The following is a 288358-nucleotide window of genomic DNA, read 5'->3' as shown; positions in this document are numbered from 1 at the left end:
TGAACTGACTCTTTAAATGTTACAGCCTGTCCTAACAGCACGCGGTGCGAGCGAACGTCATCAACAAAATCAGCGTAATCCTATTGTTTCCTATTAGAGTGTCCTAACTGCCCGCGAGCGACACCATGCGGGCAGCGTGCCGTTTTTACCCTGATGACCCATTTCTAATTATTTTCTAAGACTCAAACATGACACGCTTTGGGAAAGGGTCAGGTCTTTTTTTGCTAAATTGATCCATCAACAGAGGGCCAGTGGAGCGTTTAAAGCCAACCAGTCCTCCCACTCAAGTTTCCAATTTTCTCCCGCTGCCTCTGTGGTCAGGTCTTAGTCTTAGTAGCATTTCTGGGATCAGGATTAAAGCCTTGTTTCAGTCCATCCTCCAAGGCTGCAGTGTTCTCTGATAATGGACCGGCACTAGAAGAAGAATGGAGCTCTCCAGTGTGTGGTCTCTGTTGCTAATCCTCATGACAGTTTATTGACCATTGTAGCCCGAGGCCGGGAAGGCTTCCAGCAAGCAGCTAATACAGCCGGAGCCCGCTCCGCTGAGGCCCCCATTGTGTGTTGACAAAGAAAGGCTGCATCTTTAACCCCCTCACCTCTAGAAAACCTCCGCAACCTCTGGCATAATCAGCTCCCAATCAAAATAACACACGGCCTCTTGTCCCCTCTGACTCCCTCCTCCCCCTCCTCCTCCTCCTCCTCCTCCGCACACAGACACACTATGCATGCTCAATGTGTTATTTACCACAAGTGGCTCAGTACTGTATCAGGTAACAAAGCTGCAGCTCTTATCGGACGATTGAATGAAAGGTGAAGGTGGATGTAGGAAAACGTTTCTTTATTTCACGTGGTGATTTGTACACTGAATGCAGCATGCTCCAAGCAGCTCATGATTTTCTCCTCCATGACTCTGGTTCATTTAAAAAGACACTCACTGGGTGTCGAGCCGAGCAGAAATCCCTCCTCCTCAACGGATATATACCTGGAAAGACGACTTCATCCGATGCAGATGTTTTTCATTTTAGGTGTTCCTGTTATTCTGTTCAGCACCTCATCACACTCCTTCAGTTTATCAGCCTGCTGCATGAGCCTCATGCTCAACCTGTCAAATGCACGTTTGAGTGCCAGCTGATGGTTTTACATTTAAATACTTTAATCTTATTTTTTTCTTTCTTTCTTCTACTGGTTCAAGGTAACAAATATGTTTGTTTTGATCTTTGTGGATATTTCAAGTCCTAGAAAACAAGCGGAGCACCAACAAGTAAGCCAGCAGCAGCATGGCTCAAAGCACCCACTGATAACTGATAGCACCCCACACTGAGCTTAAGAAGACAATCCAGACACCATCATTTGTATCACCACACAGCAGAATTTACATTCCTAAGTCCTTAGAAAGTGCCATATGGTTGGACTTGTTGGTGCACACAAAGCCAAAACCCTCTGAAATCCTGATCCTGAAGCCACAGCTCTTGCCCAGGAATCCCACTTTATCATCCATCGAGCCCCCTATCTCAGTCCATCACTGTCCCTGCTCCTCTGTCCCAGATGGCCAGGGTTCCGCATGGCCAGCGGAGGGCAACGCCAGCTTGTCATCCGAGTAGGTTGGCCTCTACCTGCCAGCCAGCCCGGCCGGCCCTGGGCCAGCCCCTGCTCTTATCTGAGAGCTATAGAGACCACACAGTGCCCGTCTCTCACGTGTCACTTTGACGCAGCACAGGATGGAAAGTGGAAACAGTGACAGAGACACAGAGAGGGAAATCAGTGAGTCTGTTTAGACGCAGAGTTCAGATGCCAGGGTCACCTGGATAATGTTCATGTGACAACTGAAGTCTGAATCAGGTCGAGCTAGTTCATTCAATCTCTCTTGTTTGCATAAACAACCTTCGCCTAGCTTTAACAACCACAGAAGTGAAATGAGAAGACGCTGGCCTAACAGTTACAGAGCTGAAACTTTGCTATAGAACTGCTGATTTACTGAACTTATATTGGAAAATGACAAATATCGATGAAAAACAGAGAACATCTTAACAAGAGGATAAATGCAGTCTGAATATCTAAATATATCAATTATTTAAAAGTGCATATTATCAATAACTCTGAGTTTTGTTCTTTTATAAAAAGAAACTCACTCCTAATCCCAAAAGAACGGGGGGGGGGGCTTCAGACTGTTGCAATGTATTTATTGCTTAAGCTTGTTTTGCCATAACCACGCTCATAACCAACTCAAAAATATATCCACTGTGATTTGTTAAAAATTTAGTCAAATACTTTGCCAAAATGATTTCCGTTAAATGCCAATACATAATGATAACTGTGATATAAATATATACAAGTTTTAATTTGTTTTTTATATTATTTATGTTGTTATGTTTCTGTTTAAATTATTTTACTATTTGTTGTTGTGGAGTCTTAATTGTATTTCTATTTATTTTTTCCTTGTAGTTCTTAAATGTATCAGTTAATGTTGAAATATATACATTTTTGTTATATATTTATTAACATTTTAGCCTGAGTTTCCGCTGATTTATTTCTCAAATGTCTTTTCTATGCCTGTTATTAACTCCTATTTAAATGTATTTGACGGCTTTAAACCACCAGATTAAGTCTTCACACATTTCTTTCTCTATTATTCATAGTTAAAGTAAGACATGTTCACAATCATTAAAGCAGCAACACATTATCTAAAGGAAGGGACTGAACCTTAAGATAGACCCTGAGAACCTGTTGTCTGAAAGTTAAATTATCTGAGGTCAAAAATGAAATTTGTTTTATTTTTTGTTCATCCTGGAGAGTGACAGTCAATGTTAGTGAGCACCTAAAGAGCTCTGCATCCTGAAGCTCGTTACAAATAACCAACAAATGAAGACAAAGGTTGAAGACGTCTCCAACTTCTTTTAGTGTTCTTTAAACCGCTCTCTGTATTTAGAGATGGGCTGCTCCAGTGAGAACAGAACAGATGGGTAATGTTTTATAGGGTTACACTTGAACAATACAGTTGTTGGTTGTGTGATGTCAGCTCTTCACTCTCTCACTCACTCAATCAATCAATCAATCAATCAATCAATCCCCCCCCCACTGTAAGATGGATGAGAGGAAGCAGCAGCCACAGATACATCATTGTTTCCTCTCTGCAGCAGGACAGAATGAATCCTGTGCTGGCCGAGAGGTCAGAGCAACAGAGAGGGCCGCTTTCCCCCCCGTGGGCACCACCCGATCCGACGGCCCCTCCAGCACAGACACCAGAGCATGACCGCAAGGAGTCTCGGTTTGCCTCAGACAGCCTTGGAGGAGCAGATGGGACTAGAACTAGAGTCATGAAACCACCTGGCTTTGGAGGGCGTAGACAACTCTATGGAGCCGGCTGCATTCAAACATAAGAGTCAGGGCTGCTTCACGTGGCTGTGAGTTCACACCTGTCACTTTTTAAAAGTCACAGTGAGGAGCTCAAACACTGTTCATATGTCGTACTGCTCTGCTCCAAGTTTTCAAATAGAGTTAAAGTAGGAGGTCTGATGGATTGTTCTCATTTCACAGCTTCAGGACTGATCAACTCAAAAAGGCTTATCACTGCTTATTTGAACGAAGCCAGGAGGCAACTAAAGTGTGCTAACATTAGCCTGCTAACCCAACAAGGCAGGCCACAGGTGACTGCAGCTCGTGCCAAGGACAATTTTTTCCAGCCACTTGCGCTAAACTCCTTCGTGCAAATGCGACTGGAGGCAGGTTGGAGGTGTGTCTCTGGAGGAGAGCGGAGGATTCAGAAGAGTGGAGGTGTGGCCAAACAGCAGTTTGTTTTGGTTTCATGCTGGCACACAAGGGCAACATCTACTGGATCAAAAAGTCTCACATTCTTCTAATAGAAACTATCGAAAAGGGCTGAAATCAATTTAAAAAAATAACATCTATTTCAATATTTTAAACCTTGCCAATGTAGACAGTGTGCAGGAGATAGCCTGTAATTTTTGTTAATTAAAAACAAGAAATGACCCACTACTGTGTGCCTAGGACTTTTTTTTTTTTTATTATTGTTGCCGTGGTAAAAAGACAAGTAACTCAATTGTTTGATTTGAATGTTTAATATTCTGGTATGGTGATAACCCTATAGAGTCTTTAATGCTCAGATCAGTCCAGGGAATCCCTTCAACATGTCATACAGCCCCGGTCCTGATGAGCAGTCTGCGGCTCAGCGAGCGCTCCGTCATAGATATATGACAGACTGTGAAGGAACTCAAAGTGCCGGCTTCACGGGCGACTCTGTGGTCATCCCTTTGACCTCTACACCTGACCTCTGACCACTGTGTGTAATGCAGCGCAGCACAATGTCTGCTCTGTCCTCCCCGCTGCTTTGGGCTGACAAAGCGCACGGCCCCCGCGGTGACGCCTCGCAGCGCCCCTCAAGTTCACAGAGCACGATCAGAGCTCAGCGCGAGCAGGGAGCGACGGAGGGAACTGACTTTAGAAGGGTTTTATTTATTCATGATTTTGAGACGACAAAATACTAAAACAGCTAAAACACACACGTCTCTCAATCTTACATCCACATCAAACAACTCGTTGTATTCTCTGCCCGATGCGTTACCACAAAGCATCCTCAGATCCTTTTAAGATGCAAGAAAAAGAAGAGGACCTGATCTATGATACTTGACCTTTGAACCTTTGAAATACTAGTAGAATGTTTTTAAACTTGAAAGCCGGTTTTTACCTTCATAGACCTTTTTAATCTAGAAACATTGTTTTTTATATCTATTAATATACCATTCATTTCTATTTCAACTACACTGCTAAGGGAAAAACTTCATTGTTTATTTTTCTTGCACAATAAAATTAAAGACATAAATCTGAATCTAAAAAACTGAATTCTTTTTTTTTTCACATGCAGCAGAAATTTAAAATTTTGACCTTTAAACCAGGTCAAATGAAATGAGAAACATAAAGCTGCTACAGATTTATACATGCTGAGCAGACGTTCCAAGATAAATATTGAACTTCACTTTTCAGCTGTTTGGGAAGAGATAAAAATATTTTTTGCAATAATTCTTCACATAACACACCATCATCATCTAAGCTCTTGAGACAAGATTACAAATATGTTCACCTTATAAAGAAAAGGTGTAAAAGTTAGGAAGCGGTCATTAATATGAGGAGTATTGTCCTTCTCTTGTAGCTATAGTTACTCCTGCCCTTTGTTCTGTTTACTTATTTTAACATTTTATTTTACCTTGTCTTTTTTTAATTACGTGCCTTTTGTTAAAAAATGATTTATGTAAAAATCAAGATTCTTATCTTCCGAGATTTTAAATAGATTCATAACTTCCAAAAATACTTCTTTTTTTTTTGGGCTAATCAGTCACTCCATGCTTATGATAGCTCTTTAACTCAGTAGAAAGCCAAATGGAGCAGCAAGAAATTCAGCCAGTCTCACAGATGACTGGAGTAGATCCTGAAGTATGTACTAATTCAAAAACAGACTTTGAATCATGAATCCAAAATCGTTTTGAATCAAAATCGAAACGTGAGACACCCATGGATTCCCAGCCCTGCTATATACATATCTGTTTTGCACTTGAATCACTTTTGAAAGCATGCATCTCATTCTGTATTAATGTGATGAATGGGTATTTGTATTTAATTGATAATAAACTTCAGGTTAACCCTTCTTCTTCTTGGACGTCACAGCGTTTGGCCACACTCCAGCCTTTCATATCAAACAATGAGGTGAAGGCCACTTTTTACAGCCTCTGACTCTTCTCCATAGAGCGGCCATCAGAGTATGTTATATGTTAAACTAATGAATGTATGTCTTTATCTGTACTAATCCCGGCGGGTAGGCCCGGCCGAGGGTCACACTGTGGTCAGGGGGGGGGGGGGGGCTCCGTCACCGCTGCTTGACACACTCAAAGGAGCAACTTCCCTTTCATCATACCAGGGGTCAGAGTTTTACTGCCTCACAGAGCCGAGCGGCGCACTGCACTGTGCAAACTCAGGCCTGCAGCGGCCATCTGATAATAATCATCTTACAACACAAGCAGCCGAGCCTGAAGCCACAGGGATGTGACTGTGGAGGCACCACGTTACAAACATTACATGAGAGGTCTGACACAGGACGCTCAGAGTGCAACACTGCTGCTTCTGAACACACCGATCTCAGATTTGTAAAAAATAAATAATAATAATAATAATTAAAACTGCTATGTCAGGTAGCGGCTCTTTCAATCTCTTGAACTTCACTGAAGCTTCGTACAGTATGCAAAGTAACTGCAGTCAGGCAATGAGACTGACTTCAGTTGGGAACTCCTTAGGGAGGTTTCTTACCGTCATTGCAAAATGTGCACATTTTCGGCCACTGCTCTGGGGCCCTCTAATGGTCTGGGGGGGGCCCCAAGACCGATGCACGTACATGTACAGTTACTTTCCAGTTGAGTGACCATCCTGTCTTCGTAATATATATTTTCCATAAGTGTTTGATAAGTGCATTTGAGGGATCAACACAATAAATGACTAAATCTATCTATCTCTACAGATCGGAGATAGATCTAAGAAAGATAACAGCCGATGTATCGTTATTGGATCCCACCCCCCCCCCCCCAAAATTGATTTTGCTATCAGCCCCAAAAATCCCACATCAGTCGGGCCCTAGTGTAAACTCATACTCAACATTGGAGTGTACATGTGTCTCTGCTGCAATGGATCAATCACATCCAATTTATCTAGTGTAAGAAAAATCATCATTAAAATAAGCGAACACAGTAATGTTCAGGCCCTCAGTGAGGATCTGTTCCTTTGATTTGCTACTTTACTGTTTTTCTTTTGACATTTTACAATTGAACAGATAGATAGATAGATAGATAGATAGATAGATAGATAGATACTTTATTGATCCCGAGGGAAATTCAAACAAATAACCAACAAATGATCCAAATCGGAGAAAATGATCAGATACAGCCGCCTCCACGCTGCAGATCGTTACCACTGAACAGCCCAGCAGTTAAAATATTGAGCAGGCAATCAGGGAATGTTTGTCCTCAACTGTGTGTGTGTGTGTGTGTGTGTGTGTGTGTGTGTGTGTGTGTGTGTGTGTGTGTGTGTATTTAGGTAATGAGAACAGTAACTGTTTAGCAGATTCCTGTCGATGTGCACAGCTCTGTGTGTCTTTTCTGTTGACTGTTAAATGACTCTGGCGCCTAGTGAGGATCAACAGGCGGTCGTATTAACAGATTCTCTGAATTAAAAACTGTATTTAGCGGTAGTTGGTCCAGCAGAGGGCGCTCTGACTCCATAGTTTACAGTAGTCTGCAGGATATGTCGCCAAGCAACACAGATAAGCAGACAGCTGTTGGCACTACAATGTGTTGACTATAATGTCAGAAAGTCTTTTAAGACAGCGGTCTTCAGCATAGTCATATTGATATGAAGTCGGTGAAAAATCCTCATGCAGCCCTTCTAGCTAAAGAAAAAAAGTGTAAAAAGTCGCGAGCAGGGGATTTTTCTGCTTCTCAAATGTTTAAAATCAGTCGGGCTCCACTTGCATTGAAACAGCTGCTTAAGGGTTGCTCTCCTCTTATTCTAATGTCTCAATAAGTGTCACCTACATGTAATGACTGCTGACAGGAGCCCCTGATTTTCCCTCTGAAATGGAAATAGTGTTTTCAAAACTGAAACTCCTCAGCTGCTCTTTTACAGCCCCCCGACAACTGCGTCCTCCGGCTCTGCAGTTTTCACAGGAAAGCCTTCCCTACCCTACATACCAAGTTCAGTGTTTTACAGCTGCCTGTAAACTCATTCTCCGCCCAAATTCAAACTCAAATTGAAGACGTTTACGGCCTCTGGCTATGCTATGTGTTGAATATCACAGAGCCTTGACAAAAGCTGAGCTCACAGATCATCGGTGCACCAACTGTCCCCTGTGCTGATAAACGCATCCTTTAAAAAATACAGTGTATAGCAGCTTCCTCCACCACACTCCCCTGCAGCTCATTAGCAGCTGTTAAGAGCCTCAGGTTGTGCCGGGATTCAGCAAGCCAACGCCTCAGGACTCACTGCCAGCCTCGGCCTGTAGCTCATGGATCAAGTGGAGGTTGTAAATACTTTCCCGGGTTACGTGGAGGTCAGCGGCGGAGCGGGCCATTAATGCTTCAAGAGCAACATCCCACTGACCCTGGTCACCGTTCCCATAGCGCTCACCGCCTCCTCCCCCCACGTGTCCTTCAGTCCACACACAACAACAAAATCACAAGCACAGCCTCGGGGGAAGAGCTCCGAGATCAACGTGAGCTGGAAGGTGTTTGTCGGCTGAAATGAAACGTTTAGGAGGAAGAAGAGATTTGATCAAAGTGATGGTTAGAGTCTAAATTCTTCCTTGAAACTCAGAGGAAGGATCAAAAGTCATAAATAGAGAATCGTCGTCGCATTTATTAACTGCATTGTTAGAGTAGGAGTGTGATACTTTCAAACCTGCACACACGTATACATACTAAGCTGCCTAAATGACTTAAAGGAACAAACTGTTTCTACACTTCTCCAGTTTACTGCCTCTGATGGGCAGTTACACCCACAAAACAAAATCTTTAAAGAGGACATATCATCCCCCTCCTCCACCTTTTCAAACAGTCCCCTGTGGTCTAAATGAAACATCAGTGCTGTGCTTTGGTCAAAATATAACATGAATCAAGCACCAGAGGAGGTTTGTGACCCTGTATAAACCAGCTCTCTCAGAACGTTCCGTTTTGGTGTGTGTGTCTCTTTAAATGCAATGAGCCCCCCCCCCCCCCGCCTGAGTTTTCCTGGTAGACATCACTCCTCGGTAGTGAGAATAAAAATGGCGGACCTGCACAAATGTTTTGTTCTAGGCTGGGGGTGGAGTTTATGGGTGGAGATATCAGGGGAGGGAAGGGGATTTTTATTTATTTACTAGGAGTAACTCTTTGTACTAGCTTTGTGAAAACGGCCCCAGGAGTGCATGAGACTGCTTTTTTTTAACCAACACTGACGGTGCGTTCCATTTACCTCAGCCCTCGGAGGTAGGAATGACGTTACACCCAAGTAAAAGGCATTGAGGACGCCTCCAGGAGTATCTTAGTTTTGTTAGTTAATACCAGGCGATAACAACTCACCAAGGCCCCATGTCCACCTACAGTTTTTACCAACATCTTTTTACAATTTTTTTAAAATGAGGAGAGCGTTTGCAGCAGGAGGCAGCCCCCCGGATAAAAAAAGCACAGTGTCCAGCGTCCTGTATCCGTTGACATGCTCCTCGACATATTCCCTGAAAGTTAATAACATCCTCTGTGCTCCGTGTCGGCTGGAGTAAAAATGATCTCAAATTTAAAAACATGCAGTAAAAAGTATCGGAGCAGTGGCTGTTGTCAACAGACTGTTGTCATAGAGACAAAACGGATATGCAGCACACTTCTTCTCAGCGCACAAACGTAGCTCCCAAGCGCACAGCCAGCGCTTTTCTGCCTGGAAAAGATGCCATGTGGACACGGGGCCTTACTATGACCACTGTTTTAATATGTTGTCTAACTTAAATCATGGCCTGATGTTCCTCTAGATTTTTCTTTTGATGATGCTTACCAAAAAGGAAGCCATGAAATGATCATTTTTAAGATTTCCAACTTTAACACCTTGTAAGCTAGAACCCGCCGTTATCACATCATCCAGTTAATATGTGTGTTTGAGCTTTCCCCCCTCCTCCACCAGAAGAAGATGGCCGCTGTGTTTTCCTGCAGAATGGTCACAGATTGATCTGAAGTGGTTGTGTTTATGAAGTGTTGCTGAGATGTGTGTTGTTGCTGTGGCATCACCCTCTGAACCTCTCCATCCTGATCGCACGCGTTGCCTGGAAACAGCAGCGTCAGGATGAAGGACGTTCAGCCGCTCAGGAGGACAGAGGACCCTCCTCGACATAACTGGCCTCATCCCTCACTGTTCACTGACCCCGTTATTTACACGTTATATTCATGTCCCTGGATCCTGTGTTCCCTCTTAAACCAGCAGCAGTCAATAAGAGAAAGTAGATCGTTCTGCATTTTTATTTTCTCATACGGCTAAATCCAAACACACATTGTTTCAACTCAAAGTGACGACAACTACAACCAACGATGAAACCGCATGTTGGACCAGCCAGACTAAAATTAAGAATTCTTCATATGAAAATAATAAGGAAAAAGAAAATTGGAAAAGAGGAAGAGATTTAAAAATGTGACTTTTTATCATGATGAAGGTACATGTGGCTTTAGATGTATTTTCATGTCTTGTCTTTTGGCTCTGCAGGAGAGTCGGCTCTTATTCCTTTGATCCCTTCTCATTTGTACAAACACATACATGTTTTTTATTGTGTTTTTATTGTGTTTTGATTTTACAACACTTCAGTCAACTTTGTTTTTAAATCTACTTTAGGAATACATTTGGATTGGATTTATGCTGATAGGTCCATTTTCTGTCATTCTCTGAGAATCATTTACTAAAACGTCTTTGAAAAAGAAATCAAAACTCTATATTAGTGTAGTTATATCACTTATATCTTTTAAAACTCGTACACTGCCAACAGAAGGCTGATGCTTTTTATCTTTAAATAAATTAAAAAAATAAAAAGCCCCACAATGAATGTTTAAAAAACTGGATCAGGGACAATTTAAATTGATGAGTAAATCATACATTTCTTTATTTTTCAAAAGCAGAATGTAGCCTCTGCACGTTTAAAAAAAAAAAGAAGAGTATCCCATTGTCTTCTTTTGTGTCGTCGATTCAAATCATCCCGAGTTATCATCCATTTATGATCGTATCCCTCTGTATCAATTTATCCCTAATAAAAAAAAAACAAGCACTGAAAACTGAAATGTTCCTAAATGCTTAGACGTTCACAGAATACAAAAAGAAAATCAAACAGGCTTTGATTTGTTTAAAGATAAAACACATCAGCCTTCTGAAGATAGTGCTAGATAGAGTTGTTTTTTTATAGATTTATTTTGGGGCTTTTTGTTCCTTTATTCAGAGAGAGAGAGGGGGGGGGGGATTGACAGGAAAGGAGCCACAGGTCGGATTTGAACCCAATCTGCCCACTTGGAGGACTAAAGCCTCTGTGCACTGATCACTAACCACTAAGCTAACGGCGCCCCTTAAATTGGAATTCTATAGAAAAATGAGAATGTAAAAAAAACTGTGATACAATCTGAAACACAGATCACTACACTGGGTTCAACATATTCTTTATGTTGAACCCAGTGTAGTGATCTGTGTCATATCATGAGAATCAGTCTCTCATCACTATGTTTTTATCGTAGTTTAAAAAGTGAAACCAACTCAAAGAAATCCGTCCAATCCTCGGGTTAGGTACGAATAAAGATTTGCTGAATTAACAATATAATTGCTTTAATTTAGATTGAAAAAAGAAGTCCACATTTAAAATGGTAAGTTGTTGTTCTTGTTGATTTTGAACCTCTTCGCTGCTCCGTTACTCCTTACAGCACATACAGGAGCCGGCTGTGATAGCACACTTTAAGATCCCTCCATTCATCAAAACGTAGTCTTTAAATGGTTAACCATCTGCTGCGGAGCGTGCTGGGAGATAAATCACTTTGTTTGAAATGCTAATCAGCCTGGCGCAAGAATTTTCTCCAGTCTGCTGAAATTATCTAGTGAAGGGTGGAGTCCTCACGTTGGACTTCTTTGTTTCACTGTATGTGAAATCATCTAAAAGAACCTTTTCAGAACATTTCTCTTTTTCTTTGTTTCATGGCAACAGGGTTTCAAAACACCGTGTGAGGCCTGTTTCCAGATAACGAACCTGAGTGGTGTGAAGTAGAAAATAGAAACTGTAAAAGAGACAGTATTTACTGCTGGTTGTAGAGATGTAACGATGATTCAATTTAAATAAAAGTACGAGATTACTTCAGCTTTGTGCAGCCTTATAATACCAACAACAGCAATAACATGATTAGTTATGATGTTAAACATTTAAATCTTTTACACTAAAGGTGAAACGCTCAAAGCAAACCAGAACAGTACACACTTTTAAATTGGATCTGAAATCTGTCATTTTAACTGTTTCTTTAGGACTCTGTATTGTTCTAAATGTATTTTAATGTATACTAATATAGTGTACTTTGGTTTTATGTGATTGAATGTTGTACATTTTTACTCTGTGTGTTTACCTGAAGGCCTTCGCAGTATCTATAACATCTGTGTGTGTGCAGCACATCAGTTTCATGCTGTGTTGAAAATTATTTAAATTGCATTGTCCCTATTTTTTAAATAAATAAAAATTCAAAATAATGGGGCCCCGGCTGCCTAGTGGTTAGTGTGTGGGCCCCATGTACGGAGGCTATAGTCCTCAAAGCGGGCGGCCCGGGTTTGAATCCGACCTGTGAATTATTTCCCGCATGTCAAACCTCTCTCTCTCTCTTATTTCAGACTCCACTTTCCTGTCTCTATAGCCTCCCAAAAATAAATAAAAATAAATAAATAAAAAATGATATTTTGGCCACAAGAGAACATTACCACTACCTGAAAACACAGCTGGTTTGTTTTGATGTATTTTTTATTATTATTATTTATATTTTAATGATCTATTTTCATTTTTCAGAGAGTTCAGAGTATTAAAGTTATGACTGCATGTGGTGCAGATGTTGTAAAATCATTGAGTAATTGTGTTTAATAATCTTGATCTTAACATCTATTGAAATAATCCTGATTCTCATTTCCACCCTAATCAAGCAGCTGTACGTCTAAGTGTGAGCGTAATGTGTGTGTGTGTGTGTGTGTGTGTGTGTGTGTGTGTGTGTGTGGCTCTTGTCACCTTGCTGCTGTTGACATAGATCCACTGATAGCTGACGGAGTCAAGTTAAGAGGAAGAAGACATGATGGATCACATCTGCCCCCCCCTCCCTGCCTCCACCTTCCCCCAGCAGCCGCCCCTCCTCCTCCTCTACTGTACTCCTCCTGGCTCATCATTCAAGAATCACAGCAGGAGGGAGGGGGGATTGTATCCTGTCCCTGCCCCACCCACTGCCAGCCGTCCCCTTCACCCCGAGGGACAGAAGTAACCCCTGCAGCACCAACCAGTGCTGGGGCTGACAAAGCACTTTCTTTCAGCTTAGCGGCCTTGCAGTGCCAGCCTGCAAACCCCCGAGGCCCAAACACAGATCTACACAAACACTACCCCCAGCATGTCTTCAATCTGCTTTCTGCTCCTTCCTCTTCTGCCGACTTCAATTAGGTTAAAACAAGCACCAAGCACAGTATAGGGGGTGGGGGGGGGGGGGAGACAAGCCAAATTCCTGGTCAATTCAAAGATCAATGGAAATTGAGTTTGTTCTTCAAATGTGGTTATGTGGAGGAGCCGGGGCTGAAGGAGGGTCAGGCTGCTTTGTCTTCTAAACAACAATGTGAGGTGATAGAGAGGCTGTTACAGCAACACTTCTCACTGCTCAGCGACGGCGTAACCAGCTGGACTTTAACATCTGTAACATCTGTCCGTCTTAACACAGAGTAACAGGCTTAAAATATTTTTACTGATTAATTAGGGCCTGGTATTTCACTAAAAACACCTGCCCTCAACCCCCCTTCAGGTTCCTGCTTAGCCGGGATTCTGTTTAAAAAATTAAACAGACAAATAGAGAAAAGTGTTTGTCACAGATTCACAGAGAACATGTTGACGTCATTACGTTTCTGTCAACTTTTTCAACAAAATGGGGAAAAAAGAAAGAAAGAAAGTGTTGCGGTTTAAAGCGTTTGAAGTGAACAAAATGAATGAAAATGATCACAAATAAAAAGCTTGAACTCGAGGGAGTTTGGACTTTTCGAATTTAGGAATGACAAATGATTCATGGATATAAACCGTAGGTTGACAAATCATTTCAGCGCTATAAGACGTACTGTACATTTCTCCATAGATAACAATGGATGGTGAGCCATTTTCTCTTTATTGAATTACACTTTTTAAATGAAAGGCTGAATTAAAACATCTCATTTCAGACTGGCTCACCTTAAAAGATGGATTTTTATTTTATTATTATTCATTACTTATTTAAAGAAATACAACATGCACTTTGTTATTCCAAGTCAGTGCTTAAAACCAAATCAGTATTTTTCTTTTCTTGAGAGAGATACAACTATTCTTGTAAAAACTGTAAAGATTGTATATTTCTAAAAATACATTTAAAAAAAAAACTATTTTTTATTTCAGTCCTTTGTAAATGGTGAAAGAAAAACGAAAATGCACATTTATTTAGGTTGACTAATGATACAAATGTAATTCTTATTAAGGGCTGTTATAATACTTTTTAAACGGATTGAGCCTTCTTTGGTTCATTTATTTAGCTTCCTTTACTTATTTGGCCTGAAGGTTTGAAGGCTGTCGCTCCATGACTGACTTTAAATGACACTTCTGTTTAATGCATCAGCTTTATTTACAGCAACTCAACAAGCTCTCTGTCTAATGTCAGAATGAACAGTTTATATTAATTGATGTTTATTTTTTATTTGAATTCTATTTGAAAAGTCTTCAGACCCAATCTGAGATGTATTTGGACACACTGCATGTAACTGACTCTCTGCAGGCCTTGATGCTTAATAATTATTCTCCTTGATGAGCCCACTGTTGTTCTGTAATCCACACACACACACACACACACACACACACACACACACACACACACACACACACACACACACACACACACACACACACACACACACACACACACACACACACACACACACACACACACACACACACACACACACACACACACACACACACACACACACACACACACACACAGGAGAACCTACAGTCCGTGTACATCACGTTCACGTAGGTCACGCTGAGTGTGCTCGGAGAAGGCAGAGTTAGAGGAATTTTAATCTTGGAAATGTCAATAAATCTTCAGTCACCCGCATGGGGGGCACGATATGAGACGATATGGCGCCTATAGGACAGACGCTGCTGCAAGGCATTGTGGGCCTTATTTTGGGCCTGGAACAGGTCGATATTAAACTTGTAAGAAAAATTTAAAAAAAAAATCGTACGCAAACTGGATGTTAAGAGAGCTTTCTTCACAGATGTCATATCTTTATTTTACTTCATAACAAGGTCGGTGCCATCGATGATATACAACGAGAATAAACTCGTTGTGAAATTCTAATTAAGCAATCTTTTCTCAATCATCTGTGCATCTCTCCACGCCTTCCTTCATGTGCATCTTTTTGTTTCCCCGTCCTGTGCAGCGCAGTAGCAGCTCCGGATTTTGGGGACTAGAAAGAGCTAAATGGCTCCAGGGCGTTCTCCAAGTTCAAAAGTTCACCTTTTACGATCTCCCCGAGCCTGACTGACCACCTCCAAATAAAAACATTCCGACCTCTGTTCCCAGCGAACCCAACTCCTGCTGCACAGAGGAGAGCGCACGCCAACAAACAGAAATAATAAAAGCCAATTCATCCATTTCCACTCAAGAAAAAACACACTAAACAACCAAACCAAACTCATTTCCAGGACAAATTAGGCGCTTTATCATCCGAAACGGAGCATTTCACCTTGTGAAAATGAATTTTAAAGTTTCATTTCAGCTGATAAAAATGATTAATGGTGTTTTCTCCTCTCGTCATGTATTGTGTAGGCTGTGTAGTTAAGAAGGTGGCAGTGTCTGTCAAGTGATCAGGCAGCAGGGTGCTCAGATAAGACTAATTAAACAAATAGGGCAGCCACGCTGTCACGTCTGCAGGTAAGGAAAGGTGGGTTATACCTTGCACGTGCGTGCATGTGTGTGCGTGTGTGTGTGTGACAGAAGGAGAGAACATGCAGACGCACGCTCCGGGTCCGGTTTGCCTACCGTTGACGGACTTGGCGTTGTTTGTCTCCGGGTAGTCGAACCCATTTGTCCTCTTCTCTATCTCCATCCTCCTGCATGGGCTGATCCCGAGTCAGCCCCACGAAGCCCCCTCACCGACACGGAACCCCCGGCACGCTGCTGCTGATGGTGGGATGACAGTGCTGCTGCTGCGGGTCGTGGTCGTGGTCGTGGTCGTGGTTCAGGTGCAGTCTGAGGTGAATCACCGCTTTGTCCCTTCCCCTCAATCCGGCTCAGCTCACTGCTCGGACCGCCGTCCCATGATTTAGCCTCACACTCACTGCTCTCAGTCAGCAGGGAATAACTGGGTCCACACCCCCAGGGATGGTGCGTTCACGGACTACAAAGGAGGCTGGAGGATAGCGGCGTCTTCTGTCCAAATAGATATCAGTGCAACAAGAAGCCTGAGCATTATAAATGTTAAAGACCAAGACCATGGGACATGTGAAGTAGGAAACACAATAACCTTCATTTCATTAGGATATTTAAAGGTTTATTTCCTAAGTGACGAGTTAACAACGAAGTAGTTGAATAATCATACAACCTACTTTACAGTTATTCACATAAAAAAGTGCCAAAGCCAAATATAACAAAAAACTAAGCCAGAGAAACTTATTCTAAAGCATTTTATTTTCTATATTCGACTAAATTCTCTGTAAGATGTTATTGTTTTATTTGAGCTCACAGGACAGTTTGCTGTATAACTAGCCTAATTCCGTGCGTCAGACAACACGCGTGAACTCACACTTTTTTATACATATTGAATTTAAAAGTTTTAAAGTTAAGAATCTATTAGAAGAAGAAATCAGATTATTTCCCCGCACCGTGATTTAATATCATCTGGTCCGGTCAATCCCACATGACCTGAAGGCAACACAAACCAACATACAGATTACGCAACAGATGGACTTCAGCGTGACGCGGATGCATTTTGGGATATGGAGTCACTTTCTGCATTTGAATTTGAGCGTTCTTTTATTGAATAGACACTAAAAATGAAAGTGTTTTTTTTCTCTTCCTGCTCGTTTGCTAGAACTTGAAATACGGAGCACACATTCAGCATGAGCAACAAGTTTCATATTGACTACAGAGAATCATTCTCACTGGCCTAGTTGAAGGTGTTTGTAGCGCCGACTGGTGGAGAAACAAATAGTCCAGTTTGATAGTCTGAAGCAGGGAGGATTTAGCCAGCCAACGACGCTCCTGTAAGAATAATAAATAGTTACAACAACCAGTAGTGTAGTGGGTAGACTCTTACATTTTATAAGTGTCCCGTCCAGCAGAGGATAAACAGCCTCTGTCATTAACAGTGACATTCAAGGCTATACTCTTGCATAAGTAGTTAGTGTGTATTAGCCAATCAGAGACAGAGAAGGGAGGGTCATCCCTTCACCACACAGAAAGAAAAATGCAGCATACTGAATATTGTCAATCAATCAATGGTGTGAATCAGAGGAGTTTTAGAAGTGGGTATTTACTTATCATACTTCTGAAACATACTTACCCACACAGGAAAACAAAGAACACTTACTGTGGCATATATTTACTAAATGTTGAACATGTTTCAAGATGGAGCTTTATATTACATATCAAAAAGTCAGCACACTAAATGTCCTTTAAGTGGCGCTGATGAAGGCCTAGTGCTGAAACGCGTCCGTTGTTGTTTTGCTGCTCTTACCCAGATAAAGGAGACTTAAAGGACATTTAGTGTGCTGGCTTTCTTTCTGTCTCTTTTTTAGTCTTGTTGCAGTCGTGCACCTGAACCTGTGTTTACTGTCGAGTGTGCTCCTTTTTTTTTCGCTGTTTTTGATATCAGATATTGCCGTTTTATCAGAGCAGACTGACTGTCCCAACACCGTCTCTGACTGTAAGTGTAACAGTGAAGGTCAATCAAACACGATGCATATAATATATAGTGAAGCATATTGATCTTATAGGTCTACTGTCCAGGTAGGAATACTTTACAACGACCTGTCTGAAGAAACGAGGAGAGAGCAGATTCAGGGACTGATTTCACCTTCTTTAAATGCCTTTATTCATCTATCCCTTCCTTTATTAAATGTATTCTTCTTAATCTGTTTTTAATCCATTTTAATCCTTATTTTGATGTTTTAGTCTTCTGTCCTCAGATTATTTATTAACCTGCTGTCTTTTATTCTTCCATTTTTATCTTCAGTTTGTTTTCATTACCTGTGATGTGATGTCATCTCCCTCTCATCGCCCTTTATTTAATGTTCTTTAATTGTAATGCTTTAAAGCTTTAACTGCCTTTTGAGTTATTCCTGTTGTTTGCATTTGTATTTTTTTAGACCTCTCTCTGTTTGTTAAACTGTTGATGTTTGTTGTGTTGTTGATCTGACTTCCTTACTTTGCTTTTTCTGTCAAACTGTTAAAACACCAACATGTGTAATAGTTTGAAGTCAGAGACAGCGCTGATTGTGGGCTGACACCATGAAGCTACTCCAAAGAATATAAACCTTCTAATGGGTGATTTCTTTATGAACACAGCCACAGGTTGTAGAAATACTGTTGTGTGGGAAACATTTATAACTGACAGTCAGAGGTGGAAAGAGAACAAGTAAAAGTAAAAAGAAGCTTCTTTAAATTTTTACTTTAAGTAAATGTTATTTAGTTACTTTTAAAAAAAAAGGGATCTCTCCTGTGTAGAGCAAAAAGGTGGAGAGGATTGAAATCTAACATTTTTTTATTTAATATTTTTTTTTAAATTAAAGGCAAATCTTTACAAATGAAAGTGCAATAACTTAATAAAACAAGTCGACACATGCAGGACATTTAAAACCTTTAGGGAGGTATAGTGTGTCATTTTAGTCGAGACCATCCCATAAAACATTTTCAAACAATACAACCATTAAAGGAGGCATAAATTGTGGATTCTGTAGACCGTCCTTCTTTTCTTCACCAACAAACACCAACAACAGTCATACTCCAAATATATCAATGCAAACAGGTCAAGGTCATACGTGTTGTGACTTTCCCTAAATGACCCAAAGAAGACTCAAATCTGAGTATCAGGGACATTCAAAATGTTTTAAGACAAGACTGCATGCACTGCAGTTGTTGATATTCTTCTTCTGTGGTGTTTTTAGGCGGTTGACACTGAGCACATGTTACCAGAGAATCACCATGTACAGTGATGTGTGTTAGCTTGTGTGTGCTCGTGTTATTGGAAAAAAAATGTTTCACCACTAAAGCACAACACCAAATGACAATCACTTGGCTTTACCCGACCTGAAGACTTTTAAAGTGTCCAAATCTAAATGTAAGAACTTATCTGATAGACCGGGGTGCCAACAGGCCCCAGATGTTTCCCTTTAGTTTTTATCTCACGGGAACTGTATCCACTCAGTTCAACATTTCTCTGTTCTGCCAATCAGCTTGAATCCTATGACTAAATCTTTCTCATTCTGTATCAATTAGTTCATTTCAAACTTGTTGGGATTATTGGGATTTCTACACATAATACAAATCATGCAATTGTCTTTTCTTAAATAATATAATATGTGTAGTTGTTTCTCCTCTAGATGCCACCCTGGGGTGCTGAAGGGGCGAGAAAAGTAAGGAAGATTTTTTCTTTTTAAACAAGAAAAGACAAGGTAATTTTTTCCCCCATAATAAATTATTAACCTTTTTGCCAAAAGTGAAGTTTTTTTATTACACTGCACTGATGGTGAATACAGAGTACCAGAGCACGCCTGACCCCCGAGAAGCAAAATCTGAAAAAAAAAGAAAAGAGAGAAAGGTGAAAAAAGGGAAATCAATCAACATCATAGGAAACAATCTCATATGACATTTTTATTTCTATTTTTTTTACAAATAATCATGTGAAAATCTGCTTCATGCTTAAAAACGGCCCTTACGCCTGAAAGGTTCTCATGTTACTGAGTGTAATTCCTCGTCGAGAGTGATTCAGAGACAGCAGAGTATGAAATGCTCTGTGAACATGAGTTATAGTTGTCTTCTCATAATGGACATGTGGTTATAGCGATTGTGCTGAGTTGATTTTGGAAGTGTTGGGTCCATTGTGATCATTTTTCCCACAAGTCCTGGCGCCGCCGCTGATGCCTCCAATGGCATGATGTTTTTAAAAAGAACGCTACAGTGGTTGCTTGGGTTGTAAACAGTAGTTTATTCTTGGTGTACTCAGTGACGCTGGTGGGAACCTCTTAAAAATGTTGGCAGGATGGTGTTGATCAAAAAATTCACCCCTTCTGCATTTTCTAAAACCCAAATGATGGAAACACTAACCACAGAAATGAAGAATAGAAAAACAACAACCAACAGGTATGTAGGTCAGGTCAGGTCTCACCATGATGTGCCACATTTTGAATAGTGATTTGTTTGGCACCCAGTTTCCATTAGTAAGTCTGTTGAGTTTCTTCAGGTGGACGTCTCTCCTCCTTCACAACCTGTGGAATAGGTTGGCATTGTTAACCTCGTCCAGCAGATGGCGCTAAAAGCTCATTGAATTGTGTCTACGCTGTGTCCTCCAGCAGACTCTCCTCTCGTTACCACTATGAAACGTGCTATTAGGTTCACTTATCAATGATGTTTAATGTAGGATATGTGTGCACTGAAATCTCTTTTTTAGTTAACTATAAAAAGATCAACAAAGAATATAGTAGTAAAAAAATCCCAATCTACTTTTTACACTTCCTAAAAGCCTGCAGACAAGAAATAGACCATGTCTCTTTTAGAGACGCGAAGTAACAGCACTCAAGTAATTCACAGATTTTGGATATTAATCTCTCATGTAACCGAGAGGCTGGAGACAGTTTGAAAAAAGCTATGTTGTAAAATCAAGAACGACATCTTGTTGAAAGGAAAGATGGGTTCTAATTTTATCTTCAGGGTTAAATTATATCAATGAAAGTGAGTTTGCAAATGGCATGAAAGTAATCACTGATCTGTTTCTTAAACATGTAATGTTTATGATGACGTGTGCTGCTCACCGGGATAATTGCAGGTTAAATACCTGAATTGTTTATGCATATTCTGTTCTGTGAAGGGTACAAACAGTGAGGATGTTGAAAAGTAGAAGTATAGTCTATGTATTATTAACGCAATAAAGTAGCCCAAAAGGGGAATTGGAAAATAATGTCTAATCTAAAGACGCTGTGTAAATTATTATTATTATTTGTATTGTTATTATTATGTGTAAATATAAATATACACACAGAGACAGACTCCTCCCATCAGCGGAGGACAGCGGATGACAGATGATGCGCGCTGTGCGCCTGGCTGAAGACGGAGCGCACACTTCCATCCATACACACAGAAAGAGAGAGAGAGAGAGTCAGACTGACGCATATTGGATAATCCCCCCTGTGTGTGAAGAGAATGGAGCTTAAATAGTTGGACTAATTTTTTACCTTATGGACTGAATCCAGTGATTGCCTTTTTGGATTTCTTTGAACTTCACGCGCAGACACTCAAGAGAGAAAATGTGGAGATACACGAACTTGTTCGCGTGTGTGCTGGTTTTGTGTCAGGATGTGTCTTCACAGAGCAAGGTACGTACATGCAAATAAGTCCTATTCACTGTATTTCGCCGTGCATTCATTCATTGTGCTGCACTGAAACAAGGGTTAGCCACTCATTCATGATGAATGTACATCCCAGCCTGTTAACCTCCACTCTTGTCCTGCTCCACCTCACTCCAGTATTTACCTGCTAAACGACCTGCGTTATGGTGCCTGTGCCTCAGACAAATTGCTGACCTGACCAGCACCCAACATTTTCCCCCTGCCAGACCTGGACATTTTCTGTCTAATGTCTGCAGATGGTTCAGGGTTAGGTGTCATTTTTTATGCTTTAAGGGTAATCTTCCCAATGAGGGCTTTTGTGTGACAGGACGAGTAACAATAGGTTCATGTAATGATAGCTCCAGGGTGAGCAGGCCTGATGCCAGCCGAGTGTGGGAGAGATGGCACTCAGTAATATCTGGCTGCTCTTGTTTGTACAGCTGCTGGACTGCAGTAACCCCTCACTCTCCCTCAGCCTAATCCTGCTCTACAATCACACACACAAAGGCACACACACACACCAGAAGACAAAACACATGTACAGTATGCATTATGTATGAAGACCAGATGCACTGTCAAACATGTATGGCCAAGTATGGTGTGTGACTGCTGAACATGTGCTGATACAATCAGAGGTGAAATGAGGAGCAATGCAAAGAGTAGACGCCTCATACAGTAGTGGACCTAGCAGTGATAATAAGTAGTGTTCACAGAAGTGGTTTTAGTATAGCAGTTATGGAATCAGCACATCGTTGTTTTGGTTGCAAAAAAAATATTGTGGAATAATATGTGGTCACAAATGGGAGGGCACTGCCTGGTTGGTGCAATGAAGGGACATCTTAATGTTTCAACTTGTAAAGACATGTTTGACAAAAGTAGTACCAGGCGAACTCTTGTGTTGTTGTTTTGTTGAGCGTGCTCCAGTGCACAAAGCACACTACAAAAATAAATGTTTTATTGTTTGTTTATTAGAACCTGACTGGCACGACCTCATTCAAAACCTTTGGGATCGAGTGCAAACCGGACCAAATCACAAACATCAGTGTTTGACCTCATTAATGCTCTACAGTGTCTGAATGGGAGAAACTCCCTACAGACGGGTTCCAACATCTGCTGGGGGAGCCTGAAACAAGTGGAGGCTGATTTAGTTGGGAATCTCGAGATGTTAAAACAAATCGTTTTATTCCCAATTTTAAATAAATATGTATATTTATGACCTTATTTGATTATGCTTCACATTTGAATATAAAAACCAGAAGGATATTTTATAATTTAACTTATCTATATGTTAAAAAATTGGGGCACTTGGTATCTCATCTGGTACATTTTGTGCCCCATGTAGTTGACGATGTGTCCTTATTGCAGCGGCCCTGTTTTGAGTCCAACTCATAGACTGTATAGAAATATGGATGTCATCTCTGGGACATTGGTTGCTAGAGCGCAACTTTGAAGCCCAGTGAAGGCAGTCACCATGTTGAAAATACTGTCTCAAAGTAACTTGTGATCAATCTAGAGACAGTGAATGTGGTGCAGCTGAGGTAGGCCTTTAGCCTCCTGGCTAACAGCTGTAATTCAGATCAGACACACTGATCTGCCACGCCCCACAGCCATGCCCCTAATCATATTTTTTATGTATTTTTCCTTTCTATGGCGACTGTGGCTCAGTGGTGGAGTATGTCTTTTCTCAACTAGAAGGTCAGGGGCTCTATCCTCTGCACCATCATCCTCATGTCACATGTGTCCTTGGGTAAGACACTAAAGTTGCTCCTGTTGCTTCGCTGGCGGCATGTGAATGTGTTTGAATGGATTAGTTAATATTGATGGACACTTGACATAGCAGCCTCTGCCATCAGGGTGTGAATGTGCAGGTGTGATCTGCGGTGTAAAAGCTCTTTGAATAGTCAAAAGACTAGAAAAGCTTAAGTCCATTTCATTTAAACCAGGTTTTAAACATCTTTTTATTTCTCTTTTTTTTTAATGGGTGTGTATGTGACTTCTAGGGTTTTGCAACCAGCCTCAAGTGGACACTTGAGGGACTGCAGCTTTTGCACTTTTGCTTTCAACTACAGAGGTTGCCTATGATCTTAAACATGTTTAGCTTAACTTTTCTTCTGCTCCATATTAATCTCTATTGTTGTTCAAAATAAACACAAATATGTTCAATAAAACACCCAATAAAGCAGCACTCTGTCTAAAATCTGTGGCTTCTACACTCTTTAGGGGCTGCGGGACATCAGGGGGGCTGCAGGCTGAGCTGTTTACAGGGATAATTGTTCACAAAGTTTCTCCTGGAATACAATTATATTATAAACCTTTTGATTGGAAACCAGTAAAGTATCTAATATTTTTAGGTGGGATTGTGAGCCGAGCTGCTTCTTACGTTAGTTCAGCTGGTTTCTCTGTTAACTTTCAGATGTCTGAAATGTAGATGTAGAGTTAAAAATGACCAGAAAATATTAAATAATGTTGACATGACTTGAGCAGTAAAAAGTAGCCATATGGAAACATTTTAATGTTCGTCTTGTGAGTTAAGACCTGCAGACAAGAAGTTATTTTCCCTTTTACTTTACCAGTATAATAGGCTGTTGCCAACATAACCAATATCAAATGTACAGAGATACCGTTCAGATTATATGAGGGATATATTGATGCATATTTTCACAGACTGGAATTTTTCCCAGTAGTAGTGATATGGGGCATGTCCATAGACTGTTTGGACTGTTTCATCATGTTTTCTGTTCACCAGTACACTATGTTAATCTCTGCTCGGTTGTTGATTTTGCGAATGTGTTTCACTTCAGTAAGCATTGATAAAAAGGCACAAATTGTCATTATAGCCTTGGACTCTGTTGCATCATCGGCCATTTCCGCCTTGTTCATTTACATCATGTCTTGCCTCCTGAGGTACGCTCACTTCCTGGTACACTTCAACAGCCCTTATCTTGATTCTCATGTTCTTAAATTGTTCATTCGGCCTTTATTTGCAGCATTAACACGCCTCTTCTCACAACACCATTACACATCCTGCAGGAACCCACACCCAGCCTCATGGCCACTGGAGACACCCAGTCATAGTCTCTGTAGCCAGGCTGGTTGCACTGGCATTGATGGGAGACAAAGCAGCCTCGGAAAGAGGGCATGAAGGGCACCAGAGGGTGGCGTGGGAACCAGCGTGTGCACCTGCTTCTTGTTTTGGTTGTAAACAAACCAGAGGACAATCAGTCCAAGGTCATATGGGGGCTAGAGAGACGCAGACTGCAGACTGGGATGCTCAGGAAATCAGCCAACAGTCGAGGGAAGGGGCTCCATGATAAATAGTCACTTACAGGCTCTTTACTGTGCTTTGTATGCATGGATGAATGGCACAATGACCATGAAATAACATTTCTCTATGCTGTGTTATGCCAACATGACTTCATTTAATTAGGGAGGCTTGATGAGTGTGTAAACAGTATGAGAGTGCAGACAGTCAGATCTCCCTGTTTGTGGTTAAAACAAAGCTGCCTGCTGTTGGAAATGAGAGTGACTAACACCTCATTTAGCTGAAATACTAATGGCCTTGAAAAAAAAAAAGATTTTGAAAGGGGATGGTTTAATGCTTGCCATCTGACCTAGATGCACAGACATGCACATGGCCAAGGTTTTACACAGTCTGACATCTCTTGGCTTTGATTCAAAAATATCAATATGGATATTATGTTTAAAGGCGTTCTTCTTCACATGAGGAGGACTTCTCACTCCCTCATTCATGAGTTTAACTGTTTTCTTGATCTTTGAACAATTGCAAAGGACACGAGTCTGCACCTGTTAGCTTTACAAAATAGAAGAAAGAAAGAGGTTGTAAAAGTACACAGAATCGAAGCTGGATCCAAAAGGTAACTGGACTTAGTTGAAGGTCTTAAATAAGTAAGAACTGCCCATCTGCACAGCTCATCATGGAGAGGGTGAGAGGAGTTGTCCAGGATGGCTGGTTCCAGACCAACAGCAGAGCGTGCCTTCCTCGCCCGCTTGTTGAGCCTGCTGACGCATGGGATGCAATACACATAATTAATGCATGTGCACTGAAGTGTCATGTGTATGTTATTTCTGATTTGTATGAACATAAATATTTTGATCAAATATTTTATTAATTATGAAACAAAATATTGTAATGCAAATCCTATAATAATATACATCTGTAGATGTAAATGAAATGCAATAACTCAAATGTGCATACGAGCGCTCTTGACTTTTTGTAACTTCTGTTCTTACCTAACAACAAATCCCATTGGGGGATCCCAGAATCTTCTTAAAAAGTTTGTAAGTAGGATTAAAGAACATTAAGAATGATTGGTGAATGAGGCCCAATGTACTGAAAGTAGTGAATATTCACCTTTACCAGATGACTTATTGACCTTTGACCTTGTGTTGGTCACAGATGTTTTATTCATCAGACACCTGTTCACCTCAGGAAAAAGTTTCCGTCTTTTGTTTAATCTTAAAATGTGTTTTCAGGCATGTTCGTGATGTTTCATCTTACAAACCTGATATTTGAAGGCTGGATCAGACGATTTATTTCTGATAGGTTCAGGTTGGAATTGTTCTGAAAATGCATTTGAATTAAAGTATAGATAACGTTTTAAAATGATACATAATAGAGAGACATGTTTGTTAACATGTAGGGGCTGAAAAAAAAGTTAAAGTGAAAAGTTGTCAGAAACTTAAATACTCTCATAAACTTGAAAAATCTATGTTAAGTACATAAATGAAACATTTGTACTTTTGTTGCTTCCATTCTCTCTAGTTTGACATTTGTGAAAATCTGAATACTCACTCAGCTGCTGTGAGTGAACTGAGAAGATGAATAGCACTCTCGTGTTTATACAGTTAATAAGAACCTTCTGCCAGTAGATCCGAATCAACAGGGAAAACAAGAGAAACAGCTACAACAACAAAAACACAAAGTGTACAAACAGAAGTCTGTGGTTTGACGGGGGGGGGGGGGGGTCTTGTTTTGTCTGAGAAAAGACACTTTGTGGAGTCTCTTACTTGTAAACCTCTCAGTGACAACAATTCAGGAGGTCACAGCAACCTGTTGCAAAAACAGAGAAGAACATGCTGGTGAACAGAAAACATAATGTGGCTGTTTCATTACACACATGGAGATTGTACTGGTTGTTCACTACACACTGTCATTGAGAGACATGCTACTCACACATAGGCCCGAAATACATTCATGTACAAGCAGGACCTGTGGACATGCATTAGTGGAGAGATGCAGCTTCACAGGGCTATACTCTTATGGGGTTGCCTTGCTCAAGGGCACCTCAGCAATACTCAGGAAGTTGGCTTGGCACCTCTCCAGCAACCAGAACAACTTCCACACATTGGTCCATACCAGGACCCGCAAACCATCTGGTTCCCAACCCAAGTCCCTACAGACTGAGCTACTGAAGAAGGAGCCACAGGCCAGGCTTTTGCACGGATACCTCCTACATAACGTTGTAATACAACACATGAATGGCTTTATGTAATTATGAAGCCTGCTCAGTTATAAGACAGGCAGACTCCAATGAAATAAAAAAAAAAAGGACTAGCTGTTGGATCAACGTCCGCACATCAGAGAACATGACAGCTACTTTACTGACTTAGTGGCCTATTCTGAGTCATTTTAGTCAGATATAGACAGAACACTCTGGTAATATTAGGCAGCATTTTTGACAAGGCCACACATCTCGACAAAACACCTGTCACAGGATAGAAAGGTCATCAACTCCTCCTACCGTGTTCTCACATCAGTTCACCTCAACTTCACGCAGAAAATATACCAAGGAGCTGGCAGGAAACACTCCAGGTAAAATCGCAGTAAAAAATGACAGCTGTTTGTGTTCATACAAAAACATCAAACTGCATGCCCATCCGAATCATTGAGTGCTGGATGCTAGACAAAGTATAACCAAAGAGAGAAGGAAGACTAAGTCCACACACCAGAAGCTGCTCCACTTTATATGGAATTGAATCATCAGCTTCTGGTGTGCGGACTGAACCGTTTGTGTTCACACATGCTGCTTACCTCAAGTTTTGTGCAGGTATGAAGGCACCATGATTCATGCCCTCTGCAGATATCGTTTTGCAAATAAAGTACCTGCCACCTATGATTAGCATTTGTACTAATATCATTATCAAGTGTAATTTCTGTTGAAGTCTGGTTGCACAACTAATGGACCTTTTTCTGAAAGTTTCAATATTCAAATAATGTCTTCTTAATGAAAGGAGGTCAGAGTCTCTCACTGAGCAGTGCGAGCATTAATAACCTCTGCAGAGAGTAATCGTCTGGAGGAAAGGCATTGGCAACAGCCGCCATTCCACTCGTAGTTGAGGTCGCCATGAAGACACACACTTATAATTGTGATTAATTAGAAGGTGCATCATTGTGCAGACGAATGGATTAGAATAGGAACTGGGTTTGATTATGGAAACAATAATGTGTTATTGTTTTCCGAGGAGTTTCACCCTCATAACAGATTTATTTCATTAAATGAGAAAACATTAAAGGAGTTTTCAGTTCATTGATTGATGACATTTTTTGAATTTCTTAAGACATAGTCCCTATTTTTCACATATTATAGGGTTTATGTAATAAAAAAAAGGTTTGGAATCATGCATGTAAATGACACACACATCGCTCAGCTGAGCTGAGCATTGAGCTTGAACTTTGATGTAAAATAAATGAACATTAGAGTTTGTTTTATTATGCAGTTCATGTAATATTAGATTACACTGACATCTGAAACTGACACAGGTGGATTTGAATAAAAAAAACCACTTTCCACTGTAGATCTCCGGCTGAAGCAGTCTACTGCAGTCATTCTAAAACTTTTTTTATTCCAACCACCTGTGCAGACCCTTGGATATGTGGAGTGCTGATAGCCCAGGTTTAAAAATACAGTAATTCCCTTGACTTTTTTTAAATGGTTCAAGAGGATAAGGGGGTGTTAGTCCTATGAGTGATTCTGCACTGACATGACTGAAAGCAGAGTATCAGGACACATAAACAGACCCAGCAGGAATGTAGATGTGTACCCCCAAAAGCAGCGAGTGCTTGATACACTTTGTGTTGAGCTAATTAACATCCCGGTGCTAATGCCGGTGTTTTTGTTTATAGTCTGAGCCCCCGACCTCCCGTTTCATCTCCAGTCAGACCGAAGGCTTTGATAGAATTTCTCTCTTTGTACCAAGTTAATCTTTACAGTGGCCAAGTAAGACTGTTTATCATAAGCACCGCTAATTAGATTTAAAAAAATCAGGCGGACTCTTTGGACTGGAATGTGGACCGTGCTTTTGGTCTTGAGTGCCCTTGACAGGAGATGATGTGGCTTTTAAAGGGATAGTCGATCCTCAGAGCCACAAGCCTGATGGGCTTAAGACTGATTAGAGCTGGGTTTTTTTGAGTGTTAGATGTGGGAAAATGGTTGAAAAAGCAAAGAGTGGAGGGTTGGATTAGCTGCAGGACATAACAGGAATCACAGCACTAATGTTTGTGTTTGAAGGCTGGAACAGGCAGTGAAATGTTTGAGCTTTGCCACAGGATACCTGCACTGTCTGCCCTTTTCACCACACAGCTGTCGCCGCGATGGCCAGCTGGCAAGAGTACTAAAAAGCAGAGGATATCCTTGTTTATATTGAACTGGGGCTGCAGATATAACAGGCTGGTGCTACTGAAAAAACTGACTTGAACTCTGAGGCTAATGAACGCAGCGGCCATTGTGTAACACGTCTTGTGTTTTTAGCAATCTGGAGCACAACTGGGGTTTCACTTCATCACTGTCAGGGTGTGTTAGCTGTTAAAGGCTGCAGCGGTTGATCTAATAGAGCTCTCTGCGGCGCGCAAGCTCTTTTCCTCCCTTTGTGCAGACATGGGTTCATGCTTGAGCCGTGTTCTTTTTGACCCCGAAACTTGACTGCACTTGAGAGGTCAGCGGCAAAGACTCGGAGCTCAAAGCATGCGTTAAACAGTCCGAACTCTTAATTATTAGCACTCTTAATTGTGTTGCCTGTTCTCACGCTGGTAGGTCAGCTTGGCATGAGACGCTGGACGGTCAGTTGGACATACCAGCACATTCGATTTGACAGGAGGAGGAAGAAGCTGCTTGGAAACGTGGAGTGATTCAGATTTCCTTGATAAGCTGAAGCCAAATCTTTCTCCTGCAGAAAAAGCCTGCTACGATTCAGACCTTTCTTGGCCAGACAACAACCTGAAGCACCAAGAGTAAATCTTGATGGAATTTGTGACTTCTCCAACTCAAAAGCAACTTAAGCTGATGTTGCTATGCAGCAGCCGGAGTTTGACTGGGGTCGAACAATGCAGCTCAGCATGGCCGTAGGCATAGTCTCTAGCTAAAGAAGCTTAATCTGCTAATCCACTCTGTTTTCATGTGGCTGTAGGATTTGTCAACCTGCTGCCTTTTCGCTTGACATGGGTCAGGATTGGCCCGGCTGTGCACACAGGAGTCCTGCCCCGTATCAGACCCCCTCCCAGTGTGTCTGCAGTAATGGAAGGGGAAGCACAAACCCCTTTCACATCTTCCCCCATCAGTCAGCCTGCATTCTTTCACTAATGAGCCCCCCCCCCATCCATCCACCCCACACAACATCTCCACCTCCACTTCCGCCTCCCCATTACCTTCCTCCTGCTGCTGCCCTGCTGAAAGATTTCTTGCATTGTTAAGATTTAAGTAATGTATCACCAACATGACCAAATCACCCCACCACACTCCCACACAATGTGACCACAGGTTGTACTTTTAATGACTTGGATGACTCATAAGTATGTAACTAGTTTACATTGGTTATTTACAGAAGGGCTGCACAACATATAACAATTACATAAAGTTGTATTTTTGCAATATGAGCAATCAGAAACAAACATGTTGAAAAAGTCTGAATTGATCGCCATTAATCAGATCCATTATTTTATGTAAACAGCAAGTGCTTAAAGGCACAGCATATAGATTCGGCCACCAGGGGGCTCTCAATCAACACAATAACAAAAGATGACGTAGAGGCTTGCGAGGAATCATGGGAGTGATTCTCTCTGCTTCTACCGCCCCCACACACATGAAAACGAACTCTGGGTAGACCGCTGTCTAGATGAACGGGCGAAACAGAGAATATGTTTACTGACGAGCTAACGTTTCCAAGCATAATTTACATGACGTTTTTTATCACAGCAGCACATACAGCAACAGTACGGCAGCTTTCAGAAGCAGCTCCCGCCCAAAAAATATATAACATATGTTTCATCCATTCTAAATTATTTTAAATATTTGAATGTAAACATTCTAATTAAATTCTACATTGTACATTTAATCACTCAGCATGTATTTCACCTTTTGAACAGAGACAGAACAGTCTTTCTTTCTCACCCTTTTGATGCAGATCAATGAAGCTAAACTAGCTTTTAGCTTCCCTCTGTTTACATTGGTATTATATTATTGAACAATGTTATCGCACATCCTATCTTTTTCTAATATTGTGCAGGCCCTTTGTACCTATTCATTTATGAAGGTTACATAACTTATATAGCGAAAGGGAAAAAGATAATGACTTTTGGTTTCACTCAGAAATCAAACTCTAGTCTTCTGGATTAGAGTCTCATTTTATTGAAAATACCTTTATTCAGATAAATCAGCTGTTAGCTTTGACAGGCTGTTTGGACACAGTCATTTCAAACCATTTTAAAATGATTTTAAGTCTCTTGATCTAATTAATCTAATTAACACCTCGCTGCCGTCTCACCATCCATACACAAACATGTCATAAAGTCTTGGAAGGTAAATTCTTGTGTTAGAGCCATCTCTTCTGCCAGTTTACACACATCTCTCATAGGAAGAGAGGGGAGTGTGAGCTCGGGCTGCCATGCATCGCTTCCTGTTTATTAAGTAAGCCATGACCGTGGCCCTGCCAAAGCTCTGTCATCATACATGGCAGCCAAAGGCCAGCTGGAGGTGTAGAAGTCTTTGTGAGTTATGTTTGTCTCTGAGGCTTTCCTCTGAGTCACACCGGCTAACATTCAAAAGAGGGGAAGCATGTGGTTATTCTTTGGGATCACTTTCCTTCCCTTTGCTTTGGTTTCCTACAATAAAAAGATTTATTATTCATGGAAGAGGTGAGACAAATGGAAACGATGACTGAAAGAGGTCGGCATTGTGAAAGGAGAAACAGCACACCTCAGCATGTACGGATAAAAACTTCAAAAACAATCTCTTGGGTTTGGATAATTATACGGTGAGATCCAGAACATGCAGGTGTTCTGATCCTGCTCAGCCCTGAAACGTATTGTTCACATTGTAGAGACAAGAAACATTTCCCTCTTATTCAGTTAAAATAAATAAAAAAGGGATTATAATGACGAGACTAAAAGGACTGAAAATACCTTTGAAAACTGAAAGATTCCCATCCTGTCTTTCAGATCTTTGGGGAGACAGAGCCTGTCCGGATGACCTCAGAGGGCTCGGACTGCCGCTGTAAGTGCATCATGCGTCCTCTAAGTAAGGACGCCTGCCTGCGGCTGCGGAGCGGCAGTGTACGTGTGGAGGATTTCTACACGGTGGAGACGGTCAGTTCTGGATCTGACTGTAAGTGCTCCTGCACGGCCCCGCCCTCCTCTCTCAACCCCTGTGAGAACGAGTGGAAGATGGAGAAGCTGAAAAAACAGGCCCCTGAGCTACTGAAGGTGAGCAAAAAGGGACTTAAAGCCAACGTAGAAAACGTATATAATCATAGCATCTTTCAAATTTTATTATAATTAGATGCATGTTCGCAGAGTCCATCTGCAGAGCTGGGCTCACGATCATTCATCAGTTAAATGTTAATTATTGGCTGAATTCACTTCAGCAAACCCGGGTCAGCTGACCTCATTTGCTCCTGACTCTCCAAGGAGATGAGACCTTTGACCCTGTTCTCCATTTTTTCAACTGACACATTTGTATCATGTGTAATGCAGCCACGGAGGAGAGAGAGAAAGTCCCGTTTCTACTCGGGCTCTCATTGGCTATAGTAGCCTAGAACAGTGAAGGTCCTGATTGGTCAAATGAGGTGTCAATCGAAAGGTCAGAGTGCATAAAGACTACAGTTGAACAGTGGCAGACATTTTGAAGCAATCTATGGATTTTTTGTGGATCAGTTAAATATTAACAGAATTAGCTGAATCCCCATGCTTGGGGTACCCCCCTGTGTGCAGCCCCCATGCCCTGACGTTTCTCAATTAGTGCATGTGCAGGTTCTGTAAAACCCCGATTTCCAGCTCAAGATTAATAAAGTATATGAAACGCCTACATATAAGAACTTAAGTGCCAATCATCATGGCTTTCAAAAAGTTTTTCAGGGCTACAACACTTTAAATCCAACAGAATATAATAGCATAGGCGATTATAGAGTCTGTTGGTGCCCTAGGCAAAGATTAATTGGGGGCCCCTCCAACCACCATTATGTTGCCAGCTGTGTCCTGACGCTCTTCCTCTTTCTTTTTTCACTCCCTGACAGATCATTCCTCTTCATTTTCCTTTAGTGACTTTCATTGACGAACTTTGTTTTTCACAGGAATAATGCATGAGATGCTAAGCAGGGCAATAATAGTGAGAGCTGTCAGATGGGGGCCCCCTTAGGGAGGTTTCCTACTGTCATTGCAAAATTTGCACATTTTGCGCTACTGCTGCGGTTTCAAGTTTGTCAGCTCTCAGGGGCCCCCCTACTGGTCTGGTGCCCCAAGCAGGTGCCTGACTTGCCTGTTGACAAGCAGCGCCGCTGTATATTAGCATGGTCAAGTTTTTCGCCTTAAGCTTAATCTGCAGACATACCGATGAAAAATACTTGATCATATTAAAGAAAAACATCATTAAAATACCGCAGCTGTGCATTAGTGTACATTATGTTCTTGCACTAAGTCATGCATGAGATACTGTCATTTCTTTTTGCATTCCTGATTGTTATCCATTGATAAGCAATGAATTCAGATTTTTTTTTTTCATGTAAAAAGTCTTGATGAGTTTGAGTTCTTGATAATTCATGCATCTTGGGGCATCAGTAGCCTAGTGGTTAGTGTGTGTTCCCCCATGTACTGTGGCTCCAACCAGAGGCTTCTTTGCCTCATGTCGTATCATCCCTCTTGCTCTCCCTGACTTCCAACTATATCCACTATCTCCAGAATAAAGGCAGAAAAAAGCCAGAAAAAAGATAAATCAGTCATCCTTGGGCACTAGTAGCCTAGCGAGAAGTGTGAGCGCCCCATGTACGGAGGCTATGGTCCTCCAAGCGGGCAGCCCGGGTTCAAATCCAACCCATGTCCCCTTTGCCCCGTATCACCCCCCTCTCTCTCTCTCTCTGTCTCTCTCCCTGATTTCCAACTATATCCACTTTCCTATCTCCAAAATAAAAGCATATAAAAAGCCAAAAAAGATCATTCATGCATCCTTTCGATAACATGTTATCAAACCACACAAAAACAACTATTAATGAGAAAATCTGAAAGATCCTGGGGAATTGAAAAACCTTTATATCAGTGCTGCAGTAAAATAAGCTAAATTTAATCATCTATAATTCATATATATGAATAAGTTTAAAAACTGGAAATGCATTACAAGTTTTGTACTGTAAAGATATAGAATATGAAAAGAATAAAAGACAGAAGGATACCTGATAATGCAATAATGCTGAAACATTAAAAACACAACAGAACATGAGAGTGTTGGAAAAGGCGATCGGTTTAACAAAGAGTCCCGGCAGTTTTAACAGCATTAACAGATTGTTCTTCAACTCTCTGTGACCTTTAGTTTCATGTCATCTGACGTCTAATGCTGACACGTTAGAACGTCTTTGCACAGACCTAAAGCACACTTTTATTTCTTACAGACATGCGAAGCACGCTATGCACCATGTGAAACAAAAGGCAGATGTTTGATCTGACTCCACTTAAAAAATATGGATTAACCCAAGAAATCTCTGAGGGACACAATTTTATTCAAGAGGGAAGGCATAAATGAGTTAAGAGCGAGAGCAAGAGCACTCGCTGATAGAGTACGGACGTCAATATTGGAAATCACAGCACATTTTTCAAAGGGCACTTAAGCGTATTACTGCAGCTGAACAGAGGCTCATAAAACTGACAGGTTTGTATTCAGTGGAAAGTGAATAACAAGTTCTTCTCCTTTTATGGCTTTAATGATCAGCTGCAATCTATGGTGGACCTCCTCGAGGGAACCCTTTACAGCATGGATCTAATGAAAGTCCACTCCTACATCAACAAGGTGGTGTCTCAGATGAACACACTAGAAGAGGTACTCAATCAACCACGACTACAATGCATGTACTTCCACATATCATTGTTGTTAAAGGATTGCCTTTTGGTCATACGATGGATAGTGTTAACTGCTTTAAAAAATGATGTTATCTTGCAGACAATCAAGACAAACCTCACACGAGATAATGAGTTTGTTCGGGACAGTATGACGAGCCTCACCAACCAGTTCAAAAGATACGAGAACTACTCCAACGTCATGATGAGCATCAAGAAGGAGATCTCCAGCCTCAGCCTGCAGCTGCTCCAGAAAGACTCAGCCGAGAGCAAAGCTCAGGTTAGAAGAAACACGGTCTGTGGTTTTGTACACATGTGAAAGAACAATCTGATTGAAATACAGAAAATGCATCTTTTCTTTATTATTTTCATGTATTGTATTAATGCATTATTAAGATAATGTTTTTTTACCACTAAATATTCTAAGAATTGTTATAATGATGAACTGTATGGACACACTCACACAGGAATAATTACAAGATAAGGTTCAAATCTGGCAACAACTGAAAGTCTTTTTGAGGTACCACAGGGTTAAAAATACAGGAAAAAAAGATTGAAAAGTAAGGCGGGTGATCTGACTCCAGATTGAAAAGTAAATGAATATAGCTAAAGGGAATGGTAATAAGATGAAATGTTTTATGTCACATGGTGCATATTACCTTTGACTCATCGTTTGAGGTGTCTAAGTGAAATGAGCCATTCAAAGGTGCCTGTTGTTATTTTCCATCACTGCTGCTGCAGGCAGACACTGTGGAGGCTTTACTACAGTGCAACAAAAGGGACAAAATAGAGTGTGATTAATGGGATTGATCTCATCAGGATAAACACATTGACGCTGACAGCCCTACTGATAATATTAGTTATGCTAATATTTGTTCATATAGAACATAGGGAATCATTATCAACAGGGATGGTATACAACCTATAAAAATCTAAAATGTAAAAAACTATCTTTGTTGGCAGGACACTAATGACGAGAAAACCAAGGAGGCTGTAAAAACACCCAACAAAAAGAGCCCCGGAGCCAAACCCCAATCCAAGCCGCCCAAAGAAAAGGTCATAAAGCCCAAGAAAGAGGTCGTTAAACCTGGGAAACCGGTTAAGCCTGACCCGACGGCCAAAGCCAAGGTGGTTGGCCACCAGCCTGGCGTGGTGCGGGGCATCACATACTACAAGGCAACAAAGCCCGATGAAGATGAGCACAGAGGAGGTGAGTGATTGCAGCTTGGCCAGGGAAATCTCCCGGCAGCCCACAGTGCTCATAGGAAGCCACCCGGTTTGGGCTTAAAAAAACATTGTGCTTGCACTTTAGCTGAAGATGCACTCCCATCTGTGTGCGATCATGTGTTCCTGATCCACTGTTGAGGTTGAAAATGATTCAAATTAGTTCCTCAGCAATCTGATCAGGATCAGCCAGCTGTTAGAGTCATTCAGCCAAAGTTAAGATCCCTATTATCTGGGTTTAGTTTCCCTATGGGGGCTTATGGGACAATGTTGTTTCACACAAGTGTGAGATAAGGCAGTGATTGTGTTGCAGACTTAACACTGGAGCGCAAAGCAATAGAAAGGGAATCAATCACCGTGGGGCACACAAGATCCCCTCAATACAAGATTTATTCCAGTGTTGTTTTAAACACAGCTGGTCTAGTCAGCGCCGGATTGGATAGCTGGTGCTCATTTAGCAAGCAGGAAATCCAAGTCTTTTATGACAAAATACATGGAGCTGATGGAATGCTGTCTCAATGGAGCGCTGCCATGTCCATGACATGCCTCAGCTTCACTCTTCACAACAATGTGTGGGGACCCTCACCAATGCAGAGAAAACATTTCCTGACTCCTTCCAATCCTCTTTAAGTCTAGTTGAGTGAATAGGTATGCTGTGTTTGCCCAGGGCACACGCACAATGCTGTCAGACCGTGTGTTCTGCCATGTACGTGACCTTCAGCGAGCCCAGCCGCCCTTGTCAAATCACTGTAACCATTCAGCTGCATTTCCATAATCTCTGGCAAAGAGGAGGATGCTGAAACCTTTATTCATCCAGTGAACGATGATACGACTCCTGACATGCCTTTCTTCAAATTTAGTTCCAGTGACACACTTTTCACTGGGACCTGCCCAGCGTAACCACGGTTCAAGCCCTCTAAGAAGCTTTTCTATTGGAGAAAACTTGATACAGTGCCCTTGAGGGAAGTCTTCCATAAGAGGTTACATGGTGAAGTGCCTTCTGAGGCCCCGTGTCCATCTAGTGTTTTATTTGAGTGCCTTTTTCAAAGAGGAGAGAGCGTTCGCAGCAGAAAGAGGCCATCTGGAGAAAAGCTCAGCGCCCTGTATCTTTTTTCCCAACACTCCACCTTTTTTGTGCAGTCGCTCAGAGTGCTCAAGTTGAAAATCTTTCAACTTTTCAAAAAAGGGGCTGTTGATGTCACCGGCGCTCTTTTCTAAATGTATGATATTCTCCAAAGTTTAGCTGCCTACGGATCGTGTCTTGTACCCACATCCCTTTAGCTCTGTATCTGAACGGGAACTAAATCTAAATTTACAGTAAAAAGTACAAGAGCTGTGTCGGTCATACAGCGCCATTGTCAGCAGACGGTTGTCATAGAGACAGCGCACAAACGCTTCATGCAAGTAATACTGAGCGTACAGCCAGCGCGTTTCTGCCCGGAAAAAACACAGGGCCTAAGGCAGTGTTTCTCAACCTCATTTTTTTTTATCTCTGAAAAGCTGAGCCCCCCTCGGACCCACTCAAAACAATGGTACATTGCTGTCAAAAATTAACATACATTTTAATTTGTTTCAATGACAAATGTCTCTTCTTTTGGTTTAAACAACATTTATTCTCTCAACATCCCAACAGAAAAGGCCTACATAAAGTTGTTCTTTTCAAAAGACATTTGTATATTCATACTGTAATTGTGTTATCATGATCCTAGTTACGAGTGCAAATCTAATTTTGACAACCTCAGAGCAGACAAAGCCTCGCACCCCACTCTGAGATCTTTGGCACCAACTCTAGGGGGGCTCAGATCCCTGGTTGCGAACTAATGTCCTGAGGTACCCTCCCACTGGAGAAGATGTTGTAAAGTGCCCTCCAGTGTGACCTTTCAGTGATGGAAATGTAAGAAAGTGCCCGTCATGTGCACTTCTATTGGAGAAGAACGTAGTCAGGTGCTTTTTTAAATCACCCTGTGTGGTGCCTGTCAAGTGGAGTAAAATGTGATGATGAACACTTACATGGTGACATTCCAGTAGAGATGATATGATATGCAGGATGCAGGGTGCAGAGTGCCTTTAAAATCAGGCTATCCTATGCAAGAAAAGCATCTGTCCACTGGTGACACATTATTTGTCTTGCTCGTGCCCTTCACACATCCAGTGTCCATCATTGAGCCTTGACATGACTTAATCATTCAAAAAGCTGATATTTTCCACTTAAATATTTATTTAATTATCATCATGATTTAAAGGGGACTTTGATCTGTATAGTAGTGACGCAACAAAATTGGTACAATTTGATGTCCATCTGCTTTTCCAAACAACAGTGTCATTTAAAATTTACGAGTGCTTAATCTGTATTATAATAGAAACAAACAAAGAAACAAAATCAGTACAATATGCATTACATCTGCTTTTCAAAACAAAGATGTCTTTTAACGATTAGCTGATGGCCTCTTTAATGTTCTCAGCACATAGAGCCAATAGTACACCAAATCAGAAATATAATGTTTTTTACTGATTTAAAATGTATCATACATTTTAATCTAGTTACAATTTAAAGCTTCTCAATCCCTTCTAAACATAACTTTAGAGCTTTCTTATATCTCCATGCTGTTAAAAAGCACCATTATTCTTTGGTTTGTCCGGCCCTCATCGGGCCCATATGTTCAGAGTATGTGTGTCAGGAAGATGCAGTGCTTTGAACCACTGATGTAATATCCCCACATCTGTCTGGCAGCACAGGACGTCGGAGTATGAGGACCAGAAGGGGAGAAGACTCTTTCTCCTCTTAAGTTGTATTTGAGTGAGCCTGCCGTCTGTTTTTACAACAACCACAAGAGACTTTTGAAGTGTGAAACCAGAGCGCACAAGACGCAAGCATCTGACTAATTCAGGCTGTAAATTAAAAAGGAATTTTCATATGAAGTTTTTAACTGACTGAGTGCTTAAGGCTTTGATCATGATTCAAACTAATTTGTGAATAAAGTTAGCTGTCTATCAGTCTGAAGGCAGAACCACTTGTGTTTTTTATCTGAGGTTATTGGAAACATGAAAGAAGACTTGATGGTGCTACACTTCTAAATAATACACAGAAGAAAGTGAAGTACTAGCATTCATGGACTGTCAATGAAATTACAGAAAAACCAGATGGCCTTGTAGCTACTTGGCCTGCACTGACACCAATTACATACAGTGACAGAGAAAACTGTCTTTTTGGGTTGTTGCCCAATTGTTGTTGGAACATTTGTCTGATAAGGGGTTGCACCTCTTCAGAACGCATTTGTCTGATGATGTAGCCTGGATGTAGCCTTTTGGGAGCAACAGCAAATTTTAGTGGGCTTCTGGTGCAGAGGTTATTCTGGCTTAAATGCCATTTTCCATGTGGGGTTCATTGTTAAGAGCACAACTCGAAAACGTGGATGCAGATGTCAGTTTAAGAGAAATTACTATAAAGCTAACGTCTCATGATAATCAATTGGTTCTGGGATTGCATGACAGCTTTGCTTTTGAATTGTCCCTTCACACAGCTGGATCATACCACCAAAATGTAACCATCACTTACAAGAACAAAATACAGCTTTACATCAACTGCTTCCCTCTACTACCACTCATCCCAAACATTGCCTAGCCAATCTCTACCATCGGCTGTGTTTTGAATGTAAACTAGCTTTGTAGAATTTTGTATCTGTTCTGCATCTCTTACTCTGTTTCCTCCACTCCACTCCGCTCCCTCCCAGACCAGCCTGCAAAAACATACACAGTCCATCACATTGCAGACAACCAGGCAGAGGATGGAGGAGCTGAAATGGTCCTCGAGGCCATGGATGCCACTGCAGCTGAACCCGTTGCCACCGAAGTCCCCACCACAACCACTACCACCACCACCACCACAAGGAGCACCACAACTGCCACCACGACAACTGCACCGACAACTATCACCACACAAGGCGCATCAGCACCCGAAAGACCAGCTCCAACTATTTTGCTAATGCTTGACAACTCCAACAACAACAGTCGTCCCACACTGCACCGAGCAGGTACGTGATAAATACCCCTCTGTGGATAAGCTCAGTATTTGGTTCCATGTCTGCCATCGCAGAGGCACATTTCGCAGCAGAACAACGTGTAGAGCCTGCCAAGAAGTGTTGGAGTGTGAAATCGATTTAAGCTGATGTGAATGCGAGTCTTTCTAGCCAAGGCATTTTTGGCAAGTTTTTTGTTTGTTTGTTTGTTTCTTCCAGGAAAGATCCTTAACTGTGAAGGGACCCTGGCATCCATCGAGCAGCCAGAGAAGCAGCACAGTTATGGACGCAATGAGGGAGCCTGGATGAAGGACCCCCTGGCTAAAGACTCCAAGATCTACGTCACTAACTACTACTACGGCAACAACTTGGTGGAATTCCGCAACCTGGACAACTTCAAGCAAGGTGGGCCTTACCTTGGTCTTTTGACATTGCCTTAGTCATCGACTTTATCCAGACCAATTTAAGTGTGAAGGAGGAGGTTATAAGGAGTCCCATCACAGATAAACTCCTCAAAAAAAGTTTGGAAACGTTATTTCGGTCACTTATTTCGCCTCTTTAATAATACTAATTGGTGTTGTATTTTATATCGTTGGAAAGCCTGATTAGTCACCTTTACAATGAGGTATAACTTGTAAGGATCGTGCATTCGTGGAATGTGTAACACAGCTAAACGTGTGGGTAGAGCCCTAAAAAAATGTGCCAAAATCCCCTGCAATGGGGCGCTGATGGTGCAGTGGTTAGTGCGCGCGCCCCATGTATGGAGGCTGTGGTCCTTAAAGCGTGCGGCCCAGGTTCAAATCCAGCCTGTGGCTCCTTTCCCGCATGTCATTCCCCACTCTCTCTCTCCCTGATTTCCATCTCTATCCACTGTCCTATCTCTCCATTAAAGGCACAAAAAGCCCAAAAATAAATCTTTAAAATTTAAAAAAAAAAAAAAAAACCTGCAATGTTCATCTGTTGGTATTCACTCCTGTTGCCAGGAGTGAATACCAATTGCTGCCAGGTGTGTGCCAGTTACGGGTGTATGGCTGACACTTAATTGACAGCACTTGTGGGATCATCTTGGGCATGCTGTTCATGCCAGAGTGACCAACACAACCACGCTGGTTGACCTTCAACAACTCCTGGTTGAGGGATGGGATGCCATCCCACAGCAAAATGTGACCAGGCTGGTGACCAGCATGAGGAGGAGGGGCCAAGATGTTGTGGCCTCGTATGGATCATCCACACGCTACTGAGGTCCCTGACAGTGTAAAATGTATAATGTGTAAAAAACTTGTTACTGTGGGAGAGTGCAATCATCAATTCCCCCAAGCAACTCAAAACAGGAGTGAACACCAACAGAAGAACATTGCAGGGGATTTTGGCACATTTTTTTAGGGCGCTACCCACACGTTTAGCTGTTTTGCTCAATTCACGAATGCACGATCCTTACAAGTTATACCTCGTTGTAAAGGTGACTAATCAGGCTTTCCAATGATATAAAATACAACACCAATTAGTATTATTAAAGTGGCAAAATAATTGACCAAAATAATGTTTCCAAACTTTTTTTGAGGAGTTTACTTATGGCAGTTACAAAATTATTAGTTCAACAAGTAAACAAATAAAGGCTGCAAATTAATCCAGTTCCAGCATTTCCCCTTGAACAAATGTGTTTTTTTATGGCTTGAAGTTACCAAGGCTCGGCCTCCAGCCCCGCCACAGAGCATCCAGGAGATACATTTTATCATCTATCTTTCTAAGATTCCTCTAATCTGTGTTTTTGTATTTTCTCGTGTTCTCTTTGCCGTTCTTTTTCATGTGTAACATTGGCACCAGAAATAAAATAAAGAAATTTCTTTGTGTGGGCCATGTGGTACTGTAGGTAGTACCAGCATTGTGACTACCCGGTTAGCTAGCATAAACAGAGTATGGATCTGTTGTTTTGGTTGCGATGGCAACTAAGTGCCATGTAGTAGGTTCTGTAATTCATCAGTTGGGCATAGGGGCATAACTGGGATGGGGGGTGTCTTCACTGAGACCTTGTCCTTTTTTAGGGCGCAAGTATCTTCTGTTTATTTCAAATGTGAAACTGCATTATTCAACGTTTTCAATCATGCCAAGGGGATGAAGTGGCCTTTCTGATCCAGAGTTTAAATGTCTTTTATATAGCATGAAGACACATTAAACACAGCTTCAAAGGAGGTTTCATTTCAGTGTCAACACATTAATATATACCCTTACTTTCACCTGATATCTTTCAACTTAGTACTCTACAATCTTTCAAACATATTTCTCTAACTTCATCACCTTGATCCAGTGATGGAGCTGTGTGTTTTCTCTCATAACATCATTGACATTGATTCATGTTGATTATCCTATGAGCTCTGTGAGACTGATGAGATCTGAGGAATGTAGGTTTGGGTTGTTTCACGGCTCCATTGGGTGGGAAAATCAACTCCTTCCTCATCCAAATCAACTGAGGAATTGGATTACACTCTCTAAGAGAGTTAAGATGATCTCCCCTCACAGGACTCGGCTTGTTGATCTAGATGTGTTTGGACAATGGGCTTTCTAAATGCACTTACATGTGAGGCATCCTGCAGTGTGGTGAGCTCACAGCTGTGTGCGGATGACTAGGTATTTGGAGTTGCAGTGATGCCCGCTGCGCCCTGACATGTGCTCTGGTCTTTCCTTTGAACTGGGCACAGCAGAGAGGGATTAGGAGTGTGGGCTGGACTTTGGGGATGTGGATGGAGAGGGGGTGCTCTACAGCCCGTTGTTTTTGTCCTTCACTGGGCTTTCCATTTATTATCATTATCTAAATCGCACTTCCTGAGGTTGGAGGTTAGGACAGCAGATAGGATGTGATTAGAAAGTGACACCTACAGTACACAACGTGTTTGCTCAGGAATGAACTGCTAAAAAAAACTGTGTCATTCTCACATGAAGGCAGTGTGTTCACAGTCTGGCTTTGTAAAAACATTGACATTGGCTCTTTGAAGGGCATAATATCAGCAAAGCACCCACACTGTTGGATGTATCCCACTCATCATAACTAAAAGATACTATATAGATAAGCACAACATCACAGTAGATGGATCTTGAGCATTAAAGGGGTTTCCTTTATGCTGCTATAATAACCAGCTAGCTACATGAATCAATCAATTAAATCAATCTATAACAAATGTTATCACAGGACACTTTACAAAAGGAGCAGGTCTAGACCGTAGTCTTTGTTATATTATTTACAGAGACCCAACATGAATCTACCATGAGCACATCACTTGGCAGCTTTACATAAAACTGCATACCAAAAACTGTAGCACACTACATACTCAATATGACATCATACTGACTATAATTTATATGAAAGTATGTGATTTTGTACACAGCAAGTGTATCAGAACTGCATCTTTCTGGGAAGTCCAAATTAATCAAATAAATCCAAATATGTTGTTTGCCTAGCTGTTTGTACAGGAATACCTGGATTTTGTTCGATGCCCTATGCATTCTTGGCATATATTTCAGTCCTAAAATGTGTCCGTATGGGACTTTTTCCTTTAGCTGACATGGAATGACAAGACTTTTTGGATATATCTAATCACATTCTTGCCTTTGTTGGAGCTACACTGTGCTTATTAGCCAATTAGAATAGAGTATTAGCCCCTCTTTAAAACACAAACAGATATAGCTAACATATTCTTGTTTCTTGTAGGACGATGGAGCAACCTCTTCAAACTGCCCTACAACTGGATTGGCACAGGACATGTGGTTTATAACGGAGCCTTCTACTACAACAGAGCCTTCACCAAAAACATCATCAAGTATGACCTGAGGATGCGATATGTGGCTGCCTGGACTCTGCTGCATGACGTGGTTTACGAGGACACCACCCCCTGGAAATGGAGGGGCCACTCAGACATTGACTTTGCAGTGGATGAAAGCGGCCTGTGGGTTATCTACCCTTCTATGGACTACGATTACAACCAACAGGAAGTGATTGTCATCAGTAAACTGGATCCTGGAGACCTGTCATTGAAAAAGGACACAACCTGGAGGACAGGTCTCAAGCGGAACTCCTACGGGAACTGCTTCATCATCTGTGGTGTCTTGTACGCTGTTGATGTGTATAACCAAAAGGAAGGTGAGGTGAACTATGCTTATGACACCCATACCAACACTGAAGCCATCCCACGCCTGCCCTTCACCAATGACTACTCCTTCACCACCCAGATTGACTACAATCCCAAGGAGAAGGTTCTGTACGCCTGGGACAATGGCCATCAGCTCACTTATCAAGTGAACTTTCTTGAACAGTGAGGTACAGATACACTACAGATATGCTCCGAGTAGGTCTGCCGGTATGGCACCTAAAGTAAAAGAACATACTCAGACTTGACAGCCTAGAAGCAGCCATATTGGACTCAACAGGACAAAGGATGAACCTACACCAGCCTTCCACAACCAATGCGTGCTATTTAAACAACTGACCTCACCGAGTACTGCTCATACATACATTTAAATGTGTTATGGGATGTGACTGTACAATTTGTCTAGAAAGGACAGCAGACGGTAAAAACAATCTCACAGGTTGAGTCAAACTTCATGAAAGAAGAAGCAGAACTTAGGGATGCAGAGAGATTTCTTTGTTCATTAATATTGTTGGCCAACTAGCCAACATATTGATAGCTATTAAAAGTTAGTGTCAAATGGAAAAGATATATTTAACATCCGTTGTTGATTTCTGTCAGGGCACTCTGAAGCTTGCGTTTTGGATTTTTCTCTTAATATCATATTAGTAGTTTTTTAAACCAGAAAGATCATCGAGTCAAAAAAACAACTAACCCCCAATCCAGAAAAGGGTGTTAGACATCAAAACACTAATAAAAGTGAGTGAATGCAAAGTACAACTTCAGTGCTATACTGGAATCTGTGCTCTATTTTAAGTTCTATTGCTCTATTTGGTTTGTACTCTTAAGTCCTAAGTAACGATGACCTCACTAGCTAGACTTCTGGTTAATGTAGCACAGCTAGCATTTGCGAGAATCATTAGGTTTTCACATTTTGGATTCCCTCCTTTTTAATCTTTTGCCTTTTAAATCGACACAGCTTGTAATATTTGGCTCCGCTCCCAACATTTAACTCAGCCAATAAAGCCCTGTTTCCACCAAGTGGTCAGGTTTGGTTCAGTACGGTTTGGTACCGTAAACCCCAATCTTGTTTGCGTTTCAACAGCCAACCGGATCCTTACACATCACTAAATCACAGCGGCGCAACATAGTGTAAACTAAATTCGGCAAAGAAGAAGAATGTGACACAGTAAATAATTGATCAATGATTCCTAGGAAAGTCTGCATATCCGAGGTCGTCCATGGGGCGGTGCTATGCACCGACAGTGGAAACGCCAATAAATGTGTACCAAACTGAACTAGACTACTTGGTGGAAACGGGGTTTAAGATTATTTCTGCTTGCAGAGTAATTCTCTTTTTGAGAAATATTTGTAAACTCAAGTATCCGCTTTTGTTTCACTTGCTCATCTATACTCCATCCTATCACCAAGCACTTTGATCATGAATCTGCATTCATTATTATTCCGGCCTCATGATGCTTGCCTGTTTCTGTACCACTGATAAACTCGGAGGGATTTGTAGAGGGATGTAAAATAAACTCCAAAAAACAATAGTACACACCTTTCTATGCTCAATATTTTATATTTACCTGAATTCATTGACCATACCATATACCCTTTTTCCTCATTTTCATGCTTCTTGTAAAGTTTCTTTGTTGTTGTATAAAGTATTCAGCTTTTGTTTTGTTAATAGCATTTGCATAACCACTAAATGTGTTGTAATTCTTGAGTATTTGAACACTTTAACCTTTGGAAATAGAAATGAAAAACGGGATAAGTCATGCTAATACAAAAAACTACCCTGTATCATTAGCCATGCTTTTTTCAGTAAGGAACATTATAAATCATGGATCTCATTATTTTGATAATTACTGAGAGTAATGTGTAAGACACTTTTTGGAAAGGGCTACCTTGCCCAAGACCAGGTCATGAGTAAGACCAAGACTAGTGTCAGTCCAAGAAAGTCTGTAACACCAACAGTAAAATAGAAAACATGAGTATGATTATTCTTAAAGATCCAGAATCCCATTAATACATTTAGCTTAGTAGCATTAGCTGCTTTAGCTTCCTCCACCTTCACCTCTTTTACTGCCGTATATAGTTGTCTTTACAGTATGTTTGTGTACATTAGTTTACCTTGACAAATTTCTTGGTGTTGGGATTTTCCTTTGTTCTCTATGAGCAAACAAATTAAAACAAAGTCTAGCTGATACCAGCTTCACTGTCTTTAATTGGCTAAATGTACATTAGCTACATAGCTTTTTGTCCTATCTCATTATTGTTTAACAAAAGTTACTGGTTCCACTTAAAGTGGAACAGATGCATCAATTCACAGAAATAATTTTATAAATCAGACATATTGGTCATGCGATTTAGTGATGTTTAACATTTGTGATCCTGACATAGCAGCAAGAGTTCTGTTTGTCTGTGATCAAGACAAGACCAAGTAAAAATGGAATCGACTCAAAGACGTAAGCTTTAAGACACATGAGGTAACTCTTAGAGCAATTTATACGATGTTTTGGTCTTGCACACCATTCAGGATTTACAGTTATATTATTAAGCTTGTTCACAAATAATCAGGAGTGTTTTGTTTATTCATAACTGTTTTCTGATTTCAATAAAAGTTATTTGTGAAGTTCAAATAAAACTCATGAAATGTAACAACACTTGAAAGCAGCTGTGTCCGTGTTATGAAATAAAATTTCCAGTGTAAAAGTGTGTTGTGAGTTTTATAACTCAGCCCCCTATGTCCCAATAGATGCCAGGGGATAGCCGTACTCGCCTTGCACTTCTCATGTTGACGGGATAATGAACAGAAACAACTTCTGATTTCTGGATAACAAAGCTCTCATGAGCTGTGTTTAGTTCTGGTGCAAAGGTCACCATGCTCTGCTTAATTTCAATCTCAAAGTACACAAAAAGGAGCAGCCGGGGTCATGGTAACAAGGGCATGGCTGCCTGATTTCTTGGCTGTGGATTTGAAAATCTTGGACTTCAGATCCAAGTCGTGCAATTCTGGAGGGAGACATTGAAAGAGCAGAATGGTGGGTGTGGTAGGTCCTCGAATGTGGTCCTCATTTAGGGGAAGTAACTCCCCACTTCTATTTAAAGAAGCACTGTGTTCACTTCGTTCCATTTGACACCCAGATAATGATGTTCATTAATGAGTGCAAGGCAAGGCCGTAAGTCTTACGAGGGCCACACTAATGGTGTGTTCAATCATGAACTCTGTCACGAAATGTTGACATGTTGTTGTAATGGAACAATGATGTCCACGCTAGCTGTGGTGATGAACACTGACAATTCACATGACCTATGCTGCTTCAGTCTCAGGGCCTCATGGTGAACACAAAGGCTGTCCTGTTGCTAAATCAGCGCTCAACTTGATCCTGTTCACATCAGCAGGGCCTCTTCTTTATCACCAGCATCATGTACCATCATGTCCTCATGGGGCCTGGATGTAAAGCCTTTGTCCCTACATTATATGCCACTGTGAAGCCAGGAACTGCACTGTTGAGCCATATCATTAATGTTCAAGAGGTCATTGGTTTAACATAGGAAAAGGCTCATGTCCAGACAACCAAAGCAGCAAGGATACATTGGATTAGTCTGTACGTCCGTCTACATGCACCGTTAAGTCGAGCTACGGTTGTAGCTCTGATTAGGACATTGAAATGGAATACTGTCTTTCTCCTGGTATACAAGCACCGAGGGAGAATCGTTTAATGGGCAAACAAATGTCTGACTTTTAACTAGTTACTTCTGACCTTCTTGTGGTTGACCTTGCTAACAAGGTAGCAAACCGCAAAGTGGTGATTGTATGTTGAATGATAAAAAAACATGGTTCAAATGCAATGCATGCCATCCCTCTAGCTTTTGGCGGTATCTGAAAGCAGACAAAAATGTGACTTCTGCTGTGTCACGTTATTATGCTGTTTGACTTTGACCGGGTCAACGCTCGGTGAGGGAACTGTGGCGCATGCTCAGAATGTCTAGTCCAGTTTGGGTGTATAATTGCAAGAGTTAATCAATCTCCAACCGTATTCTCCAGATGTGTTATTTAAACTTTGAGAAACTCGAAGTACTATTTTAGACCGGCTATCATGTTAACATGCATTTTAAATGTACAGTTTTTAGTCGGACTATCACAAGCAGGGGGTGCCTAAACATGCTTCACCCCTACTAGTTTAGTAACACGTCCTTGGCCCTGGCATGCTTGGAAGGGGTGTGCTTAGGCACAGTACAGTTCATGCACAAGCACAAACGTCACCTTTATTTTTTATTATAATGTTTTTAGTTTTCTTATCTTGTAAACTAAGCACGCTTCATAATTACCTAAAGCCATGCATGTGTTGTATTATGGCATTATGTACAAAAGGTAACCATGCTCAGGCCCTGTTTATCCTGGAGCAGTGTGAATGCAGGCCAGCGGGGGAATGGGGAGGGGGGACATTCATGCTTAAGCACGGTACAGGACAGCTTTGCCTAGCGCCCTAAATCGACTTTTCTGACTTCATAAAAACTTACTGATTGACATCCCTTGCCTTGTCTTAATTAATTGAACTAGAAATGATTCTTCTGTTGATGAAGATCCTTGGATTGGCTGAAAAACTCTGAAGCTCTGAAGTTTGACCAAAACATATCATGTCCACTTCAAGTCTTTTGAGCTGCAGGAGGGTAAGTTGTCATCGGTGTCTTTGCAAAAAGAAAGTCAAACTTTTGGATTATCTTTTAACCTTTTTATAGTTAAATTCATTAGTTTGTAAATGTACCATTACACACCTATACACTGAATAATTAGACACCATTCTTTGATGTAGACAAACTCGTCAATATCACAAATAATACAGGTAGTCAAAAAATGAAATGTTGATTCATTTCTGTAATGTTTATATTTCTCACTATATTCAGTCAATTTAAAATGGCATCATATTTGGTAGGGAGGCATACAGACTTGTTTGGGACTCCAAATTACAAGTTTAGGACTCGATTCAGCTCCTCTTGGTCCTGATTCTGGGACTTGACAGCCCAGACATACCTGTGGTTCCAAGATACTGACTCTGAACCTCGTCTGCCAGAATTGTTCTGAAAGTTTGAACACATGACAAGAAATTAAAAAAAATTATTGATGCTGCATCTGATTTCCTGCGACTCTGTATTAACAAAGATTTTAAAAATGTAACAGCTTTCAGAAAACCAGTCATTAGCATTCTGCCGAGTGACACATTCCTCATGTGGATCTTGTAAAGATAAGCAGGATGTGCTGAGGGATTTACATTTTGAACTCCTCCATGACATATTGCAAACACATTAGTGCTCACAATGAAGTGTGTGTTAAAGGAAATGGGACAAGTGACAACTCAAGTTTTGTTCTGAACATAATGTAGAAAACTTCAGCGTGACTTTAATTAAGACCCATTGGGCTATTTCCTGAAACAGTCAGTAAGGACAGAGAGTTGGCTGAACAGGATGTAAGAGCAGAGCAGACACTGCACATGCATCACAATCCTTTTCAAAGCTGCATGGAAACTTCTGCTTGGTCAACCTTCTGTCAATCTCCTGAGCTTTATGAAAGCTCATGTGCAAAATACAGCCTGAGGGTCTGATAGTCAGTAACAATCCCATTATGAAGTGCTTTATTCCTAGCTTTGTCTATGGGAGCTGGCACACGCTCAATAATGTCTCATGGTCTTTGCAGAGGGGGCTTTCCTGAGGTTGAGGCGAGTGACCGAGGAGCACACCAAAGAAGGCCTTTGTATCAGAGACAATGGATGCCTTTGGAAATGATGGAGGAGGAGTGGTTGTGTCAGGACCTCACATCAACATTTTGTTGCAAAGGCGCAGACAAAGACGTCCAAAAACACCCACAGATTTTTGACTGCAGGGCATAAACAAATCTAAACAAGGATCAGTCACAATAAGGTGGAATATTCTTGCACATACATCCATTAATCATCCTGATGAAGTGTTGAACTCTCTGCCATCTGCTTCATGTCGATCAAAATATAAGATAGTTCAGATGAGATGAAGAGATATAGAGTCTTAAGTAATATCACAAATGGAATTTGATAGATCTTTCCAAAATAGATAAAAGATAAGCCTTAACGTCTTGGCAAGCGCCTGAGCCCCATCTGTTCACTATGGTGACAGGGAAATAAATCAGTCAACAAACAGGAACAATAGAGCCGCTGCATCTGGATGATAGACTGTGCTGCTGCGTCGCATACAGATACAATGGAGCGATACCAAAATAGATCGAGGCTATGGCTCGCTGTATACTCAGTGCCATTCAATTGTTGTTATACACAGTCAGTGTGCTGCCAGAGCGAGGTTAAGCTGCTGCTGATAGGAGGTGAGGTGAGGGCGTCTGTCCACCAGACTTTCCCTAGCAGACGTTAAGTGAAAAATTCATCATCTAGGCATCCAGAGAAGTGAAATGTGTCAGGGTGGGATACCTTGAAGGTGGGTGTTAATGATGGTGCAGCAGTTTCCTGGGCTTCCTTTATGCCAACAACAACGTACCACAGGGTTCATACTGTAGACACACCACCCACCAGAGGGTCTAGTGTAATCCACACAGCCACACAGTCCATCCCAGCAGCTGCCCTCAGCCGGCAGCAGAGCGTTTTTAAGCTTCTATTAGAGACACGCCTCCTAATTCAAACGTAATGATAATACTTTGGCCTCTGGTCTGTATCAGCACCACAGACTGTACTTAAGAGGTGTTTATAACGTTCAGGATATACCCATTGGAATGTGGTCCACCACTTTGGCCATCGCCTTATTATCTTCCTTTTTCTGGACACGTCGTTTTGATGAGAGGGTGGCGATAGAAGGCGCTAACGTACCGAAAAGTTAGAGAGGTGCGTCAGTAATTAACAGAAACTATCTCGAAAGTTGTTTTACCATGCAAGGTACAAACATCAACTGTCAGTTCCTCAGAGGTTTTTCACCTCGATAATACCCTGAATAAGGCTCTTTTTGGGTCGCCATGGTAATGATTTGTCAGTTACAGGTAGTCATTCCCTTAATCATATCATGCTTTATCTATTCCACTCAAAATGTGGGACCATGATTTTTTTTTAAAAAGATCATAAGGTAAGGTAACTTTATTGGTGATTTAGCCCATGCTGAGTTGAAAAAGGCCTGAAAAGCAATGGAGACATAAACACGGTTAACCTGTTAGAATAAGACGTACATATTTTGTATAGACTTTTAAACAATCACATTTGACAGAAGACACACTTAAAGAGCACCAGAGGGACGAATTATTTTCAACAGTTTAAAAAAAAAAGAAGAAAGTTCAACACCCGCTCTATGCATCTGCTTTTTGACTGACAATCAAATTTTTATTTGTAACAAGTGGAGGCACATCCTGCAGGCTAATAGAAGGAATGCAGGTATAAGTTACTTCAACATGGGCAACATTACTGCTAATCTTATACAATCTTTGGTCTGCACTAAAGGCAAAGGTTAATTTCACAAAGAGCAATCTTACCCATGCAAGAGATTAATGAGGTCAGTATGAGGCCTGTGGCAGCTTTAAAGAACGAGACAGCAGTAGCTCAGTCCGTAGGGACTTGGATTGGGAAATGGAGGGTCACAGGTTCAAGGCCTGATGCGGACCATAACATGGAAGTTGTTCTGGTAGCTGGAGAGGTGCCAGGCCACTTCCCAAGTTCTGCCGAGGTACTCTTGAGCAAGGCACTGAACCCCTGTGTAGCAGTGTGTAGCAGCCCCACGCTGACATCTCTCCACTAATGCATGTCCACCGGTCCTGTTTGTACATGTGTGTGTGATTCTGGCCTACAGTATGTTAGTCTCTCAATAACAGAGTCTAAAGCCAGAATGTCCCTCAGGGATGAATGATGTATATACAATTCAAAAAGACAGAAATTAAATCAACAGCATATTTCCTGATTAATCTTCAATTTTGGGATTTATGAAGTCCCAATTTTAGCTTTTCTTCTTCTCTGCATATGAACTGTCCGACAGCAGAAAATAAGTGGAAAAAGAGGAAATTGGTGGGGAAAAGAAAGAGAGAACTTCAATAAAGCTTGTGGTAATGTATACTATGATATACAAAAACAATGTCAGATTAAGAGGGAATGATGATGATACTGAATATCAACACTGCTGGCCTGCATCCAGTGCTGATATTCAATCACTCCCTCTTGTGTGTTATAACTTGTATATAATTTTAGTTGTGCATTCCCTTATGTTTTTCTCAACTTCTTTTTAAGGTTACTCATGTATTTCTTTATATGTGGAACATTAAATACCCCCCTATGTGATCTGTTATTACTGTTATGTTTTTGTTCTGCCTCAGCAATAACATCCCCACAGCAAGGGTTCAGGTTTCACTCCACATTTCCCATCTATAACTCCAGGTCGCTGCAAAGCTTTAGCCATATAAAAACTGTCAGTAGGTCTATCTCAGTTACTGTGTGACACACACACACACACACACACACACACACACACACACACACACACACACACACACACACACACACACACACACACACACACACACACACACACAGTAACTCAGTGACTCAGAGTGAACAAAACGGTCTGCATGCACGTACAGTAATCACGTCATCGGACTCTTCTTTTCTCTCCAGGAGCACGGAAGAAACTGTGATGACTCTTTAACAAGCCAGGCCCATAGAAACACAAACATGGAGCGAAACCAAAGAGAAATCCCCCAGAAAAAAAAAAAGCTTCCAGATTACTTCCAGACCACGTTAGTATGGCCAACACCTTTTGTTCTTAGTTGGTAGAAACAAAACAAATAGAAAGTTGTCTTTCTAAGAAGTGAAATGTTGTCAGGGTGGGATACCTTGGAGGTGGGTGTTAATGATGGTGCAGCAGTTTCCTGGGCTTTCCTTTATGCCAGCAACAATGTACCACAGGGTTCATACTGTAGACACACCACCCACCAGAGGGTCTAGTGTAATCCACACAGTCCATCCCAACAGCTGCCCTCAGCTGGCAGCAGAGCGACTTCAGCCTCAGTAAGCCCTGCCATCCGTCTCACCCAGCTCCTCTGAGGCCAAATATCAACAGCACTCTGCAGCTGTTTGGGGGGTAAAGGAGTGCTGAGGTGTTGCCTCATTGGAAACAGGACTGGTTTGCTCTAAAAGTCAGAAAAACCTTCTCAAAAAGTACTTCTAGTGAACAGGGGGTTTCCACACACAAAACAAACAACAACAACTAAGAGATCATCAGATCAGTATCAGCTTGTTCTAAGGAGTCAAGCCTAAACAGCTTCCATCCACAATGAGTCACAGGGAGGACGTTTTCAAGACTCAGCTTTCATGATCAAAGCTACAGATCATATACAGAAAAATGAAATTACTGCAAAAAAAAAAAAAACAGCATCACAAACTAAAAATGAATCGATTAGACTGAACAACAATTTTAAATTCTTTATTTCAGGCTAAAAGCAGTGCTGTAGTACTGATTATAGCTACTATAGCACTTATTTTCAGGACTTGTGACTCGACTCATGAACCGAAGACTCAGACTTGGACTTGAGCGTTGACATCATCTGGACTTAGAAGATGGAGAGGAGGACTCTGACTTCTTTGTTTTCTAAATAAGGCCGCAACGATTTATTCAGTTTGTCGACCTGCATGAGCGTTCATGTGCCGTCTTGTTGAGTCACAGATTGCAGTCGTATCAATGTGAATTGTGCAAACAGAGACATAAAATGAAAAATTCTGATTCATAACAGGTGGGTTGCAGGTATTTTAAGTCTATTTGACACCATCAGTGATTCCACCGCGTCTCCCCAGGAGGGGCAAAGAGAACATTTATGCACGACGCACAGCATTGTACCTTCATTCATGATTTAAATCTCAAGACACACAAATGTCTGCATGAAAGAATGAAAATGCATTTTCTACACATCCAACTGGTTCAACACAGTCAGTGGAGGTTCAAACTGTGAAATAGTTTGGAGTGAAACAGCTGCTCCATAAAATCCTGAGCACTTTCAGATGTGTTCAATTTTCTTTTTAAATGACAAAAGTTTAAGAACATCAAAAAAAAACATTTAAGAAGTCAGTCACATTTAAGAAGGCTACAGTATAGTCCTCCAAGCAGGCGGGCAGCACAGGTTCAAGTCCGACCTGCAGCTCCTTTTCTCTCTCTCTCTCTCTCTTTCCTGAACTTGAATAAAACACTAGCTACATGTTCAGAAAAGTATAAGAAATGTGCGATGTCTTTGGCGCTGTGTCTCCATTGTGATGTCTTCAGTAACATAAAAAGGTGGTAAGGCCGACAGCAGGATAGGAACCCTTCTTATGGATCATTAGAGATGGGCCTGGACACTGATGAGCTGGATTGGAGGTGACTGGGGGTGGAGGAGGGTCTCAGATGCAAAAGTTTGGCAACAGCAGGACCATTGGTTGATAGAGATCATAGCTAGAGCTGGTACCTAAGTGTAAACGTCCATAATCAGCTGATCACTGGAGCAGGAAGGGACAGAGAGGGAGAAATAGTTGAATGAATGCATTTGAAACAGTCTTCCTGTTTGAACTTGTGCTGCGCTTCATATCATTCATAGGCTACCACAGCTGCTGTACTGTAAAACTTTAATTCCTGTGATGATTTAAATACATTTGAAAAGCATTTTTAAAACTGTTTGCTGCTATACAACATACATGGATTCCTTATTCCCTCATATTATCTTTTGCTCCATAATATGGTTATAATGTCTTAATATCTCACTGCTCAATGCTGTCTCATGACTCTAAAATTCCAATGACAGTTTTTTGCTTTCATTGGAAAAAGGACAGCTGAAGGGAGACTGGAAATATTAGGAGGAGAGAGCGGGGGATGACATGCATCAAAGGGCAGAGGTCAGATTTGAACCCACAGGCACTGCGACAAGGACTACAGTGTGAGTGTAATATAGTGCAATATAGACGCTTTTTTTATAAACTTTATTCTAAACCATTTTGAAGCTATTACAAATTGATTTTATATTCTTTATTTTTAATGCAAAAACAAAACATAAAGTTGTCTCTGCGTGTGTCCCATGCATGCATACAGTGAAATTTAATACTGGTTGCACAAATGTCCTGCACCAGAACTGTAGCCCTACTCCTCCTTGCAGACAGCCTACTTTAATTTGCTTGTGCCTCCACTGCATGCTTGCATTAGATATTGTAGTTGCTTGCACATATTTCCTGATAGCTCCTAGCACTCGAACACACCCTGCTTCCACTCAGATGTGCACTGCTTGTGCTCAAAAATGTAATATTGCATTCAGGTGTTATCGTTGCTTTCACAGATTGTGTTTCAGTCCTTGCACTGACAAATTGCCATGCTTTCACCTGGTTTTGCTCAGAGTCTCAAACTGGAAGCCTGCACTCAGAAATATTGGGGGCTTGCATATCTCCTGCTTCACCCCACTTCTTATCACTTGAGGATAACTTGCTTGCACTGAGATAGTTCTTTGATTGTTCTCAAACCTTATACCCCTGCACATAGAAACTTTGTTTTTGAGATTTTCTGAAGTACAGTTTCAGCCCTTCTCCTTCCACTAAGACTCCTCTTTGAGATTTTGTGCAACAACCTGGTCGAAATCCCCCCACGAATGGAAAAAATAAATTAAATCATGACTGATGAAATTATCCCTAATTGTAACAAGCACTTCACTTTGATTTAAGAGCAGTGAACAGTCTTACAAAGGCTTCAGCAGTCGTACAAAATCTCTGACAGCAGACTTTACAAGAGCCCACAGTGGCAGCCCCAATGCGTTTCAGCGCAACAGAGCATGCAGGGATTGAGTATGAAGGTAAGGCAAGGATGAGGGGGAAGCATTACACAATTTGATCATGAAATCAATAAATCATAAACTCTAAGTGGAAGACCTTGCTCTTGAATAAAATCCAAAGAAATCCCCTTAAAATTCAGAGTATTTGAAGCACCTCTTCAGTGAAAGTGTAGGTTTATTTGTTACCAGTGCTGAAAGTAGAAGTCTTTTTTTTTGTAGATTCTCTGATGAAGGCTTTTGTTGGTGGTTCCGTGCAATCGCAGACATACTTGACATTTAGTACAAAGCCAGCTTCTCCCCTGGTCTTGAGGAATGCTGGCTGGGTGACAGCAGCCTGAATCTGGGCTAATAAAGAATGTGACCATTGTGGTGACAGTCAGATCTTCTTTTTCTGTCCACTGCACTAACCACAGGCAGCTGTTGTCTGGAGGCTAAAGGCTGTGACACATATTTGTCCTGCATTCACACACTCACACACGCTTTATTCATGCACAATACTCGAGGGGGATTTCTGGAAGTGATTCGATGCCTTTCGGATCATTAATGGAGATGAAAAGAAAATCTTAGAAGATAAAAGAGAATTCTCTCAAAGTGTTAAAGGATTTAGAGGATGTTCTGTGTGCACCCGTGGCCTTACTTAAAAAAAGATATCCCACAACATGAACGCCTACATTCACACACTCATCAACCAGGTCTCCTCTCATGTGTCCTCTGATCTCTGCCTGCTGTGTTCTGGCGTTAGTCCTGGCTGGTGATCGAGTTCCTCATTTGCACATTTTGAGAGGAGAATGAAGCTATTATCATGTCTGCCATCAGAGAGGGACCAGCATGACTGGAGTCATGTGGCTGCTTCAAACCCAGCAGCAGAACAAAAACACAACTTTTTTTAAAAATAAAAACCAATAAACCATGATGCATGCAGAATGTTTCTGTGGATCTCAAATGATAATAACATTCAATTTCCGTCTTCCATTTGACAGAATGAATAGTGATCACAAACTCTTTGCCTTATTTATAAAGTCTGTGTGAAAAATGATCCAAAGTCCAGCAGATGCTCCTGCTGATGGCAGTTTCTCACAGACCTCACAGTTCCAGTCCTCATACACATGATGTCTAGAAAGAGCAGGCAGCTGATCTCAGCCCATAAAGTTCTGATTAATATACTGTTCACTGCTGTCCAACAGAGAGCACTTTAAAAACATTTTTAAGGTAAAATATCTCAACTGATGTAACGACGACAATGCTTATTTTCATTGTGTCAAGATTTTCCTCTGTTATCCAAAAGATTTATTAGTGTTATCTTAAATTAGTCACTGACTTACAATGGCAGAAACATAAATATGATGCTTCATCTTTTTATTCTCATCAAAGGCTTTTTCTTTGTAGTTGCAGGAGCCGATAATTAAGGCTCTACTTGAATTTTGTAAGTAAGTAAACACAGTGTTGGGCCTCAGCCATGTGTGCTGGACAAAGGACTCACGTCTTCAATTTATTAAATACAGTTATTAATTATCAATAATATTAGTAATTAAGTAACTAATTTGAGACTGATTTGTGATATTTTGGTAATATTTCCCTGATTTCAGGTTGGTGCCCCCGAGTTGATTAAACATAGTTAAATGATATTGTTATTTATATTAATAATACTTAAATATAATTATTAAAGAATATAACCAAATTTGACTAGGTAAAACCTCAACAACAGACAAAGATCACAAAGTGTTTTACATCAACAAAAAACGTATTATACGAACAGGAACAAATACTAATACCAGAGTACTTCATTGACCGACATTATAAAATCCTGCTATAACCAGGAACAATAATTTGCACAGTAAAACAGAGATCAGTGGGTAGACTGGGTGGACCTGATTAGCTACAGGACTGTCTAAAAATCAATGTTTGAAAGTGCTTTTAAAGAATCAACAGAGTCAAAAAGACGTAACGAGATGGGCAGGGAATTCCAGAGGATTGGTGCTATGGCCTCAAACGCACAAGAAAATGTGTCTGTGGGACAGCAGGTGTAGAGTGTTTGACCTTAGTGAACGGGAAGGTGAATGAGTTCGTCATACTTGAGTCTTACTTGGCTGTTTGGTAGTATTTTCTATTTCAGCATCACAACACCCTCCTTTATTTAGCTATATGAGTCTTGTGTTTAATGAGAGCTTTCTATAATCGTCCATCATTGGCAGGACGCTGAACATTTCAGGCTGATTTCCGTCATGGTGCATGAAGAAATGTTACCCTCTTTTTATTCACTAAATCACATTATTAGTGTGAAACTGCTCTGTTCAAAGACACTCCTGTTCATCATTGAATCTGTTTGTTATGGAGACCTATGTGGAATATTCTGCTCCCTGTGAGCTAGGGGCTTGACCGCCCCCTTGAAGTGTAATCAGCCAACCCATAATCCAAATCTATGATTGGCTTTTTGCCTAATCAGAGGCGGTACTTAAGTACAGGAAAAACGTATGCACATTGTCTATCCTCCAATGGACTTAATGGCCAATAAATGTGTTGTTGAAAGTTAGACAGAGTACAAGAGTTTGCATGCAATCTTCTTAGTACTTTAAATTGTGATTTTTTTTTTTGACTCCCTAAAGAATCAAGCTAAGAAGATTTATCATTTATGTTGCCAAATTGTGTTACTTACACATCAATAATGGGGATAGAAAAGGTTCAAACAAATTAAATTAATTTGCGTGCTTGTGCCCACAAACGTGCCCCAGGTGGACAACCCCCGTTTAAAAAAAAGTCTGGACACACCCCTGCTGTGAGCACAACCACAGATGGATGGATGGCCTTTATTGTAATTGCAGTGCACAAGTACATTACAACAAAATTTGATGGCTGTGTTTGCCAATGCATTTGTCATGAAAATACTTTTTGGATAAATAATTCTGAGACAGATGATTGTCAACTTTAAAGGGGCAGCCTCAAAGATAACACATTGTGACGACCAAACCCGATGGGCATTTTCCAGAGCTTTTGGTAAACCTAACGTTGCCTATCTTTGCACTTTGACAGGGTACTTATGGAGACTTGGGCAAAACAGGCAGAAACAGAGCGTCTTCCAGCCAAACACCATACAGTCACCATGTCCGCCTTGAAGTGGCAAGAATGACCCGCATATGAAGAGTGCCACTTCTCCGTAATGAGCACGGTCACACTCTTTGACAGCGAACTTGATGCATTAAGGCCAACTGCTGCTTAAATCAATTCCACCCTGGTGTCAGAAAGGAAAAACCCTGGTCTGAGTAATCCCCTCTGGCGGGTTCACACCGACACCCATCCAGCGGTGCAGATCAGTTTCATCGCTGGAAGTTTTTCAGATTTGGCATTCTTAATGCACTTAATGCCTGCAGAGCCATGGGGACGTGTCAAATATTCAACACCTATGCTGCCTCTCACAGATGTCAAATTACCAGCGCTTAAACGAGCGGAGCTGACAGAAGACAGCTTGGGGAAGTGACCGTGTTGTGAAACATGAGGTGAGGTGTACTTCAGCCTTACAATGACTCATGCTTTGTTTAATGAACAACGTCGGCTGATGTATCTCACATGCCTCATGTTCTACAGGGTTTTAATTTGTCTTCATCTGCGTTCAAGATGTGGTTAATGTAATTAGTCGGGAATGTTTTGTGTGACACCCTTAACTCGTATGGAGCACAAGAAAAACAAAAGGGGATCATATCTCTGCCATTTTACAGGTGGCCTTGTGCACTGACCTAAGAGAACAAGCATTTAGAACAAAAGAAAGCAGGGCAGTGATCATCATAATGTGCAGGCCTTGAAGCATACACAGCAGACATACCCGCTGTCAGCTCATACACAGAGCTCCAGTTCTTTGGATTAAAGTAAGCAGTAAATTCATCCTCTAGAGACGATGGGACGGGAACAAAGACGTCCGGCGTGGCAGTGATTTCACCCATTCGGTCGCCCGTGCCAAGCATATCAACGAAAAGGAATCCAGTTTCTGTATCCTGTCGTCCTCGGGAACGGAGATCATGTGGCGGATCCCAGCACGCTGAATGATAAAGAGTCAAATATGAAAGTGGATTTACTGCCAGATGTTGGCAGAGCGTGCTTCATTTCACTTGTAAAACAGAGAGGGAAGCAGAGTGAGCATGAAAGCATGAATAATTCCAGGGCGTACTTTCTGGGGGAAATTGTCTGAGTTGTCTGATGGAGGAAATGGCAGCAGAAGCAGACTGAGGCGTCTGCAGAGGACAGTCAACTCTACAGATATGTTCTTTGTTGCCTTTCATCATGAAAGTACTCTTAGTCGTATTGGGACAAAGTATCATCACTGCACGATATCATTGTCCTGACCCATGAGATACAATTATTGAATCGCTGGTGCAAAATATCGATATTCAAAAATTTGACTCACTGCAACATTACTTCACAACTTGAAGCGGTGGCACTTTTATTTTGAAGATTTTATGCCCTTATTTGGAGTGGATAGTGTCAGAAATATGGGAGAAAGAGAGAGTGACATGTGGGAAAGGAGCCTCAGGCCAGATTCAAGCACGGGCCACCCACTTGGAGGACTGTAGCCTCCGTTATTGGGGCACACACATTTTCCACTAGGCGACAGACACTGAGTCTTGTTCATGAGCGAGGGTATGATGGACCGTTAGATTGACAGGCAGATTGGCTCAATTTTGGGTGATTATGAGTGTAGTATTTAATCGTTGTGGTGAAGAAGGAACTATGCTTGAAGACAAACCTCTCTATTTACAGATTGATCTTCACTCCAACCCTTACCTGGTGCAGATTCCTCCCCATACTTTGGTACGGCAGAAACACCTCTAAAAACTCTTATTCATCAACCTTGACCTTTCAGACCAACCTTTCTGTTAGACCAAAACCTAACAAAGTTGCTTAACCGTCAGATTTGAGCTCCTCAGCCTATCTCTAAGGATGAGCCCAGCCATTCATACTCAAAACCTGTCGGGGTTTTGGACTAATAAACTAAGCCGTGTTTATAAGATAATAGAGCTGCACCATCCAAAGTGGGATGGATGTTGTCTCAGGTTTTTTTCCCAGAAAGCTATTCCAGCTATCTATGAAGCTCACATCCTTTGCTGGACACCACCTCAACAGCCAGTGGTTAAATTATGACATGCCGCTCTACATGTGATCATCACTGGTCTGATTGTGGAGGGGTCCAGAGATCACCACTGACTCTAACATTTTCTAAGTGTTAAATGTGTTTTTGCACATTTTTGGATGTTTGTATATGCCAGTTGTATTTATTCAGGTTCAGAAATCCAGAGAGGGTGTTGTTAAGAGTAAGAATAAGGGTAACATTTAAAATGTGACTGCTAACACAGATGTGTGTAATTTTCTGTTTCTTCATTCTTTCGGGTGAAATGAGGGAATGAACGCTTTGTTTGTTTTTTAATGTTCTGTGGAAGTTTTCTTTTCATGGTGTCAAAACATACTTGATTGCTCTATGCGTGTGTCAAGAGGCACAACACGCACGCACGCACGCACGCACGCACGCACGCACGCACACACACACACACATAGCTTTTTCCAGAGAACTTCAGATGGGATTGGTTAACAGTAATGGGATTCTAATGTCACCTGAGGACATGTTGAGAGTTTTTGGAGTGGTTTTAAAGTTATTTATCGGGAAACTCTAAATGATGTGTATATTAACCCAACACATGAGTCAACAATGAGACGGGAATGTTACAGAGTCATCTGGTCTGCATGCAAATGCCCTCGAACCAGCCACGCAAAGCTCTTTTGATGAACTGGCTCACACACTACAATCCCCCAAACTCATATTTCCTGTGTAAGTGTGAAAGACACAACACAGGTTAGACAACTTTGGCTCCACAGCCTGTGAGTTTTAACATGAAATATTAACATGTCATTCAATTCATAACAACAGGCTTGTAAACACCAGTTGTGTTTGTTTATATCCAATGGCAGCATGACACCACACTCAGATATGACCAGAAGCTACTGTGAGCCACCGTCAATAATAAGATATAACAGCACCAAAGCAACAGCTGACGTGATTAATATGCCTTGTACAGAGGTATTAATACAGGAGAAGGTCCAGAAGTCAGGAAGTGTTGAACCTTCAGTATCTACAGTGTGACTAACATTAATATCTCACAGCTAATATAAATCAGGTTTACATCCAGTCCTCCCTTTTTCTCTTTACTATGGCCTGGTCATCACCAACATACAAGAGCAACAGGATGAATAACTCAGATAAATGTTGGAGGGCCTGACTATACGGGGGCCCCTCGCTCTGACATCTCCCATATGTTGATGTACGTTAATGGAGTTAGAGAATGTGTGTATTTCTAGTTTGTGTATGTGTGTAAAAAAACAACAACTGTGAGAAAGATGAATACCTCCCTAGAGGAAGCATGTCTACTTGTCTTCTGAAATGCTTCTCTGTATTCACCAGTAGATTGTTTTCTTTGAGAGGTCTTGCGCAGTGTGTTTATTTGTCTACAGCTGCTGGAGACTATACGAATATGAGAGCTGCAAAATTAAATCAAAGCAGTGAATTTGCAGACAGTAAAGTTTAAAGTTCAAAGAAACTGAAGTGCTCCAAAGGGTCAGAGTCTGTTCCAGAGTCAGTGATAACTCTACATGTGACAAAGACTGTAGCTGGAGAAGAGGGTCAGCAAACCCGTTCATCATACCTTCATCCGTTATTTGGGGTAATGTGACGTGGATTGGGATGTGATTTTGGTTAAATAAAAGTTTGTTTTTCAGGAAAAACCTTCAGAAAAAAAGAACTGCCAACTCCTAAGATATATGATATATATCTTTTTTTTTCTTCATTTATCTGTCCACCGCTCATTCTTGTTAGTGTCAAGCTCGGGCTGTTTTCCCTACGCTACACATATTTGAGGCCATATCCAGATAAATAGCGAGTCTTTGAGTAAAGAATAAGTCTGCTAAGTGCAGCCACAGTAGGCCGCACTACCAGTCCCCAGAGCCTGATTCTCCAGAGAAGCCCAATGCTAACGCAGATATGCTATGCTGTATTAAAGTCATGATGGACGGCCTGTGGACCGAAATTATTACAAAATTTGAGTCCATGGTATCGGAGTCTGTTAAGAGAGAAATGACGACCGCCCTGAGAGAGTTGGTGGAAAATATAGCTGCACAAATCAGGACTGTCAGACCTGCAGGGTTCAGCTAACGAGCATGACACCCAGCTAACTAGCCTGCAGGCTAATGTTGCTAAGCTCTCTGCTACGGCTGCCAACTCCTCAGAGTTAGGGTTTACCTTCTTCACAAGACATTTTTCCAAGTTCCTGCATAAAAAAGTTAATCATGGCCTGTTTTTTCTATTATGTTCCAGAGAGAGACCTTATTTAAAAAGTGAACATCAAGCTGTATACCGACTAAAAACTACAGATTGTGACCAGAAACTCATTAGGAAAAGTGTTTACCGTTCTTTGTTGAGTGGGGTTTTATTTTATGTCTTGCATCACTGTTATGTGAGACTGGAAATGTGTGACTAGCTTAATCTGGTGCAACTCTCTTTTCATTTTTTTATTCTATAATCGATGTCAGTACACACTGTCCCCTGATTAATCATGTGATGTAATGGGACTTGTCTTGTCGCAGCAGCTGCCATGACAGACACAAGTTGTTTATCACTGAAGCGGGAACTGCTAAGCTGAAAGCTGCCTTACTGTCGCTGTATGGTTTGCTTTGATAAAAACATCATGTATACTTGGCTACATTACCTCCATTATCACATCAGTAAACATATTAACGTCTGTTTCGCCCGTTGTTCTTGACTACGGTTAACTTGGAGTTTGTTTCATCGGGGGCTGGAGTAGCAGAGAGAATAACTCCCATGATTCCCCGCCAGCCTCAACGTCATCATTTGTCATTTTCTTGATTAAGAGCCCCCTGGAGGTGGAATTTACATACTGTGCGTTTAAAGAATTTGTTTGTCTTTTTCATTTCATCAGACCAGGAGGCCATGTCCATTTGTTCTATGAAGTCAACTGTTCATGGCTTAAAATATATATGTAAAATATGTATAATAACTAAAGCGCTCAGAATAATGTAATAATTGAATTTCCAAGACAAATGGGCGACTCTGTATGTCAGGGGAAATGATTTCATATCATTGAATACTGTCATGTTTCTTAACCAACATGCCTCAGTATGTAAAGGAGCACATGCTGTCTTTAGTGAGGGAATCAAAAGATGAAGGGAAGATAAGAAATCAAGCTAAGAATATGCCAAAGTGTGCATGTGTGTGTGTTTTTAGACCACAGCAGTGGTTCGCTGGAATATGAGTTGTTTGTTTTGGATTCCCGCTCAGTTACAGACACAAACACACATTCCTCTACGGCTCTCTTTTGGCACATTGTCAGAAATCCCGACCCCTACTCTCCCAGCAGAACTGACCTCGCAATAAGACATAAATCAAGGATCTTGAACGAAGTCCTGCACTTTGTTAAAGGTTATTTTCTCAGAGCTGGCGCGTCATGGCCAAAAGAATGGCTTGCTCTTATAAAAGCTCTTCATGGAAACGCAGTTTTTTTTAATGTGAAATTCATCTGGGATCAGAAAACATCAGGGGGGGTTTTATAACACTCATGATGTTCTGTTCACACTGACAGAATGTGTGGAAATCCCTGCCTGCTACCCTCCTCCCAGGAGAAGAGTCTTTCTGCACTGATAAAAACTTCAATCTGTCCTCGGTGAGTGCAGGTAACACAGAGAGGCCCAAACAATCTCTCATTCCCACAGCCTCCATCAACATCCCACCTCCCGACTGCTCTGAAACACAGCCAACAATCACTCTCACTTTCATGTGAGATGTTGATTATGAAACCAAACACTCCAAAATTTACTTCATTAATGATTCCTCTGCTGCATTTCCTGCTTCATGTCCACACAATACTTACACCTTACTGAAGGTAACATACACACTGTGCTGTGAAGAGTATAGAACATGAATAAATGTAATTAAACTAGTAAATTGTTGTGTGGGGTACTTTGTTCTAGTTTGGCATTAAGTAATTTTGCAATGAAATGTCAGTGGATCCAAAAACGAAATCACTGTTGGACCGCGAGCAGCAGACATACCAGACACATTTAACATTGTGAAACCTGGTGTGCTGTTGCAGTTTCATTGTTTTTTTAGGCGCTTAAATAACTGATTAGGTAAGAAAAAAATGGTTTGGATTGAATAAGCACAGGGCGTCTGTTGCTTCAGTTTGCATGCTGAGGTGTTGGTAAAGATATTTTAAACTGCTGTTTCTGTGCTCTGAGTGAGCGTTGTTGTGTGTGTAAAAATGGGCTGAATGGTGTGACGTTGGGTGGATAGAAGACTAGAGAGGTTCAATATGACTGCAGCCCATTTACCAATTTTACAATTTACATAAATCAAATCAGTGGCTTTAAATAAGGAGTGACTGGCAGTTTGCACAGTATCCGATGTCTAGTCTTGAGACCAAGACATACTCACCAGGCGGAAAAAACCCAACTACAAATGAATTTAGTTATTTGTTTGTTTATAAAAAGCTTAAAATCACAGTAATGATGTGGAAAAGTAGCCTTTCAGATGTGGTCTTGACCGGTCACAATTTAAAATCTGGAGTTCACCCAGTCTGAGACCAAGACAAGACAGAGTAAAATTATTTCTCTGATTTCGAGTAACACTACCGCTCTGCTCTACAAATACCCGCTGAGTCTATATTTGACAAAGTCCGCTGCAAGCATGTCAAGCTGAACAGAGCAGATCGAACTGGACAGGAAGACAGACAAGGGAAGACCCTGATGTTTTTTGTGTTTCTAATACGTGGGCCAGATGTGGCCATACAACAGGCCGGGGGGATCTGGCACTGTGTAGTTCCTATCGACTAATATCAAAATAAAACACAATTCAGAGTCCCAGTCGTATACCCCATCACTTTATCAACATTACAGGTCTAAACAAGGCTCTAAATGAACAGGGATTCAACCTCAGAAAGACAAAGTAAAGCATGTTGTTCCTTTTATTTGGTGTCATCTTGAGGTTCTTCTGTGAGCTTGTGAATCTTGGAGTTCAGCTTCGTTTCAGAAACTGACCCAGTGAGGAAGGGGGCACGCCAACAGATGGAGCAAAACCAACAGATAAAGTTTCTTAATTCTATGGCTGGTAGTAGTATTTTACAGAATGAATAAATAAAACCATAGAAATTGACTGCCCAGATTATGATGTCAATAAAAAACTGAGGAAAGGAGAACAACTTCCAAAGTAAAGACCCTTTTTATTCTTGGGATTATTGACGCATGTGTTTGTTTTTGATGTTCAGAACAAATGCAGCAACCAAAATCAGCAGCAGTAACTTTTCACTTTAGAAAGAAACAGTCAAATCTGTTTGTTTTTGCACTCACTTCATATTGCATTTCTTTTCTCCCCTAGTGACAGCATGCTCTATTGTCAGCCAATCACATTGTGTTTATGAAATACTATATGGGCAACACTTGAAGAAAATCTGGTTTATAACTTATTGGCTTGGGAAGAAGGAAGTTGGTCCCTTGGCCTTTCTGACACTCTGGTAATAATACACTTAATAATGTGCAACAAAGTAAATTTTTGTGTTTTTGTGTAAAACTGTTGCCCAATTTTATGACTTTGTTGTTTGGCACACAGTTAAGAGTAACCCATGCCCACAGCAGATCATGTGTCTCTCATCACACACACACGGCTTCAGGCTAACGGTGGATTTCATGCTTCTGCTTCATTTCCCAACACCTGCAGCAGCTGAGAGGGTGTAACAAAGAAACCGTTCTCCCTGCTGAAATCACACCAGAGGTGTAATGAAACACCTCGTCAGTGCTGAGGAGATCCAAGAGGGATGGGTGGGAGTCTTGACCCAGTGAAACTTCATTAGCCCCCACCCACTGAGAACAACGTGTCCAACATGCTGAGTGTGAGGAAACCACAATGATATCATGGTTTCAGAGCAGGAAAACCCCCCAATATGATGTTGAGAGGGGAATAGCATGAAGATCATTTGGACAAGGGCATGCAGTGTGGTGAAACATTTCCACATTCACACGTCAGTTCACACTGGTTCTTTTCACTGAGGGGACCTCTCTGAACAGGGAAGACTGAGATGATGGAGGATTGTAGTGACCTAATGTGCTCCGAGTGTTTGCCGCTGGTACAGGATTATGCAACAACACAAATCAGAGGACGTGCAAGAAAAAATAACAAAACTTGTCAAGTCCAATAAAACCTGAAGAAGACAAACTAACAGAAAAAAAATTATTCCAGCATTGCAGATGACGCAGGGCATTGTGTCACAGATCTGTTTTGGGAAGAGTTTTGTTGCCAAGCATCTTTGTGTTGGAGGGGAAATGGTGACATTGTACAAAGTCTGGAAGTGCTACGAGCAGCCATTAAGGGGCTCAGGCCCTCTATGGATGACCTCAGTGCCCCCCTGCTGCTGCACTTTTTACCATCACATCCTCTTCAGTTACACTAATATACAATATGCAACAACGGATTAGTCCAACTCAGCAATGTATTAATAGTTAGATGCATTGTAATCCAAAATGTTCATATTAAAAGAAGTTTACAACTCAGTGTAATTTGTCTGACCAGTTAACCCCACCTTGCACTGATACCTCCTACTGGTCGGTCCATGCAGTATGAGGACAGCTGATGTACCTTAGGAGAGGCTGGACTAGAGGAGCAGATAAAGATCATTAAATGTCATTTAGCATTTTTGCTTCGTAACATACTGTCAAGTCAAGTTTATTAATAAAGCACATTTCAAAAATCTCACGTTGACCAAAGTGCTGTTCAATCAAGGGAGACACAATGAAAGACAGAGAGGAGCCAAAAACACAAGTAGGATGACTGTTCCAAAGCTTACATTTTCAATACACACACACACACACACACACACACACACACGTGTGTAATGTTGAGTTATGTAAGTCATTATGGCCTCTTGTAGGAGGGGGGGGGGGGGGGGGGGGGACTGCAGTGGCTCCTAGAGGTCAACCTGGATTCTTTCAAGAGCCACATTAAAAAAAATGTCAAATTCAGTCAAATTTAACATTTACAATTTTAAACAAATCAGGACGTCCCTGACTGATTGTGTTGCCTTGATGTACCTTCACTCCATGATACTCTCTCATATCGACTACTGTATAACCAGTTGGTCTCTTACTGGAGCAGCAGCTTTGAAACCTGCTGAATCTCTGTATTGAAAATTCAGTGTCCACAGCAGCAGGCCATCTGATCCAGAGGAACCTAGGAGGCAGGAAGATATACGATTAATGTAATGTTGCCATACTTCCTTTTGCCTCAGAGGTTTGTATAAGAGGAAGACGCTGCAGCAAGCAAAGTGAACTCAAGAGATCCTTCAAGCACATCATGTTTAACTTTACAATGTATTCATCCCACAGACAATGGGTGGGTCCACAATATGTGGTAAGTAGATTTAAAAGAGGGGGCTTCACCTCTCGAAGCTCCCGTACTTCTGGCTGAAAAGTATTCAACATGAAATTCAATTGCCACATTCTTTAGTCGATTCAAGTCATAAAATGACGAGAAAGACCCACCAGAGGACCTGTAGTTATGAAAGTAATACATTGTGGATATCATTTAAAGGAGGCATACGATGAAAACACTTTTGTGTTTTTGAACATATTTGGGTAACCTGAGTGTCTACTGACCCACAAAATGTGAAATAAATCCATCCAGTCCTTTGTTTGTGGTCTGCATAAGTCTTACAACACAGAGGAAAATGCTCCGTATCAAATTTGCTCTCCTTGTGATGTCACAGTGGGACTCTGGTCAAAGAAAATCCCCTCCCCTCCCCTGGTATCTCCACCCATGGACTCCACCCCCAGCCTAGAGCAAAACTTTTGCGCAGGTCTGCCATTTTTATTCTTGTTACAGAGGATTGATGTCTACCAGGAAAACTCAGGGGGGGCTCATTACATTTAAAGAGACACACACACCAAAATGGAGCATTCTGAGAGAGCTAGTTTATACAGGGTCACAAACCTCCTCTGCTGCTTGATTCATGTTATATTTTGACCAAAGCACAGCACAGATGTTTCATTAGACCACAGGGGACTGTTTGAAAAGGTGGAAAAAGGGGATAATATGTCCTCTTTAAAGGTGCACTATGGAGTTTTGGTAGAGAAATGTGAGAAGTGTACATATTCTGTTCTATGGTATATGTTAATAACTCTATACACAAATTGTCCTCAGAGGAAAATTGGGTCCTTTAACACTGTCTGAAGATAAAATGCTACTGGAGAAGTTGTGGTGGTGGGCCCTCAACAGTGAAACGTTCACTCTCTTGGTCGCCTTTTTAGCTCCAAACAGTGTTCCAGGAACCTTTTTTTTTTTCTTTGAGTAAAGTTTGTGTATTTAGTTCACAAAATATAACAGCATTTTTTCACTTCTCCAACTTTTAAATTTCACTACCAAATCTCCATAGTGCACCTTTAAGTGACACAGAGAGAGATTGTGATGAGAAGGGGCTTCCAAAGGGGTTGGGTCTGGATGTGGAAGATTTGTGTGGTTGACAGGGAAAGAAAAGAATAAGGGGAAACTTTATTTTGATACAGCTTATTACTGTAGCAACAGTCTTTTCCCACAGGGACAATTAGAGATTGCTCTTACATCACTATATGAAATTGTTGTACCAAAGATGGATGGTTTGAAAACCCTCTCATCCCTCAACCTGTTACTGACCTGCCTCACGCAGGACATTTATCTCTGCTGTTCCTCCGGTGTAGCTGCACACCATCCAACTGCCTGAACAAGTTAAGAGCAGGTAAGAAGTACTGCAGAGCTTTATTTGTGTGGCAGCAGTGGTGAAAGGTCATGTGAAACATTGTCCCCAAAGGCCCGTGGAGAGCACGCACACATGCTTTCTATTACGACCGTGTCGACAAGGCTGATTTTCTAATGTGCGAAACATAAACATCCTCATTGAATAACTTCCAAAGCCGAGTGCCCTAAAAAAAAGTTTACAAGCTGAAGACAAGCTATCACGGCCAAGAGGCTGCAGTGTTTAATAAAGACCACAAACCAGTGTGTAAATACTGATCATTTTATTGTTATAAGGGTCTTACAAGTAGTGGAGCTGTGGGAAGAAGAAATATCACCATGTAAAACTGAACTGTATAATAAATAAAGAGCCCTATTCTGACAGCGTAAAGTGGCAAGTTGGGCGTGTCTAACTATATCTCAGTATTTACATGGAGCACAATCTGGGCGCAGAGCCAGGTGCAGAGTGCAAAGGGGTTGGATTAAGTCGCTTGGTTATACATAGGTACGTTTTGGCTGATTCAAACCAATCAGAGTGTCTGCTCTCATTCCATTTTAAAAAAATGGAAAAAAAAACGAAAGCAGCTCCCGTGGTAGATGCACATGTGTCTCCTGCTCAGTCAACCGTCTGTAGTTTAACAAATGTCCAAATGTGACCTCAGCCCTGGGATGATGATGGCTTTCCTGTCAGCTCAGCTTCTGTGTTCTGCATCAGATCTCACCTGGAGACCATCAGACGGGGAGCTCTGTGCTGCTGGTCTACATGGTGGGTAAATGAAAACAGACAACAGCCCCTGAAAGCCACAAAAAAAACCTCCTCTCCTGGACTCAGTCCCAAAAGTGAAGGTGAAAGTGAAGACAGACACGCCGGAGACTGTTTGAATTCCTTCTGCACCTGTCCTCCTTTTAAGTTAAATCAGTATGACGTGGTGATAAAAGCATCGCAGAGGAGCCCCAAATCCACTGAGTAATGTTAATCTGACTCCTCATGCATGACCTTTTATTTAAGACTCTCACCTTTTGAATTATTACCCACGGCTGACAACAGCCTGGCTTCATGAGACAGCCTCTTGTCACTGTGCACAGTACAATAAAGTCCACGTGGATCAGTCAATAAACAAACTCTAAAACTGCAGCGGCTTTGCAGTTGCTTCACACATGTGATGACAACACCTGGAGCCACTGTGGAGCCTGCTGCTCCGCTGGAGATTAGGTTATCAGAAATAGAATAGTGGATTAATAATGTCAAAAATTCAGATATGAGCAGGGGTGTGTCCAGAGGGTGGCAAGGAGTGGCATGGACCTCCCTTGAAATCTACTCAGCCACCCCAAAATCTAAATATATGATTGGCTATTTGCCTAATCAGAGGTTGGACTTAAGTACAACTCAACTTTTCTGGCTCTTTTCAACAATTAATCAGTCAAATTGTATTTGTATAACACTTTTCATACGGTGAAGTATTAGACTGGATTGGATTGGAAAATCCTTATTGTACCCGAGGGGCAATTTGGTTTGCAACAGAGGTTCATACAGGCAATACACATCCTAGAAACAGCAACACAAAGGGTAACTTGACATGACCCCCACCCCAACCCCTGCCCCACAATCCATAAACAAGGAAAGAAATAACTAATTTAGATAAAAACAGGTACTGACAGACGCTACCATGAATTCTTAATGAGGAAACTGACTAGAGGCTAATGGTAGTACTTTTAGTTTTAAATAAATACTTTGCTCTTTCCATTAAAAATTCACAAGTAAAAACTTGTGCGCATTCTCTGACTTGAAATGGATTTAATTGCCAATAAATGTATCGTTGCAAGTTACACAGTGTACACATCATTTTCATGCTATCTCCTAAGTACTTAAAACTACGACTTTTTAACATAAGTTTTTGTTTATGACTCCCTAAAGTATCGAGCTTAGAATATTTATATGTTGTCAAATTATGTTACTTAAATATCATTAGTGGGATAAAATAAAATTAAATACATTTATCGTCCATGTGCCCAAAAACGTCAGGCCACCACTGCCCCAGGTGGGCCACTCGAGTTAAAAAAGTCAGGACACGCCCCTGGATATGAGTATCACTCACCACATTAACACCTCGGTTATTTTCCTTTGACATCGAGTGAAGCTCAAACGTTGTTAATAAAGATGATGTCAAAACGCCTTACTCCAGGGAGCAAATAGTACAAACCATCAGCAGCTCACTGAAGCACATTCATCTGTTCATTAATGTTCACCTGTGAGATCATACTTTGTTACACGTTTAAAAGGTTTTGTTTGCTAGTTCACTGACTGCCTTATATCATTTTCTGAACTGGATACAAAATGCTTGTATGATCCTTAGCCACCTTCATTACTGTAAAGCTAAAATGACCCGGATATTCCCTGCTCCATGGTTCAGACTTGACTGGTATCAGATGCCATCAGGGCCCTGCTACTTTAGGCCACATGTTTTGCACATGCCCAGAATTAAACACATTCTGGTCTGACATTTTCAACACACTCTCATACATGTGTGAAAGGAAAGTTGATCCAGACCCTGTCATCGCAAATTTTGGGGTTGCCCCTAGCAACACAGTGAGATATCTTAGGCATCAATCAGATTTAAGAGCATTCTCAACATTTTTAGCCCGCAGGCATATTCTACCTAACTGGAAAACACCAACGTCTCCATCTCACTCACGCTGGGTTCTCAAGTCAGTTCTCAAACTAAAACAAAGTCAGACGCAAGGTTCAGGATTCAATGAAAAGATTTCATAAAAACTTGGCACCCCTTCTTAGACTATTATGCAAACAAATGTGATGCCGACACTCTGGCTCAGTAGCCCTCCTTATCTCTCCCCTATCTTCTCTCCTGTATTCTCCATTTGCTCATCGCTCTTTCCTGCCAATCGTATTACTAAATGTGCCTCCATTTGTTCATCCTGCTGCGATTACAAATAAGAGGTATTTCATGTGCAACGGAAGACAGTACAGCACACACACAACGAAGCTCTTCTGTTACTTTGATTTGTTATCTTATTTCTTCTTTTCTGTTGATTATTTTCACTCTTAATCTTGTGATTTTCCTCGGCATTATTCTTCTGAAAGCTCGTTTTGAAGAAAACTAAAATATTGAAAAAAAATAAACAAACAAAAAAACACGTGAAATAACATCAGCCAACAACAGCACGGGGATGATCCTCGTCTAGTGGGCTGACTAATTATAAATTAGCTTATTTAGTCAAAGGTTATCATTATTATGGTTATGTCTACCTATTCATTAAATAAATTGATCCCAACTGCTGTCATGCCACATCTTCTCTGATGAAAAAAAAACATCCAGACTTTATTCCAGACACATTTCTCAAACACTGGCTTGCTTCTAATTGTCCGTCTCGTTATTAACCATGGGGTCTATAATTTGAGGATAGTTTACTGCTGTTGGTTTGGATTTCATTTTCACTCTTTAGCAACTTGTTCCACAGCTCTATTGGCAGAGCACTGACAGGCATTTTAATGTGTTTATTTACTGTGGCCTTGCTCCAACAACACAGTTCCCACTAAAAGACCCAGACAGGGCTTTCACACTTGCAGACAACTCCTGAAAAACTCCTGATATTTCCAGGAGGAGCTGTATGTGTGAACGCAAAGAGCCGAATTTTTAACTCAACTTCACCTGGAGTTTCTCCTGCCAGACCCCTAGTGTTTTTTCTGCAGCAGGTCCGAGTGAGCTGAGGTGAGAATGCAACAGGATATTACCCAGAGAATTCACCTCGAGCCAATGGGAGGGGGGAGTCAAGTTCCTTTGATTGCTGCACGGTGCATATAGTGTATTCATGCGACCGCTGCGATCTTTGTGCAGGTAATTAAACAGCAGCATTATGTTTTCTGTTCATAAGTATGTTGATTTCCTCTCTTTTGTTGATAGTGTGATTCCATCGAACTACATAAAGCATTAATATGAAGGCAACTATTCTCATTATGGCGTTGTCCGCTACTTCCGCGTCTTTTTTTACTTCACGTCTTACCTTGGGAGACCCCACCCCCCTTCCAGTCTGACCAGAATAGTCTCCCTCTGTGAGGAGCATGTGTGAACAGCCAGGTCAGGAGAACATCTGGAGCAGTCCTCCTTAAGGCCCTGACACACCAAGCAGACACCTAAGAACTAGTGGCAATGCCTCACATTGCCTCACGTCGTGCCCAAAAAGGTGCGCTAGAACAAACCGCAAAGACTACAGCCGAAGGCCAAACGCCACATATACGTTCTGCACGAGAGGAAATAAGTCTCCATGCCAGCAGGCGGCGGTAGTCTGTTGTTATGATACCAGGAGACCATCTTCACACCACTGTCAGTCACCACTCATAATATAGGTACTTCTAATCGAGAATAATGTCTGATAAAAAGTTGAAAATGGCGCTGCCGTTGTCAGCACTTGGTCAGATAAACCATTCATGCTGAGTGCAAGTCCACACAGACTCACTCTTCGAGCTGTTTTTAGCTGGAACTGTGGAGAGCAGGATACAACTCCTCAGAGACTTGTTCAAATATCAACCAAAAATGCCATTGTGTCATACAAACCAGGGCTTGTAACTATGATACCATACCCCCTCCCAACCCCCACCTCAACACCCCCTACCAACCACAAACAAACCCAGAGAGTTAGCTCACTGTTCCCAAAGCAACAGCAGAGAGGACCTGCAGTAAAATCAGTGTTTTCGGGTGTGGATCCATATTCTTAGAGGAACATTACAAAAAGGGGATTTCCTTCAACTCTGCGTGAATGACTCCTCTGGGAGTTTTGTTGAGAGATTTAAAAGTGTGAATGAGAGCAGGTAAGAGCAGAGACAGATCTTTAATCACTGTGGGAGAGTTGCTGAAAGGCTGTGTAATGAACTGTAACCCTAACCCTAACCACACACACATGTTTTCTGTTAAATTGCGGTTGATAACCTCGCTTGTCCAAGCGGCTGAAACGTAACGACCTGAATCAGTTCCAGAGCTGTGTGCCCTCAGTTTTTCTTTTAAATGTGTCAGGCTGTTAAAATGGGCTTGTAAAAAGTGATGGTTGTGAGAACTGTTGGACAGTATCGTCTCAGAAGAAGGAAACATCTGCCTTTTCTTTAGACCATTGAGTGTATAGAAAATGGACGGCATGTCTTAGTACAAAAATTAAGCTTAAAAACCCCAAACCGATAAGCACTGCGTGTTTCAATCACAGAGTTATAATCTGTTTTATAGCATCAAATAACAGATTTACACTACTCTCAAATAAATCAACAAGATAAACGTTAACTTTAATGACCGCCACCATGTTTGAGAACATTGTATTTGACGTTCTAGTTTTATATTTTCATCATATCCCATCTGACCTTTATATGACATATACAATTCAATTCACTTAGCAGACACTTTTATCCAAAGCGACATACATCAGAGATTAAGTACAACACTAATCCATTCATACTACATTGTGAGCACTACAAACTTGTGCGCTGGTGTGTCTGCATTGCTGTGCAATACTACAAACATTACTACATATACTACAATTTCTATGCTGTATTTACTGTATATTGCTAGTTTTCAGTTCTGCCAAATTCTCTGCCTGAGCGTATTTAGAGCTGATAAAGCTGATAAAATACGTACAGGGCTACACTATAGGGCGTAGATTTGACAAAGAAGTAGAAATCAGGCTTCATACTTTACACAGAGAGGTTCCCAAATGAGTCAATCGATCAAAGAAAGGATAAACAAAACTCTGTTTGTTGGGGATGTACAAAGAGGCTTCAATCTCAAGACTTTTGTCCTTTTGAGCTGAGTGCACTGATTTAAGGAAAACACACAGAGAAATACACTCTTAGAAATTCCCCCTCTTAAAAAACGGTAAACAACTGGCAGTAGGGTTGCCAGGAAGTTACTGTAAAATTAACGGTATATTGCTGTTGCTGAAATTTACAGTTTTCTACCGTTTTTGTAAATACAGCAAAAAGCTGTTATTTTAAATGTCAACAGGAAAATACTGTTGAAAGGATTAACTGTTTAATACTGTTTATTTACAATTTATTTGCAGATTTTTACTGTGAATTGTAAATACTACACCTAGCTATAGATTAATTTCCTTCTACCAAAATGGACACAATATATTTATTTTCTAAACCTAGTGATTTGATAAATGATTCCTTGCATGTCAGGTTATAAAACACCACGTTTTAAAATAATAAATAAACAGTGCCTTTAAAATTGCAACTTAAAATGTTAAGACAAATAATAAAAATTCAAAGTGTCTTATCAAACCACATCTGTCTTTATTGAAACTGTAACAAAAACAAAGAAAATACACTTTAAGAACATGAAGGTTAAATAGGCAAAAAATCTAGCACAAATATTTACATTTAGACATTTAGCAAAGACCATTTCCAATGTATAAAAAGTGCAATAAAGAGTTTTGGTAGATACATTTTAAACAGAGAAGTGAAAACATTTCTGTTATAGATTAGATCCCTAGGGAAATTGGGTCCTTGGACCTGCACCTCCCTCTTATTTCTCCTTCCAGACTGAAACTGCCACATAACAAGGATTCTGTAAAGGGGAAAAGCAACGTTAGAACAAAAGCAGCTCCAGCTGAACAGTGAACATTATCATATGGACAATCCTTTCTGAATATTCTCCATATATAAAGAAGTAAAGTAAAAGTATGAAGTAGAACTAGTATGAATAAAAGTCCTGGAATTCAGGATGTATGGCAGCAGCTTTATGTGTTAAAATAGAAACAAAAAACATGCTTCAGGTCCATTCTGACAGTCTCACTAAAGTTTCCTTTTATACATTTTCAAATACTGTATATTATACTATTTATACTATGGCCATATTTCCTAGTAGGCCCAGCTAATCATCATTTCTAATTCAATATTTAATCAATAGTCAGTGTCAGTTGAAGCTGAAACAAAGAAAAAGTGACTGTTGATGTTAGCTAACCTACCGTTCTAGTACCACCAGGCAAGATAGTCACGTTCATTATTTCCCAGCCACTTAGTTAACCACATTACAAGAAAATGCTTTGTTTTTTGTCCCATTTAGCAACTGTTAAGATCTGTATTTCAAGCTAATGTTAGCTGGCAAAGAATTCACTCACTGCGTTTGTGTCTGCCTGCATTGTTTCTGTATAATTTCCAAATCTAGCTAACATTAATCCCACAAATGACTTGAAACATAGTAAGTGATGGTTTTTGCTTATTCTAACTAGCAAAGCAGGAAGGCACTCACCTCTTAATTGTCAGGATGGAGATGGATGACAATCTGGCAAAGCCAACTCCACTGTCCTTTCAACCACATGGTCTCAACTTCTTTTTCCCAAAATGCATTGCAAAACTATGGTAAATTACCGTTTTGTTTCCTTCAAGCAATGATACAGTAAAATACTGTTATAAACCGTTATAATACAGTAATGTCCTGTATTTAAACATAACAGGATCATACTGTTGAAATTTCCTCGTAAATTTACAGCAATTTCTTAGAGTGTAGACTAAAAGACCAAAACAAATGGAGAACATCTTCATTAATTTGAAAGTAGCATTTATCAAATCTGCTCCACACAGACAACATCATTTAAAACCAGAGCTGTTGTGTGCTGCTGTTTGTGTTTGTGGCTGTGAGGTCGTATTTGGTTGTGTTCGTTTATTTGCTGCAGGTTTTTTGTTGTCAAAGTAATGAAGATGTTTTCTACATTTGTTCATGATTTGTCTGTCCACTTCTGTGTTTCAAACTGAACCCTGTTCAGCACACGGGGCCACCATGAAGGGTAAAATGTTTTTCTTTTCTTTGTTGTGCAAATGTACAGACTTTAAGACAAACGTTCATATTGAATGAATTATTACAGAATGCCTGTGAGAAACTGCGTTTGTTTAGATGTTCAAAATAACCACTTCAAACACGGATTCACAACCAAAACCAGACATGAATTTGATGTTCTTGTGGTATGCACAGAAGACAACGCATTGTCAGCTACATATTGCAAATGTCCTCCGGTCTGCACAAGCAGTCCATGTTCATAAGACCTCGTTGACTCCTGCTAAACCTGCTGCAATTAAAAAATGTTTTGCTGCCTTCAGAATGATGTGGTGTGGCAATAATTTTCTTGGACCATTTAGTCAATTTAACAGCCTTTTTTAAACAACAATCCACTATTCAGAAACTCAGATAAACAGCCACATACTGTAAACGTACCACTAAAGCGTAAACTGTACTGAGAGCTACTAGAGAGCAAAAATACCACCTGTATTGATTCAAAAATACCAAGTTGCATTGGGTAGAGATGGCAGAATTTGTCAGAGTCCTTAATGCAAAGAAGGGGAAAAGTGTTTCAAAGGGAATTATTTGGTTTGAAGAAATTTAGAGCGCCTCCTTTAATGTCCCTGCAATTAAAATTACCTGAATATAATAAACACCATGATCTTCACAGATACAAACCTGTTTCATTATTTGAGACAGAATTGTAGAGTGCTGCTTTTGACTTTGCTCTCTCTCCACCATCATCACCGCAAAAAGGATTAAAGGTCCAATATCTAAGATATCTACAGAATTAAATCATAAAGTGACCTTACTATCTGATCAGACATTAAGGAAACATGCTATGTTGAAGTGATGTCTTCTCTGACAACAATGCAGCAGCCAGTATGTCCTCCTAAATTCAGATTCTGGTCCTGAATGCTCTGGATTTGTTTGGACCAGAGAAGGGAGGCGGTTTTAAGGCACCCCCACATGGCCGTTTTAGACGCCCCTCAGTTTGTCAGGTAAACAGCAAACCAACAGGTGTTTCAGCGATGGAAGCAGCAAGAGAAGTGGTTCAGATAGAAGTGATTGTACCCGACCTAAAAAGCCTCTGCATGTTTCTAATAAGCTCCACGAGCAGAAACGTGCTCAAACTAGGATCAACTAGGATGCTTTTGAAAAATGGAGAGAGGTTAGAACACAGAAAGGTTTACAGACCCATGCAGAGCTGGATAAACACTGAAGCTTCAGTGTTCACCACATGGTGACCTGTGTGAGCATTGACTCTAGAGAGGAGTGGGGGGGGGGCGGGGGAAACAGCTCTCTACAATGTTTAGAATCTGGACTTCAGTACTCATTTTTAACACTGGGTGTCAGAGTTACATATGGCTCCTTTAATTTGTCTTTCACAGTTGCCTCTCATCCTTCTATGGAGATGTTGGTAACTAATGACAACCAGCACCAAAGCTGCTCTGAAGTATTACGGTAATATAGAAACCTTACTGATTTACCTTTCATCCTCTGTCACCCATCTCTGTTCGTAAAAGTGCTACAGATTGCAGATTTACCATGAAGGTCTTCATGCAGACTGAGGAATACTCAGGCCAGACCATGTGCCTGACACATTACAAGAACATATTGAATCCAGTGTAAACGCTGGTTTCACTTACTGGATGCAAACAATGGAGCCACATTTTATTCAAGAATGTTTCATCTCCGTGACATTAAATTCAAGGCAGATTCTGGAGAGAAACTTTGATGTGATTTTCTTTATGTAATACATTCATCCCAAACTGAAATCCTAAAACACAAGGGGGAACACCCATTTTAAAGATGTCATCATCTGAAACGTAATAATCCATGACATGGCTATAAAAGAGGTTAATTTATTGGCTCTAAACTCTCAGATACAAACAGACTCATTACACTGAATGTATGGTGAGTCATGAAGGTATAACTGGCTGAACGCTGAGTGTGTACATTGTGTCTTTGCAGAAAAACATGGTGTGTGTGTGTGATGCATGAGAGGAGAGATGCAGATGAAACCATGATGTCGGTCCACAGCGTGCCGAGGAGGAACTCTCAGTCTGAACCCTTTCGTGACAGCACAGAGTTCTCTTTGCTTCCAGCAAGACCCCGGACCTCTGGAAACATGGGGCGTTCCTCCACAGCCCCCGAGCTCCTGGGTCTGCAAGGTGACTACATGATGTCTGTTGAATGATGACACACTGTTGCAAACAATCATGATGTGCCATGATGTAAATATACATGGGCCAACAAACAGCCATGACATTATAGAATGACTGTGTCATGGAATATAAAGTCTTTATCAGACTGTTAATATGAAAGGAAGAAGTCTGAGTTTAGTGATGTCACCAATCTGTTCCTGCAGGGGGCTCTGGAGGTTCATCAGCAGCAGCCACCAAGCTGGAAATCCTGTCTCAGTCTAACTCTCAGTCAACCTAACGACAGGCTGAGAGCTGGAGCTGAGGCAGGTTTTAAGCCCCTGACAAACACCTACACCCCCGTACAGTGTGTGCCCATGATGACAATACCTAATCAGACCTATTTAGTTTTTTGAACCAGGCTTTAAACTTGTCTATTTATGCTGTAAAAACTGCTTTTATGCCTGTGGTGTGTATGTGACTTCCTGTGTTCCTGGAGCCTCAAGCTGACACTTGACGGACTGCAGGACTTTGCACTTCCGCATCGGCTTCATTTTTTAACACCGGAGGTTGTCGCTTGGCCTTTATAGAGTTTAGTTAGTAGTCCCTGTGATGTTTGGAAACCAATTATCCTGTCCTGAATCAGATCCTGATACAGAGCAATAATCTAAAACGTATACATTTTACTGAAGGCATGAGAAATGAAGGTATCTGATCCCATAAAAAAATCATCACACTGACCAGCAATAAATCAGATTTAGGCTGTAATTGGGGGAAAATGTAATTTTAAGTTGTTTTTCTTTTTCTTGTTTTATTACATTTTCATGTTTTGTTATTTTATTCAATGCTTTACTGTGTCAGGTTATTTATGATTTTTAGTTATTGGATTATAAACCATTATAGGGTCTTTCAATTTCATTTCGTTTGATGTTATTTTAACGTTCCATTTTTATTTATAACAAGTGAACTTCCTGTCCGTGTTTGGAGTGTGACACCACCTGCTCCAACAATAACCTGGTTACATTTTCTCTTCATCTCCTCCCTCAATTCTTAAACGTGTTAGAGCTCTTATTAATTTGCTCACAAGGTAGTGTTCATCTGTATGTGCACCGCAGCTGTAAGAAGCTTAGAGCAGTTATCTATTAAAATCTACTTTTTATACTTGTTGGTGTGATTTCAGCCAGCTGTGAGATTATCATGAAGGGTTTTGATGTAGTGTTGTTTGATTTGTAAAGACTGATGCAAACTGTATTTGCTACGTTCTGTAATCCCTTGTCCTTGTCTTTTTCCGGTCATATAGTGCGAGGGTTCTGCTGTCCCCTGCAGCAGAGGCCCAGCAGTGGGAGGACGACACACAGGGTGAGCCCACAGAGCAGAGGGGGAGGAGGGGGCAGCCGGACTCTGCTAAACGGTCTGAAGGGAAGGTTGGACGGCAGCGAAGAGCCAGCGTCCAGGTCCAGGAGTTGGAGCGGACCAGAGATGACCGCAGGAGGCGGAGCTCCCAGCATGTGTCATCACAGAGAACCAATCAGTGAATCAGCAGGTGAATAAATCACAATTATGTTTCTATCACTGCTTCAACTATGCTGACTGAATCAGTTTCACTAAACAGCATTTTTTGCTTTGGGCTGCACACACACTTTCCAAAAAAGATATAAAACGCTCTCTCACAAACATTTACAATCACAGAAGAGAACAACAAGCGTGTGAACTTTCTAAAACTGATAATCCAACACTGTTTGTCAAATAGTTTTGTAAAGCCTCCAACAGACTGTGGGCTTTTTGTAATCTTATAAATGTATTCCAAGCCACACTGTGGGACACTCATCTGATAATGTGGGTTACGACATGCATGTACACTATGTGATGAGGTACTTAGTGAACCGTAGACTGTGAGGTTAGTCAACACGCAGCGTCATTAGCTTAATCAGTGTGCGTCAACCTTGGTTGCCATGGCCTCTTGCCATAGTGGCGTTCATGTGCATAGAAAAAAATAAGAAAAGAAGGAATAGAAAAATGTGGACACGGTCTTGGCTAGGGAAAAGTGGATGCCAATGATGCAAGGACAGCTTGAAATTAGTCTTGTTATTGTTAGCATACGCTTTGGACAGCTCTGGCGCCTGTGTGGGTGCGCTGATTAGAGTGTCGTTTTACGTTGCATTTCAATTGGTTGGCAGAAGATCTTAGAAGCATTCACAATGTGAGATGTTCGTTCTGTCACTGTCAGATATTTGTCGCAGGCCGTCTTTTGCTCCATAGACCGGGACATCGGTCATCTTTGATCACGCAGCACCACTGTTTTGGAGCCACGACCACCGGTATGGTCAGGATTGATCCTCTTTCACCTGGGACAGCCAAAAACTGTTCAGTCTGTACCCAACTCAATACATCTAAAACAGACCATGTTTATCCTAAAACAGCTTAGACTCCACAGATTTGTCCTCGATTGTCCTTTCCTAACTCATCATTGTACAACGTACATGGTGCATTTAAATGAAAATCTCTTAGCCAAGGAAGATAAATTCAGTTGATCCAGTGTCTATTCAAATGTATGCATTTCTATTATTCTCCTTATTAACAGTATTTTGTAACATTTGCCTTAGACAACTGAGACTGTTATTTTGTTTTCGGATGTGAAATAAATCATGAAAGCATGAGTTTAAGAGACTTGAACATCTTTTTAAAGGGATGCAAACACTGATTTTCTTACCTCTGAGCTCTAACCAGGCACACGTAACCTCAACGTGATCCAACTGTAAACGCTACACTGGCCTGATGGGTTGGTCAAACGGCTGTGATTGGCTGAATCGCCATTCAATCAACAACTTGACCAATAGGTGTTATCCAAGGTCTCTGTAAAAAAGAGAGGGGCATGATATTACATTACACACCTGCTGGACTCTTGTCAGATTGATCTATTTTGTCCCTCAGGTTAATTAAACACAGGCTTTATAGGCTTGAAGCTCCTGTTGACTGGAACATTTTACATTCATGTTAGATCTGTTTCATCATTAAGTATATTTAAGAATCATCCTGCTATGCTCTCATTGTTTCCATTTACATCTGGTTGTATTTGGTGATCTGGTAACACTCTTCTCCTCCACTCTGCCCATCCTGTGGTTGTAATGTGTTTCATCTACTTGTGTTTTTTTATCTAGATGTTGTTGTTCTATGTTGTCTTTTTGTGTTCTAATAAAAATGTCCTCATGTTTTTCATTTTTATATTCAACTTTGATGCCCTGCTGTTCATGTGTTCTCTACTGTGACCCCCTTGACAGATGTTAATAATAATAATAATAATAATAATAATAATAATAATGCATTAGACTTTTATAGCGCTTTTCTGAGTGGTCAAAGATGCTTAACAAAGAACAACAAAACAAAACAGTGATGACAAATCTGATGATTTTTGGGACTGAGTTCCAGAGGGTCAGAGTGGCAATGGAGAAGGCCCTGGCCCCCCCCCAGGGTTGATCCTGCAGAGGGGGGACAGGAGGTTTGTGTCGGCAGACCTGATAGTGAGGGTGGGATTGTGCCAGTGGAGGAGGTCAGACAGGTAGAGGGGGGGAGCCAGGTTATGGAGGGCTTTATCGGGGAGGATGAGGAGTTTGAGTTAAAGTAATTAAAGAGTACTCTAGACCTGTCGTATTTCTGAGAAATAAAGGATCACTGTAAGTCTGTAATGAAGTGTTGATATTTTTGTCTCTATTTGGCCAGTATACTCTTTCAGGATTCAAAAGATCAGACAGGTGATTCTTTTTTCATCTCTTGTTAGGCCCTAAAAACACGAGACAAAACAATTAAAATGAGACTCAAAAAGAGAATTACCTGATATTTTTTTTCTTCTTGTCTGCCTCTCAGGGCTTCTATGTCAAAGTGGTAGACAAACAAGGGTGAAGACCCACTTGCATCCAAACAAAAAGTAAAGCTTCAGTTTCCAAGTCCAAACATCCACAATGTCCAAGTAAAAGGAAAGACACAAAATAAACACAAATACCCCGAGGAAAAACTGGTTACATAACAAAAATCCAAGAGTAAGACAGAGAGGTTGACATATGACAAACTGAGCAGGAAGGGGAAGCACACAGACACGAAATAGACCAGGAGTGATTGGACACAGATGAGACCAACAAGACACAGGTGAAACTAGTTAAGATAATCAGAGTGGAGGTAAACACCAGGGCAGGAAGCTAAACTCAAAATGAAACACGTCAATCTAACTTACAAGTGCTTCCATGGCCAGGCTCCTCTGGTTCTCTGTGACATGGTGAGACCCTTAAAGGCCCTTGGATTTAAAACCAGGAATACCACAGCAGGGACCATGCCGGAGTATCTGCTTTTACTATAAAGGGAGCTAACTGATGGAGTATACTTCCTGCCCAACTTTAAAAAAAAACAGAGCTGTCTAAATGTAAAAAATGAAATTGAAAGAAATCCTAAAAATTAACAAATCATGAAGTCATTGGCGGGGATTGAAAGATCTGTGTGTGTGTGTGTGTGTGTGTGTGTGTGTGTGTGTGTGTGTGTGTGTGTGTGTGTGTGTGTGTGTGTGTGTGTGTGTGTGTGTGTGTGTGTGTGTGTGTGTGTGTGTGTGTGTGTGTGTGTGTGTGTGTGTGTGTGTGTGTGTGTGTGTGTGTGTGTGTGTGTGTGTGTGTGTGTGTATAATGTGTATGCATGCATGCACAGTATGTATCAGTATGTATGGTTTGTATATGTGCATGATGACAAGCCTTTAAAGTTTATTATAACTGTCAACCAAACACAGATTATCTCTTTCTGTAAACATGCTCTATACATTTTTATCATATTTAAAAATGTATACTAATACTGAAGGCCCTTTCAGGGACAGACATTAGCATGGTAGCTATGAATGCTATGGTGCAGTGCATTGGAAAGTTGTTGTTCAGTTCTGCATTAGTGATGTGTCGGTCATGAACGATTTGTTCAAAACGAACAAATCATCTGGGTGAACGAACTGAACTGAATCACTTACTGAAAAGAGTCGTTCATTTCTCAACTTCAGTTGTTCTCTCCTCTCTCCCGTCTCATGTCTCTCTCTAGACCGTAAGAGTCGCTCAAAGCCCGTCCTCCCTCTCCTTTCATGTCAGTGATACGTACTGACTGAACCAACAGGACGGAGTCGGTCGGGAGCTCTGTGTCACTAAAGCCCGCCCCTACTTCTCCCTCTCATGTCTCCAAAATTGAGGAAGTAGCAAATATATTATTTAACATTTAGGTGTCGTGAAAATGTATGTGCTTTTTATAGCTGCTGTCAGTTTACAAACGGCTTTTATATCCAACTTAATTTCACTCAGCTGACTGTTTTAACATCCACTAACGATCGTGTTTCAGTCAGTACAGTGTGTGTGTGTGTGTGTGTGTGTGTGTGTGTGTGTGTGTGTGTGTGTGTGTGTGTGTGTCTCAGCTCATTGGTTTATTATTCACCACCGGCTGTTCTCAGTACGATCGCGAGCAGAACTAAACATTCGGCCGTGTTTCAGCTTATTAAATTCTGATTCACAGACAGAGCTGCAGAGAAGTACTGAACGATTCAGTGAATAAATCTTTTGAACGAATCACTTTACTGAAGTGATTCTACTGATTCAGTACACTGAAAAGAACTGCTTTTCACATCACTATTCTGCATGTATACTGCATCTGTCCCTGAGAAATGAACCAGAGGAAGAAAGAAAACTACAAAATAAAACAGGAAGCACTAAAGGCTAACTGAGAACTCAGGAATATATGACAGGCACAATACACACATGGAGAGAGAAACACGAGGAGAGGAAAAGACAAAATAAAACAGGAAGCAATAACAGAATCACAAACAAAAATACTAAACCAAACTAGAAACTGCATGGTTATAGACATTATAAACTGATACATGTTGAAGTTATAATCAATATACAGCCAATCTTTTTCTGATTAAAAGAAACAACAACATCTTAATTGCCTCATATCTGGTACTCACATGGGCTCCTTCCTTTCATAATAAGAACTAAAGCTGCTGTTTACGCACACTGCTCACCACTTTAAAGGCCTCTTTGAGAAACACACAAACATGACAGCTTCCATCTGCCTGCAGATCTCCATAATCACACCCAGACGACATGAATTACTCTTCTTCTTCTTCTTCTGGCTCCAGGCTGTAACAGCTGTGCTTGTTTTCTGATGACTTAGAAAAAAACAATCAAATTTTAACGCCAATTGACATGAAAGTTTCTCTGTTTTGGATTCTTTCTCAATTATTTGGATTGAGGGCGGTGAATTGTTTTGTTTTTTTGTGCAGTTTGGGGAATTGCCTTTTGGATGTCCACTCGTGAAAAGCTGACACAGTTGTTCAGATGTTGTAATGCTCAATCTTTTTTTTTTTTTTCCCCCAGTCCCAGATCATACTGGTTGGATTATTTGGCATGCTGTAAATGACTTCTGCAGCATGAATGTGTGTGAATTCAAGGCTGCATGGCTCACATTCCTCTCTCCTCTTAGAAACTCCCACAACCCCCAGCGATGAGAGGCGGGGTCTTCACGCACTGGCCGGAGCCACAAAAGTTTCAGAGCTCCATCTGTATCTGCCTTCATCGCTCTGTGATGATGAGGAGCAGGATGCAGAGACGGCAGACATGAGGTATGAGTTGTCAGAGGGGTGTGTTTGGGGCGTGGAGGCCGTAGCAAGCCAAAGGAAAGCAGCCATCTGAATAAACTGCTCCTTGGATAATCTTTTACGTCACATCAGGGGTTTTCACCCTATTTTCCAAAATCTGGACCACTGCTACAGAAACCCGCTCTCAGAGGTGATGTCAGTTTAAGGGTGGGGGGGGACAAAAAATATTTTCCCAAGCAATTAGAACAACTGCAGAGCATGAAAAGGGAATGCCCACATGGAGTAAAAGAGATCTGTTTAACCCATGGAGTCATTCAGAAACCTAAGAGGATGCGGTTACAGAAAAATCTGTGAAGAAGAGTCCTGTGAAACATCAGAGCTCGGTGGTGACACGGAGATGCTATGGAAGAGAGAACAAATAGAGTCACCACGTTGTCTAACAAAGCTGTGCTGTAGTAGATGCAGCAAAAGCGCAGCCATTTATTGCCTAGTGTCACTTTCTCATTTTTGTCATTTGAACACAATATTCACCCCTCAAGATAATTCTGAACTAAAACTCATCCAAGTCATTTCTCTGCCCTCTTGGATTTGCCTCTTTTCAGAAACAACATCTAACTTTTCCTACTTTAAACAGTCACTCAAAGCATGATTTAAAAGCACAATGGAATGGAGTCTCTCCCGTTTACTGCACTATGTGACTTTTTTGCAGCAGGTTGAGATCATCTAGTGAAAAGTGTGTACAGCTTTACGGCAATAGTTCAACCACAAGTGTTCAGTTTTAAAAAACAGCCAGTTAGCCCGTTGAAGCTGAAGCTAAGAGGAAGAGGACGATGACGGATTAAGAAGAGAAAAAGAGAGAGAGAGAGTGACCGAGCATGAAGCCGAGTGTTCATCCCTGCTGGGACGCAAGTCGGGGCTTGATGAACCCCGGCTGGGTCGCCTGGGCGAGGGTGTATGATTTTGCAAGTCCCAAAACACCCAATGAACCCAGGAAACATCGCTGATGATGCGTCCCATCTTTTATGTATCATCCCTGCAGATATTATTCATGACAGATTGAGATGTAACGTTATCTGTGTCATCGCTGTCTTATGTTTAGCAGCTTTACCGGGTGCAGAAAGTGATCCAATACAAGTTATGACTCAAGCCAGCATAGAAAAAAATAAATCCATCTTTCCCCAAGAAAGTTGTCTCTTTCCTTGTTACCGTTATCAGTTTGGAACCTTACAAACAAATCTATCTCAACTAACTAAGACCCTCTCCAATGAAACCATTCAGCCACAGGCTATACAGACATCATGGTAACAAATGAATACACATGCACATACTCCACATGCAGTTTGCAGCCAGCAGACTGAAGAGGCTTGCAGAGTCATATTTGTGCATAATCAGGTAATATTTCTTTACATCGTCGGTCGACATGGTTGTTTAGCTTCTCACAATGTCTTTGTCTTTTTGCACCATCTGCTCATAAACAAACTCTTGTTGTCTAAGAGGGGGGAACCAAAATTCCTACATATTGTTGCTTTAAGCACTGCTTGAGACTGGACCACTGCCCAGTTTGGTGACTTGTTAAGCAGGTCAGGCTGAACTCGGCTCGATGCCAAGATCCCTCTGATGTTTTTTTAACTAGTGTTGTTGTTCTGGTTCAGCTGTGCAGCGCCTGTCCATCTGTCTCTGCTAGTTTGAATGTTTCTGAGTCCCACAACAGCTGCAACCTGTTTCACTTCAGGAATATGACTCTAAAGTCAATGATTTCATAACCGTCTTATTCATGATGCTGTTGTAAAACTTGATGAGGTCTGTGAGCTTTTTCACATAAAACTTTTTAAATGCTATTCAAGTCAGCAGAATAGCAACAGTCACAAGCTTATGCAACACATTTTTAGAAGAATTTATCGATTCTTAGTCAGCAAATGTGTGTTTTAAAGTGATTCATGTTGTTAGATTCACGTGGTTTGTGGCTCCTGGTGCAGTTTTTGTGTATTTACACGTCTTTGCATTGACTTTGTTTGTACTGCATCTTGTTAAAAACTTGCTTTGTTGAATGTCTGACGCATTTTAAGGCTATTGTCACTCGCTGACAGTTTGGTCTTTTCTTTGACGACAGACCTGTAGGACACAAATAAATATCTCACGTCTTTTGTTTAGATTTGAATTTTGTAGTTTGTGCACATGCAGAGGTGGGTGGGTGGGGGATTCATGACTTCAAAATATAAAGTTTAACTTGTCACTGCAAGTGATGTTTCTGTGCTCATTGCAGGGTTACAGCAGAGGACACTCAGGGATCTGAGGTCAACATGACCCATGCTAATCCTCTGGTGTTCCTTAACTCTCCAGACGAGACCAACACACTACCTGTACTCCACAGAGCATCTTCTGAAGACATCACACAGGAGGACTCTGAGCACAGCTGAGGTGTGAAGGACGGAGGACAGCACAGCTTCCACAATGAAAACAGATCGAGCCAACTTGACCCTTAAAAACCTTCACATAGACCGGACAGAAAAGAGCGATGTGACACCTGCAGGCCTTTTTCTCAAGGGGTCTGCAGCTGTCCACAGATGGATACCCTACAAGTTCCAAAATGAGATGGTGTAGAAAATATAAACTGTACCACACTGTCGGGAAAAATAAGAGAAGAAACAGAAATGACTAAAAGGGGAACAGTGCTTCAAAAATATTCTGAAAAAAAAGAAGGAGCCGCACAGACAAAAACAAGGTTTACTTTAAATTTACTTCAAAGACCAAAACTGTTACATACAGCAACCAGAAAGAAATCCATAAAGACAGAATTATTGCTATTTGTCCAAAGAGATACATTAAAATATATATCATCCATCCATTATCTACAACACTTTTCCCTTTCGGGTCGCAAGTGGGGTGGAGCCGATCTCAGCTGTCATTGGGTGAGAGGCGGGGTTACAACCTGGACTGTTCACCAGTCAATCACAGGACTGACATATAGAGACAACCAGCCAACGGAGACAACGGATCACATTCACACCTACGGGTAATTTAGAGTCACCAATAAACCTAACCAGCATGTCTTTGGACTGTGGGAAGAAGCCGGACTACCTGGAGAGAACCCACGCATGCACAGGGAGAACATGCAAACTCCACACAGAGAGGCTGTGTCCGACGTGGGAATGTGAAACTCCTTGCTGTGAGGCAACAGCGCTAACCACTGTCACCATGCAGCCATTAAGATGTCATGTGTTTGAACATATTAAGACTGTAGATACCAAGACAATGACATCATGCCACTATAACGAGGAGGCTCTGCAGCAACATTTATTCCAAAATGTAGAGACCTCTGTTTGTCTGATTCTGTGACACTTTTGTCCATATACAACTATATTTACACTTCAGAAACAATATTTTATCTGCTATGTCATGTTTGAAAAAAAAAAAAAAAAATTAGTAGCTGGAAAATTTAAACAGGTCTGTCTAAAAGTCCTAGATAATGAATATCAGAATTCTGCAAGATGAGGTATTACAATTAAAAGGTATTTAAATTTAAGCACAATCACTGAAAAATGAATGTCGCACAAGTGTTAAGTCTACGAACTATAATAAAGCTTGCAACGTAAAACAATCGCTCCAAATACTCTCCATGTCAGGTATAAATCAGTTAAAGGTCACATATTCTCCTCCTCTTCAACCTATCTCAGAGCTCCTCAAAACATGTGTGTGAAGTTTCTTGTTCTAAATCCACTCTGATCCTGTATTTGATCATGTCTATAAACTCCTCTATTTCAGCCCTGCTCAGAACAGACTGTTTCTGTGTCTGTACCTTTAAATATGCAAATGAGCTGTGTCTGACCACACCCCCTATCTGGAAGGGCTTTCTCCCTCCATGTCCTATTGTTTACGGTGAAAAGGTAGACTCAGAGAGCAGTACAAACTCCTAGCTGTGGGAGTGTCACCCACCTGGGGGAGGGGCTACTGCCCTTTGTGATGTCATGAAGGGAAAATCTCCAGACAGCCTGTTTGATCACACATTTTCTGAAAAGTGGAGCAGGCAAAAGACGGAGAGGATGGACTTTTCTCATCATTGGGGGGTTTGTAGACAGACTGGGGACATATTTCGGGACTTAGAAAAACATAATATTGCAAAATAACCTTTAATGCATTGGAATCTTCTAATATCTGAATTACTAAAAGGCTCCTGATTGTTTTTTTACTTTTCAATGTACTCATTGCTTTGGCTTTTTTAAAATTTAATTACATGTTTTCTTTCCTTATAATTTGACATTTTATTCCGCTTGGATGGTTATGCATGTTGTTGTCTGATGTGGTGATTTTGTCTTTTTGAAGGCGATTCACATCATGCATACAAAGCCTCTTTCCCCAAACCATTATTTTTTGTATTTTACAAGTGAATGTAAGATATCAAAGAGAATTAATTTTTAAGCAATAAAAAGAAATGAAAAGACGTTTATTGTTAACTTATAATTCCTCACCATACTGAGTGAAGGTATTGAGCCTGTCACTCTGAGCTGAACTGTAAAACACTTACACCATTCTGACTGCGGGCCGTCAGCGGGACACGACACCTTCAGGTCAAAACATTTGACACACTGAGACTTCCTGTAGCGTTGCAGAGGGTTGCAGCTGCTTATCGTTCGCTGTGTGTCATGTCTGCATAGTGTCCTCTTGCTGGCCTTCTCTCAGTGCAGAGGTAGCAGATCATACACCACACACTGTGCTCGGGAGAGATCTGAACTCCACTGCTGCTCCGAAAAGGCCTCAGGGCGCAGGAGCCTGTAGACAGAACGCAGGGAAAAACAGCACTGCTTCACTTTGACTTTTGTGGCAGAGCATAAAGAACATAGGCTACACTTTATTTATTATATAATGGTTATACACAGATGCAATGTATCAGTATGTAAACTTTGAATGGATTACAGTTAAGATCATTTAACTATGCGTTAAGTTAGTCACTGTAAATTATAAGCAGGGGATGAATCCAAACTGTAATCTATAATCTAACTGAAAGCCATCAGATAGTGATGTGCACAAAACCATCATGAAGTCAATCACTGATTTCTGATTTACAGTTCTGAAGCCTCAACTTTTAACTAAAAAATTTGAGATTATACTTTGCTTTATTGTGTTTTTACTCTAAACAGGACGATAGCTTACAGGACTAAAACATCATGCTTAAAATGTTATTATTAATTTTTTGAAAGGCGGCTCAGACGGAAGCTGTGGGTTATTTTCTCATCTGCTTTCATACACTCACAAGCACTGCACTGTTCTAAAACTGCCCCCTGCAGGCCATCAGACAGAATGCAGGTGAAAGGCACTTGAATGGCTGTACTTGTAAAAGAAAGATCCAGTTCTGATACATGTTATTCTTTGACCCTCCCTTCCTCTCATCCATTCACCCTCCTTCATCATCCCTTTATTTTCAACTCAACCTATGCCTCTCCTTTGTATTTCAGAGACAGAATCCCCATCCTGAATCTCCCTCTCTGCTCGGCCTTTAGTCCATCCTCCCAACAACACCCTCTTCCTTCACCCTCATCTCAACATACATACATCTGTCTCAACATTCATGTGGTCTTTCATTCAAAATGAATACTGTTGTGGAGTGGCCCTTAATAGTGAAAAGACATTTAAATCAGCTGCGTCGTCATCAACTTGCTGTAAATAGAAACACACTATCATCTCACTCTAATCTCACTCTTAAACCTACGCTGTCGCATCAACTTCAACATTCTGCTCCTCACCTTTAAGTCCGTCCATAACCTCGCTCCTCTGTAGCTCTCTGAACCCCTACACATCAACTCACCCACCTGTACTCAACTCACTGCACCACCCGCCCACCTGTCCACCACGGGGTCCAGGGCCTTCAGCCGCTCTGCCCCCCAACCCCTCTGGAACTCCCTCCCACCACACATCCATAATATTGACTCTCTCTCCATCTTTAAATCACATCTCAAAACACATCTTTTTAAACTGGCATATTCAGTCTGATCATTCCCCTTCCGGTCTCATAAATCCTCTACACAATGATTTCTTACATCCTGTAAAATTGTCTTTTTAATGTTCATTTTATCTATGTATTGTTACTTTGTTTTGTTATTTTATCTCTGCTTGGTAAGGTGACCTTGAGTGCTTTGAAGGGCACCTTCTATAAATAACGAGGAATAAGGAATAAAATCTATTATTATTATGTTGCGTGTCTTTATCGACTTTAACAGCATCCTGAAGATTCATCTTTTCCTGACTCTGTATAGGTGATCTTTTTGTGTAGTTTGTTTCTCTTCAGAACTTAAAATATGAATATATACCGACTAACTCACTCACTGTTTAAGTCTGACATATCGACCTTCAAAATAAACCCTTCACTATACGGACCATGCAACAGTATGGGCCTGCGTAATCAAAATATGAATATGTAGATTGAAGGGATTAGGGGATGGCTTTCAGTCATGTTCTTATAATTGTTTTTTGTTTTGTAATCAACATTGGGGCTATCTCATTGAAGTAAAATAAATACCAAGGATGAAGTATGCAGCAGCACTGACGCAGAGGATGATGAGGAAGATGGTACCCACACCCAGATCTCCCATGGCGCAGGCATTCTGACATGCACAGGGGCTCTCCACCCAGATCTGCAGGGGCTCCTCTGTGCCGAGACTCAGGTCCTGGATGTAAGAAGCGGGTTCATCGGGGTTACAGTGATAATGCACCACTGTGAGCGGCTTCTGCTCATGAGCTGGGACACGAGAAGAAGAAGAAGAAGAAGAAGAAGAAGAAGAAGAAGAAGATGATGATTTAGGGACCGGGACATCATCACAAAACGAGGACAAATGAGCAGTGTCAAAAAAAAAGCAAACGTCATGTTTGTGTCGAAGCTTACAAAAGTATGAGACGGACAGCGTCTTCAGGGTGTCGTTGTAGTGGAACTCATTCCCTTCATGTCTACCGTAGCTGAAATAGCGGTTAATGAATCTGTTGATCTCGTGATACCTGTTGATAAGGAAACATACCTGCAGTTACCATTCTCAAACCTAAAGGTCACAGCCCTTAAACATTAAACAGACAGACATGTATTTAATCATGTCTGAAGGAGAAACAACATCATTCCAACACATTAAACACAAGTTCATATTTCTGTAGTACAGTTTTACTGCCTTGTATTTGATCATTTTTTGCATTCATAACTGAACTGTTTTAATTTTCTCGTCTTTTATCTTTTTCTTTATCTCTACCTGTTGTTTTTAAAAGCCTCCCGTGGACAGGTGTTTCAAATTAGCATTTTGCTATCAACACTGAGAGCAGTGCATCTTGGACTTGTGCATGGTTGAATGTTACAGCACTGAAGTTACTGTATGTCCATGTCAAATAAATAAATAAATGTCCATCCATCCATTATCTTTACTGCTTTTCTCGCTCGGGGTAACGGGGGCTGGAGCTGATCCCAGCGGTCATTGGGCGAGGGGGGGGGGGGGTTACATCCTGGACTGATCACCAGCCAATCACAGGACTGACATATAGAGACAACCAGCCACACTCACATTCACACCTACAGGCAATTAAGAGTCGAAATCATCAAATGTTTGTAACCAAAACTAAATATTCTGCCACTGGTATTTTTCTGTTTTTTTCTTGTTTTTTGGTAACAGTCTCAGGTCTAAGTCTTGAGCTTCCATTACGGCCATTTTCTGTGCTGGCGTTGCTCATTTTCTCTACGAAACCAAAACAGTTCAGCGTCCTAAGATCAAAGACACCTTGATTTTATCGCTGAGAACTCATTTGAAAATAGTTTAACTTGTTTGAACGAGTTTTTGGAGCGAAGCAGACGTGCTATGAGCTAACTTTTGTAACCTAGCAACAGTAGGCTAAGCCTGGGTGAGAAGCACGTCTGAAACTCACTGCCAGTGCAATAAGAAAAATGGACACAGGTCCTGAAATGTCCTCCTTCATTGATAACACCCCTATCAACATATTTATGTAAACAATTGAAAACAGTCAGCACATTGGGATGAACAAAAACTAACAGCACAAACACTGAATAACATTTTTGCAGACTTATCTAGCCCCTTAATAAAAGGCGTGTGGGATCCATGTTTTTAACCAGCAAGTATTGTCTGTGTATTTAAAGTCTGATGGATCATATTCCCCTGTGCCACGGAGTAAAAGTTGTCCAAAAATCCTTCATTACATCAGTGAGACATTCTGTTGACCCAGGAAACATGAACACACATAAAGTCATTTATTTTCACTACAGCCCACATATCCTGCTGCCTCAAACATTTACTTTAGTGACGAATGTGAATGAATCCACTGCTGAGGAGGAAGATATATACCTGCTCACTTTTGGTATTTGAGCAAGTGTGTGGTCATCTCTTCTTCCTCAGCCTGCCCTGCACCTACAGGATGTGTTTATAACTACCTCCTTTTTCTAAACTCATCCACTGCTAAAAGTAGTCCCTAACATGTGCACAGCTGCCTCCTGTTTACCAATGTTTGATAAATGTTTACCAGAAGCCCGTCTCTGCTCTTTGCAGAGATTTACAGCAGCAACCAATGGGATTGTGGCTGTGAGGCAGAGTATTGAGAAGTGGACTGGCACGTTTTCATGGAAGTTATATTGACATCAATAAAATGATAGTTTACCAACCACATCCCATAACTACATGCTATAGCAGTGATACGGCTGTGATGTAGTAAATGTATTCATGAGTTATTAAAGCATTTTGCAGAGAATTAAGCACGATAATAACTTTCATGATATGTTTCTATAGAGTAAATATTAAAGTCAAATGGTCAGAACCATTTCAAAAAGTCTTTAGAAGTTGGTTTGCGATCTGAGAAAAAAAAAGTGTTGAGATTAAGGTCCAAATGTCGAGACTGGAAGACCCTCAGTGTTAGAGCAAGATGAAGGTCTGCATTTTTTGTCATTCCTACTTTATTTTAATGATGTTTTTAAATCCTACACTTATTTCTTTAACAAGTGTTCCTAACACTTATGACTCACAACGTCTTGCCTTAGTGTAAAAGCTGAAAAGCAAAGCAGTGGTTTATTGTGAGTCTCAGCACTGACTCTGGTCTACCTGACGACAAGGCATGCAGCAACGTTGGTGCACTCCGTTCCTGTCGAGTCCTCTGGCTGTGAGAAGGGTTGGCAGGGGCTGAAGGACAGGAGGAGCTCCACACTGACGGGCAGGTTCTCTGCGGACACAGGCCTCAAGCGCCCCAGGAAACCGTCTGCATCTCCCATAGCTTTCAGGTTAATCACGCCGCTGCCGTCCTTCATGATGCATTTGCAGTTGTTGACTTTGAAGCAGCCTGACTTCTTCTTTGCAGATTCAGGATGAGGGGAGAGAGCCGGGGGAAACATGTAAAAACAAACTGAGAGCATGAGGAGGACGGTCTGAAGGCTCATGGTGACAGTGTGCAGCGGTGCAGAGGAAAGTGACACGTTGTGTGTTGTGAGGGAGCCACAGAGCAGCTGACAGCATGGTGATGGTGGGAAAGTAATTAGAATAAAGGTGATTGCCATTCCGGGCATTCCTGAGGCCCACCGTGCTCAGATCAACATCTTTCCAAATGCAGCAAAACATAGGCGTGCAACCTCTGCAGCCTGGTGTAGCCTACAGAGGGACTGTGGATTACCCAGACTAAAGATCTGATGCTCTTTTGTTTTATCAACATGCAGTTTCTGAAAACCAAAAAATGCATTCATTCATCTCTACTGTAGAGGAGTAGAGGTCATAGAGTTAATGAGAAGTGAAGGTCTCCTCGGATTTCAAAGGGGAAGAAGAGGTGGAAGAGTCTTGAACCTGCATTGTTTATAAAAGCCAGCAGGGGGCGACGTCAATGGTTACAAAAATAAGTCTGATAGTTTAAAGAGATGCACAGATCCTCTTTTTTTCAGTTCCGATCTGATTCCGATACATATGTACCGATACTGATTTCTATATTTTTATCATCATAACTAATGAAGTTATTGTTGTTGTTGGTATAAGCTGTAAGGCTACACAAAGCTGCAGTAAACCCGGCACTGCATTGTATTGTGCTGTCTTCACATACAAACAGGAAGCAGTGACAACTGTCAGGTTTTTCAAATTAAATCTTTTAAACTGAGGTGTAAGAATCTGCTCTTCTATCTCGTCTGACCGTCTTGATGTTGATGATTTGTGAACACTTCCTACAGTTCAGTCTGAACGTCTTCAAAGTGAGTCTGTGTGAGTTCAGAAGGTTTTAAGTGTCCAACCATCTTTCTTAATCAGTGAGGTGGATCAGCGCTGTCAGTCCGATATCCGATCCATAAATGATGTCAATATCGGACCTGATGCCGATCCTCGATTAAGGATCGGATCGGACTGATCTCTAATTGTTTATAAACCTGTGCAAAAATGATCTCACCTTTCAGTTAATTTATCAGTACAGGGATTTATAATCTTCCATCCCAGGAGCGTTTCTTTCTTTCTATTCCAAAAGTCAGAACTGAACTGTGGAACAAAGGCGTGTTAAGTTTGCTTCCTTTACTTTAAACGAATTACAAAAAGAGCTGAGACGTCTTAACGAGCTGCTCTCATTGGATGATTTGAACAGGATGTTAAAGGACTTAAGAGGCGGACACATCTGGCTGTAGATGTTCGCCCTGATGTGGTTGTGGAGGATCTTGTCAAACAGTTGCTGTTTAAATGTGTTACTTGTGTCTTTTAATGTCTAATAATGTATTTTGTGTATTTGTAATGGATCATGTGTAAACTGGTTGGAAGGGATGAAGTAGATGTATTTGTTTTGTTTGTATTGATGTATTGTGTTGTGGGGGCTGGTGTTGGTTGTATATTAAACCTTTTGGAGTGTTATTGTTTGGAAGAAGGTTCATGTCAGTGGTGCTGTTGGGATGTGGGCTGATGACATGCTTAAACATTTGATTGACTCTCAGCTATTGTGTCAGAATGATTCCATGTGGGATGGGTCATGTGAATGACCTGACATGAAAATAAATATTCATTCATTCATGTATGTATGTGTGGCTGCTCATTGTTTGTTTGAAACTCTGTAAATTGTGCTGCTGCCTGTCTCGGCCAGGACGCTCTTGAAAAAGTGATTTTTAATCTCAACGAGTTTTTTTCCTGGTTTAATAAAAATAAAATGTAAAAATGACTCAGTTAACATTTGTTCAACGAGGTCATGGTCTTAAGCTCTAGTTTGAACTTTCTCCAATACAACATGATGTTTATTTTGTTAATGATGACCCCATTCAGAGTCGATCAGACCATGAAGCAGATTATGCTAACAAAAGAAATCAGGCTTTAAATAAAAAAGTTATTACCGATATATGACTCATCAGATTGTTTTTTAGTACAGCTGAACACACAGAGAATGTCTTTTTTAGCCTGAATAATTAAATCAGATCCATGATGCAGCACACATAATGGACCAGAGGACAGAGAGCATGCTCCATAGGACATCTGCACAGTTGCATCTCTTACCCCTTTAATATCATTATGTCACAATGTTACAATACACTTAGCAGGCGCTTTTCTCTTATCTTTTGTTTTCTTCATTGCATTATATTTCTTGATTTCATTATTTTTCTTCATTGCATTATATGTCATTATGTGTGTCTACCTCTGATGGTTTGGTGTGGGTGCTGTGTATGTGGATTTGCAGGAGGGATGTGTGGGCTGACGGCCTTTATGTGTGTTGACTGTGTCTGTATCACACTGTACTGTTTTTTTTGTGTTGGACCCCCTCAAAAAACAAGAAGGTTCATCTCAAGACGGCTTTCCATCAATAAACTGAATTTTCTCGAACATCAGGTATCTTGGTTTTAAATCGGCGCCAAATTTAAAAAGATAAAAGAAAAACAGTTTAAATTGTGACTGACACTTAGTGATATTTACTGGATTGGGGCAACATATAATTAACTTATTTTGTCAAGTTTCAGATTTAAAATCCTGTTGAAAATATATCAAATCAGGTATTAAAGGTCAGAAGTGTGTGCATGAAATATGATTCTTCAGGCATTAAAGTTACATTTGTGAGATATAATTTTTTGCACTTTATGCTTAATGCATTAAATACGGCACTGTTTTCTCTTTTATATAATATTTAATGAATTAAAGACTTAAGTGGCATCATTTGATGGAGACGGGATACTTATGGTCTCTATTGTTTATATTCAATCTGTTCTAACTCAACTGTAGATGAGTTATTGAGAGTTTTTGTTGATCATTCGCTCATAATTTTCTTTCCCCAGTTAATATTACATCAAAAACTGATCAATTAAAAAATAACATAGACAATCACACTTGTGGTTTTGGTACGCTTTAAGATAGCAAACGTGTAAACCATGTAAGGTGTAAACATTACAAACAGCCAATTAAGCCATTGCTGCCCCCACCCTCTGCACCTGACCCCTACAGACCATCAGAGACCTCCCCTCAACCTTCAAAAGATCCCTAAAAACTCACCTCCTCATCATCACCAACAAGCTCTGTTGTCATCCTCCTCCTCTGCTTTGTTCCCCTTCTCTTAGAGTATTTATTCTTTTTATTCTTCTAGTTTTGTTTTTGATGTTTCAGAAAAGAGCTAGATACATCCAATGCTTTGTTATTTAAATAAAAGGAGAGTCTGAGAGGGAGGAATAAATAGTTCTCAATAGATCTTCAAGTATCTCAAGGATCTTCTAGGAATCGAACATAAAATAAAATGCACTCAATGTGTAGCCTATTTTATTTTTTTAGAAAATAGATTCAAATAATTATATTTTGAAGACAGTTATTTGATGATTTACGGAGCCCCTGAAGTCAAACAAAAAGTTTAGAAAAAAAACATTGTGTACACAATATTTGTATTTTTTTTTACTTTTTGGGACGTCATAGTTTCAGTCTAAATCATGGGGTTTATACGGTTTATATATTAATATTTACAGTCTATGGTTTACACCAGGGATGGGCAACTTTGGTCACAGCAAGAGCCACATTCATTTAATTCTCACTGCCAGGGGGCAAAATTGTAGAATACAATGATTACAGTCGATAATGTCTCAAATTTAACATATACCAGTGATCAAATATTATTATGGACATATTTCTGGTTTTCATGAGACCCTAACCCTAACCCTATGTAGAAATTGACCTGAGGGCCACGTTGGGGGTTGATGGGGGCCGCCAGTTTGACCACCCCTGGTTTACACCAATGGTTTAGACATGCTACATTAGAAAAAGTCTTGAAACTATAACGATTAAGATCAAGTGTTCATGTGTTTATATTTTATATAATTCAAGGTGTATGTCATCACAAAAAATGCAGATTTAAGGGCCATGTTGGCTTCTTTCTTCAGACTCAGAGGATACGTACCTGAATATTTACAATCTATGATACGTACACACGCTTAGCTTCACAGGATATTAATCAAAGTGTAAACCTTCTTAAAACTTGAAATGGTTTCCTCAGTGTGTGTTTTCCACATTAAAGTAGAGATCATGAGAAAAGGCTGAGAGAGTCCATTCAGACACCCCGGTTTTAAACTCAGGGAAAGGTTCAGTCAGTTTTACTTAGAGATTGAAAACATAGATTTTGGAACAATGTATAAATGTGCTGCCCTCTTCTGGAGGTTTGACTTCATTAACGACTAAAAGACTCTCAGGCTTTAAACATCTGCTGGTGGGATTAGTCCCATCACCGTAATTATCTCCTCGTATATCATTTTCTTCATATTAAAATCACTGCTTTGTGCAAGAACTGCTACCCCTGTTTAACTAACTCTGGCCTGGTCGAGACAGCCTGCAGCTGAATGTTGTAATCTTTACTCTGCTCATAGAAGACTCATTACATAGAAAGCACTATCCAAACACACACAGGTCTTTGTTACTCTGCCTCCCTGGTTTCAAGAGGAAATATCTTTCAGAACAGTTTAATGGGTGAGACACATTCTCTGATTTACAGATGTGTCTGAAGATCTTCGCAGGCTAGAAACCTCGATACAGACAATATGTGGAAAATCTCATTTAGAAGTAGCACCCAAAAAATGTTCTGTGAAGAGATTTTAAAGACAACACTAGAAGACAGCGGCTGAAGTCTCATGCATCAATTCTTAACCAACAAAAGAAAAAAATTATTGAAATATCACACAATATGTACTCCAGTTTTTACTCTCGACATGAATGTAAGATTTATCATAGGTGTTTTGAGCAGTTCTGTTGCTATTTTAACCAAGTCTACTTGCTGCCACATCAGCAGGTTTAGCAAAAAGTCTCAAAGTTTAAGGTTCAAATGAAGAACCCAACTTCTATACAACAAGCCACATTAAGAGCAGGATGATGAGGAACATGAAGGTAAGCTCAAGTCTCAGTCTTTTGGTAAGCATTGTGAAAAGCTTCAGCAAAACATCAGCTCACAAGTATCATCTTTGACGAGAGCACCTTTTAATGTAAAGGTTATATGGACTTAGGGTAGGTGTTATCTATCTCATTAATACTGGTCTTAAGATGTAACATATTGGTTAGGTGGACCAGTGAAAGTGTGAAAGAAAATGTTAAAACTGTGGACATTTTGCACCACAAGTTATTAAATGATTTTTTTTCTTTTTTTTTTAAATAATCATGTCCCACATACTACAGGGAGGATATCCATCATGAAGAATCATTGAGAACCACATTCATTTACAAATAAACACAAATATGTATCATGTTTCTTTTCTGAAGCTGCAGCTCCATGTGGGACTTTAGAGTGTTTTGTTGACGGAGGAAATTGGTAAAACTTCACAACACATTTCTGGTGTTTTACAGATTTTATTTTAACAGAAAAATCCTCTAAGCTTTGACAGCAAATTTGCGGATGGAGTAGAGGAGGTCTTTCCTCTGCTGTTTCTTGGTGCGCAGACCCTCTTCGTACTTGTTGAGCTGGCGGCGGATAGCTCTGGTCTTCTTGGGTCTCAGATCCAGGGGCTTGTACTTCTTACCCTGCAAGATACGACATCTACTTTTTAGTAAGGGAAAACTGACGACAGAAAGAAGGAAAAGGTCTGCAACTACTGCACTTCAAAATCTTACCATTAAAAAGAACAAGGAGATTTAATATTTAAGTATTTAGTTTTTCCAAAGCAGTGAGCACAGTGCAACACTTAACATTTTAACTTTATCAGGAATCTGCAGTCACTAAATGTAATGCTGGAAAAATCACTTGTTTAAGTTAGGGACCAGCTGAGGCACACATGGCATGTACTGCAAGAGAAGGAGATAATATCACAGTGCCATGTTTGTTACGTTCACACTGACTGCAGTTTACAAACAGTCTGTAAATGGTTTTGACTTTGAGCAGAGCAGGTACAGTACCGGATCAAACATGTACACATCAAGAGTGCTTCACTTTATAAAAATAAAAAAAAACCAATAAAGGACAGCAACATTACTGCTGTGACAAACGTTGCATTTTTAAAAAGGAATTATCATTGGTTGTCATTGAGACCTCCTTCTTCATAGTGGTACTAGAAATGTTACTCAAATAGTTAAATGACAAGTCCATGTGTAAAATAGTGAGTCATGATGAGGGAACATGCAGACCAGGTGAACATAGTCCGTGATAATGAGGAACATGAAGGTAAGCTCAAGTCTCAGTCTTTTGGTAAGCATTGTGAAAAGCTTCAGCAAAACATCAGCTCACAAGTATCATCTTTGACAAGAGCACCAAGTCCCAGGAAGCTGTGTGTGTGTGTGTGTGTGTGTGTGTGTGTGTGTGTGTGTGTGTGTGTGTGTGTGTGTGTGTGTGTGTGTGTGTGTGTGTGTGTGTGTCAGTACAAGCCAAAAAGGTAATCTCACCTTGTAGAACTTCCTCAGGTTCTCCTTCTGTGTCTGGTTGATTACAGTCAGGACTCTGGCGATGGATTTGCGGACAACACGGCTGAAATGACAAACGGCAGACTCAATAACTGTTTCGGTCCTTGTGTTCCAGAGTTTACTGTTCAGATTGCTTCAGGAAATATAAATGTACACGAGTTGATCAGCTCATAACTTCAGCTGTGAACTCAAAGTTTAAGGTTCAAATGACACCAAGAACCCAACTTCTATACAAAAAGCCACATTAAGAGCAGGATGATGAGGAACATGAAGGTAAGCTCAAGTCTCAGTCTTTTGGTAAGCATTGTGAAAAGCTTCAGCAAAACATCAGCTCACAAGTATCATCTTTGACGAGAGCACCTTTTAATGTAAGGGTTATGTTGTAAATTAGTTTCCTTGAGCAGTCTTGAACATATCTCGTCTTAAAATGTAACATATTGTGTAGGTGGACCAGTTTAACATCTGCATCGGCCTTGTTGAGACCCTTGATGCCAATGGGCATATTAGGTGACTTCAATCACCAATATGAAGGAAACAGTCTACTTTTTAGATGAAAAATTGGTATTGAAAGTGCATCTTACACAGCTCATTCTAGAGTAAGAGTCTGATACATGGCAGCAAAGTGTACAAATACAAAAAGTACAGTCAAGTCCTGACTTCACAAAGGATTTTAAATATATATTCACAGAGGCGCTGGTAGCCTAGTGGGTAGTGTGTACACGTCATGTAAGGAGGCTGTAATAGTTTTAAGTGGGCTGCGAGTGTTCAAATCTGTCCTGTGGCTCCTTTCCTGCCTGTCATTTCACACACTCTCTCCAATCTCAGACTTTATCCACTGTCCTATCTATGCAACAAAGGGCCCCAAAAAATAAACCACTAAAATATACAGTTGAGGTGAAAGTTGAGCTGCCACAAACAGTATGTGTGTATCCTCAGGTGACAGACTGAAGGAAGCTTTTCTTCACCTGGATATCAAACATCAAGGCTCTCTATACAATCCCTTTCTTGACAAGCACAGTCGTGGCAAACCCGAGTCAACCATAATCACTATTAGAGTAGAGAACAGGGCTGTGGATCGTGTTCAGACAGTACGTACATCTTGGAGAGCTTGGAGGCAGCTCCTCCGGTCACTTTGGCCACACGGAGTTGAGACAGCTCATTTTTCAGGTCGTCGAGCTGCTTGAGCAGCTCCTCCTTCTTCTTGCCCCGAAGATCTCGTGCCTTGATCTTAGCCTGGACCACGACAAGATAAAATAAACAATTATTCAGTGTAAATAAGACCAGGTTTATACCGATCAGCAGCGATACACACCGCCGCTTCTTCCCGACACGCGTTAACAAAGCTAGCATAGCTCTGTGAAGTTTATATAAATAATACTACCTAATTATTTATAATCCGCATGTTAAATCACAATTACAAGAGATACGAGCTGCCAGCAGTAATAACACGGACACGCTGGCTGCACGCTGTTAACATGTTAGCATTTAGAGCTAGCAGGCCACACACAGTCACACAGCATCGCGTTACGAGCCCGTACCACCGCTACAAGATATTACATTTTAATCCATTAATGTATCAGCTTACTTATCAACACATGTACGAACAACAACATAAGAACCTTATCTTAACGTAGACACCAAATTATCCGTGTTAAGATGAGTTAAACACGGATAAAAAACAGAATTAAGACAGGAGAGTGGGCTGCTCACCATGTTCCCTCTCGCTGCCCTGTTGGAAAGGCCGGACGCACCGCGTGCAGCAGAAAAGTAGCTTCCGGTGAATTTCTTCTTCTTCTGTTTTCTCTCCTTCTGGCGTATCGCAAACGACTTAAAGTTGCATACCGCCACCTACTGTACAAGAGTGTGTAACATCACGTCACTTACTTTTCATTCACAAGCAAAAGTTTTAAAGTTTAGTATTAGAGTTATTACATACTTGTACAACCATAGAGATATATATTTGTTTAATTTATGTATATACTTTTCTTGGTATATTTTGATGTTTTTATAATTATTTTACAATTTCTATTTCATTTCATCGTTCATGTATGTGACAAAATTACATTTTTATTTGTTGAACAGCTCTCACGTATTGTTGGTTGTTTGACATCATGTGTAAATTGTGCATTTTTAAATTAAGTTAATTCAAGAAAATAGATACATTACCAGGAAAAACATTAAACTTTGAATAAACGCAGTATTTTATATATATATATATATATAGATCGACATGATTTTAGGTTTATTATAAATAAATGAGGGACAAGGAGACATTTGTACTTGCAGGCGTTTTAAAATCATAAACAGCAAAAAGAATCATGTAGTAATTGTACAGGGGTCAAAAGTGCGTTCATAATTTCCTCTCGTTTCTCACAGAGACAGAATTCAACAGATTCCTGGCAACTTCACCGGCCTGCTACCGCTCATTAGTGACACACTGAACATGACGAGCTCTGTATTCAAAGACAGACTCCCATATCCTGACACACAAATCATGTATTCAGCTGATGAAACTGCACATGGCAGAAAGACAACGATCACACCCTTGATGCAGGTTTCCTTTATGTGACTGATTATGCTATGCAGACTGCATATATGCTTCACATTGTGTGCATATTTCTGGAATACATACAATTTCAGAAATTAAAACATAAAGCAACAAAAACTGACCAACTGCTTCAGAAATTCAACAATGCAGTTTGACAGCAGGCATGCAGATTCCCTGGGCTGCCCCCCCCATGTCAAAATGAACTTTATTAAATATGTTAGGACTTTCATCACACTGAGGGGGAAAAAGGACCAACTAGGGACAAGCTGAGGCGGAAACATGTAAGGGTTATGCACTATGACGATGATCATAAATACTGCAAACTGGTCACATCAAACCATTTACATCCACTGATTTATAAAGTTCTCAAAGCATACAGTATGTACATACTTCTATGTATAAATAGACATGTGGAATGTACTTTCATTTACATATAAGCAAAGGCAGGTAAAGGTACAGAGATGTCCTCCAGTCACTTACAGAGGATTCACTTCTTTCTTCACATTGTTATTGTTGTACTCCAAGTGGACAAACACAGCATGGATCATTCTCATGGGGGGTAAAGGAACCAAAACAACAGAGAAATTGAAACAGTTGTAAATTATTATTATTATTTTTTTAAACCATGAGCGGAGCCCCCCCAGAGGTAGCCCTTCCTCTGCATATATATGATAAGGTCTACTGGTCGAGTGTTTTGGGATACAGATGGTTAGAGGGGGTGAGGGCTGCTGGGAGAGGCTTGATTCATATCCATTATAACAGTCAAATGGCCAAGCAGGAAGGATTTCATTTCTTTTTTTTTTACGTGCTGTTGAACCAAAGCCAGATCAATTTTAAGAATCCAAGTTGTCATACTCTTTCTGCATTTACAACAACAGTACAGTGTCACCATTACATAAAGCATCCACCAGAGAGAGCACCAATGAGTGTTATTACATGATCTGTCCAGCAGGTGTCTTGGTCCCAGTTTCTTATTAACCACATTTGAGAGACCCTTTAGCAAAACGCTCAGTGTAAGGGTGAATTTAAAATAAAGAAAAATGAAACATATCACTGGTGTTGACCTCAAAGCTCAGAGCTCAGATCATGATATAAGGTGAGGAAACATGATGAAACTGTAACTTATCAATAGAAAAGAATGAGTCACTTGACTGGTTGATAATTATGTGTTTTTAACAGTGTTTAAGTTCACATAATCACTGTGGGATGGGGGGTTAGAGGTGAACAGAAAGGCCAACTTGGATTCCTTAAACTGTAAGAAACGCTTAATTGTTACACTGATTTCTTTACCAACAAAGTGATGTGGTCATGAATTTCTCTCTGGATTAAGGAAGTGACAGATGACACTTTTATGACAAATTCAGAAAAACAAAGGTTTTAAATCTGCAATAAATTGAGACAAATTCAGAGCCTTGGACACAAATGTGTGGTACTTATGTCTACTTAGCACACCTTCATTAAGATGCTCTCGGTGGTTTATAATTAAAGGTTACCAAAACTAACCGCTTTCAAAGCCTATGTCCCATGATGACTGTCAGACCAGGTCATAAGGAAAACAAACGTGAGTTAATTGTTGGTAGAAATGAGGCAATTCCTCAAAGGTCACATATTATTCTCCTTTACAACTAGTTTCAATACGTCTCAGAGCTCCTCAAAACATGCCTGTGAAGTCTCTTGTTCTAAATCCACTCTGATCCTGTATTTGATCATGTCTATAAACCCCTCTATTTCAGCCCTGCTCAGAACAGGCTGTTTCTGTGTCTGTACCTTTAAATATGTAAATGAGCTGTGTCTGACCACGCCCCCTCTCTGGAAGGGCTTGGGCGGCTCAGTCTCTCTTGCACCATGCCCTATTGTTTACGGTGAGAAGGCAGACTCAGAAGGCAGAACAAACACCTAGCTGTGGGAGTGTCACCCACCTGGGGGAGGGGTTACTGCCCTTTGTGATGTCATGAAGGCAAAATCTCCAAACGGCCTGTTTGAGCACACATTTTCTGAAAAGTGGAGCAGGAAGAAGATGGAGAGGATGGACTTTTCTAATCATTGGGGGGTTTGCAGACAGACCAGGGGCACATATTAGTGCTAGAGAAACATGGTGAAGTGAATTGTGCACAATATGTGACCTTTAAATTAAAAATAAAGTGACTGTTTTTTTTTTCTAAACATTTTGTTGGTTCATTACTTGAACTACAAACTATCTGAATCTGTGTCTTAGGTCTGGGAGGAAAAGTGATACTTGAGTATCGATGATGTGCGTGTCTGTTGACCTTCTTTTGTGTTTTAAAAGTCCATCTACCTTCACTATTAAAGAGAAAACATCTTCAATTTTAAAACCCACAACTGATTATGAATAGGCCTTTATGCCTACTTCCCACTGTGAGCAGTTCTTCTCTGTCCCAGGACAGCAGAAAACAACAGTCCCTCCCACACACGGAGTCCGAGTCAACAGTGGAGGCCTGTTTAAAGTTTAAAGCTAGACTCCGGCTCAGTGAAGGGATTCACAGAAGAAGGACTCCAGGACTCCTGTCTTTAGGTCCTGTCTCTCCATCACCTGAGCTCTTTGTGCTGCTCATCAGCTCCAGTGAGTGGAAGAGCCTGAGACTGAAGGCCGGATGGCACCCTTTGGAGAAGGTTTGGATCCAAACCAGGACATCTAGAGCAGTAAACATACCAGTAGTAAAGTTAGTTGACAGTAAAAACTAGCTCTAAAGGTAGCTTACTATCTGATCAGACATTAAGGAAACATGCTATGTTGAAGTGCTGGCTTCTCTGACAACAATGCAGCAGCCAGTATGTCCTCCTTCTAACTTTAGATTCTGCTCCTGAATGCTCTGGATTTGTTTGGACCAGAGAAGGTAGGCGGTTTTAAGGAACCCCCACACGGCCGTTTTGGACGGCCCTCAGTTTGCCAGATATGAGAGCAGTTATCAGGTCAAACCAACAGGTGTTGCAGTGATGGAAGCAGCAAGAGAAGTGGTTCAGATAGAAGTGATTGTACCCGACCTAAAAAGCCTCTGCATGTTTCTAATAAGCTCCACGAGCAGAAACGTGCTCAAACTAGGATCAATGTTGGAGATGCTTTTGAAAAATGGAGAGAGGTTAGAACACAGAAAGGTTTACAGACCCATGCAGAGCTGGATAAACACTGAAGCTTCAGAGTCCACCACATGGTGACCTGTGTGAGCATGGACTCTAGAGAGGAGAGGGCCAGGGGAGACAGCTCTCTACAATGTCTTGAATCTAGACTGCAGTACTCATTTTAAACACTACACTTATACAGTATATATTAACTTGGAGGTTTTACGAAAAATGTTTGAAGCTGAAGACAGAATCATCATGAGATAGACGGTGTATGCCTCTGGGAACGGATTTCAGTTCCTCCATAATTCCAGTGAGGCCAGAGGGTAGCGTTAATTGACCTCCAGGCAAGACCTTCTTTTTCATGCAGCACTCATACCCGTTCATCTGCTGAGCCTCAGTGCAACAATACACTACAAGTTACACAGCGGCTTCACTCAGCAACATCATGATGCAGATTTGTAAAAAGTAGAAGTCAAGCTTTGTCAGGTCTGTCATCAAGAGAATGAAGGTTGAATTGATACTTTCTGATGCATTTCTGATAATTGGGCAATCTAATCACTGACGCTCTTTGTGACACAGGGTCCCGCAGATTTGTGGCTCAAAGTAAAATGATTGATCTGTAATGAATTGTTAGCTGTGCTTTAATGCAGATGTCTGTTTGTAAAGATAAATAAATTACTGCAAGGATGAAGACGATGGGAGCCGGTATGTTAAAGCACAGATAATAATCTGCCTGTTTTTTGCTACCCACACACACTTTGTTTCCTGCACTCACAGAAGCCTGCTGATATGTAATCAATGAATACAGGTCAGACTCTAAATATGCTACAAAGAGAAACAAACACACTTCTTCATGTCTATGTAGAATCTGTAGAAAGAGATGAATGAAACACAAACCTTGTACTCAAGAGTTTGTTTCAGCATGTCCTCTTCCTCCCGAGTGAAGTTCAGCAGCACAGACACAGCTCGTATCAGCTGGAACGCCTGACAGTGACAGAGACACACTCACATTCAGACTGGTTTTGTGACAAAGCTAAGCTCAGTCATTTAGTGAATACATACAAGACCAAACAACGGAGCTGCACACAAAGATTATATCGACGTCTTTTAGCCCGGTGAGGAGCTGGACCGGACTTACCTCAGCCTCCCTGGATGACATAAACTTGAGGACCACGTGTTTGAGATACTCAAAGTTGATTTCCCGTGAGTCGTTGAGGTCCGATGTGTTGGTCACTGTGGTGTTGGAGGTCGGGGGGCTCGGCGACGATGCTGGCGGCGGGTCCGAAAAAACCCTCTCTTGTTTTTCCGCTCTGCTTTCTGGCAACTTCTCCTTTCCTTCAGCTTCTGGTTCAGGTTTCAGCTTCTGCGGAGCACAACGATAACGACCCCAGTTCAGCGTAGGACAATCACATTCAATATTCCTGCAGTGGTTTGTATAATTCCTCTCTTATTATTGTAATGAGAGGAGTTGATTAGGCAGTGATTGTCATACTTGCAAATCTCTTATCTTGAACATAAGGAACAGGATAGATGAGCAGCATATTTATGTTGTTTTTTAATCAAGTTTAAAAAGATGAGTGGATGCCTTTTCTGGCTTAAAAAGAAAACCCTTCATGAGAGTCACAGCGTCTCACCAGTTCCTTTTGAAGGGTCCTCTTCAGTTCTGCAAGTCTCTGTTGCAGCTGCTTGATGGTCTGCAAAACAACAGCAATGTGCATTTGTCACGCGTGATGTTTGGTGTCTCTGCATAATGTGTCTGTTTGTGTGGCTTTTAGGGAAACTTCAACATCCGCTCCAAACATCACTGACCCTGTTCTTGTCGCTCAGCTGCTGCTCCAGCTCTCTGTTGACTTTCTGAAGGTGATCCAGATCGTCCACCGTCACAGTGCCGTTCTGATCCTCCTCACACACTTCAGGAGTGTTTAGCTGCTCCGTGAGCGTTTCCACCTCCACCTCCAGGTATGAGATCTGGAGAACAAACATCCAACATCAGGCTGACTCTTGGACAAGATTTAGAGTGAAAAAGTTTCAATATTTGAGAAAATCAGAGTATGAACAATGTTTAAGAAGACCGATGATGGCACACACACAAAAACTAAAGGCATAAACAAATAACTACAACTGATTTTAAAATTCAGAAATATAAAGCATATAATGATCTTTTAAAGATACAATATGTAGATTTGGCAGACAGGGGGCTCTCAATCAATACAAAAACAATGGCGTCGAGGCTAGGCTGGGGAATCATGGGAGTTCTCTCTGCTTCTCATAACGTCTCCAATAAAGTATGAGTAAGTAAAAAGCACTGTTATTAAATTATTATTAAACTTCCGTCACCAAATAAAGAAAAACGGTCTTTCCTGGGTGACGTTCTTTATCATATTCTGTTATAAAGAAATGGACATAAGAAATGAGCGTGTCTTCAGACTGAAACTTTGAGCCAGTACAGTCGTGTGCAGTCGAGTACATTCTTTCTAATGACCAGCAGGGGGCGTCTCCACTGGTTGCAGAAACATGAATGACATGTCATCTTTTGAAGAAGATGAGGCAACTTCTCAGGTCTTTTTTTTTTTTTTTTTAATGGTCTCGACTACAGTATAATAGATAAAACAGGATATAGATTAGAGCACAGCTGCTGTATGACTGACTAGTACAACAATAAACCTGCACAAGGCCTCGTTCAGCAGTCTGTTGTATTCAAATATAGTCCTGGATCTTATGAATAAATAACAAGATGGGACAACCAAAGTGCAAAACTTGATGCTTCAAAACAGCTGTGAACTTGAGCGTCCACTTCTTATATATACAGTCTCTCAAAGTGGTTTGGTGTGTGCAGTAAACTAAAGACTCTTTTCTACGACTCCATGGTGGAGTCGGTCCTCACTTTTGGCTTCATTACCTTCATCTGGTTTGGTAATCTCTCAATGGAGACTAGAATAGGCTGCAACATATCATTTAAGTTTCAAGAAAGATCATTGGGATCAAATGACCTGATCTGTCTTTCATCTTTAGTGAAAGAGCTGCAGCTAAAGGCTCAAACATCCTTCAGGCAGGAGATAAAGATCAGAGACCAGACGGCCAATAATATTGGCCAATATTAGCATATCAAATGAAAATCGGTATTGGCTAATTCAGCTTTTCATTTGAGTTTCATTGTATTACACTAGCAGTTCTCTTTCTGGCTGTCATCAGCAGAGTGCGCTATTTGGATTACAAAGAGCATTGTCACCTGCACAGTGCCAAGCGGTGATATGTCATATCAAAATCGGTATCAGCCCCAAAAATACCATATCGGTCAGGCCCCAATACAGATCATCAAAAGCCAAGTCCAGCAGGTTAAAAAATATGCGTTTGCGTTCACACATATTTCCTCCTGGAGATATCAGGAGTTTTTCAGGAGTCTTGTGCAAGTGTAGAAAAGCTAATAGTGTGTCGGTGCTGCTGCTTACCCTCGCCTGGTAGCCATCGAGCTGCTGTGTCTGGCTGTGCAGCTCCTCCCTCAGGCCGACCAGCTGGGAGTCTTTGTCCAGCTCCATATGCTCCATCTGAGCCCGCTGCCGCTCCACCTCCTCCTGCAGCTGGACCAGAGACTCCTGCCGATGCTGCACCTCTGTGACACACATAACACAAAAACGTTAAAGATTGATTCCACCCAAAAACAGTACAGTATGAGGTAGACAAAAAAAAAAAAGGAGAATGGTCAATGTTAGGCAAATACTGACAAATTCTTTTACATTTCCTTCACGTCAATGTCTAAACGTCATTACATCATTTTGGTCTCTGCGTGAGACCAGAGAAAAGTTACAGATCTTAAAACCAAGACAAAATGATGTTTGGAGGAATCCTTTCTGTAATGTTGAGAACAGAGCGTGATTACATCGATGCCTTTACAGCTGTTTCATTTTGCTGCCAATTGAAGTTAACTCCTACACCCAAATATACAGACCCAGGTTTAAAAACACCAGAATGCTCCTTTAAACGGCATCAAATTACTTCTGACAGAAGTGAACCACACTTTATGGACTACATGTGGTTTGCAATTAAATGATTTAGTCTTGAAGCGGCACTTAAACACACGAACACTTCAGACCCCGAAAGAAACACTTTATGTACCATCCTGAAGTTTTTTGATGCTTTTCTCTCTCTCAGTGAGCTTCTCATTGACAGAGGACAGGTCCTGCTGCGACGTCTGAAGAGATGAGGTCATCTCGGCAACCTGACGACAAGCAAAGGTACAGACTTTTTAATCACACGGTTCATGCTGTGATACTCACACACTACGAGCTCTGACTTATTTGATTTATAATCTAAAAGGGATCAATGACAGGAACCTTCCTTTCCTAAGCTACTCCAGAGGAACACTTCCACATCATCTTAAATCATTGCTGGTATGATGTTCAGTACACAGACCTGTGTTTGTAGCTCCTCCTTCTGTCTTCTGGAGTCCTCTAGAGCTTTGGCTATTTCTGTGCTCACTGTCTGTCGGCTGATCAACTCCGTCTGGAGGAACACACAACAACACAGAGACAATAGAATTAGGAGAATTAGGACAAATACAGGCTACTGGCCGTCGTGGTTTGTTCTTAGTCTTAGTACTATGGCAGTCTGTAAAGCTTATAGTCATCTAGCCAGGACATACAGTACAAGTTAAAGTCTCCAAGAAACAGACCTTTAAGAGCATCTAACTGACGTGTTGTGACATCCAATACTTTGTCTTTATACTTTGTACCGTGCAGGATATACTTGTTGTTTTGTACAGTGTTAACAGCATTTATTATGTAGTTTAAGTACTTAGTGCTGTCAGGTGTGTTTCTTTACTCTCCTCTGTTACGTTTCATAGAGTGTCTTGTGTCACGTTTATTTGAGACTACAAATTATTATGTGATGCTCATTTTATGTCTTGTTCTGCTGTAAAGCACTTTGAGCTGCAATACTTGTATGAAAGGTGCTACACAAATAAAGTTTATTATTATTATATTATTACAGATGGAAATCAGCAACTCGCTAAATCTGGTGCAACCTTCTTTTCTGTTTGTCTTTATATGATCAGTGTCATTGCACACTGTCTCCTGACAGATAAAATACATGAAAAGAAAATTAAATATAACATAATAAGATTAACTTAAACTGAGATGTGAAAAAAAACAATCACAAAGCAGCCGCCTGCAGGAGGTCCCAATATATGGGATAAAAGAAAAAGAACATCAGCAGCAAGTTCTCAGTTTTAAAAGTCAATTAAATGTTAACGTGTGTAAATGTACCCTGCACTGCTCCAGCTCTTCTGACTGCGTCCTCAGATTTGAGTTTGCCTCGTCCATCTGTTTGTTCAGATCAGCCTGACACACAAGAGCAGGGAGAGCAAAGAGTTAGTGAACACAGGGCACATTGTCCTTCACCGTCCTATTACACCACATCTCTTAAGAATAACAGAAAGACTTCTGCACAGTGTTAAAGATTACTGATATAAATCACTGAAAACATCACAACATACCAGCCTGTCCTGCAGCATCTGTCTCTCTGTGTGTAGAGAGGTGATGCTTTCCTCCAGCCGGCTGCTCTTTTCCTGATTCTGCTGCTCTAACAAACACACCTGCTGATCGAGGAAGGCTTTCTCTGCAACCCACTCTCCTTCCTGATCAAATCACACACACAAACACACAAACACACAAACACACAAACACACAAACACACAAAGAAACACACACAAACACGTGGTTTAACAAAAGCAGACACACATCCATTATGTCTAGAAGCTAACTACAATCTAGGCAGTTTAACACAAACACATTTATTTTAATTGCTTGATGCAAGATAATTAGGTTTAAGACATATACAGCTTACTTTATCAAAGGAAGAACGTGTGAATATTTGATCCAAAACAAACTGCCGTTTGGAGACACCTCCTCTATTCTGAAGCCTCCGCTCTCCTCCATAGACACACCTCCAACCCCTCTCCACTCGCGTTCGCACAAAGGAGTTATCAATTAGAACGCACCATGATTACTGGTAAGCACCATTTAGGCAACCAGCAGACCTGGAGTTCTATCCAAAAGCTCGCCCAAAACAGACAGGAGTGGAGATCCTTTGTTGCTGCCCTACATGCCATTAGGCATAAAGGGCAGTAAGTACCATTTAGGCAAGCGGTGGGCACAATTGTCCTTTGCTCGAGCTGCAATTGCCTGTGGTCTGCATTGTTGTGTTAGCAGGCTAATGTTAGCACACATTAGTTAGCGAACAGCTTCATATTGCACATAAATTGACACAGAATGATCAAGATCTAAACACACTAACGTTACATCCAAATAAGCAGTGATTATGTTCTTCTTCTTTTCTCTAGTTCTTGACTAAAACAGCTTTATACACCAGGCCGTCCCGTCCATGTAAACATGATGTAAACACAGTGCTGACAACAGTACAGCTGGTGAGACTCACTCGCACTTCTCACTCATTGTAGACAATCATGACTCAGAGAGACATTTACACAGGATATACTTGAATATCTGCTGTATTTATGTGTAAGATGTTGCACATTCTTCCAAAATATGTTTACTCTAGACAGAAGTTATATTTCCGACAGAAACAGAAACTATCTTCAAAAGTGTTTGAAGATCCTTTGACCAGCTGACTTTGCTGTTAACAGGATTCAGTTGTCATTCGAGGTATTTCTGAACAGGAGGGTCAGGGAAATGAAGTCGCGCACAGAAGTCCAAAAACAAGTCTGGACATGCTCTTAGTTAATGACCTACCAGCTATAGACTATGGTTATGTAGAATAAGGTACTTATAAGCACTTAATAAATGACTAATAAGCAGCCAGTGTGTTACTTATTAGCATTCTGATTAGCAACTAGATAATGGTGAATATTGTAATGTTAATTTTAAAGTGTCACCATGAATTATTTCTGGGTTTTGATGTATGTTCACCTACACTGGACTGAATTGTACACACTGTTGTATAAATGAGACCGCTGGTACTCACAATCTTATCCACCTGCTGCTGTTTCTCTGTAATCTGCTGCTCTGCGCTCTTCAGTCTCTCTCCACACTCCGACACTTGCTGCTCCAGATCAGCTATCTGCACCAGAAAAGAATAAGATGATGGACTGTAAGTACACCTTCACTCTGTAGACATCAACATACGCAGGTCATATATTGTTAGGTTGATGATAATAGGATCTTTTACTTGATGAAAACAAAGAGTAGAGTGGGGAAGTTTACTTTGTTTATAGTAAAACATCAACTTCATTGAACATGTCAAATAAAGACATTTAGATAAAACATTTGAAAATATGAATCACATGACTTTAAAGAAAGAGGAGCAGAGACTCTATACAAGAAGTGGACGTTAAGACGATGACATCACCCAACAAACTATCACCGTTCTCTTTCAGGGAAGACTTCAAACCAGCATCTGAAGCTTCAAACTCATTAGCATAATGTATGTAAGATAAAACTGGTGGTGGTGAATCTGCTGGTAGAATGTTTTCCTGCTTACCTGAGTGTCTGTTCGCTCTCTGTAGGCTCTGGAGGAGTCGTCTTTGTGTCGGAGAAGAGTCTGCAGCTCAGTGATGCTGCAGCTCATTCTTGAAACCTAAAACAAACAAGAGGAGACAAAGCTGGAGGAGCATTCGGCAACACTCATTTTAAACATTTCTGTCCACCAGAGCATTTCTCTCTGAGGCCAGTTTAGTTTTCTTAGGGCGCTTTCCCACCTATAGTTTTTTTTGCTTTGGTCTTAATCATGGACCAATTCGGTACGCCGTTGCATAACAACATTTAGTTTGGTCTGTGTTCACACAGGGACTTTTACAAGCAAAACAAAATGTGTGATGTGCGAGGGAAATGCTCTAATTGGTCACTTTCCCGGAAATCCAGGAAGTAAACAAAGACTAGTTGACTCCTGCCTGGCTGTGGTTGCTCAAAAGACACTTTACATTTTTTTTAAAATGACTGATGTTCGCTCTACTCATCGGTTTTAATATGAAGCGCAACTGCAGCTTGAAAATAATATGTTCACGTGCTGGAGTTATTGAATGCGCTTATAATGACATTTAAAGGAGAAGGAGCACGTTAATCCTCCTGAACTATGACCTGCTCATCTAACAAAATTGTTTCTGAAGATCCGTCACATGTGCCTGTGGTCTTAAACACATGTTCAGCAATAATGAATAGAGAAGGCCCACACTACAGTAGCTGGTTCAATTTTAAAAAAGGGCAATGCTTCCTGCAGTTAGGTCGGATTGAGCTCAGTTCATGTTCTTCCTACAAACAAACCACACCAGAGTCCAAAAAACAGAGGACAGAGATCTACTTTTTCAAGCAATCTTGGTACAGTTGCTTCTGTATCAAAGCATCTCAGCTCAGAAACCGCTGCTCTAAAAAGATCCTTAAAGCGTTCTCCACTGTTTTCAGGAGAGCTCCTGATGTTTTCATCTGGAGGAAATGCTCCGATGGTCACAAAGCCTAGGAGGCTTTTGTCTTTTCCTTTTCCTAGTATGAAGGTGAGTATGAAATGAGTGGAATTAAAATGACCAATGACCCAACATGAAATGACAACAGTAATATTGAAAATAAAGGAGCTCTCTCCTCATTCTCCTAAAACTGCATCATAATCAACTATTTATTATTCGGTGACCTCAGCAAAAATAAGTGAATCATCAGCAATGATCAGTCCACTTACACTACAGAAGCGATCAAATCTATCATTAGGGGTCTGCAGATTTGGTGAAATATCACAGTAGGTAAGAGCAGGTAGTGTAGCAGAGACGATGGGTTTCAGTTTACCTGAGTCTCCAGGGAGGATACGGTATCGGCGTGATTTGTCCGGACTGCAAGCAGCTCTGCTCTGGTCTCTTCCAGGCTTTGCTCCACGCTGGACTTCTACAAAAAGGAACATTTGCACTGATTAATAAAACGTTAGACCCCTCAATAACTTTCCTGAAAATTGTCTTTAATTAATACATGTAAACAGATGTTTAACACTATTTGTTAAAGCTTCAAGGTTTTTTTTTCCAAACTAATGCTCGAAACTGATCAAAAATAAAAAGGATTGAAAGCTTTTAATGACATGATTGACAGTTTGACACCTCGAAACATGCCAATATGAATATTTTGCCTGAAGTTAGTAAACCACTTCTCCTCTTAAGAGACAACAGAAACCTCTCAGAAACCAAAACAGCTGAAGTAGGTTATCATCTTAGCCCAGACAAAGATCACTTCCCCAACGTAACCAAAACTAAAAGTCAAAGTTATTTGAAAATCTGCAGGATGTCTAGGGTATCCGGTAGGTTTTAATCTTCAGGTTAAGACAAAAAAAAGGTCAATAAAAGTCATTTTAGGTTGTGGTGTTGCTAGGTTTCGTCAAAAGTATCGAGAAAACCTCATGTGAGCAATCGAGAACACACATCAAATATTTAACGTCTTCTCACCATTACCCAAAATGAATTCAAGATCAGCTCAGGTATTGTTTTCAGTTATCATGATCCAACTCGGTGGAAGTCTTTACCACATGAACTCAGGTCGGCTACCACTGTGTCTTCTTTTTAAAGCACACTTTAAACATGTCTTTGCACACGCTTTAGCCTGAATCATAAAAGATATCATAGATAAGATATAAAAGATATGGAGTATATCTTTGCACTTTATCAGGGACATTTGATTTCTCTTTAAATATGTTCTCCTACTCTTTTTTATAGTGTTGCTGTTTCATTTTATGCATTTTTTATCATGTATTTTTATTGTTTCATGTTTTAATCCTTTATGTCCTCTTCTTTTACTTCTAAGCACATCGAGTCTATGCTGGTCATATGAAATAAACTTGACATCAGGCACAGACCAGAATGTGTTACACTGGATGTAAAGCTGCACACAACCTGAGAAAGAAACTGATTTTAAAGGCTCCAATAGACAACTGTTTGAACTTACATAACTAAAACATCTTTTAGTCTAATGCTTAAATACTTTCTGATGAAATTGAAGATATTCTGAACATTGCCCTCCTGTGACTGTTGCCCACCTCCTGCAGAAGCTCCTGTAGATGTTCATCCTGACTCAGGTTCCCCTGCAGCCGCCTCTCCAGAGACGTCACTTTCTTCTGAAGGTCCGCTAACAAGCGCTCTTTGTCCTCCTCCATGACAGCAGCCTGATGACGGCAAGAGAAGACATGACACAGCTTTACAGCAATGTTACATATATCTATCTATCCATCCATCCATCATCCATCCATCCATCCATCCATCTGTAGGGCTGCTTGTATTTTGTGACTGCTGCAGAAACATTGTAAAACTCCCAGAATTTCCCTTCTTCGAATACATTCTCATTCTTCATGATTTGATGCAAAAAGAGTTCTGACATGATGTTGATTACTTTATATATTATTTCAAATATTACCTTTTGTTGTTGTAACTTCAGGGCGTCGTGTTCAGTCTGTAAATCGTGGAGGGACCTCTCTAAAGTCGACACCATACTCTGAGACTGAAAAACAAAGGTTTTGTAAACTCCCTTAATCGCAGACCTTTAATAATGATTTTTGAAAGAATAGTGATGAAGAATAGACACACTGAGTAGTTTGTATAACTTTTGTTGAGCTCTGACCTTCTGGAAGTCTTCAGAGACCTGTTGGATTACTGACTGTAACTCCTGGCATCGTCCCTCCAGCTCACTGACCTTCTTGTCTGCCTCCTCTCGGAGCAGCAGCAGCTCCTCTCTACAAAAATCCAGTGACATACACAAACATGTTTTGACACAAAGTTTGAATCTTAATCCATTATAGGGGTTTTACACTTGCAGAAAACTACTGAAAAACTCCTGATATTTCCAAGAGGAGCTGTATGAGTGAATGCAAACAGCTGACGGTCGGCTGTTCGCGTTCACATATACAGCCCCCCCGAATAATCTCCTGAGTTTTTCAGGAGATTTCCATATGTGTAAAAAGGGTTTATGTGAACAGTCAGGTCAGGAGAATATCCAGAGCAAAGGGGCATATGTGAAAACGGCTTTAGACACTCAAAATGATTTAGTCCCACAAACCTTTGCTTTCTCTGCAGACTATTAAAAAAGAGCATGATATTAAATGTGGCCTTCTGTTGCATGACTTCTTACCGTTCTATTTCAAACTCAGAGTTCAGTCTGCTGCTCTCCTCATGCTGCTGCTCCAGAGATCTGAGTTTCCCGCGAGCCTCAGACAGCCCTCGCCTTGCTGACTGAACCTCGGCCTCCTTCTGTTGGAGCTCCTGCTCCCGCTGGCTCAGCTGCTCCTCCTTCTTTAGCAGCTGACGAACGGGAAAAGAAAATACATTAAAGTTTTAGAAAATGGTGTTCACTAAAGTGCTGCTATGGACCGAGGTGAACTAAAATCACATCTCAATAAAGCAACTGCTCTGAAAAATGATTCAGTGTTTAAAGGAGATCTATTATGCTGATCCATATTTACATACAAATAATGCTATAATGTTGGATGTCCATACTAAACCACGGCAAAGTTTTTTTAAACCCAAGATACACAGTTGTTGGTGTAATCCCCGGACGTGGTTTCCTGCTGCTCTAAACGAGACGTTACAAGAACTTAATGAGACTTAGCCAGAACCTGACATCAGGCTCTGCTGAAGGTGTAGAACATGCCCACCTCAGCAGCTCTTTCAAGGACACGCCCAACCGGACGCTCACTCAAATATCCCTTCGACTTCAAACAGAGCTGAACAATCAGAGGAAAGTGGGCACATGAGGAGGGGGGCCTTAAAGAGACAGCAGCTGAAATGAACCGTTTCAGGCTGAGGCTGAAAAGAAGGATTTTATTGAGGCCAGTATCGGATCAATGAGGAGGTTTTTGATCTCGCAACACTACTCTAAAGGTGTCCCAGACTGATGGATAATAGATCTCCTTTAAAGCAAATCTCCTATACTGCACTGAGGTTCAGTTGGAAAATGCAAAAAAGGAAGTTTGAAAACTACATTTCTGTGTGGAGTTAATGCAGTAAATCCAACATGTACGCACCATGTGTTTAACTTTAGCGAGCTCCTGCTGCTGAAAACCCTCCAGTTCATCCAAGTCATCTCTTTTCTGGAAGAGTGCTAAGCTTTGCTCCATCGTCTCTTCTAGTCGGGCTGACAGAGCAGCCTTCTCCTACACAAACACAACAGTGTCATTAAACCAGTGCACACATGCACAGGATGTGTGCACGTTTCAAGAAGCTGTATTTAAAAATGCAATCTTAAAGAGCTCTGCTTTTTCTCTTTGGTGGCACCTGAGCAAAAAGTATGTATCTTCGACTCTAACAGAGATCCAAACAGTGTCCACTCTGATAGTGTGCCATTTGAACTTGTTTTTTATTGCCTGTTGTCATCAATCTTTTTTTACACTTGTTTGGCCAAATCCTTAGTCTACTCGAAACTCAAAAAACACTCCACCATCCATCTTCTGTCTCTGTGTCACCAACTACTGCTATGTCTCAAAAAGGTTCATAATAACAAAGAATACTGCAAACGGAGGCGGTAGTACTCGGAACTAGAGGGCAGTTCAAGTCTCGTTGTGGACCATATCTGGAAATTGGTCTGGTAGCTGGAGACGTGCCAGTTCCCTTCCTGAGTACTTCCAAGGTGCCCTTGAGCAAGGCTCCGAACCCCCCCCACAAGCTCAAATCAGAAGTGCTTGTTGTGGGCCCCCTTACTCTGACATCTCTCCTTTAGTTCAGGTCCATAGGATCCCGTTTGTGCATGTGTGTGTATTTCAGCCTGTGTGTGTGTAGCATGTTCAACAACAGAGTGTAAAATTAAATTTCCCTTTGCGGGATTAATAAAGGATATCTTCTTCAAATGTAAAGGTAGGAACAATTACCATTGAGTTTACTCCATTGGTTAAAGTGAGTGACTTGGGGGGAGGTGAATTCAGTGTAGTAGGTAACAGGTGAATCTAATTTCTAGAGCTATCATCCCATAACATATCATGGAAAAGTTCTGCAATCATGTGGCACCACACAAACACAAAACTTGTAGAAATGAAATCTAAGCGTGGCTCAAAGCAGAGATTACTGCCGATTACTTTCACGCTAACATCACATGTCTACAATGAAATCATGTGGTTTCCTGACTTTTCTTATACTCCACAAACACACAGCACCAGAGCTTGATTGAAACAAGACACAGACAGATGTCAGCGGAAATCATATGTTGCTACATATCTGTCCAGATGGACTCTATTATTTCCACCTCACTATAATTTGTGAAGCTGGACTGTTAATGAAAGTGTTGGGGAAAGAAATGCAGAAATTGTTATAACTGCTTCAACAGAATTTTGCCTGGCGCTCACAGTGGTGACATTTGTTTTAAAGGCGACATATTGTGCAAAATGCACTTTACCATGTTTTTCTTACACTAATATATGTCCCTGGTCTGTCTACAAACCCCCCAATGATGAGTAAAGTCCATCCTCTCCATCTTTTACCTGCTCTACTTTTCAGAAAATGTGTGCTCAAACTGGCCGTTTGGAGATTTTCCCTTTGTGACACTATAAAGGGCAGTAGCCCCTCCCCCAGGTGGGTGACACTCCCACAGCTAGGTATTTGTTCTGCCCTCTGAGTCAGCCTTCTCACCGGAAACAATAGGACATGGAGCGAGAAAGCCCGAGCCACCCAAGCCCTTCCAGAGAGGGGGCGTGGTCAGACACAGCTCATTTACATATTCAAAGGTACAGACACAGAAACAGCCCATTCTGGGCTGTTTTGTGCTTTTATTGTAGAGATAGGACAGTGGATAGAATTGGAAATCAGAGAGAGGGAGTGGGGAATGACATGCGGGAAAGGAGCCACGGGTCAGATTTGAACCCGCGCTGCCCGCTTGAAGGGCTATAGCCTCCGTACATGGGGCGTGCGCACTAACCACTGCGCCACCAGCACCCCATCAGAGTGGATTTTTAACAAGAAACTTAACAGACATATTTTGGGGACCTCTGAGGCTTATTTAAACTGGTTGAAAATAAGAAAAAAATATGTGACCTTAAAAGAATAACAACGTTATCTTGAAGCAACTTCAAAATTGCGATTTTCTAAAAATGTTTTCTCTGACCTTTTCTGCTCCACCTTTGCTTGCCAAGCCTTGATTATTCATTCCATTTGTAATTTTATTTAACTGTACTCCTCTGTCTGTCTTTCATTTGATTATTCTCTATCTGTAATTTGATATGACATGGACTGATATAGGGTAAGTACATCTTATCTTATTTTACCACTCCAGCTGTCTACAGAATAGATGTCCTGTTGATATTAAGTGGGCGGAGTCCAGCGGGTTAACTTTTTCCCCAAGATGGTTTTATTCTAGTTGTTTAGTCCACACTCAACATCCCCAGCAGACAGAGCAAATTAAACTCAAGAGGCACACCTAACATGTGGATGGACAAGTATTCAATGTCACCAGAGACTGATATAAAGACTAACCTGTTCGACAGCAGCAACTTTTTCCATCCACTCCTGTAGATGAAGGACAGACATGAATCAGAACACAGTCTATAAAGGTGAACACATGATGTAGGATAAAAGACACAGCGTCTTTTACCTGATCCTTCTTCTCCAGTGCTACAGCCATCCCCTCTGTTAATTTGGCCCTGCTAGCTTGGTGGGACTCATTCTGGTCTTGTAGTTTCTTGATGGACACTGGGCAGTGAAAGTGAGAGGGGGAAGGAAAAAAAGGGGGAAAGATGGAAACCATACAGAGAGGTTTCAATGCATCCAATAAGAACAGAACTATTAACAAGCAGAGAGCGTTGAGCCGTTAGTAGCTGTGAAACGTTAAGAGTCTGAATTAGGAGTGTGATCATCCCAAAAGGTAGAGCGAGGCAAAGACAAGCGATGCACGGCGATTGGCAACAACTACAGGTTGTGAAAGCTCGATCATTGCTGCAGGATCATAGTGAATAAAAGAAAAAAATCCACCCTGAAGTCTTTCAACTACTTTTTTCTACCCTGTCCATAAAAGGCCGTGATTTTAAAGTGCATGACAGAATCAACAACATAGTGAGGATTTCACCTAACCCTTAAAGTCTGCTCCCAGGCGCCTTCGGGAAAGCTCATGGTGCCGATACAATCAAAAGACCTGTGCCGCAAAAAATCTGTAGATATTTGGAGAATATAGTCGTCCCCTGATTGTAGCACTAGAGACGTATTTACTGCCTCAATTCATGGAATTCCAGGATATGAGTTAACTCATAACTTCAGATGGATGTAGCTGTTCCACTCTCCTGCTGTAATATCGCTCTGTTCTTACAATGAGCACCAGCTGCATTTCAGAGGGATGAACCTTCAAGCAGTTTATCAGACTGAGAGATCTACAGCTGATGTGTTTTCATATAAATGGAATCTCACTGCTGCTTATTTGTACTACTCGTAAAATGTACCATGTATTTATTGTTCATATCAAATGCATAGAATATATGCACCTGCTATAACACTATCACTTGATGTTCAGAACCTACAAAGTACATCCATCCTTCTCTTGTCTCCTTTAAAGTGCTTTGTACATCGTTTATAACTATCAGATTCTGTTCACATTCCCACAGTGGATTTTATACTTGTTCAAATCACACACAGGGTGTAGAGACAGCCTCGTCCTAAAGACAATGGGATTCATATTGCGACATATCTTGTGCGTCACCTTAAAGATCAAGCCAAGCAAATAATATATCGATTATTGGCCTGACAAAACCATCACGAGCCAGATAAACCAGTTTCTCCCCTGTCAGCCAACAGTCCAGACTGCATCACAGCTGTAAGCCGTGCTGCTGTTCAAATAAAGGGTGTGGCACTAAACCTAGTGTGCAACGCTACAACAGCTAGTGGATTTACGACATTTCATACACAGGTATGAGTTTCAAATGCACACCCCTCTCAGCTAAAAGGTTGTTGTGCTGGGCAAATCGAGGGAGAATGAGCACACCAACAACACAACAGAAAACATAGACACAACTGTACAACAAATAAGCCGGGGGTTGAAACAAACTGAGTGAAATATCTGAGGGTGGATTTTTAGATTAAAGTAAAAAGCATAGAGCTCCCCAAAGCTAAGCTCTAAAGCCCATCATATTAGCAACTAGGGTAAGAGATTATCTCGATAGAAGGAAGCAATGGCACGCCGGATGATGCTACTAGAGCTGACAGACAGATGAGAGGAAGAAGAAGCTAATTGGGAGGAGAGTAAAGGTACGTACAATCCTGATGCTTTTCTAATGCAATTTCAAGCTTGTCCTTGGTCTTCTGCATAATTCGTAGCTGGTCAGCGTAGTCTAGTGTCGGGAAGTAGGGCGATAGGACGGGGGGTATCAACAGTACATACACACACAAAAACACACACACACACACACACACACACACACACAGAGAAAAACAAACAGGAAGGAGGGACAGACAGACAGGTGATGGTAAAGGGAGGCAGGGGAGAAAGTGAACAAAGAAGAGGGAGAAAGCAAAAGGGAAAACATGATTGAGAAATAATGGAAGGTAAAACTAGTCAATGGTTTTTCTTTGCTCAGAAAACCATACTGGTTCGAAGGCTGCAGGAAGACCAGCCACCTGAAACCTGATCAAGGGCTGCAAAGTCACGTACGCCACCTGAAGGTTTGATACTGAGTAGAGAAAAAGAGAGAAAGCTATTAATATTTTAAGAATATTAATATATATTCAGAAGTTGTCCCTCTGATTATACATCTAGACAGCATATGGCAATGTTCTCTTTTTGTATCCTGAAAAATGTATTTCTGTTTTAATCACCCTTAAAAAATAACTCTTAAAAAGGTTTACATCCTTGGTGCTGCACTTTGCAACATACACGTACATCCTCACTCCTCTTCTGCTACACCGTCTCGTCCAAGTATGGTCGAGTCTTGCTCCAACAAACATATTTAAAAGCATTGTTAAAAAGGAAGTTTACAGACTAATTGGTCATTAGGGCTGGGTATTTCCCACAACCCCACGATATCATACATATTGTGATATATACATTGACTTTGGATAATCACCATGTCCTACTCAGGATTTACTACAACAGCTGTTCTTTCTTGTTGAGGCATATTAAGGATCCTACGATTTAAAACACTTCAATCGGTCCTCAGAGATCCTAGAAATAGATTCAAATATTTGAATCCCAGAGCTTTGCAAGGAGCACATGACCATGTATTGTTTTTTTTGAGCACAGCCCTTTGGGTCATCATGGCTGCGTTCACCTTTTCTATACATTGTTTGGATCAAAGAGAAATCAAAGTTCCTGCTTTTAAAAGGAAACAGAGACTTAGTTAGAGCTTCAGATTTTAAACTTACAAGAGGGAAAAGAAAAGTAAATTAGGATGTTTGAGGAAGTGATACATTTATTTAAGAGTTAAAACATTTGATGATATTATTATATGATATTTTTAGCTCCTCACAGCAGACTTGACTTTCTCTACATCATCATCTGGATCTCTTGGCAAAACCCGGTATCATGTTTAAACTTTAAACTGAATTGGTGAGTGAGCACTTAACGCAGAAATGTAACAATGACACGGACTGATGAGATGTGAACTGCTTTACACTTCAATCGGGTTTTCACACTTTCAGGAAACTCCTGTATGAGTGAACGCAAACAGCCACATTTTTCGCTCTGACTTCACCTAGTGTTTCTCCTGCCAGACCCTGTGGATTTTTTCCACAATAAGTCCGATTGAGCTGATGTGAGGACGCTGCAGGATATTATCTGGAGAATTCACCTCGAGCCAATGGGAGGGGGGAGTGACTGCTGAATAGAGTGTATACAAGCGACCGCTACGATCTCTGTGTTGATAAATAACATTTGTGATTAAGGATTCAGTATATGATTGATGTGATTGTTTGGAGTGTATGATTGTGATGGTATCTGATAAACAAGCTGCCATGGCCCATCAGACATACACCTGTGTACACCCATAGACCTGTGTTTAAATGTCTCTGGTCGTGTGATCCTATCTCTTGGCTTCACCTTAGTCTGACATGTCATACCTGTTAGTTTGGCCTCGAGCTTCCGTATCTGATCGTTCCTCCTGATCAGCTGGGCCGGCAGGTCGTCCCTGGAGCTGCTGCCATCCGATGCCTGATGACACAAACACAGTAATAATAAACACATTCAGTATTGACACAATTCAAAGTGGAAATCTCCTCCAAATGCTGCTCTTTTGCAGTCAAAAATGGAAGTTGTTTGTTTTTTTATACTGCAGGAAACATGACTGTAGTGTCTACTTTTCTAATTTGATAAGGAGTCAAACACTTTTCATATATTCTTGAAAAGCAAGACGAAAGATAAGTACATTCCTGATGTTTTAAATCTCAGTAAGAATATCTGTAATTACACATCATAGCTGTTGTGCTATGAAAGTATATAAACTATAAAGTCAGGATGGAAAAGCGGTCTAAGATGCTGCATTCAGGTCACGGTCTCCCCTGGAGGTGTGGGTTCAAATCCCACTTCTGACTTTCGGGGATGGCAGTAGCTCAGTCTGTAGGGACCTGAGTTGGGAACCAGAGGCTTGCAAATTCAATTCCTGAATTGGGTTAGGGATTAGGGATTTGGACCAAATCTGGAAATTGGTCTAGTAGCTGGAGAGGTGCCAATTCACTAGGCACCGAACCCCCCACCAGCTCAAATCAAAAGTACTCGCTGTGGACAGCCCCCTCACTCTGTCAACTCTCCATTAATGTGTGTTCATAGGATTCTGTTTGTGCATTTGTGTGTAGCATGTCTCAACAACTGTAAAATTAAATTTCCCCTCATGTGATTAATAAAGTATATCTTCTATCTTCTTATCTAATCAGAGGCTGGAGTATTTACAAACATATAACATGGAGGCAAAAAGTACAGCTTATACCAATCTGGTGCTGGGAAAACAAAGTGCTCATGGTAGCAGAATCACAATGTTACATATCAGCTGGCAGTATTGCTGTTCAGCAACTTCACTAAATAATTTAGCCAAGTGCAACTGAGACATCAGGACAGCCTCGGGAGCTTGGCTGCCCTGTGAAGGATTCCAGGACTACCCGGCTAGCTTCACTGAACTGAGCTTTACCACAGATATTGATTTGCTTTAACAGCTAGGACAAAACATTTCTGTTGGAAACAATACGGCAAAGATCGACATAAAAATACTAAAAATATCGCTGTATGCTGTGCAGAACTCATTATAAAAATGAGCAGCAACAACCAAGGGGTGAACAGAATGACACACTAAGTTTGCAAGAGAATTAGTAGAGTGTTATGTTTCACTAGGGAATCTAAAGACTGTAACACAGTATCCTTTCTATATGCAGTCTATACAACACAGAGGCCAAACCCACCTACAGCACCATCCCCACTTTGTAGTGTACGAGCCCTGTTCGCTAAAGCTGCCTGACTGATGATTATTTCATGACCCAGCCAAAGGTTTCACTCATAGCCATCTCTATCTTAACAGCTATTTACACTGAAACAAAACAGATTGAAATGCAATCCAAGCATGCACATCATTAAATTAAAACCAGAATGACCTGTTTAGAAAATACTGATGAGTTCATGGAGAGTATTAATACAAATCCCTGACTCTCTTTATGCACCATTCATATTAAAATATAATTTGTAAACAATCTCTTAAACACTGTAATCAATTCTAAATATCATCAAGCAGCGATTTTTACTTCTGTACTCTTTCAGCGAGTGGAGACGTGTGACACTGCTGACGTCTATTCATTTGGTAGAGATGCTGCCCACTGGGATGTGCCACAGAGGGGATTACAAATGAAGCTGAGGCAAAGCCATCAGCATCAACAGGAGCTGCCAAAGAGTTTCTCCGAGTATGTGATCACCATAGTGTGGACTTACACAGCATTTACAAACATTAAGAGGTTTACTGTTAAATTAAACTGAGCACGTTCTCTCCATCCCCTCTCAGAAGAACTTCTGAGCACATTTACAAAGTTTGTATAGACGCAAACTTGAAACACATCGGCATAGAAGGGGGTTATTTTCAGTCCAGTTCATGAACTATTTTAGATTAGCCTCCCTATCTTTAATTAATGAGCATCATTAAAACTCTATTTTGGTCAGGCTGTTGTGAAACTGTTCCCCGAGTTGAGAACAAGCTTTTTTCTTTTTATATCGATTACTTATCAAAGCTGCTCTTGTGGGGTGGGGTCATGGGGGGGTGACTTTTTTTTTAAACTCCTCTGTTTTGATTTTATGAACGCCGTTATTCACAATAAGGCGGGTAGCTGACGTGATGTATGATTGATGGTGATGATATGAACACTCATTGTTGAGTAGTGTTGACTCAGAGAGATATTTACAGAAGGTATACTGGATTTCTGCTGGACTTCATTCTGTGTAAAGACTGGAGATGATTTTGAAGGAGTACTCACAAAGTCATCCCCTGAGTCTGCTCCCACTGAGGTTATGGACTCCTTGCTGATAGTGCGTGGTATACGAACACCGCTCCTGGGTGCTGTGGCCGCCTCCTCGGCGATCTTCTTCTTCAACTTGGCAAACATGTCTTTCCTTTTAGCGTCTCTTTATGAGTGCAATTTGCAGTTTCTGGAGAGAAAGTGACTTCATCCGATGCATTGAGTTTAACGCTCCATGCTTTCAGGACGTGTCAGAACAGACCCATGTCCTTATGCGGTAACCGTCAAAACACGTTTGTGCTGGTAGTTCCATCATGTGATATCTAGAAGAAAAAGAGAGTTAAAGAGTTAAATTGCAAAGCTGACACAAGCAGTCACATTTTTTTTAGAATAAGCCCAACAAAAGATAATCAATAACTGCATCTATCATTTAACACACAGGATGTTTGGACACATCAGTGGCAGATAAGTACACATTATTTATGGTGGTTTATTCTGTAGGGGCAACAATTCTACGATTCATTTGGCAGACGCTTTAAAAGAAAAGTGACGGACATCAGAGAGTAAGTACAACACAAGCAAGGATCTAGAGAGGAGGAAACAACGTCAGGAAGTGCAAACAGCTTTAACTCAGATCGGACACACAGGTGCTGACAGGCTGTGTGGAGCACTTTTTTATATTACAGTTAATATATCGTCATCAACAACAACATGGACAGCTGTTCTTGTGATTTCTAATCAGCATCGAAAACCATCCCAAACATCCTTGCTGTGTTCATCAAAATCCTCATAACCAATATCATTAAGTGCGTAGGTGTTCATAAAAGAGCTGAGTCTTTATCTTTTTCTTAAAGGTGCGGAGGGTCTAGACCCCTTCTAGCACATAACCTCACACATATTCAGGAATACCTTACTGACGGATAAAGGAAGTTGCATTGTAAAAAAGAGATGAACTGAAACATTTCAGAGGATTCAGTCTTGTGGTCATGGTTGATCAGCTCTTTCTGTTTCACTTTGTTTTATTGTATATTAGTTTGTATCCTGTACTGTTCTGTCTTCTATTGTTGTGCTTGTTCGGTTCTGTTTTGATGTTTCGATTGTTGATTTTTATGTATTTTAAAGGCTCATCTTGGGACGGGAAAACTATCTTAAAGTATAAATGCTGTAGTGCGTAGCTTCAGTTTACTTGCTCCATACTGGTCCCTATACAAATAAACTTTAAATCAATAAAACAGTCAACCTGGTAGGTAACTAAAAGACTAAATGTTTCCCAAATGACTCCAACATTTAGATGATAAACTGTGCTGCTCAAAGCTGATGAAAACTAGAGATGGGACCGATCTGATCTCATATCGGTATCAGGTCTGATATAGACGTAACTTACGGATCAGATATCAGACTGACAGCGCAGATCTACAAGAAAGATCTTCTCTCGTTGAAGACAAGTGTCCACAAATCATCAACATCAAGAAGTTCAGACGAGATGGAACAACAAATTCTTACACTTCAGTTTATAAGATTTACTTTGAAAAACCTGAGAGTTGTCGCTGCTTCCTGTTTGTATGTGAAGACAGCACAATACAACACAATACAACACAATGCAATGCAATGCAAGGTTTACTGCAGCTTTGTGAAGCCTTACAGCTTATACCAACAACAACAATAATAATAACAATAGTCGTGAAAAAAATACAAAATATCGGAAGATGTATCGGATCGGTGCATCACTAATGAAAACTTCTAAAAGCTTGTTGGACTTTAACTCATCCAGACCTCTAAATGACTGACATCCCGGTATGCTTCTCTTAGAGCTGTGTAAGTCTAAAACATAAGTAGTTTAATACACCATTCATAACATTAGATTTAAAGGCAGAGCAGCAGTGTGTCCCTCTGAAGCTAAGGAGTGAATAAGTTAGTTTACAAACTGCTACAAGGTTACAGTCTGTTGTGTCTTCAATGTTAAGAAATGTACAATCACACTGTCACATTATGTTTTGACCTCTTCTAGTCAAAACAATGAGCCGGGTGATGCTAGCTGTCGTTAGCTCCTTCACTAAAGTCGTCTGTTTCCCTTACCGTCTTAACTTCGATTAAATATCGGACGTGGCATTTTCAGGTGTTCAACATCAGGACGTTCACCTTTCCTCTGAGCACAGAGCAGCAGCTGTTGTTGTTGTTGTTGTTGTTGTTATTGTGGTAGCAGTCGATATTATTTCGCTGAGTACTGTCTTCTCGTCTGACAAGCTAGCTCCTGCTAGTTGGTGAGCTACACGTAATCACCCCAACACAGATGACTGATGACGTCACGGCAGCGTGCCTGCTCATTGGCTAGAAGAACTGAGAGGGGATGACCGGTGTGTTAGTGCGAGCCGACAACATGCGCCACCTACAGGCGAGAAGAGCAATAGCAGCAGCTGACCTGCAGACTTTTAACATCATGTATTTTTATGTATTATTCAATATGTAGATTTAACAGTCGACATATATCAAATATATGAAATCTTAAAGTACAGCATAGATGTGTTTTTTGATGTAAAAATGACTTGAGTGTCTGCAATGTTCATCTGAACTACATCAGAATCAGAACTGGTTTTTATTGCCAAGTGTATTTACACATCCAAGGAAAGTGACTTTTTGGTGCAAAAACAATTAGCAAAGGCTAAAAAAAAAATAGTAAGAAGCTATAAACAGCAGTGCTCCTGCTGACAGGGAACTTTAAAAGAATAAAATAATATAGAAAAAAGCAATAGTCTAAAATATATTTAATAGAATATAGAAATATAAAAACACAAAATAGATTTAAAACAGTTCAAATGACACCTGTACAAATTAGAGTAAACCTACAGCAGCACAGCAGCATTTATGCTGCAAGGTACATCAGTGTCTGGAAAGAAGGACTGCAGTTCTTCAATGAGTCTGTGCATATCATCTGAAAAGAGAAACATTTAAGTGTAAAACAAAAGAGCTGCGCAGCTAAAAAATGAAAACTGCTTTAGTCCTCAGAGTCACAGTGCTTTCCGCTTTCCACATGCCATAACAGTGAGGTGTTAAACAGTATGTACAAAAAGGTGCAGAGATAGAGCTTTGCAGTTGTGCAGTTACATGTCATTTAAGATCTTTTTGATGGCAGTGCAGTTCAATTAAACTTATTCAAGTGGTTACATCTCTATTTGGCTATTATTACAGGATGTGAAGTAAACTAACTAATGAAACTACAGTTGGGGGCAATAGAAGAAACTTTTTTTTTTCTGTCCATCGAGTCAGGAAACACAAATTCCAGATTTGTTAAAGACAAGAAATACAACCTCCACTGAAATGTACTTTTGACGAGTGAAGGACAGACATGTTTAGTTTTGGACAGGTTTAGACCTCTGGGGAACTCAGGAAGGGTTGAATGTCAGCTGTCCTGAGAAAATGTATAATGTTTTATGGTGTGTTTTGAAGTCTACATTTGTCAAACTTATCTTGAATAAATAAGGGGTGAATTATTCTCAGTCATTTTATCACTATTAACACATTTTTAGAGATGCTGTTTGCTATTTTAGAAGTCACCTGGTGCAATATCCAAACCTTGACTCTTTCTGGAGGGCAGATGTGACTCAGTACAAAAAAACAAATCTGATTTCTTTTGCACTTTTCTATGAAACAATGTTTTGATTACGTGTTTGGTTTATGAATGACCTGTGAACAGGGGGTCACTTTTTGTTAGCATGTGAATTTCATGCAAAATGTTTTTAATACTTACATTTTTGTTTCACATGTATAAGAAAGTACTTTTTACAAAGTAGATTAAACTGAACTCCTTCAAATTATTTATAGTAAACCAAACTAGTAATGGAGCCTAGCTATAGCTCAGTTAAAGTACACCTTCATTGTTATTTTGCACAGCTTTTCTTACAAGAGCACAACTGGTATGAACGATAATAACAAAATGAACATGTGAAATAGTAAAACTGATATGTCCCTACCCCTTTCCTCACTTTTCTTCTATTAGTTCATATATTATTACTAAGCATTATAAAGAGAAGCTCTAGATGTATGAAGTCATGAAATCACTTTAGCTTCACTTTGTCTTTGGTGTAACTCAAATTAAGATGCCTTTTGCTCCATGAATGCTCCTGAATAATTAAGATTTATGACCGTTATTATAAATGTAATAATGGCTTTATTTAGCTGTCGGTATGGACTTGGCCTACAGGTCACACCTACACATTCACTCTGATGGCAGTGGTTGCTATTCTACCCACTCTACCAACTGAGCCACAGCTGCCCCCATTTCCCCTTGTACTTGTATGCAAAGTAAGTGCGTGTATTTCTTCACTTCTGAGGCTCACATGGCCACACCTGCTGTACTTTCTCCCTGTTCTGAATGCACTGCTGTACCGTCGCTCTTCCTCAATGTTCAGACTGTTGGTTGGTGCTCAGCTGTCTTGTAGCATGTACTGTAGTAGCAGGATTTTTTTTCAACTGGTTCTTTCCGATAAGAGGGGAGAGCTCCCGGCCATAATGTGATAATGATCATGTTTTTTTTTTACTACTAAATATTCTAACTTATTTATAATAATGACGTAAGAAAACCATCCTTTCAAACAAACATTTAGACTTTTGGTATTTCTTTATTTAAAAACTGTATGGACACACACACACACACACACACACACACAGAATAATTACAAGAAAAGGTTCAAATCTGGCAACAACAGAAAGTCTTTTTTAGGTACCACAGGGTTAACAATACTGAAAAAAAGGTAAGTGTCTGTACATCAACTCTCAGGTTTTCATCATGTGGAATACCATAATAACAGTAAGTCGATTGAAGTGTGTACGAACAGGTGGGATTCTTGTTTTTGCACAGTGCTTTGTTATTATACACCTAAATGTAATACATCAATATAACAAAATAAAATGAAACATTTTATACAGCACTGCAGGTTTCATTTTTCTCTGCAGTGATTCTTAATTGTAAGGTAGAATTCTGATTCATTATAACAAACCACTTTTTAAGGGTCTGCTGACTTCAATGTCATTTCAATCCTTCCTCTCAAACATTCAGTAACAGCAACAATACTGCTGAGCAAACTTCCTGCGCTGCAAATAAATCTGTGATTGAAGCTGCAGAACTGCAGCCTTTAATACCTGCAGTGTGGGAATAACAATTGACAGTTGGCACTAATAAACACACTGTAAACAATCTAAATGTCCTATACAAAATTTATATGAGTTCACAAGTGCTAATGCTGCTGTCGCAAGCGGCGTCTGTGCAATGAACAAAAATGCTGCCTTGTTGTTTTACAGGAAATAAGGTGTCGTCGTTCGGGGTGGGATGACCCTCTCCGAGTCAGGCACTGCTCGGAACAGCTTTGGCTCTCTTGTGTTTGCATCTTTGAAGACCATGATGGAGGCGATGTTGCCGCAGCGATAGCAGTAGTTGGGAGCCGACCACACCGTGACCAGCTTCTCGTCAAACATGAACTTGTAGCCTTCGTGCACGAGTTGATGCGCTCTGCAGATCAGCTTCAGGTTGTTGATGTGAACAAACTGGAGGATGTTTTTGAAGACAGAAGTTAAGCAGAGAAAAAGAGAAAGAAGGCAAATATTTTAAGAAACGTTTGGGATGAACGCACTCAAAGAGAACACAAATTATTTTTCTGTTCTTTTGTGACCCCAAAGGGTGCATTGAACTGGTCATGTACTGTAATAGGAGGCTGCGGTCAGAAGGCTCTGTGGCTCTGCATGCAAATATCAAGATCTGTGTCAACACGCTGCCTTTGTTTTTTTAATTGCACTGGCAGCAACCACGACCTCTGTTTCAGAGCGCTTTCTCACCAGCGCTTACAGTTATTGCTACTTTCACTTCCCTCTGTAGTGAACCCAGGTCTGCTTGGAAACCTGGCATGAAGCAGCAGCTCTAGACCTGGATATAGTAACCTCAAAAAGTTGTGTCAGATTAGATTCTTCTCCACCGTATTTGATATAAGAAGTCCATCGCCCATTCTGTACTGTGACTGGTCAGTGAGGGAGAAGTGACAATGACGACGATGGCAGTGTAACAGAAGTTGAACTATTTGCAATTTAGAGCTGTGAGCGCAGCGACAAAAACAGCTGACACAGAAGGCGTTGTGCTGAAAACGATAAAATTGCACAGATTTTTGGATAGAAAATAGATGCTGCCAGTGCAAAAAAGGAAAAGCATAAGTGGACACAGGCCCAATGTAGTCTGAAGTCAAAGAACCCTGAGGACTGTGGACCAGTTTTTATAATGAAAATTAACACGGGGGCACCCGTAGTCTAGTGGTTATTTCATGCACCTCATGTACAGAGGCTGTGGCCATCCAAGTGGGCGGCCTGGGTTCAAATCCGACCTGTGGCTCTTTTCCGGTATGTCATTCCCCACTGTGTCCCTGATTTCTGACTCTGTCCACAGTCCAATCTCAAAATAAAGGCATAAAAAGCCAGATTCCGGACTATTAGAATCTGCTGAATCTGTCTGAACACGTGTTATAACGTCTATCTGGGTTTGAGTGGACAGTATCTGAGGGTGTTTATAGAGGCTTTATCAAAGAGTGCCACCTGCTGGGGTCATTCTGGAAATCCTGAAATGTAGGCATGTAGCTGTGATGTCATCAGTGAAACTGCGTATGGTAATACTGTGCTTCAGTGAATTATGTGGATTCTTATGTACGACTTTAATATAAATGTGAAATGGCATGAGCTGGACTAAATGACAGTAGTGCGCTGTACCTCATTTGTGACCTTTGCACCGAACAGCCAGCCGGCTCCTCTGGGACTGATGGCCCAGGTGTCCACATCTTCGGGGTCTGACCACACCAGATCACAAAATGCTCCTTTGTGGGGGATCTCCTGGTTCCGTTCAATGGTTCGGATTTGGTCGAGCGTCTTAATGTCTGGGGAGAGGCCTCCGTGGACACACAGGATCTGCTCATCCATCAGCTGACAGAAGATAAACAACAAGAGTTAGGAAACCACACTCGTATGACAGGTGGAACATGGTGACCATATAAACCACGTTACATAACAGCAGCAAGTGAGGACTGTGAGATACCTAATGATGAGGTCAGAGATATGCACGGATACTATATACCTCATTCATCCTTAAGATCTAATGGAAAATGTACTGAAGGAACATACTGCAACAGGAAAAACCAGTCTGAATATGTAATTACATACATGTGATGTAAGCCCTATGGCATTAGAAACTATTCGATGTTGGAGAGCAAGAAACTGTGATCACTGTTGATATATATTTCTGCTGAGTGCTCTCGTGATTTCTCATATTTCTGTGATGGCTGCACGGTGGTTACTGATTCACAGGTCATGGGGGAACTGGATCATTTTTCTCATGATGTCCTCCAGCTGCTCTGCCTGAACTCTCTGTGACTTTCAGAGTTTGTTGATGGAAGACGGAGAGGCAGGTGACGAGTGAGAGGGAGGAGGACAGACATCAGTCCGACCTCTCAAGTACTGAGGAGGGGTTGTGACCTCTTCAGCCAATGGAAGGATCCAGGAGCTCATATTTTACTGTTCATTTCATTTAAACTTACATAAGAGTGAGCTCATGCTAGAACAGCGATACTGTCTCCATGGTGATAGATTAACAACACTATTAACCACATCCTATTCTCTGTGTCAAAGGGAACGTTAAAGCTAAATCAGATAGAAACACCGGCTGGGGTTGAACTCTGAAAGGTTTGTCCTGTCCTCTTCAAGCCATGCAGGACACATTCATCTCAGGAAGCAGAGTCCAAACAAGATCTAGTCAAATTTTAACAAAAAATCAAACAGATAATGTGAGATGAAGTATAGGACTGTAGAAGCTCTAACTGTAGGGACTTGGGTCGGGCACCTCTTGGTCGTAGATTTAAATAGCTAACTGGAGAGGTGCCAGTTCATATCCTAAATACTGAGATACCCTCAAGGCATCAAACCCCCAACTGCTCGGGGTACAAATCCCTTCTGCAGCCCTCTCACTCTGACATTTGTCAATTGATGCATGTCTATAGGTGTCCTGTTTGTGTTTTGGGCCTATGAGTGTGTAGCATGTCCCACAATAACAAAGTGATAAGTTGTGATTTCCCACAGGATTAATGAAGTATATATAGAATCATTTAAAGCAGCAAGTGGATACAGTTCATATCTATCACTGCTCAGCCTGTATGTGTGTGCGCGCTCCCGCTGTGTGTCTCTCTCTCTCTCACGCGCAGGCTGGAGGGGTGCAGCATGTTAACATATTTAATAAATATCCCCGTAATATTATTTGGTCGGGAGGGGAAAATTAAAAGATGGAACCTCAGTGCATGAGCGCGTTATTAAAAAGTCTGACCTGATGTGAGAAGAATCACTTGCAGGAAATATTATAGATCAATATCAATAATTAACGGATATCAACATGATTAAGACTCTTTGCAAACGCAAATAGCGTTAACGGAGGCAGAGAAAGACAGAGGCAGACAGGTGAGAGTCTCATGTCTCATTCAGCGATAAGTAAACTCTCAGTATAAACTCTGTCATCGGTGACGCCCTTTAGTGTGGGCTAGTGCACACAACAGGTAGAGAGCGAGCAGGGAGACAGGGAGGCGTCTGATTGGTTCATCAGATTGGTACCTCGTTGCAGACATTGGTCAAAGTTTTTACATTCTTACAAACTGATACAGATGATGGCTTTTCTTTGTTCCTTTTTCAGAGCACATGAGTTATTAATTTCTGTCAGGACCTAAAGACAATTTCAACCAAAATCTTTAAAAAAAAAATGGATCTGGAGAAGATTACCAAACCTGCCTTTAGGTGTGTCAACTTTAGAAATAAGTAAACTGAATTACTGTCTTTTATCAGGTTAAATCATTGATGTTCTTGCATCTTTACAGAAAGCACATTGACTCTGCACACAATACTCACAGCTGCAACTGTTAACATGTCAAACACTTTGGTGCAATAACGCCAGGCATTTGCATTCCCATACTTGGTCTGGCACTCATCTGTAAAACAAAAAAAAAAGCACTCTTTTATTTCATACAGCAGGGTGTGATTACTGTGCAGTGTGCAGGAAGTGAGATTCGTGACAATGCAGTTTGCAGCTGCTCTAAAGCATAGTGCTTAAATCAGCTCTCACCATAAAAGCCATAGACCTGTGTGATCTGTCTGCTCTCATGGTTTCCACGAAGAAGCGTAATGCGGTCAGGCCATTTGGCTTTCAGCACCAGCAGATAGGTGAACGTCTCCAAACTGTAATATCCTCGATCAACAAAATCTCCCTACGGACGACACAGATTATTAACCAACACTGTGGAATCACATCAGTCACACAGTATGCATTAAAATCAAGTTCAAACTTAATTGGATATACAAACCATAAATATGTAATTTGTGTCGGGAACCTGGCCGCCGGTTCGGAAGAGTTCACAAAGATCGTAGAACTAAGACACAGACAGATAAAAACACGTGTTGGATGTTGGTATCATTTATTTGGGTATAACAGACCAATCTAAAATCATTCTGATAGAGATCTCTCACCATACTGCAAACCAAATGATTGTGATACAAGTGTTTTTACCTGTCCATGAATGTCGCCACATACTGTTACAGGAGTAGAAACGGGCTGCACGTTGGACTCCTCCAGCAGGAGGTCACATACGTAGTCACATAACCTCTGTTAACAGACATAAGGCACAGGGGTTCAGAGACTAAATCTAGAGCTGGTATTCAATACTCTTCAATATAACCTTAAAGGCTTTATATGCGATTCTTTTGATCCAGCAGATGTCGCCCTTGAGCACCAGCATGAACCCAAAACAACTTGCGCTGCATTGTTGTGTTAGCATGCTAATGCTAGTGATCTTTATTATGCTCGTATCTTCACACTGCATGTAAATTTACCTGAAATGAGCGTGATCTAGAAACACAGTTAAGCAGTGAGTACAGTATGTTATTCTTCTTTTCTCTAGTCCCTCAATTAAACAACTTTTATACACGAGGGGAGGAGCCAGCCGGCCGTCCTGGCGATGTAAACAAACTGTGAGGGGGCGGCCCACAGTGAGTGCTCCTGGGCTGGTGGGGGGTGGTTTGGTGGCTCAGTCTGTAAGGACTTGGATTTGGGAACCGGATGGTCGCCAGTTCAGTTGTTCAGTCTAAGTTGGTCTGGTTGCTGAAGTGGTGCCAGGTCACTTCCAGACTACTGCTGAGGGTCTCATGGGCAAGGCACCGTACCCCCCCAACAGCTCCGGTGCGCTCACTCATGTGTAGCAGCCTCACTCTGACATCTCTCCATTAAGGCATGTCCACAGATCCTGTTAGTGAATGTGAGTATTTCAGGCCTGTGTGGGTGAAGAGCATGCTGCTCAATAACAGAGTGTAAAGACAACTCTCCCCTCCAGTTAAGGAATCATTTTAATGATTTGAATAATATTCAAATTTAGTAGCAATTGGTCAAATTAACGCCATCCATACTAATTTGGAGTTGAAAACTTGAAGAGTCGACCTGGATCTACCAAAACAACCTGAATCAAGCTACTCACAGTGTGGTGAAAATATTGTTTCTGTCATATGCAACTGACAAATATCAAACTATCACAAATCTGTCCATAAGAAAACATTCACATCATGCACTGACTGTGTTTCAAACAGTAAATATGTCAAGACTTGTCCACGACCCTCTGAGCTTCTTCTGTCAATGTGCAATGTTTACATCAGGAAATAAATGTATGTGTCTTCAAATCGGTCTAATTCTCATAAATATCCTACATTTCGTGTTATAAAGTATCTCATTAGATCGTTTTCAGTCCTGATTGTTTACATAAATCAGCTGTCATCATAACAGTCTGTTATCTTGTCTCTGTGGTTTTTATACAGTCACTTTAACATCACATAACAAGGCCAGTCTCAATCCTGAGTCATTCGCATTTTATATATAAATTCTGTCTTGTTTATAGATGTTGTTGACATTTTAAGAAACGCTATGATAGGATGAGGTCAGGACAGCTAACATCACAAGCTAGCCAAGGCTATCGTTAGCTAATTACGTCGTTACAACTTAAAACAGCTAGGAGCTAGCTCTAAGGTTATCACACGCACAAATAGAAACAACACAAACACTTCTTTACAGTCACAGTTACCTTGAGGTCATTTTCTGGGAGGTATTTACACTGCTTTGCGATCTCAGCATATTTATCCAAATCAAGAGGCGCCATTATTCTCCTGTCGTCATGAGCAACTTCCTGCAACACGCTTCAGACGGTGGTGCGTTCACGTACCCTCGGACGGTCTCGTTTCAAAACTTTGGAAAAGTCATTCTCCCCCCAAACTCTGCTGCGTGTTTATCAACTTCAACTCGTAAATCGTGTAGAAAAGAAAAAATCAGAGAAAAGCTGTGCTGTGTTTTATTGCTCAGACAGTTTAAGTTACAAGAGCGAGAGTTAAAGCTGATGTCATGATTGTATATCCAATACGTTGTGTTGCTTGACAGGTGAACTCCCATCAGCTACACACACATACTGCTTAACCTGAATTGATCAATAGTTAAATAAAGGGGTGAGCAACTGGCGGCCCCTCCTCAATCAAAGCCCCCCCCCGTCAATATCATATCATATAGGCCTATCAATCAATCAATCAATCAATCAATCAATCAATCAATCAATCTCTGTATAGCGCCATTCATAACAAATGTTATATCAAGACAGAAAAATAGCAAGTAAGAGATGTTACTCTTTCTTACATTGTGTTAACAAAGAAGCAGCAAAATTGAGCAAAGTTACAGTGAAAGAATATGACAGACTCTGTTGATTTTAATATTAAACTAAAAAGACAATATGTAGGCTACAAAGATCAAATGTATAACAACATGAAAAACATAAATATTTCTGGGGTTAGGGCAAGACATTAGAAGACAAAATTGGCTGTTATTGTTTCTGTTCAACTTTATTAGGATGCATAACTAAATACATTTCAAAATAACATTAGAGATAATCGCGAAATATGCTTTAATAAAAAAAATACTCCGTCTGTATAGCCCCAAATAATAAGTTAAAATTTTAAAACAAATAGTTCTTATATTGTCATGCCCTCAATAGCTGCACATTTTGTTAATGACTGCAAAAACTAAACAGTTAGGCTACTATTAACTGGATAAGCCAAATTCACTCGGCCACCGTGTTTGCTAATGCAGGTGTATGCGTCACGGTCACCTATGAATAATTATGGGTATTGAACGTATATAGCCTAACCTATGTGTGAATAAATGTAGGTACTGTAGAATTGGTAAGTACTTTATGTGCCCAACCTCAAGGTGGCGCTGTTCTTTTTGGAACTGTTAATTGCCTGTTATTTTGTGAAACAGTGACAATACAGTTTTACAAACAGAGTCAAAAAGGTATTTTTAGTCTACAGAAATTAAACTGGTTCTTGTTGTTATATTTAAGATGATGCTAAGATTTTTTTCTTAAATTCTTATCAGTGTTTTTTAATCTAAGCTATAGTAGGTTGTTCTTTTTCAATTAAGGTGTCTATGTTGTTCTACCATGCATTTCATGTTCCTGGGATTAATAATGCACATCTTTCTATCTGCCTGCCTACCTGCCTTCCCTTCCTGCCTATCTATCTAATGTAAACATTAAGTAACTTCTCCTCCATCCTGGAAATAATGCAGATAAGACTTCATTGATGTCCCAGAATAAATGCAGAATTGAGTAGGATTAAAATCAAGAAAAATGTAAATATAAAAATAACTTTTTGTTGGATAAATAAAAAAAAAACTGTCAACGACGATAAAAAAAACAAAACATAAACTGAAGTGCAGTAGCACAATGTCATAACCTGAGGGCGGTAGAGTAATAATAAACGAAATAGATATTTATAAACACTTCCATTCTCACTCTTAAAGTCCTGTCAGAAAGATTTTACTGAGAGAAACATGAACCCTTTTATTATTACATTTACCCTGTAAGTGCAGCTGACTGCGTTTGGATTAGACATTCATGACAAGCCTCTCAAATGTCAAGGCAGACAAAAAAAGAATATTACCACTTCCTGTGAAAACTGTCAAAATAAAAGATTCTAAAAACAAGCGCAGCTCATTGGGGCAACGTGTCGTAACATGTTGTAGCTAACGGACATACATTCATAGATGATTAAAATGCTGTAAAGATTTGAGTACTGACGTAGGAGAACTGGTTTTGTGAGCATATAAATGTTCTGCTGAGTCTTGCAAAAATAAATAGCAGACATCTATTCACAGCTGAAGGTTTTATAAGGCTATTCAAACACACCTTCAATCTAGAATATTTTTAAACATGAATTATTCCAGAAATGATCACACTGATGTGAAACGATGGACAAACTCTAGCCATTCGTATTTGAAGCTTAATAAATCAAATTCCCACGACAAAGGAGCTGCGAGCCTTTCCATAATAAACCTATCAGGGACTTGGTGTACAGAAAGTCTATAACAGTAGGCTATCAAACCATGTGACCCTATTTAAAAGGTAAAATACATTTCTATTGATTTTATGAATGGAAACGGTTATGTTTTGATTATTTTCAGAGGAGTGAGGACGTTTAATAATTTACAAATACAGTGTCTCCATATGGGTGTTTCAGCGACTGTCCAATCGCTGACGGAGCGTGCGTTTTGAAGCTCCTTCTCCTATTGGCTGTTGCGCACGTCAGTCAACGAGCGGCTCATGGTAGGTTGCGGAGCAGGTGAAGTGTTGACTGTGGTTCATAGGGCAACAAACAGCAGCGTACGCCGCCGGGGGACATCAATGGTGGAGTACGCGTCTATTCAGGGAAAGGTCTGAGGAAGACCATTACTGGGGCTTACATGGAGAGCTGAAACTGAATATGAGGCTAACATCCTTAATGATGTACATATCTCCGGTTCTGCTTGTTATTTTCTATGTATATATTGGATTTTCCGAAGCTGCACCTCGCATCCGCCCCTACGATGCGTCGCCTATCACCAGGAAGCCCGGCTCAGCCTCCGACACCTGGGAGACCTTCCACACCGACATGCCTCCTCCTCTCCCCGAGAGCAGGTCATCTCCCGGGCCTTTAGCAGGACTCACACCGGCGCCTGCTATTGTTTCAGCCGGCCCGACGACCACCACTACCAGCCCTATTTCTAAAACTGCAACCACCTTCCACCCCCATACACCGGACCCGACCACCGCCAGAGCTGCTACTACTACGACCACCACCGCCCTCGATACTCGATTAATGTCGGCCACGAAAAACCAAATAACAGCGCCGATTTCCAGGTTAACAAGCAAGAGATCCACGGATGCTCAGACACCACTGTTCACCCCGGAGAAAGCGCTGCAGACCATGGTGTCCATGGTGTCCCAGCGCACAGCGAACGATGCCTGGGCTGCAGATAATATTGGCACCTCAGTAGAGAATAGTCAAGGTGAGTGCTTTTTTAAATTTAAAGAGCTGCAGGGGAATAATGTTAACAAAATGTGTTTATTTGAGAGCTGTGGTTAATGATGCTGTAAAAAAAAAATATATATATATATATATATATATCTGGTCCAATTATTAGCCCACACAGTTGGTGTTGAATTTTTGGGATTAATCATTTTTAAGCTGTTCAAAGGAAAAAAAGCATCCTTGTCTGATAGAGCCTGCTAGAAGGAGCAGGGTGGTCGCACGGTGGTTTTTGACGCAGAGAGCGACCGAATAAACCAGATTGCAACAATGGGAGGCAGACCCCTCAGTTTGCACCGTATACCCCTAGATACATCCTAAATTCACAAAACCCCCAGTCTAATATAAACAGTATTCATGCACCACATATCCGCCCTGGATTTATTTTGCTGTGTAGCCTTTATTATATTCCAGAGGCCTTTTATTATAGGATGCCACTGTTACAGTGGGGCTGGAAAAAAAAAGGGGAGGGGGGGGTGGGCTTTGAGGGGGTGTGAGGTTGATCCTCTTGTTGTTCATTCAATTTATCCAATCCATCAGTGCACACAGCGACCATACAGGCCCATGATCCCTTTTTGTTTCAAGCATGGCATGTTGGTAGTGACAGGAAATTACAAGAAGCTGCTAAAATAGCTGCTTCATCCCCTCTATTGTTGTTTGCTTGGCATGCACAGAACAAGGCCATCCAACCAAAATGGCCAGGCAGAGAGGCAGGCAGGCCAAGCAAGCCATGAATGAGCAATGACGATGGAGCCCCTCCTCTCACACACCTCACACACACACACACACACACACACACACACACACACACACACACACACACACACACACACACACACACACACACACCAGTATCCATGTGGATGTGTTGTTCTCCATGCAGCTCTACACAGCAGCACAGACTGAGGGATGCCATCTAGAGCAGGTCCTCAATGTGTTAGGGAGGTGTGCTAAAGCTTGGGGGTGAAGGTTTCTAAGCACATGAGAGGAGGTCTCCCCCCCCCCTCCCCTTATTATGGGAACATGGAGCCCATTCATTCTTGCTTTCTTTACTACGTATACTTGGAATCAAATTCTGAGAAAGAGGAATCCAGATAAAAATGGCTTCACTTGTTTTCAGAAATTGTATATTTTATCAAAATCTGGCCATTTCCCCTTCCAGAGAAGTTATTTTGTCATGCCCTCAAACCAGAAGAGAAAACTGAGACTATCATATTTAATATTCTGACGGATATTGGCTCCGCACATGTTTTTTTTCCCTTCACATTGACCCTTTGTTCCCCATGCCCCGTACTACCTTACAGTCAGGATTAGCTTCAGTGAAAGGAGGGGGATTAGAAAAGCTGATCAAACTGGCTGTTTTTTTTTTTTTGCGGTGCTCATAAACGGCTCTTTATTTAAAAAAATGATTGTTTTAGAAGAAAGAAGCAGGACCATGCAGCGCTCTGAATGTTATGATGGTAATCCATATGGTAAACTAAAGTCTAACGTGTGCATTAAGTAGTGGGATGTATTCTCTTTGGTTCTGAATACATTTTAGACTTTTCTTTTTTTTTATTATTGTTTTTATGTTCGAGTATCGGTGAACCCCCCTGTGATGAAACCTGGATGTTTCTCTGCAGATTCTCAGACTTTTTTATAAACAAACACAAAGTTAATACATGAGTACGAGTAAAAAAAAAAAACAACAACATAAATCGTCATTATTTTTATTTTCCTTAAAAAATATCAAAAATCCTTTTTTCCCCCGCTTCGCTTGCTGCTTTTCTTTGTCTCGTGTGTCAGAAAATGTCTGAGCGCATGAAGACGCTGTTACCATTTTCACCATTACAGGACAATTCAAAGACTAACGTAAAGATGGCATCAACCCTATTATCTTTTATTATGTCAGAGAGATCAATGTACCATCAATGTGATGAATGTAGACGAGTTCTGAATGTACTCAGAATTCTTACTGTACTTGCCTGAGAAAAAAAAAATCGTAATTCAGCAAAAAATGTGGACCTTATCCTCCTCATTACCGATGAATGGAGCCAAAATGGCGTCGTGTCTACTGTCACAGGCAGCGCTCTGCATTGTGAATCAGTCAGTGTTATTTATTGCTGTTTTATTTGGTCCCCCCGAGTCTAAATGAAATGTGTGTCCTTGTCTGAGGTCATACTCCAAAGCTTGAAGCATACCATGAAAGCTTATCCAGGAACATGAGCGCTCGTCATTGCTGTAGCCTAAAGGCCTCTTACATGATGGTATCAAGTCAACAACAAAGGGCGTCACCTGGGTTAACGCCTCACATCAACTCTCAGTATGCATTCTCTGACAGGGTAGGGGCCCTTCACACACACAGGAGGTGTTTTCACACACTTAGGGTTTCTATTTCTTCGATATTTTCTGAATGCTGGTAAGGTGGTTTGAGGCTTAAGCTAACATTAAAAGAGCAGTAATTGTTCCCGCACAGAGGGCAGGGGGTTTTCTCAGTGGAAGCACAGACAGGTGAATCAGGCCAGAGAGAGGAGTTGTGAGACATGACTGGTCCTGAACAGCCTGCCGCTGCACGTGTCTGAATACCAGCCATGCTGTCGTTCCACTTTTACAGATAGGAGAAGAGGTGAACTCTTTTCGCCCTTCTCTCTCCACTACGCATGGGTCCAGTCCAATCTACATCAAACCTGTTGTGTGCCTTTCAGATCCCCTCCCTCGCCCCCCCCACCCCACCCCATCCCACACACCTAGAGGATGCCTGCTTTTTAACAATGAATCTGCGGTGTGTGAGGTGAAAAGCGTTCAGTGCGTCTCACACATTCTCAGGCGTGATTGGGGTCGACGTTTCTTCTTCAGTGGCCTTTACTGTAGTAAAGGCTCTGACAGTACACTCCACAGGCTTGCATAACCACAGGCCTTTCTTTGGTTACATAAAAATCCAGAAGCAACGGTGGAAGAAGAGCATTAATCTGAGTGGGATACATTAACATTCAGCTGTCCTTTCCCTCTTTATCAAACTGCTGGCTGCTGAGGTATATTGCTCAACCTGTGTGCATTCCACCTCTGAGAAACATTTTCTGCTTTTAATCTCACATCTCTTCATGTTGTCTGTTTTCTTTGTTTGCCCACCGAGCACCAAATGGAAGACGTATAGTCAGGCGTTCAGTCGTCACATGCCACACCTAACCTGAGATCAGATGAATAATAGATTGCCACTCTGTGCTCTGCAGGGTCATCCACATGTGTGTCATTGTATCCTGTGGGTGGTTGCCCTCGTTTTGAAGGGAACTAGAGCCCTTGTTGCAGCAGGTCTCAGTTTACCAGGTTTCTCATATTGGTCGTAGACTAACATACATCCTCATGAGGTAAATTCGTCTTGTAGGAAAATTACATAAAACAGATCTGAAGTCAGTGTGATCTTTTTTTTTTTTTATAAAGGACTTAATCAGGCTAACTGGAAACGACTACTTTGACACTTCAGCTTTCAGCGTTCCATTTTTAATGGGAGCCCAACTGTAAACAACAGTGTCCTCCTTTTGGTTCAGACTGAAACGTTCATCGTTTGATTGTAAAAACCGTTTCACCTCTAAAAATCAGTTTCACTCTTCAGCACATCTCGGGCCGAGCTCCCAAAATCCTTCACCAGCTCAGTGAGTTTAGAACATGAGCGATGGATGTAAAAAAAAAAAAAAAAAAAAGTATTATCCCCTATACTGACAGCTGACTGAATTAAAAACAATAAGGTAACAAAAAGGAGACAGTTTGTATTTAATGAATAAATCAGTCAGGCACATACTCCCTAAACATCATTCAAGACGTTTAGGTAGTAGTGAGTATCTTCAGTTTCCCCGTAATATTTTTTTTTCTCCTTTTTTTTGTTGGTAAAATCCATAAGTGATGATGGTGTTGTGTTTAGTGCAGCTGATAAATATACCTGAATCTTGCAAACCTCTTGAACTGAGAAAGTGTTAATTCAGGGGGGCAGCTGACGCTCAATGCTAGAGTCGCTCCAATGTGTCCTTGGGCAAGACACTTAACCCCTAAGTTGCTCCCTTCTGCTTCGTCGGCGGTGTATGAATGTGTCTGCATGGCTAATACATAGCTAACATAGCAGCATCAGACATCAGTGTGTGAATGTGTAGGTGTGACCTGCGGTGTAAAAAGTGCTTTGAGTAGTCTGAAGACTAGAAAAGTTATATAACTTTATATATAAAGTTATATAGCTTTATATATAAAGTTATATAGCTTTATATATAAAGTTATATAAACTCAAGTCCATTTACCATTAACTTCTGTGATATATGAATGTCAGTGTAACGTCATATATGTTTTCAAACGGCTCATTATTTACAAGCAGGAATCCACACTCTACATAATTAATACACAATGAAAACAGTTCTTCACATTTGAGAAGTTAAGCTCACACATTGGACGGTTGACTCTTTAGATTATTAAGTGACTGAAACAATCAGTTATCACAATAATGGAAATTCCCTGAAGCATCATTTTAAAAAATAATTTCAGTTTCAGTTTCTGTCCTTCAACTTGTGAACTTTTTGTTCTTAGCACATCAGTACAAAACAATTCACAGCTTAGTCTTAATATCCGTATATTTCCCTGACTAATGACGTTGTTTTCTTATTTTTTTTCTCCCTCTCCATTTGGCTGTGCTTCGTCATCCGTCCACCCAGAGAGTCTTTGTAACTGCAGCAGTGGTAGTGAGGGGATTCTGGATCCGGACGAGTGTGATCAGAGCACCGGTCAGTGCTCGTGTCTGTCCGGCTACACGGGGCTTCAGTGTGACGACTGCGAGGAGGGATACTTCACAAACGGCACCAGCGGCTGCCTGCCCTGCGCCTGTGACTCCTACGGCGCGGTGAACCCCCTCTGCGACAGGTGAGGCTGCTCTCTCTCTCTCTCTCTCTCTCTCTCTCTCTCTCTCTCTCTCTCCTTCTTTTGATGGGCTTTGTAACTCGCCCTGGGGTACCTGTGATGGGAGGCCATAGCTCGTGGGGTCAACATGCTGTTACAGGAAGAAGAAAAAAAGCTCAATGTGTGTGACGTGCTCTGAGGGAAAGTGTCCGTTTAAGCACCAATAGACGAGGCTACATATGTGTTTAGATTATTTTAAAGTGTTTGCAACTCAACACAAGTTAACGGTTAAAGATGTTAAAAACCTATAGTTCAAAATTTCCACTTGGACTTGAGGAAGAACTGGTCAGGTTTTAGTGGTCAAAGGTCAAGGTCACTGTGACCTCACATCTGTCCTGTGCTCGTGAATGTGATATCTCAGCAAGGCCTGATGGGAAATGTGTCATTCTTGTGTTTCTTTGAATTCATGTGTCGAGAACAATAACATCTGAGATTCATTAGTGGACATTCTCCCCCGAGCTCTGCCCCCCCCCACCACCCCCCCCACCCAGTACCTGTCTGTTCTGCTCTCATGAGAAGGATCTTCAAACAATCCCATGCTCTGCAGAGAAACACAGAGAGAGAGAGAGAGAGAGACTCTACGATCTCATTTCTAATGCAGGCCTATCTCTACTGTCTTTTTGTTATCAGTGTAATGAATTCTTTCTGATACTTCCAGCTGATATATTACCATTGAGGGAGTCGAGTTTAAGGAGTCGTATAAAAATATGAATCCACAGAGAACCATTGTGCAGTTTTCCATCAGCCTTTGGTTGGTTGGTTTAAGAGCCTCATAAGCTTCTTATTTTTGTTTTACAGCCGACTACGTAACCGTTTGGTTCAATCTCAGCTTCATCAAACCTTTTTTTTTCCCCAAACAACTGAAATCTGTTTTTATCAACTTAAAGTCTCAAATAAACCCTTCATTAACGAGCTGCAAAGCACCAGTTGCAGCATAGCAGGCAGCACGCAAAGAGCCAGATATCTTTGTCACGAGATGGTGGAGACCAAAACAGAGCTCAAAGGAGACTTAATGTTGGACTTTTGAGTTTGACATCCTGGAAAACAAATCACAATCGGGCATCTGTTTCTCAAGAGCTTTTCAATACCAATGTAGTAACTGGCAGCAGGTTGCTATTTGATTTTTGTATATTTAGATGTTCTTTAACAAAAGGAAACCGGGGACGGGCTTCATTGGTGTGAATGATGTACATCATGGGGACCTTGACTGCGAGCAGAGCTGGGGACAAGTCTGCTTATCTCTTAATCATTCATTATCTTTGGCCTAATTTTGGAAAAAACAAAACAATTACTGAGATTTTGAACTTCTGGTTAATATGGTTTCCTTTAACGTCATTTTTGTTCCTTAAATTAACTTCCTTTTTTTGTTCCCTGAATTCACTTCCACCAAGAGCATACCTCCTTGTTTACTTCTTATTCTTAAATAACAAGCCCTCATGCCCGTCTCTGGCCTGGACACTTTATTGTGAAATGCTTTTTGACATACCTGAAGTGACTTCCAGAGTGAAGATAGTGGTTCTATTGATAATAGATGTTCAATACAGATACGTGTGTCATTTTAAATTTCCCTAAGTCATCGTGACCTTTGAAGAAGTTGAAACTATTCACATTGCTAAAATCAGATGTTTTTGTTGTTAAACAAACTGGTTAACTTTAACTTCAGTTGATTACAAACGGATGAACTGCTATCCAAGTTAACGTCTTTGTTTACAGATTAACGGTTACATTCTTGATTGACTGTCTCTACCTCTGACTGCTATATAGCATAACTTCTGGCTAGCTCATTGGTCAAGTGGGTCTTGGGGGAAGTGACTAAACATTTGAAGTTTTTTTTACAATATAAGTAGAAAGCCACCGAAGTTCAGGATGAGTGAAACAAATGTGTTTTTCAGGGAATGACAAAAACACTGGTGTGTAGGAGATGGTCTCACAAGACATCGGTGATAGGAAGAGATTTGATGTGTTTATACCTCGTTGTAGCATCGTCCCCGAGTGTTTGGTGCTCAGCTGTTAGAAACCATGAATGCAGCTGTAACAGAGTTAGGACTTTGTGTTCTTCTGGATCCATTTTTAGAAATGATAAAGCTTAATCCGGGGCCGCATGGTGTAACCTTCCACAAAATTCAAATCTAATCTCATATGGGTAAAATGACTCTCGTCCATGAGGTTAAAAGAAGTCAGATTCTTGGAAAGATTTTTGAATAGATTGAGACACTCTGCAAAGACTCTTTTTGGGATACTCAGGTGAGAGATGGCATCCTGTGTGTGGTCATTTGGGCTCCCTCCTTCCTCAGTGTTAACACTGGAAGGCCCACGACACCTCCAGAGGGTTCAGCAGCTAATCCCAGCATCCCGAGCTCACTCCCTACATGCCATCTGCTCACCTGAGGGACCAGGTGGAGTCCCTTCTCTTTTAAACAGAGCCACTGAATCCCCTTTTCGGCAGCTTTGGAGAGGTCTTTGACTGCCTGCCGATGGGCCTTCCCCTCGCACTCCCATCTCCCTCCAGGCAGTAGCCTGGATGTTGCTGTGGCTATAAAACCCTCTGCTGCTGAAAACTAGGCATTAGCTGAGAAATGTGACAACAAGCTGTTAAGCAGCCAGGCAGAGAGGAAGAGAGAAGACAGAGAAATGCGTGTCGTCATTCTGTATGTGGTGTAAGTAGTTTACTTTAATGTTTCTCAACGGCTGAGGTTGGACACGATTTGCATAAAAAAAACATGTGATTGGACTTGTTTTGCATACATGTGCCCGATTGGTCCAAACACCCGCCTGAATTGCTGTGCAAGCACACAACTGTTCAAACACTGAATGTACACCTTTCCGTGAGTAAATGTGTGACCACAGAGTGAGTACAGTTGATGACTGACAGCCCGCCACAGTGTTCTCCAGAGCGTGGGAAAAACAAGACGGCTAATTATATCACTGTGATCTAAACTCTGAAACAAGCTATCAGACTGTGAAGATTTATCCTGAGGATTGGTCTTTATTTTTAGGTGTCTTCATTCATTGTGGCCTGAGAGATTTTCAAAATAAAGGTTTTTGTGTGTGGCTTTTTATGGAGTGCCCTCTTGCAGTCGTACTACTGAACAGACTCAGTGAATTAGTGTTTGTTATCTCATAAGGACTGGGACAAGATGTTCTCTGGCTCAGACGTTCTGGATAGTGTTCATCATATCTCCATGGCCCTGCAGAATCCTCTTCTGTTCATTGAGTTGGGGGGCCACTATTCCCGCAGACCGCCCAGAAGGCAGCGTAAACGTTCAGATCCTGCTTACCCGTCAAATTCAGAGCACGAAGACAAACAGCAGACCGTGCATGCAGCTTCTCCACAAGTCACAAGAGCTTGCGACTTGGAAAGGGAGGCTGCGTGTGTGGGTTAGGAACGTGGTAAAAATAGCGGCTGTACTTTCTGCCTCTAACCATGAAAAGGAATGCTTGCCTCTTTTCAACAGTGTGTGGAGGATTTGTGTTGTCATACTCCGGGAAAAAAAAAAGAAAATACGTCACCGCACACAGGCTTACATAAGCTGAATCCTAAAAGGTGAAATCTTTCTCATGTTGTGAATCCTTAAAATTGCTGTGTTTGGAGCGGAGTGGGATGTAGGTGAAGGTGCATGCAGGAGGGTTATTTCGGGGCGTTCAGCTTTCTCACAGTAACACACCTAATACAGCCCTTCTCAGACAGTCTGAGCCAAGCCTGGTCACCGCTAGCCCTGCTAGCATCGCTCTCCCTGCACCCCACCCCCCCGCCTCAGGAGCTTATCACTGTGAGTTATACAGATTAGCAAGCTTTCCTACCCCCCGGGCTGCTGCTTTAAGTTTCTTTCCCATTAAGTAATGAGCAGTCACGCTGAGATGGAGCCAGGTGGAGCTTTAGTTGTGTCCTTTACAGTGACAGTGAAAAAGAGAACAAACAACACAATGATTTTATACATGTTTAGTATAAAAGTCTTGGAAGCTTGTGAGATGATTTCTGCCATCATCCTGCCAGAAAGATGCACGCTGACATGACAAGGTCATTTAACGTTTGTGTGGCATAAAATTCCAATCTTTGAGCCCTGTTAGCTATCATCGTCTGTAACCTTCTGATAGACGATAAATGCCTCTTAGAACGGATGTTCATCTCTCAGTAATTCCGGTAAAGCCGGCGTTAGCTTGAACAACTTCCCGGCTAGACTTCCTTTAATGTGCGGCGTTGACGTCTGCAGTGTAAACTCCATCGTTTCTTGGTCCACAACATCCTGGAGTCAGGCCCGCTCGTCTGTTTTGTGTCAGTTCAGTTCAACAGTCGATTTATATTAGTCACACAGCAGCTTCATGCTGACTCACTTCAGCGGTATGGGTCCGAAGTTCGAACCCTCTGCCTCACCTTTTTGTAAGAGGTAAAAACAAAAAACAGTGATGAAGGAGTGATGTTGTTTTACCGTTAACCTTGACTCAAGGTTCCTTGAGTCCAAACGCTGAGTCAACACCGGGGTAGACGGAGGAGCCAGCGGGCAGGCCGGAACATTTTGAGGACTTTGTAAGTGTGCGAACACATCAGCGGTAAGCGTCTACCTCGAAGAAGGAGAAGTGAGCAGCTACAGAAAATGAAAGTGTCTACAAGTCAGAGGGAAAACAAGGTGAATACCTGACCAAAAAGGGGGAGGGGTTAACTGCATTGTCACAGGGACAATAAAAAAAAAAAACCTCAGCAGGCATACAGTTCACACGTCCAGGGAGCAGATGGCGGGTGCTGTCAGGCTCAGTAAAAAAGCAAAGCCAGTATTAAGAGGAGTCTTTTTTACAGCACATAGAGACTGATGAGACACTTCAGCCTTAAACAGCCTTTAGTGTATTTTTGTTCTGGTTCCCTAAACGGTGAAGGCTATATCACGTACCCTTTAATGTACACTCAGACAATAGCTGATGTGTCCCTTGTGATTTCACTCCATCAGTCTTGTTTACAGCTGTTATGTATGATATCAGGAGCACTGATAGACACTCACCAATAGAGAAAGGTTTACTTTCAGATACCCGACTGACACACACAGCGAGCTGGAAAAGCTGGAAAGTTCTGATTTGTATCCACAAACAGTCACACACATTACTCAGTCTGCCTCACAGTTTGTCTGAGGCATCATTACATAAGAGCAGGAGGACACTATATATATATATATATAGCTAGCTAGCTTAATGGCAGATAGAGCTCTCTTCTAAAAGGCTCCCTTTCTTTTGAAGTGAAACCAGGGATCTGGATTTGTGCACAGCGTTTGATATGACGTCATGCTGCTGACTCTGCTGCGTACTCACTGTGTTAATAATCATCCCTGCACTTGATTTGTTTTTGTATGGTTGTGCATTTGTATGGATAACCGGCCAAATTTAGACGATGTGACATCACAGGGAGATATATTTTCAGCAGCTAGGATGGACTGTAATAGAATACTTATTTTCAGCTTTGTGAAACATCAATGTAAACCTCACAATCCGGCATCACTTCCTGCAAATCAAAGAGGAATTACTTTGCTTAGTCATTCAGCAGCCTCATACAGGAAGAGAAAACAAACAGAAGTGTGCTCTCTTAAAGTAAACTCACGTGACATTTTGTGATTTCTGAGCATAAATAGGGTACTTTTAAAGCTGGGCCTTATGATTAAATATCATTTGGTCTTAATGACTAACAGGTACTAAAAGTTTTGGAGCTGCCTCCAGTAGATCTTTTAATCCGTTAGCCACGGGACAGGCTGTAACGGGTGTGACGTAATCTTTTAGGGCAAATAAGCCCGGTCAAAGTGCGTCCTGTAATGTTCTTGTTTCTGCCTCTGACAGCTCCACATTGTTATTCAAACGTCTGACAACATTACAGAAAGAAATGCTACTCTATGAAGTTTTTTAATGGAAGATCTTGAATGTAAATACAGACATTTTCATTTTGTTTTTGTTTTTCAGTCCCATTAACAGTAAATGTTCCTTACAGGACACAGTAGTAGTCTCGAGCTGCCTTGATTGGTTAGTTTGTATGTGTGTTTTTGTGTTGGACCAAGGCTTACTCTTATGAACACTGCAGTAACCTAACATTAAAAAACAAGCTAATTATCCAAGCAGCAGCTCTTTATCTGTCCTTGGAGCTCAAATGGCTGTTTTCATTGTGCAGTTATTTGGTCTGATATCATATGTTAAGGGTTTTTCCGAAGACTAAAACAGGAGTACCACAGGGTTCTGTTCCTGGTCTTCTTCCTTATATGAAGATGACTTTCCATAATCATGTTTCGGAGCAGTTAAACAGCGGTTGTTAAATTTTAAAAAACCTTGTCACTATTGTCAAGCACTTTAAGTCGACTTCTTTTGATCTGGAACATAATTTGCCGTCAGGGATAACAGTGCAGTCATTGCAGCTCATTTCTTTACGCTGCCAACTGAAGTAATGTCAGTGTAATGTCATTATATTGGGGGGGTGGCCCGCCCGCACATTTTAAAGATTTATTTTTGGGCTAGAGTCGGAAATCAGGGAAAGAAGTCATTTAAGGATACCTTTCCGATAGAAAAGGACATGTCATTAAAAGTAACACATGAATACCAAGATTCCTTAAAGTGTTTGTGTCGCCGTGTCGGCATGTCGGCTTGTCCCCACCCCCCCAACGCTTTAAACCTAGAGGAAACACTGAATGTGTTGTTGCAATTCCAAATCGTTTTGTACCCGTTACTCATTTAGACCAATTTTAAAAAAAAAGCAGAGTTTTAAAATGTATGGAATTCCCCTTTAGGATTCACAAGCGTCCTTCAAGTCTCGATCAGGTGGCTAATGATACTATGCCACAGCAGTCATAATAATTCAGAATCATTTGAATAGGGGCACTGATGGACTAGCGGTTGGGTCGCTCCCCAAGGAGGTTCTACAGCTGGCGACCCGGGTTCAAGTCTGACCTGTACTGCCTTTCCCGTATGTCATTCCCCTCTCTCTCGCTGTCTTTCCCAATTTCTTACTCTATCCACAAGTGAATCCTAATATTCATTTGAATAATAAGATTAATTTCATTTGTAGTGGCAAAATGCACTGGAAGATCACTGTCTTGTATTTTACATTTGCTCCTTCTTTACCCTCAGATGTCAAAATAAGTATCAGTGTCTGAATGTGAATTTTAGGCTGCTAATAACCAGCTGTAATGTTTTACAACATAGATCCCAGTTTGTACATCAAATGAGGATACAGCCGTTGATCATAACAAGCTTCAGGCTCATTTTAGGGCTTTAGGTCGATGATTAACTCATCCTTCACAAGAACTACTGATAACGACATGACCTATGCTCGATGTCTAGATGGTTGAAGTTCACCTATAAGCTATAATAGCAGTGTTCAGTGGGTGTGTGTGTCTGTGTTTGTGTGTTTTAATTCACCTATTGTACTGCCCTACAGGGGAAGTGTACCACACATTTGGGTTGGCAAAAAATGGCTGAACGAAAAAGGACTTTGGCTACACCACCTTGTTGCTGGAACTTATATCAAAGGATTCAATCAATTTATTTTGGCATTCAGGCTGTGTGCTCTCATAGCTTAATGTGACTTTGATTAGTCTCTGAATTGTACGATATCAAACAAAGTTCGGCATGATTTTCAGTCTAATGTTCTAGAAATTATAGATTTAGTGTGGTGGATGTGGGATATAAATAATGATTAATAAGGTCCAATGCTGGTTACCTTTTCATCCACAGCTAGACAATAACTGTGTGAACTTGATGTGAATGTTGGATTCATGGGTAGTTCAGAAAGTGACAGAAATTGGTGACACAAATGCCCAATTTCCCACACGGTCAAAATGAGCGGGTGTATGGATGTTTCCCTGACAAAGCTGACATCACTTTTAATGGAGTAGATTTCACACTTGCGCAAAAAGCTCCTGAAAAATTAACATTTGCCTTCTTATTTCAGCGGAGCAGCATGCTTAGATTTACCGGTTGGCACTTAGGATGTTGCTAACCGACTTTTTTTCCTTGTTGGTTATATGGGAATTTAAATTTAGACTAACTGATTAGTTTAAAGGTAAGAAACAGCCATAAACAGTAAAAATTAGAACAATTTGTTTAAAATCGTCTGCTGGTAAACAATGTCATTTGATTTGCAGATTAAGTTAGCAGTTCTATCACTGCAGGCCTTCAGTCCTCCTTGCATGTCAACATTCACATTCCTGTTCGAAATATAGTGATGTATGATTGAAATGTTGAAATGCCAGTTTAACCTGACACAGCCTACATTATTATCTCCATTTTCTAGATCAAAATATTGCCCAGCCGTGCTGCTCCCACGAGATGCTATCTGTTCACTTTGCTTGTTTACATCCGGGTTGTAGAGCGGCAAGCGCAGGCTCTCCCTACTCTATGGCTACAGCCCTGGCTAGTGGCGAGTGGCTGCATTGCAGTTTGACGATGGCATTTGACTGGCATCCGTTGTCAACAGCATAAAATATTAATGTTTAATATATCCGACTAGTAATTGCAAGCGAGAGTGACAAAGTCTAACCCTTTAGTCGACTATGCACATCCCTTGTTGGCACCGAACCCAAATTATTGTTTTCATTTTTCAGTTATTTGTTCTTAAATAGATTTTGGAAGAAATTCACATTTGGCTCATATGTAATAGGGTTTTTCTGAAGATTAAAATGGGAGCACCACAGGGTTCTGTTCCTGGTCTGCTTCCTTGTGTAGTATATCAAAATTAGCTACCATAATAATCATGTTTCGGAGCAATTTTTCACTTGCAGATGATACAATCTTCAGGTCTAACTACTCAATACGTTTCCACATCATAGTTCTTAAATCATTGGCTCATATGCTACATACATGTCCCCATAATACAGATAAGAAACAAAACAAAAGAAATATTGGCACTACGTGGAAAGTCATAAGTTTTAACAGAGTAATCGTATTTCATTCTGAGGATACCACAAATACATAAACCATCTCATAGTTATTTAAACAACTAACTCAAACACAGAAATGTCAAATCATTGGGGCTCTAAAGGAAACGGTAGTATTTTTCTTTTAGAAATCATGTAAACATTCTGTTGTAATCCATCCTGTAATTGTTACGATATTTCAGGGTTTCAGCATTTTTATCCTTTAAAGAAATCAACGAAGGAAAATCAATCAAGTTGATCCCGTAGACTGTATTTAAAACATGGACGTCGTGTCTCTCAGTGATGTCATTCATTGCTTTTTTAAGTGCAGTACTGAAGCCCAACAATGTCGGTCAACGTATGGAAAATGCTGCCTCAAACTAACTTTTGCTCAACCTAACAACAGACAAAGAGGTGGAGCTGAGGTGGAGGCCTTTAGCCTCTTAGCAAACAACTGAAATGTGCTCGTCTGTAAACCACACCCCTAAGTATATAAACTCTTAACCTTTTATAATCAAACAAGATGAGTTCTAAAAAAAAATCCCCTCCGTACAGTGTGTACCAATACATGACCTATTCAAATTAAAACAGTTTTTTGAATCCAACTGTAAACATGTTTATGTTTCCTTTAAAAATTGACATTTTAAAATGGACGTTAATGTGATTTCCAGGGTTTTTGCATGTAGCGAGGTCACTCGAGGAACTGCAGTTTTTTGGCATTGCAGCAATAGCTTAATTTTTTTAACCCCAGATGTTGCTGCTTGTTTTATTCTATACAAGGCGGGTTTAAGAGCTGTTGAAGCATTTCTGTCTGCAAGCTGGTGTGGTGAGGTGCTTCCTGAGAATTACTATCGTTCATTAATAAAAAAAATTAAAAAAGTAACGTTTGTTAATTTGACATATTAGGAGTCTTGTACCTGAATGTCCTGCCCAACATTTGTGTGTGTAAAAATGAAATGGATTGCTATGATTGTGGCATCAAGAGGCATTTTGGTCTGTGTCTTTTAAAAACACCCCTAACAAAATGAAAATCATCAGATAGGTTTCAGATTTCTCTTATTTTGCAAATTGTTATGTGGATGCCAGCTAAACACTCGCCAGTTAATATGTCCTGGATCAAATGTTGTAATTTGAGTAATTCACTGATCAGTGGCAGTTGCACATGAGCAGATGGAGATTGCTTAACCAGTAGAAAGATTTGGAATTACTCCAAACCGGAGACCTAAAAAACAAAAACCCAACAAATGAAATTCCCCTCAGTTCTAGCAGCTCTTTGGAGCTGGGTGACATGTGTAATCTGTAACATCACTAATGAGATTTCCTCCTCTTCTCATCATAATGTGGCATTCTGCCTGCACTCTCTGTACAAATCATGTGGTGTAAGACAAACACATACTGTTACCCCATTTGTTGAGTGAGGTCATGCCAATATTTGCCAAATGCGCCGCTTTAACCTCTTGTTTCTGTCATTTGGTATCAGTACTGCATTTGGGTCAGCTCCTCTGGGCATTGTCTGTAAGGCATTTCTTTTGACAATACTGTACGAAAGAGCCTCAGCCTGTAATGAAATATTGATTGTGGGTGCAGATGTTTCCGCCTCTGCATCATGTGTCACTGTGCTGTGGATGCATCTTTTCCATCAATGTGTCTTTACTTTGCATCGACTGCATTCTGTTTGTTCACACATTGTACTGAGGGGAAAAACAGAGATGGTTGTGCTTTCACATGTCCATTAATTCAAATGATTTCAGGAAGCAATGCCCTAAGTAAAACCGTGTCTAATATCCAGATGTTATTAGAAAATGTGGATGAAAAAACTAACTCTTTAGATCCGCAGTTGGACGTTTTTTTTATTTTTTTTATCTAGTCTGTAAAAACAAACACAAACCCTAAGGCATACTAAGCAGGTCTCAGAGGCTAAAGGTCACAGTTTTAAGACAAAATCCAATGCAACAACATCTGTTTTCAGTCGAGCATTTTGACTTCCGCGTGCTGCTGCTTAGAAAATAAGGGAAGCAGTGAACTGATTCGGAGCGTCCTGCTGTCACCAGAAAGCAGCAGTGGACTGCAGGGCTGCAGGGTTGGAGCCACATGTCTGAGTCCTGACTGATGGCTGCACTCAGGAGACCTGCAGTCAGTGCGTGACTGGACTATCCCATCTGTGCCTGTGTGCTCGGTGTAGAGACTGAGACTGCCCTTTTAGATAGGTAACAGTGTGTTCCATCATGTGAAATATCAAAATAGAGGTGGAGACAATTTCTGCAATTGTATGAACGTGTGTTTTTGCAAGATTTTTAGGCTCCAGTCATCTTATCATATCAAATGACACTAATACGTGTTTCGTTACCAGTTGTTGAGTCACAAACGTTTTTACATCCAACAAGCTTAGAACATAAAAGATGGACAATTGGACAGGTTTGTTGGTGTTAAAACACTCTTGGACTAAGATAGGTGTAACGTTTTTTTACACCAGGGGGAAGTATGCACTTTACTTACATGTTATGTAAATGCAAGACTCAAAAAGCTGTTTTCACATATGCACTTCAGGTGGACTGCCCCTGAAGTCCTCCTGAGTTGGTTGTTCACACGTGCAGCTAACAGCAGGAGTCTATCCCTGGCATGACGTAAAAAGAAAGTGGCCGACAAAGCAGCAGAGTCTGCTGCACCAGTGGTGCTCTGAGAGGGGGGTCGGTCCCGAGACACTGAGAGGGGGGTCGTGAGATGCATTTGAAAAACAAATGAAAATTTTAAATGATTTAAAATTGCATATGTTACCCATTATTGTCACCACCCCCTTCCACTCGCTCCCAGTGAATTTTCCTGAATATCTCCTGCGTTGTCAGATTAGCTCGCCCTGACTCCATGCAGGAAATTTACCAGAGGGGGCTCACAAGAGAAAGTCCGGGTAAAGTCTGGAAAAAGTTGGCTGTTTGCATTCACACATGCAACGGATATTTTTAAGGAGTTTTGTGCAAGTGTGAAAGCACTTACTGTATAATCCCACATCCCTTTTGTGTGGCAAGGTTGTGTAATACTGTGTCCCTAAAGTAAAAAAATATGAAGACATATGATGAACTGAAATCTGTGACAAAGCAGAACACCTCACAAATGTTTCCAGTTTTTATCAAACGGTGTTTCATAAACTTCTAGACCTGCTAAATCCAAAAATTTAATTTCAGTCCATGTGAAATCTCAGAGAGCTCCGCCTCCTCAAATCCATTAAGTAATCATATCCAAGAGTTTAGAAAACATAACAGCATTCACCTTGACTACATGATATGAATGTTGCTACTGCTAGATGTTTTTTTTTCTTCTGAGGACTGGTTCGTTAATTCTCTGAAACATCCCGTCCTGTCCACGCTTGTTTTGAGGACTTGTAGGCTGGCAGAGTGAGGTATGATCCAGGAACAGTGGATCACAAGTCCTGCTGCTCGGCTGCTTAACACACCCTTTCAGGATTTGGCAGCACACCCAGCAATGCAACTAAACCTGCTTAGTGCAGCTCCCTTTTTTTATTCCTGCCAACCATTCACCTCCCGGTAATTAAACTGGTGCTCACCTCCCCTGCATGCTGCAGAGAGGATGTGTTTCGCGACTGTCTGCTTTTATCCGACACGAGGAACAGCCGACGGGCCAGCATCGCCGCGGCAGCAGCCTCAGAATGGGGTTAAGCTTTGTGGCGCCCATGTAATACTGACCTAGTTAACATGCAGATCTGACGCAGAGCGGCTGGGCCAGCACAGCACAGAGCAGTGAAATCACACCAAAACAATAACATCCCCCTCCTCCTGGACAAGAGGTCGCAAATTAACACCAGGATTACTGAGCACTGAGGGAGAAGGTTTTAGCATCTGACAAGCATCATTTCTGTGCATCCAAGATTATAATCTGTCCTCACCCCCCCCCCCCCCCCCCCCCCCCCCCCCACACCCCCTCTACTGGGGCAACCTGGTGGGTCTGCAGGATGCATATTAGATGACACATTTCTAAATAAATTATGATCTTAGTTTTGAGCTGCTCAGTCTCAGATTAGGGCCCCATGACATCCGTTTGAATTTATCTGAAATCTGTGTTTTTTTACCACATTTTTATCACCTGAACGGAGGCTACCCTCGTGTCCTGGCAATGCTCCTCTTTGTTTGCAATGCTACACCAGAGTGCTTCATTTTTCCAGTGGAATAACTGATTCTCACGTCTCTTGCCTCTGCCGATGTGTGTGCAACGAGGGAATGTTAGCTGAAGTGATGAGCTCTTGCTCGCACGCTGCCTCTCTCTGTTCTTGATATGAGTTTCTGATTGTAAGTGGTCATCACATGTTTTCTTGCAGGGTTTCAGTCAATCGTATTTAGCCTCTCCATGTCTGTCTGTTGTGTCGGGGAGACCAGCCTCGCCCCTAGGGGTTGAAAACAGGTCACACACAGACAGGCTGACGGGAGCTGCAGCGGCCAAAATATGGTAGAAACTCTCATCATAGTTTTTATCTTTTCATTTAGCTCAGGCGATGTGAAAAACAGTTAAATATGTAGGTAGACGTGTTGTTTGAATCTCACCCACATTTCAGCAAATTCCACGGTATCCTGTGTGTTACAGTTGATTTCATTTTCATTCTCAAACTCTGTGATTTGTCTCTTAGTGTTGGGGCCATTTCGCAGATGATATCAGGAACAGGTCATGGCAGGACGTTCAGGCCAGTTTCCTGATATTAGCTCTGCTACTGAATTTCCAAAGTGATTGTTTCCAGCCATGATCATACTTTATATCTCATGTTTAATAATCAATCAATCCATCAGTTTTATTTTTCTAGCGCCAACACATAGCAAACATTATCTGAAGACCCTGTAAAGGTCTAGACCGTACTCTTTGTCATATTTACAGTGGCCCATCATAAGTCCACCATGAGCCAAACACTTTGCAACATTTAGCAAAGGTACCACGGCAACAAAAACCTCCATGGAACAGTCAGAAACCTCGATCACCACCAGACTCAAGATGATCTGCTGCGATTGTGCTTGATTTTGAAGATAAAGGGAGATGCAGAAACAGAGATGGAAGGAGACAAACAAACAGAGCAACAAACGTAAAGTTATTGAAAACTCTAATTATTATTCTAATATTACAGTGGAGGGATTTAGTGACATTTTTCAACTCTTACAAACATTTTCCTCGAAGATATAATTGAGGGAAATCAAACTGTTCTCCCGACTGCTGCAGGGATTATTAGCTAGAGGTTGTTTTTTGTTTCTTATATATGAAAGACATGATACAAGAACACCATCTGGCCTTACAGACATGCTGGGAAAAAAACTGAGTGGGCAGCAGGTTTTTCTGTGCATAGAGTCTTTATTAGCTGATGGTGAGCAGTCATAGTAAAGGACACTTTAATGGGGGCTGAAACTAAAAAAGATGTCCATTACCTTTTAATTCTCCTAGTTATTTCCATTCATGGTTGGGGTGATTAACGTTATTGAGATATTTAAGTGTAAGTTTAAATCAGGGCTCAACCAATGTGGGGATTTGTGTCCAATATGGGTATTGGGAAGCAGGATGATACAGAGGATGTAGTTGATTTTTTTCTACTGTATTTATGTGTAAAACTTTGCACATTCTTCCATTAAAAACAAGTTATGATCTCAAACAAGTATTGTATCTCTGTGAGTTATGCTTTCTGAAACGATCATTCATGCCTGTTTCTGGACACTGACAGTGGTTGAGGTCATGCCAGGCGTGTGATCGTTCATCTATTGTCTGGCACGCGTGGTACTTTGTTTTCTCGTCTGACAAGCCGTCGATGGAGGTCAGCTTAAGCGGCGTGTGTCATTTGTATGCTGAATGTAAGCGGTGAGGAAGCCACGCCCATCTGGCGCACACCGGCCGACGGGCTGCCTGTTTGTTTTGGGAGGGAGAGCAGTACATACTAATCCTCCTGAATCCTTAATTGTTACAGAGCGGGAAGTTTGTTTCTCTTCTACATCATGAATATGATTCCATCTGTGTTTTGATCCATGACGGTCAACAGAAAGAGAAAGTGTTTTCTCTCACATGGGTTGTTCATTAGCTAAGATGCTAATGTGTTTAAAACAGATGAAGAGGTCTGGAGGTCCAAGAGCTTTGTAAAGATATTTATGTCAGTCAACCAGCAAGGACAAAAAGAGCGAGGGCCACTCCCCCAGGAAGCTCTCTTCATCACATCCCTGCTCCCTCTGTAATGAGACAGGGCTTCAAATATGGAAATGAATGTTCATCTAAAATCCCTCTCCAGTTCAGGTTTGTTCACAGCGTTAAGCTCCCAGCTCCAAATGCTCATCATGGAGTTTTCTTTTTGCTGACACATACAGGTGATCAATAAAACCAAATAAAGCATAACGGTTCTCATTACAGCGTGAAGGTAAAGACAGATTTGTCCACTTTAAGGTTATAAAAGATTCCCCAGTGTGAAGTGGTGTGCCCACAGGATTCTCTGTTCATCTCAGTGATTGTTAAACTGGGAGATGCTTACTGGTTTCCTCTTGAGTGCTTTCAGTAGACATGTGTTCATTTTCTCACGTCTGTGTTTTTCCATGAAGATGGACACGCCTCTGACGACACGCTCACCAGATCTGCACAGCCTAATGCGCCCCCTCTCTCATGCAGGCCATCACTATAAATCGAATAGTCAGTTCATAGATTGTAGAAAAAAATAATGATCAGCTTTCTTTTGATCTTTTAGAGGGCAATTTTTACCTTGACTGGAGACAGCTGAAGAGAGACAGGAAAGAGAGAGAGAGGGGATGACATGCAGCAAAGGGCAAAGGTTGGATTTTAACCCACGCTTGCTGCGGGGAGGATTTAATCCTCCGTACATGGGGCGCGCGACATAACCGCCAGGCCATTCAGAGCGCCTGCTCTCAGCTTTTTGAAAATGCTTCATTTAAATTTGAAAAGTCTGTGTTTTAGACGAAAGGTCAGACAAAAGATTCTCTGAAGACCTTTTGTGAATAAACGATCTACTTTTTAATTCAGACAACATTCAGGAGTATAAGTGATTAACAGCTTAAGATTTGTCTAAAGTTGCCTTGAAACTGAAACTTTGAAAACACAAACATGTTAGTTTTATTATTTTTATTAGGATATTTTTTCAATGCAGTTTGGGAAAATAAAATTTGACAGTCTATACAAATTCTTCAGATGTAAAACCTCTGATACCTGATATGATATTTAATTTTCTGTTTTTTTTTTCTTCATTTTTGTTGTATTGCTTTTGTTTTCTTTCTCACATTTTTCTATCTTTGTATTGAAGTTCTCTTCATATGTTATCAATGTTTTTGTTCTTCCTATCCCTATCTTTCTTTCTTCACTCGTTTTCCTTTTTGTTCTTTGCAAGTCTTAGTGATCTTTCCTTTTTTAGATTTATTTTGGGCTTCTGCCTGTATTCGATAGGACGGTGAAGTGTAGGAAACGGGAGAGAGAGAGTGGTCCGCCTGCTTGGTGGACTGTAACCTCCGTACATGGGGTGTGATCTAACCGCTAGGCCATCTGCGCCTTCCTTCTAACATTCATCATTGTTGATATATTCTAATTATTCAGTAAGAAGTAAAGATGCAGAATCTTATTTGAGACGTTGCACGTAATGACGGGCGTTTTGAGCTCCAGCACTTTCACTGAGTGCGTGGAAGTTGAGCTCACCGTCTCTGTGACAGTTGGACATTATCTGTCTGACTTCATTGCATTAAGGTCATGTGAATATTTTTGTGTTTGTTATATATCTTGTGTGTGTGTGTGTGTGTGTGTGTATTAAAGCAGAAGAATGAGGACTGTTGATCTCCCAGCCTCGTCCTCAGCCGTGCCCACGCCCCGCTGAGCATCGCCGTGGGCCTCTTCATTTGCATTAAGTGCAGTTGTTTCAACAAAGCCCTGCTTGTATGTAGACCCACGCTCACACTCAGAGCAAAGTGCTTCCAGTCACTCTTGATTTACTCCAATTGTTTTGAAGTTATTGTCCCCGGATTGTGCTTCAGAGTCCATTGTCTTGTGTCCGTGGGCCGATCGGGCTGCAGTGTCGTACGTTTCCTCTGATATTACCTCGACTTGAGTGTTGGATCTTAGAGACACAGATGATTCTGACAAACAATACAATCCCTCACTGCCTCTCCATTTTTGTGCACGAGCCTGCATCTTCTTCTATTAACTGCCAGCTGCACACGATGGTGGGAAAAACACATTAACAAATAAAAATAAGTCATGTGTTTATTATTGCCCAAGAACTCAAAGCTAATTGGATTTAACTTTGCTGGAGCATTCTTGGAAGCATTATTAACCGAGAGCAATCATCATCAGTTATATAAAACACATGAGGCCAATAAAACGCTTTTCTACCAACTGCTCTCATAGCTCGGATCTGGAGCCTCTTGTTGTACGTTGAATTCTCGACGATTTCTCAACAAAGTCAGAACCTTCAGGTCTGGATGTTTTCAGAATTGCCTTATCACACATGTACCTCACCACTGGGGGGTCGTAGTGTTGATTTTTGATGGGAGTCATGGACCAATCTGATGGGTTGGGAACCGTACGGTCGCCGGTTCAAGTCCTGATCCAAATCATAATATAATGGAAGTTGGTCTGGAGAGGTGTAAGGGTACTGCTGAAGTGCCCTTGAGCAAGGCATCGAACCCCCAACCGCTATTTGTGTGTATTATGTGCCTGTGTGAGAGAAGCATGTCTCTAAAATAAAAGTATAAAACCAGAATTTCCCTCAGGGATTAATAAAGTATGTAAAATTAAAAATCAAAGGCCTGGAGTCCTTGACAACATCACAGTCAACGTGGTTTGTAAATTAAAAATAATATAACATAACATAAATCAGTGTGCAGTTAAAGGTGGGGTGCTTATGGACTTACTTCCCCCCAACTGGGCTGGCCAATGAATGCCTTCAGTTAACAAATGACTTCATTAAATAGCATGTGCTTTAAGAATGCTTTAAATTATATACTTTTAAATTCACTTGTGCTGGTTTGTGTTAATATAATAAAACATTAAAGGGGAAAAAAAAGGGGGCGGGGGGGGGGGGGGGTGTTTCCCCTAGGTTTACAGCGTTGGGGGGGTGGGGACAAGCCGACATGCCGACACGACGACTTGAAGGAATTTTGGTGTTCATGTGTTACTTTTAATGACAGATGTCCCTTTCTATCGGAAAGGTATCCTTAAATGACTTCTTTCCCTGATTTCTGACTCTATCCACTATCCTATCTCTACAATAAAGGCACAAAAAGCCGAAAAACAATCTTTTTAAAAAAAATAAAAAATGTTACTTGACCTTCAGGAGGGACGGGCCGCCCCCCCAATATAATTGTAGGGGAAACACTGGCGCAGTAACAGATTCCCTCACTCTCTAATCCTGGAGCAGAGATGTAGGAGGCAGATGGATGAATAGGAGAACCTGCAGGAAGTCCAGAGTGGATGCTCTACGACAGTCTGGACATCAGCTGTCATGACAACAATCCAAAAAAAAAAAGCGAGCACACTGACCTCCCTCTTTACATCTCTGGCTTACTGTTGTGTTTCATCAGATTCTATTAGATTTCCATGTTTTCTAGCTTGACTGCTTGAACCTCTGAACCTCCCGGATTAGACTCATAGATGGCTTTTTCTGAATCCTACTTTGTCTCCTTTTGTGTCTCCGTCTGTAACGTTTGTGTTTTTTGCTGCTGACTGTCTCGGCCTGGTTTCTCTTAGAAAAGAGCTTCTTCTTCTCGATGGGACAAACCTGGTTAAATAAAAATCAAATGCTTCTGTTGACAAAAAAGGGGGGGTTGACTGGTTGCTCTCTGTGGACGGGAGGACACCAGGCACTCCAACCAATACAAATTCAGAATGAAGAAAGAAATACTGAAAAGGTTCATTATTATAACAGCTTAATCACTTAAAACACCAACCACAGAGGTCTTCATCCTTCATCGTGAAATGTTTCTGTGTTTTTCTGCATGTTGTACAGGTCCAGGACTGATTTTGTCCTGTGCTCTGCCTCTTTCAGCTCAGGGATTTGTGTGTGCAAGACGGGAGTGTACGGACCCAAGTGTGATGACTGCCACCCAGGTTTCTTCCACTTCAGCAGCACGGGGTGCCGGCCCTGCCAGTGCAACAACCACACCAACTACTGCCACCCCCAGTCAGGTGAGTCTGCAGAGGACACACGGAGACAGAGCATCAGAGAGACAGATACACTTACTTTTTAATTTGAGTCCCTAGCTCTGTTTGTCTATAAGAGAGTATAGGAGATCTCTGTGGATTATTCAGCTTTTGGTAATGTCTTAACATGTCCCTGCTTTGCTCTGTATGCAGTGACACGGCTTAAAAAAGTGCAGAGATTAGACTTTAAAGTCACCATGAAACAGAAGTGATGTCGCTGTCCTACTGAAGCCGAATAGAACCAATCACAAGATAGAAGGCGCGACTTAACATTGGGATAAAAATGATTGGATCGTTGAAAAAGTCGGCAAACGTGGTATAAAAATTAGACACAGCTTTTAAATTGGTGGAAAATGAGTAAACACCCGGGGTGCAGGATGAGTCATCAGACATTTGAAACATTGTACAGGTTAGTAAAGTGTAAAAATACTCAGATGATTCTTTATTGAAATATGTTAGACTGATAAATGAACGTTGAACACAGGAACGCCTGTTTAAAATCAGGATCATTTCAAGGGGACTTAAAATGCTAATCCGCTATAGGGGTGTTCTTGAGTAAAAAAATTGAGTCAGCAACTTTCAGGGATCAGCCCTATAATGAGTCTTAACTCCTGACTTTAGTGCAGTTTAATACCTCTGCACTAAATGCTGACGATAACGTGCTGTGTTTGGTGCCAGAGCCTGGGAGCACACAAAACCTCCAGCCCCTCTACAGTCAATATTTACCGATGAAACAGAGCTGAAGTGTGATGTTCAGTTGGATAGAAAGGACTGGCGCTGCATCAGAAGGAACTTTAGAACTGTAGAAAATCACAATCATCCAAATCCTCTTCTGTGTCTTTGATTTTTCATGTGAGGAGGACTTCTGCTCTCTTCTCAGCAGTCAGGCTTTTAAACCTTCAGCTAAGTGACAGGGAGGAGGAAAGGGTTTTTTTTATGGTGGGGGGTAGTTTGAGGAGCCATATGTCTTTCCATTATAATGCGGGGGGGGGGGGGGGGGGGCAGATGGAGTGCTGTAGCCTTGCCATGGGCTCGGTCTTCTCACTGCTGTGGATCTACATAGCTCAGGTTTGACAGCTCCCTTTAAAGCCTGACCCTAACCTCTCCCCGGAGGCCGCCTGCTCTTGGAACACATTGTGCAAACACAAATTATACAGTATACCAAACACTGTGGACCTCAAATAAACATGACGGGGACTCGTCACTTCCAACAGGACTGAGACAGACTGTCCGCAAACAGTTTTTCGACTGCAACTGCAATCAAATCTAAATACTGAACAAAAGAATGCAGAGAAAAAAGGGATTTCCACTTTTAACCTTTGTTTGTTTTTGAGGGGATTAAACAATCGTAATAAAACTTTTGGATTAGAATATGGTTCAAGATAACAAGATGATGCACAGCAAACAGTCAGTCAGTCAGTCAGTCTGCAATCTATTATTTTAAAATAACATCATTTTAGTAAACAATCGTCTGGTTGATATCAGAGGAACAAGCTGGACTGAGCGGTCTAACTGAAGAGCTCAGCTGAAGACTGCAGGAACAATACTGATAATCTTAAAGAGGAAACTGCTCTGGGGTGTCGGTGGCTTAGTGGTTGGTGTGCATGCTCCATGTACGCAGTCCTCTGAGCGAGTTTGAATCCGACTTGTGGCTCCTTCCCCGCATGTCGTTCCCCTCACTCTCTCTCTCTCTCTCTCTCTCTGATTTTTGACTCTATTTACCCTCCTATCTCTAAAATAAATGTATAAAGAAGCCTCAGAGTAAACCTTTAAAAAAACAAATGCTCTATTTAATGTTGAACTGGTTTGAGTCAGCAGCTGCAGTTGTTGTTGGAGAGGAGAGGAGGAGACCTTTGCCAAAAGATTCAGCTCGACAAATAGATACTTTATTTATCCAGAGGGAAATACTAAAGATACTAAAGGGATCCTAACTTAGAAACCCTTCGATCGTGTTGCTGATGGCTCGCTCTCAGCTCCTCCTGACACGGTGTCTGCATCGTGTGTGAAACATGAAACTCATTCAGTGTTTAATTATCTTTATTAAAGGAATAATGCATTCTTGATAGTTCGTAACAGACAACTGCAGTACATGTAAAACCAAAGAGTTTGATAAAGTTGAACAAGTGGTCTTGGTTTTCCTCAGGCTTTGGTCATTATCAGGAGAACAGTCGTTAACAGATTGTATGATTTAAATTAAAAATGGATGTCTCGAGAGAAAATGATATGATGATATTTTGCCATATTGCTCTGTTTTGCTTTTCTCCAGGACAACGAACATACTGTGTTTTAACAACCCTTATTTTAAAGCTGGTGTTTGTGGCGTTCATCAGGGTCATCCAGGCCACAAGCCCAAACACGTCGGTCTAATAAAGTTGTTCTTTAAAGTGTAGCTGCAGCTTTTTGACCTCTTCAAGACTGTCTCACTCTCCATGCTTCTTAGAAGTTGTTGTTTTGTCAGAAAACTCGACTCTTCTTCTAAAAGCTGATATTTCTCATCACACGGTTATGGAGGCCATGATGCATTCACATGAGGAAAAAAAAGTGAGCAAATTTTTTATTTTTTCCATAAAAATGCAGATAATAATCTCTGTAATTCAAGAAAACTAAACAGATTTTAATTTCTCATGTGAATGCATAAGCTCTTTTACCACTGTTTGTTTTAAAAAAAAAGCCCTTTCCTCCAGGTGAAAGCCCTCCTCAACCTGTCATTGGCCGTGTAATCTTCAGGTTTAGCTGATTCCACACATTAGCAACTCGTCTGTTGACACTTAGGTGATGATGCATGGTTCGAACCTCCTGTTGCACAAAGCTATAACATAGTGTGCTGCCTGCGGACAGGTTCAGTCACGTCTACATGACACGAGCATGGAGGCAAAACAACTCAACCAAAAACATGCAGTGGAGGCAACACCTTCACAAATATTTACAATTACAACAAATTATGACGTCATGCTGAGGATACAAAAGTATTTTAATGTTATGTAAGTTTGTGTGACGTTGATTACTTCATGTGTTTTTATAAAACCAGAACAAACTTCACATTAATGATCATGAAACAATAGTCTTTGACCTTTAGGTGAAACATGTAACTGATGAGATCGGGTTCAAATGATAAAAACACCTCATGAGTATGTGTTCTTCTTAAAAAATGTTTAATAATACATTTGCATAATGAAGTATGACTTCTTCTATTTTGTATCTTGAACTTAATTTTTTCTCAGAGGTTAAATTGATAAAGTACAACAAATAGACTTCAGGCAACATATTGGAGGTCATTATTGGTCTACCTGGACCCGGGGGCGTGTCCAGACTTTTTTGGACTGGAGTGACCCAACTGGGGTTGAAGCTTCAAGGTTATGTTTATTCTCCCCGTGAGAGGGATATTTGTTTAGCAGTCAGCAGTAAAATACATTCATATAATCAGCAATCAGCATAAAATCAGGAAAAATTCAAATGGACAATAAATAAATACAAATAAAACAGACGAAAGGGGGCCGGGGGGAGATGAGGCGATGGCAGCAGGGACAAAGAGGTTCCTCAGTCTCTTTGTCCTTCATGCAGCAGCTGGAACTTTTTGGACAGAGGATGATTATGATCTGCCAGGACTGACCGGGCCTTCTTCAAGGTCTAAACTCTGTATAAATAAGTAACACACACAATTTAAAACAGGAATAAAACATCTTCATAAAAGTGTTGTCGACGCTTCCAGAGAAAGTGGGCTTTTATTTTATAAACAGCATCAGTTTGAAGCTCAAAGGTCAGTTTGTCCATGATGGACACTGACTTGTGACGGGTCCTGAAGTTTGTGCACACACATGAATGAAGAGCATTTATTTACCCCTCCTGTCTGCACTTTTAAGTAACACAAGATAATGGCATGATATAAATCTTCTTTAAGCTTAACTCTTCAGGGACTCAAAACAATATGTACGTCCAAACTCACTATTTAAAGTATTGAAAACAAACATCTGCACACTGAAAACTACGAGCTGTCTGATGCAACACGGCCTGAAAAGTGGATTTCAACCTCTGACAAGGCAAATAGCCAATGATAGTCTGGGATTTTGGGGTGGTACCTGGGTCTGGACATGCCCCTGCCTGGACCCCAAGGCCTCATCCATCCAAACATACTATATTTCTCTTTGTTTGAATGTATTTATTGTTCTTCCTCATGAGGCGTCGGACTGTTAATAAGAAATTGATGAAAACAGAAGGAGCTGTCTTTTAACCTCGTGCTGGCTGTTGTTCTTCTTTTAACTTGTCTTCTTTATCTCAATAACTCGTCCTCTTAAGAGAACTGGTAACCCATACCTGGTAATGCTGAGTGTGTGTTTGAATCAGGGTGATCTGATTCATTATCAGTGGGAGAAAAAGGTGAACAGGAAGTCTAACCAGCTGATCAAAGATAGTAAAATACTGAATTTCCTAATCCTATTCATCCTGATGCAGATGAAACGTTTTGTAGTACAGAGCTTTGAGGTCGATGTGTGAATACAATTAGACAATTTCCCCGTCACAGGAAATCAATAAATTAAAAAAATTATAATAATCTTAAAAACCTTAAACAACTAAACCTTTCATTTTTATCAACAAAGGAGGCCGAGTTTTCAAACCATCGTATCTCCCATGTTGTGTGCAGTTCAAACACTCCTGTAATCACTTTGTTCTGTCCTCCAGGTGTGTGTCTGAACTGTGAGGGGAACACGCAGGGATCCAACTGTGAGGAGTGTAAGCCTGCTTTCTACCGCAGCCCTGGACCCGGAACCGCCCTGACCGAAGCCTGTGCACCCTGTCCCTGCTCCAACTCCACCTCCACCGGCACCTGTCACATCGGTCAGTCCCTGCTGCTCACACACACATTTCATATTTCACTCTTGAAGGAAAAAAAATATAACACGAGCAGAACATGATGATGTCTTCAAAAACATCCTCCACTCTCACACTGGACTGGAGCAGTGCTGTAAACACCTGTAAGTGGCAGCATGGTGTCCGTTAATCTAAAAGAAAGGTAGTCAAAGGAAGATGTGGTAACATGAGCAGAAGACGAGGTTCTATGTATCTGCTTATCTTCTTTTTTTTTATAACACAACACACTACTGTGTCAGAATCAAGGTGAGGGATGAATGTCAGCAAGCAAGAAGCTCTCTGTTCTTAAGAATCAACTAAACAGGGAAACACTCCGGTCCATTCACTTGCTATAGTTGCCTTACTTTTGTTTTGGTAACATGTTGCCATACATGCATGTTACCTTGTCCTGAAAAAAACATGTTTACTGAGGTATCCTGAGTTTGATCCGGGGTGTAAGGAGAAGGTATGAAGATCCAGATGAAGATTTCTTTGAAAGCAGGAAGGTCAACTAGAATTGACGCGGGGACTATTTCCTTTAAAGGGGACTTTAAATCGCTCGATCGGGCTCGAAATGTTGAGTTCCTTAAATGCAAATAGCAAATAAATAAGTATATATTTTGGAGCCATAGTGTTGCGAGTCTTTGTTTGCATCATGACTTTGATCTTCAGACATAACCGGGCTTGTTTAAAATTAAAACAGATGTCTGTGTGGTTTCAATCTCCTCACATAACTCCCTGCCAGAAAGCCAATTAGTGTATTTTATTGTAATAAATGTGTGTATTTACTTTATGAACTATTTAGTGTTCATTACTTTTGAATCAAAGTTGTTATTTTCCCGATGAATTGATTGAGATTATTTAGTCTATAAACTGTCAGCTCCCCAGGTGATGTCTTCAAATCAACACAATCAGATCATTTCCCTTCGAGCACGTAATAGGTTAATGAACTTATCGCCTCAGCTCTGGGTAAACTCTGATTGTTGTTCAGCTTGAATTGTTCAGCATTCAGGAGCATTAGAGATTAAATCACAGCACAAACAGTGATCACAACTGAAACCTCAAATCAGATCTGACAGTGAAGAAAACGACTTTTCTTACTTTTAAAGAACATCGACATGAACAGGTCACAGACATGAAAACCTGAAAATCAAGCCTTTGTTTGGGATCTCTCTTCATGAAGAGATTTTAAACATCTGCCTCCTGATCCACCTTGATTTGTGTGCACGTTTAAAAAAGGTGGATTTGTAAGTGGAGGTTGGCTCTGACATGCATTCATGCCCTCTTATCGTTAAGGTAAGACAAAATACTGAAGAGAAACTAAACTGAGGTGCTTTCTGGATCTCTCTGGAAATACCCGTGACCTCCCTGTATGACCCCACCTCCTCCACCTTCAGGCTGCTGCTGCCCTACTTACATGACTCACCCAGGGGTCTCTTTGAGGTTGAGATCTGGGTTGAACTACTGTCTTCTAACACATCTCAGTCCTGCCTCAAACATTATTTTAACACAGATTAACAAGCCATATAGAGGGCTGCACCTGGTGAAAAAGAAAGCTTTAAGGTACAACAGGAGTTTGATGTATGACAGATAAATGTTTCCACCATCAGAAAACGTCATGCTGAAGATTCTTATGTTCGAGTTCCTGCCTGCTCCGACATGTCACAACAGACACGAGAGTTCACCAGAGCAGGCAGGATGTTTCCCAGTAACGTCGAGATTTACGGGATGATGTTTGCTTTCAGCTGTACACACCAGTTATATTGAACTTGTTGCTAAGTTACCAAAGTCAACAACAAAAACAACACATGTAAGTTAAGAAAGCTTGTTTTCGTTCTGCTTTATTCATATTTTTGATGTGGCAGATTAAACAAAATTAAAAGAAACTATCAAGGTTCCTCTACACTGTTTCCAGAAGCCAAAGTTATGTCTTAAAAAAAAAAAAGTTTCTTGGATAAGGTGAGCTTACTATATGATCAGACATTAAGGAAACATGCTCTGTGCTGGCTTCTCTGACAACAATGCAGCAGCCAGTATGTCCTCTTTCTAACTTTAGATTCTGCTCCTGAATGCTCTGGATTTGTTTGGACCAGAGAAGGTAGGCGCTTTTAAAGTCACCCCCCACACAGCCGTTTTGGACGCCCCTCAGTTTACCAGATATGAGAGCAGTTATCAGGTCAAACCAACAGGTGTTGCAGTGATGGAAGCAGACAAGAGAAGTGGTTCAGATAGAAGTGATTGTACCCGACCTAAAAAGCCTCTGCATGTTTCTAATAAGCTCCATGAGCAGAAACGTGCTCAAACTAGGATCAATGTTGGAGATGTTTTTGAAAAATGGAGAGAGGTTAGAACACAGAAAGGTTTACAGACCCATGCAGAGCTGGATAAACACTGAAGCTACAGTGTTCACCACATGGTGACCTGTGTGAGCATCAACTCTCGAGAGGGGGGGAGTCAGTTCTCTACAATGTTTTGAATTTGGACTGCAGTACCCATTTTACACACTAGGTGTCAGAGTTACATACTGCTCCTTTAATAGTCAAACCCTTTGACTTTTATTACATTTTTCGAGCATCAGGGAAAAAAATACATGTCAGAATTTCTTTTAAACCCTAACCCAATGGCAACAAATCACACATGAAAGGACTGAAATAATCTAGCTTTGACTTTTTGCCTTTATTAATTCTAGTCATTGATGATCAGAAGTAGCTGTTGTTAATTTTCTGTGGGTGGATATATTTCTGAACAATTTTACCAGATACACCAAAGATCCAGACTCAGACTGAAGGAGTTTAGATTTTTTTACCCGATTCACTCCTCCCTGAAATCCATGGACAAATCTGATTTGGGACCTTGGTCTGAATTAATGTTAGGCCTGGATTATCTGGTAATATGAGGGATTTACAGATAGAGTCTTAACCCTCTTGAAAAACTCATCGGGACAGTACTGGTACGTCTTAAATATTCAGGATTTAAAATCTGTAGGATTAAGTCAGTACTTCTCTTTTTTTTAAGGTTTTTTTTGGGCCTTTATTTAGAGACAGGACAGTGGATAGAGTCAGAAATCACAGAGAGGGGGGAATGACATGCAGGAAAGTAGCCACAGGTCGGATTCAAACCCAGGGCGCCCAAATGTACATATGGGCCTAGCACTAACAACTAGGCAACCGGCACCCCCAAGTCAGTGCTTCTGAATGGGACAATGGCCAACAAGGAAAGGGTCTACAAGGTCTAACTTTAGATGTTATATAGTTGTTGACGTCTGATAAGACATTTAAAATCTCACATCCAGTTCATGATCAAATTCAAGATTAAAGATTCAGTTTATTTGTAAATGGTAAATGGACTAGAGCTTTTCTAGTCTTCTAACTACTCAAAGCGCTTTTAGAATCAGAATCAGAATCTGTGTTCTTTGACTAGTACTTTTACACATACAAGGAATGTGACTTGGTGTTTTAACAGCAGAGCTCCTGCTGACAGCTTGAATAGAATAAGATACAAATATACAAATAAAAAGGCTATTAGAAAAGAAAGTACCGGTAATAGAATATAAAATATAGAAACAAAATGTGCAGGTATGTTCAAGATAGAGTGCAGTGTAAACAGAAAACCACTTACACTTACTTTACACCGCACGTCACACCTACCTATTCACACACTGATGGCACATTCATACACCACTGATGAAGCAATTCAGGTTTAAGTGTCTTGCCTAAGGACACATCGGACATGTAGCTGCAGGAGCTGGGTATTGAACCCTCCACCTTCCGGTTGAGAGACGACCGACTCTACCAACTGAGCCGCCCTCAATCTGTCATTCTCATGTGTCTGGAGACATCAAAAAGACAAAATGGTGTTCCCCCAGCCCCGGGCAGTGTGACATCAATCAACCTAAACATCTACTGAGCAATAAAATCTGTTTTAAAAATACGCTACAACATGGACTAAAAAAATGACTTTGTTGAAAGTATGTCTGCGACAATTTTCTCCTCCAGACTTATTCATCCTTCTGCTTTTCTTTTTTTATTTATCACTACAAAATGTTACTAGAGCAGGAGGTTTCTTCTTATAATTGTTCATTTGTTCACATCTGCGGCCCCCGGATAACCAACACTGAAAAATCTTATGATGACATCATTAACCGTGTGATGCATCATTATTTTTTATATGCCGAGTTGTGTGCACGTTTTGAGATCAGGGACATAAAAATTGTGAGAGTTCTCATCATGTTTTTGATGCAGCCTGTTGTAAGACTCATTTAGACTCACCTGACGTCTGAGCCCAGCTGCTAACCAATATCCTGTTATCATAAGACCTTAATTACCGTGTGGTTAGGAGCCATGTTACGCCCCAGTCTGTGTGTCCTCAGCATCTAATGGTTTCAGTCCACCTGGCTCCAACATCACGGTGTGACACGGCGGCTTACATCGCAGCTTATCGTCGTCAATCGGCTCTTGAACCCTTTCTGCAAACTGCCCGCTGAGGTTTCCATTAAGCATTGCATCACTGCGTTCACTTAACATGGATATTCTTCATCACACTTTCTCTCACCTCACCCTTCCTCTGTCTGGACCAATCAAATGACGGCGTTGCCATGTCCCGACGCCCTCCTGCGCGGCGGCCTGCATGGCAACAGCCTCGTGTAGACGCACTTATGCTGTCAGGTTATGTTTGCTTGTACCAGGGGCTGCAGAGGAGGGGAGGGGAAAGGGACACAAACCAGGCTGAGCTGAGCTGGGACAGCATGAACACAGCTGGGCCATTTCAGCGCCAGTCAGGCAGCAACAGACTGGGGAGGGGGGGGGGGGGGGGGGGATGGGCCGCATCACATCCTCTGTTTAGAATGAGAAACCATAGGAAGCGAGGACATGATCATAAATATGCCCTGAATCAGGTCCACAGAGAGCTGCTCGTGTTAATCGAGTGTGTGTGTGTGTGCCTGTGCTGGATGTTTTTAAGAGCAAACCCTGGAAGTGGAAAAAGAAGCAGCCCCTCAAGTGGAGGTTGCCCTGGCAACAGTGACAGATGAGAAGATGCCACAATGCAGTATCGGAGCTCCACACCGGAGGATGGATGCTTTCTAAATGTGCTGATGAGGCCTGTTGCAGTAAATGAATACCCCCCCCCCCCTCCACTGACACACACACACACACAGAGGTGAAATGGAGTATTGCACCAGTTCAGAATGTGGGTCACACATGTTAAATCATGCTTGTATGATGGTTTCTGTACTCAGTGCTGTACCAGGGGCTCGTTCAGTTTATCCTGAGGTACATGAGATCATTTCAAAACATTTTCTGGAGTCTGTTTCACTGTTTTCTTTATGCGTGTGTGTCTGATAGTGCTCACCTGGTCAGGTGTTAAGGGGCCTTTATGTGTGTCATCAAAGTGGATGACAACAGGAAGACAAAAAGAGGTCATGTCCTCCAGGCCTTGTGCAGAGCAGCTCGTCTTTCCTCCTGGTTATATAACCCAGCAGGCCGGCTGCCTTTGAACCTCCAGCAGAGGTTAAGTCAAGCTTATCAGGAGCAGCCTGTTCAGTGCTGGAATACAAACGCAGTCATGTGACCGCCAACATCTAGGCCAATGGAAGGCAGTTATCTGTGTCTAAATCATTCAGCAATTAGGACTGTGCTGAGGAGAGTCTCCGTGCAGAGCATCACTCAGTGCACGGAGCTGCACAGGAATCATTTCCACAATCAGCTATTTGCCAAAATCCTGTTAGCAAAGGTGGACAGTAACAAAGTGAATCTACTTGAGAATTATTTTTTCGGGGGAAACTTGTGACTTTTGACTCCACTACATTTCTATGACTGTCTTGTTAGTCAGCTGATGATTTTATTTTATTTTCTAAAATTCCATAAGAAAGACTAAAGCAGTGCTTGTGTGGTTCTGCATGTGGTCTGTCTAAGTGGGGTTGCCTTACCTTTACGCGGTGCATCTCCATGGTTGAACGCAGAGTAAACGTCAAACAGAGCAGACAGTTTATTTATTGAAACAGAGAGGTTGTCTTTTTATATATTTTAGTTAATGTTGGGTGCTAACAACGCTGCAGAGAAGTGAAAAAGAGGCAAAGGGAGCTTTAGCAGCATCAGGAATAAGAATAAGCTGCACAAATCTCACAGTTCAAGAGGCCCTGCACCGACTGAAATGTCTCTTTAAAAACATTCACTGCCTGGCTCACAGTTCCCATTAGCTCATCAGGTATTTTTGGTTGTTCCTATTATTTCTCTTCTGCACTCACTCCTTAAAACTGTAAACAAAGAGATTAAAAAGACAAAGGTAGAAAAGGAAGTCTTGGCCTGGATGTCCTGCATGAGATTGTTGGGTATTGTAATCTCCTTTGAAGGCAAAATCTCTGGGACATGATCACCTTGGGTTTCCAGATTGGCCAAAAACAAACACATGGGAATTATATATTTATATATTTAAAAAAGAAGGTGAAAGATATTTATATATTTATGTGTCGACGTAAAATTGTTATGTCATAGCAGACAGTTCCTGTATAGACCAATGTTATATCCGTCATGTGGAAGATACGTCGGCTACTGTGACTTCCTGTTTAAGCTCCTGTGAGGAACTTTCATGTTGTGTCTATTTTGGCGACAAAAGCAGGATCATATTTATCCATTCCATCTCGGCCTGTGTGATAAAACAACAACGCTAATGGCGATATAACTTTTCACAGAGTTTTCCAGCACTGAGCTTATGACTGTTCAAATAGAGTTTGTCATGCTGTGACAATAAAGAATAATTAACAATTAACCATCTGGTTTCTTCAACTTTCACTCAGGAGCAAAAAAACAGACTTTTAAATTTGAAAGAAATAGTGAAGGACATTTATCTGGATAGTTATCGATATCGACTGATATGAACATTTGTATCCTGATGATATTTTAAGTCATCTAGCTTTCCTATTCGGTCTTTATCCAGACGGAAGTTTGCATGAATTTGGAGAATCTGAAAAATATTTCACACGTATTTTTATTGATCAGAAACTAGAAAGACAATAAACTCCGGCTCATACTTCAAGGTAAAATGAATATTGCATAACCCAAAATCTATGCAACAGCACGGCCAGCATGAGCATTTAAAAACCTCCTGAATAAGACGACTGTTTGTTAGCATGTCATGCTCAAACAGAAGAGACATCTATAAATGCTATTAGAAGCTATCCTTTGGGACACGGTGCTGCGGCGTAAACTATAAGATGTACTGTTGATCACATTTGCATCATGTTACCAGGAAGAAGAGGGTGCAGGAGAAAGCGGACCCTTTTTAAACGACCTGTGTACATTACTGATGAAGAACCTCGTAAGGAAGTGCGATGGATTCAAAGTCCACGACGCTCCACTTTTTAGATCTTATTCATGTGTGATCTTCTCAGAGCCGTGGAGAGGCGTCCAAAAAAATTATGCATGTGAACAGTGTGGAGATCAGTGACGAGTAAATGGAAAGCGAAGAAAGACATCAGCATTGCTTCAGTAGAATCCTCCAGGCAGCTTCAGGGTTATGATACCATTACATACACTTTATTATCCCCTTGGGGAAATGTGTCTTGGAGTCCAAGTGCTGCCAAACAATCAGCTGCTTCCACTAGAATCAATGAAAATAAACAATATAAAAAAACACATCCACTTGTAAACAGAAAGGCACAGACCAATGTAAAAACAAGATATCTGCAAAAACACAGCATGAGATATAAGATAACAAAGGTAAGAAAATATTAAAACATAGAGGAAAACCATGGAGAACCAACACAACCTCACAAACATTATTCTGAATTTTGATTGGTATGGGAACAAAATAATCTTTAAAGCAGTTCTTTAAAGATTTAAACTGAACTGAAAAGAGAGGTTACCGTACCACGCTGACATCCCGTATCTAAGGATACTCTCCTACACGGCTTGATAAGACAAAAACATGATCTTATGGTCGACACAAAACACCCAGAGTCTATGTCAGAAGTACAGTCTTTGCCGTAAACGAGAACACAAATGATCCACATGAGTTATCCAGATTCCAGGTTATCTAGGTGTAGACCTGTAGGAGGTAACCTGGTTGATTCTTCTGTCATGGATAAAAAAGAGGGTTATGATAAACACATACACATGGAAACAGAAAGGCACATACCAACAACACCATCTATATTGCACAAGATATCTGCAAAAACACAGCATGAGAGATAAGTTATCAAAGGTAAGAAAATATAAAACGTAAAGGAACGCCAGGACGCTTTTGGACAACCCACACAGCCTTAAGAAACATTATTCAGAATCAGAAGATTTTCCTTCATGTTGAGAGTTTAAATGTTTTGATCCAGACTTAAAGGATGAGCTGCATTCATCCAGAAGATGTTCCCTAATTTGGTGTTTTCATCGTGGAGACAAGTCAGTCCAAAAGATGTTTGGTAGAGATCTGCTGACGTATTCCTCTCTAACAAAGCAAGATGTGTTCATAACTATTCATGACAATAAAGCCAAAAAATGTCAAACAGTTGAGGGTGAACTTCCTAACTGTTCACTATGAGATTATTTTTTATTCTTCACAGTTTGTCTTTATACTCTGTACGGTCTAAACTTCATTGTTCTCATGTCTGAAAGCTCAAGTGTCAAGTTCAATACTGTGATGAAAAATATATTCTCATCTTTTTTTTTAAAGTAATTTTTTTGGGCCTTCTTGCATTAATTGGACAGGGCAGCTGAAGAGAGAGAGGAAAAGTTGGGAGGAGAGAGAGTGGGGGGATGATATGACAAAAGGGCCGAGGTCAGACTTTAGCCTCTGTACATGGGGCGCACAAGACATTATTATTAGGCTAGTTCCAATACAATTCTCATCATTTTGACGTCAACACATTTTCACTTTACTCACAACGTGGTGTCATAATTCTCAAACTCTGGCCTTAATTCCTAGAATGCAAAAAAACATAGAACATTTTGTTGTCAAACCAAACACACACACAAGTTAGACTTTTCTTCTTGACTTTACACTTTTTCTCATTGCTTTTGTCTTTATGTCTGTCTGAAATGGTTTGACTTTTTCAGGCTAACAGGGTAGAAAGCTGCTTTCTGTGGATAAAACACGACTCTCTATCATGATCCATATCCTGTCATCTGGAGCCCCCTTGTGGCTTATTAAAATCATGCTGTTCATTCAGAAAACCGCATGCATGTTTGGATGGGTCTCCCTACAACTCGATCTAAAAGCTTAAACTTTACATTAAAAAAATATTTTACTATATATATATATATATATATATATATATATATATATATATCATACACTGATTGATGAAAACATTTTTTGTTTTCTGTGAATAAAGCACAAAAATAAGAAGGGGTAGGACCAAGTTTTTAACTTCTTACTATCCCTTTTGAACATGAACTATATTATGAGTTATTTTTTTGTTGTTATGGATCCTGAGGATCCAGTTTGTTTGTTTTTTATTTTGTGTAATAATAATAATAAATAAATAAAATAATAATAATATGTTGTAAATAATTCCTGTGACTATACTTGTGCTCCAACCTTTTTTTAAATCAAACACCAGGAGAGCTTAAGAAGGAGTGGTATCATATCATTAGTCTAATGATGTAGCTGTGTGATTGGCTGTTGTTACGCTAAATGTGCGTCTTCTCTTGTTCCTGTGCAGATCCCAGTGGCTCCCCGGTGTGTGACCAGTGCCTTCCTCGGTACAGCGGCCCGCAGTGTGACCAGTGCAGCGCAGGTTTCTACAAATCCTCGGGGGTTTGTGTTCCATGTGACTGCAGCGGGAACGCAGACCCTCAGGGCCCCGTCCAGCTCTGTCACCCCGACACCGGCAACTGCCTTCGCTGCGTCAACAACACCACGGGGCCCCAGTGCCAGCTCTGTGCTGCGGGCTTCATAGGGGACGCCCGAGCACACAACTGCACCCGCCCAAGTAAGGATGAACAGCATCAGAATGTTTGCTTGAACAGAGGATATCATTTCATACTTAATGTGATGTACGTTTTTATTTCCTGTGCGAGGAAGTACCTGAACGGTATCATGGATATACTATAGACCAGACTGTTGTTAGAGAGGTACATGTGAAATCCTTTTTATGACTGAGGCCGAGCTCCAAGTGGACTTTTCAGTTATCCCTATAGTGAGACAGTGAGATCAAGCTGGTCAAAGTGATCAAAGACGGGGAGGAGAGAGAGAGAGAGACAGACTTCCACTTGAAACATTTTCCCATTTTGATATGATTTTTGTGTGGAATTAGTGAAATGGGTCCAAAGACATAAGTGTTTTGTTGGAGTTGTGCCTGCAGAGGGCGCTGTTGTGCAGATGAGTTTAGTGATTGGATTGAGTGCAGGTGCATGTGAAATCCTTTTTATGACTGAGGCCGAGCTCCAAGTGGACTTTTCAGTTATCCCTATAAGGTCTAAACCCTCGAGCTGTTTACTGACATTGAGGACTTTTATGTTGGCTGAACATTTCACCTTTGTTTCATCATCAGCTGGTTGGTGGATGGGATTAATAATCCAACATGCAGGAGTTTTCACACCACAGCATACTGTCTTGCGTACTGCAGAATGCGAGCAGTTGTAGGATATGTTATTTTTGGCATTTTGCTTTTTAAATATATGTATAAAGATACAATAAACCCTAAAGCTATGCAACAACACAGCTAGCTTTGTATGCCTTTATTTAAAGACAGGACTGTGGATAGAATCAGAAATGGGATAGAGAGAGAGAGAGAGAGAGAGGAGTGACATGCGTCATGCGGGAAAGGAGCCACGGGTCAGATTTGAACCTGGGCCGCCCACCTGGAGGACTTTGGCGTCTCAAATATACTTAATTTTACAGTGCACTAAGGTTACTACCTACCACAGTCACTGTTGAAATATGTGAAGTGGTACATGAGATGAATATTTTTTGTTTAATTCTGACGACTTTTTGAGGGATTCTTTTATTTTGACATGACTGAAAGGCGTAATAGGAAACCTAAAGTGTACTTTATTCAAGAATCCCTGTAGTGCTACATAAAACGTAAAAGTTGAATTACATTTTGTCCCTGAACTAAACTCAGATTTTTTCTTTCCTCAGCACCGCGGATTGTTCCCACACCAGTTGCTGCAACCACAACAACAGAGGCCCCCACGTCGAGCACACCCCACCCCTCCACGCCCACCACCAGCACCACTTTGACCTCCACGGCGAGAGGCCGCCCCGCCTCCACGTCCAGCGGCAACACGAGCAACGCGCTGAGCACCGCTGCCACCACTCAGGCCCTGCTGACTAGCCTGAGCAGCCCCACTGACAACACCACGGCCGCCCTGACCGAGGTCTCCTGGACCCAGTTCAACATCATCATCCTGGCCGTCATCATCCTGGTGGTGCTGCTGCTCCTGGGCTTTGTCGGAGGCGTGTACACCTACCGGGAGTACCAGAACCGCAAGCTTAACGCCCCCTTTTGGACCATAGAACTGAAAGAGGACAACATCAGCTTCAGCAGCTACCACGACAGCATCCCCAACGCTGACGTGTCGGGCCTGCTGGAGGACGAGGCCAACGAGGTGGCGCCCAATGGCCAGCTGGCCCTCACCACGCAGGGCAACTGCTACAAGGCTTAGCACGGCATCTATCCCAAGACTAGCACAGCCAGATGTACCGACGACACAAAGCTGCTGGAAAGTACCAAATCCAAAGCTCCACATGTTTGACTGCTTTTTTTTGCCCTGCTGGTCTGCAGCACTTCCCAACACGTTTTCCAACTGACGGTGAGATCAAGCTGGTCAAAGTGATCAAAGACGGGGAAGAGAGAGAGAGACAGACAGACTTCCACTTAAAACATTTTCCCATTTTGATATGATTTTTGTGTGGAATTAGTGAAATGGGTCCAAAGACATAAGTGTTTTGTTGGAGTTGTGCCTGCAGAGGGCGCTGTTCTGCAGATGAGTTAAGTGATTGGCTTGAGTGCAGGTGCACACATACACCTGTCTGCTGAAACACAAAGTTAAGAGGACTCGCGGGCAGCCTAGCATTTCAGATATTTTTAAAGAAAATGGACTTCAGACTGTTTAAGTTATAACCGGATCACTGGAGCAGTGGTCTTAAACCTGAGACAATGATTGTTATTTAATGAATTTTTATTCTGCTATTATTTATTGGTTGATGTTTTCATTCTCGGGAGAAATGCTGCACATGTAAGACGTGTTTATTCATGGTGTTTTATCTGATGTGCTGTCGAAATAGTCATTTGAATTGGCCAGTATGTTTTTTTATGTATAGTTTCTGTGATTTTGGAGAGAGTCGTGGGGGGGTGTAAGGCTGCTGGCACGAGCATTGTGATGACCTCCTCTTTTGTTAATAGCTTCCTGTCTTTTTTTTTTTTTTCTAAGTGTGCCAGCTCACCTTGAAGTATCTTAGAGGAGTGTTTCGTTTTTCAGGAACTACTACAAACTCGCACTGCTGCAAGGGCAGTGACTCATCCTCCTCGGCTCGCGGAACACCACCACAATCGACTCGCTTATCTAATCTGCTCTTTGCTGTCTACCTCAGCAAAAGTTGAACAAACCATTTACAAATGCTTATGTCAAGGGTTGGGTTTGTGACTCGGGTGTCCGATGGTAAGAGCGTCCCAATCTCCTACAATCAAGTTGCATCAGCTCAAAGAGGGATTTGCTGTCGGAGTGATGGACTCCAAAGCTTCCCTCCTGGTCCTGGACGCGGATCCTTGTTTTATGTGTTGTTTGGATTAGCATTGGTTGGGTGCGCTTCATTTAACCACAGTGAATGAGTAGAGCTAATTATGGAACTAACTCCTCAGGTACTGGCTCTTTCCCTAATGTGATCACTGTAAATATAATTATTGTACAGATGAATGTGAATAGTAGCACTATTATTGTACAGCTAGAATACTGTGTACACTGTCACTCGACAAGCTCCCGACCTTTCACTCTGTCCCGGCTGGGTGTGACGTCGCAGTCAGCCCACAGCTTTTTGTAATTTCTATTTGATTTCTTATTCTCAGCCGACTATGCCATGAACACAGCTGCAGGACTACAAAATGCACCACCCACGTCACAAAACCAAGAATACGATGATGTAAATAATCCCCCCAAAAGTCAAAGCTCAACTCTCCAATAAAAATGGGTTTAACTGTTGTGTTGGTTTCTCTCACTGTTTTTTTAATTTTTTTTATTTGATCACTGTCACAGATTGTTCTGGCAGGCCGTCAACCAACGATCTTGAGGAGCCTAAGAGAGCTCAAGAGCTCTCAGGAAAGTAGGTGGTTAGTGACTGAGATTTACAGATAGATAAATGCAGTAGTATGATGTACTGTATATGCACAGAGAGAGAGGAGCTCAAGGTGCCAGTTCCCCCGGTAGTCTAAGCCTATAGCAGCATAACTAAGAGCTGGTCTACACCAGCACTAACTATAAGATTTATCAAAAAGGAAAGTTTTAAGTCTATTCTTAAAAATACAGACTGTGTCTGCCTCCCGGACCCCGGCTGGAAGGCGGTTCCAGAGGAGAGGAGCCCGATAACTGAAGGCTTTACCCCCCATAGTACACTTGGAGACTGTAGATACTACCAGCAGGCCTGCACTCCAGGACCGCAACGCTCTCGAGGGACAGTACGGCACTAGTAGCTCCTTCAGCCATTTAGAGCTTTGTAGGTGAGAAGAAGGATCTTGAATTCTATTCTAGACTGTATAGGGAGCCAGTGCAGAGAAGCCAGGACAGGAGTGATGTGGTCCCATTTCCTGGTTCTGGTCAGTACACGAGCTGCAGCGTTCTGGACCAGTTGAAGAGTCTTTAGAGATTTGCCAGAGCACCCTAACAAAAGAGAGTTACAATAATCCAGTCTGGAGGTAACAAATGCATGAATTTTGCGACAGGATATTCCTAATCTTGGATATATTACGAAGGTGAAAATAGGCTGTTCTTGAAACTTGACTAATGTGAGAGCTAAAAGACACATCTTGATCAAAAAGAACTCCTAGATTCCTAACAGTGGTGCTAGATGCCAGGCTGATGTCACTAAGGACAATCAAATCACTAGAAAAAGTATCTCTGAGGTTCTTAGGGCCTAGCACAATAACTTCAGTCTTGTCTGAGTTAAGGAGCAAAACATTTCTGGTCATCCAGGTCCGAACGTCCTTAAGGCACGTTTCTAGCTGACATAACTGACTGGTGCCATCGGGCTTCATTGATACATAAAGCTGAGTATCATCTGCATAACAATGAAACTGTATGGAGTGTTTCCCCATAATATTTCCCAGAGGAAGCATATATAATGTAAAGAGAATTGGTCCAAGCACTGAACCTTGTGGGACTCCATGGCAAACTTTAGTGTGCATAGAGGACTCATCATTAACATGTACAAACTGAGATCGGTCTGATAAGTAGGATTCAAACCAACTTAAAGCAGTCCCTGTAATTCCAAGCAAATGCTCCAGTCTGTACAACAGGATCCGATGGTCAATGGTGTCAAAAGCAGCACTAAGATCTAACAAGACGAGCACAGACAGAAGTCCCCTGTCTGAGGCTAGAAGTAGATCGTTTGTAACTCTAACTAGTGCAGTCTCAGTGCTATGGTGGACTCTAAATCCTGACTGAAACTCCTCAAATAAACTGTTGTCATGGAGAAAGTCACACAGCTGTTTAGCTACCACCTTCTCCAGGATCTTCGAGAAAAAAGGAAGGTTGGATATAGGCCTGTAGTTAGCCAGAGTTCCTGAGTTCAGAGTAGGCTTTTTAAGTAGAGGTTTGATTACCGCTACTTTAAATGCCTGGGGTACATATTGCCAGTAAAGACGAATTGATCCTATCTAATATAGAGTTGCTAACTAAGAGAAAGACTTCCTTAAACAGCTTGGTTGGGATTGGGTCCAAAACACAGGTTGACGGTTTCGACGCAGAAAAAATGGAATATAGCTCTGAAAGGTCGATTGGAGAAAAACAGTCGAGACTAATATCTGGTCCTGGAACTGTCTCTGCCGTATCAGACGTATCCGCACCAGGCAAGGGCAGGAGGTTACCAATTTTGTCTCTGATGTCTAGAACTTTGTTGTTGAAAAAGCTCAGGAAGTCATTACTACTGAGGGCTAGAGGAATACAAGGCTCAATGAAGCCATGACTCTCTGTCAGCCTGGCTACAGTGCTGAAAAGGTATCTAGGATTGCCTTTGTTTTCCTCAATTAGAGAGGAGTAGTAGGCAGCTCGGGCGTGACGTAGAGCCTTCATATATCTTCTATGACTATCCTGCCAGAATAAACGAGATTCTACCGTTTTGGTCGAGCGCCATATTCTTTCAAAATTCCGCAACGATTGTTTTAGAGTACGGGTTTCTGAGTTGAACCATGGAGCCACTCTCCGCTGCTTGACAACCTTCTGTTTCAGGGAAGCAATCGAATCCAGAATAACTCTCAGCGAATACACTGCACTATCAACAAACTGATCTAGTTGAGAGGGCCTAAAGCTATCATAAGAGTTTCCAACTGGGTTGAAACACAGTACTGAATCAAAAACAGCTGAAAAAACGTCCTTAAATCTAGCAACAGCACTATCCGACAAACTTCTAGAGAGCACACCTCTTCCAGGCAGAAGTAATTCTGGTAGGACAAAATCGAATGTAATAAAAAAAAAGGTCTGATAGCAGAGGATTTTCTAGGAAAACTGTAAGGTTATGGATTTCAAAGCCATAAGCTAAAACAAGATCCAGGGTGTGGTTAAAACGATGAGTAGGTTCGTTTACCACCTGGGTGAAACCAATAGAGTCTAATAGTGACATGAAAGCTGTGCTCAGGCTATCATTATCAACATCCACATGGATAGTGAAGTCACCTATAACTATTATTCTATCACTGCTCAGGACTGAATCTGATCAAAATTCTGCAAATTCAGATAGAAACTCAGAATATGGGCCAGGAGGACGGTAAACTACAACAACTAGAACTGGCTGAAAGGTTCTTGAGACTGGATGTGAAAAACTAAGAACAAGGCTTTCAAAAGAAGAAAAATTTTAGTTTTGGTCGAGGGTTAACTAGAAGACCAGAATTAAAAATAGCTGCTACTCCACCACCTCGTCCGGTGTCTCGAGGTATACGAGTACAAAAATGACTGGGAGGAGTGGATTCATTCAAACTAACATATTCATCTTGACACAGCCAGGTTTCAGTCAAAAAAAGTAAATCAATAAGCTGATCTGATATCAGATCATTCACTAAAAGAGATTTGGATGCTAAGGACCTAATGTTCAAAAGTCCACAGTGAATATAAACTCATTTAAAAATAGATTCATTTACAAACTTACGAAAAAGGAACTAAAAAAAAAAAAAAAGAAGAACTCAAACAAGCTTCCTTTACAAAACAAACATAAAAACAACTATTACGAGCAAACTAAGGCCTCATGGATAAACCCAAAGACGGATTACTCTGAAGTTTCCCAACATCAAGTCTCTGTTACGAGCGGTTGGAAAAACAAGGGAGGGGGACCCAAATGTCGATACCAAAAACATTTAATTGAACAGAAAGGCCAAAGGCAACAAAAGTCAATTCCAAAAGTTCAACAAAATACACAGGAATCAAAAACAGGCAGCCACAGAGGCGCACGAGCAAAACTGACATTCCAACAACACACAACATACACTGAACTGACACAGAGGGGATGAAACACAGAGACTAAATAGACATAGGGGTAATCAAACACAGGTGAGACTAACAAGACACAGGTGAGGACAATCAGGGCATTCACACTGAGAAACACAGAGGCAGGAATACAAGAAACACTGAGGACAACTACAAACTAAATCATGAAACACCCAGAACTCAAGAATAATAAATCACAAAACAAAACAGAAAACACTGAAGACAAAACTAGGAAACACACAAGGGAAAAACCAGCAACACTAGGGAATATTAACACAAGGGAAACACGCAACACTGGTATAAAACAGGGAAACCCAAATACAAAACCAAATCATGACAGTCTCCTGAGCACACTTGCAGCCAAATGACTCGCTGGCAGCTATCTGCCTCCTCTCCTACACAACACTAAGGCGTAATGTCACAGCACAAACACACACTTCTTTACGTTGTTGTTGCCAACCAATTAAACGGCTAATTGTGTGCACGTTCTGTTTGTGAAACAGCATTAGACCAATGCTGGAGGCATGTCTGATTATTTTAATGGTTTTCCTGGGGTCTAACTCACATTGCCAAGGTCACATTTGAAATGAGAATGAAAACCCCTTCAAGAGCAGGATGCAGGGATGCAGACTTATTCATTTTCTAAATTTTGTACCTACCCTATTTAAGCTATGTTTGCAATCTGTTTCTTGATGACCCTGATGAAGGCCATGAGCCGAAACGCTACTAATTTGTTATAAAGTTGATGAAGGATTAGGGCCACGTTAAAATGTTTTATTCTTTTTTAATTATGAGATTAAAGTTGTAAATTTATGAGAATAAAGTCGTAAATTAACGAGTTTAAAACCAGCCTGCGCAAAAGGTTGAAAGTAGAACTCTTAAAGTCTTTTCCTCTGCAGAAAACTTCCTCCAAGTCAGTGTGGTTCTTTCTTCAGTTTCTTGCAGTATCTTTTTAGGGTGCTGATATTTTATGACAATGTGAAGATGATGATGTGCCAAAAGCATGTGTAGTTTCATATCTGCATAAGTAAAGCTCCAACACAACTATGTGTCTGTTATCAGTCTGCCTTGTTAAAGTGTCTCATATGCAGAGACAGTTTGTGTTCTGTTCATCATTTTACAGATAAACAAGTTCAGGATAAACAAGTTCTTACAAGTTGAAGTGAAAACTTCTCTTGAACTGTTTCTACCGACTACACAAGGAAGCAGTCTATTTCCATATTAGTGAAACCTTGTTCCATGTTTGTCATTTGAGAACAGAATGCTGCTGCTCTTCTGATATAAACTAAAATAACCACTTTATTCTTTTATTCTTTAAAGACTTTAAGAGTTCTACTTTCATCATGTTCGCGCAGGCTGGTCTCGAACTCGTTAATTTACGACTTTAATCTCGGTTAGTTGTAGCGGTAGTTTCATGCTGTGTTTTATCTGAGAAAGAGGAAGTTGGAGGAGTCCACAGTGAAACTCGCTTGACTCGAGACTCCCTACCTCTGCAGAAATGTTGAACGTGGGCGACACCACCCTGATAAATGGAGGCAAAGGATGGGAGAAGGCTGCTGATCCGCACTACAGTCAAACAAACCAGCGGGATGGAGGAAGACTATGTGCAGAACGCTTTGCTTCAACTTCTCCGACAGGAACAATTGAGATCTATCCGGATGTCCCGCTGTGTGGTCCTGACTCTTCTTCTGGTTTTAGCGGGTTTGGCTCTCCTGACCGCGGCTGAGCTCCGAGGACGAGGTCATCCAGCGGGCACAGAGGTAAGCCTGTAGGCTAGTTGTACTGAAGAGCTGTGGCTTTGCATGTGTCCGTGCTTTTTTAAAATCCCTGAAAGACAGTCTAGGCTAAATAATGTTTTGGTTTAAACTATTTCGCTAACGTCAGCACACTTTCTGGTCAAAGTTTGTTTCCTGTTGTGATGTTAGTAAACCCTAGTCAAGTCGTGTTAAAGCTGCCAGCTGATACTCAAAAAGTACATCGCATATTGTAAGGTGTCACATTTGATAAAGTTTGATGGGTGTAGGAGACAGGACGAAGACATCTTGTCATTTCTGTTAGTACCGTTGCTTAGTAACCAGGCGTTCTTTCTTCTTCGCCTGATAGAATTCGAGTAGGTTTGTCACGCAGCAAAGTTCAGCCACGCAGGTTCGGTTGTGGTTGTAACGAGACATTATTACTGCATGTAAATAACTTAAAATGAAACCACAGGTACATTCTGAAGAGGAAAGGCAAATACTAATAGTGATGATAATAATAGCCTACATGTTATAATCTAATAAATCTAATAATGTCTAATGTCTAATGTCTAATGTCTATCGTCATTAGGCTAAGTATTCCTATTTTACAGAGAGGTCCAGGTTTTCACAGTAACAAGACATCTTTTTTTCTCCCAATATAAACATTATTTAAATCATTCAGAAAAATTAAGTTAACATTCTTGTTCTTGGATCTAAGAAAAGTCTGAGTAGTTTGTTTCTGTGAAAAGTCAAGTATAGGCTATAACAATCACGAGCCTAGGTAGGCTATAAATAAATAAAGACTAAATAAAACAAAAAACAAAGAACGAAGGCCAAGATGTTAACAACTCATCAATACTCCAAATAAAAATCATCAGAGGCATTACAAATTCTGTGTCTTCAAATGAATCTTCACTCCACTGTCATAAGTCATTAGCAATGCAGCTGAAGTCTCAGGGCACAGCTTGTGTCGACTGGAGCAGCCTTAGCCCTGTGAGTGATAGAGATACATTCATACAGGCTGAAATTCACATCCTTGTTGCATAGCGATATTTGAACTATTGTTGGTGTCATGTGTAAAAATGAATAGGCATTTGCTGTATAATTTGCATTTGCATAAACTTGGGATAGTCTGATTCAACTGTAACGATACGCCCTTGCTTCTGATTAAAGTATCGTTTTTAGCTTGGTGATTATTGAAATGATTAATACGTCTGTGTTGGTTTCCTTCCAGGACACGATGCAGCCTTACAGCCATTCAGCAGGTAAATCTTGTCTATAATTTACAGAAAAAGGGTAGGCCTATATATATATATATATATATATATATATATATTTAGGCATGTAATAGCAATCATTCATCATTGTGTTAAACAATTTTTTTTAATTTCTTGTGCAGGCCTCATCGACTTACAAGAGCAACCGAGATCCTTCAACAGTCCAAGTGCCATGCTGACCGGTAAATCATACTGCACTTATAATTATTGATTTATTGATCAAAGTTTTTCCCAAACGTTAACATTTCCAGGCTCGACTTCTCAAAACTTGAAACACTCACTTACAAAGAGGTAACTTCTTTGTCAAAACTCCACTGATGAATTACAAAATGAAACACAGCACTCAAAACCATGAACTGATTCCTTTCACTCAAACAACACACATAGTTGTGATGTGCATCACATAAACACTGATGGTATCCATTGGAAACACCTTCATTGTACATGTTTGTGTTTGTTTTGGTCTCCTGAGGCCATGTTGTGTTTTCAAATGGAGGAAGGTGTTTGGAAATATGTTCATTGTTTTGGTGAAGTGTAGGGTGTTGCAATTTGAAGGGCCAGTTTTTCCTGGTGAACAAGGTGTGCTAAATGATGCCGTTTGTGTTCAGAGATTTGCACATCTGTGAGTGAGAATGATGTTTGAGTGAGACCAATGGGATCGGGCTTAGAGTTGAGCTGTTTGGAGTCATGTTGTTGATACACAAGCTTCAAGTCTTTCATCAGTTGTGTTCATAGATCAAACCTAATAAAACAGTGATAAGCATAAATGGGAATACATACATGGGAATAAAGATGGCTGGCACGATCACCTGAGGTCAAAAACATGCTGACTTGCTGCTTTTCCTCCAAACATGTATTCTACTAACTAATCAACACTAAATGCAAAAGGGCCTCTAATTGAGAGCTGCCTTTATGTGTCAACAAAAACATGTAGCTACACCAGGCTACTAAAAGGGACTTGGCCTTAAGTTGGGATGGGCCTTTATTTGAAGTTTTACAGTAGTTCATGTGTAAATATGAGCAAACAGAAATCAGACTTTTTCTTCAGAGGAGCATCAGTTCTGATCTGAATAGAGTCTGACTCTTCTTAAAGATATTCGCTCATTAGATGTTTTGATCATGCATTTCGAGGTTGACTCTAAAATCTCCTCTAGTCGTTGCACTTGCCATCATTGTCATGAATATATAGAATAGTAAAGCTCCAAAATCTTTAACCTCATTCTGAATGTTAGTGTTAAATGATGACATAATATATAGTCATGATTTGTTTTAATGCATACAGTCTCTAATAACTGGTCTTTTATCACCTCTGTGAGCAGATTTGTAACTTTTTAAGTTATTTGTACAAAGTTTAATTTGCTATATTTCCAAAAGAAGCCAAAAAGCAAGATTCTGTTTTGTATTTATTATGAAATGAAAGAGCTGAATCATAAAAGCAAAGAACTCATGTTTGCCCGTCTGCTCTCCTTCCCAGCTCCCAGAGGTTGCCAAAGTGATCTAGGACTTCTTGAATGGGAGAGTGAAGATGGAAATGCTTACTGTCACGGAGGATTCAGCTACTCCAGCGGGAGCCTGGTGGTGCCCATACCAGGCATCTACAGAGTCTTTCTGCAGATCACCTTTGAGAGTGGGAGAGAGGCGTGTCGGGATTGGCTGAAACTCACCAACATCGTGTTTGTGTCCCGGGACAGTTATGTTAAAAATGTGTCTCTCCTTTCATCAGTCGACACGGTGATTTGCAGCAAGGAACCGTGGTCTAAATCTCTCTATACAGCCGGCCTGTTTTCACTTGAAGCTAACAGCAGGTTAATTGTGAAATCCTCAAATCCTGGACTTATCGCCAAGAGAGAAGAACAGGTGTTCTTCGGTGCTGAATTTGTGCCTTAATAATCAGTCTGGATGACTGGAATATAATCTGCTAAATCAGATTTTCCTTTTTGGGGGTTATTTGCACTTTTAACTCATAGGAAACTTAAAGCTGCGGTTAAGTTTTACTTTTACTTTTGCTGTTCATGAAAAGGCTGAAAGCTACTAAAGAACTTGTGAGCTACAAGTATCTGCACGACTGCAGGATCCCTTTCTCTCAGTGACGTTATAAACTGCATAATTCACCCCTCCCAAAGACACCCTGCCGCCTTTACGTCGATTTAGTGTTTATTTTCCTACCAAAATGAATTTGGCTGAGGAGACTAAATCAACTGAGGTAAATTCCCTTTAGGTCGGTGTTTGATCAAAGTAGGCAACGTGAAAAGTTCCCCCCTAGGCTCTAAAAATAGTGAAAAAGGTATCCTGATAATGGCACCAGTAGCACGCTATACAGAGGCGCTGCTATAAAGCAGGCAACAGCTGGGGCCCCTGAGGGCTCACAAAGTTAAACCAAAGCAGTGGAACAAATGTGCAAATTTTGCAATGACAGTAGGAAACCTCCCTAACGGGGCCCATCAGACAGCACTCACTCTTGTTGCCCTGCTAAGTGTTGCATGAATTTTTCCAGTGAAACTAAAAGTTTGTCAGTGAAAGTCAACAAAGAAAAAGGAAGAGGAATTATCCATCGATAGGAGAGAAAAAAGAGGAGGAGGAGTAAGCGTCGGGACACTAGCAGACATGATGGTGATGAACTCTGGTTGGAGGGCCCCCCTGTCCTCATGGGCACACACTGTACTAGTACTAGTGAATGTTTTTACAAGTCATCTGTTTTTATTTCATGAACAATACGTGTTATCCACAGTAAGGCGAGATTCTGACCTGATTAACAGGTTGTGACAGGCAAAAGACATGTTGCATACAATGTGTTTTTAAGATCAACTGCCATAATTTGTTCTTGTTTAGTTTTATATTTGGTTAATTTCAGTGTTTGGAATTAATTTCCTGTTTTATTTTTTAATCGTCCCTCATGTGGCTTTGATCCCTGTGTGTGCATTTCCTCAATCTTGTCTTACTTCCTCCCTTTGCCTGGTTTCCCTCCATGTTGATCGCCCTGATTGTCTTCTCCTGTGTCAGACTACACCTGTGTGTTGTTGTCAGTTCATCATATCCTTGTATCCCTGAGTCTGCAGTGTGGATTCCTGGGAACTTCTGGGTTTTACCCAGTGTTTGGATTTTGATGGACTAACGTCTAAAAGTAGTCCTTGTTTTTGACTTTTGCCTTTTTGTTTACAATAAATCTCTATTTTGTTTTCCTCAATTGGGTCCCACTTCTTCATTTTCCACAAACGTGACATCTACACTTTCTTTATTCCTCACTGTATAAGACAAAGACATGACAAACATCAACCTTACACTTCAAATCTTTGTCAAATTCATTTTTAAACAGCCCACCTGTCATGAACAGTTGGAAAAAAAAGGAGAGGTGGATCCAAGAGCAGAATAAACTAAAAGTATTTAATTTAAAAAAAAGGCAAACAAAACTTCCTAACAAAATCCAACAGGAGAAAACAAGGAGCTGCAAGGAAGCACAAGGAGACACTAGAAAACTGACGACTGACAACTAACATCTGACATAATGACAAACGACAATGAACTGACACAGAGGACAAGAAACACAGGCTGTTTTCGAAACCGCATACTACTATCTAAATCAGTATGCAGTATATACTGTATACTGCATACTGAGTTCAACAGTAGTATGTAGTATGACTGCCAGTCGTCAGTTATTTTGCAGGTATGCTTGGCCCCGGTTAAACTGGTTTTACTCAGCTGTGAATAATTTGTAGTAATAGAGCAAGCCAAGGACCCTGTAATTGCAGCTGCTTGTCCAGCTGTGGCACACGCACTGTACAGTCTACAAAGCAGGAAAATCCGAGGTGGTAAGACTTATAAATATATGAACAAGTCATATTTGTTATTGGTTCATAATGTGGCAAGATATTCAGTCACCGCCACCGACGAGTTCAAACAGCTGCGCTCCGGCATTTTGACCTCTGACCTGGCACTTTGCATTGTGGGAAACAGTATGCGAGGTAGACTGGTCCGATGCATACTGTACAATTTTCCCGAATCAGTATGACATCCTGGTATTTTTGGCATACTGCAGATCTCGCAGTTGTTCACATACTGCATACTGCATACTGCATACTGCATACTGCATACTGCATACTGCATACTGCATACTGCATACTGCATACTGCATACTGCATTTTGGCCAAATCAGTATGTACTAGTAGTATAGTATGCGGTTTCGAAAACAGCTAGAGACTAAATAGACAAGGGGTAATCAGACACAGGTGAGACTAACGGCACAGGTGAAAACAATGAGGGCAAAATTACACAGGAAACACTGAAGACCAGGGGCGGACTGGCCATCTGTGTGTTCTGGAGAATCACAGAACGGCCGGTACTCCAGGACGGCCGGCGGCCGCCACGCAGTCATCACCAGTTTGTTTTTTGTTTTTTTCCTGCTAATCTACTGTTTCACACTCCAGTCCGGTAGGTGGCAACAATATGTCTTTAAGTTGGATGCCAGCCGGCAGCCGCCGTGCCCACCATAGACTGTAAGGTGCCCACCAGCTAATAGAAAAGAAGAAGAAGAAGAAGAAGCAGGAGAAGTAGCAGCAAAGACGATCTTTGGTAATAGTAGTGAAGCACAAAAATATGGATAGAAAACGCAAAGAAAGGGGTGGGGCTGAGAAGGCGAGGGAAAGAAAAATGCGACATTTAGAAAGTGAAGCCGCTAAATGTCACAAGCTCACTGAAATGTTCAGCAGCACAGCCGGCAGCAGCACTGAGGCACAAGTTGACGTTAGCAGCAGCATCCAAGAAGTTAGCAGCATGAGTGAAGAAGAGAGTGTTGAGGTGAGCCAGACAGTTGTGCAGCCTCAGCATGGTAGGGCCACATGTGATGATGAGGGACAGAGAGATGAGCTGGTGGAAGTCCCACAGACAGATACAGGGCAAGTAAGTATGGAACATGACATGAGAGAGGGAGAGTTACTTGCTGGCTGATGTTAGCAAATGTTATTCAGGTGTTGCTACATTTTTATCTATACCCAGTTTGTGTTGCTCAGTACAATGCAAAAAATTAAAAATGAAATAAAAGAAAGTGAAATAATGATTATAGTAGTTAAAACAGCTCCACTTTAAACATTTTAGGTGTAAAATGCCACATGCAGTAATATTAAGAAATGGGCTATATACTGTATATATAAAATGTTTTACTTTTTAAAGTTTTTTTTTTTTTTGTTAAAGCTTTGAAGACTTTGAATACAGAAGTTACATTTGTAATGGTGTATTTTCATTATTGTTTGTGCAATAAGTTAATTATTATTGAGTAATAAATTAATCATAAGATTGCATGGAATAGATGATGTTATGATCAACATCAGTGCTATTGCTGTAATTTGGATGGTATAGTGTCATGAGTCATGATTAAAGTATTGTGACACCCGTGCCAGGCGTTGATGACTTTCCGCTTACCGATTGTTGTGGGCCGGCCAAGTCAAAGTCCAGGGCCAGCAACACTAGGGAAGAACAGGAGAAATCAAAACATGGAAACCCAAACACCAAAACACAAAACCAAACAAGACCAAATCATGACACCACCTGTCTTACCTGCCTGGGTTGTTGTTGTTAGAGCTTATTGGAACCATAACAAAGTCAGTTATTAAATCAAGTTTTTTTGGCTTCAGTCCAACAGTAAGTACACACACGTTGCCTCTGACAACCCAAAATGTTGTTACACTAACACTGAGCGCTGTCAGCAACAGGTGCACATTCATAAATGTGATTCAGATACTTCAGATTTAAATTCCGTAGACAAAATCAAACATTTACCAATCACCTAATTACATAACAAAGTATATGATGGTCATTTTAGGACGGGCGTTTCAATTTAAAATCTGAACAAAGTTAGGCTCATTATTTAAAGGAGTTACCATAGAGCATCTTCATTATGCATTAAACAGATCACATTCAACAAAATATCATCCGTATTTGTATTAATATGGCAATACAATTCATGAGAATAGATACAGTATCACAAAAAATAACATGGAAACACTGCAGATCAATGTTTCCTCCTCCAAATGTCAGAAAGATGACTTCTCAGTCGGGGTAGAGGGGATGAAGGTATTTATGGATGTTCGGAACTTTGAAAGCACTTTTTTCAAAAGATATTTTGGGGCTTTTTAAGCTTTCCATCAGAGATATGACAGTGGATAAAGTCATAAATCAGAGAGAGAGTGGGGAATGACGTGGGAAAGGAGCCACAAGTCGGATTTGAACCCGGATTGTCCACCTGGTGGACTTTAAACCCTGTACATGGGGTGCGTGCACTAATCACTAGGCTTTCCTGTAGACTGTCCTGTGTGCTTCCTGTAGACCATCCTGTAGCCCCTCTATAGACTGTCCTGTAGACCTTCCTGTAAACTGTCCTGTAGACCGTCCTGTAGCCCCTCTATAGACTGTCCTGTAGACCTTCCTGTAAACTGTCCTGTAGACCGTCCTGTAGCCCCTCTATAGACTGTCCTGTAGACCTTCCTGTAAACTGTCCTGTAGACTGTCCTGTAGACCTTCCTGTAAACTGTCCTGTAGACCGTCCTGTAGCCCCTCTATAGACTGTCCTGTAAACTGTTTTGTAGACCTTCCTGTAAACTGTCCTGTAGACCGTCCTGTAGCCCCCTCTGTGTTCAGGCTTTGACCATCAGATGCTATGCCTTATGCAAAACGGGAGGGTCTGACCTCCGGAAATATAGTTCTTGACTTCTAAACTTGATTTTTATTTAATTTTTGGAATTTTCAGACCGTCCTGTAGACCGTCCTGTAGACCTTCCTGTAGACTGTCCTGTAGACCGTCCTGTAAACTGTTTTGTAGACTGTCCTGTAGACCCTCTATAGACTGTCCTGTAGACCCTCTATAGACTGTCCTGTAAACTGTCCTGTAGACCTTCCTGTAGACCCTCTATAGACTGTCCTGTAGACCTTCCTGTAGACTGTCCTGTAGACCGTCCTGTAAACTGTTTTGTAGACTGTCCTGTAGACCCTCTATAGACTGTCCTGTAGACCCTCTATAGACTGTCCTGTAAACTGTCCTGTAGACCTTCCTGTAGACCCTCTATAGACTGTCCTGTAGACCGTCCTGTAAACTGTTTTGTAGACTGTCCTGTAGACCGTCCTGTAGACTGTCCTGTAGACCCTCTATAGACTGTCCTGTAGACCCTCTATAGACTGTCCTGTAGACCGTCCTGTAGACCCTCTATAGACTGTCCTGTAAACTGTCCTGTAGACTGTCCTGTAGACTGTCCTGTAGACCGTCCTGTAAACTGTTTTGTAGACCGTCCTGTAGACCGTCCTGTAGACTGTCCTGTAGACCGTCCTGTAGACCCTCTATAGACTGTCCTGTATCCTCTCTATAGACTGTCCTGTAGACCGTCCTGTAGACCCTCTATAGACTGTCCTGTATCCTCTCTATAGACTGTCCTGTAGACCGTCCTGTAAACTGTCCTGTAGACCTTCCTGTGTGTTGTCCTATAGACCGTCCTGTAGACTGTCCTGTAGCCCCTCTATAGACTATAAACTGTCCTGTAGACCTTCCTGTAGACCCTCTATAGACTGTCCTGTAGACTGTCTTGTAGACCGTCCTGTAGACTGTCCTGTAGACCCTCTATAGACTGTCCTGTATCCTCTCTATAGACTGTCCTGTAAACTGTCCTGTAGACCTTCCTGTGTGTTGTCCTATAGACCGTCCTGTAGACTGTCCTGTAGACTGTCCTGTAGCCCCTCTGTTTATAGACTATAAACTGTCCTGTAGACCTTCCTGTAAACCCTCTATAGACTGTCCTGTAGACCTTCCTGTAAACTGTCCTGTAGACCGTCCTGTAGCCCCTCTATAGACTGTCCTGTAAACTGTTTTGTAGACCTTCCTGTAAACTGTCCTGTAGACCGTCCTGTAGCCCCCTCTGTGTTCAGGCTTTGACCATCAGATGCTATGCCTTATGCAAAACGGGAGGGTCTGACCTCCGGAAATATAGTTCTTGACTTCTAAACTTGATTTTTATTTAATTTTTGGAATTTTCAGACCGTCCTGTAGACCGTCCTGTAGACCGTCCTGTAGACCGTCCTGTAAACTGTTTTGTAGACTGTCCTGTAAACTGTTTTGTAGACTGTCCTGTAGACCGTCCTGTAGACCCTCTATAGACTGTCCTGTAAACTGTCCTGTAGACCCTCTATAGACTGTCCTGTAGACCGTCCTGTAAACTGTTTTGTAGACTGTCCTGTAGACCGTCCTGTAGACTGTCCAGTAGACCCTCTATAGACTGTCCTGTAGACCGTCCTGTAGACCCTCTATAGACTGTCCTGTATCCTCTCTATAGACTGTCCTGTAGACCGTCCTGTAGACCCTCTATAGACTGTCCTGTAGACTGTCCTGTATCCTCTCTATAGACTGTCCTGTAGACCGTCCTGTAGACCCTCTATAGACTGTCCTGTAGACCGTCCTGTACACCCTCTATAGACTGTCCTGTATCCTCTCTATAGACTGTCCTGTAGACCGTCCTGTAGACTGTCCAGTAGACCCTCTATAGACTGTCCTGTAGACCGTCCTGTAGACCCTCTATAGACTGTCCTGTATCCTCTCTATAGACTGTCCTGTAGACCGTCCTGTAGACCCTCTATAGACCGTCCTGTAGACTGTCCTGTAGACCCTCTATAGACTGTCCTGTAGACCCTCTATAGACTGTCCTGTAGACCGTCCTGTAGACCCTCTATAGACTGTCCTGTAAACTGTCCTGTAGACTGTCCTGTAGACTGTCCTGTAGACTGTCCTGTAGACCGTCCTGTAAACTGTTTTGTAGACCGTCCTGTAGACCGTCCTGTAGACTGTCCTGTAGACCGTCCTGTAGACCCTCTATAGACTGTCCTGTATCCTCTCTATAGACTGTCCTGTAGACCGTCCTGTAGACCCTCTATAGACTGTCCTGTATCCTCTCTATAGACTGTCCTGTAGACCGTCCTGTAAACTGTCCTGTAGACCTTCCTGTGTGTTGTCCTATAGACCGTCCTGTAGACTGTCCTGTAGCCCCTCTATAGACTATAAACTGTCCTGTAGACCTTCCTGTAGACCCTCTATAGACTGTCCTGTAGACTGTCTTGTAGACCGTCCTGTAGACTGTCCTGTAGACCCTCTATAGACTGTCCTGTATCCTCTCTATAGACTGTCCTGTAAACTGTCCTGTAGACCTTCCTGTGTGTTGTCCTATAGACCGTCCTGTAGACTGTCCTGTAGACTGTCCTGTAGCCCCTCTGTTTATAGACTATAAACTGTCCTGTAGACCTTCCTGTAAACCCTCTATAGACTGTCCTGTAAACTGTCCTGTAGACCGTCCTGTAGCCCCTCTATAGACTGTCCTGTAAACTGTTTTGTAGACCTTCCTGTAAACTGTCCTGTAGACCGTCCTGTAGCCCCCTCTGTGTTCAGGCTTTGACCATCAGATGCTATGCCTTATGCAAAACGGGAGGGTCTGACCTCCGGAAATATAGTTCTTGACTTCTAAACTTGATTTTTATTTAATTTTTGGAATTTTCAGACCGTCCTGTAGACCGTCCTGTAGACCGTCCTGTAGACCGTCCTGTAAACTGTTTTGTAGACTGTCCTGTAAACTGTTTTGTAGACTGTCCTGTAGACCGTCCTGTAGACCCTCTATAGACTGTCCTGTAAACTGTCCTGTAGACCCTCTATAGACTGTCCTGTAGACTGTCCTGTAGACCGTCCTGTAGACTGTCCAGTAGACCCTCTATAGACTGTCCTGTAGACCGTCCTGTAGACCCTCTATAGACTGTCCTGTATCCTCTCTATAGACTGTCCTGTAGACCGTCCTGTAGACCCTCTATAGACTGTCCTGTAGACTGTCCTGTATCCTCTCTATAGACTGTCCTGTAGACCGTCCTGTAGACCCTCTATAGACTGTCCTGTAGACCGTCCTGTACACCCTCTATAGACTGTCCTGTATCCTCTCTATAGACTGTCCTGTAGACCGTCCTGTAGACCCTCTATAGACTGTCCTGTATCCTCTCTATAGACTGTCCTGTAAACCGTCCTGTAGACCCTCTATAGACTGTCCTGTAGACTGTCCTGTATCCTCTCTATAGACTGTCCTGTAGACCGTCCTGTAGACTGTCCTGTAGCCCCTCTATAGACTATAAACTGTCCTGTAGACCTTCCTGTAGACCCTCTATAGACTGTCCTGTAGACCTTCCTGTAAACTGTCCTGTAGACGTCCTGTAGCCCCTCTATAGACTATAAACTGTCCTGTAGACCTTCCTGTAGACCCTCTATAGACTGTCCTGTAGACCTTCCTGTAAACTGTCCTGTAGACTGTCCTGTAGACTGTCCTGTAGACCCTCTATAGACCGTCCTGTAAACTGTCCTGTAGACCGTCCTGTAGACCCTCTATAGACTGTCCTGTAGGCCTTCCTGTAGACCGTCCTCTAGACTGTCCTGTGTGCTTTCCTGTAAACCATCCTGTAACGTGTCCTGTCAGAGTAAATTAGTTTCATAGTGTTTTAATGTTACTACCTATTTTGGGTTTACGGATGAAATGTAGCTTTTTTGCTAATTTACATAGATGCATATTTCTGAAATGTTGAACAATGTGCTCTGTCCTTATTCAATAAATAAATAGAAGATGTGTTTTTTTTTTCTGTTTTCAGGCTGAACGTCAGGAGTGTGTACAAGAGCATTAGCAACAGCATCACAGTCACTTAAATAAACAGTCCAAGTGTGTGTATCACTCTGTGTGGATTATACTTACTGGTGTTGCTATAGCCAGCTCAGAGTGTTTGTTAGTGACTAGTTAAGGGTGCTTTTAAAGTTCAAGATGCACTGAGTGTTCTCTGACCTTAAACAATCTCGGATTTAGAATACACTCAAGATCGACACTCTTGTTTCTCTTGGGGAAATAAGGGCAATGTTGTCACACCACTTTAACACAGTGTGTGATTTTTTTTTTTGACTGAGAATCGTCCTGTCTTTGTCGTTTTATTTGTGCTCTTTTTTGTGTCTCAATGAAAAATCAAAAAAGACACGCTCTTCCCTCAGTGGGAGCTGGATCCAAAAGGAACTAAAGGTAAGGAAAGCAAAGCAAGATCCACACACCAAGAAGCTCCTGTTTGAAGGATTTATTCTCTTCCTCAGACTTAATAAGTCCTTCAAACGGGAGCTTCTTGGTGTGCGGATCTTGTTTTGCTTTCCTTACCTTTTTTGTCCCTAGACATCATCGTAAATGAGGGAAGCCTCAAGGATTAGTGCCACTGAAAAACAATTGACTTTCAGAACCCCTCTCACACAAAAAATTAGTGGCCCTGATCCTCTTCTGTACATCTGAGCGTTCCTTTAATTCACATTTCTATTTATAAACTTCCCTTGAAATGATAAGGGAATTTCCAGGACTCTATCATACTTTCTGTAATGCCAACTTCTCAGTAAAAGTATTTAAGGTATCTCAAAAATCACATCACTTATCCTGTTCACTGGGTTTCACCTGCCACCTACCCATTTGTCTTTATTTAGTTGCGCATGTATGCATTCCTTTGTGTGTGGGCTCACAAAGACATCATGCCATTGATGATGAAATCTGATTAGTTAGAATTTTAAATGATATAACACAGGAAACACTGGCCTTCAAAATGCAACACTCCGACTACCAATTAGTCTCACTCGTGTTCCAGCTGTGCGCTGGAAGAACTCCTCAATCCTGTGTCAGACCATGAACAGAACATGGCAGGATGAGGTCCTCTGGTCCGACCCGAATCAGAGCCATGGGCATGCAGGCTGATCTGTTTTGTCAGTTCATCTGAACCTTTTGTGTTGCAGTAACAGATATATTATTATATATAATATTTCTTTTGTTACCTCTTTGCACTGATTTTTCTTCTCTTTCTTTCTACATTAAAAACATAATAAAGCACTACAGTCCACACAAACCATCACATTTAGAAGAGAGCAAAATATAGTTTCCAATACATTTAAGAATAAACATTCAACTTTGCAAGACAGGTATTTAAATAAGGTTAAAATAAATGAAAACTACCAACACATCTGTGCATATGTTACAATGCCCCGAGGTGTTTCCCATTGTACTCACATACAGAACACACTGTAGGTGAAATGACAGAGTTTTATTAAGTTACATAAAATCATTTGTGTGGTGTATACATGTGCTACTGTCAATGATATCTCAGGATGAAAAAAAACAAAACTCATCACTTCACAAAAACGATAAACAAATGTAACTTATCTCCACACACAGGTGTTCATTTGCTTAAGATGTCCCCATGAAGCCAAAACAAACATGAAGACTTGATATGATGAGTTGATCCCATCAGTGTTTATTTCATGCTCTGTGGGACAGAGGTTTAAAACATCTGTGTTGTTTAGGTGAAAGGAATCAGTTCTGAGTAAAGATCATGGCTTCGAGTGTTGTGTTTCATTTTGCAAGACATCTGAGGAGTTTTTGCAAAGTTGTTTAATCTTTTCAAGTTTGTGTTTGGACTTTTGAGAAGTTGAGCCATAGTTTCTGGAAAAGCTTTTTTTTTACACATTTGGAAAAAACTGAAAAGAAAAAATCAGGGCAAGGGCAGTTTGGTGAGTTTAACGTCGGAATTTAAAAAAAGAAGGAAAAAGTCAGATTCCTCCCCCCCGACATTTCCTGTCTCTCTTCAGAAAAAAATAGATAAAATTCAGTGGCCTTGGGGCGCTAGTAGCGTAGTGATTGGTGCGTGCCCCCCATGTGCGGAGGCTGTGGTCCTCATCGCAGCGGTTGTGGGTTTGAAACCGGCCTCGGCCCTTTGATGCTTGTGATAATACCCCCACTCTCTCGTCCCGATATGTACTGTCTCTTCAGCTGTTCTATCCAACAAAGGCCAAAAAAATGACTTGAAAAAGAATTAGACAAAATTCCAGTTGTGTAGTGGTTGGTGTGTGTCCCATGTGCAGAGGCTTAGATCTTCAGGTGGCCCAAGTTCGTTGTGGCTCCTTTCCTGCATTTCATTCCCCTCTCTCTCCCTGGTTTCTGACTAAATAAAGACATAAGCACTCCTTTCATTCACAATTTTATTCTTAAACTTACCTTGAAACAAAAAGTACTGCTAAATAAACTTCCCGGACTGTATCAGGCTTTCTGCATGGGCGGTTCTAGGCAGGGGCCAACAGGGGCCAGTGCCCCTGTAACACTGAGCTTGGTTCCCCCCTGTGGCTGTGACATGTTAAAAAGGAATGCACTTACAGTTAAAAATAAAACACAGAGTTCATGATCTGTTACAGGGTTAAATAATTGATTGTGGATAAAAACATTGCATAGTCACAAGAAGTTATATAGAGAGTGATTAAAAAGTATAAATAAGTTAAAATGCTTAAATATCAGTTTTATGTTAAAAGAAAAGGTTAAAGATGCTGAAATATTTAATAGACATGATTTAGTTCATTCTTTATTATTAAAAGTAAGATTTGTTGATGTGTATCTGTGATCTACTGACTTGTCTGAGTTAGATTATCTGGGAGCGATTGCTTTTGTCTCCGCCCACATACCAGGAGAAATCGCGGTGTTTTCCTCATTACACTAAACGCTCTTGATGAGTAAACACAACTGAATCACTCTTGTGATTATTTCTCTCCGTATTCAGGTATGTTTATGGTCATAAACACAGCTAAGATGTCCAAAATAACTTACTAACAAGTAAAGAGTTTCATGACTAAGTAATTTCGATGTTTGAGTAAGTTTAAAGTTAAGTTTCAGAAAATTAAGTTTGCTAGCATATGAGCCCGTGCTCAGAGCCACAGCACAACCCGTAGCTGCGCCGCAGCGTGTTCTGTGTGTAGTCTTCTGTTTCACAGGAGTGAGGATGTGTTTAAGTTGTTTCATTGTCTTATGTAGTTGGACTCATGCACTTTTATTAGCTCAATACGAGTTTAAGACATATATTTGATGCTTAAAAGAAATGTGTGAGGAAAAGATTTATTGCAGGAAAATACTGTTTGTTATTGTTTGTAAAAGGTAAAGGTGTATATCCTACCTCCACCTCTATTAATTCTGAAATGTGAAAGATGTTGTAAATGTGTACTTTTGTACATTGTTATATTTCTGTAAACATGTAATTCATTACACTAAACGCTCTTGATGAGGAAACACAACTGAATCACTCGTGATTATTTCTCTCCTTATTCAGGGGTGTAACATGGCCACCCCTCCAAAAGGAAGAGCCCCCCTCATAACATAATAACGTACACAGTATTTGACTCACCAACCTGACTCACAATCTAGTATTAAATATTGTAGCTGAAACAAATATAAATCATTGTATTTTATATTCTGGTGTTTAATAATGTGCGCTATTATTTGGCATAATATATATATATATATATATATATATATTTTCTTTGTCTATTTTTCACCTGGGTTCAAAACAGCTGGCCCCAGTTTGGCCCCCTCAGTGAAAGTGGTCTGGAACCGCCACTTGCTTTCTGTAATGCCACCATCTCTGTGAACATTCGAACAACAGAAGTATTTGATGAAGCATTACCGTATTTTCCGCACTATAAGGCGCACTTAAAAGCCTTTAATTTTCTCAAAAAACGACAGTGCGCCTTATAATCCGGAGCGCCTTATATATGGATCAATTGGTTAATTGGTTGATCCATACTGGTTGTACACGGCGCTCAGTGACACTGACTCGGATAATGACGAGAGGGAGCCGGGCATGTTGGATGCCGTACTCGCCCAACTGTTCAATTCGGACACTGAAGAAGAAGAATTCGAGGGATTCGTGGACGGGGAATGAACTGAAAAAGTGAGCTTTACGTGTTATACGTAACTGAACAATGTTGAGTTATGCACTAACGCAGGGGTGCCCAACCTTTTTTGAACCAAGATCTACTTTTAAAGTTACCAGTCTGCCGAGATCTAACAGTCCACATAGTGAGCCATAGCCTTTACCAACAGCCTACAAACGCATTTAATACTCACACAACAAACAGAAAATAATAAATGAGAGTTCTGTAAAAAATAATGCAGACTACAGCAGGCTGCTGTGAGATGATTTTGCTTTTGTTAAATTAGCTGCAGACACGGTGAGAGTGAATGGAGTAAAGTCCAACCGACTGTTTGACCGGGTCACGTGTGTTCCCACCTCGGTCCGTACGGATCACGGATCAACTGTGTGCTGTAGCACTAAAAGTAAAAAGTAAAAAGGTTCGTGTGGTGGCTGGCGCTCCAGTGCAAGTGTGTGTGTGCGTGTGCGTTTGCGCTGTTTGTTGGTGTGTCTCGTCCCCCGCGATGCTCACAGTCATGACAGCAGAGAGGAGCAGAGAAAAGTAGCTGCAGCTTCATCAAATGCGCTTAATACTCGTAGCATAGTTTCTATATATGACTTTTTGGTAAAACATTTACCCCCCCCGGTTTTACCTGCACGTCATTGCGCATGCCTGCACTCTCTCTTGCGCGCGCTCTCTCTCTCTCTCTCTATCTCCGCCACTCGCTCTCTCATGCACGCAGCAATTTCATGAATAAATGAAAAATTAAATACACACAGGTCGGAAGTATACTTGGGCTCCCAACACAGGTATCGTGTGTGGGAAACAGTGCAATGAGATGAAATTGAAATCACTTTTCTATTTTACAATTGTATTTTATATTGACAAAACATCTCGTGATCGACTGAGAATCAGTCAGCGATCTACCTGTCGATCGCGATCGACTGTTTGGGCACCCCTGCACTAACGTTTGAATTAGCGGTATCAGACTGTGTTTCTTTTACGTGTTTACAACTGAACAAGGCTGGGAGATATTGTGAATATGCACATTAACGTTTGAACAACGTTGAGTTATTGTGAATGCACTACGTATAAAACTACGTTTTGAGAGTTAAGAGAAACGTCAAAGAAATAATTTATTATTTGGGGAAATCGTCTTATGTACTTTTGTTTTTGTAGTTTTATACGTTACGTTTTATACGTATTTATATTTATATATTCACAATATCTCCCAGCCTTGTTCAGTTGTAAACACGTTCTATTCTATGCGCCTTATAATCCGGTGCGCCCTATATATGAAAACAGTTCTAAAATAGGCCATTCATTGAAGGTGCGCCTTATAGTGCGGAAAATACGGTATATTAAAAAATCACTCATCCAGTTTCACTTGCCACCTACACTTTTGTATTGTTGAGCTCTTATTTTTCAGATATGCATTCCTTTGTGTGTGGGCTTACAAAGGCAATAAGGCATCGTGTCACTGATGACAAATAGAAGGCAAAATCTGGACACGTGCAGTTTGGACTTTTCTGTCTAAGAAATGTCTTCCTGCAGTCATCTTTGACGGATTTACTAGTGTATATCTCCTCTGATGAATTTACTCCAGAGGCTACATGCACTTCCTGCATGGCGACAGAATGTCAGGAATGCGTTTGGCAGCTTGTTAAGTAGGGGTGTGTGAGCAGTAATTATTAATCATAAGTACCTAAACTGAATTCCTTTTTACTGTGTAAACACCCATCACCTTTTTCTCTGTTTGGTCTCACAGCAACAGTTTAGCCAATTAAATGATTACGTTTCTGTTCGGTATCAATGAAAGAAAAGAACAGGTGTATCTCTGCTCTCACTGTGAACATGAAATGTACTCAGAGAGTAGGCGGCTTACAGCCTGTGTTAAAGAGTAACATCTTACAAGCTGATGAAAAACTCTTCAAATTGTGGTAATACTTATCATTAGGATAACAACTAAGCTTTTGAAGTTAAAAATCCTTTGAGAACTTTCACATAACGAGATTCATTAGTCACACAGTTCAATATATTGATTTCAACAATTCACTTTTTCTTGGCTTGAAATGTCTCTTCAGATTCTCTGATTAGATTAGATTTGCCGGTGACGCTGTGATTAAAACACTACTTTAAGAACATAAAGTGTTTTCTTGACAATCAACCTCACCAATCTTGAACTTCCTTTTATATTCAATATGTCATGAGTTTCTGGTTTAGTTTTGTATTTTGTTTATTTCAGTGGTGGATTTCATTTCCTGTTTCATTTTGTCTCTTTCTTCCAACGTGTTGCTTGTTTCCCTTTTGTGAATTATTTATTTTAGGGCGTTATTTCCAAGTTGTTTCCTGTTTTATTTTGTATGTCTTATCCGAGGACCCTCTTAATACGGCCTCCTGAAAGGTGTAGTTGATTGCTGACTCATTTTACCACAGCACAGTCTCTTCATTATTGGGATTGTTCCTCGTCAGGGACTTGGATTGGGAAATGGATGGTCGCCAGAACCCCCGACAGCTTGTCCACAGGTCCTGTTTGTGCACGTGTGTGATTCAGGCCTATGTGTATGAGAAACATGTCTCTCGATTAACGGAGTGCAAACCAGAATTTCCCCTTGGGGATTAATAAAGTTTATAAAATCAAATGGACCTGAGCTTTTAGCTTACGGGGCTTTTCTAGTGTTCTGACTTCCCAAAGCACTTTTACACCAACACATTTACACACTGATGGCAGAGGCTGCTATGTAAAGTGACCATCAGACATCAGTATTAAGTAATCCATTCATACACATTTACACACCCCTGACGCAGCAGTGGGATCAATTTAGGGTTAATGCCACGTTCCATTTACCTCGGAAGTCGGAACTGGGAATGACGTCACACCCGAGTTAACTGCGTTCCAGTTGCAAGTCAGAAAAGTAACATGGACGCCTCCAGGGGTACCTTTTGTTTTGTTAGCTAATACCAGACGATAACAACACACTATGTGGTAGTTTCTGACCGAAAATAACATGAAAACACCTCCACAGAGAGAACTTGCAGGATACCATTGGCGTGATTGATTTAATTGGGCTACAGAAAAAGAGGACTGAGCTGCTAATAAACACAACAGTTACAGCTTAAACATCCCTGTTGATGCACGTAGCAGCCATATTGGATCTGAACTCGGGCTACTGAAGGTTCTCAGAGTTTCCAAGTTGTAATTGCGACTTCAGGGGGCGTTCCAGTTGACAGTTCCCACTGGGAACTCAGAATTTCCGACTGCCAAGATCAACTTGAGCCCAGCAATAGTGTCTTGCCAAAGGACACATCACAGTCACAGTCTGACTTGAATGAGTGTGGTGCAGTCATCTCCTATAAAGAAAAGACACATTTGAAGATGACGTGTTTAAAACAGTAGAAGTATTTCATATAATTGTCGACATAATCTTTTGACGTCGTTACTGTGATTTGACATACCCTCAGGCTACAACTTTACTCCTTCAATCAAACAGAGTGAGTCACAGTTGCATCACAACTTAGACAAAACATAGACCGCATACTATGAAAATGGGAACTGAATGTGTTGGAAAGGATGCATTACTAAGCATGTAATGGAAAAGTGGTTACTCTTTCTCAGCACCACCAGTAAGTGAGTGATACCATACTGTCTCCCAAAGGTCATGAACCCAGACGTGTGATGCAAACTTCCTCGACCGTTTGAAAGGGATCCAGGAATGTTAAGTTGTGCTGCCAGTAATTACACAGCTGCAAGACTTAACTTAGAGGAGGGTGTTATTACTTCTCTGCTAAATCATGATGGTTGTGACGATGGTTTTTGTTTGATAAAAATGACTTGTAAGATGGTTTCTATACTGATCAGAGCTCTCAAGAACTGCCGTCAATGTTGTGCTTTGCCTCTGGTCACTTCCTGTCAGCACCTGTGTGTCCAATCGGACTCAAAGCTGATCGTTTACTCTTACTGACATTGTTCCCTTTTTTTCTAGATCCTTGCTTGTGTTGTACTTACTCTCTGATGTAAGTCGCTTTGGATAAAAGCGTCTGCTAAGTGAATTGTAGAATTGTAATAAAGACTGAAGCTTGTTTATGTTATAACATAATTACACAAAGTGCTGCTATTCCGGCTTTAGTCTGCATTATTAGATCACCATAATTTTGTGTAAATTTACATGCAGTGTGAAGATACGAGCATAATAAGCATTAGCATACTAACACAACAATGCAGCTGTTGCAAGTCGTTTTGGTTTCATGCTGGTGATCAAGGGCGACATCTGCTGGATCATAAAATTACATATAAAGCCTTTAAGCACATGTCCTGTTAAGTCCAATTCAGTTTTCCAGCCTTTCAATCAGTATTCTTTAATCTGCAATGTCAAATGCAGCACTGAGATCAAATAAAACCAAAACTGATACTTCTCCTGAATCAATTCATCCTTATATCTTACTTAATACTTAATACTTAATAATACTTTTATAAGAACCATTTCAGTAGTGTGGTTTGGACTGAAGCCTGATTGAAATTGGTCAGGATGGCCTCTAGAAATCCAGAGGGTGTTAGATTGATTAAAAACCAATCTCAATAATCTTTGCAATATAAGAAAGATTAGGGGCGCACTGGTGGCGCATTGGTTAGGGCGCACGTCCCATGTGCTGAGGCTCTCATCTCGCGGTAGGCTCGGGTTCACTTCCACCCATGGCCTCCTTCCACATGTCATTCCCCGCTCTCTCTCCCTGGTTTCCGACTCTATCCACTGTCCTCTCTCTGCATTAAAGGCACATAAAGCCCCAAAAATAAATCTTTAAAAAAAAAAAAGGAAGATTAGAGACAGGTCTGTAATTGTTTAACACAGAGGCATCTAGAGTTCTCTTTTTAAGGAGTGGTTTAATGGCAGCTGTCTAAGTGCTTTTGGGAAATCACCTGATAGCAGTTAGCTATTAACTATTTGTTGTGGGTCAGTTTGCACCATATTTCATCATTTTATAGAAGTCTGACAACACGTAGTCGACTTCAGACCGTTTCTCTTTTGTCCTGTTCTTGAGTCAATGTCTCGTGGTTCAAATAAAAAGGAACTGGACCCAAGTGCAGACCTAAACGAAAATATTTATTGAACAAAAAGGCAAAAGGTAAAACTTTGGTAACTTTCTTAACCAAAAGTCCAAACTGAAAAAATCCACAATCCTCAAAAACAGGGAGTCACTGGGAAGCTGGTAAGTGGACACTGAGAAAACCTGACACCCAAGGGGGAAAATCTGAAAATGAATTGACAGAGAAGGGCAGAAACACAGAGACTAAATAGACATGGTAATCAAACACAGGTGAGACCAACAAGACACAGGTGAGGACAATCAGGGCAATCAGAACTGGAGGGAAACACACACAGGCAGGAAGAAACACTAGACAAGATTCACAGAGGGGAAAGAAACTACAAATTATAACTGGAAACATTGAAAACTAAACTCATTATTGTCAACAGATTTAAGAAACACAGCAAACATACAAGAACACAAGGATGGATGTCAAAATAAAACAGGAATTTAAATCTTAACACTGAAGTAAACAACCACACAAACCTCATGACACAATGGTAATAAAGTGTGACATAGCTATATTCTTGGTTGGTTGTGGGGACAGAGAGGTCTTATACTTTAGCTTTTCGCTGGTCCTAATGGTCAATTGAAGACTACAGATTTTTTTTCACAAAAAAGGGACCAGATTTGTTGAATTTATTAATGGAAGTGGTTCTCAAACTTTTTCTGCCATGGTCCCAATTTTGACTCAAAGGACTGAGTTTGAGTTTGTCAAAATGCCTGAGGTCCAATTTGTTCGACTAAAGTGTAAAAGAATGGGTCAGTGAAGTTACTGAAACAACATCTTATGAATGTAGCTGAACAGATTAGCTGACAGTAGGGTAAATATGTCTACCATCTAAGAGTAATTATTCTTTTAGGTCTGTGTAGATGAAACAGTATGTGCAAGACTCTCATAGCAGCAGATCTATATTTGGATAGGAACCAATTGTATGTTGAGAGCTGAAAAGGAAAATGTGATTCTCTGAGGTCGAAGGGTTACATGTCTGACATTTACAAGTCTAGGTAATGTCATCATAGCCTTTAGAGGTATATCCAAATAGAAAGGCTGTACTTTCTAACAGAATTTAAGCAATACTGTTAAGATGAAAATTTTGCCAGCGGTTTGCGTTCTGTTGCTGTTGTTTGATGTCTGACCTCGGAAATACACAGTCTGTTTCGCGATTTCATCATTGGATATTTACAGCAGAAACACCAACACTTAACATTATATTAACACCTGATGTATTTACTTTTCTACTTTTTCCTCTCTGGTTGACTGCTGTAGTTGTTTATGTTCACTGGCTCTGGGTACTGAAGTCTGCCTCCATTTGTCTAAGCCTAGGCTTACTGTATCCTTGAAACTTAAAGAGGACATATCATCCCCCTCCTCCACCTTTTCAAACAGTCCCCTGTGGTCTAAATGAAACATCTGTGCTGTGCTTTGGTCAAAATATAACATGAATCAAGCACCAGAGGAGGTTTGTGACCCTGTATTAACCAGCTCTCTCAGAGCGCTCTGTCTTGGTGTGTGTGTCTCTTTAAATGCAATGACCCCCCCCTGAGTTTTCCCGGTGGACATCACTCCTCTGTAGTGAGAATAAAAATGGCGGACCTGCACATAAGGTTTGTTCTAGGGGTGGAGTCCATGGGTGGAGATATCAGGGGAGGGGATTTTTGTTTTTTACCAGAATCCCACTGTGACATCACAAGCTGAGCAAATTTGAAACAGAGCATTTTTCTCTGTGTTCTAAGACTTATGCAGACCACAAACAAAGGACCATAAAAAAAATTCCTCTTTCCAATCTTAAGCTCGTCAATAAATGTTGAAATCATCAGGCTCCTCAGTGACCTCGTGGCTCCAATTACAGTCTCATGTTCTGTAACACGTCATGTGGAGCATCTAACGGAGACTAAAAGGTGCCCATCATTTTCCCTGCACTTTCTTTTCCTCCCCTTCATACTTGAAATGTATAAAAAAAAGATCATATTCCTTGAAATTTAACTTAACTTGGTCTTTTCCTTTCTCATGTTTCTGAATTTCCCTCCGTGTGCATTTTTCCATTGCCTAGTCTTGTTTTTAGATTATTCTTGTCTTTTGTGTCGTCTCTTGTTTAACCTGTTGCTCTGTGCTCTGGTTTTGTTTCAGAGTCTGGTCTTTTGTGTGTCCTGTTTTATTTTCTATTTCTTCCTCAGTGTTTAATTTCCTGCCTCCTGTTTGCCACAACTCTGATTGTCTTGACCTATATTAGTCACACCTGTCTTGATTCCGACCCTATACTCCTGGTTCCCTGGCGGCTGTCCGGCCAACTCCTTGTTGTCTGGTTTGAATCCTGGTTCCCTCTCTGTGGTTCTGCCGCCTCCTGGTTCCCTGTCAACTCCTCGCTTCCCCTTGTTGGTCGGGCCGACTTCTTCTCCCCAGGTCAGGCTGATCCCACATGCCCTTTGGACCTTCCCTGCCAGCCCGTCGGGCCCCCAAAGATGCTCACCTGGTCTTCCTCTAGGCCGCCCTCAGGCCAAGCTTTTCAGGTTAAGTCAGCCTCCTGGCTGCACTCCTGACCTGCTCACCACGTTTGAGTATTGCCTTGGTGTCTTTTGTTAAAATAAATAACTTTGTGTCTGCACATGGGTCGTCCACCTTTTGTTTAGTTGTAAATCTGACATGACATGAAAGGTAAACTTGTACATGATCAGTTTTACACAAAGTTTATTTGCGTTTGTCTACCCAACATATGGTGTGGGGCCTGTTTCACAGATCAGGATTAACAAACTCAGGGCCCGATTCACTGAGAATGGATTGCAGCTGCTAAAAAAAATGTGCATCATTTGCTGAATCTCAAGGTCTAATTCCCAGAGCTCACTCTCATGATTTCCATGCACAAACACTCCCATAAAGTTGTACTGCTCTGACAGTTTGCTTGTTTTACGTCTGAGTGTGGAGAGTGTCTACATAAAGATGACAAACTCTGATTTTGTTGCCAGACTTAAAACATGTGTATACATTGTTGACCTCCTGACCCCCTAACAAGATCCTTCAGTATATGTCATTATTTGGGTGTCAGCAGCTCTGTCTGTAAGGGCTGTCGTTTCAAGTCTAGAAATAGGTCTGGTATGGAGAGGTGCCAGTACGCTTCCTGAGCACTACAGAGGTGCTTTTGAGCAAAGAGGAAGACTCCCCAACTTCTCTGGCGCTTTATCATGTGCAGCCCCTCACTGTGACATCTCTACATTAGTGCATGTCCATAGGGTCTTGTATGTGGATGTGTGTGTCGCATGTAAAATTGTAATTTCCTCTTAAGGACTAAAACATGATGGTATCTTCTAACTTTTCTGTTCCGGCCCCTAAATTGTGGAATGACCTGCCGGAGGAGATCAAGGGAAGCTAACACACCGTCTACTTTTAAAAACAGACTCCTCTGTTGGTTTTATTTTTATGTTTTATAATATTTTATCACCTGTTACTTATTGGCTTTTTAATTGTATGTGAAGTGCTTCATAAGCTGTTTTTAAAAAGGGCTATATAAAGTAGGAAAACAAACCCATGACGTCCCTAAAAAAAATCACTGGCTTTTGACGCAGATGGCCTGGCCAAAAAAAATGTTATTGTGTCTTTGTGGTCACATTCTGCAGCGATTGCACCTTGAGACACTTCTGTGCTGCCTCCAGCTTTAAACCGCAGCAACACAAAGCTTCTGTCTAAAAAAAACCAAACTCAAATCAAGTAAATCAGACATCTTTTTTTTTTTTTTTATTAAATCCCAAACATTTCTCTCACTCAGCATTAAAGAGCAGGCAATACTTATTGGACAAAATAATAATACAAGATAAAGAACAAACAAAACACAACAGCATCAGTCAAAGAAAATAATGAGCTCAAGACGAGAGAGCAGGAAGCAATAAAATAAGGAGAACCCATTCTGACTTGCTCGTCATGACGACTGCAGGTAAGACAACTATTAACACAAGTCTCCTCTGTAAGCAGGCTTTTGTGTTTTCACACGTGCTCATTTCACACAAACACACAACAAAAAAAAAAAAAACAAGTTTGAAAATTGACAGAGTGCATGCATGTACACATACTGGATGTGAGACAGAGAGAGAGAGTAGTGCTCCTGACCTCTCACACAAACATACTTACAGCTACATGTATCATCGTAAACACACACACAGGTCCAGCTGGACAGGCTACACGCTGTAGCACATGCAGCACGAAGACTGAAGACACTTCAAAGAATTAGCAGACGAAACAGCAGCAGACGGGAAAAAACAGGAAAATTCAAATAACACTCCAGGGCAAACCCGCAAACCCACACACACGGGATGAGAGGAGTAATGGTGCTGCATGCTGTTTGTCGTGTGGACGTTTAGGAGTGAAGAGCACGCGCTCAGAGTGCAGCAGATCATCCCACCCATCATCTTAAGGCAGTTAGGACGAGAGCGTGTTGGTGTGTGTTTGCTGAAGTGCTTGTTGGATATGGAGTCATAATAAATATGTAGAAGAAATGAAGGTGGAAAAATGAAGAGAAGTCAGTGAAAGAGTGAAATTACAAAATGTAGAAATAAAGCATTTTAAAAAGGAAACGACATATGGTTAGATTACTGAAGCCCTACAAACACATACATGCATAGATTTGATTGAGCTCTGTTTTCCTTCAGTAGTTTTCTCCACATCATGAAACCACCATTATTATCCTGATATAACAAGAAAACATTAATTGAGATCTAAAGAAAAGAGCCAAAATGTAGTTGTTAATAAGTAAATTAAATCAAATTAAATCAAATTAAATTAAATTAAATTAAACTGTCATGGAAAAAAACAGTTTTGTTGTATTTTCTTATATTGATGCATTTTCACTCAGGGCTTCGGTATTGTACATTTTAAAGTGGTTAGAAATATATTTATATTTATCAGGGTGCACTATGTACAGAGGCTGTAGTCCTCGTCTCAGTGGCCACGGGTTCAAATCCGATCCCGGCCCTGAAATCAAAGAATAAAGAAATGTAACCGGAATAAAATCATGCCATTGAACTGCAGTACATTTATACATATGTATAAGAAGATAAATCCTTTAAACTTTAGGTCTAAACAGAAACATTTAATGATTGATAATCATAATGATTCTATGATATTAGACTATTTGTCTTTATTTTCACATTTCTTTATTCTTGTATACGTTTCTCTTCAGATTTCCACTTTCACTTCATCATTCACTTGTATGACTCCATCGCTGAAAGCTTTTTGGAGGCAAAAAAAAAAAGAAAAAACATTCAAATAAATGAATAATAAAAAAATAAAAGTCTTAATAAGAAGAGATGGATGAACATTAAATGAAGTGAAACTGTTGGTATGGATGTTCCTCCTGCTGCAGCGTCGACACACTTGAATTTACAGATTACATTCACGTCTGTTAGCAGTTAAGGCAAAGCTGCTCCCAGGCGGACAAAACATACTGTTTTACGTCTGTCCTGTTTGTCGGCTCTGAATTTCTTTGGTTGGGAATCAAAACAAAAATACCAAACACAGAAATGAAACTCTGTTCACGTCATGCCGGACGAAAAAAAGAGAAGAACAGAATTTCAGCCACGTCAGTGAGCTGGTGTTGGAGTCAAGACCACACTAACCAAGACCAGACATACCCGGGACCAGCGAGCTCCGAGACTGAGACAAGATAAAGACTAAAAATGTCTCTGAAAATTCCTCATCTTGTGTGCACTGGGCGTGTCACTCACTTTGACCATAACAACGGGAAGGTTGTGGCTGTAACTGGTTGGGAAATAATCAAACTACAAATTAATTAAAGTTACTGGTTCTTTAAGAAAGAGGCGTCTTCCTTCTAATCACAGAAATGACGGGGAAAAGTAGCCTTACAGAGGTGGCCTTGACGGGTCTGGATATAAAATACGGAGTCCATCCAGTCTGACACCGAGACAAGACCGAGTAAAAATGAATTTCGAGACCTTCAAAAAGTGGTCTTGAGACCAAGACCGATTTGGAGTTCTACAACACTACATTTCAAGCTTTTCTTTATGCATTTTAAATAAAGAGGCATGAGGGGCATGAAGGAGCCATTTGTCATGATGAGGTCACAATCATCACACGTCTTCAATCAGAGGTGTGTGTCATACAGAGATGCACGCTATTCAAATAACTACTCTGAAGGATCTCGACCCACCATCGCCCCTTTAACGGGGAGAGGAGGCGTCGAACGTTTGTTTTGAACGTACCTCTATAAAGACAAAATCATTTAACAGTTCTTCACTCAGGAAAGGATCAGTGCAACAAAGTGTTTCGTTTTTTTTGTTTTTTTTTAAATGGAGGCATGTTGGTGCCCGGCACAAGAAGACAGACAAAAACAACGAGAGGAGGAAGATGGTTTCACTCTGCTTTTCAATAATCAGGTGACAAAGACGATTAGAATAAAAGGAGAATTAAAAAAAAGACAAAAACAAGTTTTCCTCCAACACCTTCATTTACATCCTAAACGGGCTGACGGTTTAACTTTATTCTCAACATTTCAAATCCTGAAATCTCTACAATTGTTGGCAATATTTCAGCTCTGTGCTTTGATTTTGTTTTTTATTAATATATAATTATATATTAAGAGTCTCTGTTATTGTCAGATCCAAAATAAAGAAATAAAAAATGTCCTCCCCCCCTCACATTTTTCTCTCTCTCTTGCCAGGCTGCAGTTCTCTCCTGTGATTTCTGGATGTTGTATTTCTTTAAAATGTAAGAGGCCACATCATGTTCAGGGATGGAGACTTCTTTAGAAACAGAACAGGATTTGAACACTCAATATATCCGACAGTGTAAAGGTTACACCTGAACCTTTTGGATGCACAACAATAAATACCAAATAAATAGAAGGAAAAAAAAAAGTCTTCATAATAATAAATCAGAAAACGAATCTAAAAGGAATGTTAACCTTTCCCCTCTGGGATTTTCCTCTTCTCACTGTAACAATGTCTCCATTCTCCCTGCTGTCAGTGTGTGTGTGTGTGTGTGTGTGTGTGTGTGTGTGTGTGTGTGTGTGTGTGTGTGTGTGTGTGTGTGTGTGTGTGTTAAACCTAACACTGAAGGTTACAGGTTAGTGTGAGAGTGTGAAATAATTAAGGTGAATGAAAAATCTTCATGGCTTTTTGTTGTACACACTCACACACATGCACATGCACGTGTGTGTGTGTGTGTGTGTGTGTGTGTGTGTGTGTGTGTGTGTGTGTGTGTGTGTGTGTGTGTGTGTGTGTGTGTGTGTGTGTGTGTGTTAGAGTGTGTGAGCATGTGTGTGTGTTCTTTAGCTGAGCAGCTCCAGGTATGTGACAGGCACTTTTCCTTTCTGGTTCCCTCTCTCTCCAACCAGCCAGTCAGAGTCCATTCCCGGCACTGTGTAAACTGTAATGAGCTGCAACACAGAGGACACACACTTTTAGATGTCACTTTCACACATCGCACAAAACTACCTGGAAATCTTCCCTGAATAAAAGAGACTCAATTTTGACCCCAAACTCTCCCGGAATGTTTCCTGCCAGTTAATTTTCTGTGTGAAGTCGAGGTGAGCCAATCACTACAGAAAGTATTCAGATTCTTCACCCACTCACCGGTGAGTCAACTTCCAACAGGAAGGATCAGTTTACAAGTAATGAAAGTGTGTCACTGTGTTTCTGGGAGCGGTTATGTACTCCTCCACTCTTTTTTTTGTTTGCCGTGAGAAAGTCAAATTCACATGTTGCATTGATTTAATTGTCATCACAGTAAAGGACACTGTGGCTTCATCTACTGTTTCTGGTAGGAATAGTGTCTCCTGCAGTGAGTGCATGTGTACAAGTACAAGAACCTCAGGAAGATTTCAGGGTACATAAGACATTTTCAAGAGTGCAAATGTGAAAATGGCTTTACAACCAATATTCAAATAGACAGCCAGAGCGAAGGTTAACCGGGAAAACAAGGTTGTAATAAAATTAAAAACTATAATTACAAGAGTGAGGCTATTCTGAACACTTATACTCAGAGAGATTACTGGCCAGCAGCCAACAGCAGCTTGATGATGAAATCTCACCTCATCAGCTAAAAGGGAGAGCTCACTTGAGTCAGCAGCGTCATAATCATAAAGGACTTTGGCCTTGCGGGTTCCCGTAGCTGGTGCCTGAACTTCCTCAATCTTCAGAGTGTCTGTCTCCACGGGAGTGCTGTCCCCGTCTGTTGCTGAGCCAGCAGGAACCATGGAGGGAGTCGAGTTCAGTGCAAAAGCATTGGGGAGCCTGAGAGAGAGAGAGAGAGAGCAGAAAAATACTTATATCAAATAACACAAAGCAGGGACTTTTCAAAAGGACAAAAAAATAAACAAGGCATTCACAAAGAAGCACACAACCGCAGACTGCACATCGGCACTGCAACACATGACCCAGAGGAGTCAATGGAAAAAGAAACGTAAAAACCCTCTTCCTGCACGTAATACGTTTAAAGTCAACATCTTTGAAAAAGGATGAACGTATTTTATGACTCACTTTCCCTTCAGTGCTATTCTCTCACTGGGGCTGAGACAAAGTAGGCCTCAGACAAAAGACTACACGTCTGAGGAGCAGCTTTTCCCTTTTTACTCCTCAGAGCTGTAGCCTCCATCACTCTGGATGTTTAGCCATCAGTGTTTATAAGTATTTAGGACGTTTTGAAACAAAAAACAAACCGGCTATTTTGTTGACAACCACAAAAGACAGAAAGAGGAAAGAGAAAATCACATGAGCAAACAAGGTGACGAGTTGTACTCACACGTCGTCACCAGAGCTGCATGAGACAGTGAAAATGATTTGTGGTGATGGGAAGAAAAACAACAACAACAACAACAACAAAAAGCACTGACTGGCAAAAAAAAAATATTTAAAGCCTCTTGACGAACCGTTACATCGCGCCGACCTGTCAATCATGTCAGCTACACACCTAACTATGGATAACACTTTTGTTCATGAAATCAAAACGGAGCCGTTTAAAAAAGAAATTCATCCCCCGTACAGTGTGAGCCCATGATGACAATAACTACTCATACCCATTTTGTTTTTTTAACCAGGCTGTAAACATGTTTCTTTCTGCTGTAAAAACCTATTTTTTGGCTGTCACGTGTATGTGACTTCAGGTGTTCCTGGAGCCAGCCTCTAGTGGACACTCAACAAACTGCAGGATTTTGCACTTCTGCATTGGCTTCATTTTTCAACACCAGAGGTTGCTGCTTGGTCCTAAATGTTGGGTACTTTACTTCCTGCTTCTAATTTGAAAGAGAATAAGGAACTTGACATTAACTTAACCACATATTAAAATGAAGTTCTTATTTACAGAAACTAAATGAAAACAGCTAAAGAGGATGGTAAGAAAGTGAAATGTTTGATGTCATGAGGTTGATTTTATTTTTGACTCGTCAACTGAGCCGTCTGGGAGTTGTTTTTTTTTAAAGTGAAATGATTTATTCAATGTCACTGTGACTACAGGGAGACGCTGCTGTCGGGGCATTGGCTTAGCTACGGTGCACTTAAAGGGACAAAAAACATGTGATCGATGTGATTTCAGATCTTCATTCCTTCATCCATGAGAAGCACTCACACTGAGCCTGCAGTAGGGCTCTGATCAGGGTTATTTAGGGTAGATTGTTACTCCTCTATCCTGGCTCACATGTCGCAGTGTGTGAAATACTTGTAAGCTTCAGGTAGCCACGCCCTTTCTTGTCTCCATTACTCTAAATGGGACCGTAAATTTACATGAAAACATCATGATGTTTCATAGAAGACTTGGAAGGAGAGAAAAAAATCATACAATAATACATACAATAGGTCTGTTTTTTTGCAACGCGTATAGTCGCCCCCTGCTGGCCATTAGAAAAAATGAAGGTTAAGACAGCTGCATCATCTTAATAAGATACGCCCATCTCCTATGTGAGAAGTCGTTTCTACAGCAGTCTGTATGAAGAAGAAAGGCGGGCCTGTAAAGCAACGTGAAACTTTTGTGAAGCAGACAGTCCCACCTCGTTACCTCCCGTCTGATTCTCACCTTCCCAGCTCTTTCTGTAGCTCCTGCATGTGGAAATGACACTGCTTGTAGTACGCTGCTTGGGCCTCGACAAACTCATGCAGGCAGCGCAAGTGGTTGACCTACACACACACACACACACACACACACACACACACACACACACACACACACACACACACACACACACACACACACACACACACACACAATTATTATAATAAGTGGAATTTGCTTCTGTTTACATTAAAATATGTAGATTAATTAAAATTGAATCTGAAAAATATGTAAAAAACAAATAAAATAAATACACAACATGAGAAAGAAAATTAAATGTCCTTCATTCGCTCTTACATGCCCAAAAAGGAGCAGGAAGAATCTAATCCTACCCCTTTTAAATCAATTTAATAGATATTAATACTGAGGGTTCCTGAATCTGACACACACTTTGTTTGGAAAGCATACCATGGTCCATTCCCACACTCTGTGGTTCTGTTAATCACGCACTGTCATCAACCCGTGCCACTCTGCTGTTTTTTCTGTATTTCACAATTCTGAAAACACATCAGTAATTAATTAACAACTCAAATCTTCCATTGGAATGTTCATGTTTGAGTTATTTAATTTGCCCTAACCGTATTCTGACCATGTAACATCTGTTTACATAATGTGGCAGGGTTAAAAGAATGGAGGGCTGCAGAAGCATTTGGTCAGTGCTTAACAATCTTGCTTGGAGATAGAAAGCAAACAGAGAGATTCCTGAATGTATTTGTATTCGTGAGCTAACATTCAGGAATGCTCAGTCCTGGAAAAGAGGCGGTAGGCTAAAGTTCATGACTAAAACATTATTGTACTTACTTTTTCCACTTCCTCACTCCACAGCAGCACACAGATTAATTAAAATTGACTTAACCTATGTTATATATATTTTATTGTTGAGTACTTGCATTATGATTTTACATACTGTGCATCTGAAACTAAATAAACCTAAATAAAAAATTGAGATCGTTATCTTCTGAGATTTTAAGTAGATTCATAACTTCCAAAAACCTTTTGTTTTTTTCCAAACGCCTCCTGTCTCGCCTTCCACACTTCGCGGCCTCCGTAGAGCAAGCCACTGACAGTCACTCCCTGCTAAGTGCTAATGCTAGCTCTTTAACTCAGTAGAACGCCAAATGGAGCAGCAAGAAATTCAGCCAGTCTCACAGATGACTGGAGTAGATCCTGAAGTATGTACTAATTCAAAAAAAGACTTTGAATCATGAATCCAGAATCATTTTGAATCGAAAATATGTTCTGAATCCAATTGAGACCCCAAAGAATCAAAATTGGATCGAAATGTGAGACACCCAAAGCTTCCCAGCACTACTTCCAAGTCTGAGAGTGGACTAAAGTGCTGTGAAAAACTTGCCAACCAGGAGTTAAACAAGTGTGTGACTGGGTTTAAGCCCTTACTCAGCTCAGCTGTCATAACGTCGTTGTGCATTCATAATGATTCAGCGATGGTGTAGTATCAGTGTCCCAGTCTGTGAACAGGGAGTCTGAATCATGCTACTGATACATGAAGTGGAGGTTGTATGGCCGACTTACATGTGTACTGCTGATGCCCTCCAGAAGCAGCCGTGTAACCTCTGCCTGGCGGTCAAACTCTGTTTGGGCCACTCGGAGCTCATGTTCAGCCTGAAACAGCAGAAAGAACGTTAGTGACATATTACCTTTGCACACCTGACGGTCAGATTTGACTTCAAAGACATCCTTTAAGATAAGCACCGGTAATAGATACGGTTGGCTGATAATAAAGGTCATTGAAATATTATATATGGACCAAGTTTTCATGTCATAAAACCTCTGTCTTTAAAACCTCAGTGAGATTTGATTTGATTTCTTTATTTTGAACTGTAAAAAACAAAAGCAAAAACAAAGAAATGCTGAAATTAAAAATATGTGGAAAACAAATAAAATAAATACACAACATGAGAAAGAAAATTAAATGTCCTTCATTCGCTCTTACATGCACAAAAAGGAGCAGGAAGAATCTAATCCTACCCCTTTTAAATCAATTTAATAGATATTACGGTAATACTGAGGGTTCCTGAATCTGACACACACTTTGTTTGGAAAGCATACCATGGTCCATTCCCACACTCTGTGGTTCTGTTAATCACGCACTGTCATCAACCCGTGCCACTCTGCTGTTTTTTCTGTATTTCACAATTTTGAAAACACATCAGTAATTAATTAACAACTCAAATCTTCCATTGGAATGTTCATGTTTGAATTATCCTTGCACATACCTCTGGTCCCACTCCATTTCATTTAATTTGCCCTAACCGTATTCTGACCATGTAACATCTGTTTACATAATGTGGCAGGGTTAAAAGAATGGAGGGCTGCAGAAGCATTTGGTCAGTGCTTAACAATCTTGCTTGGAGATAGAAAGCAAACAGAGAGATTCCTGAATGTATTTGTATTCGTGAGCTAACATTCAGGAATGCTCAGTCCTGGAGAAGAGGCGGTAGGCTAAAGTTCATGACTAAAACATTATTGTACTTACTTTTTCCACTTCCTCACTCCACAGCTGAGAGGTGAACAGAAAAATAAGAGGAGAAAAATAAGAGTTAAAAACATTATAAAAGGGCGATAAGAAACAAACAGATTATACAAAGAGAGAGCATTATTAGGCTATATAATATGTGACTGCATGACAAAGACTGAGGGACATCATTCAAAGGTCACATGTTCTCCTCCTTTTAAACCAGTGTAAATAAGTCTCAGAGCCCCCAAAAACATGTCTGAGAAGTTTCTTGCTCTAAATCCACTCTGATCCTGTATTTGATCATGTCTATAAACCCCTCTATTTCAGCCCTGCTCAGAACAGGCTGTTTCTGTGTCTGTAGCTTTAAACATGTAAATGAGCTGTGTCTGACCACACCCCCTTTCTGGAAGGGCTTTCTCCCTCCATGTCTTATTGTTTACAGTAAGAAGGCAGACTCAGAGGGCAGAACAAACACCTAGCTGTGGGAGTGTCACTACTTGGGGGAGGGGTTACTGCCCTTTGTGATGTCATGAAGGGAAAATATTCAAATAGCCTGTTTGAGCACACATTTTCTGAAAAGTGGAGCAGGGAAAAGACGGAGAGGATGGACTTTTCTCTTACTTGGGGGGTTTGTAGACACACTAGGGACACATATTAGTGTTGGAAAAACACAGTGAAGTGTATTTTGCATATGTGACCTTTAATCTCCACGTTAGTGACAAATAAAGCGATAAATAATTAATTACATATAGACATACGTAGGGTAGTTTTTTTTTAATATTGATCACTCAAAAACTAAATTATCTTGTCTTATTGATTGTCTTATGATTAAATATCTTTTTGTTTGATAACAGCATTTGAGGGACCAAAACAATAAATATGTATATATCTATATCTCTCTACAAATAAGAGATAGAGCTAAAAAAAATATATCGGGCCCTTATATCAGGATCAGAATTTTTTTCCACACCAATAATGGTATCGCTATCAGCCCCAAAAATTCCAAAGTTTTTTCACATCTTAGCTCATTAACAATACTTCCATTTGAGATCACCTCAGGAAACTCCTCAAAGCGTGGCAAACAATTTAGCAACTTAAAGCTCAATAAATCAGGGGAGAGAGTATGAAGAGTTAATGAGCAACATCCCTCTGAGCTTGAAGGATGCTTCTTATCAATTTAATGCCAACACTTCTCATTAGTGTTACATACACTACATATTATCAGACAGGATGACACAAAGGTGTGCAATGCAACTTGCACTGCATTCCTACCAGAACGTTAAGCGTTCTGACTAAACAATAATAAAACACACACCTCTTCCTGCTGACCTTTCACTCTTTGTTTCTGATAAGACTATACAGTATGTACACAGGAGCCGGCACAGTTTACGTCAGTGTGAAAGTGCTTAAGTCAGAGATCTGTGTTCTTACCGCAGAAGCACTTGCAGAAAGCACGTAGTTACGAGGTCTAGTCTCCTGGAAGTCTGGAGCCATCTACAGTGAAAGTAAATGTAAAAATGTTAAAGGTTACTGTCAGTCAACACTTATTCTATCGCACAGTCAACATGCTTCAGTTCACTCCAGAAATTAAGATATAATGAGTGTCTCGTGGAAGATCGATACGCACTCCAGTCAGTAATCTGGTCAAGCTTGTATTTGGAGTTTAGTCAGACACAGGCCGGATTCACAGAGATTTTATTCAGATAAAAATGAGGACGATTCTTCATAATAAAGTTAAGCCGTTCTTAAGAATCTTCTTATGTCTCATTCCTGATTATTTTCTTAAGAACTGTTTAATTTCTTACTAACTTCAAGATGTTATTTCAGTATATTAAAATAAGCATGCTTGTCATTATTATTGCTGTCTGTCGGTAGTTAAAAAAAGGTTTCAACATGAGTTAGTTTCTTTGGGTAAAGGCAAATTAGATTAAAGTTAGCTGTCAAATTTGCTCATTTGAGACATGAGACTTAAAGCAAAAACAACAGTGTCAAGCTCAAATTAAAAATAAACGTTAGACACATTTAGTAAAACTGAAAATGTAAATTGATTGTCTGAAATGTGTTTACATGAATAAATTTAGAGGCGTACCTTTTCACGGTAACAATTTTAGGACAGGTGTAGTGTGATCTTAAAGTTACGAAGAACATTGCGAAGATTTGATTTCTTGTTTCTTCTTAAGTTTATTTTTTTTTGGAAGAAACATAAGAAGAACGTTAAGAAAATAAATACACACTTCATACATGAATATCAAATCTTCTTAACTTTTGTCTTAAGACTGAAGTCAAGAAGAAAGCAGCACTTAAGACCTTTTTTTGTTTTCTTAAGAAAGTTTTGTGAATCTGGGCCCTGACCTTAATTTTTGGTATTTTTTAATTCATGACACCTTGTATTTTTTACGAAAGTTGTTGTTGTAAAGGTTCAAGAAGTTCAGCTTCAGCGAACAGCCTGAAGGCGTTGTGTTGAACAGATGTTGTGTTGAACAGCAAAGAAAAACAATCAGTCGAGGCAGCCGAGTGAAGTAGCAAAACAGTGATTCTCACTTTAAAAGAAACAGTTCTACTCTTAACCAAAGAGCTGCATCTCTGTTATGTTCCCTTCAAATAACAAACCGAGCCTGAGAGGGGCAAACACTTTAAGTGGAAGAACATAAACCAGGAGAATTTGCACTGAAAGTTTAAATTAAAGTCTTTAGGGTGTTCGTAGTCATCCACTAGTTGATTTGTACCTATGAGCCATTTAGACCCTAAAATATGTTTGAAAATGTAGAGACCCTCGTTTGAAACATGATGGATTGCTAATTAGTCATTTCTTATTTCTAAGTGCAGTATTGGGTTGAAGCCAACTGCATACACGGGAGGGGTTGTTGCTAGGTAATACCTGCAGGAATACCTTCTCTTGAGGTGTGCCTGAACTGATAAAAGAAAGGTGCAGAGAGGTGATGTAATTCTACTGTTTGTAAACATTGTCTCCAGCAACACAGAAACTAGTGACTGATCTGGGTAATTTACCGAGCTGACCAATCCGTCCTACAAGCTTCAAGGCCAGTCGGGAGGAGTTTCTTTATCATGCGCATGCCAACATGCAATGATGTCACAAAAGTCTGGCTTTATCAGTCAGCAGTCATTTTAGTGCTGCACTGAAATCAAAAGTTGAGTTACAGTCAGACTTTTTAAAAACCTAACAGTGAAACAAGAAGACACTTAAAAAACACACAAGAGGGCACATTTATGCCTCGATCATATTCAAATAAGAAAGGTATGCTGTCATAGTAGCTTTTAGTTCAGGCATTTGAATTAGTTTGTACTTGTGTCGTACAAAGTCTGCAAATCAAATTGATTTTTTTTTTCAGAATTCTTAAGAAAAAAGTACAAATTGTCCGTGCCTACTGCGGTCACAGCAGCGCCATGAACTGTGTATGATTCTATTTTAAAAACGTCTAACGCCGAAGAATGAATAAAGCTGAAGCAGAATCAGGTCCAGGTTGTTTTTCAGTCCATTGCTGAGTTGGTAACTATTGGTTTCTTGCAACCAATAACTTGAAGGAAAAGATATAAAGCAAAAGAGACAGAAAAACAACCCAACATGTTGCAACATACTGAAAGAATGTCTTTAATACTCACTTCACCCTCGCACTGCAAAGGTTATGCACATACAGAGAGTTAGTCAGGGGCGGCACCAACAAAAGCTTTAATTAAAATAGTGATTAATGAGTGAGGGAGATGAGAATTGAACATGGGATTCACTAAAATGACTCACAGCAGCTTTAGCCTCGGCCTGCTTGGCCTTCTTCAGACGGGCCTTGCAGGCGTCCAGGTCCAGGCGAAGGTTCTCCAGAAGGCGGCGTTCTTTCTGAGTACACACAAAATGACATAATCAGTGGGAGCAGTGGAGCTGAGCAGTGAGCGTCCACAGCCAATGTAAGCAGTGCCAGCATGACCCAATCAAAATCAAAATGTCCTGTTGCCCTCTGGTGGCCACACTTATAAATGTAGGGGGGAAAAATATTGAAGAGAGTGAAGAGAGAAAATGTGATATATAGTCAAGTTTGTCTAGAACGTTTCTATGTAACACTCATTCTTGAGAATTTGGAGAAAAATCAATTTTGGGTGTTTTATTTAATTTGTACTCGTCAAGTGTGCGGAGAAGATTTATTTTTAAAAGATCAAAGTCTTAGCTATTAAACCTTGTAATGGGCCGAACTCCCTGTGGTTCATTCTTTTCTAAAAAAGCATTTTCTGCTGCTGAGGACATACATTTGGTCAATTCTGTCAGACATACAAAGTCCCAGTTTAATAATGTAAAACTTTAAGGACATTTTTTGTATTTGTTTTTGTTAAAAAAAAATTAATTAACTGTATAATCAAAACGTTTGGTTTCTTTTTATTCATCACATAAATACCATTATAATTTGTCTCACTTCCAATTTCTGTTGATTAAGTCATTTGTTTATGTGATAACATATGATATCAGTTTGAACACAAATAACAAACATTAAGAGTACCAAAGAAACTTTTCACTGACAAACTCATTTTATGAATTATATCATATCATCATCATTATATAATAAATTAAAAGTATGTCAGGCTATTTTAATATAGGCCTTAAACAATCGAAGAACTGGATCTGTCTTCAGGGCAGGCAGAATAATCAAGATACATTTGTTGTTATCACGATTATTTAATTCCACTAGCTGAAAACATAATTTCATCATTTTTCATTTCAATCATTTTATTGATATAAAGTTCTTGAAGGTATAAATCACTCTGACTTAGACATAGAAGACTACAGTGAACAGCCTTTCTGTTGTGTCAGTGTGAGGTCTCAGACTCACTGAAATGGTCCTCCAGTCTCCTTCCAGAAAGTTCCTGAGCGGGGTGAGAAAGCTGATTGCTGATGTCTGTAGGAACTCCCTCTCTGCTGCTCCTAATCTCCGCTCAAATTCACCCACCTCGATCAAAGTGCTACCTGGAAGAAACAAGATTTAATTCCATTACCACAGAGTTTTATAAAATGTATTTTGTAATGTATTCTTTATTTAATCAGATGTTGTTCATTTTATAGACACAGTTTTTACATTTTATTAGTGAGGTGAAGCTAGCAGATTTTGGTGTATTTTTTTGACAGGCAGCTTAAGATAGGGAGGAGTGAGGTCATCTTTCATCATGATGGATGAACAGTTTTCATAGGAATGTGGTGTCAGTGTAAATAAACCTGGCAACCCAGACCATCTTTAGATGTGTTAAGGATTATCCAATGGCGACTGCGATGGTTTCTGCAAATGTTACTTTTGAACCCTTGATTCTTGTTTTAAACTTCTTGAATACTAACCGTATGGAGTGCCAGGACCAAATTCCTTCGCTGCATCCTGCATATATTGACCCAACAGCTCTGCGTTGGTAATTCTGGATGGTGCCTTCCTGTCCAACTTTTCATAAAGAAATTCCTCAATTCTGGCACCTGCAGAGAAAGCCAGGAAAAGAGAATAAGTCGGTGGCACAAACAAAGCATCTGAAACTCTGAGTATACTGATCCCTCTCTCAGGTGTGGATTCAGGAGCAGGAGGGTATTTCCTGGTGGCCTAATGGTCTATTTGAGCAGTCAATGTGAACAGATAGAATGAGTAAATAGACCTCTCTGAATGTACACATCATCATTTGGATTGCGACTCTCGCTGTTGGTATATCGTGCTCAGCAAGTTGCCGTAGAACTGGGGACACAGTTAGCCAACCCAATAGAGACGGTGGCATGGGATGGAGTCAAAATCCTGTCCCGTTCCCACTTGAGTAGTGGGTGGTTGGAGCCAACATGGAGAGGGGTGGCTCTGAGACGCTGAAGTTTACTTTCACGCCTCCACAAGTGTCAGGGGACTGCCATAAGTCTACGCGGTTGAGTTGCTGGGCCAGAAGGGGTAGGGTGGTAGTAACGGCATTGTCACTGCCTGGCTAACTCATTGGCTGGCTAAATCCATACCTGGCTAACTCACTACATGGCTAACTCATTGGCTGGCTAAATCCATACCTGGCTAACTCACTACATGGCTAACTCATTGGCTGGCTAAATCCATACCTGGCTAACTCACTACATGGCTAACTCATTGGCTGGCTAAATCCATACCTGGCTAACTCACTACCTGGTTACCTCACAACCTAGCTAACTCACTACCCGGCTAACTCACATGTTGAAGGTGGCAACGCTGTTTTGGTTGCGCTGGCTACTAGTTTCTTTAAGGAAGGTTATGTGACTAGTCAGTGTAGGGGCATATTTGGGATGAGGAGTGTCTTCTGAGAGCTTATCCTTTCATTCACAAGTAACTTGTGTTTTATTTGAAATAGGCTTCTTTTAGATAATTGTTTTATCTTTTAACATGAAGCTTCTCCACACACTCCCATTGAGCCCTGTGGACAGTTGATATGAAACATACTGAACACATTTCGCTCAGTAAACCAGAATGACAGGGAGGCTGATGAACAAGCGAGTGTTCACCAAGTGTTGTATTGGAGTCAATGAAGACAAAAACAGAGGTTAAAGGAAAGCTAATGGTCTAGATGCAAAATGTGCCAGTGGTGTGCTTACACCTTTGCCACAGAAACCTTATGAACTGGGGATTTGTGGTGAAAGTGTAACTGTTCACTGGTTTAGTGTTTTTCAGCCAGATAGTGGACTAAGTTCTATCTCTGTATAAAAGCAGCCATATAACAATACATCACTGATATACTCCTATGATTTGACTTTGTCTTTTATATTAAAGCTTCTTTAAAAAAAATGGACACATTGATGTGAATGATGTCTCTGTGAAGTTTATTAAGCACAGCATTCTCCAACCTAATTGTTTAGTTTATCCTGAGCACTGTATGTAGATCATGTAACCGAGAATCATTGCTGAACAGACAGTGGCCCACATTACAATTGTTTAACAGAAAATTGTATAATAATGTTACATATTCTTCAATATAGTGGTGTTTAAAGAGACCATATTCTGCCCTTTTTGGGGTTCGTATATTTAATCTATGTATCTACTTATGTACGTTCACAATAGCTAAAGTTTGAAAAAAGTATCTGTTTTCATGTACTGCTCCTCCTTGCTCCCTCTACGCTCTGAGTCCGTCAGCTGCACTCTGTTGAGCCCACACTGTTAGACCCCACGTGGGCCAAGTCTGCTATGATTGGTCTGCCGATCTGCTCTGTCGTTATTGGTCAGCTTCTCGGAAATTTCAACATGAGCTGCAGGGCTTGCCACAATGAGCCAATGGACTTAGATCAGTGATCTCACACTGACAATAACGTCAGACTGACAAATTTTTATCGAGGGGGGCTAGAACCGAGCGTTACATGCAGCTAATGCTACAGCTAACAGGAGGAGGTAGGAGAAGCCTCGTTTCCGCGGACTTTGAATTTTTGCACATAGATGTGCCTAAACATGCACAGGACACTTGGAAAACACACTGAAGAGCATATAAAACCAGAAGAAGCAGAATATGGGACCTTTAAGAAAGCAGTCCCTCTGGGTGGCTTTGAAAAGTCACATTGGCCAAAAATCAGTGCAGTTCAATTTCTTTTTACATCAACCGTTATAATTGGTATCTTTGAATGTTGGTGTTGTAGCTGACACAGGTGCTGCTTCACATACTTTTGCTATACTGTTGTTAGGGAGTTTAAGGCCCTGTGTCCACATAGCGTTTTTTTCCAGGCAGAAAAGCGCTGGTCCGTGCGCTCAGGGGCGCTTGCATGAAGAGTTTGTGCGCTGAGGAGAAAAGCACTGCACGTCTGTCCTGTCTCTATGACAACAGTCTGTATGACCGACATTGTTCCGTTACTTTTTACTGTATGTTTTTTTATTTTAGATTGTTTATTTTCCAATCAGACATGAAGCGACGAAGTTGTGGGTACAAGACACGATCCATAGGCTGCAAAACTACAGGGAATATCATACATTTGGGAAAGAGCACCGGTGACGTCAACAGTGCCTTTCTAAAATATTTTGAAGATTTTCATTGGAGCGGCCGCACAAAACAGGCAGAGCGCTCTGAAAAAGGATGCTGGGCGCTGCACTTTTTCTCCAGACGACTGCTTTCTGCTGCAAACGCTCTCAACTCATTGAAAGAAAAACTAACTAACATAAGACGTTTATCTCCCGCTTCTACAAAAACAACCCCATTTTATTTAAAGTTGGGATGTTTTGTAAAATGTAAATTAAAACAGAATGCGATGATTTAAAAACACTGAAACACAATATTTAGTTGAAATTATAATTTTCCAAATAGTTTCAACATTTCACATGTTGTCTTTGTGTTATTTTCCATTCAATAAAGGGTTTTAGGGTGCCAGATAGCCTAGTGGTTAGGTCAACATGTCCTGTCTCTCTTCACCTCTCCAATCCAATGAAGGCAAAAAGGTTACAAATAATTTTCTTCACAAATAGAAGTAATACTTTTTAATTTTGACATTGTCCAGTTACTAATAAAACAATTTATATTTATTTAATATAAAACTGATGATATCTTACAAAAAGTTTCTTCGGAAACTTTGGGTAAATATTCTTTTTATCTTTTTGTTATTTATTCTCAAAGTGTGGTCCCTGGACCCCCAGGTGTCCGCAAACCATAGCTTGGGGGTCTGCTGAATATTTGTGCATTCTTTGACATAAGAATATGAGTAATGTAAATATTCTAATCAAAATCTTCTTTGATAAAGCTTAATGTGTGTTTTGAAACACTTTTAAGTAAATTCTGTGGTTTGTTCAGAGCTTCCTGCCAGTGATTTGAAATAGCAAATAATTCATCTTTAAAGTTAAATCACTCGGGACTCGTAATAGTGGTAAAAAAAATAGGGTAAAGTGTATTTTGCATAATATGTGACCTTTAAAACGGGAAAATTACAATATATCTTTTTATAAATCGATTCAAATTGTCATTCTGAGGTATCTTTACATCCCTACAAACGACCATTATTAGGATGTATCTGGCAGAGTGTTTCAAATAACACACATTTTATCACACATTTTCTATTGAAATCAGTATCTGCTGTTCTAAATTGGAACTGTGAATAGTTACTTGGGAAAACATGGGGATACAAAATAACACACACACCTTACAACAGGTGCAACAGAAGTGATGCTTGTGAGAGAAGATACTCTCACTAACAGAATTAATGGCACAACAGAGAGTGCTTCTTAATAGACAAAGAAATCAAACTGAACCAATGCTTTTGACTTTTCAACAGAGAACAGACAGAGTGTTAGGTAAGGTTTGTTATTTTGTCCATGTTTTGTAGTGAGCTGATTCAGTAAAAAGAAAACACTCCACTATGGTAACAAAGATGTAATGGAGTGGAATCAGACCTCTGACACAGCCCAACATTATGAGCTTCACAAGTGAGCAATAAGAGAGGACAGGTGCTCTTTAAATGTCCAACCCATATTTAACACGTAAGACCTACAAATGACATGATGACGAGTTGGATTAAGCCTGGGTGGTATCCTTGTTTTTATACCCAAATACATTCAAAAATAAACTTTTTTCCCATTAACACCAGATCTAATGACTGACATGAAAGGGGTCATTCAAAGTAATAGAGACCTCTGACCTATATTAGCTCATTGTTGTTAACAGACACACTCCTAAACAGACCATGACATGTAGTCCTGTTCAAGTGTTAAATGCTCTTGAAAAACAGTAATTTCACTGAACAGCAAGAAATAGTTTTTCTATATATTTGATTTTTAATCACTACAATAATACTAAGTAACAGTAACAATAACATGTTACACCACAAAGTATTTATTTAAACTATGTAACTGTGGCACCTAGTGTTTAAAATGGGTACTGCAGTCTAAATTCTAAACATTGTAGAGACCTGTCTCCCCCTCCTCCCTAGAATCGATGCTCACACAGGTCACCATGTGGTGAACACTGTAGCTTCAGTGTTTATCCAGCTCTGCATGGGTCTGTAAACCTTTCTGTGTTCTAACCTCTCTCCATTTTTCAAAAACATCTCCAATATTGATCCTAGTTTGAGCACGTTTCTGCTCATGGAGCTTATTAGAAACATGCAGAGGCTTTTTAGGTCGGGTACAATCACAATTCTATCTGAACCACTTCTCTTGTCTGCTTCCATCACTGCAACACCTGTTGGTTTGACCTGATAACTGCTCTCATATCTGGTAAACTGAGGGGCGTCCAAAACGGCTGTGTGGGGGGTGTCTAAAAACCGCCTACCTTCTCTGGTCCAAACAAATCCAGAGCATTCAGGAGCAGAATCTAAAGTTAGAAGGAGGACATACTGGCTGCTGCATTGTTGTCAGAGAAGACAGCACTTCAACATAGCATGTTTCCTTAATGATCATATAGTAAGCTCACTTATGATATAATTCAGTAGATATCAAACCTTTTTTGAACAACAAACCATCAAAGTCTAATTTTTGTCATGAGGATTGAATAATAAAATAATAATGGATGAGTTCAGTCTACAGAATGAAAAATCTGGATTTAAAGGAAACCTGTTTTCCACAAGTACACAGTGCAGAGAATAAGTAGAAGCCAGGATGTTCACGTTCCCCAGGAACAAACTGATTTAACTATCTGTAGTGTCATATCTTTCCATTATGCTCACATGACAACACAACATGTAGATGACCTACATTTGTATTTAATACTGTGCCATGCCTGCTCCCTCCATATGTACAGAATATTTATTCTATTAATTAGAAGAAACACTAAACATTCGAGGATAGCTTGATCAGGATGTCTTCAGTGTACTTAATAGTCTGTGAAAGTTGTTTCTCTGATACTTTATGAACTGTATTTGTTTTATTCTTGGGTATCATGTTTATTCTTGGCCCACATAGTTGGAACAAATCCACATTTGTCTGTACCGTCCTTTTCTTCAATAAATGACATAGTAGTGAAAAGGGTTATGAAATGGTTGTGAACAAAGTGGTGCAGGAGATTTACTTAGAATTAAGGAGAAATACATTATAGCCAGCTGACAATTGGTGCATGGTACTTGTGGAAAACTGAGTCTGCACGACAGAAATCAACTTGTGTGCATGAAAAGTTGGAAGTATCATTAAAAAAAAGTCCACAAACACAGACATCACAACACACTTCACAGGTTGCTAAGTGACCAGAGGAGGGTTATGAGCGTGTCAGATCAGCTCGTCAGGGATGATGAGATGAACTAAGACGTAAGGATAAGTGAACTATGGAAGTGGTAGAAATGAAAGAAGATACATTTCTAAAGGTAGAGAAAGCAAACACCCTGCACAATGAGCTCTAGTTCCTTAAGCTGTGTTTGATGAGTTCATGAAAGAAAGGATAACGAATATACACAGTGGTTTGTTTCTGTCCATACCTTTAGGAAACATGTTCAAAAAAATAGCAAAATGACAAATAAATCTTTGGTTCTGATTTCCTTAAAATGCGATTCTAAACTAATGAATCATGTTACTTTGAAGTTTAAATTTGATCAAAGAAAGAGAGATGATGAAGCTACTGTTAGTCGTGATATAACACAGACATACATATCATTCTTACAATATGAAGACAGAATGAAACACCACTATAAATATAGAAAAGATGAATAAAAAAAGATGTTAAATTAAATCAAAGAGAGGCTCAGTGCTGATTTGATCTCAATGCTCATCATCTACTTCTCTGGAGTGATAGTAAAAGGCATGGAGAGTTTCTACAGCAGAGCACTAAAACAGGGAGACTGATACTCACCAGTGTGATCGACTGTAGCATGGAGAATCAAAAAGTCACAAGTTAGAGCTCCCTACTCCAGTACGTCCCTCCATATATATATATATATATATATATATATATATCCTTATTATTGAGTACATTAAGTAGTTTAACTGTTTGGCATCACATTGCAAACATCTTCAACTGAATCTCTATTTAATAAGAACACTAACCATTAGGAGTTTGTCATCGATGAGCTCATTGTTATATGTTGCTTTTTAAAATTTATGTAGAAGTGAAATAAATCAGGACAGGAGTGACTGTGCTTGAATAGAATATAATGCAGTCTATAATAAACCGTCCCTCTGTACTTGTCAGGGTGGCTGTATTGATGTCTTACTTGGATTTGGCTGCAGCAGGACCTCGGTCTGTCTGTAAATCTTCTCAGTCCAGAGTTTGGTGCAGTCTGCGCGGCTCATCAGGCTCTCAAAGTGGGCATCCAACTCAGTCTTCTCCGCCTGGCCCAACTTCTCCTCTGTGAACTGAGAGACACACACACACACACACACACACACACACACACACACACACACACACACACACACACACACACACACACACACACACACACACACACACACACACACACACACACACACACACACACACACACACACACACACACACACACACACACACAATACTTATCAATAAGAGGATATGGAGACTAAGCTTATTGGTCTGCTTTAATAAAAGAGCTAGCACAATGAACGTGATCAATGCCTATTAGAATACGAGAGAGAGAGAGAGAGAGAGAATAAAAATATTTAAAGAGAGGCAGTGGCTATAATATAATACATACAACCATTTTTGTTCAGTGAATGACTCAGTTATAGTGCAGTGTCCGGATGAATAAATTAAGGCTTCAAAAATACCAGCACATACAACTGTCCTGTATACAGGTGTATTCATTGTGTTTTATTCCTCATTAAACAGTCTGATGGCAGCTCAGAGAAAGAATAAATAGAAGAGGCCACTCTGCTACTCATTTTCCTGTTTGTTAATATAGTAAATGATTCTGTTTACACTTTGTGCTACCTTTTAAAGAGGCCTCTGCAGCTTATTATCACTCGCCCTATAGTCTTTGTACATCAACAGAGAGAAGGTAGGAATGGACGTGATGATGTCATGACGTCGTGAAGGGTCCGGTTCACGACCATAGACTGTATTCACGACCCGACCTGCGTTTCTTGCTCCACTGACAGCAGTTTCCGTCCCCTGCCCCCTGTCGAACTTATCCACACCAATAAAAGTTTACAATTTCTTAATCTATGTTTTACTTAATCCATTCATACTACTTACCAGACGCCGCTACGCTAGCTTTTCATCAAAGATAACGTCAACCTGATGGCTAACAACACAACCAATTGTAGCATCTGGACTGCGCTGTTTAGTAACGATGTAGGCCTTAAACTATTACCAAGACGTAGCTGATTTTACTAATTACAGTATTTGCCTGCTGATTTGTATTTTCGAGAGTGTTACGCTAGCTCGGGAGAGAACTTTGCTGCAGTAAGTCAGAAACTGTACTGTGACCATGGTTAGTAACGATAGTAACAGCTGGCTGTCAAAATGAAAGGAGCCGAACTACAGCTCTCTGAACGAGTGTAACGTTACGCACCTGGACAGCTCGTGTGAAAAATAGTCCGGCACCTGAGGCCAATTTCTTCACGTTAAAATCCATGTTGATTTGTCTCACTAGCTACTGATGTTACAAACCGATGCAGACTACACCGACGACACCAGCTGCTGGATGTGATGATGGCACCACGCCAACAATCACGTGACCGCCATGACTGGGCGTTGTTACGTCACAATACGATGTAAAAAAAACAAAACAAAAAAATATCTCACAAAATGTGTTAAAAACAATTAGACTCACTTTAAATGTTAAATCTTACCATTTGTTTTATAAATGTCGATGAACAATTGCAATGACTTCACTTAGACTCCTCTTGCATTTAGTTGTAACATCATGCTGCATTCACGTGGTATCGGATACATCGGAAAAACGAGATTCCGAGTTATACAATGCACATAAACACCGACTCAAGTCTGAACAACAACTTGGAAACTCGGAAAAGAATTAGGTGCCCAACTTCCCGATTTGACGTTAGAATCGTCATCACATGGGGGGCAAAATATATTTTGTTAATGTTAACATACTTTTCATTAATTCAAGTAGCCTATTACACATCAACATTTTGCTCACATATCATCTACTTCGTAGCATCAACGCTTGTTTGGGCTGTTACAACATTCAGACTTGAACTGAAATCACGTGTACACACTGACGTGGGAAGAACTACTTCCCAACTCTGAATATTGGACCACCCGAGCTGCACTTGAATGCAGCATTAGCCAGCAGTTGTCGCTATGGTAACTATCTTTAATGTTACAGCGAAGTAGTTAGTAAGGCATAACGTGATGAAGTTGTTGCGTCTTTTGGGAAAGCATAATTTCTTCAGTTTCTTCTACACAAATCTTTATTTCGTATTGAACTCCAGACTCTCTATGAGTCATTCTTTAAAGTATTGAAGAATAAGAAAGCTTTAATCTAATGCCCGGTGACTTCATTCTTTCCCCTTGTCCCCCTCTAAATTATTTATTTTATAGGCTATTGTATTTCATGTACTGTAAATTTTGTTTTCTTATACATTATAATATATTATAATAGATAAATAAGAAAAAAAAACCATGTTGTAGCCTACAACTGACAGAGAAAAAAATATAAAACTCTGCATTTGTGCCGATTTAACAAGCATCAGATGGTTTGCTGTTTGATCTTTTGCGTCAAAATAAAAATAAAATCAGCGCTTTTTGGAAAAAATAAACTATATAAAAAAAGAAAGAAAATTAAATTACTTTATTTTGAAAGTTCTTAGGCCTACTGGAAACTTGCCGAAGTGTCTGATAGTCTGACTTTTTTTAAACTTACTTTTCAGAATCAGAATTAGTTTTATTGGCAACGTATGCTTACACACACAAGGGCATTTGTCTTCGGTGAACAAAGCTCTAAATGTAAGGAAAGCACAGTAGTTTTTATGAATGCCATCTTGTGGTCGCTTTTAGTAGTTACAACAGCATTTGGTATAGAGACTGTAACATTACTGATTCTAAGTCAACATCAAAATTGGGATTCAAGTGTGGCTGTTCGGCACTGGTGGTGAGCAAAAAGATGTCAGGAGGCAGAAATTGATGCAAAATAAGGTGGTTGATTTATTAACCAAAAATAGCACAAAACAGCAAAAACAAAAGTCCTGGGTAATCTAATAAAACAACTAGATTAAATAAACTGAATGAAAACACAGCCTCACAGCAAGCTGCCATCAACAAACATTTCTCCCACAGACTCTGGCTGAGTCTGTCTTTATACAAGAAACAACCCAACTGGCCTCACTCTGTCCAATTAAGCTCAGGTGATTTCACTCAGCCTAATCACTCTACAGGCCACAGTCAGTGTAGGGAAGGTGAGGGCAGGTGAAAGGTATGGGAGAACCTTTTCACATTTCCCCCTCCCCTGAAAGCTCACCATCAGGATGGCGAGACAGGAAGTCGGCCACAACATTGTCCCTTCCAGGTCGGTAATGGACCCTAAATCTGTAAGGCTGCATCTCAAGAGCCCATCTTGAAATACGGTTGCTTGAGTCTTTCATTTTATGAAGCCACTGCAGGCCTCTGTGATCTGTCTCCAGAATAAAGTCTTTAAAGGTCTCTAATGCCCACTTGATGGCCAGACACTCCAGCTCAATAGCCGAGTACCTTGTCTCTCTTGGCCACAATTTCCGGCTGGCATAAGCAAATGGCTTCTGGGCAGTCCCTTCACCCTGAAGCAGGACCACCCCCAGGCCCACCCCTGAGGCATCAGTTTGCTCGACGAAGGGTTGGCTGAAGTCTGGGCTCTGCGATACTGGGTCATCACAGAGTGCCCCCTTCAGGTCAAGAAAAGCCAGTTCATGCTTTTCTTCCCACAGCAGTTGATTAGGGCTGGACTTCCTGGTAAGGTCAGTTAAAGGAGCTGCTCGTGTGGCAAATTGAGAAACAAAGCGTCGCTACCACCCAGCCAGGCCAAGAAAAGACCTCAGCTCCTTCTTGGTACTGGGACGTGGACAATCCTTCACTGCCTGCACCTTGTCCTGTTGAGGCCGTATCACACCACTGCCCAGCAAATAGCCCAGGTACTTTGCTTCTGGTTGGGATAGGGAACACTTTTTGGGCTGAACTGTCAGACCGGCCTGCTTGAGCCTCTGTAGACTTTCTCCCAGATGACGCATGTGATCCTCCCATGTCAGACTGAAAATGACAATGTCATCTTGGTAAGCAGCTGAGAATGATTCTGTCCCCTCCAAGACTCTGTCCATGAGCCGCTGAAACGTGGCTGGGGCCCCGTGCAGACCAAAGGGCATGACAGTAAACTGAAAAAGGCCTTGGGGAGTTCTGAAAGCAGTGTACTGCCGGGCCTCTGGAGCCAGCGGCACCTGCCAATACCCCTTGCATAGATCGAGTGTACATTACCTCTAGTAATGTAATCCTGTTCCATCTCCACCGCCTTCTTTTTATGATGGTCTCTATACTTGGTTGGTCCGAGCAAGTAATTGCTGGTTGGAGATGGTGTTAGGCCAGAAGATACGTAGGATCTTTCTGAGGTTTCTTGTGTGGAATGCCGAGAGCTTGGAAAGGTCTTTCTCTGTCATCCTCAAAGCTGTATAGTAAGGTGGAGAGAACACAGCTCTGGTACAACTTGAGTTTGGTGTTGATGCTGTACTTTGTGGACTTCCACACATTGTTCATCATTCTGAATGTGTTTCTTGCCTTGTTGAGTCGGCTTTTGATGTCATTGCCTGTTCCTCCATCATATCTAACAGTGCTTCCTAGATATGAAAAACTCTTCTGTTGTGGATATATTTACTCCATTTATTTGTATAGGTGGGATTTTGTGTGTTTAAGGTCATCACCTCTGTTTTCTTCAGGCTTATGTTCAGTCCTATTTGTTGTGCAAATCTGTTGACACGGGATGTTTTTTCTTGCATATGTTGGTGGGTATGGGAAACCAGTTCCAAGTCATCTGCAAAGTCTAGGTCTTCAAGTGTTGTAAATAGTGTCCATCTGATGCCTCTAGGTTGATCTTCGGTTGTTCTTCGCATCACCCAGTCTATGACGGCATTGAAGAGTAATGCTGACATCACGCATCCTTGCCTCACTCCAGTCTTGACTTCAAAAGTGTGGTTGCTGTTTCCTACTTGGCATGTGAAGTTGGTGTAAAAACCCTTTAAGATGAGGATGATTTCTTGTGGAATCCCATACAAACGTAGAATGCGCCAAAAACTGTCCCTGTGGATGCTGTCAAATGCTTGGTGACGAGTGAACATCAGTTTAATATTGATCAAAAAACATGAACCCTAGCAAATTAATGTTGTGCCTATTCAGGAACACAAGCACTGTTAACCTTTGGGTAAAAGAAAAGAAAATATGACAGAAGGGTCGTTTTCCACCTGTGACCACTAGGAGGCAGTAACCGTCATTATTACCATCATTTCAACCTATAACCATAACATAATAAAAACAATAGCACAGGACGACTTCTGGTGAAAAACTTCGAAAATAAAAGTATTTGACTTGTGATGGATTCAATTTCATGATTCTTGAGTTTATGTTGTTTTTATAATTTTTACATGATGTGTGTAATGTGAACTAGTATGAATTATTAATAAGTAGTATGTATGAGCACTTACAGGAGTTAGAATGCCTTATAAGAAATACAATTTTTGCTTTATCTGTGAGCAGACCAACAACACTGACAATGAGGGTTTCTTTTTATAACTCCATTTTGATCTAAGCCTGGTGATTTTCCCTTTTTATGCTCTGAAATGTCCCAGACTCTCTCTCTCAGTTCAATTTGATTTGATTTGTATCGATCCAATTCAATTCAGTTCAAAGGGCTTTATTGGCATAGGTTTACATTATCAAAGCAAAAGTGAAAATAAAACAAAAAATTAACGGCAATATAATAGTAATATTAAAGTAAAAGAGATGTGCAGAATTCTGTCATTATAAAGCATTCAAAAAATAGTTTGTGTTTAACTTTAAAAATACAAGTTGAAAATGTAACTTTGCCCTTAAAATATATATATAGATGAATACAAATTTAAAAATAATGTAAATTATTATTATTATTTCTATATTTACTGATCGTTTTATACAGATATCTCATTTAAATATATATAGAGGAATACAAATTTAAAAAATAATGTAAATTATTATTATTATTTCTATATTTACTGATCGTTTTAAACAGATCTCTTTGTTCCCATTGGTACGTGAATGCACCCTTAGTCCTGTAGTGACGTAATAACGCGCAGGCTCCTCGAGCTGGGACTGTCGGATCTGGCTCACATGTGAGTTTTGTTGATAATGAGTTGTTTTTTGGAAATCCATTGAATATGAATTCAACAAAAGCTTGGTTTTGGATATTTTATTGATCCATTGAGTGTGTGTAGTCTTGTGAAGTGTCTTGAGTTTGTCTCAGAGAGTTTAACTAAATATTACTGAGCTAGCTGAAATAGCCGAATGAAAGGAGGCTTGAGATCTGCTTTAAGCCAACACTTGTTGTATTGAGAACAACATTGACATAACTCTGCGTTGTAGCTCTTCGGCACTGTTACGTACAGTAATGCAGAGCAGGTGGTCATGGCTTGGAAGTCGAAGACCCGCAACCTCCAGGTGTTTGACACGGAGCTGAGTGCTGACACTGTGGAGTGGTGCCCTGTGTCCCCCGACCAACACATCCTGGCCTGCGGGACGTACCAGCTGCACAAAGGGGTGAGACTTCATACGACCTGTCCTCTTTGTCATTAGAACCTGAGCATTAACAAATCTGACTCTGGTCTGTCTAGGTCTCACCCTGGACTTATTTCACTCTTAACTGTGAACTTCTCTTTTGTTTCATGTTTACCTTCAACTGTGCAATCTCTCGTCACGCATGTGTGCAACACTGATACTAGACCTGATCACATTGTCTTCATTGATCCTAATGTGCAAAACCCAACACTGCACATTTAGCACATTTCTTTATATTATATTTCTATAATCTTCTTCCCTGTGTTTTTGTAACTTATTATTTTTTTCAGATACTCTCCAATTTGGTACTTATTCCATATTGTGTAGTTATATATTTCTACAATTCCTACTGCTATATTGTGTATAAGAGCAACTGAGCCCCCCCCCCCCTTCCCGGGATTTATCTAGTACTTCTGATTCTGATACTGTGTCACTACCCACACCTGTCATAACCTTTAATTTAGCTTCATGTTGTTGGATAAGTGAAAACGTAACGAGCCGACAATGGCTTTATAAATGAAGTCATGTAAGGCAAAGTTGTGCACATGATGAATGGAGCTGTGTTATCAGAGTATTGTATGGTGAGTTTAATGAATGTAACGTATTAACACCACAGGTCATTCCTGCTCCCACATCACTGATCATGTACATTTAACCTTCTTACTTTAGACGGGCGGAGAGGATGCCGGCACGAGTCGGACAGGTCGCTTGTACCTGTTTGAGTTCCGGCGGGAGGGATTGGTGAGACCTCCTCTCACCGAGTTACAGCGCATGGACACGGCGGCCATTTTAGATATGAAATGGTAAGAAGAAGAAGAAAAATCCGGTTTGACCTGTGAGAGCTTTTGGATGTCACCGCCTGCGTCCCTCTCGTTGACTGACTCTTTCCTCAGGTGTCACGTGCCGCTGTCAGGGGAGGCGGTGCTGGGGATGGCGGTTGCCAGTGGAGAGCTGCAGCTTTACTCGCTGTCAAAAAGTCAGGTGAGGAATGTGGCATCAGAAGAATCACCGCCTGGGACATCTTATTTTCTGATGTTTGTTTGACCAAGGCCAAAATAACGCAGGAATTTAAGATCTTAAAAAGTGCTGACTCACCCTAAGAAACTCAAACATCCGTAAAAACTTTAAACCTAACGCCCTAAGCAAACAGGAGAAATGTTGTATTTAAGAGTAACAGCGACAAGTTGAACCTGATATCAGGACTGTTCACAACATCTTCAGAAACCTCAGGTTTATGAAACAAATGATTGCAAAGGATTTGTAGTCTGACGCCAAACAGATGTTCTGCTATATCTTGTTTTCTGTCCTTGCACTGCTGGAAAACTATATTCAAACCACGGCATGATAAGGGGCCACCAAGCGGCAAAAAATGAAGCCAATGCAGAAGTTCAAAAATCCTGCAGTTCGTCAAGTGTCCACTTGCTCCAGGAGCCCCAGAAGTCACACACAGTAATGCTTCTTCAAGAGACATTAAACCCCGCCTCAGCTCCAGCTCTCAGCCTGTCGTTAGGCTGAGACAGGATTTATGGCGGCTGCTGCCTATGAGCATCTGGAGCCCCCCTGCAAGAACAGATGGGTGACGTCACTCAGGCTTCAAACATTCATATTTACAGTCTATGAGTTCCACATTAAAACAGCTGCATCGTCAGAGCTGATGTAAAGTAGTGGTGTGATGTTTAATTACAGGATGAGTGTGTTTACACTGCTCCGCATGTCATCATTATGTGTGTTTAGACTTGGTGTGACTCAGGTGTTGATGTGGTTGTCTGCACTCACGAATGTTTGAATGTAATCCAGTAGGAAGGCGGCCGCAGCCTGCGCTCTCTCAGCAGCTTGGAGGTGGGAGCGGAGCGTCTGGCTCTGTCGTTAGACTGGTCCACTGGGAGAATGGACAGGTAACATAGTCAACATGCTCCAGAGTCAGTTTCCTGTGATGCCAGATGAAATCATTGTTTACCTGATGCTCCTCCTTTATATGTGCTAAGAGTGTTCATTTGTACACACATCCATGCAGATACAAATCAAATAAGAAATGGTCTCCTGGGATGTGTTCCAAGATGAGATTTTCCTACTTTTTTTTGTAGGTCACATTGGCTAACGCTGGTCATCATACTAACTCCTCCTCTGTTTGTGTCCAGCAGCAGCGATGTGCGGGTGGTGTGCAGCGACTCTGCAGGCTGCGTCAGTGTGCTGGAGCCCGCTGAGGGCGGACTGACGGCTCTGTCACACTGGAAAGCTCATGAATTTGAGGCCTGGATCTCCGCTTTCTCCTACTGGGACACTCAGCTGGTTTACTCTGGTAACACAAAGACTGTCTGTCATATATTTTTTAATACTGCATAGCTACTTCTGTGTGTTTCTCTAACTATGTAATTAAAATGAACTCACTACAGAAGCTCAGGGAGTCATGTCTGACTGCCGTATCTCTCTGTGTTCTTTCTCTACGCTTATGGTTTGTAGTGCATCATTTTCCTCTGCATGTGTTTGTGTCGTTCCTCGACAGGTGGTGATGATTGCAAACTTAAAGGCTGGGATCTCAGGGCTGGTCCGTCCTGCCCCACTTTCACCAGTAAAAGGTGAGAACTGGCGTCAGTGTCATTACACTCTTAGGTTTTTAGCAACTGGAAAAGTAAAGTAAAAATTCTCATCTGTTCTCTTCAAAGGCACTCAATGGGTGTGTGCAGTATCCACAGCAACCCACACCAGGAACACATCCTGGCCACAGGCAGGTAAATATGCCAATAAACAGGGCCAATGGTAACTCCACTACTGTTTACTTCCACTGCTTCCTCTTGTCCTCTCTCTCTCTCTCTGCAGCTATGATGAGCTCATCCTGCTGTGGGATGAAAGGAACATGCGGCAGCCTCTCAGTGAGAGTCCCACAGGTGGGGGGGTATGGAGGCTGAAGTGGCACCCCATCCATCAGCACCTGCTGCTGGCAGCCTGCATGCACAATGACTTCCACATCCTTCACTGCAGGCAGGCCTTAGGTGAGTGTGAAGGAAGAGATGCAGCTTTCACTGCAGTTAATGGTGCTTCAGCAGTTACACTTTTTAAAACAAAGAGGCTACACCCATTCAGTACATTCAGTGTATGGTACTTACTGCCTGTTGAGTTTAGCCTTCAGGTTTATACAATTTAGTGTCACTTAACATAATCTATAAAAACTAGTTGATAAACAGAGTATTGAACTTTAACATCTGACCTTTGGTAACAAGACCTCGATTGAGAGGATCTTCAGTTTTTATTTGCTGTGTAGTTTATTTTAATATTAGAGATGGACTGATGATGCCAACACTGCTTGTTTCAATCCTTTTCACTTGTTTTGATACATTTTGCAGGAGCTTGTGTTAGATAAAGAATTGTCCCTTGATGAGGACGTCCAAAGATTCCAGGCATATTCCAAAGCCAATCTTTTTAATGTCCTTATTGATTCACATCACGAGGCAGTTTTGAATCCATTTTTGTTCTCTGGGATCTATCTGCAGCTTTTGACTAAGATATTCTCTTAGGGTGCACAAAAAACTAGGCAATGCCTACGCATGCTTCAGCCCTAAAGCCCAGTTTCTTTTGACTAGTTCTCCCATCTGTGCTCAAGCATGGTACACTTCCTTGGCACTTGGAAGGGGTGTGCTTCAGCACGGTACAGTTCATGCAACAGATGTGCGGATGCGGACTCGATCGTGCCTCCCTTTTTATTTATTTTATTTTTTATTTTCGAGTCCGCCTATTTTTTTGTTAAGATTTATTTTTGGGCTTTTTATTTGAGAGATAGGACAGTGGATAGAGTCGGAAGTCAGGAAGAGCGAGAGTGGGGAATGACATGCGGGGAAGAAGCCACATGTCGGATTTGAACCTCGCTCGCTTGGAGGACTACAGCCTCCATACATGGGGCCCGCGCTCTAACCACTGCACCACCAGCGCCCCGTGAACGTCATAGTTACGAAAAGCCATGCATGTATTGTGTTACGACGTTATGCACAAGAGGTAACAGTGGTCAGGCCCGGTTAGCCATGGAGCAGTGTGAGTGCAGGCCAACAGGGGAATGGGGAGAGGGGACAATTGTTCTCAAGTCCGGTACAGGACAACTTTGTCTAGTGCGATTTTTGGCAAAACCCTCTGGAACAGCTTAGGTCTTCCTTAAAGAGGAACTTTTTCAGTGCTGGTAATGCTGACCAGGTCAGCTGAGACATGTGTTGTTGACTACTGGGTGTCCTTGTGCTCAGTCAGTTTTTTTGGCTTTTGGACTGTCACATATCTCTGTTTTAAATATCTCTGTTTGTCCTGACATTACCCAGAGGGCAGTGGAGGACCATGTCCTATCATAGCCTCCTACATCCTCCACAACTCCCTTGCGTATGGAGCCGACTGGTCCCGGCTGTCCCTGGAGGAACCTGCTCCGTGCTCCCCTCCTGCTGCAGAACCAAAGGAGAGCTTCACAGAGAGCGGACGACACTTGAGGATTCAGTACGAGTCTCCTACTGCCAGCTTTGACACCTCCCTGGAGGATGATGCAGGAAGGTACATCCCTGAGGACATTACGGCACCACCTACCCCCCCTTCTGCAGGTCTGGGCATCAACTCCGCTGAGGAAGCGTCGTCACAGTCCTGCCTGATGGCGAGCTGCTCCTTCTACGACCACATGCTCCATGTGTGGCGCTGGGACTGGGCTCCAGACGAGGCTCAGCAGTGTTGACCAGGCTGGACCAATGGCTGAATTGACACTATAGATAGATGCATCCTTAATCACAGTAGTAAAGCAGAAGATACAGCCGGACTAGAACAGAGGCTTAATTTGCTGCTTTGCTTTTCACTGTCTTCACTTTGAAGTCCCTACACTTTAAAATAAGATATCACAGAATATGCAATTATGGAAAGAAAATCTATTTTCATAATGACGTTGATTTTTATACGCTTATATTTAAAACCTTGTAATGCAAGAACATCATTAAATTTCAACTTCTAACACAACCACATCTTCACTTCAAACCTAAACACAAAACCTGATAAGCACCAGTTTTCACTTTTTAAATACTTAATCATCTTGCTGTTTGCAGTGTGTCCACCTCAAATACAATACTTTAAGACTGAAATTTACACTTGATAGTTTTTCAGACCACATTTGACAAATAAATGGTTTTACATTTCATGTAAGAGCCTGACCGATTAATTGGCCAGCCGATAATATCGGAAGATATTAGCATATGAAGTGACTAGCGGTATCGGCTAATTTTACCGCAGATATGGGCTGATATTACCAGACTTTTCCACCAGTCAAATAGCATTTCATTTGAGTATCATTGTATTAAACTGGCAGTTCTCTTTCTGGCTGTCACCAGCAGAGGGCGCTATATGGCTTACAACATCACTCTCCAGAGTGTCAAGCGATTATGCACGTGCATGCACAGTTACTTTCCAGTTGAGTGACCATCTTGTCTGCTTTATGTATCTTTTCCATAAGTGTTTGATAACTGCATTTGAGGAATCAATACAATAAATGTGTATATCTATCTGTCTCTACAGATCGAACATAGATCTAAGGAAGATGTGTAGATTTATCGGTATCAGATTTTTTCATTTCCTAATATCGATATTGGAATAAGCTCCAGATATCCCATATCGGTCGGGCCTGATTTTAACTGTTGACATGTCTGTGACATTATCTCTACGTATGGTATCGTATTTCCTGGTTTTGTATTTGGGGGTTGCCGAGCTGGACTTCTGAAGACTTTGCATGTTTATCCGTTGAGGTTGTCGAGGCCGCTTTCCTACGCTCAACTGTCAAACATCTGTCCAAAGAGGAAGTATACTAATCACTGCTACCTTTACGTGTGATGTTTTCTTCTCTAGCCAGCCAAATAAATGTATGATCAAATTACTGAAATGTTCAGACTATGTTAATTACTGATACTTTGTCTGTACTCTAGAGGTACTGCAGTTCTTTCATGTTCATGTGGTCAGAAGGTTGGACTGTCAGAGCTGTTCTGTACAGATGAATATGCAGCTTTTTCAAATATATTAACTCCACACAAACCTAATGAATATAAAAAGCTCACTCTTTACCTCCTTATTTCACACAGTGGTTAACATTTGTACAATAATTCCATTAAAAACAGAGTCAAAAGTCCCAGGAAGTTGTTCTCCACACTTTTAACAGACCTGGACATTATTTAATCAAATTCTGTACTCTACCACACTGTGGAGGAATCCTAAATATGAGTCAATGTGTCTGATGTCTTCGTCATCAAAGGAAAACTCACTTTATAAATCCTTCTCCTGGATTCAGTGAATGACATTTTGACAGGGTTTATGTTTAATACCTTTTTACATTAATCCAATTTTTTGGGCTTTTTGTGCCTTTATTGTAAGGATAGGATAGTGGATAGAGTCAGAAATCAGGGAAAGAAGTCATTTAAGGATACCTTTCTGATAGAACAGGACAGCTGTCATTAAAAGTAACACATGAACACCAAGATTCCTTCAAGTGTTTGTGTCGGCGTCCGTCTGCCCGCACCTCCCACCTCCCCAAAGCTGTAAACCTAGGGAATTTAACTCAAAGTCAATGGGAATAAAGATTGTTTTGTTTATGATTTATGATTAGTGTAACTTGTTGACTTGAACAATAGTGTGTGTGCTCTTCAAGGAGCTCAGTCCATCACTATCATCTTTCACCACACAGCTAGCGTTCTTTCATAGTGCAACAACAAATACTGCACTTGATAAAGTATTGGGGACCAAAATATTATTTCCTGGGAAAGTAATTGTAAGGACGTATGTTTTGTTTCATGCAAGAGGCCTTTTATTCTCCGACAAACATCCCAGAACCCTTAAGTTTTGTAGGCAAAATAGTCTCATGAATAATGATTCACTCAAACGGATCAACACACATTGTTTTGTATGGAATATAGTCCCTAAAGATTTATTGTGCCAGATGATCAAGTAACTGAGAAGTCAACCAAATGTATATTTTAAGCACATCACAAAGTCACATTTGTGGTTTTCCTCAAAGCGTCCCATTAGTTGGTCTCCAGCTTTCAGTGTTTTTGTAAATCCATCGTAACCGAAGTGCACCTTTAACGCACGTAGTTCTTAGGATACAGCTTGAAGAGCTTCCCCTTCTGCGTTGGATTAAATCCATATTTCTCCAGTTGGTCTTTGCTGAAAGTGCCCTCTTCAAAGCTCGCCTTGATCTGAGGGGCTACGACCTCAGCAAACACACTTTGTGCCGTCACTGGGGGCTCTGTTCCTCTCGGTGAGCGATATGACACGTAGGGTTTGAGTTTGAATCCTTCCAAGTGAGGCACCACAAACTCTGGGATCATGGATTGTATGGACAGAAACTTTCTGCTGGAGAGCCTCAGTCCAGTGGGTCTCGCTCCCCTGCCTTTATTATGAGTCCTTGATCCACGCTTGCTGGTGAACTCAGACATCCTGTCCGCTCCTCTCACCAGACCCCTCATCAGCGTAGATAACACACCCATGGTGTCGGAGCGTTTCCCCTTCCTGGACAGAGAAAACCTGTTGAAAGATAGATTTGTTTTTTCATACAAACTCGAGTGATGTCAGCCGTCATTAGACCTTCATTACCACCACTAAATGAACTGTCTGATCTGAGTGACGCTTGCTCTACGTTCAACCATGGAGATGTGCTACGTTCAGGTACGGCAACACCACGAAGACAAACCAAATGCAGAACTACATGAACACAGTTTATTGTCTTTGAGATCGGATTTTAGAAACGAACATTCATCAGCTGCCTTCAGAGCAAAAGTCAATAGCCCCGAGGTCGAAGAGAGGCATCTGACACATACCATGATACACGGAAGTAACACTTTGGGAGCAGCTGCGTCCCGCTGTTATGCCACAGCACCAACTCATATTTTACTCCAGAATCGCCAATCTTTCACCACGATTCATCATATTACATTACTACCAGTGGACTTGCTTTACGACACTTACTGCTGAAAATGTGTACTTCATCTAACTGTCTATTATTTATTTATTCATTGCACTGAAACTGTTTATTTACTCATCCAGTCACTGCACAATAATAACTGTATATACTCTTTCACTGCACCATAACTTCACTTATTTGCACTATATCTCTATATTTATATTTAATTAATCAGTCACTGCAAAATAATAACTGTATATATTCTTTCAGTCACCACAACTGTCTATTTATTTATTATTAATATCATTCATTCACTGAACAGCAATTGCTCTGGCCACTTTTTACATACTTCTCTCTCATATCACCACAAATATATACATTTTTGTTGTTTTTTTTGTAAACGCTGCTGTTTAGGATGGCTGCTAACAAAGTTTCATTGTGTCCTTGTATAAAATGATAATAAAGATTCTATCTATCTATTCATGTCTTTGTTGACGATGTGAGTGAACGTGTTAAATTATTTAATGCTTTATAGTGTCCCTTCTTCATGTAGGCTATATTGAACGTTTAATTGTCTGTTCTGGTCTCTCATTGATGACAGTAAAGCATTTCATACATTCCATTACCGATTAAACAGAAAGCTCGTAGCAGAGTTAATCCCAGCTAACAAGGATAAAAGTATGAGTGGTACGAGTCCCCTTGTCAGCAAGCCACTGGCACTTCATGTACCTCGGCACAACAGCGACACGCCCCTTCCCCCAAAGCGACACGCCCCTTCTCCCAAAGCGACACGCCCCTTCTCCCAAAGCGACACGCCCCTGCTCCCAAAGCGACACGCCCCTTCCCCCAAAGCGACACGCCCCTTCCCCCAAAGCGACACGCCCCTGCTCCCAAAGCGACACGCCCCTTCTCCCAAAGCGACACGCCCCTGCTCCCAAAGCGCCATTTCCATGTGTCAGGTGCCGCCTTTTCATCTCGGCGTCACTCCCAAAAAGTAGTAACTACAACATTCATAGAAATGTAGTGGAGTCGAAAGAACATCATTGATCTTTCAAATGTAGAGGAGTAAACGTGATGTTTACCCTAAAAAAAATTACATGTACTAGTAAGTGAAATACTGACGCTCAAATAAAAACATTGAATGAAACATTACATTTCTTATATTACTGTTTATAACAGTAAGAGTTAGCATAGTTTGTTGTTGTTTCTCACCACTGATGGTTGTTGACATTATTTATCCACCTCTTGATCCTAACAGTGGTTCCCAACCTTTCTTTGACCTCACACATCCAAAACACATACAGCTGTTTGTTTTAAAATGTATTTGTTTTCAATCATATGTTGTTTTGTTTTTACAGTGATGCAAGTTAACATTCATTTTAGACCACAGTTTGGTGTTTTACTATTATGTGGTCACTATATTTTAATACAGTTTTATTTATCAATGAATACCATTTGACCCCATTTGAAAAACAAGCGACCCCGACCACAGACTGTAAATGATAAAGGATGGGAAAGCCTGTCCTAATGTAAGGTTAGTCAAATCAGGAAATCTGCTTTATATTTTAGAATTAAGACAGAAAACACAAATCTGCTGCTTCATGACAGTAAGAGTAACAACTTGACGAGCTAAGCTAGCTGCTAGCTGACACACATCACTGGATAAAGCTGCGCCGTAAAGCTGCGCAGTAACTTTTGACAGTTTTACACTGTAACCACGGATACCGTTTGAATGCTCTTAACACGAAGCTTATAGATTAAACTGGACGGTCCATTAATAAATTGTTATAAAAGTCAACACCTCTCACCTTGAGCACGCTGACTGTCCGGGTACCAGTAGCGTCACACACGTCCGGTTCTCAAAAGAAACGCTTAGTGATTGGCTTACAGGCAACAACATCCACCAATCACAGTGTGAGATACTAACACTGAACTGTCACTGGTTGAGGAGCGTCAAGACAACAGAGTCGCGTACACCACGGACGAGCGATCCTTCAAAATAAAAGCTTGAAACTCACACACGTATGTGCAAATCAAAAATACGTTCTTCAGTCTTTACCCGAACTATGGATATACTTTGTAACGCTCAAAAATAAATATATATATTGTGTTACACCCAAAATACTCTTTATGTTCGTGCAAAACACTTATTTTCTCTCAGTCCGTTAACGGCAATGATTTTATTTTGAAATGAATGACAGGAAATGAAGACTGTTTGTACCAGCGGGTCTTCGCAGCTGCTTCTCTGAGGCATGAAGTCGTACACAAAAAAACTTTGACACAAGGAAGGTACGTGGGGAAAATCCTGTGGTGGATTCAGTCTGTGAGGGCTGACTGAAGGTACACTCGTATGTTTGTGTTTTCTCTGGACTCTTTGTTGACTTGTTCGTCCAGGGGCTTTGTTTGTTTGTTTGTTTGTTTGTTTGTTTGTTTCTTCTTCATGTGTAGCGATCTGCAGAAGAAGCGCAATCCGGTCTATCTTTGAGTATCGGCCGTAACAAAGTTCATGATAATGTTTGTTTATTGTTTTTTTTTTACATAACAAGTTGGATCTCTTCGTACTAACCCACAGGTTTGATTGATGTTAGAGGATATTATCGTGAATAATCAGTTTCATACGAAGCTTTGTTTCATGTGAACTCACGACCAATGTTTGGGTTGTAATTAATTGTGGGTATCACTGCTCTTCAATTTCACAATCCGGCGTATACAAAACACATAAAATGCTCTATTTTTAGATGGAGTTTGGCAGAAAAGACAGATCCAGGCGTAGTCTAAACTAAATAAATGACCTCACACTATGGAAAAGAGGTTTCCCTTTTCTCATTGAACGAGCCTTCAAACATTGAAGTGCATGTTTTGGAGTTCATTGGAGTACAGTGTGAGTGTGTGAGTGCAGCATGGGTGTCTGGTTACAAGCAGCACCGAGCTTGTGACTCCTTCTTCTGGAGCTGGGCTGATCTTTAACCCAGATTTACTCCGGGACTCTGTGTCGTTCAGTTTTTTTGGGGGGTGAATGTATAAACAGTATTGATCCATGGTTCAAAACTGCGAGTCCAGAGCTACTTACACAGACAGATTCAATCATTTAGATTATTAGTATATTAATAAGTAGGGGGGCGGGATTTCTTGCTGTTACTCAAAGACTATTGGCCTAACCAACCGAATACTCTTCTGACTTCTAATAACCCATAAAGAAGATCAAATATGAACTAAGTATTTGTTTCTAATGTGCGTTTTACATTAATATTTTGGAATCAATTGTTTTTTTGTTTTTGTTTTTTTAAAGGTGATTTGGTGATTTGGTGAAATTTGAAACTTGGAGAAGTGAAGCAGTTATATTTAATATTTTCTGAACTGAATACACAAATTGTATTTAAAGAAAAAATGGGTCTGTGGACACTGTTTGGAGCTTAAAAAGCGACCAGGAGAGTTATGGTTTCACTGATGCGGACCACATTTTCCTCTGTTTGTGTAAAGAGTTATGAACATATATCACAGAATCTGTACACTTCTCCAACTTTCACACAAAATAAACACACTGAAAAAAACAAAACTTGAGGCTCCATTAAATGCAGCAGCACACGTTATACAATCTTTTACTTTGCAGATGAAGGTCGGTCTAATTGAGCTCATGTGATAACATCTCATTCTTGAATATTTGTGATTGAAAGAAGAAAACTTTTTGCAACTGTCTGCGGTCTCTCTGAAATCTCTTTCCCAGTTTGAAATCCGCATTTTACTCTTTAGATACTGTTGTTGTGTGATGTTGATCAAAGGTGTCTGTCTTTAATAGCTTTTTCAAATGCTGTAACATTTGAACACAGGCATGGCGGACAAAGATGAAGAGGGGAGCTGCAGTATTTACCCCTCGGTAGGTCATTCCTCAACATTCATCTGACTTCAGTGTTTGAATATGCAGTTCAACGTCCTTGTCTTTGCAAACCAGAAAGGCAAAAAATGATGATGATATTACAGACAAAATTGTTCAAATGTGTGGAATACCTTACAGATATGTTGCACTATGCAATGCGTAAACAGGATTAAAGGGGGGTTGAATGAATTAGTAATACAAGTTTCTCACAGTTCTTTTAAACACAGTCCGGTTGGTTTCACGCCTTTGTTTTGTTTCCACACCCGATGTTTCTTCCAGACCCTGCTTCCACTCGGCAGTGGGATCAAGGACACCATGGAGAAGTTTTTGGCAGAAAGGACCGAAGCCAATATGGTAACCGTTACTGGTTTGACTGGGACTTTGTTTTCACGTTGCTTGTTTGATTTAAATGAATGTTTGGTGGTGCACTGGAGAAGGATGTCATGTGGAAACATGAATGACTTTGGTTTAACACGTGAACAGGTAGAGTACATGAGAGGGGTTTTTGATTATGTCATGGAGTCTTTGATTAACAGATTCATATTCTTTGTGTTTTGTCTTGCAGTGGACAGCCGTGCTGATCGGAGCTGTGTCGATGATTTCTTTCGTTGGAGTCGTTGTGTTCCTTCTTTACAGACGATACAAACTGTCAAGTCAGTGCCCTGCACACTGTCCATTTCATCCATTAAAGCTTCATTCAGATCAAATGTTCTAACAGAGGCCGTGTGCTGTGTTTCAGAGGAGAAGGCCGGGGTTCCCCACTATCGCTTTCGCAAGAGGGATAAGGTGATGTTCTACGGCAGAAAGATCATGAGGAAGGTCAGTAGTACCCTCTTTACATCACACTGAGAGTTTTAATCATAGAGTGGACTCTACTCCCCTCCACTCACTTGTATTGATAAAGAAGCTTTCATATGAACTAGCATGCAGGTCACACCTACACATTCACACACTGATGGTAGAGGCTGCTGTGAAGTGACCATCAGTATTAACTCATCTACACATTCATACCCTGCGCTGACAAAGCAGTGGGAGCACCTTGGGGTTAAGTGTCCAGCTCAAGGACACATAGCTGCAGGAGCTGGGGATCGAACCCCCCGACCTTCGTGTTTAGAGACGACCGACTCTACTACTGATCATCACAGCACTGATCAATCACAGCATTTTAAAAATAAGTTTAAAATCAGTCAAAAGTTGATAAAGACAAAATGTATGCTAGAAAATAAAATAAAACAATTAAATTGATAAAGTGTTCACCAAGACTAATAAATGAGTCATAAATGAAAGGCAGAAAAATAAGATATGTCTTAAAAATACTCTTTAAAGGTAGACACTGGGCTCGTTGTTTTGAAGCGGAGAGGTCCGAGCTTCTCCTACAGCTCACAGTGATGAATCTATCAGCAGTTATAAACCTGAGAGCAGAGTGAATTGTTGCTGTTTTTTTAAATCACCTGAAGCTCAGTTAAAAGGTCAAGTTACTTTTGGTCATGTTCTGTTTTCATACACAAATACTGATTTTTATTTTTTCTTCAGTCAAACAAATCATGTCAGTATTTATTTTTGTTCTAAATTCATTGCAACAAATCACTTTCAATGAAAATAGATATGCAACTTTGGGAGTTTATGTCTTATTATCTAGCAGAAATCTGCTTTTTTATTTTACAGAGAGAATTCAGAATAATGACAGAAAAAGAAACTGATGTGCTTTAGTGGCCTGGGTCTTTTTAAAGGTCATCATGTTTTTTATCTTTCACAGACAGATGAGATTGAGTGATCTGTTGAAGATAACTCTGTCTTGAGTCTCTGTTTCTTGTGGGGCACAAACTCCTTCCATAACTTCAGATTTTGTAATGAAAGTGAAATTGAACTTTCCATATGCGTTAACTCATGTATTGTTTTCTAAAAGTACAAATGTAAATGTCAGCTAAGCAAACTTGTCTTGTTTTGCAGGTCCAGACACTGTCCTCTGCCCCTGCCTCAAATTCAAACTCAGCTTCACGGCAGAGAGTGAGGAAGAGGACCAAAGTCCTCTCTATTGCCCGCAAGTGAGTCATTTCTCTTCGTCAGTGGGTTGAAAAAAGAACATAAGATTTGAGTGTTACAGTACATACCTCAACCTGGAAGCGATTGATTGACAAATCAAATCAGTGGTGTGTGAACGGATTAGTTACTTCTGATGGTCACTTTACATAGAAACCTCTGTCATCAGTGTGTGAATGTGTAGGTGTGACCTGCGGGGTGAAGAGCGCTTTGAGTAATCAGAAGGTTTGCAAAGTGCTAAACAAGCTCAAGTCCAGTTACCATTCATCTTAACTCAAGGTCCATGCAGATAAGCAGGTAAATCAATCATGATATCATGTCGGAGACGGCTCTGGTAAATATTTAATCGACTGAAAAGAACAAATTCTAAAAACAGCTAAAGCTTAGGAAATGTTCCTTTACTTTATAAAGTATCACATTGAAAAACTGCTGAAGTTTAGAGAGATCTTTTGAATAAAGTTTCACCAGATGACTGTTCATCATGAGTCTCCTTCAGGTTTCTGCCTCTTAAAGGAAGTCTTTCCTCTCCACTGTCACTTTGCTAAATGTTGCTATGATGGATTATAGCATTGGGTCTTTTTAGATATTTTAACAAAGAGTAAGGTCTTTTACCTGCTCTTTTGTGTGTCTGCAGATAAGATTTGTTTTGAATTGCCGCTAAACAAATAAAGATTGATTGATAGATAAAGTGCAAAATGTAAACCCTTTAAAAAATCGTAATTTTAAAACAGAATAGATTGAGGTAAAACTTAACATGGTACCTCTTTAGGGATGTGTTTTAAAGCGGTTCAAAACAAAGGTAGGTTCGATTTAATCGATTTTATTTGTTATAGAAACATCTGTGTTAAAGCAGAAGTGTAAACACAACATAAAGCTGTGCTAGACGGTAAACAAAAAGTTGACAACTTACAAGTGCAGTTTTAAAAGCAGTTTAAAGGAACAATCTGTAAGATATCTACTGAGTGAAATGATAAAGTGAACTTACTATCTGATCAGACATTAAGGAAACATGCTCTGTTGAAGTGATGTCTTCTCTGACAACAATGCAGCAGCCAGTATGTCCTCCTTCTAACTTTAGATTCTGCTCCTGAATGCTCTGGATTTGTTTGGACCAGAGAAGATAGGCGGTTTTAAGGCACACCAACGCATATGTTTTGGACACCCCTCAGTTTACCAGATATGAGAGCAGTTATCAGGTCAAACCAACAGGTGTTGCAGTGATGGAAGCAGCAAGAGAAGTGGTTCAGATAGAAGTGAAGTACCCGACCTAAAAAGCCTCTGCATGTTTCTAATAAGCTCCACGAGCAGAAACGTGCTCAAACTAGGATCAATATGATGCTTTTGAAAAATGGAGAGAGGTTAGAACACAGAAAGGTTTACAGACCCATGCAGAGCTGGATAAACACTGAAGCTTCAGTGTCCACCACATGGTGACCTGTGTGAGCATTGACTCTAGAGAGGAGGGGGGGCGGGGGGGAGACAGCTCTCTATAATGTTTTCAATTTTGATTGCAGTACCAATTTTAAACACTAGGGTTACATAATGCTCCTTTAAATATCACAAGTAGACTAAAAATGTCCATGATATAAGTCAAGCATCATCCCTTATCTACACAATTCATACACAGTGAAGGTCAAGTTTATATGTATACATAAGTTTTGTCTTTATATTATAACAAATTATTATTATTATTATAATTATTATAACAAGAGACACACGAGTGTAGAGAACATGAAATCCTCATGAGGCTACCAAGAGAGAGGGAGAGGGAGGACATAAAGATGACTGTGAGTGTTTGTTCCCTGTTGTTTTGTGTTATTAAGTGTTATTAGTATTTATATGTTGAGAATGAATCTGGCTCCAGGTTTCATCAGAGGGGTTTGACATTGATGGTCTTCAAGTTAGAGGCAATGAGGCACGCTTTGTCCTTAAAAAGAGAGACCTGTACCTGCACCCTGACAGTCGTGCATGTATGTGTGTGTGTGGTGTCCGAGGCTATTCATAGTCCTTTCTCTTTTTAGTCCCTCTGTTGTGAATGCTGCTGTTTTACTGTTTAACTGGAAGAATACTAACTCACTATGTTTTGTAAGGATCCTGCGCATCCGGAGAGAACCCCCCACCCTGCAGCCCAAGGAGCCCCCACCCTGTCTTCTGGAGGCTGACCTGACGGAGTTCGACGTGCAGAACTCCCATCTGCCCTCAGAGGTGTTGTACATGCTGAAAAATGTAAGGTAAGAAGAACGACAAGCTTTTTTTCCACAATACTCCCACAGAGACACGGTCACATTTTAAATGCAATCCTACTGAAGAGGAAAAAAAATCAAGAATGAGTTTGGTGTTACCATGGTAGCTCAGACGTTTTCCTTACTGAGACAACATGGAACAATAAGCCCTGTCGGTCCACAGATTGTTGGACTGCTCAGTGAAGAGTTCGACGTGTTGCTCTTCTGAGGGAGTATAGACTGTTTCTAAGGAGACGATTTCACCCATTTGTTTTTGGACGGCTGTTTTGAAGCCTTGAATTTGGCATTTGATCAGTCTCCATCTTCTTCTCTGAGCCAGACGTTTATATAAGCACCGAGCGAAGTAGTCATGTAACATACTGTACGACTTAGTTCACACTATTCAAGAGTGAAACCAGGACACATGAGATACATCTAAACCCTGAGACATCACACACAAACACAAAATAGATTCATTCATCTTACACAAACCACATCCCTCACCCCCTTGCTTTGTCTTTAACATAATACCATTAAACAGACAACGATTGAATAACAAGTATTCAACATATGTTATTTCCATTTTCCATAGTCTAACTGCATCAGATGTTCATGTGTGTTGTATCCAGGGTGCTCGGCCATTTTGAAAAGCCTCTTTTCCTGGAGCTGTGTCGCCACATGCTGCTGGTCCCGCTGCACCAGGGCGAGGCGCTCTTCAGACCGGGCGACACCGACGACAGTATTTACGTGGTTCAAGATGGCCGCCTGGAGCTGTGCATCCACGAGAGTGTAAGACCCCCCGGGACTGACCGCAGCAGATAAATCACAAGAATTCACACTCATGCTTCTGTAAGACTTTTCTTTCTTTTTTTAACTTTGATTGTGTGTTGTTTTTTTTCTCTGCAGGATGGAACAGACGCTGTGGTGAAGGAAGTGTTACCAGGAGACAGTGTTCACAGTTTGCTCAGCATCATGGACATAATAACTGTAAGTCTGCCATGTGATATGAAAACCATCTAAAAGAGAAACTGTCACTGCAGGTAGCATCATAGAGTCTTCACTCCTCATAACATCTCTGTTCCACTTGTCTTCACACATTTTTCTCTCTCTGTGTTTCAGGGCTATCCAGCGCCTTACAAAACTGTCTCTGCAAGAGCTGCCGTTCCCTCCACTGTCCTGCGTCTTCCAGCTGCAGCCTTTCAGTCAGTGTTTGAAAAATATCCTGAAACTCTGGTCCGTGTCATACAGGTAAAGTGTCTTTGATTCACAGAGAGAGCGACAGGCCTGTATGAGACGCAGCTCACGCAGCTTCACTACATGGAAGCAATTCTCTTGTTTTGTCTGTGCTGCAGATAATCATGGTGCGTCTACAGAGAGTGACCTTCCTTGCCTTACACAACTACCTCGGCCTGACCACGGAGCTCTTCAACCCGGTATAGTTTTATACTTTCAAAAATATGTGCCCAAATATTTTTAGTTGGATTACCTCACTTTTTGCTTGTATTTACAGTAACTGCCATTTTTGACCTCACACTTTTTCATACTCTTGTTCTTTTTTTTTAATAGTTTTGCTTCATTTCTTTGTGAACTTGTCATGCAGGATTTCCTCATAGTGGAGGCTTTTCCTAAGAGCATGAGTTCAATGTATCAGTGGAAGACATCGAGACAATGTCCCAATTCTGACAGCTGTACAACAAAGCACATCCAACAGACGTACCAACTCTCTAATATTCAGAAATGACAAATAAAGACATGCAGGATTAAAATCATGACATGTGTAGCAGTGCAGACCCAGGCTTAATGATTGAGAAGAAAACAGAAAACTGTAAGTTAAGACTTCTGATTAGAGGAAAAAATGAAGCCAGGCATCATGCTTCATAGCCTGTCAATTTATTTATTATTTTATTTGAAAAAGGACAGTGTACATTAATCAACATTCAGACGGATGGAAATGGACCCGATTTGGCCGCTAACTTTCATGGGCAGTCCCTTTGCCAGATGTTATTTGGCATCATAGAATTAAATGTAACCCGTTAACATTATGTTCATTAGTAATGGAACTTAACAAGACAAACAAAACAAAGAAAAACAACAACAAACACAGATATATACAAGACAACTTTGGGTAACAAGAACAAATAATCTCCGACATAGGACATGATACAGTTAAAGTTACCAAGAGTAGGTGCAGCATCAGTGTTTCTGGGTAAGATGGATCTGACCTCCTCCGATCAGACATTTCAAGGTTTTACAGCACAACAGCGGAAAGGAAATGGGGGGCCATGTTTGTCTCTTCTGCATAATCATGATATCATGTTTTGCTCACAATCATTGTAAAACCTTTGTGCCGACATTAGCGGTGGCCCATGACATTCTTGTGACCCTAATATCTCAAAAATGACTGAATGCTTTGTCTTTAAATTTAACACACACAGCCTTTTGCACTCAAGGATGAACTGTTTATATTTTAGCAGTGAAAGAAGAAAGTCTCTGTTCTGTGACACCTCAGCAAAGTGTGGAGGGACTTCATGTAAATGACATCTGGTTTATGAGTTTTATTATCCATCAGAGTTAACAACCCCACCATGACTGGATTAGTGGATTATCTCCCCTCACGCTCCCCCTCGTGTTGTCTCCAGACTACTGACTGTCACATGATGATATGTCACATGAACAGACTTTCTATTGTTGTCCCTCCTGTAACTGATGGCGTTGCACCCTCTCCTGGTTTAATGTAGTCCTTCTTTATTTAAGAATTATTTTGAGGTTTTTGCCTTCATTTGATTGGACACTGGATGGAGTAGGAAATCGGGTGGGAGAGAGTGGGAATGACAGACGGACTTCAACCCAGGCTGCCCATTTGGATATGGGGCGTCACCTTACCGTTAGTCCATTAGCGCCCCTTAATGTAGTCCTACTCGTACTGTTGTGTTGTTTTAAGGGTTCTGCGTCTTCCAAATATGTTGATGTACAAGTACATCCCAGCTACACCGTCATTATGCCCCGTCTAGGGGAAGCCAAGACACAATATGAACAAAGGCCCAAATCTATCACTTCCCAAGCAGCCATGGAGAACAGGTTAACTCCTTTCAACCAGAACGTTTTTTATTTTTGATATAAACATAAATAACATACAGGGATATAACAGTGCCAATTTGAATAACTAAGGATAAGGGTGAATCTGTGTCCAAACACAACAAACAAAACGGAGGCTACATGGTGAAGCGAACTAACCTGATAGATCAAGGAAAAGCAAAAAGAAGCTTACCTCCCCAACTAAACAAAAACATGAGAAAATAAGGTTAAAGTAGTTAGTGACTCACCCCCCTTCCAACACAAAACGAGCTCAGAACAGATTAACAAAGGAAACGTGGTGTGGCCTGTTGGAAGGTGAAAGACGGGGTTCCCCCTGCACCGCGGCGATGTCATCTTCCTGATCTTAATAGTGTGGAAGAACTCTCTGCAGCCTATCATTAGCAGGAGCAGGAAGAAAAAAATTATGACAAATGTTTAGACAAAAGAATCCACCTTTCATGACAGCCCCATAAAATACCATTTTATCTCTGACAATTAAAGATCAGGAAATGATTTTTATTTTTTTACTTTTCTAACCAAAAGTCAGTCATTAAGTCATCTTCCTGATCTTAATAGTGGGGAAGGCCTCTCTGCAGCCTGCCGTTAGTGGGAGCAGGAAGTTGATGGACCAATCGGCTACTGGGGCTGGCACACCTATTTAAGATACAGGAAGAACACACACACAACAAACACAGCCAATAAAAAGAAGATACATATCATGAAACACCATCATTCTGTGGATGTAATCTTTAAGTCAGCTGGTTGGCTGAGGTATAAGACCGTTTAGCAGTAATTACAGTTTAAAAAAAATATTTCTTCTTGTATGTTTTGCAGGAGAGCCAAGCCATCTCACTGGTGTCGGTGGCCCATGTTCTGGGTGATGGTCATCCACACAGAGGCCTCCGTAGGCAGCCTTCCCACTCTGATGATCAGGGCTCTGAGAAATCAGACACAGGTCAGACACAACAGCCGTGTGTGTGTGTGTGTGTGTGTGTGTGTGTGTGTGTGTGTGTGTGTGTGTGTGTGTGTGTGTGTGTGTGTGTGTGTGTGTGTGTGTGTGTGTGTGTGTGTGTGTGTGTGTGTGTGTGTGTGTGTGTGTGTGTGTGTGTGTGTGTGTGTGTGTGTGTGTGTGTGTGTGTGTGTGTGTGTGTGTGTGTGTGTGTGTGTGTGTGTGTGTGTGTGTGTGTGTGTGTGTGTGTGTGTGTGTGTGTGTGTGTGTGTGTGTGTGTGTCGTTTGTCTAAAGCTGTCTGTTATCTTCTTTCTCTGTGTCCCAGAAAAGTCCGGCCTCTCTGAAGTGCCCACATCCAAGTACACAAAGTCTCGCTCCCTCTCCACCCCAATGGCTGTGACAGGTATAAACACACAGAGTGTCAACCTGGATATGTTTATCATTATATTCAGAGTGCCTCGTTTGTGTACAGAGTATGAAACAGATTTAGGGCCTGACAAGGAGAGGAAACATATTTTTGTTGGTTAAGAGAACAAAGACCAAATAAAGAGATAAAGTGGAGCTTCAGTATCAGTGCAAGCTATAAGAAACATTCATCTCAAAGGGATTCAAACTGTGGCGATGTTGGACTCTCTTGGGGCCAAAGGCAAAACATCCACAGGGGGCCCCTCTAAAGCAAACTGACACAAACACATTTTTTTAGGGGAAGTTTTGTTATTTAAATGTCTTTCGTCCATATTCAGGGCTAGACAAGTATCATTCAGTAATTAACTATTATATTAGTGAGTGCTGTCACATGGGGCCCCTTTAGGGAGGTTTCCTACTGTCATTGCAAAATTGGCAAATTTTTAGCTACTGCTATGGTTTAAAGTTTATCAGCCCCTTGGGGCCCCGAGCAGTTGCCTGTTGACAAACAGCGTCTCTCAGAATTAAGAAACAAGACTAAAGATGACATTTGGAGAGATAAAAAAATGGGATTTTCAGTATAAGAGGCAGGTATAAAAAAGGAGGAAGGTTTTTATTTCAGAACAAAACTTAAATAAACATCCATCTCTGATTTTTGTTCTCTTTACCCACTCACTATTCTCTGATACTCAGTTTAGTATTTTAAGTCAACTCTCCTAGCATGTCACTGCTTTGAAGCCCTGTATCTGTTGAGTTAAAATACAAAACATAAAAACTTTACTTCAGTTACACTGATTTAAGAGTGTTATTGCATGTGATAAATCAAATGCTATGATTTATTATTAAACCATAATACCTCTAATACTCCCTACTGGAACCAGTGTAACTCATACACGTCTTTATGCTAACTCGGTGCACTAGTGCTACAGTATATATCAAACCAGCACTCTAAGGTTTCATGCTCCAGAGCAAATGTGCAATTTACATCAGTACCTCATAATCATGAGCATTACTCCAGCGCTTATTCACATTAATACTCTGACAGTTTACATCCCGTAGCAGCACTGTATGCACTTTAACCCTGAAGGTCACTTAACCCTGGTTTGTTTTGAACAACATACACGGCCATTTTGAATGCTCTTATAAATGTGTCTCTGTCAACTACTGTACAGTTCATGTTGTTGTTTGGTCTTCACTCGTTGCTTGTCGTTGTGGTTTTATGTAAATTTGCATACATGAGTACAACCAACCTGCCAAAAGGACTACAGATGGAAACTTAGCCTATTGCTACAATCTGGCATGTGTTGTATGTTTATGAATGTGCTCGGTCCCTATTTAAAGGTCCCACACTCAGCTGTGCAAAAAACTGTGCAAGTTGCATGCTCATCAAAAGTTTACTAGCTACTAGCAAGAAAAAGCTAATTTAGATATCTCAAGATATCCCAGGTACTATTTCTAAAATTTCTACCTGAGCATGCATATATTGTTCTCTTCTTACCTGTACAAATTTGAGTTTTCTACTTCAGAATACATATTTCTTAGCTTTGCAATATAAGTATTTGTACACATACTTTGTCCCTCTTCTTCTACTTGAATGTGAGTTGTTTGTTTCTGATGGATGCCTGTACTGTCTGTGCACTTTAAGGTAAATCATTTTATTGTAGCGTTGTATAATGACAATAATGGCTTTCTATTTTATTGTTAATCCAAGTAAAAAAAACAATCAGTTTTTAGTGGTCCTGCTGTTTAGTCAGCAGCTGTGGCAGGTCTACGTAATGTAACACTGCAGCCACTAATACACAGCACCTCATCCAGATGCTCCATCCTCTGCTAAGCCTTACTAATGAACGTTATGATGACTGTCTACTTTGTGTCATGCAGGTAATGTGTCAGATGACCTCAACAGAGTGTATGAAAGGGCTCGGGTAGCCAAAGAGGAAACGGTGTCACAAAGTCCTGTGAAGGTCAGTGGAAAACAATTTTCTGTCTCCCACGTGATGTCCGTCTGAGTCCAGGTTTCAAACATCTAGGTCCAGTTTCTCAAAGGTCCTTTTTGACTGATCTCTCTGCCCAGTTTTCTCTTAGTGTAGTTTTATAAGTTTGACAGTTCAGATCAAATACAGAAAATAATCCTGACTCCAAGTCCATATAAAGAAAGGTAAAAAAGTATGTTGGATAACTTTCAAGAATTTTAGCAGGGAGCTCTGAAAGACCAACACATGGATCAAGACTTTTATTCCTCTACTGATACTAAAAACTCAAGTGGAAGACGACATGATCAATCAGTCAATCATTATTTGTATAGCGTACTTTCACAACAAGTGTCATCTCAAGATGCTTCAGGATTTTTCCTTTGTATTCCTCTCGTTCCTGTTGTGCACACTTACTTTGTCGCTGAGGTAGAAGTCGGAGCAGGCCATGCATGAATGAGGACGGCGGTGGTTGTGGGGACGACACAGTCCGATGGAGGTGGCCGGGCGTCTTGAGTCTTTCCATCCTCTTTGCGTCCGACATTTGGATTACAACCTTTTAAACAGTTTTGCCATAAAAAAGGGGACTTGGAAATGATTATTGCAAACATTTCAGAACATCCTAACTGTTTTTTCTTAGTTGAAAAATACTTAAATTACAGAGAAGATTCAAGAGAAAGATTTATTTGAAGATGTTGCTGGTGGAACAAAAACATTTTCACCTGTTTGTGATTCATCCACACAGAGGGGAAGACAAATAGACCAGACTTATTTCTTGGGCCTCTGCACACCAGGTGCGTGTCCAGACTATATTGACTTTTAGGTGGCCCAGCTGGGGCACTGACTAATGCAGGGGTGGCCTGAAGTGTGATGTGCACACACATACACACAAATTAATATACATTATTTACCCTTTCTAACTTCACCAATCAGATGTTATTTTATGTCACGAAATAATGGCAACATTAGCTTCATTTTTAATGGGGTAGTAGCAGAGAGAACTCCCATGATTCCCCTCCAGCCTCAACGTCACCTTTTGTTATTGAATTGATTGAGAGCCCCCTGGTGGTGGAATCTACTTACTGTGCCTTTAAGGTACATAAAATGTATGCAAACTCCTGCGCAGTCTACCTTGTAATGTTTTGGTGCTGACACATTGCCAGTTAGTTGATTGCAAATTAGACAGAGTGCATTACTTTCCTAATAACCTGCTTTATGAAATAAATGTGCAAAGTTGTTATTTGCAATTTAAAGTGCAAACAAAAGAAAATATGCTACATTGATATGTAAAAAAAACTATGAGCAGCCTTTGCCAAAATTTGACCTAATAGTTGGTTTAAACATTAGTCCCACCTCTGACAGGGCAAATAGCCAATGACAGTTCAGGATTTTTGGGGTGGCCAATCAGATTTCTAGGGGGGCCATGCCACCCCTGGCCCTCTGAACACGCTCCTGCTGCCAAATATTTGCAGATTCAGTCGATCATTTTTGGCATAAAGAGGCGACTGCTGCTCAACACGAGTGTGTAGCTTGTGGTTTAGGGTTGTTCTAAAAGTCATCATCACTCTGTTTTTCTTTCTGTCTTTGTCTCCTCAGTCTATATTAAAGAAGAGTGTCACGATGCTGCACACTCCATCTGCTGTTTATCACTACAGTGAAGCTGGAGGAGGAAACGTCAACCATAATAAAGTCAATGCAATTTTCCAAGCAGCTAAAAAGGATCTGCTGCAAGTCATCCCCTTACAGGTAGCATACCAACTACATCTTTTTTTTTTTTATTTAAAATATTTAATCCTAAACCTTGTCTTACATGTGGAGAAATTAAGTAATATTGTTTCAGGGTTTTCCCACAGTTTAGAAAGAAATGTCCTCGAGCCCAAACATTGAAATCTAAACGTAACAGATGGTAAAAGTCTGACATGTATTGATTTGGCAATAGTTTGTCATCATGAATCTACTGTATATTTTGTAAAGTGGTTATGACCAGATACTTCAGCCGGAGTTGGTTCCTTTAAATGTCATGTCATGTCAATAGAACCCCAGCCTGCTGGAGGGGAGGGTGAATCTGCGACAGGTCAAAGCCGGCACTGCTGTAGGCAACCAGGGAGACCAGGTCAGTTTGTAACACTTCTCTCTCTTTGTTATTAAGGCGCTAGATGACTGTGTATGTTTTTGTTTTTGTTTTTTTTTACAAACTGTGACTCATCAAGGTCATTTTCTAATTCCAATAAATTACATGTTTCTTATTTATTTTTTATTAATGTCTTGGAAAGTAATCCATATTCATTATTTTGGATTTACCGGTAACTGTTTTTGTGCCACAACCGTGCTTCAGGGGGAGGCAAGATGAAGGAAGAAGCATCTAGAAAAATATATTTAAAGGAGAAATCTGTAAGATATTTACTGAATTAAATGATAAAGTGACCTTACTATATGATCAGACATTAAGGAAACATGCTGAAGTGTTGTTGAAGTGCTGGCTTCTCTGACAACAATGCAGCAGCCAGTATGTCCGCCTTCTAACTTTAGATTCTGTACTTATGGTACATTCTGTACTTATGGTCTTCTGTATGTTTGCATTATTGTGCTTCTGTTTATGTGCGTATGTACATTTCACAGGATGTGAGCATTGCGTTCGTCATCTCGGGGTTACTCCACGTCTACCAGCGTATGATCGACCGTGAGGAGGACACCCTGCTGTTTGTCACCCACCCGGGGGAGATGGTGGGTCACCTGGCTGTTCTCACGGGAGAGCCCCTGATTTTCAGTGTCCGCGCTCAGAGAGACTGCACCTTCCTCTCCATATCTAAGGCTCACTTCTACGAGTAAGATCACACACCAAACAGTCAGTCATTTCTTTCCAAGTGGGTTCCTCCCTGCATATGACGAGGATGCACACAGATCTGTGTTTTTTTTTCATTTTGCAGGATAATGCGCGAGGAGCCCAGGGTGGTGTTGAACGTAGCTCACACTGTGGTGAGGAGGGTTTCACCATTCGTCAGGCAGATTGACTTTGCTCTGGACTGGATGGCTGTGGAGGCTGGACGGGCGGTCTACAGGTATCTGATGGACTTTCTGGTGAAACACGTAAATCATCGTTTCTTTAGCTTCCTCTCATGACTTACGTCTTGTGAGCCTCCTTCATTAACGACATGAAAGAACTGAACTGAGCTTGTTATTGTGCATGAAAACAATTATTATTACACACATATTGGTTCATATGGTAAAGTGGTGTGGTAAAAACTTCCTGGCAAGAACATCCCATTTGAATTGTACAAAAGTCAACAACATATCCAGGAGGGTAGCAACATACTCGACTGTCATCACACTTTAATGAATACCACATGTGATTAGCTCTAAATGCGGTAAAGGCAGAATGTGTGACATTTTACAGATAAATATGTGTAAATGTCTCTGAGTCATGACTGTCTACAATGAGGGAGAAGCTTGAGTCCTGCCAGTTGTACTGTTGTCAGAGCCGTGCTTACATCATGTTTACATTGACAGGACGGCCTTGAGTAAAAAAGCTGTTTTAGTCAAGAACTAGAGAAAAGAAGAAGAACATAATCACTGCTTATTTTTATGTCAAGTCAGTGTGTTTAGATCATGGTCATTCTGTTTCAATTTATGTGCAATATGAAGCTACGAGCTAACCAAAGAGTGCCAACACTAGCCCGCTAACATAACAATGCAGGACACAGGGAATTGCAGCTCGAGCAAAGGACAATTTTCTCCGCCGCTTGCGCTTAATAGTGCTTAATCATGGTGCGTTCTGATTCATAACTCCCTCTTGCAAGTCGATGGGAGAGGGGTTGGAGGTGTGCCGCTGTAGGAGAGCAGAGGCTTCAGAATAGTGGAGGTGTCTCCATACAGCAGTTTGTTTTGGTTTCATGCTGGTGATCAAGGGCAACATCCACTGGATCAAAAAGTCGCACATTCTTCCTTTAAGCAACAACAAACATGAAAAAACGTAAGAAAACACGTGGCCCAGGGTTCATGTTGTGGTGAAAAACTTGTACAAGCATAAACAACAAAAAATAGAGGATGATTATCACGGGAAAAGAGACTGATAACAGAGCATATAGTGCAGGAACAAAACAACTTTTAAATGTTAATCCATAGAAATATATATATATTTTTTAATGGAATAACTTTTAATGTTTGTTTTAACGTCATGTTGGATTTTGTACTGTTCTGAATGTTCGTAGACAGGGAGACAAGTCCGACAGCACCTTCATTGTCCTCAGTGGCCGTCTGCGTTCTGTCATTGCAAAGGATGATGGGAAGAAGGAGCTGGCTGGAGAGTATGGCCGTGGGGATCTTATCGGTGTTGTAAGTTAGCCAGAAACTCTTTTAAAACTTTATAATAAAAAACAATAATAATAATACAATTTAAAAGACCCACATTGACATTGACAGACACCTGCTTTGTTTTGATTTTTTCAGGTTGAAGCCCTGACCCATATGAACCGAGCCACCACAGTCCACGCTGTCAGGGACTCGGAGCTGGCCAAGCTTCCTGAAGGAGCTCTGAACTCCATCAAGAGGAGGTACCCTCAGGTTGTTACCAGGCTCATTCATCTGCTCGGACAGAAGATCCTGGGAAACATGCAGCAGGTCAATGGACCTCTGGCTGGTAACCAAAATCTCTTTTCTGTATCTTTGTCAATTTATGTATCCACCATTACCAGTCACTTCTCCCTGATCAGGACTGGGGCTTCAAAGATGCAAATACTTCTTAAAGGAGTTGTTAATCAGTAGGATCTGACATGCAAATATTAAAAATGTAATTAGAGGGAGTTCAATAAGTTCGCTGAATCATACAGTGATTGTTCTTAATTGAAATGCTAATATCCACAATGGACATGTGCTGAAAGAAAGGTGTACAGAAATGATTTCTGACTCACAGACTCACAGACAACTTGTACTCACAGATGTGCACTCTTTCAGATGGAGCAGAAATAAAGAACAGTAAAAAATAACAGCTCTGCTTCACACATCTTACAATCAACTCTCTTAAAGGGCCAGCACACTTCACAGCCAGCTGACACTTTGACAACTTAAAGGGACGGCACAAATACAAATTATACATTAAGGTTCACTTTTATTGTCCCCTTGGTAAACTTTGTCATATACCTGTCATCACAGTAGAACTTATGAAAATAATCATTTCAAAAAGTAAAAAAAAAAGCAGCACATGGTAAACCTGATCAAACATTAAACATTACACATGGTGCACATGTTCCAAGATCAGGCAAAGAAAGACTATATACCGTACATGTAGTTTACAGCATTTTATGTATAAACATGTAAAAACTGTTCTTTATCTTTTATATCTAATGAGAAAAAAACTCTCCTCTGCCTGCAGCTCGTAGTCTGGGTCTCCACACCCCTACCAGTAAGTGGGATGCTGGGAATCCAGCCTCCAACCTGTCCACTGTGGCCATCCTGCCAGTGTCTGAGGATGTTCCCCTCACTGCCTTCACTCTGGAGCTGCAGCACGCGCTCAGTGGAATTGGTACGAACACACGCACACACTGTGCCGACTGTCCTTTAAAATGTTACATGAAGTATCATGATTTCCAAGCCCTATTCAAACTGTCAAGCTCCTGCTGTGCAACGCTGAAACACAACGTGAATTCACAGACTGGCACACCAATTATAAACTGTCTCAGAATCTATATAAATGTACAAAGACTTGATGACGGCTGAGCTTAGTTACGGCACTTTTCCATACTCATTGATCGTTCCAGTGTAAGCTGCAGGGATCCGTCGCGACTGCTGATTTTCTTCTTTTCTTTTTTTTTTTTACACAAACCAATGTGCACAAAATGGATCACTGCTTAGGTTTGATGTTTCATCCTCCTATCAGAACTTTTTGTGTGTGTGCAGAACATTCAGCTCAGGGAAAACAGAGCAAACACATGGATCATTAACCACCCTGTTGTACATGTTGTGTTAGGGCGAGCGCAGTGCCTTTTTAATTCCATGTGGATCACATGTGTTTACTGCTGACAACCTTTCACACATTCTGCAAACCAGAGAAAATGTTCCTTAAAGCTTTTTTATTTAGTTTCAGGGAAACATGTTGTTCAGCACAAAAATCCATAACAGTGCACACACTGTTTTCAAGCTGACCATCGGGCGCTTTACAGTTCCAGTTTCCTCCGGCTGCTTGAAACGTTACACATATTCATGCCTAAATTGTACTCTGCATGTTTGAACACTTCACCTGAAGGCAGCCGGCACACAGTGTAATACATTAAAGAGAGTCATTTAGAACAACTAATGCACTCTTACCATGATCAGAAATAGATCTGTACATCAAACATAACACAGAAATCAAGAGAAGTATGTTGTACAAAAAAAGCTGATTTTGGGGTTGGTGCGCATGTCCCATGTACGGAGGCTGTGGTCCTACAAGTGGGCGCCCCCGGGTTCGAGGCCGATCCGTGGCTCCTTCCCCTGCATGTCGTTCCCCACACTCTCTCTCTCTCTCTCCCTGATTTCTGACTCTATCCACTTTCCTATCTCTAAAATAAAGGCATGAAAAGCCCCAAAATAAACCTTAAAAAAAAAGAAATCACAGTCACATAAAATCACAAGAAATGCAGCAAGTTTATTGAGCAAGTTTGATTTTCCTGATGAGATCCAAGTGCTGCGTTGCTTTTTTATGGGCATACCTTCATACCTTTTGTTTGCTGTAGAACTTAAGTGCTAACAAAAAAGATTCCTAAATACCTAAACTTACACTACTTTGTCATAACCTGGCTCAAGGGCCATAACAGATATGGGAAGGACACGAGTAAACTGCAAATAATAATGAATTATTGTTAGAAAGTACAGACTACTGTCTATCAGTAAAGTCTGTAGTGTTAATGTGGACGTGTGGCATAAATGAAGTGTGGGATGTTGTGAAGCAAAATATAACAAAAATGTTCAAAAGATGGGATGAGAGAGAGAGCCAGAGCCACTCTGGGGTCAGGCTTTTATGAGGGCATCAGACCCTGGTGCTCTGAACCCCTGGGTGCTCGCTGATTCCTCTCTAGAAACAAGGGAGACATATAAGTAGAAGCATGACGGCTAAAAGCAGTGACCTTCAACATCCTGATCATAAATGAATACAGGTGAAGAATGTACCACACTGCACTTGACTTTATTTTTTTGTCATATTTTGATGTCTCGTTTGATTTGTCCTGCTTTCTGAAGGCCCCACGCTCCTCCTGACCAGTGACTCCATCAAACAGCGACTCGGCTCTGCTGCTCTGGACAGGTAGAAGTTAGATTTAGTGATTTAACCATCTTAAATACGTAAGAAAGAAATCACAGTGAGATTGTTTGAAGTCCTATGAGGCTTTGTTTTGTCTTTTTTGAAAATGAGACAATTGATCAATCATCACCAAAAACACAGCTGTCATTAAAATCCAGCTCCTTCATAATCCTGCTTTGCAAAATACCTGATTTGGTGACAGGCTGTTTAAATGAATAGGCTGTTTACAGGTGACACAGCTGATACTTGTGTCTCATAATCTTTGAAAGTGTCCACGAGTACCGTCTGTCCAGTTGGCTCGGGCAGCAGGAGGACATCCATCGCATCGTCCTCTACCAGTCTGACTCCAGCCTCACACCCTGGACCCAGCGCTGCATCCGCCAGGCAGACTGCATCATCATCGTGGGACTGGGGGAGCAGGAGCCCACAGTGGGTGAGGTCAGTGTAAACAGACTCAAACCGGGTCAGCGGCTGAAAGATTCCTTTAGCACACAGGAAGTTTGACAAGCAGGTCATAAGAGTTCAAAAATGATATCACATATCTGATCCAAGAATACTTTATCGCTTAATTATCGAGTAAGTATGGGTGGATGAAGCTGCTCTTAATAACTTTTTGATCAGGAGCTTTTAGTGCCTCTAAGCAGGGATGAATAATATCTGGCAGAGTGTATCAGACTGTTTGCTCTGTTATCAAGATGAGAGAGTCCTGTTGTGTGCAGTTTGTTAAGTTGTTGTATTTTCTGTAGACAAATGTCGCATCCATATGGAAGAGAACCATGAAGACTATTAGTAGCTAGATAAGATTAGTTAATGTGTATTAAAGGTGATACTCTGTAAGGAATTTTGACCAGCTACTTAAAGGTAGGGGTGGTCATTTTATCCAGCATACACTTTAACACATTTGTTAAAACGATCTTTACACCACAGCAGGAATCAATAAATAATCTTATCTGAAAAGTGTCTGAAAAGATGCGTCCTCTGTAGCTGCTGTAAATCTGTAAAAACGTCTTCTACCAATCTTTTGCCGTGACGTCAGGATGGGAAGTACCAATCAAATGCCTCCCTGGCTCTCTGTGCGTACTCGACCCTCGCGCTTCACCGCCACTGGAGGTATTCCACGTCAGAGGATGGCAGAGAAAGCTCGCCTTGAAGGACCACTGCCCAATGACTTTGTTCCCCGCTCACCCCGCTAAAGAGAAGGCTGCGACGACAAAGAGTTTAACGAGAGGACAAACCAGAGTTGACTTTCATAAAGCTCTTCAGTGACGGCGACAACTGAAGGGAGTTGAAGGGACTGAAAAGCGACGCCATGTTTTTATTATTTTTTATTATTCAGTTTGTTCATGTTCGGTGCTTTCCTACCGCTGAATGAGACATGAGGTGACGCAGTAGAATAAAATTGAAAGCGATGTGATGATATCCTCCCTCGCTTTGTACTAGAGCGTTTGAGATCTTGTGGCGCTCATACATATATGGGGGGGGGGGGGCGTTTGAAGGAGCTCAAATGGGAGGGGGTTGGGTTTAGACAGAGCTGTGAGGAGATGTTTTCAAATCTTGCTTCAGCTTCCCAGAATTACCAACCCTGCCTTTACGTTACAACCTGAGTTTTGAAACTCTGGTGTCCTTAACATTTGAATAAAAGTCTGTCTCATTAGCTCAGAACGCTTACTTCAGCCATCACAGTGTGAACAAGCCACACGTCTCCTCAATGAGCTGAGAGAAACTACCTGCTTCCTCTTCCCTTTGTCCCCCTTTAGTTGGAGCGCATGTTGGAGGGGAGTGCAGTCCGTGCTCAGAAGCAGCTCGTCCTGCTGCACAAGGAGGACGGCCCGCCTCCCAAAGGCACCGCCATGTGGCTGAACATGCGCAGCTGGATCTCCAAACACCATCACCTGTCCTGCCCGCGCCGAGTCTTCTCCAGGAGGAGTTTACCCAAGCTGGTACTCAACAGCATCCACCCACCAAGTCGTTTTATGTCTGGCCTGGTTAACAAAATGCTTTATTAACATTCATCCTTTTTTATTTTATTTTTTATTTTTTATTGTGTGTGTGTGTGTGTGTGTGTGTGTGTGTGTGTGTGTCAGAGAGAGCTGTACCAGCGTGTGTTCGAGAAGGGTCCCGATCGTCATTCTGACTTCTCTCGTCTGGCCAGGATCCTGACAGGAAACAGCATCGCCCTTGTGCTGGGAGGAGGCGGAGCCAGGTAGAAAAGCCAATAGGAGCATTTACATACACATCACGGCCTGAGTCATGTTTTTTATCCTCCGCAGAGCAGATTTTTTTTTTTTTTTAAATGGCATGTCATTCTTTACAGCACATGATAGAAAAGTAAGGGAAGCATAAAGAAATGTCACGTAGGCTCTACCAGCTTCCTGTAGATAGAAAAGGAACAAACTGACGACTGATTCACTTTTTAGCTTCAGTTCATTTTGTCTGAATGTGTCAGGAACTATAAAATTAAGAGTCTTTGCTTTTTAAACAGCTGTAGCCAAAACTTAATTATATAAAAAGTAAACATAATTATTGAACTGCTGATACCAGTGGTGATTCTAGAGTCTGTTGGGGCCCTAGGCAAAAATCAAATGGGGGGTGCCCTCCGTCCAGCGTTTATCATCATCATGTCTGCCAGTGTCCCGATGCTTACTCCTCTTCCTCTTTCTTCCTGTTTTATTTTTTCACCTATAATAATAATTCCTATTCATTTTTCTTTGTTGACTTTCATTGACAGATTTTGGTTTTCACAGCTATCACGCATGCAACGCTTAGCAGGGCAGCGAGAGTGAGGGTTGTCAGGTGGTGCCCCCTTAGGGAGGTTTCCTACTGTCGCTGCAAAATGTGCAACTTTTGGGCCACTGCTTTGGTTTCAAGTTTGTGAGTCCTCCGGGGTCCTCCTACTGGTCTGCGGCCCCAATTAGTCACCTGCCCTGTCTGTTGACGAGCCGCGCCTCTGCCTGTTGCAACTGCATGGCCACTCGTCATATCTCTGTTTTGGCGCTTGAACACAAATAGCTACCACAGTACATATGCAGCTTTCACTTTTGAACTACTATGCAGACAAACGTTTGAAGCATAGAAGCATTTAATTCCCACTCTAGTGTGAGTAAAAAGAAAGCAGACACTTGGTAATTTAATGTCTACAATGTGTTTATTTGTATAAGACGGTGATGGCTGATTGTTTTTACTCTGACCGTTCTCTCTTTTCTTCACTGCTCTGGCTTCTCCTGGAGCTCAGATAAGGTAGGGACTGTATTCCTCTCAGCTATGACTGGAGACTCCTGATAGACCTGTAACTACAGCAGTGATCATTTATCCCTAGTCTTCATTATCCATGTTGGTTTGTGTGGTTAGAGCCCACTGGTTTTTGAGGGGGTTCTTAAAGACTGAAATGTAAAGTCACATGTCACAAGACACTTAACCCTAAATTGCTCCCTCTACTTTATCTGCGGTGTATAAATGTGTCTGATTGTGATTAGTTACTTCTGATGGACTCTTTCCATAGCAGTCTCTACCATCAGTGTGTGAATGTGTAGGTGTGACCTGCAGTGTAAAAGAGCTTTGAGTAGTCAGAAGACTAGAGGTAGAAGAATAGTCGGTACAAGATGAAGTCCATTTACAAATAGACACAGCATTTAACAAGCACAAACGGTACGTAGTGGTTAGTTTGCACGCCCCATGTATGAAGGCTGTAGTCCTCCAAGCGGGTGGCCTGGATTCAAATCTGACCTGTGGCTGCTTTCCCGCATGTCATTCCCCACTCTCTCTTGTTTTGTTATTATTTTTTAAAGATATTTTTTGGGCCATTTTGCCTTTTTTAGATAGGACAGCTAAAGAGAGAGAGGAAATGTTGGGAGGAGAGAGTCGTGCAGCAAAGGGCCGAGGTCGGATTCAGACCCACAGCTGCTGCGCTGAGGACTATAGCCTCTGTATATGGTGAACGCATCATAACCGCTAGGCTAACAGCGCCCCCACACTCCCTCTCTGTCACTGATTTCTCACTCTATCCACTGTCCTATCTCTAAAATAAAGGCACATAAAGCCCCCCCTCCAAAAAAATAAAATAAAATAAAAACAGAGCACAAATGAGAAAACAAAAACAAACAATAAATATCTAATAAGGCATATTATATCAGGACAACTCAGAGCAGAGCATGACATGGAGTGGATTGGCTTATTTCTTGTGCTGTATAATTGTGTTCAGCAGACCTTGGATAATCCTTTAAAAGTCCCACAACAAAACAAACAAACAAACCTGCTCACTGGTAGACAAGCAACTCCAGTCATTGTTTCAGGGAGGTCAAAGTAATGGTTTTGTAGACGGAGACTGACGGCTTTTAAAAGAGCGATATGAAGTATGATTCTGGAGCTGGATTAAAGGAATTAAATTGTTAATAAGAGACTGAATGACCATCTGTGAAGGTAAGCTTGATGTTGTGTTTTTATTTGTGATGTTATTTGATGGAGGTCCGTCTCTCCTCAGGGGTTGCTCTCAGGTCGGCATCCTGCGGGCGCTGAACGAGGCGGGGATCCCCGTTGACATGGTGGGCGGCACGTCCATCGGCTCCTTGATGGGAGCGCTGTATGCCGAGGAGAAGAGCAACAGTCGCATGAGGGTCCGGGCTCGAGAGTGGTCCATGGTGAGTTGACATCCTACAGCATTATAAACCATTATAATGTAGAGTCCAGTCCCTTTTACTGGTCTGGGGCTGACCTGACAGATAAAGGCAGCTCTCACTTAGAGGGTGATGATGAACTTCAACATCTGTCCAAGAAAGATAAAGTAATGAATGCAGCAGAATACTCTCTTAAAAAAGTCGGCCAAATTACTGATTTATAATTCACTTTGTTTCATCAATATCCTTATTTTGAGTTTGTACACAGTTAAATATTCTTTCTGGTGGGGCGCCGGTGCCATGGTGGTTAGTGCTCGCACACCATGTTCAGAGGCTGTGGTCCCTGGAGCCGGTGGTCCGGGTTCAGGTCTGACCTGTTGCTCCTTTCCCGGCTCTATCCACTGTCCTTCTCGAAAATGAAGGCATAAAAAACCCAAAAACTGGTGTACATTTATCATTTTAAAGTCTTTCGCACATTTACTGAGCACATGTTTAGCTAGAAAAGCCGGTCTCATATCGACGTCTGTCCCAAAGAAAGGCAGGATCATTTCATGGTCTGAAGCAAATTAAAGCTCTGGGTATTAACTGAAGTTTTATTGTATATGTTATAACACATGACATCATACTTTTTGTTCTTTTCCTCTCTCTCCTTCGTCTCTTTCTTCCTGTCTCAGGATATGACGTCTTACTTTAAGAAGATCTTGGATCTGACCTACCCGGTCACCTCCATGTTTTCTGGAGCTTCCTTTAACTCCGGCGTCAGCTCCGTCTTCAAGGACAAACAGATAGAGGTAAGCTGAGAGTTTTTTTTAAAATCAGGTTCTCCAAAGAGTTAAAGAATTAGACTTTAACATTAAAGCACTGGTTGAACGAAAATGCCTAATGTAGAGGAAGAGCTGTGTTCAATCCCTTCACAAGGAGAGAGTGACCAGCAGCTTCTAAACTATCGGCTCTGTAATGTGTCTTTATCAGAGTACACTTCAGGGATAGCAACGTTGATTACCAAGTGGGTTCAAAAAGATGAAAAAAACTATTAATTCTTCTGAAAAGAGTAAAACGTGTATGACATTTGAAAAACAAGGCAAGTCATTAAAAATCTGGGTACAACCCATCTGTATCATCATAAACAGCCTTCTTCAGGGCCTTCTTCTTCAGCACACAATCAGCAACTTCAATACATACATCCTAAATGTCCAGTATGTATTTAAGGAGCTAAAGAGGAGTGCTTTAGTTTTATCTTTTTGAATTTTTGTGTTTTCCCCAAAAGAGCACCTTCACTAAACTTTGATTGAACTTCCGGGCACTCCAGACTCTCATTTTGTTTTTGTTTTTTTTGCACCAACTTGGTTCATTTGGTTCTCACTGCCCGAGGACCAAACTGTAAGAAATTATAGGATACAATCAGACAATAACAATGACTCATTTAACTAGAGGAACAAATATTCAGCCTTCATCAGAATTTATGATACCAACATTTATATTCAAAACTCAAATGTAAATAGTAAAGCAGAATTAAAGCCAATTCTAACTTCTTATTCAGTGTTATGAGTCTTTACTGGTTATTAAAGCATATTTCACTAACATCTTTACTGGTTCTTATTTCTAAGATAATTATTTTTGGGCATATTTCCTTGGTGTAACACTTTGTGAGATTGTGTTTTCATACTGTAAGATGATAACGGTCTCTTTTACTTTCACCAGGACCTGTGGCTGCCGTACTTCAACATCACAACAGACATCACAGCTTCCTCCATGAGGGTTCACACTGACGGTCTGTACAATGTTAACCTCTGTTTAAAATCTCTTTTTCATATTCAGAATCAGAAATACTTTATTAATGCCAGCGGGAAACTTGGTGTTACCATTGCAGCAGTAGGAAATAAAATAGAATAGAGATAATAAAACAAGCAATAAGTACCAGGTAGGACCACTATAATAAGATATGTACGAGATAAAACAATATTTACATAATGAATGGACAAGATGAACTGTGTGAAACAGATATTACACAGTGTATTGACCGGTTTGTTTCAGGGTTAAATAAATATGTCCAGGTTAATAATAATCCACTGGTTGAGTGTGTGACTCTTAAAGGGAGCAGGGAAGAAGATTTAGAGAAAGGAGATTTGTTACCATTTAATGAAAAGATAGAAACATAAGAGCGCCTGTGCAGTAACAAACAGGAGTTTGGGGACACCTGTCACACAAGCGCTACGGTCAGATGACAGGAAAGAGCGACTTTATGTTTCTGTGGAGCTGAAGGTAAGAGGGAGACAAAGATATCTTTCTCTCTTTCTTTATAAAGCTCATATTTTGTACCCCGTGACTATAATGGTGTTTTCTGACCAAACAGGTCTTGAGACTTTTTAAAGAGGAACTATCCACTAGGGGGGGGTCGTTGAGAACTTCACACAACGAGGGCTTGTTGTCTGTCTGCATTCACATCGCCATGGTGATGTCTGATATAATCTTTAAAGTCACAGCTGTAACTATGGAGAAGGACGTGTTGGGAGCTGTGTGTTTGTTGTGTGTCATTTGGTTTTCTATAATTCTACAATTCACTTAGCAGACGCTTTTATCCAAAGCGACGTACATCAGAGAGTAAGAACAACACAAGCAAGGATCTAGAAAAAAAGGGAACAATGTCAGTAAGCGTAAATGATCAGCTTTGAGTCTGATTGGACACACAGGTGCTGACAGGAAGTGACCAGAGGCAAAGCACAACATTGAGGGCAGTTCTTGAGAGCTCTAATCAGTATAGAAACCATCTTATAAGTCATCGTTATCAAACAAAAACCATCGCCACAACCATCATCATCATCAATAATACTGAGACCATCGTCCAATAGATCTAAGCTTGAAAGGAGACTTGCGAGCTTAGATGAAGGGCATCATATTTCCTCTGTCGCATTTACACTCAATTATGCCTGGACTTTGTTGTCGGCCCATTAATCTGTGTTGTTTTTATATTTTAAATGGTTTTAAGAGCTTTTTATTTACTGTTATTTGATAACGTTTACATTGGGACTTAAAAAGGGTCGGTTAGTGGTACTGGATTGGCTCGTGTGTTCGACCAATCAGCCTGCATTGATGTGACTCAAAGTCTTTCTTGAGCAGGGAGAGAGTACCTCCACTTACCTACTCTGAAACAGGGGCTAAAAAGGTTCCTCTAAACTGGGTTCTAGGAACTTAAATAGTTCATAGTTCCTGCGGTGCAGAATCAATAAAAAAGGGGAAGAAGTTCTAACAGTTCCTAAAACTATGAAAAAGTTCCTGTGGTCCAAGATGTTTATTTTTGGGAGCTACTTCAAATCAAACTGAGTGCTAATTGTACTAATTACTGTAACGTATCATTTATTTTAGCAGAAAAAAGACAAATGTCCGCACACTGTTCAGCTCCCAATGAGCATCTTTATTTTAAACAAGGCAACATTTCAATCCATAAGATCCGCCTCAGGCCTGACAACGATTGTTGTTCTGTTTAAATTGGGAGCTGAACAGTGTGTGGACATTTCTCATTATGTCCTGCTGCACCTGAATGCATTTAGCCTGGATGTGTGCACACTAGATCATTTATTTTTTGTGCCAAAATTATTTCAAGGTAAATAAAACATAGGCTGTCTAAAATAAAAAGTGATAGAAATGAGATGCTATTGGAGAAAAAGCTTTAATTTAACAGGTGGTTCTAAACTATAAGAAATGACTGACTGTGATAGTGTGATTGTCTCTATAAACATGTTCACCTTGTGCTCAGGCTCGTTGTGGAGGTATGTCCGGGCCAGCATGTCTCTGTCCGGTTACCTGCCACCTCTCTGCGATCCCAAAGATGGACACTTGCTCATGGACGGAGGATACATCAACAACCTGCCCGGTGAGAAACACCGTCAGTATGGTCATTTTATATGACAGAATAATAATGATGACCTTCTGGATCATCTCGACCTGTTTGAGAGACATTTACACCACGGCTTCACGCTTTGAAGGAAAATGACTTGGATCTATTTTTTTTTTTACTCTAAGCATTATCACTGCAAGTTCAACTCCATTCACTACGACTTGTTTCCTTATCATTATACTTTATTTAAAAAAAAGGGGGGACAAGGTTATGTAGGCCTCTGTACGTGAGGATGAGGAGTTTGAAGTGGATACGCTGGGGGATGGGGAGCCAATGCTGGTCTTGAAGAACGGGGGTGATGCGGTCACGGGTGCAGGAGACGAGCAGCGCTGGTTATATTGTAGTTTCCTGAGTGTTTTGGATGATGAACCGTAGATGAGACTATCACAGTAGTCCAGTCTGGAGGTGATGAATGTGTGGGTGAGGATCTCAGCAGCTGAGAAGGGGAAGGATTGATGAAGACCCACGATGTTTCTGCGATGGAAAAATGCTGTTTTGGTGGTGTGTTTGATATGTTGGTCAAAGGAGAGGGTTGGATTGAAGATGACACCAAGGTTACAGACGTCGGAGGGAAGGGAGCACAGTGGCGCCATGGACAGAGAGGGAGACGTTTTGTCAGATTTCTTAACGCTCCTTCTGACGGCTCAAAAAGGCTTTCTAAAAATGTTTCCTACATATTTTATAGAACCTCCAGGGACAGACTCAGATGTGTAGAATCACTTTTCAAAAACCATGAAACTTAGAGTCAACTTAAATTAAGTCTTACACATCTATACCTGAATATCAGACAAAATGACATCCACTATCTACCCTGGAAACTCTCCAATTTTAACTTTTAAAAAATGCAGCTTATCTGCATCATGATGACCGATTGGGGATTGTTTGAACAAAATACGGCAACACAAACAACAACAATCTACATACTCCTATCTCTCATTTTAGATTGCTGAGACCGTTCTTACGTTGGCAGAAAATGTTGAATTCCCGTCAGACCTCAGCGCTAATGATATAAGAAACAGATTTTTAAAGTTGGTTATTTGACCGACAGTAAAAGAGTTTCTCTCATTAATAATTTCCAGCTGATGTGGCTCGCTCCATGGGGGCAAAGGTTGTGATCGCAATTGATGTTGGGAGCCGGGATGAAACCAATCTGACAAACTACGGCGACTCTCTGAACGGCTGGTGGTTGCTGTGGAAACGCTTCAATCCTCTGGCAGAGAAAATCAAGGTAACCCCTCATGTCAGATGTCCTCAGGAGAGCAGAAACATTTCACCTAATATCGTAGCATGCTGTCAGACCCCAGAGAAACTAATTGTACCTTCCAGGTCCTGAACATGGCGGAGATCCAAACCCGGCTCGCTTACGTCTGCTGTGTGCGGCAGCTGGAAGTGGTCAAAGAGTGTGAATACTGCGAGTACATCCGACCTCCCATCGACCACTACGGCACTCTAGACTTTGGCAAGTTCGACGAGATAGCTGTGAGTCCCCCCCCCCTCTTTGTTCCTCGATGCTTATGACCTCATCTCCTCCAAGGGTTGAATGTAGCGCTAACCTTTCTTCGCTGCGGCTGCAGGAGGTGGGATACCAGCACGGGAAGACGTTGTTCGATGTGTGGCAGCGCAGCGGCGTGGTGGACAGCATGCTTAAAGACAGACATCAGGAGGAGTTCCACAAGACCAAAACTGGCCATGTGAGTGTAAAGCACACACATCACTGACGAGGAGATACTCTGTAGAGACGTTATCGTGTATTTCACTTTACACCAAGCTGGATGTCATGAAGGACCCGACTGATGTGGGACGTTTGGGGCCGATATCGATATTAGGGATATTTCGGCCAATTTCTTTCTCAGATCTATGTTCGATGTGTAGAGATAGATAAACACATTTATTGCGTTGAACCCTCAAATGACGTTTTCAAACACTTGTTGAAAAGATATATAACGAAAGCAAGATGGTCACTCAACTGGAAAATAACTGTGCATGTTTGTGCTTTACAGCTTTTACACTCTGGAGGATTATAATACTCGTTTTAATCCATACAGCGCCCTCTGCTGGTAACAGAGAACTGCTAGTGTAATGATACTCCAATGAAATGCTACTTGACTGGTGAATAAATCTGGTGATATCAGCACATATCTGTGATAACATTAGTTGATACCTATAGTCACCTGATAGGCTAATATCCAAAGATATTATCGGCCGGCTGATTAATCTGTCAGGCTCTAATTTTAATCGCATATGTGTGGAAATATCAGAATGATCTTCTACCCCCACGGTGCATTCAAATGTTTTATTTCCAGCAATTTCAACAGCCACCTTTTATAATAAAAGACTTTGCAAATGATATCAGCACAGTCTTAAATTAGTTGACCGCTCTTTTCGAACTAAGCAGACGGTTTTTAAACTGGTCTAATTGAAAGGATGGTTCATTGGATGAGATAGCGAGTACTGGTTCCAGATTTGTTAAGCTAAGAGAATTGATGAAATAGTAACAGTTGATGAAGAGTCACACTTCCTTATCGTCAGCAAACAAATAGAGTTGAGATGTTTACAGAGGCCGCTGTTATTTTCATTGTACATTGAGATTCTTCAGCTTCTAAAACAGGCTCTCTCTTTCATATTTACTGAATGATTTTAACACAATCAAGTCAACAGAGTTCTGGCACTGAAGTTTATAAAAAACTCAATATCGATGATCTCAAGACAGGGCACAGACCCATTGATGATCAGCTGTTTACATTAGACAACATAGATATTGAATATTTATCGAGCATCTTTTTGTTAATTCCATTTGTACTTGACAAATCTCTTGACAACATACTTCTTGAAATAAAAAGAAAACAATCTCATAACACAAGGATTAAAACCCGCCTCAGCTCCAGCTCTCAGCCTGTCAGTCGGTTTATTGAAAGTTAGGTTGAGACAACATTTCCAGCATGGCGACGCAATGGCAAGCTATAAAAAATGTCCAAGATGTGAAGGCTTTGTCGTCACATAGTCTCTGCAGTTTATTTAGACAGGTATTTGTAGGCATCAATAAAGACCCCACGTTTGTATCTTGTTATGTCTGTACATAAAAACGTGTGTGAATATATTGAACTTGAAGCTGTTTTAAAGTCTTCATTCACATCATGCACTTTGTGTCTTTCAGGTGGTCACCTGTCCCAATGCCTCCTTCACTGACCTGGCAGAGATAGTGTCCAGAATTGAACCTGTCAAACCTGCCTTGATTAATGGTAAGTATAAGGCTGAAATCGTGAACCTACTTAACAATATATTTTATATAGATATTAAAGGTCCAATCTGTAAGATATTTACTGACTGAAATGATAAAGGTACCTTACTATATGATCAGACATTAAGGAAACATGCTATGTTGAAGTGCTGGCTTCTCTGACAACAATGCAGCAGCCAGTATGTCCTCCTTCGAACTTGAGCAAGAGTGCAGTACTGGTGCAGGTCAGAGCTGGACATGACAGAGCAGAGAGCAGAGAGAGAGACCATAAATCTGTCAGCTTAAATAGACCCCTAAAGGAGGTGCAGGAGCAGCTGTGGCTCAGTGGTAGTGGGCCGTCTCTCAATCATTAGGTTGTAACAGCTTCAATGGCTTAAGTAGAGGCTTGAAGCCGTCTGCTGAGATGTTTGGTTTCATATCAGGGAACTATGGCGTGATTTGCTGAGTCGGGTCACTTTTTCCAAAAATAATAAAAATTACAAATAGGACAGTATTTGATCATCATGTTGTGTGCTCTTGTCTTCTTAAAGAGGAACTTTCTGATGAGTACCAGACAGACTATGACGAGGAGGCGGTGGAAAGCGCCCTGTCGGACTATGAGGCATTCAACGCCGGCAGTGAATACACTGAGGGAGAAGAGACGGCAGACACTGCAGAAACAGTATGCATTAAAGCACTTTAATGTACTCGTTCAAAAACATGAAATCATCACCGAGCTACAGAAAAGCAGTCATTTTAAAGTAAACCAAGCGTGTCTCTGTTTTTTTCACAGGATGAAGAAATTCAAATCAGAAGTCGACGTCGGCCCAAGAATCCCTCACAAAACTCTCAGCCATGACATCCATGACATCTGCTCTGACTTCCTGTTAGAGCTGCTGAGTGTGTCCACACATTTCAGTGCAGTTATGCTGACAGTCACTGATCATTAGCATGCTAATGATCCACAGAGGCCTACATTACTAGCTCCATCCACCAGTAAGTTTAGAACTGAAGAAGCCTTTCAGAGGAGGAGAGGTGAAACGTCCTCAAGATCTTCAATTAAGTCCAGTTGCCTTTGGATCGAGCTTCAATTTTACCATGACCCGGATGACTGAGAACCTGCACAGACAGCTGCTAACCTTTGAAATGTATGCATGACAAACATGCAGCCAAGAAGCATGCTCAGTGTGCAGGACACAAAACTGCTGATGATTTCTGGGCTCAAACCCGTGAGCACAAGGAGGAGTGAAGACCCCCAGTGTGTCTCATTTTCCTGCACATTTCAGCGGTCTAAAATAAGTTAATCTACAAAAGGGGTTCTCACTCAAATGCCCCACAAAAATCTATTCACTCATTTATTTAGTTTTTTTTGTTTTGTAGTCTCTAGCTCAGCTGAGGAATGAAACATGGACATTAAGGGAATTGCACCCTGAGCGCCTTGAAACTGTGTAAAAGATTGATGTCTTCATACACCACATAAACATACGCACAACTTTTCAATATCATCTTTTATGATATGCAGTGCCAATCTCTTAGGGCTTTCACACTTGCAGAAAACTCCCGAAAAACTCCTGATATTTCCAGGAGGAGGAGCTGTATGTGTGAACGCAAACAGCCTAATTTTTAACTCAGACTTCACCTGGAGTTTCTCCTGCCAGACCCCTTGTATTTTTTCAACAACAAATCAGAGTGAGCTGATGTGAGAACGCAGAAGGATATTATCCGGAGAATTCTGTTCATCTATATGTAGCATTGATATAAAGGTAAATATTCTCTTATAGCATCATGTAGCGGACTCTGTCCCTCGACCCCCCTTCTTACTGACCCGCTGTGAGGAGCGTATGTGAACATCCAGGTCAGGAGAATATCCGGAGCAATCCTCCTGAAATGATCTAGATATTTTTCAGGAGTTCATGTGTGAAAAGGGCTTTTGGCACAGTTCTATGCATAGCTGCTTCCTACCATAATAACCTCAGAGAACTACAGCATTGTTTACATATAAGCTAACGTTTTATATACACACATAAACATAACACTAATCAAAACAAGTGAAAAGATTACATTTGAATATTTATTACCATAAAGGTAGGGACAAAAAAAAACATAGTGCCTGGTTTACTTCTGACCTGCATTAATAAGGAAACTTGCATAAATACTGTCCTTACACACACACACACACACACACACACACACACACGTGTTTATGAACACATACACAGAACTGTAAAGTGTTACATGTGTCTGATGATGAAGGGATTTCTGCACGCCGTGGGTGTGACAGGTGTTATGAGCACTGTGATAATAGTTTATTCAAACATGATTAACGCACACCTTAGATGTGATTCTTGAATGTATTTCTTATCTGGAGCTAATTCTTCAGAGAACATGTGAGACTCTCTATACAACCGTCCCTCAGACATTTTCATAATAGTCATTTAGAATTTCCAGAGACTTTTCTTCATGGCAGACATTTTAGCAATGTCCTAGTTAGTAATATTCATGCTACATACTAAACAGTTTTTGAGTTTTATATGCTAACTATTTTTGTCTGTTAGTAAGCGTAGTAAAAATTGCTTCCTTTTTTGAGTGAGCTTTGAATGTGCGCTCACATAAAGCACAAAGGAAACAGAGGAGAAGCTAAAGCAACAATATGTAACTTTTCCATCTTTAAACAATTGATTCAAAGTATAATAACTTTCAACAGGGAGAATGGCATCTCTCTCGTGTCCACAGCGCGACTTGATCGCCTGTTTGCTGCAGTGTGTAACTTTGGCAGCAGGGTGAGGTCATCTCTCAAAGCGTGTACAGTTTTAAGGCACCAGTTCTGACACAAGCCTTCAGTTATAGACAAGTATCCAGTTAGCCCGTCTCTGTACGGGCTGATACAACGCCTGAGGCTAAGAGGTAGAGGAACCTTACAAACCTTTATCAACTAGCATGTAATAGCCTCTCCAATGAAGCTGTTTAGCCACAGCCTGTAGTTACCATGGTAACACATGAACACACATGCACTCCACATGCAGAATGTTCACTAGCAAATTAATCTTTGCTCAAAATCCGGTCATTTTTCTGTACCTTGTCAGTCGACGTGGTTGTTTAGCGTCTTGGAACCTGCTTTCCGGCTTCTCACCCTCTGCTTGTACACAGACGCACGTTGTATAAGACGGGGAGGCGTAACAGCATTAGGTGTCTTACTAAAGTGCAGTTGCGCTCAGAGTCCTTCGGTGGGCGCCAAAGCGCACCAATCCAAATTCCTACATATTGTTGCTTTAGCTGTTGTAAGATGTAAAAATGACATTTTTGAAAACAAAAATAGAAGAAGGTATTCCTATAGTTTTAGGAAACCATGTTTGCCCCTTTGTGGAGAAGGAGGTTTAGTTGTCCAAAATAAGAACAAACTGAAGGGATTTATTCACCAGTTGGAGTTCTTAAAGTTTGTTTGAACCAACTGCAAAGACGGGTTACTCAGACCTCTGGCTCTACCATAACTAATTATTATTGATGATGATTACATTATGACATGTCAAAATATCAGCAGTGAAAAAGTTCAAATCCTACCCTAGATAGAAACGAGGCACCCAGAAAAAAGTAACAACAACGTCGTAATTTGACTTTGACCTTCAACAGCGTCAACAAGTAACATTAGATTCATTTTCTGCTGGACATAACTGGAGCCTTTATGTCACATAATGAGTCCACACATTTTAGTCTATTATTCAACCTCACACTGCCTTTTACTGCCTGCGTGTGTGTAGATAAACTCTAACTGACCCCTTACATTTAACCGAGCACCTGAACTAGCCTTTCACTTCATGTGTGGTGCTCACACCTGGACGGAGGTTAGTTTGTTAAATGGTTTGCTGCTCACCTGTTGCCTGGAACTTCATATTTCAAACTCTGTAACAGATTGACACTCAAAGACATGATCACCATCAGTACTATCAGGGTTTAGACCTCCCTAACATCAGTGATATAATAAAACTAGTACCTGACTTTAAAACACTATTGTCCTGTTCGGTGGTTACAGAGACCATAAGCTGTTGACTCGTTCCTGTTTCATTGTTTCGATGACGGGATGTTGAAGAAGGTGTTGTTAAAAAGTGTCATAATGATCTAATTGTCATGTGGTAGATTATAGATGATCCTAACTGTGAATGATTTTGTATTAACGGGGATAGTTACCACTGTGTGAGACGTTGCCTTTGACAAACTGGAGTCCTTATTTTGAGTCCGTTCTGGTTTATTTCATGTTTTATAGTTAAATTAAAGATTGTAAGATTGATTTAGAATTGATCATTTAGAGTGATTTTAGTGAACCAACTGGAGGGTAATGGTAAAATGCACTTTTTTATGGTGTTTAAGCTGTGTACTCGAGAAAAACTGAATGGAAAAAGTCCAGAAGTTTAATTTTTTTTTGTGGATTCTTAAATTTAGAAGAAACTGTTCGTTGCCATGTGGAAATAAAATGATCTAAATATTTAACTCTGGTAGCGTTTGTTATTTTTATCAGTGAGTTATAATAATTGTTACCATTGCTAGGGAATGCGGGGGAAAACATTGCATCCATTATCTGTATACTGCTTTTCCCATTCTGGGTCGTTGGGGACTGGAGCTGATCCCAGCTGTCATTGGTCGAGAGGCGGGGTTACACCCTGGACTGGTCACCTGTCAATCACAGGGCTGACAGACAAACAGCCACACTCACATTCACACCTACAGGTGATTTAGAGTCATCAATGAACCTAACCAGCATGTCTTTGGACTGTGGGAGGAAGCTGGAGTACCTGGAGAGAACCCATGCACAGAGAGAACATGCAAACTCCACACAGAGAGACTCCTGTCTGACAGGGATTCAAACCAGGAACCTACTCGCTGTATGGCAACAGCACTAACCACTGCACCATCGTGCGGCCTGCAGGGAACAACAATTCATGAAAAATGCAGAATGTAAAGTTGAGACCAGAAAGAGAGTGGGGTTTCACAACAAGAGAGCCACAAATAATAGAAATGAAAATAAAACAATGAAAGGACATGAAGACCATTAAAGAGGAAGGGAATTAATGACACAACCCGTCAAGTCACCCAAGGTCATGTTTTGTTTCTGTCCATTTATTTTGGTATTATTTTCATTTCCTGTTTTATTTTGT

At 41.0% G+C, this 288358-nt stretch overlaps 12 protein-coding genes and 1 long non-coding RNA gene across 20 annotated transcripts; 6 read left to right on the top strand and 7 right to left on the bottom strand.

Moving 5' to 3' along the window:
- Positions 1 to 21110: 21110 nt before the first annotated feature.
- Positions 21111 to 46797, top strand: LOC109992750 (olfactomedin-like protein 2A). Its single transcript, XM_020645491.3, has 8 exons — positions 21111 to 21379; positions 31842 to 32105; positions 34597 to 34704; positions 34825 to 35001; positions 35685 to 35931; positions 39677 to 39976; positions 40181 to 40366; positions 43665 to 46797. The coding sequence occupies exons 1-8, from the start codon at positions 21311 to 21313 to the stop codon at positions 44267 to 44269; spliced, it is 1956 nt and encodes a 651-aa protein (XP_020501147.1). The 5' UTR covers positions 21111 to 21310; the 3' UTR covers positions 44270 to 46797.
- A 27538-nt stretch (positions 46798 to 74335) lies between these two features.
- LOC109992744 (uncharacterized) lies at positions 74336 to 89644 on the top strand. Of its 3 annotated transcripts, none has more exons than XM_065963132.1 (6): positions 74336 to 74499; positions 78844 to 78916; positions 79427 to 79626; positions 80897 to 81139; positions 86089 to 86227; positions 88544 to 89644. In XM_065963132.1, the coding sequence occupies exons 1-6, from the start codon at positions 74490 to 74492 to the stop codon at positions 88584 to 88586; spliced, it is 708 nt and encodes a 235-aa protein (XP_065819204.1). In that variant the 5' UTR covers positions 74336 to 74489; the 3' UTR covers positions 88587 to 89644. The 3 variants fall into 3 exon arrangements, with proteins under 3 accessions (XP_065819204.1, XP_065819199.1, XP_029135441.2); XM_065963127.1 differs by having other exon boundaries at positions 88467 to 89644; XM_029279608.2 differs by lacking the exon at positions 78844 to 78916 and having other exon boundaries at positions 88467 to 89644.
- Positions 88922 to 100809, bottom strand: LOC114920907 (uncharacterized). Its single transcript, XM_029279609.2, has 4 exons — positions 95275 to 100809; positions 93078 to 93187; positions 92715 to 92933; positions 88922 to 90970 (listed from the first exon to the last, which is right to left on the bottom strand). Exons 1-4 carry the CDS (start codon positions 95730 to 95732, stop codon positions 90825 to 90827), a joined length of 933 nt encoding a protein of 310 aa, XP_029135442.1. The 5' UTR covers positions 95733 to 100809; the 3' UTR covers positions 88922 to 90824.
- Positions 100810 to 100954: 145 nt separating this feature from the next.
- Positions 100955 to 103871, bottom strand: rpl35 (ribosomal protein L35). Its single transcript, XM_020645474.3, has 4 exons — positions 103729 to 103871; positions 103115 to 103251; positions 102001 to 102082; positions 100955 to 101145 (listed from the first exon to the last, which is right to left on the bottom strand). The coding sequence occupies exons 1-4, from the start codon at positions 103729 to 103731 to the stop codon at positions 100996 to 100998; spliced, it is 372 nt and encodes a 123-aa protein (XP_020501130.1). The 5' UTR covers positions 103732 to 103871; the 3' UTR covers positions 100955 to 100995.
- A 691-nt stretch (positions 103872 to 104562) lies between these two features.
- Positions 104563 to 130270, bottom strand: golga1 (golgin A1). 3 transcript variants are annotated; one of them, XM_020645462.3, is made up of 24 exons: positions 130080 to 130270; positions 128022 to 128326; positions 125637 to 125727; positions 123839 to 123913; positions 122191 to 122288; positions 122073 to 122105; positions 119639 to 119767; positions 118747 to 118916; positions 118240 to 118351; positions 118036 to 118119; positions 117662 to 117787; positions 116431 to 116526; positions 115142 to 115237; positions 114626 to 114721; positions 113139 to 113279; positions 112909 to 112983; positions 112058 to 112147; positions 111761 to 111863; positions 111097 to 111257; positions 109457 to 109615; positions 109282 to 109341; positions 108786 to 109010; positions 108545 to 108631; positions 104563 to 107219 (listed from the first exon to the last, which is right to left on the bottom strand). In XM_020645462.3, the coding sequence occupies exons 2-24, from the start codon at positions 128148 to 128150 to the stop codon at positions 107139 to 107141; spliced, it is 2517 nt and encodes an 838-aa protein (XP_020501118.1). In that variant the 5' UTR covers positions 128151 to 128326; positions 130080 to 130270; the 3' UTR covers positions 104563 to 107138. The 3 variants fall into 3 exon arrangements, with proteins under 3 accessions (XP_020501118.1, XP_020501120.1, XP_020501119.1); XM_020645464.3 differs by lacking the exon at positions 119639 to 119767; XM_020645463.3 differs by lacking the exon at positions 123839 to 123913.
- A 2329-nt stretch (positions 130271 to 132599) lies between these two features.
- Positions 132600 to 139268, bottom strand: LOC109992748 (serine/threonine-protein phosphatase 6 catalytic subunit). Its single transcript, XM_020645488.3, has 7 exons — positions 139130 to 139268; positions 137572 to 137667; positions 137369 to 137434; positions 137131 to 137272; positions 136917 to 136996; positions 134745 to 134954; positions 132600 to 133541 (listed from the first exon to the last, which is right to left on the bottom strand). The coding sequence occupies exons 1-7, from the start codon at positions 139202 to 139204 to the stop codon at positions 133293 to 133295; spliced, it is 918 nt and encodes a 305-aa protein (XP_020501144.1). The 5' UTR covers positions 139205 to 139268; the 3' UTR covers positions 132600 to 133292.
- A 2443-nt stretch (positions 139269 to 141711) lies between these two features.
- si:ch211-158d24.2 (multiple epidermal growth factor-like domains protein 9) lies at positions 141712 to 184362 on the top strand. The gene is made up of 6 exons (XM_020645471.3): positions 141712 to 142416; positions 147107 to 147311; positions 166230 to 166369; positions 171062 to 171217; positions 180882 to 181151; positions 182303 to 184362. The coding sequence occupies exons 1-6, from the start codon at positions 141852 to 141854 to the stop codon at positions 182827 to 182829; spliced, it is 1863 nt and encodes a 620-aa protein (XP_020501127.2). The 5' UTR covers positions 141712 to 141851; the 3' UTR covers positions 182830 to 184362.
- Positions 184363 to 189157: 4795 nt separating this feature from the next.
- On the top strand, positions 189158 to 194048 carry LOC109992738 (tumor necrosis factor ligand superfamily member 15). Its single transcript, XM_020645472.3, has 4 exons — positions 189158 to 189611; positions 190822 to 190852; positions 190987 to 191046; positions 192339 to 194048. The coding sequence occupies exons 1-4, from the start codon at positions 189381 to 189383 to the stop codon at positions 192749 to 192751; spliced, it is 735 nt and encodes a 244-aa protein (XP_020501128.1). The 5' UTR covers positions 189158 to 189380; the 3' UTR covers positions 192752 to 194048.
- A 31-nt stretch (positions 194049 to 194079) lies between these two features.
- On the bottom strand, positions 194080 to 196556 carry LOC114920908 (uncharacterized). The gene is made up of 3 exons (XR_003809201.2): positions 196412 to 196556; positions 196277 to 196320; positions 194080 to 195724 (listed from the first exon to the last, which is right to left on the bottom strand). It is a non-coding gene; the product is annotated as an uncharacterized lncRNA (long non-coding RNA).
- A 21288-nt stretch (positions 196557 to 217844) lies between these two features.
- On the bottom strand, positions 217845 to 236745 carry LOC109994323 (endophilin-B2). 3 transcript variants are annotated; one of them, XM_020647627.3, is made up of 12 exons: positions 236574 to 236745; positions 235293 to 235434; positions 234932 to 234943; positions 228540 to 228668; positions 228043 to 228176; positions 226968 to 227060; positions 224642 to 224704; positions 223229 to 223252; positions 222265 to 222354; positions 220696 to 220796; positions 218720 to 218921; positions 217845 to 218065 (listed from the first exon to the last, which is right to left on the bottom strand). In XM_020647627.3, the coding sequence occupies exons 1-12, from the start codon at positions 236634 to 236636 to the stop codon at positions 217958 to 217960; spliced, it is 1161 nt and encodes a 386-aa protein (XP_020503283.1). In that variant the 5' UTR covers positions 236637 to 236745; the 3' UTR covers positions 217845 to 217957. The 3 variants fall into 3 exon arrangements, with proteins under 3 accessions (XP_020503283.1, XP_065819171.1, XP_020503298.1); XM_065963099.1 differs by lacking the exon at positions 236574 to 236745 and adding an exon at positions 236255 to 236549; XM_020647642.3 differs by lacking the exon at positions 234932 to 234943 and having other exon boundaries at positions 236574 to 236744.
- A 4517-nt stretch (positions 236746 to 241262) lies between these two features.
- dph7 (diphthamide biosynthesis 7) lies at positions 241263 to 247667 on the top strand. Of its 2 annotated transcripts, none has more exons than XM_065963084.1 (10): positions 241263 to 241347; positions 241598 to 241771; positions 242459 to 242592; positions 242683 to 242770; positions 243590 to 243684; positions 243931 to 244088; positions 244293 to 244365; positions 244453 to 244518; positions 244607 to 244779; positions 246088 to 247667. In XM_065963084.1, the coding sequence occupies exons 2-10, from the start codon at positions 241640 to 241642 to the stop codon at positions 246483 to 246485; spliced, it is 1317 nt and encodes a 438-aa protein (XP_065819156.1). In that variant the 5' UTR covers positions 241263 to 241347; positions 241598 to 241639; the 3' UTR covers positions 246486 to 247667. The 2 variants fall into 2 exon arrangements, with proteins under 2 accessions (XP_065819156.1, XP_065819152.1); XM_065963080.1 differs by having other exon boundaries at positions 243928 to 244088.
- Positions 247668 to 248565: 898 nt separating this feature from the next.
- mrpl41 (mitochondrial ribosomal protein L41) lies at positions 248566 to 251598 on the bottom strand. The gene is made up of 2 exons (XM_020648254.3): positions 251492 to 251598; positions 248566 to 249307 (listed from the first exon to the last, which is right to left on the bottom strand). The coding sequence occupies exons 1-2, from the start codon at positions 251581 to 251583 to the stop codon at positions 248863 to 248865; spliced, it is 537 nt and encodes a 178-aa protein (XP_020503910.2). The 5' UTR covers positions 251584 to 251598; the 3' UTR covers positions 248566 to 248862.
- A 337-nt stretch (positions 251599 to 251935) lies between these two features.
- On the top strand, positions 251936 to 287693 carry pnpla7b (patatin-like phospholipase domain containing 7b). The gene is made up of 35 exons (XM_065963071.1): positions 251936 to 252023; positions 253511 to 253557; positions 253837 to 253911; positions 254123 to 254210; positions 254297 to 254376; positions 255508 to 255602; positions 257688 to 257828; positions 258449 to 258608; positions 258726 to 258806; positions 258939 to 259067; positions 259172 to 259252; positions 261729 to 261849; positions 262170 to 262247; positions 264131 to 264213; positions 265816 to 265965; positions 266255 to 266332; positions 266839 to 267044; positions 267147 to 267278; positions 268428 to 268551; positions 268666 to 268855; positions 269588 to 269737; positions 271429 to 271492; positions 271759 to 271927; positions 273247 to 273429; positions 273574 to 273692; positions 275967 to 276123; positions 276774 to 276890; positions 277801 to 277870; positions 279854 to 279970; positions 281074 to 281222; positions 281321 to 281473; positions 281569 to 281685; positions 283149 to 283233; positions 283763 to 283893; positions 284005 to 287693. Exons 2-35 carry the CDS (start codon positions 253513 to 253515, stop codon positions 284068 to 284070), a joined length of 3984 nt encoding a protein of 1327 aa, XP_065819143.1. The 5' UTR covers positions 251936 to 252023; positions 253511 to 253512; the 3' UTR covers positions 284071 to 287693.
- The last annotated feature ends 665 nt before the right edge of the window (positions 287694 to 288358 follow it).

Source organism: Labrus bergylta, chromosome 2, assembly GCF_963930695.1.
Source record: "Labrus bergylta chromosome 2, fLabBer1.1, whole genome shotgun sequence".
In the NCBI taxonomy this organism is placed as follows: Eukaryota; Metazoa; Chordata; class Actinopteri; order Labriformes; family Labridae; genus Labrus; species Labrus bergylta.
The sequence above is the reverse complement of the archived record's forward strand: the minus strand, read 5'-3'. Positions and strand labels throughout refer to the sequence as shown.

Bases quoted from the DNA above. Each gene is read 5' to 3' on its own strand.
- LOC109992750 (XM_020645491.3), top strand. From the start codon at position 21,311: ATGTGGAGATACACGAACTTGTTCGCGTGTGTGCTGGTTTTGTGTCAG. The intron at 21,380-31,841 runs GTACGTACATGC...CCTGTCTTTCAG, and splicing joins ATGTGTCTTCACAGAGCAAG to ATCTTTGGGGAGACAGAGCC. The intron at 39,977-40,180 runs GTACGTGATAAA...TGTTTCTTCCAG, and splicing joins TCCCACACTGCACCGAGCAG to GAAAGATCCTTAACTGTGAA.
- LOC109992744 (XM_065963127.1), top strand. The intron at 79,627-80,896 runs GTGACTACATGA...CCGGTCATATAG, and splicing joins CGAGCTCCTGGGTCTGCAAG to TGCGAGGGTTCTGCTGTCCC. The intron at 86,228-88,466 runs GTATGAGTTGTC...TGCTCATTGCAG, and splicing joins GCAGAGACGGCAGACATGAG to GGTTACAGCAGAGGACACTC.
- LOC114920907 (XM_029279609.2), bottom strand. From the start codon at position 95,732: ATGCCCGGAATGGCAATCACCTTTATTCTAATTACTTTCCCACCATCA. The intron at 93,188-95,274 runs GTAGACCAGAGT...CCTTATCAACAG, and splicing joins GCTGCATGCCTTGTCGTCAG to GTATCACGAGATCAACAGAT. The intron at 92,934-93,077 runs GTAAGCTTCGAC...CTCGTGTCCCAG, and splicing joins GCTGTCCGTCTCATACTTTT to CTCATGAGCAGAAGCCGCTC.
- rpl35 (XM_020645474.3), bottom strand. The intron at 102,083-103,114 runs GTACGTACTGTC...TTGTCATTTCAG, and splicing joins GCCTCCAAGCTCTCCAAGAT to CCGTGTTGTCCGCAAATCCA. The intron at 101,146-102,000 runs GTGAGATTACCT...CGTATCTTGCAG, and splicing joins ACCTGAGGAAGTTCTACAAG to GGTAAGAAGTACAAGCCCCT.
- golga1 (XM_020645462.3), bottom strand. From the start codon at position 128,150: ATGTTTGCCAAGTTGAAGAAGAAGATCGCCGAGGAGGCGGCCACAGCA. The intron at 118,352-118,746 runs GTAAGAAGTCAT...GGATTTTTGTAG, and splicing joins TCTGAGTTTGAAATAGAACG to AGAGGAGCTGCTGCTGCTCC. The intron at 112,984-113,138 runs GTATGTTGTGAT...CTTGTGTGTCAG, and splicing joins AGATGCTGCAGGACAGGCTG to GCTGATCTGAACAAACAGAT.
- LOC109992748 (XM_020645488.3), bottom strand. From the start codon at position 139,204: ATGGCGCCTCTTGATTTGGATAAATATGCTGAGATCGCAAAGCAGTGT. The intron at 137,668-139,129 runs GTAACTGTGACT...GTCTGTTAACAG, and splicing joins TCCCAGAAAATGACCTCAAG to AGGTTATGTGACTACGTATG. The intron at 133,542-134,744 runs GTACAGCGCACT...AACATCCTCCAG, and splicing joins GTGCAAAGGTCACAAATGAG to TTTGTTCACATCAACAACCT.
- si:ch211-158d24.2 (XM_020645471.3), top strand. From the start codon at position 141,852: ATGAGGCTAACATCCTTAATGATGTACATATCTCCGGTTCTGCTTGTT. The intron at 147,312-166,229 runs GTGAGGCTGCTC...TGCCTCTTTCAG, and splicing joins GTGAACCCCCTCTGCGACAG to CTCAGGGATTTGTGTGTGCA. The intron at 166,370-171,061 runs GTGAGTCTGCAG...TCTGTCCTCCAG, and splicing joins CTACTGCCACCCCCAGTCAG to GTGTGTGTCTGAACTGTGAG.
- LOC109992738 (XM_020645472.3), top strand. From the start codon at position 189,381: ATGGAGGCAAAGGATGGGAGAAGGCTGCTGATCCGCACTACAGTCAAA. The intron at 190,853-190,986 runs GTAAATCTTGTC...TTTCTTGTGCAG, and splicing joins GCCTTACAGCCATTCAGCAG to GCCTCATCGACTTACAAGAG. The intron at 191,047-192,338 runs GTAAATCATACT...TCTCCTTCCCAG, and splicing joins TCCAAGTGCCATGCTGACCG to CTCCCAGAGGTTGCCAAAGT.
- LOC109994323 (XM_020647627.3), bottom strand. From the start codon at position 236,636: ATGGATTTTAACGTGAAGAAATTGGCCTCAGGTGCCGGACTATTTTTC. The intron at 224,705-226,967 runs GTGAGTCATTTT...CTTTCACTGTAG, and splicing joins AGGCCGAGGCTAAAGCTGCT to ATGGCTCCAGACTTCCAGGA. The intron at 220,797-222,264 runs GTAAGTCGGCCA...GTGTGTGTGTAG, and splicing joins AGGGCATCAGCAGTACACAT to GTCAACCACTTGCGCTGCCT.
- dph7 (XM_065963080.1), top strand. From the start codon at position 241,640: ATGGCTTGGAAGTCGAAGACCCGCAACCTCCAGGTGTTTGACACGGAG. The intron at 241,772-242,458 runs GTGAGACTTCAT...TTCTTACTTTAG, and splicing joins CGTACCAGCTGCACAAAGGG to ACGGGCGGAGAGGATGCCGG. The intron at 243,685-243,927 runs GTAACATAGTCA...GTTTGTGTCCAG, and splicing joins TCCACTGGGAGAATGGACAG to CAGCAGCGATGTGCGGGTGG.
- mrpl41 (XM_020648254.3), bottom strand. From the start codon at position 251,583: ATGTTGTTGCCTGTAAGCCAATCACTAAGCGTTTCTTTTGAGAACCGG. The intron at 249,308-251,491 runs GTGAGAGGTGTT...ATCTTTCAACAG, and splicing joins GGACAGTCAGCGTGCTCAAG to GTTTTCTCTGTCCAGGAAGG.
- pnpla7b (XM_065963071.1), top strand. From the start codon at position 253,513: ATGGCGGACAAAGATGAAGAGGGGAGCTGCAGTATTTACCCCTCG. The intron at 254,211-254,296 runs GTCAGTGCCCTG...GCTGTGTTTCAG, and splicing joins CAGACGATACAAACTGTCAA to AGGAGAAGGCCGGGGTTCCC. The intron at 273,430-273,573 runs GTACTCAACAGC...TGTGTGTGTCAG, and splicing joins GGAGGAGTTTACCCAAGCTG to AGAGAGCTGTACCAGCGTGT.